The sequence below is a fragment of the Rhinatrema bivittatum genome, chromosome 3 (genome assembly GCF_901001135.1).
Source record: "Rhinatrema bivittatum chromosome 3, aRhiBiv1.1, whole genome shotgun sequence".
Lineage (NCBI taxonomy): Eukaryota > Metazoa > Chordata > Amphibia > Gymnophiona > Rhinatrematidae > Rhinatrema > Rhinatrema bivittatum.
The window spans coordinates 235,032,738-235,321,095 of NC_042617.1; the positions used below are offsets into that span (position 1 = coordinate 235,032,738).

The 288,358-nt window shown below is 44.5% G+C and overlaps 1 long non-coding RNA gene across 1 annotated transcript; it reads left to right on the top strand.

The window, feature by feature from the left end:
* The first annotated feature begins 31,951 nt into the window (after positions 1-31,951).
* On the top strand, positions 31,952-207,343 carry LOC115088731. The gene is made up of 4 exons (XR_003855843.1): positions 31,952-32,147; positions 32,308-32,444; positions 84,387-84,597; positions 206,903-207,343. It is a non-coding gene; the product is annotated as an uncharacterized LOC115088731 (long non-coding RNA).
* Positions 207,344-288,358: the final 81,015 nt, after the last annotated feature.

The following is a 288,358-nucleotide window of genomic DNA, read 5'->3' on the forward strand; positions in this document are numbered from 1 at the left end:
GCACGTATAACATAAAAATTAGCATATACATGCATAATAGCCTCTACTCACATATTCCATATTTTTGTTTTATAAAAGTAAAAAATACACACATATCTTCACTTTCATGTGTACATATATGCGTGTAAAAATGGGGCAGTTTAGGGTGTTCTAGAATAGAGGTCAATATTTACATACATAAGTTGCTATTTTAAAATACACACATGCACATTTGCCATTTTACAGATTTTAACACTGCTAATTATCTGGTGTAAGTGGTATTAAACATGTTTATTGTGTAGTACTGAATGGGTGGGAGGTCTGAGGGAACTGGGGGAAGTTAAGGCTGAAGACCTGGAAGATTTTGATAACCTGGAGAAGGACTGGGCAAACTGGTGGGCTAATTGATAAACTGTTTAATTTAATTTCCGCATGCATGTTTTAAAAATTGGCTGACTTGTGTGTGTAAATTGGGACTTATGTGAGTATTACTTTACTTTTGCATGCAAATTATACGCACATATAATTTTAAAATAGTTAGGAAAAGTATATGTTCAATGCATTGATATACATGGTTTCAATGCATTGCATGATTTCAAGTGTAAGCCTATGTGTGTGGATATGATGTGGGGTAGAGATATGTGTATTTTATAAAAAGCACATATATCATATGCATAGATTATAAAATAATTGCATAGATTTGCTTGCTGCCATATATGTACGTATATACTGCTGCACGCATTTGTTTGAAAGTTATCCTCTAGTGTAAAACTTAAGCAATTGCTCAACCATTTGTTTCAATCTCTTTTGAATATAGAACCCCTGGTGTCTCTGCTATTTTTGCTTTCTGTTCTTGACATTCACTTGTACAGCCTATAGCACATCATCACCTGCAATGCACCATGGGCATCTGAAGATCTTCTTTCTTGGATTGCTTTGCTTTTATCTCCATTGCTTTGCTCTTTTAAGGGGTAATTTTCAAAGGGACCTGTGTGTATAAAACATTGTGGTGAAGACCAGAACTGTGAAGGACTTCAAAGGGACATGGGATAAACACTGTGGATCCATAAAGTCTAGAGGACGTGAATGAAGAGTGGGTGGCTCGCGGGAATGACGGCTACTACCTGGAGATAATACCCTTATTCAATAAACATACACACTGTTAATGCGACTCCAACATTGCTCTAAGACTCCAACATTGCTCTGAGCTTCAATGGCAAGAGGAAATGTGGAAAAAAGGATTTCCATTCACAAAAAGTGGGGAGTAGCTTGCTTGTTACGGCAGTTACTACCCCAAACCAAATAAGCCTGATACTTCACTTTCAATGCATAACCAGCATAGCTCTTTCCTTCAACGGCAGGGGGAGAAAGTCCGATACTTCGTGCATATCCAGCATAGCTCTCTGCTTACTTGAAAGGTTTTAATGATCCAAAGACAACGTCAAACCTTTTCCGTAGGAAAAAAATCAGCAGAACCAGGGGTCACGATTTGAAGCTCCAGGGAGGAAGATTCAGAACCAATGTCAGGAAGTATTTCTTCACAGAGAGGGTGGTGGATGCCTGGAATGCCCTTCCGGAGGAAGTGGTGAAGACCAGAACTGTGAAGGACTTCAAAGGGGCGTGGGATAAACACTGTGGATCCATAAAATCAAGAGGCTGTCAATAAAGAGGGGTGGCTCGCCAGAATGACGGCTACTGCCTGGAGATAATACCCTTATTCAATAAACATACACATGGTTACTGTGACTCCAACATCGCTCTAAGCTACAACAGCAAGAGGAAATGTGGAAAAAAGGATTTGCACTCACAAAGCGGGGAGTAGCTGGCTTGTTACGGCGGTTACTACCCCAAATCAAATAAGCCTGATACTTCACGTTCAACCCATATCCAGCATAGCTCTCTGCTTCAACGGCAGGGGAGAAGAAAAACTGATACTTCACGCATATCCAGCATAGCTCTCTGCTTCAACGGCAGGGGAGAAGAAAACTGATACTTCACGCATATCCAGCATAGCTCACTGCTTCAACGGCAGGGGAGAAGAAAAACTGATACTTCACGCATATCCAGCATAGCTCACTGCTTCAACGGCAGGGGAGAAGAAAAACTGATACTTCACGCATATCCAGCATAGCTCCCTGCTTCAACGGCAGGGGAAAAGAAAAAAGGATTCACACTCACAAAGCGGGGAGTAGCTGGCTTGTTACGGCGGTTACTACCCAAAACCAAATAAGCCTGATACTTCACGTTCAACCCATATCCAGCATAGCTCTCTGCTTCAACGGCAGGGGAGAAGAAAAACTGATACTTCACGCATATCCAGCATAGCTCCCTGCTTCAACGGCAGGGGAGAAGAAAAACTGATACTTCACGCATATCCAGCATAGCTCACTGCTTCAACGGCAGGGGAGAAGAAAAAAGGATTTGCACTCACAAAGCGGGGAGTAGCTGGCTTGTTATGGCGGTTACTACCCCAAACCAAATAAGCCTGATACTTCACTTTCAATGCATTTCCAGCATAGCTCTCTGCTTCAACGGCAGGGGAGAAGAAAAACTGATACTTCACGCATATCCAGCATAGCTCTCTGCTTCAACGGCAGGGGAGAAGAAAAACTGATACTACACGCGTATCCAGCATAGCTCCCTGCTTCAACGGCAGGGGAGAAGAAAAACAACCAATAAGGGTTGAATAACATAGTCTGGGTAAAACAAATAAGCATGGGTGTAGCTTGCTTATTGCAGCGGTTACTTCCCCTACTACCCCTAACTAATCAAGCTTGATATTTCACTTGGATGCACCTCCATCACTGCTCTCTACATTAATGGTGGGGGTGGAAGGGAAATAGAACCAAAGAGCTAAGAGAAACAGATAAGTATGAGAAAAAATGTGTGAAGCTCGCTGGGCAGACTGGATGGGCCGTTTGGTCTTCTTCTGCCGTCATTTCTATGTTTCTATGTTTCAATGGCAGGGGAGAAAGTCCAGTAATTCACTTTCAATGCATATCCAGCATAACTCTCTGCAGGGGGAATGAAGAAAAGTGGATCTATATACAGACAACAACCAACAAGGACTGAATTACATAGTCTGGGTAAACAAATAAGCATGAGTGTAGCTTGCTTATTACGGCAGTTACTACCCCTAACTAATTAAGCTAGATATTTCACTTAGATGCAGCTCCAACACTGCTCTCTACATTAATGGTGGGGGTGGAAGGGAAATAGAACCAAAAGGTTACTAAGAGCCAAGAGTAACAGATAAATATGAGAAAAAAAAGTGTGAAGTTTGCTGGGCAGACTGGATGGGCCGTTTGGTCTTCTGCCGTCATTTCTATGTTTCTATGCAATAGAGGCCTTTTGTAAATGTTGCCCACCTGATATTTGGGTAAACTTGTGTGTGTATGTCATGTTCATGCATAAGTTTACTCAGACTGAACAGAGACATTCCTGGGATTTTACATTTGTATGCTTACCGTATGTGTAAATCTTTTCTTTTAAGATGCTTCTTCAAAAAGGATGTTTCCCAAAACTGCTGATCTCATACCACTCTGTCTACTTTTTGAATTGACCTTACAACACAAGATTGTCTTAATACCTTAGGTTGCATTATTTAACTACAGTAGGGCAAATGAAGGCCAGAGTGGCAGTCAATTATACTTCCATTAAACAAAATCCACCTTTCTGACTTTTAAATATTGACACCTTTATGGATAAAGATTAGATATCTTCATGCATGGAATTCATTTTCTATTCATTCGTGCACTGATTCCGTGCTGTAATCATTGGTCTTCCAAATATTAATGCGCATCCCTAAATAATACAAAATATACAAAGTACTTATCCCAAAAGCTGTATATAGCCCTGTGTTTCTATGACATCCACTTCAAGGAAACTTTAAGCACCTGAATGCATTCCTGGAGCAAGAGACCTTGGAACACACCTGATTGTTTAAAGTTCCCTGAAGCATATATCATTGAAACGTGGGGCCTGTTTCAGGACTTGGCTATATACAGCACTTGGGATAAGTACTTTGGATATTTAGTATTATTTATGAATGTATGTGTAACAAAATAACTTTAAAAAATATTTGGGAGACATATGCTTATAGTGGGGAATCACTGCTAAAATCAATAGATAACCACATCTATGTAAGAAGGTCCCCAATCTCTATCCCTAAATGTCTCAATATTCCAAGGTCAGGAGGGTGGATTTTATTTTGATGGTGGTCTTGGTTCTGCCTATTGTGGTTACTTTTAATAGTAGTGAAATATGCAAACCACTAATGGTTAATTTGGTTATAAAAATAGCAGATGGCAAAATATGATAAAATGAAGAGATTCACCATGGAAGGGGTTGTCCATGCAGTAGCCATGGTCTCTTTTGCATGCCTAACTTTCTACCTGCCTACAGCTGCAGCTATAGCTCTTCACCCTTCACAGACACAAATCCCAGCAGACCTTTCTACCTGATGTTCTTCTGTGGCAGCGCTAATCAGTTCCACAGTAGCTTAAGCTACCATTGTACTGACAATAGCAGAGGCAAAAAGACAACCCAAGGACAATGTGATTGAATTACACAAAGGTCCGGGGTCTGCTTGGTAATCTCATGTCACTGACTTTTCCAGCTTCCAGTAGACTGGTTTGTAGGTTTTAGCCCATTTTAGGCTAATTTCTTTTCTATAAATTCTATTTTTGCCCCTTTTCATCTTCTCATTTATCTACTACTGTGTTGAGTTCAGTAATTGTTTTCTTCTCATTCAAATGTGCCTCATACTCTTCCTTAATGTTGAGTTTTTTATTGCCCTTGTTTAAACATCTTTCTACATTATCTCTCGAATATAGTCATGTATATTTCCTGTACAACTTGCCAATTTCTGTTCTGTTTACACATAGTTGCCAGCTCAGGGTCTAGCATCAATCTGATGGCAATGTTAATAGTCTTATAAATTGTTTATATCCTCCCCTCCTTCTCCTTTTTCCTTCATGCGCACTTTCTGAAATCTCTGTTTTGTTTGCAACAAAGCACTATTCATACTTGACTTCCTTCTGTAAAATAACCTTCCTTTCGCTAGCTGAGACCTGGATTTAGTCTCATGACTGCATTATGCTTTCTGTTCCTAACTCTCTTTTGTCACATAGCCCATCATCTGGGTATGGCGGTAACATCGGAGTACTTCACTCAGGTTCTAGAGATGTTTCTTCTTCTTTGCTTTCTGTTCCATTTCCTTTAAGTTTCCTTTTATTTTTTTGCCTCAACATCCTGACATTGTGTTATCCTCTTGAAGCACTGGCTGACTTCCTGGATATTTGACATTCAGTTGTTCTCTATTTCTAAATTAGCACTTCCAGTTATCTTGCCATGATAAGTTTGTTGTTCATCTTTATTTTTGTAAGTTATTCGTTTTCTTTCCTTACATCTCTCTCTTTCCAGAAACCATTCACAATGTACCATTGCAGCATAGTAAATGCTAGTAGATAAGGATCTCCAGGCCCACACAGATGGTCTAGTTCCCCTTATCCACTGTATCATCACAGACCCCCATTTGATATTTGATCATCTCTCTCCCTTGCTTTTTCTACATCCTCCTGAATCTGTCCCAAGCACATAGTTGTCCAGATTAAATTCTCATTAAAGAATATGCCTGCATGTTTACCTTGAATCTTCAGACTACTTTATCTGGCCATTCTCTGGTTTTATTTTTTGTTTCCTTCTCCACCACTGGCAATTTGTCTATCTCTTAGTCCCATTATAAGTTGCAACATAGTGTATAGAAATCGAATCTCTCTTCTGTGGAAGTTGTTGTTGCTGCTTTGTTTCTCTCCTTCCTTTATTTCCCTGTGTCAGATGGCCATCTGATTCATCTTCCAAAGATTTCTCTGCAGCCAAATATATCTATTACCAATCAATGATCCAAGCTTCTGCCAAAATCATTCACTACCTCCATTATTTATTCCTTACTCTCCTCTTCTGATTTTGCCATATATAGTTTGTTTTCTTAAAACTTTAGATAGTCAAGTATTCATTTCTACTTTGGTCATCCCTGTGACTTCTAATGCTGCTCCAGCAGGGGACACCAGTTTTCACTGTCTTTGCTCAACTATCTGATCAGAGTATTACTGCTGATGTTGTTTCTTTAGCTCCCAGATTACTGCCTCTTTTCTCAGTCTAAGTCCCTCTGCTCTGTTGCTTAATTTGTTTTCACTGTTCTGCTCTCATATATGTCTGCCATATAAATTCTTCTTTGATAAGTGGAACTTTGCCCTGTGTTTTTAAAATGCTGTAGGGTGATGCTTTCTAAAAGCCTTGTCAATCAGGGCCGGTGCAAGGTTATTAGGTGTCCTAGGCAACCTTCTGCCTTGCGCCTGCCCCCAGGCCAGGCCCCGGTCCCAACCTCATTCACTCAGACAGGCCCCCTCTCTTACACACACTTAGGTTCCTTGTCTCATTCATACATGCACCCTTACACATGCCCCCTCCCTCTCCCTCACTAACACCATTGTTCTTTCGTACACACACAATCCCTCCAACTCACACACACACACACACACAAAGGTGCTGAGTCTCTACTCCTCTCGGCTATGAGAGGGATGGGCTCCACTCGCAGCTCCACATGGCTGCTATTTGCCGGCCCCTAAAGGCTGGCGCCCTAGACGACCACCTAGTTCACCTATTGGGACGTGGCAGCCCTGCTCTTAATCCTTCTATTCTTTCCAACTAGAATTGCCCAATTCCTCTTCTTTTCTTATCTCAATATTTTGGAGTGGGCAGCACATTATCAAACTAATGATATTCTTCAATTAAACCAGTAAGTGAGCAGCATTCGACTGAGACAGCCTTCCAGAAGAGATGGTAAAGAAAAGAATGATAATGGAATTCAAAAGGGTGTGGGATAAGCACAGAGGATCCCTAGTGGCTTGAGGATGCAAATGAAGAAATGGGGTAACCTGTGGTAATGTTAGGGGTAACATTTCTACATGGGGATAACCTGTATAGAGCAGCAGTTGCAACCTTTAACAGAAGAAATGGGGAGTAACCTGCACAGGGTAGCAGTTAGTTACTGTTCTAAACAACTTGCTGGGTAGAATGGATGGATCGTTTGGGTCTTTATCTGCTGTCATTTACTTTGCTACCATGTAAATTATCTTCAGAATCTAGCAGTCCTATCCTTGATGTCTCAGGTACATTAAACATTGTTAATTAGTCTTTGCTCCTCCCTTAGGGGGTAATTTTCAGAAGGATTTACATGCATAAAACTGGGTTTTACTCAAGTAAATGCACTTTGGAAAATTGCTACAATATATGCCATCAAATTGTTCATAGGATTTACTCACATACGTATACTTTATTTGAGTAATAGCTTTTGAAAATTGCAATAGTAGTAGTTACATTTATACATGTAAATCCTTTTGAAAATTCACCTTTTAACTTTTCCCATCCAGATATCTAGTTTGGTTCATGTGTGATTAACTTCTTGTTGGGAAAGAGTGTTTTAGTGGACCCTTGGGCCGGCCTGCGGGAGACTGGAGGAAGATGGACTATAGTCTCTTCTAGGGGCAGGCCAGGAGGCAGATACCAGACAGGAGGTGGATGACGAGCTTCACCCTGGAAGCCGGTACTCCCCCAGGAGGAGCCCGTAGGAGCCCAGCCGCTGGGTCTTAGGCGATCGGAGCCTGGATCCAATGCAGGGCAGATACTGGAACTGGACTGGAACTGAAGCGAGACAGGTACTGGAACCGGACTAGAACTGAAGCAAGACAGATTAATGGAACCGGACTGGAGCTGAAGCAAGCAGGTACTGGAACCGGACCAGAGCTGAAGCAAGACAGGTACTGAAAGCGGACTGGAACTGAAGCTAGACTGGTTACTGGAAGCAAGCAGGAACTGAGGCAGACTTGAGAGCCAGAGCGCAGCGAGTCTCAGGCAGGAAAGGAGTTGCTTGGGCAAGCACACTCCGGGGCTCGGAGCAACTGGTAACCGCAAGGAATCCTGTTGCAAGGCAAGGCTCTAGGATCCGCGGCGGCCTTACGTAGGCCGCCACGTCTGACGTCAGGTATAAGGCGGAGTCTTCTGTGGTGGGAAAAGGCCTTCATAAGCGCGGCTCCTGCGCGCACGCGTGCCTAGGAGGAAGGCGTCCGGGATTGGCTTCTCGGCGGCGTCCCTCCTGCGGGAACGCCACGAAACCGGCAAGAGACTCCCCAAGGCGGAATGGGACCATGGAGGTGAGGGCCGGGTCGCGACACTCGCGACCGGGACCACAACACTTCTTATCCCTTTTTTTTCTTCTTCTAAAATAAAGTAATATGGTTGCACTGCAAGACAGAAAGTTCGACAAACAAGCAGTAGGCAATATTTTATTCTAGTAGAATGGTGTCACCTAAAACTTGTTTATTGACCTTTTTTGTTTCTTCTTTCTCTCACTCATTCTGTTTGTTGGTGCTCCTGAAGGATTAAGTTGTGTATATTTTCCAATTTTTTATTAAATCCACAAGTTTAGTATGGAAAAATAATTTCTTTCCATTTTGGGCCACTTCCACAAGATTTGTTGAAAAATATTATTTCAATTTCTAGCTTTTATATACACATACCTATTAGGGATGTGAATCATTTTTCAACGATTAAAATTATCATCCGATAATGTTTATATCGTCTTAAATCGTTATAGAACACGATACAATAGAAATTCTAACGATTTATCGTTAAAAATCGTTAAATCGTGTTAGTGCGCACTAACTCGAGTTAGTGCGCACTAACTCCCCGTTAGTGCGCACTAACTCGATTTAGTGCGCACTAACTGAAAATGATACAAATAAACAATTTCCAGGTCACTGAAGGTCAGTTAGGAATGAATATGTGTTCCTATTGGCTGGCTGCCCTCTTATCTATTGATGTTACCAAGGTTACCACTGAGGTGATGGTTGGGGGGATGGGAAATGGAACTGGAAACTAACGAACACCAACAGAAAATGAAACAAAGTGTTCACACTTCCCAGGTCAGTAAAGGTCACTTAGGAATGAATATGTATGTATGTATTCCTATTGGCTGGCTGTGCTCTTATCTATTGATGTTACCAATATGGTTGGGGGGATGTGAAATGGAAACAGTTGGAAGCTTGACAAAAAAAGTAATGTAATGATCAGCACTCACCTGACTAGAACTTGTTTGTTTATTATTTTTGTTAGCAGGCACCTGAAATGCTAGTGCATGTTGAATTTGCCAATCACTGTGCATTTTAGAAAGGTGGTCCTGGCTGGAACTGTACACAGTTCAAATATATGTAATTGATTGTTGGTAAGTGTATTTTTTAAGTAGCCACACTAGCACCAGTATGTTTTTCCTCCTACTTAACTCACTAGCTCAGCTTTGTAAGAAGGGCTTCTCTGCTTGTGTGTTGTTTTTGTTTGGTGTGAGGAGAGCAGAAACATCAGATCTTTATTCAATCTACTACAGTCATCTCTTACAGTGCCCTATCCCTATTAATACCAGGAGTGTTGTGATCTTCCTGCACACAGTGCCCTAACCCTGATACCAGTCTGAGACAGCTCCCTCCCTGCATTACTAGTGAGAGGCTGGCTTCACAGACAGGGGGGAGCTGCCTGACCCTCACTCCTGACTTCCCCCATGTCCCAGCTAGTGAATGGTGTGTGGGTGAGGGGGGGGGGGGAGGATGGTGAAGTCTGAGACAGCTCCTTCCCTGCATTACTAGTGAGAGGCTGGCTTCACAGACAGGGGGGAGCTGCCTGACCCTCACTCCTGACTTCCCCCATGTCCCAGCTAGTGAATGGTGTGTGGGTGAGGGGGGGGGGGGGGGAGGATGGTGAAGTCTGAGACAAGCTCCCTCCCTGCATTACTAGTGAGAGGCTGGCTTCACAGACAGGGGGGAGCTGCCTGACCCTCACTCCTGACTTCCCCCATGTCCCAGCTAGTGAATGGTGTGTGGGTGAGGGGGGGGGGAGGATGGTGAAGTCTGAGACAGCTCCCTCCCTGCATTACTAGTGAGAGGCTGGCTTCACAGACAGGGGGAGCTGCCTGACCCTCACTCCTGACTTCCCCCATGTCCCAGCTAGTGAATGGTGTGTGGGTGAGGGGGGGGGGGGGAGGATGGTGAAGTCTGAGACAGCTCCCTCCCTGCATTACTAGTGAGAGGCTGGCTTCACAGACAGGGGGGAGCTGCCTGACCCTCACTCCTGACTTCCCCCATGTCCCAGCTAGTGAATGGTGTGTGGGTGAGGGGGGGGGGGGGAGGATGGTGAAGTCTGAGACAGCTCCCTCCCTGCATTACTAATGAGAGGCTGGCTTCACAGACAGGGGGGGAGCTGCCTGACCCTCACTCCTGACTTCCCCCATGTCCCAGCTAGTGAATGGTGTGTGGGTGAGGGGGGGGGGGGAGGATGGTGAAGTCTGAGACAGCTCCCTCCCTGCATTACTAGTGAGAGGCTGGCTTCACAGACAGGGGGGAGCTGCCTGACCCTCACTCCTGACTTCCCCCATGTCCCAGCTAGTGAATGGTGTGAGGGGGGGGGGGGGGAGGATGGTGAAGTCTGAGACAGCTCCCTCCCTGCATTACTAGTGAGAGGCTGGCTTCACAGACAGGGGGGAGCTGCATGACCCTCACTCCTGACTTCCCCCATGTCCCAGCTAGTGAATGGTGTGTGGGTGAGGGGGGGGGGAGGATGGGGAAGTCTGAGACAGCTCCCTCCCTGCATTACTAGTGAGAGGCTGGCTTCACAGACAGGGGGGAGCTGCCTGACCCTCACTCCTGACTTCCCCCATGTCCCAGCTAGTGAATGGTGTGTGGGTGAGGGGGGGGGGGGGAGGATGGTGAAGTCTGAGACAGCTCCCTCCCTGCATTACTAGTGAGAGGCTGGCTTCACAGACAGGGGGGAGCTGCCTGACCCTCACTCCTGACTTCCCCCATGTCCCAGCTAGTGAATGGTGTGTGGGTGAGGGGGGGGGGGGTGGATGGTGAAGTCTGGGACAGCTCCCTCCCTGCATTACTAGTGAGAGGCTGGCTTCACAGACAGGGGGGAGCTGCCTGACCCTCACTCCTGACTTCCCCCATGTCCCAGCTAGTGAATGGTGTGTGGGTGGGGGGGGGGGGGGGGAGGATGGTGAAGTCTGAGACAGCTCCCTCCCTGCATTACTAGTTAGAGGCTGGCTTCACAGACAGGGGGGAGCTGCCTGACCCTCACTCCTGACTTCCCCCATGTCCCAGCTAGTGAATGGTTGTGTGTGAGGGGGGGGGGGGAGGATGGTGAAGTCTGAGACAGCTCCCTCCCTGCATTACTAGTGAGAGGCTGGCTTCACAGACAGGGGGGAGCTGCCTGACCCTCACTCCTGACTTCCCCCATGTCCCAGCTAGTGAATGGTGTGTGGGTGAGGGGGGGGGGGGAGGATGGTGAAGTCTGAGACAGCTCCCTCCCTGCATTACTAGTGAGAGGCTGGCTTCACAGACAGGGGGGAGCTGCCTGACCCTCACTCCTGACTTCCCCATGTCCCAGCTAGTGAATGGTGTGTGGGTGAGGGGGGGGGGGAGGATGGTGAAGTCTGAGACAGCTCCCTCCCTGCATTACTAGTGAGAGGCTGGCTTCACAGACAGGGGGGAGCTGCCTGACCCTCACTCCTGACTTCCCCCATGTCCCAGCTAGTGAATGGTGTGTGGGTGAGGGGGGGGGGGTGGATGGTGAAGTCTGAGACAGCTCCCTCCCTGCATTACTAGTGAGAGGCTGGCTTCACAGACAGGGGGGAGCTGCCTGACCCTCACTCCTGACTTCCCCCATGTCCCAGCTAGTGAATGGTGTGTGGGTGAGGGGGGGGGGGAGGATGGTGAAGTCTGAGACAGCTCCCTCCCTGCATTACTAGTGAGAGGCTGGCTTCACAGACAGGGGGGAGCTGCCTGACCCTCACTCCTGACTTCCCCCATGTCCCAGCTAGTGAATGGTGTGTGGGTGAGGGGGGGGGGGAGGATGGTGAAGTCTGAGGACAGCTCCCTCCCTGCATTACTAGTGAGAGGCTGGCTTCACAGACAGGGGGGAGCTGCCTGACCCTCACTCCTCCGGGGTATTGTGATCTTCCTGCACACAGTGCCCTATCCCTGATACCAGGGGTGTTGTGATCTTCCTGCATGCAGTGCCCTATCCCTATTAATACCAGGAGTGTTGTGATCTTCCTGCATGCAGTGCCCTATCCCTATTAATACCAGGAGTGTTGTGATCTTCCTGCATGCAGTTCCCTATCCCTGATACCGGGATGTGTGCAAGAAGATCACAACACCCCCGGTATCAGGAATAGGGCACTGTGTGCAGGAAGATCACAACACCCCCAGTATCAGGAATAGGGCACTGTGTGCAGGAAGATCACAACACCCCTGGTATTAGGGATAGGGCAACTGTGTGCAGGAAGATCACAACACTCCTGGTATTAATAGGGATAGGGCACTGTGTGCAGGAAGATCACAATACCCCTGGTATCAGGGTTAGGGCACAAGTTCTAGTCACATTGACTGATCACATTACTTGTTTTGTCAAGCTACCAACTGTTTCCATTTCCCATCCCCCATATACTGTCAGTAGGGAAACTTGGGTAACATGAATAAATAAGAGGGCAGCCAATAGGAATACATATTCATTCCTAAACTGACCTTAACTGACCTGAAAAGTGTCAAATTGTATCATTTTCAGTTAGTGCGCACTAACTCCCAGTTAGTGCGCACTAACTCCCGTTAGTGCGCACTAACTCGAGTTAGTGCGCACTAATCGGAAAAAAAACGATTTTTAACGATTTTTTAAACTAAAAAATCGTGCCTAAGACGATTTTCTTGCCCTGCCACACGATTTCTATCGTTAAGACGATATGGAAAACGATTCACATCCCTAATACCTATCCTGAAAATTTGATTGCTGTAAGTTGAATGGGTCAAGAGATAGTGTGCAGACAGTCACACAAACAAAACGAATAGCAAAACATGTATGTAACATGCTAAATATATGCTTACCATTGATTTTGGGAACTACCAACAGACTTTATTAGTAAGTACAGTTTCATTTGACATTAAGTACAGGGATGGTAACTTTCAAATGGGCAAGCAGTTGCACATATACACGTGTGTGTCAGCATGGCAATTTTATAACATGTACATATGTTATATAATAGCCTAGGCACGCGTATATGTGTTCCTAATTTTGCAAGTGTGCACACTGCTGTGAAAAGGTGAGTTTGAGCTGTACAAGTGGTGGAATTTTATAACAGACTTGCATGCACACCATGACCAGTTTCACCAGTTCGTCCACCAGCTCACCCATCTAGAGCTTGGTCCTCCAACCCCCGCTGGTTCTTTAGCCTGCACTCCTCCCAGTTAACCCAGACCCCTTAAACCTCTCAGGGTTGCCTGTACATTGTCTTTTTTGTTTTTGTTACACCTCCTCCATAGCAGAAGTAAACTTACGCGGCACTGAACTTGGGCATGCGCCTTGGCACACAGGTACTTGCGCGCAGATCTCTTGGCCATGCCCTGGAACGCCCAAACTCTGCAAACACTATGTCCCTTTTTTTTCTAATGTGAGATGTCCGTGCATTGGCACATGCACGTGTATCCCCCCGCCTTATAAAATCCAGTGGACACACGCATGTGCATGCGCGCCCACCTCCTGATTTTGGCACATGCATCTCTTAAAATTCACCTCTTCGATTTTTTCTCACATTTGTGTTAAAGTACTTTTGAGGCAGATGTAATAACATTTGGCATTTATAAGAAACTTACATGGAAATAATATTCAATTATTTTTGGGCAGCTGGAATTTATTACAAAATTTTGTTTAATGATGATAATTCTGAGTAAATTGGACATTCATCCAGTCAGAGTTATTATATGTCAGTTAAGTGTTAAATTATTGCACCTTGTCCAGTTACTGATAGGGACAATAGTTTTCAATCCGACGCAAATACGTCAGCCTGCACCCAGGTACGCAGCCATTTTATAACATATGCGCGCATATGCTCGCATGTTGTAAAATAACCTGTCCATGCGCACGTGTGCCAAATGTTAAGTGTGCAGGCACATGTGCGTGCAATACCGCTTCTACCACATAAATTGGGAGATTTTAAAAGGGGCACACGCTGACACCATTTCCAGTTTTACCAGATCATCCCTAGTTCATCCAGTTAAGAGAGAGGTCCTCAAACCTCCCCCCGCCCCGCTTTGATAGCCTTCACTCCCCCAGTTAGCCCCAACCCTTAAAACCCCACACATTTGCCTAGTTTTCTTTCTTTTTTTAACTTACCTGACATCCAGAGTAGAAGCAAAGTTGTGCGACAGGGGGGCCTCAGGGTGTGCCGGGTTGCTTCAATTATGTCAATTATTAGTAGAGATGTGGTTTGTTTATCACGAATTAAGCAATTGCCTAATTCGTCGTGGGTCGGGGGCCCCGAACCCCAAAACTGATTTTCCCCGAACTACGAGGAAAATTAGTTTTTCGGGTTTGTATGGAGGGGGGGGGGGCACATTTTATTTTTTTAAAATAAAAACCACCCCAGGCATTAAAATTCACTGTAATACAACCCCCCCCCCACCACCATCCTGATCCCTCCCCAAGACTTACTAACATCCCTGGTCCAGCGGGGTTTTAGCCAGCTGATAACATCAAAACACTCAATATTAGGCAATCATATCCCCCAGCCCTACCTCTACCTCTAAAACAAAGAAAAACTACTTTAAAACAGTAAAATTCACCAGGACTGTGTACAACAATGGATTATCATACCACTGTTCAGTCCTACTCTTGAAAGTCCAGGCAGGGGTTGTCTTTTTGTTATATGAAAGTATAGACTATTTTGTACTGTTAAGAGAAACTGTTTTGAAAAGTTATCTGGCTGGGGGAGTAGGGGAATAATGGAGGATAAGTATCCTACTCCTGTCTTAGAATGTATAAAACAACACTGAACTTATTGTTAGATCCACTTTTCTGAAAGAGGGAGGAATTGAATCCATTTAACTTAAAGAAGAAAAGAATGAGGGGTGAATTGATACTTAAAGAGGAGCTATAAAGGGGATGACAGAAAGCAGTTCTCTGCCTGTACTTCAGATAGCATGAGCAGTGGAAATGGTAGGTTAAATATTAGGAAGAACTTACTAATTGTATGGCAGTTAAGTACTTGAAAAAGTTACCTAGGAATGTGGTGGAATCTGTGTGTTGGGATGTTTCCAAGACCCACTTAGTCAAACACCTATCTGAGCTGATACAGGTGCAGTGGATCGTTCCTGGACCTAGAGTTGCCAACTGGCTTCAAATTCTTAGGCAGGTTGATCCAGTCCTGACTTAACCACATTGCATGCAGAGACTTGTAGTTCTGATTTCCCTATTAAATTTCCTGAGAAAAGCAACAATACAAGTCCATGCATGCAGTGAAATGAAACCAGGCCCAGATGGCAACCATACTGAAGGTGGAAAAATGGTCTAGATGACCTTGTGAGATCCTATCCAATAGTGTAATTCTATGATGCTGCGATCCTTTATGGGTGCACAGTACTCCTGCAACTCCCTTGTTCTGTTTCATTATGTGATGAAGTGTCTCAAGCAAGTCTGTACAAACAAACAGAGCGGATTTAGTTAAAATAAAAAGTCTACACATATACATAGTAATTACTCTGTACCCTTCACTCAGCAGTTCATTACTCATCCAATAAAAAAGCCGTCTCGTATTGCTGCAGATCTGGGTAGCTGTAGCAAGGTCTAGCTATGTCTGCCAAATTGTACATCAGCCAGTATTTGCTTGTCAGTTCGTTAAGAGTAATTCTGTTTTGCTGGAGCCACAGTTCAGGTTTATGTGTCTCCTTAGGAAGGGGAGAAAAAACAAAAGCTTTCTGCCTGCAACTACTTCTGTTTGTTTTGTATCAATAAAAAAAAACTGGATAATCCAGAGATGTGATTTAAAGCATTTGCCAAAAATAACAAACCAAAAAAAACCCCTTCCAAACTTATAAACAGGGATAATAGGAATCACTCAGAATGACTGGGTGCAATCTACCAAAGTATCTCCAACAACAATAGCAAATGCAGGTCTTATATAATGCATATTTTTATATAATTTACATACTCCATACATGAATGAGGAAAGCTAACATGATTCCACGTAACTGTGTGTGTGTGTGTGTTTGTGTGTGTATTTCTGGTGGTACAATCAATATCTCATAACCTCTGAAGAATCCAAATTTTCAGGGCACAAGGATCATCAGTTAAAGCCAGGGCTTATGGAGACTCAGTATATGCAAATGTATCTCATGCATATTGATTGTGGATATCCTAAAACCTTGATTGGCTCTGGGGTCCCCAGGACAGGTTTGGAAAGGCTTGGTTTAAGTTGTGTCTGGTGGGATTTCCCTCTCACAATTAACATATACTACACTCCACCATTAGTTATATGGTAGCCCTTGCATCCTGAAACTCAGTCTACCTGAAATTCTGGAATGAGTCTCATCATTCTATATCTACCATCTAGAAGAAATATAATTTATTGTATAATGTTGGGAATGCTTGTCAGTTCATCTTAGTGATTTATATTTCTATATAATTTTATTCATTGTGTACCTTTATTCTTTTTTTGCTTCCATAATTTCCTGAAAGATGATAGGGCCTCCTCTCTCCATCTCAGCAGGGCCAGTCAGTATGTTCTTTGTCCCTGAGGCATGTGCTGATACCCTTTGTTTTCTGATCCAGAAATTGTGAACATGATTGTATAATGTGCTAAATAAAATAGATTCTATGTGCTGAAATTAGAATAGTAGAGAAAGTTATGGAAGGTGCCCCCAGCACTGATGTGCAGGCGCTGCGAGTAACTGGGCACCCGCTGTATCCCTGGGGGCATCGCTTCCACTGTGCTGGGCCAGCCATCCTCCGGGCTCGAGGGAGGGCTTCTGCTCTCCTTCCCCTCCATCTCCGGTGTGGCTGACAATGGTGCCGGACGCGTGCTTCAGCGCATCTGCAGTGCCGGCCTCCCAGACTCCGTGGGCGCGCTGCTGCTGATGTCATACCCCCAGGTTGGCCCATCATCAGGAATGGTGACATCATAAGAACACACCCCAATGCTGGGCCACTTGATTGGCTGAGGGAGTGACGCGGTGACGACAGCCACAGGTGAGGATCTGGCAGGAGATTTAAAACCTGCTGGTTCCCTCTCGTCTGACCTCTTCTTCCTTGGCCAGGCGCGACGTGGCACAATTTCCCTCCCAACCCCACCCACTCTATGTTGCTGCCGATTGGCTGTCAAGGATGCATGTCGAGTACAGGGAGTGGGCCTTGATGATTTTTGACCATCTGACACCTCTGCGAGGGGCCCCAGCAGGGCCTGCTATGTGGCAGCCCGAGAGGGTCCTTCCGGCAGTGGCGCTCCGCTGCTGGTCGGGGGGGGGGGGGGGGGCTCACCACGAGAGTGACCCCCTCGCCCCTTTCAGATTCCGGTAGGGGGGGCGGAATCATCGGCACCATCCCTGTGGATAGTTACTGGACTTGGCGCCAAGTTTAGATTCCCCTGCTAAGGTCATGTAATAAATGGCTGTGGCCAATTTGCATCCCAGCGATAACTGAGGCTCTTCTTTGTGCCTGTGTGTAATTGCGGGGTGAACGACTCAACTGGGCAGGGGCAGGATAGAACCCAGGATGTCAGGGCTGCCTGGTTACTTTCCAGCAGCACATCTGGACCTTTATGGTTTATCTATAGGACTGTTTTGGTCTAAAGTTTCTTTTTTAGACTATGTGTTAAAGCTATTTACTGTTCACTGACACACTTCATGCAATTTTGAATAATAGAAAACTTGAGGGTAAAAAGCCCTACAAACTGTGGTTTTCAAGATGCCAAACTTATGAAAAATGCATGAAATTGGTTTTACTCAGGGCAGGAACAGTTTTGGTCTGTGTGGAGGTTAAACAACCATAGTCTTAACTGTTGCAGTACTTCAATAGTTTAAAACTCACATCCACTTCAGAGTTAAAGTCAGGCTCCCACTGGAATCTCCTCATATTTTTGGCAGGTAAGAAGGGGAAAAAGAAGAACAAAGCCTTTATTTATTTATTTATTTATTTATTTATTTATTTATTTGAAGCTTTTTTTTTTTTTTTTATACCGACATTCGAAGGACATCACATCGTTTTACATGTAACAGTTGTGGAATTGTAACTTGAAGGAAAGTCCCACTATAGCAACACAAGCAGACCAATTCAAGGACATGCTTGTAATTGTGATCAGGGTACTATGGGGTTCATGCAATATATTTAAGTGTGTATATTAAAGCCAGCTTGTGCATGTGAAAAAAAAATGATTTAGCTTGGGAATGTACACATTTATGCATCTGTGCATATAAATGAAGGAAAATCATATACAAATGAGAGATTTCTGAGCTCAAGCTAAATGGTGTGGTATGCTCACCCTCCACACTATTTAGTCAGCGCTCGCTAACTAGATGCTGCTTAATAAGTATTAAGATCTGGTGTTAATTTACTAAAGTGCAAATTTTGCTTAGTGAGGGCAATCTAAACTGAATATGCTCTAGAGAGGAATCAGCTAACTGGAAACAGAGATCCCTGACCAACTCATAGTCACTAGAGGATTAATACGTTTGACTACACGTCTCTTTACCAAAAGAAAATACAGCTAACATCTCAAAATTATTATTATTTTTTTTTACCTTTGTTGTCTGAACTTTGTATTTTTCTAATCAGTTGGTCCTGGTCTCTCTTTCCTATTTTTTCTCTTGTTGCTCTTTTCCTAATTTCTTTTCAGTGTCTCTCTTCTACTACTGCCTTCTTCCCTTCCACACAAACATACACACACACACACACACACATGCTTTCTCTCACAGACTCCTTCACACACTCAAGCTCTCACTCTCATATGTTCTCCCCCCACACACACAAGCTCACATTCTCTGCAGACACACACACAAACTCTCATTTTCTTACCCCTCCCTAGGCTCCCATTCTTACCCACACATACACACATTCAAGCATCCATTCTCACCCACACATTCAAGCTCCCATTCTCACTCACACATACACATATTCAAACACCCATTCTCACTCACATACACATATTGAAGCTTCCATTCTCACCCACACACAAACCCAGGCTCCTATTCTCACCCACACACACACACACACACCCAAGCTCCCATTCTTATCCACATACACATACAAGCTCGCGCTCAGCTCCTCCCCAAAGCAGGAAGATCAGTTGACCTCTCCTGCTACTGCAGGCCTCCAGCTATCTTCGGGCTGCATGGCCCACTGATCTTCCTGCTTGGAAGGGGAGGGAGCATAAGTTGTGCGCAGTGCGGTGGGCCGTACGGCAGCAGGAGAAGCCGTGGGCCACCGGCAGATCCTATACAGCCACCGACCCACAGCCTTTCCTCCTGCCGCCGGCCTACCGCTTCCCCATGTGTACTGCTCCGTTACCGTGCAAATGCATGGAATGGCACACCTGGTCACGCCGGGCCTGGGTTCTCCTCTTTGCTGTCGAGGAGATGGGATCCCATGACGACCTTGCAGTTCCGGCGCTTCTCTTCCAGTTCCAGTTGGGTGGGCCTGGGTCCAAATTAGGTGGGCAACTGCCCATCCAGGCCCACCCGTGGCTATGCCACTGATGTATAGATCAAACATATGCATGTTTTTTATCTCCTTAGGAGGTAATTTGAAAAGGAGTTACATGTGTAAATGTAACATACTACCGTAGCAAATTTTAAAAATCATTTACGTGCATAAAGGTGAATTTTAAAAGCCTTGCACATACCAAAATCAGGAGATGTGCAGACAAGTTGGGCTCGCACGTGAACACTGAATTTTAAAAGCTGCCCAGATGCGCACATATGTCCCGCAGCGCGCAGATCTCACTTTGATTCAAAAAGGGGCGAGGTCTGGGCACGCTCTTGGTATGGACAAGAGATGTGCGCATAAATACTTACGTGCCTGGGCAGGTCCACTGCCACATAAGTTTACTTCTGCTATGGAGGAGATGTAACATAAAAAATAAAAACAATTAGGTATTTCTGCTGGGTTTAAAGGGTCTGGAGTAACTGGGGGGGGGGGGGGGGGGGCGGGGGTCAGACTACAAACCAGGGAACTTTGGAGTACCTAGCTCTTAACTGGGTGAACTGGTAGACAAACTGATGAAATTGGCAATGGCATGGATGTGCACCAGTTTTCAAATACCTGATTTACATAGTTACATAGTAATGATGGCAGAAAAAGATCAAATGGTCCATTCAGTCTGCCCAGCAAGTTACCCCCATGTTACTGTTAAAGGTAGTAACTGCTTCTTCATGCAGGTTACACCCAAGCCTTATGTTAAGGGTAGTAAAAATTTCAATAAAAATCAAGCAACTATTAAACCCATAACTAGCAACATTTATACGGGGTGAGAACCTTTCATAATAATTTAGACAAGGCTGCTTGAACATGCTTTGTTTTTGGACTTGGCCATAGAAGAAGTCCTGTGCTTTCCCCCTAATGTCTGCATTTCCATAACATGGACTATAAAATGCGGGGCCTAGCATTAGCTGTTGTCTGAATCCACTTCCTCTTTCTGACCCCACTGTTGAAGCAGAGAGAAATATTGGAGCGGACCGGGAGGGAACTGAGGGAAGCCCAATTGCATCGCAGCGCATAGGTTATAAAATCCCCCCTCCTGTGCACGTAAGTCACAGGCCATCTGCACATGTGCACCAGATTTTAAAATCCGGCATGCATGTGTGCACGGCCATCAGATTTTATAACATGCACGTGCCGGCACGTACATGTTATAAAATTGGCGCGTCCATGCGCGTGCCAGGAACCACACACACATCGACATGCGCGTGCTCCTTTAAAAATTGACCCCTAAACCTGCTATTCTTTCTGAATTGTCGCTCATAATGCCGGTCCCAAAACCAATTCTTGTGGCACTCCATTTAACACCATTCTCTCTTGTGTAGGTTCCATTTAACATTAAACTCTGTCTCCTGTGTTACGAGCGCGCACGGAGCGCGGTCGTCTCAAGCGGGTGGTGAGCCCTTGGGCCACGGCAGGACTCAAGGAGGAGCCCCAAGCCACACCGTGGGAGGTGAGCTGGGCAGGCATGGAGAGCCAGGCGGGTACAAAGCAGGGAGCAAGGAGGGGAGTCTGACCCTCAGCCGGACCTGCACGCCCATGGCAACCAACACTGGGAAGTTGATTGATGAACGGTCCTCCGACTGTTCCCGGCCCTTTCGGACCTGCCGCTAGGTACGGCAATGGGCGGAAGGCCGGACAGAGGCAAGGGCAGACAGAGTCCTTTACACTGAAGACATCGTAGACAAGGCAGGTGCAGACATCGTAGACAAAGGCTAGTGCAGACATCGAAGAAGAGGGCTGGAAGGAAGACATGGCACTGTCCATCAGGGCGCCCTACTCAGCCCACCCGTGGGACTGAGTCGCGGACTACCCCGTCCCAGATGCACCCTACACAGCCCAGGAAGGCTGGTTGCGGACCACGCTGAGAGCGGGAGAGCACCAGGAAAGGTCCAGTCGAGAAGGAACTCCGATGCCGGGACCAATGACATCCAAAGCCCCGTCGGCTGGCAGGAACAGAAGCTCAAGAGCCCGGGGGATGAATCCCTCCTGTTGGCCACACCAGGGCCCAACAGGCCAGAAGGCTCAGGAGCCAGACGAGGACATAGGGCAGAACCACCGGAACTGGAACAGGATCAGGCGGCTACAGGAACAGACATCAAAACAGGACAAGGCACCATCAACACAGGCAAGACCACGGATGACCTGGATCGAGGAGAAGGTTACAGGCAACTGTAGAGCCTGATCCGAAGGCAAGTTGCAAGTGACAAGAAAGTCCTTATATACTGGAGGTTGTAGGCAACTCCCTAGGAGGAGTTTGCCAGGACCGCCCCTCGCTGGCCCTATAAGTAGGGTAGAGAGCTGAGGGCCGGCCCCTAGGAGAAGGGCGTCGCCAACAGGAAGTCCAAACGCAGGTATGCAAGCCACAGGCAGGCCTCAGGACAGCTAGGCCTCCCAGGCCCTGGAGCAAGTCCCGGATGGTGCACAGGAGAGGCCCTGGCTTCGAAGCGGCCTCCGGGAGGAAGGTAAGATACCTCCTGTAGCGCAGCAACAGGAGGGATCGCAACATCCTGTCAGTCAACTAGTTTGTAGTCCACTCTACCACCTTGGCGCCCACTCCCAAGTGTCTCTTATGCAGGACCATATCAAAAGATTTGCTGAAATCCAAGTAAATCACATCGAGTGCTTTTCCTTGATCCAGTTTCTCTAGTTACCCAATCAAAAAAATCAGATTTGTCTGACAGGACCTTCCCCTGGTGATTCCATGTGGCCTTGGATCCAGCAACTTACCGGATTATAGATAGTTCACTATCCTGTCTTTCAGCAGAGACTCCATTAATTTTTCCACCACAGAGGAGTGAGAAAATTATGCAGTAGTATTGGGATTTGCACGCCTAGACATGCCCACTTAAAATTGTATGCATATGTGTGTGTGCCCTGGCTGTTATATAACATCCGTGCATATGTGCACACATGTTATTAAATGGCTGTGTATCTGGGCGAACTGAACTAAGTGAACTAGAAAGTCCCCAGAAGACATCGTTGAAACTGGATTCTTAGACAGTCCTTAGATGGCTTTGGCTGGTTTTCTTCTAATGTATTGGTGACATCACTTAACCTGATTACCATTATAGCAGCTGTTTCAGATAAGTGTCTCAAGTTCCTTTTAAGGAATTTTTACGTACATATCAAAACTTTTCAAAAAATATTTCAGTAGCATCATTTATATTCAATTGCAGAACAATGATCAATGATTATAACCCTCACGCTGGTTAAGACACTAGACATTAATTTTATTAATGTGGTCCCTTTGCATGGTTATGATGGTCTTTGAATAATTCTTTGCCAATTACTATATATCTGCATTATTTTGAGTAGAATTATTTGGTCTCTTTTGTCATACTGTATGTTACTTGTGAGTTTGCCATACTAGAATATAAGTAATAAGCACTTACTTTTCTGCCCTGCCTGCTCTTAAATTTAGGTACCTAGTGAAAAGGTTAGGAACCTAACCCTTTTGAAAATTGTCCTAATTTTAACACACTCTGCTTTCATTGACATTGTTAGTATAGCTAAAAACCACTGTAGACGTTCAGAGGCTTGAGGCTGAAGAGCAGTATGAGCTTCAAAAGCTTTTTTGAACTGACCAATTGTTTTTGTTTGAATGCAGAGTTCATGTCTATGAGCTTTAAGGCAGTAGCAGCTAGCAGATTGTGTGCTGCAACCATTGCTGTGCCTATACTATAGTGTAGTCCTAGGGAGAGAATAGTTAGATGCCTATGCCCTTCTGAGACAGGGCAGTTATTTTCCTCCATGAGTAACCTCCTTGCATGTTCCTTTCCCTCCCCAAAGAGCCTATTCATTTTTTTTTTTGTCAGCCCACTCTGAAATTGGATTTGTGTGACTTTTATTGCTTAGGCCCCTATGTGTCCGAATGTCTCTGAGATGAATAAGCTGTTGAGCTTCTGGGGAACAGGTAGCCTTAAATGGAGATAAAAATCACTGTTGTCCTGAATAAAGACTCAACGTGCCTCAGCTTTAGGCCTTCTCCATTTTGACTTATTCCATCTTCTTCTCCCCCTTCCCCACTTTCAAATCATAAATATGCTATTAGGATTAAAGCCACTTCCCTCTAATCTATGTGCATGTGTGTACAAGTACACATAAAATGGCTTAATAGTGTATATATCTTTACTATATAATTATATTACTTATAAAAGAAATATGACATCTAATTTGTTGTATTTGATGTTTCTTTTATTTAAAACAAATGATATGCTGAAATAACTGAATGTAGAATTATTTTCATTAAGACAATTATTTAAAAACACTTTCAAAATCCCAATATTATCTGCATTATATTTGCTCAGGCACACTTGTCTCAGTGCACAAAATTTCAACTCAGTTTATAAAAAGTTGCACAAAAGAACGTTTGTGCACATAGCCTGTCAAAAATTAGAGGGCGTATTGGTTAAAGCAGATTCATATTTGGCAGGAAACCTAGAAGTTGGTAGGGGTTAAGTAGGCTAAAAAAATGGTGTAATGCTCTGTATTAATGTTATACCCATATTGGGTTGCTTTTTCAAATTCTGTGAGTCTAGCTAGATATGTAGGAGTGTAACTTTAGGAAAGAAAATTGCTGTACCCTCACCATACTAATTAATTTTCTGCTTGTAGAAGCCATGATAGCAGAATTAATATTTTTGTACTGAACCCAGCAATCAACTGTTGCAATTATTACTAATCACTCAGACAAGACATAGTAAACATAGTAAATGAAGACAGATAAAGACCAATAGACCCATGTAGTCTGCTCAGCAGAGATTTTATACTTGACCCGGCTATGCTTGTCACTAATATTTTTCCCTTGTACTTTCCATTTAGAAGTTTTTTGTTTGGGTTTTTTTTTTTTGCATTTTTGGAATCCTCCTCTTGCTATATCCCCACCCTTTTATAGGATGTGTCAGGGGAATATAAATGTTCCCTGCAGCATATAAATAGTATGAAAGACATACAAATATCAATGTTTATACATTTTGCATTAAGGGGTAATTTACAAAGCCATTAATGTAAAAAAATATGGGCTTATGCGCAATAATGTGTTGCGCTGAAGGTGGACCTTTGGCCTGGTGCAAGATTGATATGGCCCTCTGGTGGGACCCAGAAAACGCCTGCCACCAGGATGTGGAGCACACAAGGAGACAGAGGCTAGCTGGAGCTTCACCAATAACAGTCCGGGGTTTCCGCAGGTTGAGCCCTTGGGTACCCGGACCGCCTGGACTTAGGTGGGCCTCCGGAGGTCTCCCGGTCAGGTATCAGAGAGGTGTGCCCACCACGAGTAAGGGTGCACGGCTGATGCAGAGTGGTGAAGCTAGACCTGAACCGGAAGCTCCGGAGACCTCGGAAAGGCAACAGTTCAGAGAAGTCCTCCGAATGAGACAGGCAGCGCCTGCAGATCTAGGCACGTGGAAGCCGTGGTTGTTATCCAAATACGTTGGCCTGAAAGTCACCGGGGGCCAGAACAGAGTGTCCGAGTGAAGCGGAAGGGTCAGAGCCAGAGTATCAGTCCAAGAGAGGTCAGACAAAGCAAGGGTCAATACCAGTCCATGCAAAGTCGAGGCACGCGAGGGTCGGTTCCAGGCGGCGGACAGTAGAATGGTCAGGCAGGCAGAGGTCAGTTCCAGGCGGCAGACAGTAGAATGGTCAGGCAAGCAGAGGTCAGTACCAAGAAGTCAGTCTGGATAGGTATTACCTGGGAAGGACACAGGAACATGGAGACACTGGAACAGGAGACACTTGGAACAGAGGCAAACTAGCACAGGGCTCAGGTGATGTCATCGGGTGCGCCGCGGATGGGTTTCCCACACTTGGCCCTTTAAATATCCAGGAGTTCTGCACGCCCGTGCGCTAGGGGGCGGGGCTGATGCCATGGCAAGGAGCGCTGCATGAAGGAAGGCCCCGATGGGCCTGGAGACGCCCGGGGATGCTGCAGACGAGCAGCGCTGGCGGAAGCTGCAAGTGAGGAGCTGGTAGACGGGCACGCCAGGTAAGCAGGCCCAGCCACGGCACCAACGTGGCCGGGAAGCGCAACATAATGAAGTGTTAGCAAACTGCATGGGGGCTGTATGCATAAAAGTATTTTGCTTAATCTGATTTCTGACATACTTTTATGTGCACACAAAATAGGCATTCTGAAGCTGGAGTTGGGCATGGAGCTGGTATGTACACACTTAAAAGCAAATGTTTAGATGGATTATGCAAGGAATATTTGCATATATGTGCCTAAGTAGCTTGAATGCACATATATGGGGGCAGATTTTAAAACCTACGCGCGCGGCCTACATTTGTGCATGCTACCCGGCGCACACAAATGTACACCCGATTTTATAACATGCATGCGCAGCCACGCACATGTTATAAAATCAGGGGTCGGAGCATGCATGGGGTGCACACTAGTGCAACTTGCGCGCACCAAGCCCTTGGGGAGACCAGCTGGTTTTCCAGCCAAGTGCCGGCTCGTGATCCCCCAGCCCAGCGGTCGTACGGAGGCCTCTGGCCATGCCCCTTCCCCACCCTGCCCACTCCCCGCCCCCGGACTGCCCATTTTTTCAAGCCCCGGGACTTACACGTGTCCTGGGGCTTTATGCACACTGCCAGGCCTTTTGAAAGTAGACCCAGCACGTATAACCCCCCTACGCACGTAAATCCTCCTGGATTTACGCACATAGGGCTTTGAAAATCTGCCCAATGCTGTTCTTTAAACAACCTAAGTATGGGCAGATTTTCAGTTTCATGCACATATTTACCTGCACAAAAAAGGGGCAGTGTTGGGGCATTCCAGGGTGGCGCCAAGAGGAATGCAAGTTCCAGGGCAAGGAAGGGCATGCAAGTTCCTATTTTCTAAAAGATTTACGCGAATACATTAGGCAGCTTATTCATGTAATTATACACCTGCTAATTAACTAAGGCAATTGATATGGGACTCGTCTGTTGTCTCACATTTTGGGTTGTAAGTCTGGGTGAACTGGGGGGAGTTCAGGATGAAGTAGTAGGAGAGTCTTGGTGAACTGGCGGAGGTATCAGCGAACTGGTGATTTCAAGTACACGTGCATATTTTAAATGTTCTGACTTCCACGTGTAAATCAGGGTTTTATGCGTACAAGTTATGTTTTTTTCACATGTAAAATATACACGCATATATTTATAAAATAGAGAAAATACGCCCTTTCAATGCATTGCAAATATTAGATAATTTACATAGACATTTAATATTCAGCCTTTTACCAAGAATAACTTCAAGGCAGATTATAATAATTGAATCAAACCACATGTACTGAAACGTGCGCATATGTTGGGGTGCGGGCATATGCGTATTTTATATTATGCTTAATATGAGACCCAAAACAGATAGCAAGAAATCGAAATCAAAAAAAGAAGGACGTGCTATGTAGGAGAATTCTGAGCATGATCAAGAGTGTACCTTCATACGTAGCTGTATAATTGTAGCTATCGTGTCTGTAAGCCAGTAAATCTAAGGCTTTAAAAATCATTAGGTACCTTGATCATTGTTGTTAATCTTTGTCACACCAATGGTGTTTGCGTTTCTAATCTTTGTCACACCAATGGTGTTTGCGAGGTTTTAAATATTGACATTGACTTGTTTATTTGCACTTACTTTGAATTTTATGTGTCACGATATGCCACTTATCTTATGATGAAGTCAGATGGATGCATTTAAACTCTGGCGAGAATTGTATAGCCGACATCCAGATGTTTCGAAGCAAAAAGCTCCTTCTTCATGGGCTTGTGACTGCCAGGGTGTCCGGCGGCCGAGGCTGCTCTATAACGTGACTGGAATGACTATAAATCTGTGCAAAAAAATATATATCAATTGATAAGAGAATTCCCTTAGTTATTGAAAACCACTTAACAATTGGTTGCATAGAAACATATAGAAACATAGAAACATAGAAATGACGGCAGAAGAAGACCAAATGGCCCATCCAGTCTGCCCAGCAAGCTTCCCTCATTTTTTCTCTCATACTTATCTGTTTCTCTTAGCTCTTGGTTCTAATTCCCTTCCACCCCCACCATTAATGTAGAGAGCGGTGATGGAGCTGCATCCAAGTGAAATATCTAGCTTGATTAGTTAGAGGTAGTAGGGGTAGTAACCGCCGCAATAAGCAAGCTACACCCATGCTTATTTGTTTTTACCCAGATTATGTTATACAGCCCTTACTGGTTGTTTATCTTCTCCCCTGCCGTTGTGGAAATAAATACATACTTGCTACGTGACAAGGCAGCGGGAGGCTGCTCTTCAATGAATAGACTGAAAATGATGCATAATAAGCTGTAATTAGGTGCGCTTGCAAAAAATCCCCGTTATTCCCTGTTAGGGGTATTTGAAGCGGTGGCAATGTTACCACTCGTAGAAGCTGCAAAAGTTTTGTAAAAAATACAGAAGAGCTAATTAGCTTGAAGGAAAGACACCAAGACTATTTATCCATGCTATTATGGAACCGGAGGTACTCACTGTGAATTTGTAGAACGGCACTCGACGGTAAAAAAGCTGTCATACCTTTAGCGGGTGCGAGGGACACTGACAGCGGGCCATTTTTAAAGGGGATTCCTCTGTGTCAAAAATGTTGACGTCTGCATGACGTCAGAAATCTAAATATCGCGAAAAATGGTAAACCTTAAATCAGGGAAAACCATTCTATTTTATCATTTAAGCCAGAGGGTTCTAGGATGTTAAGACGATGTATCCAAGCATTTTCTTTTTGATTCAATAAATTGACTCTGTCTCCTCCTCGCCATGATACTTGTATGTGCTCAATTATTGCCCATTTAAAATCACTGAATGTATGTCCGTGGTCTATGCAGTGTTTAACTGCTGGAGCCTTGAGATCATGATTGTTAATCCTGCATTTATGTTCAATGAGACGTATCCTGATTCTACGTTTGGTCCTCCCAATGTAAACCTTTGGATAGGGACACTGAAGGGCATAGATGACAAAATCAGTGTTGCAGTTAACATCGCATGTGAGCTTAACTTGAAATCCCGTAGTGGGATCACTCCAACTGGTGCCTTGGTGTGCTTGTGCACAAAATGAACATTTCCCACACGGAGTTTGGCCAGAGGTGACAGGTGGTCTTGATTCTGAATGTGATGCTCGAATAACTCGTTGTCTAATGTTCTGGCCTCTTGAGTAGACAAACATGGGGCTCTATGAAATATTGAATGTGGACTAAGAACACTCCAATGTTTGAGAAGGATCTGCCTAACCCAAGGTGTGAGTTGTGAATGTGAGATCGGAGATCATAGGTTTTTGTTTATATTGCAGTAATGATTCTCTATCAGAAAAGTAGCTCTTTTGTGTGCATGAGTGATAACACGTTTTGGATTCTCCTACATAGCACGTCTTTCTTTTTTTATTTTATATTCTGCGCAGGCTAAAAATTCTATAGCAGATCTCTGCATGCCCATATATATATGTATATGGGGCCACACAGAGTTGTTTGAAAGTTATCCTCACACTTTTTATTTTTAAATGTATGCATGCAAATTTTGCGAGTTAGTTTGTGTATGTTCTTAAGGATAATTTGCAAAGCAAACTTATTTACATAAATTTGCTTTGAAATTGGTGTACTTTATGCATGTATCTGCCACAGAAATTACCCGCGATATTACAAAATTGCCCTCCCTGAGTTCAACTTACAACCTGTAACTTATTCAGCATTTCAGAAGAATTCACATTTTTTAAACTTTTTTTCTAACTCTTAATAAACAATTTTTTTTATTTAGAGTATGTTTAGAGTTTGGAGGAGAATCAAGAGAATATGGGTGATTTGTCCTTTCCTCTTTCTCTTACCAATGTTCACATACATCCATCCTTAGTAAAAATGGATCCCCTGCTGTTTGAGAGCTAGACGAGAAGACTCCTCCACTTTCTGCCACTTGTGACTCATCCCCCCTGCAATGCGTGTCTGTCAGTCTTCTCCCCGGTATTTGAGCCCATTACTTTTCTGCTGTGCCTGGAGCTGGCACAGAAAGACCTGTTATCAATAGGGCTTCTCCCCATCTGAGTCCATTACAGTAGCCTTCAAACCAGAACTTAGCACTAGCTTGTCACATTTACCCCTTCTAGGAAATTAAAATGTATAAAAATTTAACTAGTGTTTTGAATAACAGTCCTGGAACCACAGATTAAAGGTTACAGAGCCTGGCTCCCAAGGTCATTGCCTTTTTAGTGACCAGAAATGATCTAAGCCCTGAGTCCACAACCTACCAGAGTCCACAAATTAAGCTTTAGAGAATGATGGACATTTACTTTCTTTTAAAGCAGGAAAACTGATGTATGCCTAGCAGTCATGTTAAGGATAAATATAAAATATTTATTGCATTTAATTATTTGTAATTCATAAGGGGAAAAATATATATACACACACACTCACGCAGTATATAATAGAATCCTGCTTTCAGGATCTGTTTTGGTAATAGGCCAACATCCTGTTTTATTAAAAGCATGCTGCTGGCAGATAAGAGTATTTTCCCTGCTGTGTGGGCTAGAAGCCCAGCTCTTATCGCTGTGGGCAATATTAATCTAGTGTAGTGAAGTAACACCAATCTGAAAAAGAAAAGAACAAGGCCATATTTTTTAGCTGATTAAGCAAAGAAATTTAATTTCAGTGTTATTTTTATTTTGTCACTAACTGAAACTTCTGAGTTAGTTCTGTGAGCCTAGTGACTCCCCTCAGAGAAGCAGGTTTTTGGTTTTTCCTTTAGATCATATGGCTTGGGGCTCAGGAGGAGGAGGGGAAAATGTTTGGTAGAATTTGGAAAGTCTGTTTGTTGTCACAATGCAGCTAGGGAGACTTCCAGCCTTGGAAAAATGTTTCCATTTCGCATACTGTACTAGAAACTCTTTATGTTACAATATACATAGAGCAAGCCAAACAAGCAGGGTCATCCATCAAAATGTGTTAGGGCCCTAACTAGGTATTATTTATTACATTGCAAGCTAAGGCTTGGATTCACCATTCTATCGCAGAATGGTGAATCCAGCGAAAACAGAGGGGGGGGGGGGGCCTGCCAAAGCCAGCAGCCTTCACACTACTGCAGTGTTTTCGCACCCAATGGCGCCACCGTGAAAGGTGGTGCTATTGGCAACAGTAACGTTACTAACCTTATCTCCGCCAGTAAAGAAACCACTGAATCCACCTCCAGCATGCTATCACTCACAATAAGCCTTTGAAAATGATCCCCTAAGTATGCAAATTTATTCAAGTGGGCTGATTTTTGGAGAGAGAGAGAGAAAGAGAGAGAGAGAGAGCCTTTATAAAGCTCTCATATTAGTCAACTATTTATACCACTGTAGGATGGTCATCTAGAACTCGGGGTGAGGTTTTGATGGTGGTCTAGGGTTTGGGGGGCAGTTTTACCTGCACAATCAGAGGTACAAACAGCACAGTACACATCAGTGAAGATTTTATGTGATTTGGAGTGAGGAAATATCAAAGTTAACCAGATAACTTATCCAGATAACTCAGCTCCTCCCTCTTATGTCCCCAGAACACCCCTGACTTATCCATCTACATTTTAGTTGAATAAAAAGTTATCTGGCTAGAATTTAGCTAGATAAGTGCTCAAAAATTCATTTAACTAGATAATTTCTGAGTTATCTGGCTAAATGTTTCTGAATATGGATCTCTAGGTTATAACTTTGAAATATTTTCTCATGATTTCACTAAATTCTTTCTCAGACACAAATGACACCAGGAGAGTTGCACGCTCATAGAACTCAGCCGTTGAATCCTCCAGAAACTGAGTTAGATTTTCTGGAATTTCAGGACGATTGTCCATAGAGACTCTTTCTTTAGTGGAAACAGGTAGAAAATACATCTTGCTAACACAAGGAGTCTTTTCTTCTTCAAATTTAAGAATTTCAAGGAAATATTTTTTTTAAGTTATAGAGGGAATCTCACCCACTTTTAGGAAAATTCAAAAATTGTAAGTTTAAATGCCTTGAGTAATTTTCCAAATTCTCTAGTCTATGCAAGACACTGGTTAAACCATTAATCAGTTTAACATTACAATCCTGAGTTTTCTGCATTGCTATTTCCATAGAGTCCACCTGAGGTTTAATCTCATTTAATTGAACTTCACAAGATTCAAGTTTAATATTGAAATTGTCCAGCTTTGTATTGTGATCCCGCAAAGAACTACCCAGAGCAGCTACTAGGTCCCATATTGCGTCCAAAGTTACTATTGCTGGTTTAGGAGGTTTAGAGGTAATTGAAAATGGGTAGACTCACCCATTTTCCTCTCCAAAGAGTTTTCCTCCAGCAAAATTTCCCCCGATGCAACCGTGGCACATACCTCCTGCTTCCTCTCTAGGGTCGATGTAGCTAGCACTGCTTTCGATTCCACGCCACCTGGAGCCTCCGAAGATCCCGCGAGAAGCGAGAGGGTCAAGGGCATTCCTCCTCTCTGCTCCCCTCCCTCCGGAGTCACTGAATCTGCATCAACATCCCGATTCATAGGAGACAGAGGGAAGTCTGGGGAAATCGCAGCCAATGGAGCTCGAGGATCCGGGGAACTCAAGGTAATTTCCCTCATTGATGTCAATGCTCCTTCATCTACCATCATAGCGGGGGTATTCTTCCCCTGTTCTCTTGCTTTCCCGGTGTATGTTGTGATAAGATGCTGCCTCGATGGAAAGGTCGAGTTGGAGGGGTAGACTCATATCTTTCCTTTCCTCTTAGGTGGCATTTTAAGATATCTCAAAAGAAACTGACATCAGTATTACCACAACCCGGTTCACGCCACCATCTTGCTTCCCCATCTGAATCGGATTGGACCTCTTGCTTGTTTACAAAAGCAGCAATGACCTCTTGGATAGGTCTGTACTGACCAGTCGGTCATTATTTTTCAGAATGTAATCGTCCCATGATCTATTATTATGAGAGCTGATTATTTGTTGAGGTTGTATTGCTATAGGCCATAAACATTTCTTAGGCTACATTGTTGTCTAATGTACCAAGTATGTCATCTCTCATGGAATATGAATGTTAATACTGACACTTGTGAGATTTCATGTTATTCACCAATCCTATGACTATGGTGCCAAGTGCATGGCCTTATTTTATTACTTCACGCATTTCAGATCACTAATGACAGTTAAGAACTGGCTTTTGTGCAACCAATTTTAATTATTTCTTGAATTTTTTGGCTAGCTTGACAGATAAACTGCATGTGTCTTCCAGCATGTTACCAAGAGATGTACAGCCCAATATCTGTTTAAATTAATATTTTTTAAATTTCCTTATCATCATGAGACGTGAATAGTGAATTTTTTAAATTTTATTAATTACATACTATTTTTCTGCTTTTCAAAATGGCATGAAATAGCATAGAAGACCAATTGCATGTTTCTTTATGTGCATATTGTAAAATGTACATAGGAAATTTGTTTAACAGGGTCTGCTCTTGTGCATGCAAAGCTTTCTGTTTACATCCAGAAAGGCTTGCTATATTTCATGTGCTTAAAAATGCAAGATGCAGTGGCTTTGGGTAGCAAATAGAGAAAGCCATTTTCAAAAGCCTTTACCTTTGTAAATGGCTATTTACCCAGGTAAAAGGGATTTTATAGAATTCCCTATCTATCTGTGGCTAAAAGCACATGCGAATGCCACAATGCACATACTTTTATTATTGAAGGGAGGCATTCCCAAGGCTGGGAAAAAGGTGGGAAATGCAACAATGAGCTAGTTCTGTATTTTCAAGTCTAGGTGCTTTATTTTTCAGAGGAAAATTATCCGCAGAGAAAGCAGGTTCAAATCTCTCTGGATGGATTCTTTTTCCCAGGGCATTTTTCAAAGGGCAAGAATGCATGTACTTTCCTCTTGAAACGGAACAAAGCCCACAGGTAAAGGTACCCATGGACTTTGCATCAAAATGCACAACTTTAAAAATGGTACCCCATAATTTTTTGGGGAGGTAGTGAACCAGTTTCCTCCTGCTCATTTGGGCTTCCAACTCAAAACTAAACTGGGATCCGATACCATTAGCCTTTATTTGCAACTACTTGGGGATTTTTCCCTTATTTTATATCCTGTCTAAAAGTACTTGGTCTAGTCATTGCCACAACAGTTTTTGTCAGTGTCCAGGGCTTGTTCTGGTACCTTACAGTCATGGACCATGGGGTAGATTTTAAAAACTTGCGTGCGCAACCATGTGTGAGCGCTACCCGGCGCGCACACATGGACACGCGATTTTATAAAATGCGTGCGCTAGTGCGTGCATGTTATAAAATCAGGGATTGGTGCATGCAAGGGGGTGCACATTTGTGCAACTTGCATGCGCCAACGCCCGCGGCCTTCCGCAGTTCCCTCCCAGTCTGCTCCAATTTAGGAGCGACCTGGGAGGGAATTTCCCTACCGCCTATACTAACCTTCCTACCCTTCCTCTAACCTTCCCGCCCCCTAGCCCTATCCTACACCCCCCCCCCCCAAATCCTTGTCTTACCATTTGCTCCTGCCTTGGGGCAGGAGCAAGTTGCACTCACTGGCACTCTGCTGGCATGTGATCCCCTGGCACAGTGTCAAATGGCCGCTGTGCCGTATGCCTCTAGCCATGCCCCACCCCCCGGGCCCCACCCCCTCCCCGCCCCTTTCCTGAGGCCCCCGAATTTGCACGTGTCCCGGGGATTTACGTGCATGGCCGGGCAAATTTTCAAAGGCCCAGCCACACACATAAATCCCTAGGATTTACGTGCGTAAGGTTTTGAAAATTTACCCCTATGTGTCACCATTGTAAGATGATAATTGCCCTCCATCCCCTGCCCCCATCCAAAGGACTGTGAGTGCTGCCTCAGCATCAACCCAGGCACCAGCCAACCCAAGCATTAGAAGACTGGAGCCAGAGATGAAACCCAGGTCCTTCCACATGGCAGCACATAGCACTACCACTGAGCCACTGGACTGAGCCTAGCAACACATAAAATCAAACCAGAGCCAAACTCCCACCCCATCTTCCCACTGAATTTTCACATTCAAATGCCATTTCTTGTCAGCAGGTTTACTAACTAAAGGCTTTACATATACAGTGCAGGTTCTTGCTGAAAAGTAAAGGAATGCCTTTTGTTAAATTGCTGACATTTCCGTACATCGCTGGATGCAAATAACAGTAAACATTGCCTGAAACCGTTGGCACAGATTTGCCCTTGGCAGTGATATAAGGAACGTAGTATATTGCACCTTTAATTACAGAAAAGATTTGTTTTCAGGTTCCTTGCCATATTTGTAATATCGCAAAACTGAAATTCTGCATTTACCCACTGAACATATAGTAGTGAATAGTGGACATTCCTGCATTGTAACGCTTCAGTTTTGTCCTCAAAAGGTCTTTTAGTCATTAGCATTCCCCTTGCTATCTGTCAAAGCTCCTGTGAGTGCCTGTTAAGTTCATGGTGTCAGCACCTGGTCCATTTGGGAACTGGATTGAGACAACCTAGTCATTTCATCACACAGATCATTGAAAGGTAATTATTCCTATACCAATCCATACAACTCTCCAGAACACGTGATTTGCCCTTATCACAAACAAACAGAATAGTTCTTTGTTTGACTTTTTTGTTAGCAGTTGTATGCTCTCCTGAACCTAGTCTTCAGTGTTTCTTTGAGCAAACAATTGCAAAAGTCACTAATAAAAGATAAATATCTAAAATACATATTGAATTTCAGTAGTTATACATAATTGCTGTGAGGCCAAATTCAGAAAGAGATGAAGTAATTATAATAGAAGATGGATACTCTTTCGTTTACTGCCACAGTATTACCTTCATTTCAAGGCAGCTCTGGCACTCCTTGGTGGGCAAGTACCCATGGCAGACACTCTGCTCAGAATTGGAAAGGGTAAGGAAGAGCCCCTAGTATAGGATGACGAAATCCATTTTGTTGTAAAACATAGATATCTATCATCGAGAGAGAGAGGAGACATTCTAATTATGGAAACTCCTTCCTTCATAAATGAGCAGTGGCAATAAAACTTGCATTTTTTCTGCAACCTTATATATTTTGGGCATAGCACACTGGAATGTATTTTGTATAAAAAGATGTTATAATACCCCCCATTGTCATTTCAAGCTGTTTTCCTCCTGTGTATAGCTGAGAAAATAGCTTTTGTGATATTATTAACCACTATGGGGACGATGCAATACAGTGCGCTCAGCTCTACAACACGCGTCCAATGCGGAGTGAAACTACTAATAATGCTCATCACATGCAAATGCACGTGAATGAGGCTATTAGCTATTCACTCCCTATGCAAAAAAAAAAAAGTATGTGTCTAGGATGCACATTTAGTGATCAGAAATTAACGCCTAGAGCAGGCGTTAATAGCTGAGTGTTCTTTAAACCAGCACAGAAAAAAACTTCTTTTCTGTATTGCCTCCTACTTAATATCGTTGCAATATTAAGTAGGAGGAAAAACTAAAGTAATTTAACCAAAAAAAAGCGCCGGCTGTCAGGTGCAGGAAACAGACAATTGAGAAGCATCCGTTTCCTGAATCCCTGGCTGTGTGGCGTTTAGGAAAACCGATACTGATAAACTTGGTGTCAGTTTCCCTAACCGGCAGTCAGCCGACGCGCTAGGGGCACGCAAGTATCCCTAGCGTCTCCTTGCTAATGCGACCCCCTAATTTAAATATTGCATGGTGCCCTAAAGAAAGCGGACACTGACTGTTCAGCGCCCGCTTTCTGCGCAAAAATATTGTATCGGCCCCTAAGAAAGCAACTGGCTCTGATATCAAATACCTCTGATTCACCAGAGGCGTTCTGATGCACATTCAATTCCAAAGCAATGCTTAACATTCCAGAAATAAGTAAAGAAGTAATACACAACTCTAGTCCATTAGATAGAGGGTTTTCTTTTTATTGATGATGTATGAGAGGAGAGTTCTTGTAACTCTTGGTTGGGAGTATGAATAAACCCTACATTGAGCTGAGAAAGCATTTTGTTTAAAAGATTTTAAATGAACCCATAATGTAGCTATTTTTGGGATGTTTTAGTTGGACTGTAACGGTGAGAGTGTGTTTTTTTTTATATCACTGTACCCTGCACAAGTACAGATTATAGATATTGCTAATGAACATGCTGATGAAATGCTCGGTGATATGGATTTGCTGGCATTGGCAATGAAATATCTTTTTGAGACATGCTCTGACATTTAATATGTTTAATATTTTTATCCCGTCACTTCCTAAACAATAGTCCAGGTCAGTTTACAATTTAACACTCATAGAAAACAACAATATAATGACAGTTAATTATTACATTTGTGGACCCTTAGGCTGAGGCAGAATTGGCACACCCTGCAGGGAGGAGATCTGCAGGGTCCCATCATCAGCAGGCAGACCCGGATGAAGCATAGACCCAGCTGGAGCTTTGCCTATACCAGTCCTTGTTCCCCTCAGGTTGAGCCTTTGGGTGCCAGGTCCAGCAGGTCTTAGGTGGGGTCTCTGCTGATGGTCGAAGAGAAGGTCCTTGGATAGGAGGGTCATAGGCAGGCAAATGTCAAATGTGTCCGAGAGCAGGCAGTGGTCAAATGTAATCTGAGGTCAGGCCGAGGTCAATCCAGATACCTTTCCAAAGAGAAGAAGGGACAGATAGGAAGGATGGGTTGGACAAGGAGGAGCACATAAGGCCATGCAGGACCTGAAGATGAGATGCTGAAGACAAGGCTGGGCTGAAGATGAGATCAGGTAGCAACACACTACACAGGAGCAGTGGGACCTGTTGCTGAGGCATTGAATCCAGGCACTAGTGAGCCCTTTATAGGGCTTATGCCATGATATCATCTGGTGTCATGGGGCATTTCCCGCCACTGGCCCTTTAAGAGGGATAAGGTTTGGCACATGTGCATGTGTGCCTAGGAAGTGGGGTATCAGCAGGAGCCAGTAGCGTAAGCCATGTGGAAGTTTGGTGGCATCTTGCCACATTGGTGAGCGGCAGTCTGCCGCTCAGAGCATGTCAGGAGTCCCTAGCTGAGGAAGTGAGTGTGGCAGTCTGTGGCTTGTGGACTGCCAAATATAATAGTACCCCCCCTTAAGCCCCCTCCCTGAGGCTTAAGGTTTCTGGCGGTAACAATGGTGAAAGTGTCTGAGGAGGTTGCAGTCCAGGATGTTGGAGGCTGGCTCCCAGGAGTTTTCATCCAGGCCGTAGTTCTTCCACGAGAGAAGGTATTCAATTCTTTTGCCCCTGCAGCAGGAGTCCAACACCTCATTGACTTCGTTTATGATATCTCCATCGAAGGCCACATCCTGTGGTTCAGATTAGTGCCCTAGAGGGCCATGGGAGTACCACTGGCTTGAGTAGCAATACATGAAAAACACTGTGAATCTTCAATGTCAGTGGTAGTTTTAATTGGTATGCCAGAGCATGGGGAAAGGTCCGACATAATATGGAGCCAAGCACATGGAAGGGAGCCGCAGGTGCAAATGCCAGTGCTCAGCCATACATTTTCTCCAATTTTGAACTGGGAAGCTGGCCTTCTATGGGCATCTGCAGTCTTCATGGCTCTGTCAGCGACTCTCTTGATCAGGTGATAGGTTCGTTCCCATAGTTCATGTAATTCCTGGGCAGAGATTTGAGCCGCTGTGATGGCACTGTCACTGGCAGTGGCAGGGGAGGAAATGGTTGTTTCCCATAAACCAGCTGAAAAGGGGAAGTTCTGATGGATACATTGACTTGGGTATTATGAGAGAACTTGGCCCACAGTAGCAGCGTAGCCCAGTTGTTCTGGCACTTGAGAACGTATGAGTGGTAGAAGGTCTTGAGGGTGTGATTGGTGCATTTTTCTTGTCCATTAACTTGCGGGTGATTGACTGTGGTGTAATCAAGTGTAATGCCAAATTTCCTGCAGAGAAAGCACCAATTTTGCGCAGTAAATTGGACCCTCTATCAGACAATATGTGCTTAGGAAAGTCATACAGGTGAAAGACATAGAGAACGAAGAAACACACCAGTTCTGGTACAGTCAGGAGCCCTGGTAGGGGAACAAAGTGTGACATCTTAGAGAATCAGTCTACCACCACCCAAATCAAGGTGGCACTGTTTGAGACTGGGTCCCCAATAAAGTCCATGGACAAGTATGTTTAGGGTTCCTTAGGGGCTGTCAACAGCTGTAACAGCCCCCAGGGTCAGCCTTGCAGTGCTTTTTGCTGTGCATAGGTGGGGCATGAGTCCAGGTAGGCCTTGATGTCTTGCTTCATTTTGGGCCACCAGTAGTGTTGCTGAAACAATTCAAGAGTTTGTTCCCATCCAGGGTGGCTTGTAACATGTGAGTCATGGGCCAATTTTAACACTTTCTCATGGAGTCTGGACAGTATGACTGCCTTCCCTGGAGGGACAGTTACATTAGTGGCCAATAGTATCCTGGCAAGGTTGATGATGTCTCTGGGAGATTCTGGAACATACTCCATCGGGAAGGAGCAAGAGAGGGCATCTGCTCATTGATTTTTGAGTACCAGGCAGTATGGCAATTTGAAGTCGAAGCGAGTGAAGAACAAAGACCAATGGGCCTGTCTTACATTCAGTGGCTGAGCTTGATGTAGATGCTCGAGGTTCTTATAGTCTGTATGTATTGTAACTCAGTGTTGAGCTCCTTTGAGTAGGAGGCACCATTCATAGAGAGCTAATTTGATAGCCAGAAGATTTCAGTCTCTGATACTATAATTATGCACCGCTGGAGAAAACTTGTTAAAAAAAGAAGGAAAATGACCGGAGGGCTCCCTCTGGGGTGTGTTGACTAAGGACAGCCCAGTGAAGAGGCATAGACTTCTAGAACAAAGGGTCATGTTGGATCCAGCCAAGGCAAATTTATTTATTTATTTATTTATTTAAAAACTTTTCTATACCGTCATTAAGTTAGGTACCATCATAATGGTTTACAATAAGGCACAAATATTAATATTGGAAACAGAAAATAAATTCTAGTGCTAAACTAGTGCCAAGACTTAACGGTAACATAGCTCATAAAAATATACATAATTGGCAGTGTTATATCATGTCCATTCTTTATTGTAACAGATTTTAAAATCTAGAGCTTATACAGACTTAAAAACAAAAACATCTATGAAGGCGTTCTGTAATGCTTCTAGAGCTTCAGGTGGCCAATCTTTGGTACTGACACCCTTGCAGGTAAGGGCAGTGAGTGGAGCGAGTGGAGTAATTTTGGATAAATTGACAATAGTAATTAGCAAATCCTAAGAATCTTTGTAGAGCTCAGAGCTCCTCAGAACAGGACCTGTCCCTGATAGCATTCATCTTGGCAGGATCTATGTGAAATCCATCATGAGAATCTATGTATCGCAAAAAAGGAAGTTCCTCTTGTTCAAAAAGACATTTTTTCAACTTGGTATAGGAGGTAGCTCTTCGCAGATGTTGGAGAACTAGGCAGATATTTGGGTGGTGGGAACTCAGTGTTTGAGAAAAGATTAAGATGTCATCTAAATATATGACCACACAGGAATCTTTGTAGAGCTCATGCAAGATCTCACTGACCATTTTCTAGAAAACTGTGGGGGCATTGCAAAGCCCAAAGGGCATGACTAAATATTCATAATGTCCATTATGCATGTTAAATGCAGTTTTACACCCATCACCAGTCTTGATACATATGAGATTATACACTCCCCTGAGATCCAGCTTCGTGAATATCTTAGTGCCTTGCAGGAGAACACCAATTCCCTATTTAGCACTGCCCCCACGCTATGATGGGGATCCCAAGATTTGTCAGGGCTTCCTGACCAGTGCCTCGTGTGCTTGAAGTTACAAGCTGCCATTCTCTTTTGATTGTTGGCTTCTGAACTCTGCTGGAACCAGGAGACTCAAGCGGTAATTTTTTGGCAAGGCCTCTCAGAACATATTAAAGATGAACTGGCTGGCACCTAGATGACCTAATATTCTTGTGTATTAAGACTGATGTGCAGTTCCAAGAAAGGGCCTGAGAGAAAGACTCTGTTTGCAAAAACATTTGTCTGGCACCACGTTTTCAGAGGCCAGCATTACTTCCAGCTAGCATGTCTGCTTCTAACCCTGCCTTAGAGGAACCCATGCATTTTAGCCAATTCAAGATTTCAGAGGAAAGGAGACACTGGTGTAAGCTCCTAAATTGTTGTTTATATTGCGCTTATTGTATCACCAAGAGCCCTGAGAAGCAGGGAAAACTTCCAAGCCTAGGGCTGAACAGGAACTCCCTCCACACAGATCTGTTGAAATTAGGCTCCAAATAGGTACCCTCCGATGCCTTTCTTAATTCCAGAGTGGCAGGAAATTTTATTGACCAGAGGTTGGTCCAACAGTACGGCATCCCCATAACCCATTTGGAACCTTCAGTCACCATCTCTTCCATCTATGGAGAGCACCTGCCGGGAAGTCTTTTCACCATCACAGTACCCCTTTCCCTCACAACCTGGGTAATACACAAGAATAAGTTCATTCTATGTGCTATCATGGTCCATAACCCCCATCATCTTGGGGTTATCTTGGCTCTGTCAGCATAACCCCAGTTTTGATTGGCAATTTGCAGAGATCACCGCCTGTAGAACCTATTGCTTCCAATAAAGCCTGCAAACCGTGTTGCCACTGCTGACTCTTGCTCTCTGCCCTCCCATTACCACCAGATTTTCCAAGGCCCTATGCCACCTTTCTTGATATATTCAATAAAAAAACAAGCAGTGAGCCTTCCCTCTCACAATTGTCCTATAGATCTCATCCCAGGTAAGTCTCCACCCCAAGAAAGAGTATATTCTCTTTCTATTCCAGAGACCTAGAGAGGCAGTCACAGGGCTTTCCTTTGTGGAGAAAAAGGATAGGTCTCTTAAACCTAATTATCATGGCTTGAATGCCATCACTGTCAAAAATAGATAACTCAGTTATGTGTGGTAGAGGGTATTTGACAGACTTCAGAGAGCAACTGTTTTCACAAGCTAGATCTCCGGGGGGCTTACAACCTCATAAGAATATGAGAGGGGGACGAATGGAAGACCGCCTTCAGTACTCGATGATGATGATATAATCTCAGCTCCAGTCTAAAAGGAAGCTCAGTACTACCACCTAGTGCCTCAGCAACAGGTCTCCTGAGATTTAATTTTGAGGGGTACAAAATAGTTAAATGTCTTCCAGGATCCTCAACTGGTAGCACTGCAAACCAGATAGTCAATACAATTAAAGAAGAAAGGTCTCAAAAATCAATGAGGTCAGTATCCAGTGGCTAGTTAAGTTAGCCAGACATAGTTATCCAGATAACTTTAAAGGGGGATATTCAGCAGTGTGGCCATACTGCTGAATATTCCTGGCTATCTTAAGGTTAGCTGGTTATGTCAAAGCATCTAACTTTAGAAGGCCCTATGGGACGACCAGAGTTAGCTGCATTGGTTAAGCAGCTAACTTCGAATATTGGAGTTAGCTAAATAACTTAGGGGCAGATTTTCAAAGGGTTAAGTGTGTAACTCCGAAAACCTGCTCCTGCATCCGCCGAGCCTGTTTTGCATAGGTTCGGTGACACGCGCAAGCCCCAGGACGCGCGTATGTCCCGGGGCTTTGAAAAAGGGGCGGGAAGGGGGCAGGGCCATGGGTGTGGCACCAGTCCGGGGGCGGTCCAGGAGCGGGGCCAAGGCCTCCGGCACAGCGGCCGTACCGGGGGATGGCGCCGGCAGCCAGCTGGCGCAACTAATGAAATAAAGGTAGGGGGGGATTAGGTAGGGCTGGGGGGTGGGTTAGATAGGGGAAGGGAGGGGAAGGTGGGGGGAGCGGAAGGAAAGTTCCCTCTGAGGCCGCTCCGATTTCAGAGCGGCCTCAGAGGGAACGGGAAAAGACATCAGGGCTCCCCTAGGGCTCAGCGCACGCAAAGTGCACAAGTGATTTGTATTCAGACAACAACCAACAAGGGCAGAACTTCACAATCTGGGTAAACAAGCGCGGGGGTAGCTTGCTTATTACGGTGGTTACTACCTTAAACCAATTAAGCCTGATACATCACTTTGAATGCATATACAGTGTTGCTCTCTGCTTCAACGGCAGGGGGAAATGTGGAAAACAGGATTTACATTCAGACAACATCCAACAAGGCATTGATCTGTGCAGTCTGGGTAAACAAGCATAGGGTTAACTTGCTTGATGTGGTGGTTACTATCCTTAACCATTAAGCCTTATGCTCACCTTTGATACAATGCCAACTTTACTCTCTGCATCAATGACAAGGGATGGCAGGAAATTTGAATCAAACAGTTACTAACAAGGGCCCTGAACTTGTGGTTGATGATACAGATAAGTATGGGAAAACAAGTGTGGAAGCTTGCTGGGGAGACTGGATGGGCCAATTGGTCTTTTTCTGCCGTCATATCTATGTTTCTATGTTTCTATGTTAGTGTGCACCCCCTTGCACGCGCCGACCCCGGATTTTATAACATGTGCGCGGCTACACGCGCATGTTATAAAATCGGGTGTACATTTGTTTGCGCCTGGTAGCACGCACAAATGTACCCCTCGCGCGCAGGTTATAAAATCTGTCCCTTATTTGGCTAACTCTGGCCTGCCCTGGAGCACCACCAACTTATACGCCTAAATTCTAGGTTCACATTTCTATGTGTGCCTAGAATTTAGGTGCATATGGCGCTGAATATCCCCAGCTAGCCATTTAGATAGATAACTTTTCAGTTATCCATCTAAATGGCTTTTGAATATCAACCTCAATTCTATCATCCATCTGGGACCAATGACTTTGCTAGAAATAGAATCCAAACAATACAGAAAGATTTCCAGAATCTGGGGAAGCAGATTGGGCACATGGCGAAGACTATTGACTTTTCAGATGTGTTACCAGTTCACAGAAAGGGGAAAGAAAGGCTAAGCCATACAGACAACTTCCATACATGGCTCAAAAATGGTGTAAAGAAAATGGTTTTGGATACATTGGAGGCTGGGGTCATGTATGGAGCAGTCAGAGGTTATATGGTAAGAATGGCCTACATTTGTGCAGAAAAGAGGATGCTAAGTGAGAAATTCAGATCATATATTATTAAGTATATAAACTAGAGGGTGGGGGTGGCAGGAGGTGGCCAATGAAATTGGCATGTCACCCCCAAGCAAAACAGGAAGTGGGAGATGAAAATGCAAAATCAATCAGCTAAAAAAACAGAAAAGGTGACTAAGAAGAGATTCAAACTAAGGGAGAAAAGCTGAAAAGCTATGATCACAAATGCTTATAGTATGGGTAATAAAATCCCAGAGCTGCAGGCATTAATGATGGAGGCGGACTTGGATACTGTTGCTATTACAGAAACATGGTTCATGATTGGGATAAGCTATCCCAGGCTAGTTAAGGAAAGACAGAGCGCACAGAAAAGGGGGAGGAGTAACTCTATCTCAAAAACAATATCCAAGCAACTGAAATCCAAGGGACATGCGGTAGAGAAGAAACATTATAGCTGTCCTAAAAAAAGAAGATGGTGCTTCCATTTACACTGGCGTGGTCTATAGTCCTCTGACACAAACCGAAGAACTGGACAGAGATCTGATTGAAGACATCCAAAAGGTGGGAAAGAAGGGTAAATTGTTGCTCATTGGCAATTTTAATTTGTCGGATGTGGATTGGAGTATCCCTTCTGCAAAACCTACAAAGTAGAGATAGTGGATACTCTTCAAGGGGCTCTGCTCAAATAAATGGTAACAGAACCCACAAGGGAGGTTGTGATATGTGACCTAGTGCTCTCTAATGAGGATAATGTCTCTAATGTCCAGATAGGTGCTCACCTGAGTACCAGGGATCATCAGACAGTATGGTTTGATATAGCAAATAGGATACAGAGAAGTCACATGAAAATCCAAGTTTTGAATTTCAAAAAAATGGACTTTGTCAAAATGGGGACATACCTGGAGGAAGTACTAGAAGACCGTAGAAAATGATGAGATGGAACAACAGTGGACCAAATTAAAAGAGCTATTACAAAGGCAAGAAATATATATTTTAAAAAAGTAAACAAAGCAAGAAGAAAAAGAAACCAATCTGGTTCTCAAAGAAGGTGGCTGAAAAAATAAAGGCAAAAAGAACAGCGTTCAAGAAGTATAAAGGATCCCAAAATGAGGAACTCAGGGAAGAATATCTGGTGAATCTGAGGGAGATGAAGAAAGAAATCAGGAAAGCAAAAGGTCAAGCAGAAAAAAGTAAAGCAAGGTGACAAAGCCATTTTTCAGTTATATCAAAGAAAGGAGGAAGATCAGAGGTGGTATAGTGAAATTGAAAGGTTTCCAGGAGCAATGTGTGATGAAAGATGAAGAAATAACAGAAATGTTAAATAAATACTTCAGTTTGGTGTTCCCTAAAGAAGGCCCTGGAGATGGACCGCTGCAGGTTGACAAGACCATGGATGGAAGTGGGGTAGATGCAACCCCATTTACAGAAGAGAATGTATGGGAAGAGCTAGTAAAACAGAGTGTACAAAACCATGGGTCTGGACAAAGTACATCCCAGGATTCTATGGGAGCTCAGAGATGTGCTAGCAGATCCACTGAAAGACCTGTTCAATAGATCCCTGGAAATGGGAGTGTGGTCCCGCTTCACAAGGGTGATAGCAGAAAGGAGGCTAGAAACTACAGATTGGTTAACCTCACCTTGGTGGTGGGAAAATTAATGGAGATAGTGAACTATCTACAATCCAGTGGGTTCCTGGAACCAAGACAGCATGGATTCACCAGGGGGAAGTCCTGTCAGACAAATCTGATTGATTTTTTTGATTGGGTGACTACAGAATTAGATCGATGAAGAGCGCTTAAAGTGATCTACTTGGATTTCAGCAAAGCTTTTGATATAGTCCTGCACAGGAAGCTTGTGAAGAAAATGAGAAGCTTGAGAGTGAGTGCCAAAGTGGTGGAGTGGATTAGAAACTGATTGACTGATAGAAGACTGTGCAATCATAAATGGAGCCTACTCTGAAGAGAGATCGGTGGTAAGTGGAGTGCCACAGAGATCTGTGTTAGGACTGGTTCTGTTCAATATCTTTTTGAGCAACATTCCGGAAGGGATAGAAGGTAAAGTTTGTCTCTTTGCAGATAGTACTAAGATCTGCAACAGACTGGATATGCCTGAAGGAAGAGAGAGAAGGAAAAGTGATTTAACAAAGCTTGAAGAGTGGTCAAAGATTTGGCAGCTGGAATTCAATGCCAAGAAGAACAGAGCCATGCATCTGGGATGTGGTAATCCAAAAGAACTGTATGTGATAGGGGGTGAAAGACTGATGTGCATGAACCAAGAGAGGGATCTTGGAGTAATAGTGTCTTGTGATCTGAAGATAGTGAAGGAATGTGACAAGGTGATAGCTAAAAGCAGAAGAATACTGGGCTGCATAGAGAGAAGAATAACCAGTAAGAAAAAGGAGGCAATATTGCCCCTGTACAGGTCCTTGGTGAATCCCCACCTGGAGTACTATGTTCAGTTCTGGAGCCCGTATCTCAAAAAGGATAGAGACAGGATGGAGGCAGTTCAGAGAACGGCAACCAAAATAGTGTGGTGTCTATATCAGAAGACTTATGAGGAGAGGCTGAAGGATCTGAATATGTATACCCTGGAAGAGAGGTGCAGAGGAGATATGATACAGACCTTAAGATACTGAAAATGTTTTAATAATGCACGAACTTCAAAACTTTTCTGTTGGAATGAAAACAATGGAAGTAAGGGTCATGAAATAAAACTCCAGGGGGGACGACTCAGAACCATTGTTAGGAAATATTTCTTCACAGAGAGGGTGGTGGATGCCTGGAATGCCCTTCCAGGGGAGGTGTTGAAGACAAAAGCAGTGAAAAAATTCAAAGAAGCATGGGATAAACACTATGCAACTCTAAAGGCTAGAAGATGGAAATGAGAAAAGTGTGCAGGGGGATAACTTGCTGGTGCGACAGTTACAATCCTTAGCAGAAGTCATGGAGAATACTAACCTTAACCAACAAGTGTTGATGCTTTTAATGCAAGTGCAACATTGCTCCCCACTTTGATGGCAGAGGGGAAAAGAGAAACTGGATTTAGATGACAACCAAAAGGGCTCCGACTTCTATGGTCTGGGGACCTAAGGGAAAAAGCACAGGACCGCTTCTATGGCCAAGTCCATAAGCAAAGCATGTCAAGCAGCACTGTCTGAATTTTCAAGAAAACACATCACCCAGTAAAAAAAATGTTGCTAGCTGTAATTTTTATGAGTTATCATAAACTTGGGAATAACTTCACAGAGAAGCAGTTGCTATCCTTAAGAGAAACATAGGAGTAGCCTGCACAGAGTGGCAGTTACTACCTTAAGAGGTTTGCTGAGCAGACCAGATGAACCATTTGGTTTTTTTCTGCACTCATTTCTATGTTTCTTTATGCGTTTCATGAACAGGCTGTTGGACAGAGTACTGCACGCATCAGCAACAAATCATAATGCTCAAGTCTGTATACAGCATAGCTCTTTGGTTGTATGAGGCAAGTTCTCTCTATCTGTGCCATTTTTATAAAAGCCATTACATCAAGATCTTGCCTACTACACAGATATTAAGAATCTTGTGAGTCTTTTCAAAAGACCCTAATTTCACTTTCCCCATTTCTGCAGCTGAGAAGTGTGATATTCTTGAAAAACTGCAACCACATTCCAGTCGAGAAAGTTGTGCTTTCAGTAGTTATTTGTAGAGGTTTTCGGTTAGGTTTGTTCTTTACGTTTATGAAATAGCAAACTGCTGACTCATGTTTCCACCAGCCTGAATGATAGCTTCCCCTCCTCCCGAATGCTTATGAGATAAAATGCCATGAGCTTTCCTTGCCATGTAACATTCTGTATGTATTGCTCATGCACTGTGCATTTTAGTTTGGTTTAGATTCTCCATGGTGGCATCCACTGGTACCATTTCTTACAGATTCAGTGCAGGCTGTAATGATTCATCTCATTCATCCTACCCAGCCATTGAGAGAGCCTAAAGTCTTTGTCAGTTGAGAAAATTTGTCTCTATGTGCTGAGCTGACACTTAAGTAGGAGAGTACTCAATACGCTACTTTGTGCGGTTAATATGTTTGTGGCTATGTGAACAAAAGTGTTTCTGAAAGTGAGTAACCAGTTTCTGTTAAAGGAGAAAGTTTTTTTTGTTTGTTTGTTTTTACATATTTTAAGATGTAGAAATATCACGCATGCACTCCTGTGCTGTTTTGAATAGAGATGTGAATCGTGTCCTCGATCGTCTTAACGATCGATTTCGGCTGGGAGGGGGAGGGAATCGTATTGTTGCCATTTGGGTGTGTAAACTATCGTGAAAAATCGTTAAAATCGTGAGCCGGCACACTAAACCCCCCTAAAAACCACCCCGACCATTTAAATTAAATCCCCCACCCTCCCGAACCCCCCCCCCAAATGCTTTAAATTACCTGGGGATCCGGCGGTGGTCCAGAACGGCGGCGGTCCAGAACGGTCCCCTCAATAGAATCGTGTTGTCTTCAGCCGGCGCCATTTTTCAAAATGGTCGCCGCAAAATGGCGGCGGCCATAGACAAAATGATTCGACGGAGGAGGTCGTTCCGGACCCCCGCTGGACTTTTGGCAAGTCTTGTGGGGGTCAGGAGGCCCCCCCAAGCTGGCCAAAAGTTTCCTGGGAGTCCAGCGGGGTTCCGGGAGCGATTTCTTGCCGCGAATCGTTTTCGTACGGAAAATGGCGCCGGCAGGAGATCGAGTGCAGGAGGTCGTTCAGCGGCGGTCCGGAACTCCCGCTGAATGACCTCCTGCAGTCGATCTCCTGCCGGCGCCATTTTCCGTACGAAAACGATTCGCGGCAAGAAATCGCTCCCGGAACCCCGCTGGACTCCCAGGAAACTTTTGGCCAGCTTGGGGGGGCCTCCTGACCCCCACAAGACTTGCCAAAAGTCCAGCGGGGGTCCAGAACGACCTCCTCCGTCGAATCGTTTTTGTCTATGGCCGCCGCCATTTTGCGGCGGCTATTTTGAAAAATGGCGCCGGCTGAAGACAACACGATTCTATTGAGGGGGCCGTTCCAGACCGCCGCAGTTCTGGACCACCGCCGGATCCCCAGGTAATTTAAAGCATTGGGGGGGGGGGGTTCGGGAGGGTGGGGGATTTAATTTAAAGGGTCGGGGTGGGTTTTAGGGGGTTTTAGTGTGCCGGTTTTCCTGCCCTCCCCCTTCCCCCGATTTACGATTTTTTAACGATAAATCGGGGGAATTGGTATTGTATCGTGGCCCTAACGATTTTTTGATGATTTAAAATATCGTCCGATATATTTTAAATCGTCAAAAAATCGTTAGGGCCACGATTTAATTAATCGTCAAAAAATGATTCACATCCCTAGTTTTGAATAATATAAAACTGCAACAGCCACACCATGCTAAGACTGCTATACATTTCGTTCTAATGTTCCATGTCAAAACCTATGATCATTAAAACCTATATACTAATAGTGAGCTCAAGGTTATGTGCCCATGCCATTGTAAAACAGTTGCATTTATCATACAGATAGGATGGAGTTGTCGAATTAAAGCATGAAACACTGAGATTTTGTCTAAAAATAGTTGTTTTGACAAAAAATAGTAGTTTGCCAAAATGTCAATGCAACTTCTAGGCCTGTGTGTCCCAAGCTTTCCAGTGACACCAGCAATTACTGATGCTTCAGGTCTGAAGAGAAGGGATAGTGTTATGCTATTCCTGCAGTCAGAGCAACACAGTGAATGAGCTAATCAACTGCACTGGAGGTCTGGGAGCAGGTGTGCAAGAAAAATGTAATTCTTACCACTACTTTGTTGACTCCACCCCTAACCCCACCCCCTCACAAAAATATTTCCATGACCTTTATCACCAACATCTCATGTTGATAACTAGATACTTGCAATACTAATTACATCAATTGATATTTATTTAAATATCTATTTCAGGTAGTCAGTTTAATAAAGTAATGTTCAAATTTATGACAGCAACATACCAAAAGTTGCTTCCACAAGGTTACATAGCAGTACCACTACTACTACATCATAACACTTCTATCATGCTACTCAACGTACACAGTGCTGTACAAAACCATATAAGAGAAGGTCTCTTCTTAGTAGAGCTTACAATCTAATCAAGACAAGCATACAGGGCAAAAGAGACTTTGGGAATTTTATTTATTAAGACAATGGTTAAAAATGAATGAGGCTGCAAGCGGGACTGTCAGAGGTTAAGATTTAAAAGCAGTCTCAAAATGGTTGGATTTTAGATGGGATTTAAATAAGGCAAGAGAGGGAGCATGACACATATGGTGCAACCCAGTAGAAAGCATGGAGTCGGGAATTGACAGTAGAGGAGAAGAGCATAGATAGGAGTGACTTTCCTGATGAACGGAGTGCCCATGAGGAGGGATGTAGAGAGAGAGAGAAGAGAGGACAGGTAGTAAGGAACTGCAGAGTAAAGGCTTTTATAGGTGAGTAATAGGAGCTTGAGCTGTATGTGGGAACAGACAGGAAGCCTATGTAGTGACTTGAGAAGGGGTTTATTTAGGCGTGGAACTTTGGCAAAAGATAAGTCACGCAGCTGAATTTTGGATAGATTGTAGTGGAGAGAGATGGCTCACTGGGAGGCCTGTGAGGAGCAGGTTGCACACTCTATACAGGAGGTGTTGAAAGAGTGGAAAAGGATTCTAGTTATTTGTTCAGAAAGGAAGGTAGTCCTAATGTTGCCATTTTGCTTGCTCTTCTTGTGCCATGCACTCAGTATTGTTCAAATATGTTCATGGAAAGCTCCAAGACCAGATACCAGGGCAACAGCCTTGCTAATTTTGGTAACTATTTACACGGCTGATGAAAGACTATTAGGAACCCTAGGTAAACCTTTTGCCTTGCACCCTCCACTAATTAATTTTCAGGCCCATAGGCCCTCCCCTGATATTTTGATAATTAAACTCAACAATCATGGTCAGCCACTACTATGCCTCCCAGAAAGAATATAATCTGACATCATACTTTTAATTATTAAACTTTATATATACACACACACATATACAAAAAAACATCTGTGATTTTTGGTAGAAGACTGGAAAAAATCAAGAAATGTAGAGTGAAGTGACTTGCCCAAAATCACACAGCGCAACAGCTGGATTGGAACTCTGGCTTCCCTGGTTCGTAGCCTGTTTCTCTAACTACTAGCTTACTTCTCTGCTCCTTGTACTAGTATATACATTTGTATAGTATTAAGAATCCTCAACCTATCCTTCCAACTACAGCAACACATCTCCAATAGACCAATCAGAAGTGCATACCAGAACATGCTTCACACCCAGCCAACAAAAACCTCATTGAGGAAATGAGCTTTGTCCACTGCAGGTCCCCATCTTTGGAACCTGCTCCCACCGGACCTCCGCCAAGAACCATGCCTTCCGACATTCAAAAAGAAGCTAAAGACTTGGCTATTCACTCAAGCTTTCCCTGAGAGCTAAAATCTGATGAAGCGACAGACGATATACCTACCTCTGTACATATGTTCCTGATTTATGGTTCCCAGTTACATTTAATAGAGTTTATGAAAGTTCTCTTTAATAGTTTTCCTGTATACTTGTGTTAATGTATTCTGCCTTGAGGCGACTGTTTTAATGTATTTCTGCCCTGGAGGCGACTGTTCAGTTCCTTGTAAACCGGTGCGATATGTATTCTTTACAGGAACATCGGTATATAAAAATTAAAAATAAATAAATAAATAAATATAGTATGACTTGAGGGGTTTTACATGGGTTGCTATGGGTTGTTTTTAATTCTGAGTGATGATCTCCTTTACAGAAGAACATAAGAAATGTCATGCTGGCTCAGACCAAGGCCCATCAAGCTCAGCATCTTGTCTTCAATAGTGGCTAGTCTGGGTTGCATGTACTCAGCAGATCCAATGATCCTATTTCCTATTTCTTGCTTCCTGAAATAGCAATAGCTTTCTTTAATGTACCTGGCTAATAATATTTTATGGACTTCTCCTCCAGTAACTATCCTGCTACATATCACAACCTATTACACACACCATATCACAACCCATTACACATATACGCACACAGCACTATCCATCTACACCTCACACCACCCAACTGTATACATACACATGCCTCCTAACCCACCCCGACTGCACATGGACTAAGTCATCACTGTAAACTCTACACTCACACATTCAGTGAATCATTCTTGCATACACTGTTGTTTAGTTGTTCTTACACACACTCACACACATGGCATTCTTTATAAAACATTCTGGGCTGAATAACTTTTGAAGCCTGACTGTGGAACCTGACAGCTCCAGCACTGCCTCATCACTGCATTATCACTCAACGGATGACTTACAAGAACAGTTAGCTATTTTAGGGCATGGACATTGTACATTGACTGCTCTATGAATAAGAACAGCAATATTCACTGAGCATGCCAATCCCTAGCGTGAAGGCATCCATCCTATAAGACAATATTCAAGACCATCCCTGTGCAGACATCACATCCTTTGGTTGCACTTTCTTATATTGCTCATGAACAAAGAATAGGATTTGTAAATTAAATTACATTCTTGTTATACTTCTACCAATTCCTTTCCATTTGTTCTTTCACCTACTGTCTTTTTCATTTCCTCCCTGTCTGACTGATCTCCTTTTCATCTATTTTTTTTTTATAATTTCTCTCTTTTCTATGTCTCCATCTACTTATAGATAGATTTCACCCCTCTTTCCCCACTCTCATCTCCAGTTCTCCATGTACCAATTCTTCACCTCCCCCAACTCCCTCCTCCATTTCCCCCTCTCAGCCCTCTCTCTCTCCCTTACTGGTGTTAGGATAAGGCTGTATAATAGGCAAAATCCTATCTTCATGATGCCTCCCCCACCAGCAGAAATTCTTAGTATGCCTCATCACTAATCTTGTCTAGTTCCTCCTCACTACCCTTGCCATGCCCAAGACGCAGCCCTATGTAAACCTGTCATAACATAGTAGTCTTGTCTTCTCATGGTGTTACTTCTAGCTCCATGTCCTGACCTTGTTTTGTGGCCTAGAGGCCTTCTGCCTTGCGGTCTTTGGGTCTTTTAGTCTCATGCCTTGAGGTCCTTGGGCCTATCCCGACTTGTTCCTTGTCTTCTCTCTTGTATCCTGCCTTGGGCCTATTCTGTGTTTTCCAAGCCTTGTTGCCTTCAGACTTTTGTGTCCTTTGTTTCCCTTGTCTAAGTCCTGCTCTAATCTGTCTTGTTGGTCTTGTCCTATCTGTTCCAGTCTCCAACCTTGCCTGTTTCAGAGTCCTTTCTTGCCTTGTCTACTCTTGTCGGGTCTAGTTCCATGTCCTGCTTAGCATCCATCCTTGCCTTGTCCTGCCAGCCAAATCTGCCTTGTCCAGTGTTGTGCTCGTCGGTCGCAGATGGCTGCGACCTCTCATGCTCACCTCTTTTTTCGCTGCACCATCAATTCTCGGAAGAATGGCGGCTTCCGCCAGTCACCGCCAACCTTCCTAGTGTTCCCGGGATGGCGTGGGTGCTGCCAACCTCCATATTGCTTTTGGAGTCACTTAGGCGCGCGCGCATGGGCCACCTATGTACACATCATGAAGGGAACCTTGGGGGCGTCCCCTCCGCATGATGTCAGCTCGCTACCTGTACTTAAACAGACTGGCCCAATGCTCCTATGAGTTAGCAAGGAGTTCTTCTCGTTGCTGAATCCACTTCTCCTTGGACTTCCGGTTCCTGTTCCTGTCTCGGTGTGAGAATGCTCTGAGTACCCGCTCCTCGGGGACTCTTCAGCATTCCCAGGCTATCCGCTCCTCGGAAGGCCTTCCTGCCTTGATTTCTGGGAACCATTCCTCGTGAGTACCTCTACGGTCCATCTCTGCCAAGCCATGCTGGAATTCCCCACGGTGTACCCTGTGCCTCGGGCCACTACCGTGTCCTCACCAGCAGGATTCGCTACACTTTATCCTGCGCTACAGGATATTGTTTCTTCATCCTCAAGTATCTTCTGAGCTCCAGGACCTCAGACTACCTCAACACCATCATCACCGTACAGTCATCTTCGGCGTACCCCACGCTGCAGGCCATTACCGGATCTGAACATCTGAGGTATTTGCTACACTACTGAGAGAGACTGTCTGGCGTACTGGATCATCACTTCTGAGGTATCACCCTGGGAATACCCTCAGCTCAAGAACTGTACTTTGACTGCATTACCCGCCCCACGGGTTCTGCTCAAGAACTGCACCTTTAACTGCATTCCCCGCTCCACGGGTTATGCTCTCTCTCTCTCTCTCTCTTCCTAATAAAGTCTATCTTACAGCTGTGTCCTAGCTACTGAGTCCATGCCTACCAGTGGTGAGGCCCACAGTGCTCCTCCCTGTGGGCAGAGACATCTCTCACCTCGGCCCAGGGTTCACATCCATACCAAAATATAACAGATTACTAACTCCATGGACCCGGCTCAGGTCTCAGTAATCCAGGCCATCCCTGGCCTGGCCCAGCGACTCTCCGAGCATCAGGGGACATTAGAGACTTTAGCCAATGCTTTGAACCAGTTGAGTTCTCGGCTGGACTCTGCCTCAACGCCTGACAAACTATCTACCACTTCACAGGCATTACCTATACGGCACTCCATACCCTTGCCTGCACCTACACGTTTTACAGGTGATCCCCTATTATGTAGGAGCTTTCTGAATCAGTGCTGTATGCACTTTTCACTGCAACCTACCTACTTTCCAGACATAGTGTCCAAAACTATGTAAATACTGTCTCTTTTAGACGGGAAAGCCCTGGCCTGGGCATCACCTCTTTGGGAGCACAATGATCCAATCCTCAAAGATTTGATTGGCTTCCTTGCTCTCTTTCATTCTGTATTTGACGATCCCGCTCGCAAGACTGTCGCTGGATCTGCTCTCCTGCATCTCCAAAAAGGTAACAAACCTTTGACTGACTATGTTATTGAGTTTAAAACCCTGTCGTCAGAGCTACATTGGGACCTGGGTTGCCTATGGGCCATTTTCCTGGAAGGTCTTAACTTTCGCATCAAAGTTGAATTAGCAGCACATGAGCTTCCCGATCACCTGGACTCTCTCATTGACCTAGTCAGATGTATTGATCCACGTCTACGTGAATGGTCACAGGAGCTTAAAGGTCCCAAGAAGATACCATCGGGGGTTCCTCACTCTTGTTCACCGCCAGTTACCCAGACCACACCAGCACCCTGTATGGAGGAGGAGAAGGAACCCATGCAACTGGGCTACATTCACCTATTAGCTAAAGAAAGGTGTCACCGGAGAAGACTAGGCCTCTGCATGTACTGTGGCCAACCTGGTCACGCTATACTTACCTATCCTATCTGTCCAGGAAACTCGCAGACCTAGGATCCGCTGAAGGACTCCTCCTAGGTTAACATCTCCATCTCCTCCACTGACCCTTCCAGTCTCTATTAACTCAGATGCTCTTGAGTTCCACACATTAGCTTTAGTGGATTCTGGTGCCAGTGGGAACTTTATACTCAGACAACTCGTGGAGCACCTATGAATTCCCACAATTCAGACACCCACACCACTGCTCTTGTCTTCTATCCACAGCAAGCAATTACCTGGTGAGGTCTTGTTTTCCACTCAACCTATCCGTCTCTGTACGGGATCCCTCCACATGGAGGCCATCTCATATCTAGTCCTAGAAAAAGCTATACATCCGGTGGTACTCGGATTACCATGGCTTCAATTACATACACCTCAATTTGTCTGGAGCACCCTGCAACTATCCCAATGGGGAGAGTTGTGCCATGGGAGATGTCTCGAGTTGGTGACTTCTATGCTGTGCATGGCCACTACCACCTCTCTACCAGGCCTACCTCCGCAGCATTCCGCGTATCAAGATGTATTCTCCAAGAAGGCGGCAGACACTCTACTACCTCACCGATCCTTTGACTGCGCCATCAATCTACTACCCGATACCGAGCCTCCCAGAGGAAGGATGTACCCACTTTATCTCTCAGAAACCAAGGCTATGTCTTCCTATATCCAAGAGAACTTGGCGAAGGGCTTCATTCAACCTTATAAGTCTCCTGCTGGGGCCGGGTTCTTTTTTGTGGCTCCCTTTGCATGTATAGACTACCGTATCCTGAACAAGATCAATATGAAGGACCGCTACCCATTGCCATTGATCTCTGAACTTTTTGATAGGCTCCAAGGAGCCAAAATATTCACAAAATTGGACCTCAGAGGGGCATACAGTTTGGTCCGAATACACCAGGGCAATGAATGAAAGACAGCATTTAATACCAGCAATGGCCATTTTGAATATTTAGTTATGCCCTTTGGTCTTTGCAATGCCCCGGCCATGTTTCAAAACATGATGAATGAAATCTTCAGGGGCATGCTTTACACTTGCGTAGTAGTATATCTTAACAACATACTGGTCTTTTCCCAGAATCTCCAGGATCACCAATTGGACGTCACTAAGGTTCTCCCGAGATTGAGAGACCATCATTTATATGCCAAATTGGAGAAATGCTCTTTTCATCAAGAATCCATTCCTTTTTAGGCTAAGTAGTGTCCAGTCAGGGGTTTGAGATGGACCCACAAAAAACCAAGAGCATTAGAAACTGGCTCCAACCTACTGGGCTTAAAGCTCTGAGAAGATTCCTCGGATTCACCAACTACTACATGTCATTCATTCATCACTATTCCACCTTGACCAAGCCTCTTACAGCCATGACGCGAAAAGGAGCTAATCCATCTCAGTGGTCACCAGAAGCCATGAGCGCCTTCCAACAACTCAAGAAGGCGTTCCTTCAAGAGCCTCTTCTATGCCACCCAGACCCCCAATGACTTTTCATCGTCGAGGTCAATGCCTCTGACGTTGAGGTTGGAGCAGTCCTTAGCCAACATGCTGATAGCCATACATTATATCCCTGTTCCTTCTTCTCTCAGCGTTTCTCCCCAACCGAACGAAGCAACGGGATAGGAGACAAGGAACTACTAGCGATTAAATTGTCGTTTGAGAAATGGCACTCTTGGCTCGAAGGTGCTCAACATCAAATCACTGTGTACACCGACCACAAAAACCTCAAATACTTGTGTCAGGCACAACGCCTGAATCACAGACAGTCCCGTTAGTCATTATTTTTAAACCGCTTCAACTTCCTCCTGAAGTACCACCCTGCGGACAAGAATACTCGCGCATATGCTCTATCCCATTTTTTTTCTACGGAAGATGTCCCTGACCCTCTGCACCATATCATTGACCCTACTAGGGTCCTTCGCTCTGCTACGCACACAGTTCCAGTCGGGAAGACGGTGGTCCCACAAACACTCTGGAAGAAGATACTCCGTTGGGCCCACAACTTTCTGCTCGCAGGTCATCCTGGACAATCCCACTCTACAAAAGGTATTACTGGTGGCCCTCCATAAAAAACGATGTTCAGGCCTACGTGTCCTACTTGCACGAGACAGAAACCACCACCTGGTCATCCCTGGGGACTTCTGCAGCCACTACCCGCTCCAAGTGAACCATGGACTCATATAGCCACGGACTTCATCGTTGATCTACCAAAGTCCGACGGCAATAACACCATCTGGGTCACAGTTGACCGTTTTTCTAAAATGGCCCATTTTGTGGCGCTACCCAGACTACCTTCAGCTCCAGAACTGGCAAAGTTATATATCCGGCATATCTTCTGCTTCTATGGCCTGCCACGACATATCCTCTCTGACAGAGGGGTCCAATTCGCCGCGAAGTTTTGGAAGGCTCTATGCAAGAAATTTGACATCTCTCTGGATTTCACCATCCACAGGCAAACGGACAAACTGAAAGAATGAATCGCACGCTAAAGCAGTTTCTCTGAGCCTATGTTAACTCCAGGCAAAGAGATTGGTCTGAGTTGCTTCCGTGGGCCGAATTAAATTTGAATTCTCATCCTTCAGCTTCCACAGGGTCATCACCCTTTCAACTCGTCTATGGACGTCAACCTCTACCTCCTCTACTGGTATCATTGTCAGTATCGTCACCCGCAGCCCAGGCGTCGGCACAGGAATTGCATCAACTCTGGCAGCACACCAAGGACCTTCTGCAAAAAGCTGGACAACAGGCCAAGAAGATCTATGATGCCCACCACCGAGCAGCCCCACAGTTCCAATCTGGAGACAAGGTATGGCTCAGTACCCGCTTCATTCACCTCAAACTGCCTTCTGCTCAATTTGCACCCAGATACATCGGGCCTTTTTCAGTCCTCCGCCGCCTGGGTCCCATCACCTACAGCCTACAATTACCTTCTTCACTGCACATCCACAACGCCTTCCAAATCTCCCTTCTAAAACCACTTATCCTATCGGAATTCTCGAAGAAGACACCTGAACCTCAACCTCTTACTGCTGAAGAAGATATCACCTATCAGGTCGAGGATATACTGGATGTAAGAAAACACGGAAGGTGATGGGAATACCTCATATCCTGGGATGGATTTGGTCCTGAGGAGAATAGTTGGGGGCTTGCAAGCAACATCCTCGACAAGGAGTTGATCCAGCAATTCCAAGTTTCCCATCCTAGGAAACCAAAACCCCCGGGGAGAGGCCCTAAAAGGGGGGGGGGGGTACTGTTGTGCCCGTCAGTCGCAGATGGCTGCAACCTCTCGTACTCACCTCTTTCTTTACTGCACCATCAATTCTCAAAAGAATGACAGCCTCTGCCAGTCACCACCGACCTCCCTGGCATTCCTGGGACAGTGTGGGGGCTGCCGACTGCCATCTTGCTTATGGAGTCACTTAGGTCCTGTGCAAGCTTTTCTGCTGCCCTGTGCAAACAATTATTGTGCTGCTTCCTTGCCCCCTCCTCCCCCCTCCCCCCCCCCCCCCCCCCCCACTTGTTCATTCTTTGTCTGTCCCAGGCCAACCAAAAAAAATCCCAGCACACTTCAGTGATTCAAACTTTGAAAACTGATACCATCCGCCCCCCCTGGGTATTAGATGCCCTAGGCGAACCTTATAGCCTTGCACAATACCCCCCCCCCCCCCTCGGCCCCTTCCACACACACAGTTGAGATGCGTTTATAATAACATTTTACATGAAAAATCTCAAAGTACCATATTCTGAGGTAAAAATATCATTTGCATTATATTTGCATGCACTGCTGTGATGCTAACCAGGAATCCTGTAAAAACATACTTGGAACCCATATCTATTTATTTATTTGTTTTTATATACCGACATTCATTCATATGGTATTAGGCCTATTGTAACCTGTGTTGTGTGTGAACTTGACCCTCCAAAAGCCCTAAAACACTAATACACTTCCTATTAGAAGTGTAGCATAGAACATAATAGACCCTCACCAAATACAGAATAGAGCAACCATAAAATAGAAATATAAACGTGACAAAACCTGAACTGGAAACCAAAAGAAGCCAAACTCTCTATGCAGAGGAACAATAAAAACCAGAACCATCATCATTCCTCAAACATCAAAGTCAAGAGATATAATAAATACATAATCATAATAGTAAAGACATGCTAATAATAATATTCCAAAAACAAATAAAAGATTGAATAATTAAAAATTGATATACAAATTTTTTAAATGTCCCAAACACAAATAAAATATTTCAAAACAGCAGACACATTAAATAACACCTGAAAAGTAAAACTAAAAATGATTTTAAAAATTCACGCTCTCCATACCTGGGAACTTTTGATTTCCAGTCACCCAGAGATTGTCGTGAAGTAGTGGGTGTGGGGTGCACAAACTTTCCTATATTTACACACATCCCCACACCCACCCAGGAAGCTCCCATTTTTTCTCACACACACACAACCTAGACAAGCTCCCATTCACACCCACATACCCCTGGCAAGCTCCCATTCACATCTGCCCAAATGCCAGGCAGGCTCCCATTCTCACATACACACTCTTTGCCCATCCCAGGAAGACTCCCATGCATGAATATGCACACATATACACCCATCCCAGGTAGGCTCCCATTCACACACATACATATACCCATCCCAGGCAGGCTCTCATTCACACACATACATATACCCATCCCAGGCAGGCTCCCAATCACACACACACATACACCCATCCCAGGCAGCCTCCCATTCACATACACACGCATGCATCCCAAGCAGCCTCCTATTCACACACACATATGCATCCCAGGCAGCCTCCCATCCACACACACGCACCCATCTCAGGCAGCCTCTCATTCATACACACACACCCATCTCAGGCAGCCTCCCATTCACATGTACCTTGTCATCCAAGGCATCCTCCCATTCATACACACACACACACACACCCATCCCAGTCAGCTTCCCATTCACTCTCACACACACAACCCAAACAAGCTCTCATATCCTTAGGCAAGCTCCCATTCATACACGCATCCATTTCAGGCAGCCTCCCATTCACTCACACACACATGTAGGTCAAACAAGCAGGTGCGTGAACTAGTCTTCCTCCGTTGCTGCTGCCGCCAACCTGAATCTTCTTCATTGGGGAGAGCAGCCTTTCTGCATCTCCTCTTACATGCTGGCCCCATGGTAATTCAACACTCATTGTGCTAGTACTTCTTGTATTCTCATCTCATGATTCACCAAGATGAGAATACAGGAAGTGCTAGCACCGTGAGTATTCAATTATCGCAGGGCCAGCACTTCAGGAGGAGCTGCAGGATGGACTTCTTCTGCTGCCAGTGGAATGGAGCTTCTGGGGGCTGCACGGGCTTTCTGATTCTTCCGCAGTTGGTGGGATGAGGTCCACCAGTGGCCACACAGGCCTCCTGCTTCTTCCACTGCTGGTTGGATTGGGTCCACCGGTGGAAGCATGGGCCTCTCATTGCTCCCGATGCCGCCTCCTGCCCCCCGGGTGTACCACCCTGTGCAATTGCACGGTTGCACACTTGATCATGCCAGGCCTATTCAGCAGCCAAGGCTCTACCTCAGCCTCTGGAGAACTCCAGTCCAGATAATCCACTCCAGGAAGAACCTGTAGCCAAAGTATTATCCTTGTGAGAGCCTGTCTTGCCTACCCTTCTGCCAACCTTGAGGTACTCCAGTCCAGCTGTGCTGCTCCAGGAGGAGCTCAATCCGGCCATGCCACTAAGGGAAGAGCCCCAATCTACCATGCCAGTGGTTCCACTCACCCTATGTCAATGGTCTAGTTAATGGATTCTGAGCCAGAGGTCTATTGCTTCACTCAACTTATGCTAGTAGTCCCACTTCCCACACACCGGGTGCCAGTGGTCCAGTTTTCCAATTATTCTGAGCCAGTGGTCTAACATTCCAGTCACCCTGTGCCAGAGGTTCTAATTTTCAGACATGCTGAATCAGCAGTGTTCCTACCCAAGCACCCAGACTGCCCAGCAGAGGGTGCTTTTTCAGAGCCTGCCTGCCTTGCTGAGGGTTCTGTTTCATAGCCTGCCTGCCCTGCTGAGGGTACACTCTTTCACAGCCTGACTGCCCAAATGGGTGTGCTCTTCCACACCCTGACCATCCAGAAAAGGGTACTCTTCCACAGCCTGAGTGCCCAGAAGGGGATGTTCTTCCTCAGCCTGCTTGTTCAGCAAGGGGGTGCTCTTCCACATCCTTCCTGCCCAGAAAGGGGTGCTCTTCCACAGCCTGGCCTGATGCTAAGTGCCCAGAAGAGGGTGACTCTCCTGATGCCAGTCTGGATATCCAGCCTTCCAGCCAAGCTTTGCCTTGTCACAACAGCTCAGGCATGCCTTGTTTACTTATCCATAGCCTTTAGAAAAATTGGTACTTAGGAGGAAGGGGGTCTTAAAAGGGAGAAACTGTTAGGATTTTGCCTGTTATTTAGCCTTATCCTACCTTTATGATGCCTCACCATAAGCAGAGTCCCTCAATATGCCTCACTGTCCTTGTCATGCCCAAGTCCCAGCCCTATGTAAAACTGTCTTGTTATAGTAGCCTTGTCTTCTCATGGTGTCACTTCTGGCTTAATGACCTGACCCTTGGCTTCTTGTCTTGTGGCCTAAAGGCCTTCTGTCTTACCCTGCCTTATGGCCTTCTGGCCTTTCAGTCTTTTGCCTTAGCGTGAGGCCCTTAGGTCTATCCTGCCTTGTTCCCTGTCTTGAGGCTTTTAGCTTATTCTATTTTATATCCTGCCTTGGAGCCTTTTCTGTCTGTTCCAAGTCTTGCTGCCTTCGGGCTTCTTTGTTCTTAGTTTCCCTTGTCTGCCTTGCTAAGTTCTGCCTTAGTCTGTCTGTCCTATCTGTTCTAGTCTCCAGTTCTACCTGTTCCAGTCCTGTCCTTATATTGTCCCACCCTTCTCTTGTCTAGTTTCAGGTCCTGCTTAGTATCCAGCCTTGCCTTGTCCTGCCCTGCCTTGTCCAGTCTGTAAAGCCTGCCCAGCCTTGTCTGCCTTTGTTCAGCCTGCCTTGTCCAAGTCTTGCCTATGTGGATTCACCACTCTGATGTGTTGCTGCTGCAGAGATCTACTGGCCCTCAGAACCCAATGGCTCGACCTGTGGGGGAGGGGGCTGGCTAGGCAGAAGACCAGCCCTTGTCATGCTCCAAGTCTTGCCTCCCCAAGTGGGTTTTCTGGACTACGGAGTCTGTAACAACTGGATTGCTCCTCCCACCAAATTCTGCTAACTGATTCCCTTCTTCTCCAACAACTACCTCATCTGTGGCTATTTCACTATTCCCTACCATTCCCAGAATGACTCTATCTCCCCCAATAATCACCCCCTCCCAAGCATTTCATTTCACTCACTCCATCTTATGTTCTCACAGCCTCTCAAGTCAGATTCCCTCACTGTGTTGTGCACAGGCTCAAAGACCCCTCAGATTTTACACAGTTCTGTACCTAGGTGAGGATTCCAGTGTGAGCACTTGCAGCCACATGTGTCTGCTTATGAGAACTGATCACTCATTCATCTACCCTACACCCTTTTCCTTTCTGCTATTTTCCTATATAAATAGCAATAATACTCGGAGGGGGTAATGATATGGACCGTCCTACCCTTTATGTCTGGGCTTAGTCTGTTCTCTACAGGATGGAAAAGAAAATCTTTCAAGGTCTTCAAGGTTTCTCTGAGGTCTTCTATATTAGTCCAGTAAATAGAAGCCCACAGTGGCTATTGTTAAAAATTAAATCTTATCATTGAAAACTTGATTGCAGGTGTAAAATCTCGTAAGGTATATTTTGAAATAGTGCACATCAATACACAAAATAACATTCTGAAAGAAGTTAGTCACCAGCAAATCTGCACTCTTCACAAGGTACTTTTAACAAGGGACCCTCCCTGGTACCTACAATCTAGATGTAGGTTCTTTCACAGTTGGAAAGTCTAGAACTCCTCCTAATACACTTCAGGGCCAATTTTCAAAGGCTTTAGGCTCCTATCTTTTGGAGTTAGGCATCTAAATTGGCCTTTTGAAAATTTACTAGAGCTAGGTCCCTAAATTTAGGCTCCTAAAATGGTTACAAAGCCAGAGTTAGGGCAGGGAAACAAAGTACCTGAATCACTAAGGGTTTTCCCCATGGACACAAAATGGGAGAAAAGCCTTAATGAATCTGGCCCGAAGTTAGCTTAGCACTGACTTTCAGAACTTCGTATCTGATTTATGAGCCTAAATCTAGGCAAACAAATAGCAGGCCTGACTTTAGGACTCTAAGTTCAGCTGAAAATAGGTACCTCACATACGGGCCGATACAGTACAGTGTGCTCCGACGGAGCGCCCTGTTAACCCGCCATTGGATGCGCGTTTTCGACACGCTAGTGTTATCCCTTATTCAGTAAGGGGCCGAAAACACGTGTCCAATCCCCCGAACCTAATAGCGCCCGCAACATGCAAATGCATATTGATGGCCCTATCAGGTATTCCCGCTCGATTCAGAAAACAAAATGTGCAGCCAAGCCGCACATTTTGGTTCCAGAAATTAGCGCCTTCCCAAAGGTAGGCGCTAATTTGTTCGGGCACCGGGAAAGTGCACAGAAAAGCAGTAAAAACTGCTTTTCTGTGCACCCTCCGACTTAATATCATGGCAATATTAAGTCGGAGGTCCCGAAGGGTAAAAAAAGTAAAAAGAAAAAAAGAAAAAAAAAATTTGAAGTCGGCCCGCGGCTGTCGGGTTGAAAACTGGACGCTCAATTTTGCCAGCGTCCGGTTTACAAGCCTGTGGTTGTCAGCAGGCTAGAGAACCGATGCCGGCAAAATTGAGCGTCAGCTGTCAAACCCGCTGACAGCCGCTGCTCCGGTCCAAAAGGAGGTGCTAGGGATGCGCTAGTGACCCTAGCGCCTCCTTTTGCCTGTTTTTACCGCCGGGCCTCATTTAAATAGAGAATCGCTCGCACAGGAGAGTGGCCTGTGTGCGCGCCGGGAGAGCGGACATTAACCCGCTCTCCTGCGTTTTTACTGTATCGGCCCGATAGGCACCTAACTTACAGACTCATTCATCAAATTGCGTTATGGCATTATTGCGGGTGTTAGGGCCCTAACACTCGCAATAATGCCATAACGCATGCGATAAATACTGCATTGCGAAATGTGTATGCAAATTTTAAAAATGTAGGCAAGAGTTTGGGCAAAATTTATGAAAATTAGGGTTTTTTTTAATGTTGTGTGCCTGGCATTATGCCTGTGATAGCTGTGTTTTGGGCAGGGAGGGAGGGGGAGAGGAAGGGAGGGAAAGAAAGAGAGAGAGAGAGGGATAACAAGCCTCTAGGGAGGCACACATATTAGTCAACCTTTTGTAAGAGGGGCCATTCTGAACTCGGGTGACGTTTTGGTGGTGGCCTAGATTTTTTTGGGGGGGCGGGGGCAGTTTTACATGCACAGTCAGAGGTACGAACAGCACAGTAGACATCAGTGAATATTTTATGTGATTTGGAGTGATGAAAGTTAAACAAAGATGAGATTTGTACAATGTACTCTCGAACTAGCTTGATGCACTCTCTACCTAGCTGCTATCTAGATCAAGAGTACAATGTACAAATCTCATCTTTGTTTACCTTTCATCACTCGAAATCACATAAAATATTCACTGATGTCTACTGTGCTGTTCGTACCTCTGACTGTGCATGTAAAACTGCCTTCCAAAATCTAAGCCACCACCAAAACCTCACCCCTAGTTACTAGTTGCCCTTTTTACAGTAGTATAAATAGTTTACTTATATGAGGCCCTTATTTAGAGTTTCGTTCTCTCTCTCTCTCTCTCTCCACATTGTGATATCTGGAAAATCACCCTATCCAGGCCCCCCCCCCCTTTTTTTTTTTTTTTAATCACAGGCACTATTCTTACAAAATTTATACAAAATGATGAATCTAGGCCTTAGTGGCCTAAATTTAGGTACTCAGTTTTTTTAATATTGGTATTTTCCGGAACTCCTATACTGATGCTTTCCATTAAGCTGCAGTGCTATGGGACTTTCCAGTTTCTCCAAGACTCGGAAGAAATCTTTCTCAGACAGATAAGAAATATGAGCTTAACTTAGCGACCTCTTCTTTGGATTTTTGGAATAAATCCCAGACATCTACTCTTGGATCCCAAAACATATCTCCCTGAACCTTAGGAACTGGGAATCCCTTCCTTTGGTCCCAGGACAGGAGATAGGAAAGGCAGTCCTCCCCTTTGGAAAGAGACCCCAGAAGAAATCAACTGAACTGAAGTATCTTGGATTGTTAGCTCTTGGCTGTGGTGGAACTGGCGCTGCCCAGCTAGCGAACTAGCTGGGCCCTCACTGACAGTAGGCAGACTCGTTCAGTCTGGGACAGAAGCTAGGCTTCACATATACCAGCCTCTTACCCTGCAGGTTGAGCCCTTGGGCTCAAATGTCGGCAGGACTTAGGCAAGGGTACCAAGGAGGGCAGTCAGGTGGATTTGGAACCAGGCCAAGGTCAGGACAGGCTAAGGACAGAGAGGTCAGTAACCAAGCAGAGATCAGGGTTTGAAAAGCAAGGATGGGAGGCAGGAGACCAGGCGAGGAGCAAAGCAGAAGACAAGGCAAGGTGAGGAGTAAGGCTGGATACAAGGTGAGACAAGGAGTAGCCTGGAGACAAGGTGAGACGAGAATCAGGGCTGGAGCAGGGCACGCAGAGACAGGAATAAATGCTGTCTCTGCCAGGAGACAGGCAGGCAGGCAGGAACTAGAGCAACACACACTGCAGGCTAGGCAAGGCAGGAGGATCTGTTGCTGAGGCACCGGCTGGAAGCGCGGCAAGGATTTAAATACCCCAACGCACTGATGTCATCTCCAGGTACTGCTCCACATGTTTCCTGCTGCAGGGCCTACTGAGGGTGGTGCACGGCACATGCGCATGCCTAGCACATGCTCCTCATGCCACCGTTGCAGCATGAAGAACACCAGTGTCCTGGCCTGGGGTGAGTGTAGCTGGTCGTGGGCCGTCCCGCAGCTGGCCAAATGTTACAGTTAGTCAACGCCAAAGGAACCCGAAGCCAAAAAGGCTCTTTGATTTTGTCAAAACACCACAATAGTAAAAGACACCTCCCGTTGCGGAGTGTCAGAAATGCTTATCCACTTGTACTCTTTCTTACCTCATCTACTGTGTCTTTGGAGACACTAAAATCACCAGTAAGGAACTTCTTTGGTGATCTCCTTACACATACACTTCCATAACACAAAAGTACTGCCGTAACAAAGCAATACTTACATTCCCCCATTCCCAGTAAACAGCACGAGCATGAGCACTCACATTCTCCTAGCCTCAAGCATATTGTTACGTTCGTGGACCCTTGGGCTGGTTGGAACAGAAGGTGGAATGCTGTGGCGGTGCACAGCGAAGTCCCAACCAGGAGGCGGTTCGGAAGCTCGAAGCTGGCAGACGCTCTGGTCGAAGAAGAAGTCCTTTGCGACCAAGGACAAAACCTTACTGGACGGATGGACGCAGTTGGACCGAAGAAGAAGAAGACTCTTTGCCCTGGAGACCGGTACTCCTCTGGGAGGAGCCCTTAGGAGCCCAGCCGCTGGGACTTAGGAGATTCACCCTGGAAGCCGAAGTCCCCCCAGGAGGAGCCTGTAGGGACACGGCCGCTGGGACTTAGGTGATTTCCTGAGGATGTAGGTGATCCGGATGCAGGCGCCTCCTGCAGGTCATGGGTCTGGACGGCTGGCGCCTCCAGCAGGTCGTAGAAAATCCAGAAGTCAGTCCAGGAGTCGGAGTCCAAGAGAGGTCTGTAGCCAGTCCAGGGGTCGGTATCCGGAGAGCGGTCCGCAGCCAGTCCAAGGTCGGAGCCAGAGAGCGATCCGAAGCCAGTCCAGGGGTCAGAGCCAGAAGAACGATCCGAAGCCAGTCCAGGGGTCAGAGCCAGAAGAATGATCCGAAGCCAGTCCAGGGGTCAAACCAGAAGAATCCACAGCGGAAGGAAGGCAGAAGCAGGACGAAGACAACCAAGACCACAGCAGCACAAACCAACCTCGGGAACCTTATTGCAAGGCACTGGATAGAAGTAGATGCAGGGTACATATACCCTGAGGGCGTCTGACGTCATCCACAGGTGCAGTAAGGATTTTCCCGCGCTGGCCCCTTTAAGGGGAGCTCCTACCCGCGCACACGCGTCAGGGGGCGGGGCCAGCCGCGTCGAGCCGTCGACATCTCTCCCGAGGAGGTAGAGACGCGCTGGAGGACCTGGAGGGCTGAAACCTTCCCGAAATGGCCCGGGCCGCCCCCGAGGTAGGAGAAAGGACCGGGGCACGGCCCGGGACCGCAACAGTACCCCCCTTCCTACGCCCCCTCCCTGGAGACCTGGGTTTACTGGGGTGATCCAGATGGAACTGGCGGAGGAGACTTTTGTCCAGGATATTGGAAGATGGTTCCCAAGAATTCTCTTCAGGCCCGTACCCCTCCCAGGAGAGGAGATACTCCCATCGGCGATGATGAAATCGAACGTCCAAAACCTCCTGTACAGTATAAATGCCGTCCACCTCAGCTTCAGTGGTGGTAGGTACTGGAGATTTGTCATGGAAGGAAGAGAGCACCAGCGGTTTAAGCAGGGAAACGTGGAATACGTTATGGATCCGCAAAGTGGAAGGAGGTCGTAGACGGTAGGATATCGTCCCTACCCTCTCCAAGACCGTAAAGGGCCCCACATACTTAGGAGCCAGTCGCATAGACGGGATCCGCAGGCGAATGTTCTTGGTGCTTAACCAAACCTTGCTGCCAGGCAAGAAGATCGGAGCTGGCCGCCGTCGGCGGTCAGCATATTTCTTTGTTTTAGCCGAAGCAAGTCGGAGCTTCTCCTGTGTGGACGTCCACAGGGAGTGGAGCTGCTGGGCAGTAAGGTGAACCGCTGGAGATGAGACTGAGAGAGGCAGAGGCAAAGGAGGTCTGGGGGTTTTCCCATAAACGAGCTGAAACGGAGACTGGTCGGTTGCTGAATATTTATGACGATTGTAGGAGAATTCGGCCCACGGTAAAAGGGAAACCCAGTCATCCTGTAGATCCCCAACAAAAGCTCGAAGAAAGGCCTTCAGTGTTCGGTTAGTCCTTTCAACCTGGCCATTAGCCTGTGGGTGGAAGGCTGTAGTAAAGTCCAAGCGCACTCCAAATTTCTTGCACAGGGATCTCCAGTACTTGGCGGTAAACTGCGGCCCACGGTCGGAGGAGATGCACGAAGGCAAACCATGTAGACGAAATACATGCTGAATAAAGAGGTTGGCCAGTTCTGGCGCTCAGGGTACCTTGGCAAGAGGGACGAAGTGGGCCATCTTGGAAAAACGGTCAACCGTGACCCAAATCACGGTCTTCCCTTCGGAAACAGGCAAATCTACAATAAAGTCGGTGGATAGGTGGGTCCAGGGCTCCGTAGGAGTAGGTAATGGCTGCAGAAGCCCCCAGGGACGTCCTTGGAAAGGCTTATGTTGAGCACAGGTGGGACACGACTGGACATATTGTCGTACGTCCTCCTTAACTCGGGGCCACCAGTAGAATTCGGTCAGAAGGTCCAGAGTCCGAGTGATCCCTGGATGTCCAGCGGTCAGTGAATCGTGGGCCCAGGCTAGGACCTTCTTTCAAGACCGGGTAGGAACCACTGTCTTACCCGCAGGGACCACGTCAGTGGCTGCTAACAGGACCTTGGCTGGATCCAGGATGTATTGAGGCGGGTTGGGTGCATCTTCGGGTTCGAATGTCCGAGAGAGCGCGTCCGCTCGTATGTTCTTTGTTGCTGGTCGATATCGAAGGATAAAATTGAAGCGACTAAAAAAGAGTGCCCATCGAGCCTGCCGCGGATTGAGGCGCTGAGCCCGACACAAGTACTCAAGATTCATGTGATCGGTGTAAACGATAACCGAATGTAGTGCTCCCTCCAACCACTGATGCCACTCGTCGAAGGCTAGCTTGATTGCCAGTAGCTCTTTATCCCCAATCCCGTAGTTCCTCTCAGTGGGGGAAAATTTTCGAGAGTAGAAAGAACAGGGTAGAAGCTTGCCGTGGACGGATAGCTGGCTTAAAACTGCCCCCATAGCTGTATCCGTAGCATCCACCTCAACGATGAATTGACGCTGGGGGTCAGGATGGTGCAAACAGGTGTCCTGGAGGAACGCTTCTTTCAAGTCATGAAAGGCCTGTATGGCCGTAGTTGGCCAATTTTTGGCATCGGCCCCCTTCTTAGTGAGCGCAATTAGAGGAGCCACCTTCTGAGAGTAATGTGGAATAAATTGCCGGTAAAAGTTGGCGAACCCCAGGAATCTTTGGAGAGCTTTCAACCCTTGAGGTTGAGGCCAATTCTTGATTGCAGCAACCTTCTCGGGGTCCATCAAGAAACCGGTGGATGACACAATATACCCTAAAAAGGGTAGTGATTCTTGTTCAAACACACACTTCTCTAGCTTAGCGTACAACTTGTTCTCTCGAAGCTTAAGCAGTACTTGTCGGACGTGTTGGCGGTGTGTCTCTAGGTCCTTGGAGTAAATAAGGACGTCATCCAGGTAGACAATGACTGAGGAGTGTAACATGTCTCGAAGAACTTCATTCATAAGGTTTTGGAAGACCGCCGGGGCGTTGCACAGACCAAACGGCATAACCAGATATTCATAATGGCCGTCCCTCGTATTAAAGGCGGTCTTCCATTCGTCCCCAGGGCGGATCCTTACCAGATTGTAGGCTCCCCGCAAGTCCAATTTAGTAAAAAACTTGGCCCCCTGTAACCTGTCCAGGAGTTCCGGAATCAGAGGCAGAGGGTAACGATCTCGCCGAGTGATGCTGTTCAGTCCGCGGTAATCAATGTAGGGGCGGACTGAGCCATCCTTTTTGGCTACAAAGAAGAAACCTGCCCCTGCCGGGGATTTAGATGGCCGAATGAATCCTCGCTCCAGATTCTCCCGGATATAAGTAGACATGGCTTGAGTCTCTGGCAGGGATAAGGGGTAAACCTGGCCTCGCGGCGGGGTGGCACCAGGCAAGAGGTTGATTGCGCAGTCAAAAGGACGATGCTCTGGGAGAATTTCAGCTCTCTCTTTGGAAAAAACATCATGAAACTCCCGGTACTGAAGAGGTAATGCCAGAGGGGTAGTCATTAGAGCCACCGGGGCATAGGGTAAATCCGTCAAGCAGGTATCAAAGCAGGCATGACCCCAGGATGCCAACTGGAGCGAATCCCACGCAATGACTGGAGAATGCTTCTGGAGCCAGGGCAACCCCAGGATGATAGGATGCATTGACCTCTCTAAGATGAGGAAGGAGATCTCCTCCTGGTGCAGGACGCCAGTACGTAAGACGAGGGATGAGGTACGTGTGGCAATGGTACCTGGAAGAATTCTCCCCTGAATAGAGGAAATCCGGAGTGGAGGTTCCTGGGGTTGTACCCCAATCTGGAGTTGCTGTACAAGCTCCTGGAGGATGAAATTCTCCCCGGCCCCTGAGTCGATTAAGGCTTGGGTCTCGAACTCTCCGTCCGGAAGTAGCAGAGTTACTGGAACAAAGCATGGGGAGTCGGCAGCAGCATGACCTAGGGTTAGCTCCCCCACCATCCCTAGGTCCGAGCGTTTCCCGGGCGCTGGCTGCAATGGGCAAGGAAGTGACCCTTACCACCATAGTACAGGCAGAGACCTAGTGATCAACGTCTTTTTCTTTCCTCCTGGGAGAGAGGACCTCGCCCCATCTGCATGGGTTCGACATCTTGGGTCTTTGAAGAGGCTGGAGGTGAGATCCCACGGTGTAAGCGGCGGTCCACTCGACCTGCTAATTCAATTAGTCCATTCAGATCGTCGGGAAGATCTCGGCCTGCCAACTCATCCTGTAATCTTGAAGAGAGACTCTCCAGGAAGATACTATGTAAGCTGTCACCTCCCCAGTTTAATTCGGCAGCGAGGGTTTGGAAGTCCATAGCATGATCTGCTAAGGGCCGGTTGCCCTGCAGTAGTTGTAGCAGTTCAGAAGCAGCGGTGGGTTTACGGGCAGCCTCATCAAAAACCTGCCTGAATGCTGAAATAAAGTTCACTAGACTGTTCAAACGAGGGTCCTGGCATTCTAAAAGGTTGGATGCCCAGGCCAAAGGTCTCCCATCCAGAAGGGAAATAATGAAACTGGTCTTGATTCGGTCAGTTGGGAACTGAAGCGGGAGAAGGTCGAACCGGATATAACATTGATTCAAGAAACCTCGGCAAAGCTTCGTATCTCCGGAGAATCGTGACGGCACTGGCATCTGGATAGGGGCAGGAGCAGCAGCCCCAGCTGTGGGTGCATTGGAACTAGCAGCAGAGGTTCCAGTCACGCGGTCGGCTAAGGCTTGTACCGTGGCCGTCAGAGTGTCTAAGCATGCTTGTTGTTGCTGCAGCCTCTGGGCTATGCCGGGAATGGCTTTCAGACCTGCAAGGTCCGCCGGGTCCATGGCCTTGCAAACTGTTACGTTCGTGGACCCTTGGGCTGGTTGGAACAGAAGGTGGAATGCTGTGGCGGTGCACAGCGAAGTCCCAACCAGGAGGCGGTTCGGAAGCTCGAAGCTGGCTGACGCTCTGGTCGAAGAAGAAGTCCTTTGCGACCAAGGACAAAACCTTACTGGACGGATGGACGCAGTTGGACCGAAGAAGAAGAAGACTCTTTGCCCTGGAGACCGGTACTCCTCTGGGAGGAGCCCTTAGGAGCCCAGCCGCTGGGACTTAGGAGATTCACCCTGGAAGCCGAAGTCCCCCCAGGAGGAGCCTGTAGGGACATGGCCGCTGGGACTTAGGTGATTTCCTGAGGATGTAGGTGATCCGGATGCAGGCGCCTCCTGCAGGTCGTGGGTCCGGACGGCTGGCGCCTCCAGCAGGTCGTAGGAAATCCAGAAGTCAGTCCAGGAGTCGGAGTCCAAGAGAGGTCCGTAGCCAGTCCAGGGGTCGGTATCCGGAGAGCGGTCCGCAGCCAGTCCAAGGTCGGAGCCAGAGAGCGATCCGAAGCCAGTCCAGGGGTCAGAGCCAGAAGAACGATCCGAAGCCAGTCCAGGGGTCAGAGCCAGAAGAATGATCCAAAGCCAGTCCAGGGGTCAAACCAGAAGAATCCACAGCGGAGGGAAGGCAGAAGAAGGACGAAGACAACCAAGACCACAGCAGCACAAACCAACCTCGGGAACCTTATTGCAAGGCACTGGATAGAAGTAGATGCAGGGTACATATACCCTGAGGGCGTCTGACGTCATCCACAGGTGCAGTAAGGATTTTCCCACGCTGGCCCCTTTAAGGGGAGCTCCTCCCCGCGCGCGCGCGTCAGGGGGCGGGGCCAGCCGCGTCGAGCCGTCGGCGTCTCTCCCGAGGAGGGAGAGACACGCTGGAGGACCTGGAGGGCTGAAACCTTCCCGAAACGGCCCGGGCCGCCCCCGAGGTAGGAGAAGGGACCGGGGCATGGCCCGGGACCGCAACACATATGCTGTACCACCTAACATTGCCCCTCCAACAGTCCCAGTCCTCTACTCCCTCACAGCCCCAGACCTGCCACTTTCTCTCCCCAGCATAAATGAACTGCTTTGCATGTTTTTGCAGCACAGAAGCTCATTATTTATGAATTTCAGTAAATGTCTGCATGTAGCAGACTATATACAAAAGCTTACTACGAAGACTGGCTGAAAATTCTGGGCATTTTTTGCAAGAGGGACTATGTGTGGAAAAAGGAGCAAAAAGAACAAAATGTTGTCATTTTGCTTTCCACATTTTGGGGCATTTTTACATGTTTTTCTGTGCTTAGCTATTCTTGCAAAAATGTTGCAAATTAATACATGAGTTTCAGAGAGGAGTAAGCACTAGGGGAAGTAGTCTTCTTCCAGTTTTTATCCAATAAACATTTTTCTTTTTGAATCAGCAGTGCATTATTGATATTTTTCATTTAAAACTTGAAGTCAGAAGCTCTAATAGCTACATGGTTCACCTGGTGAGCCCAGCATTTTACATTGAATAATAGGACTGCTTTTATTATCTTCATTTGCAGGAGGAATTTCTTGCTGAAGTGTAAGGTGCAACTTAAATCTCTTTATCATGAAGAAAATGTGGGAACGCTTGAATATGTGATTACCTTTATTCATTGGTGCTAAACATTTCCATACTGTGGTTTACAACCAAACAACTGCAGTAAGTACAGAACAACTCTCAAGCTCAACCAGTACTACTGCATTCCCTCCGCAAGCAAAGATCTATCTCCCTGACCTCTAATCAGAATTTACACCCCAGGTTCATTACTATCCTATTTCTACCACCACTTCAACGGCCCACCACTAAAGTAAGCCCAGCAAAACTATACTACTCTCAAAACCATACATGGCTATATCAACCATCCCCATCATTCACAATGTCAAAAGACTCGCAGCAAAAAAACAAGCTACACCACACTCTTTACAAAAAAGATTCATTCCTATCATCATCTCACCCTTAAACCAACTACTAGGCCTCTCACTCTTCACCTTATCACTGTTGAACGCACAGTCTTTGACTAAGAAAACTCACCTCCTGCATGACTACCTTCTAGAAACAAACACCGACCTATTTGCAATCACTGAAACATGGTTAAAACCAGAAGACATCGCTACAATCAATCAACTACCTATTCACTCGTACAACATATTCTCTATTCCTAGACTCAAAAAACGAGGTGGTGGTCTCCTCCTTGCAGCAAGAAAAACACTAGGAATGGAGCTAAAAACTACAACATCATCACACTCCCTGGAATTCGCAGTATTCAAATCCACCCACCTACAAATAGGTCTTATATACGCTACCCCAGGATACCTTGAAACCGATCCATCACCTTTGATAGAAAATATAACAAAGCACATCAATACCGACACACCAGCGATTCTCCTGGGGGACTTTAATCTCCACGTGGATGTATCTCCTCACTCTCCTAGCTGTGAAACATTCCTAAATGCACTAAACTTCTTGGGTTTCAAACAAATAATTAAAGAAACTACCCACAAAGCAGGTCATACGCTGGACCTCATTTTCATAAACCAGGAACTTTCTCCCTCCTCCCACCCTACATGCCTCACAGTTCCCTGGTCAGACCATAAACTGATCAACACCGTACTAAAAATAAACACACCTACCCCCCCAAAAAAGCAAAATAACACTATCCAATTCAAGAAAATATGTAGCCAGGAGACAATCAACAACAGCCTATCTGCAGAACTTAACAATCTGGACCTCACAAACGCAGACTCAGCCATACAGTCCTGGAACAACATTACCAAAAAAGTGGCCGACTCTACATGCCCAACTATCACCAAAACTGCTCAAGCAAACAAAGACAACAGAAAACCCTGGTACACCCCAAAACTAAAATCCATAAAACAAGAACTCAGAAAAAAAGAACTACTTTGTTTTATTTATTTATTTATTTATTTATTTTTTGGTTTTTATATACCGGAAGTTCCTGTATACAATACATATCACTCCGGTTCACATTTAACAAAGATAACTAACGCCGGGTAGGCGGTTTACATGGAACATATCAAATATAATATAATGAACAGATGAACTATAATACAGTATAATATATTAAAAAACAACTAAGATCAACTTAGAAAACAACTTGGAACTGACTCAATGTGAGCATTACATTATTGTAGTATGACAAGGCTGGAAGTTTTGGCGTAAAAACCCAACATCTACTAACCTCTCGACATTCAAGTCCACAATGCACCTATACAGAACATCCATCCTCCAAGCAAAAAGAGACTTTTACTCACAAAAAATACACCACTTCATCTTTGACCCCAGAGCACTTTTTTCACTAGTCTCCTCCCTCACTAAACCTCCATTGTCAGCCATTCCAGATGATAAAGCGGCAAACAAAGCAGAAGAACTGGCAACCTACTTCAAGAATAAGATCCCAAACCTACTAACACAGTCCAAGAACAACAACAATTATACGCCAGTTACACCACAGATCACCTGCCCATCACAAAAGACATGCCTTGGAGAATTTGAACTGACCTCATCCTTAGAGATAGAAAATATCCTAAAAAAAAATCAAACCTTCCTCATATCCTCAGGATACCATCCCCACCAATCTCCTCATCTCATGCGCTAAAACCATCTCCAAACCCATTGCACAAATCATCAATTGCTCCCTATCTCAAGGGCTAGTTCCTAACCCCCTCAAAATGGCAATCATAAAACCACTCCTAAAAAAACCTAATCTTTCACCAGATATCCCGGCCAACTTTCGCCCAATAGCTAATCTACCATTCATCGCTAAAATCTTAGAACGAGTAGCAAATAAACAACTAACAGAATACCTAAACAATAACAACATTCTTTCTCCAGCCCAGTTTGGTTTCCGCCAATCCCGAAGCACAGAAACCCTCCTTATCTCTTTAACGGATTCCATCTTACTGAATCTCGAGAAGAGACATCCTTGTCTACTCATCCTCCTAGACCTATCAGCAGTGTTTGATACGGTCAATCATAACACATTAATAGATCGTCTATCAGACATTGGAGTTAGAGATATGGCTCTCAATTGGTTCAAATCGTTCCTTAAGAACAGACAATATAAGGTCAAGGTCAGCAGGGAGGAATCTCAACCAGTCACCTGCAACTTGGGAGTCCCACAAGGATCTTCACTCTCACCAACTTTATTCAATATTTACCTCCTTCCACTTTGCCAACTCCTTCTCAACTTAAATCTCATCCACTACTTATACGCAGACGATGTCCAGATACTGATCCCAATTACTGAATCTCTCCAAAAAACTCTGGACTTCTGGAATACATGCCAACAAGCCATCAACAACTTACTCACAAGCCTAAATCTTATCCTTTTATTTTTATTAAAATTAAATGCATGATTTGCATTTAATGCAAGAATGTTGGTATATAAAAGTTAAAAATAAATAAATAAATAAATCCTTAATCAAAACAAAACAGAATACCTACTCATTTCTCAAGATGGAACCTACACACTTCCCAATACCATCCTCACCACTCAACTAACATTGTCCCCACAAGTCAGAAATCTTGGAGTTATACTTGATAATCGAATGGATTACAGAGCTCTCATCAATAATATCGTAAAGGATGGATTCTTCAAACTACAAGTCTTAAAAAGACTTAGACCACTCCTCCATTTTCAAGATTTCCGATTGGTTCTACAAGCAATCATTCTCACGAAAATAGATTACTGCAACTCTCTTCTACTGGGCCTCCCCGCAAACGCCATAAAACCATTACAGATGTTGCAAAACGCTTCGGCAAGGATCCTAACCAAAACCAACAAAAGAGACCACATCTCTCCCATTTTAAAAAGCCTTCACTGGCTGCCCGTCAAATTCAGAATACTCTTCAAAGTGCTCTCATCAATACACAAAGCACTACATAACTTGGCCCCACTCGAGCTCAAAATCCCTCTCCAACTCCACACCTCTACCAGACCATTGAGACAAGCCTACAGAAACAACCTCCAGGTTCCACCGATGAAATCAGCGTTAAGTAAAAGAGCATTCTCCAAAGCTGGTCCCAAACTCTGGAACACCCTCCCGTCAGAACTCAAATCAGTGCAATGCCCCATCATTTTCAAAAAAAGACTTAAGACTTGGCTCTTCAACCAAGCTTTTCCATAACATCAACCTGCCGAATTATCCCTGCCAAGGACCCCTTTATTGTATTTCTTAAACTACCCACAAGAGAACTATTCAGGTCAGCTCTAGAACTTCTTTGAACTCCCCAAAGAAACAACCTTCAAGAACTACTCAGATCAGCTCCAGAACCTCTTTGAACTATTTGAACTTCTCTGAACTATTCAGATCAGCTCTTGAACTTCTTTGAACTATTCGGATCAGCTCTAGAACTTCTTTGAATCCCCCAAAGAATTTTTCAAACCAACTTCAACTCCTTGGCAGTCCAAAACTCAATACCCAGCCCTACGCCTATGATTTACTACCTCTGCCTACATTAGGCTCCGCTTCATGTACTATTATGTTATTAACCCCATATATTTATTTCCAAGTTATTTCTACCTGTTCTTTGTAAGACATTTACTTGTCACTGTTATTGTTCAGAATGTAAACCGAATTGATCAGTAATTCTGTTATTGGAAAGTCGGTATAGAAAAGTTCTAAATAAATAAATAAATCTATACAAATATGCACATGGAGAAAGTACAGTTAATGCGCATACTACTTTTACTTTTTTCCCTGAAGGCATTTCAAGACAAGTGTCTAAATAAATAAAATAAGTAAGTGTATTGTTGTGCAATCCTTGTTCAAGGAGTCAGAACAAACTGGCAGTTTTGTTGTACACTTTTTGCTTTGCCTGCCCTGTAAGTCAGTGTGCTGCAGCCTACACCTTTACTGAGGCCGTGTGATGTTTACACTCATGCAGGTGATCCCAGCACTTACCAAATGAATATGCATCCCTCTCCGGCATGGAACCACAGTCGCAATTGTTTATGTGCCACCTCACAAGATCGCCGTAGAAAATAATCAAACGTACAGTGAGAGAAAAAGCAAGTTGCAGGGCTGCCAAGGAGGCAAAAATAGCATTTGAGGACTTGAGTCTGAGAGTATCATGTTTCAGTGATCTGTGTTAGGGGTGGCCAACTCTGGTCCTTGAGAGCCACAAATAGGCCTGGTTTTCATAATATCCAAAATGAATCTGCTGAGAGAGATTTGTATGCACTGCTCCATTGTATGCAAATCTATCTCATGCATATTCATTGTGGATATCCTGAAAACCTGGCCCGTTTGTGGCTCTCGCGGACCAGTGTTGGCCACCCCTGCTCTGTGCAATATTCGCTGGGCTGCAGTGGCTGCACCAACTGTTTTAATGCTTTTCTAACTCAAGCTATTAAACTCTTTTTGCAATAATATAAAACTATCAGTTCGTTTATTTCAAGTACAAATTTAATCAGATGCTTGAATGCCTGTGTAGATAGAGATCAGGGGCAAACTTTAGCAAAGTAGCACTCCTTCAAGAGCACCCATTACTGTTCCTTGTCTCCAGGCTAGACTGAACGAGCCTGGGTAGATTAAAAGCAGAGATTTTGTGCTCATTTTATTCCTGGAGGACTTGATCCTTTCCAGGTCCTAATACTTTTTATTGAACCACCATAAGAATAGCCCAAAGACATTATACGTAGTTGTAAAATATTCATATACTGTGTTGCTTAGTTGTAATGTATTATTCACACTGTAGCAGGTAACCACTTTACAAGAAGTGAGGCCGACAAATTTTTTAAAAATCTCAAAAGACAGTAATTCTATTTGCAAACAATGAGATACATAGGTTGCAAACAGTACATTGATGTATTCCCACTTCTTAATGTCCTTTTATTCTGCTTCACTTCTATTTATCTTTACCACTGGCATCACACAATTTTCAATTCTAACACTGAATTCTGTTATAAATTTCCCCTGCTGTCTAGTTTGGATGTTGATTGACTGCAATTTATTAGATCAAATGCATTTCTTGCAACATTTTCCTCTGGGCTTAGGTCTATTCCCATACCTATCTTTTGCCACTTTTGGACTAATCTATACTCGTTGAGTGTATATTGTGCCAAATTAATTATCAACCATTCAGGTACTAGGTTGCTCCTGGCAGCAGGGCAGGTGAGCTGGGCATTCTGAGTTTGCTAGAGATTAAGATAATCAGAAACCAGTTTGTTCAGAAGAGTACTGTATTGTTATTGAACTTATGACTGGCTGAAATGTAAGGCTGTCAAAGAGATCTATTGCAGATTACCTTTCTTTAAACACTGACTTGTGGTAAGGGATTACTTATTTTTAAAAAGTAATCTGAGGCTGGCCCTGAGGTTCTGCTACACAGCTCTGAGTCATGATATAAGTGATTCATGTGCAGACTGGTATGCACTGCAGGCATGTTATAGACACGATGTGTTTGAGTCTCAATAGAGAACATTTTTTATATAAGATTTTTAGTACAGATTTCAGTTTTTCATTTTAAGTTCTATTTTATTTGGTTTGTTTGTAGTTTTTGGGTTTTTTTTATTTTTGTTAATTTACATTTGTTGTAACATTGTATTATTCATTTTTTCATTGTTCAGTATTTTAAAATATTTTATTGAAAATTGATATAGTAAAATAAACATTACCATTATTATTGCTGGGCACTGAAGAGACTTCCTCTTCAGCTCTCACATTTTTAGGGGCACTAGCATCACTGGGAAATTATCCTGGGGGAGGTGACAAGAAAAATAAGGGGTAGATTTTATAAATGTACGCCCGCGCAAACAAAAGTACGCCGGATTTTATAAGATACGCGCGTAGCAGCACATATCTTATAAAATCCGTGGCCGGCGTGTGCAATGGGGTGCACATTTGTGCACCTTACACGTGCCGAGCCCTGCGTGTGCTGCCCGTTCCCTCCGAGGCCGCTTCAAAATCTGAGCGGCCTCGGAGGGAACTTTCCTTCGGCCTCCCCCCACCTTCCCTTCCCTTCCCTTCCCCTACCTAACCCACCCCCCAGCCCTATCTACACCCCCCTACCTTTATCGTGAAAGTTACACCTGCTCCAGGCAGGCGTAACTCGTGCGCGCCAATCGGCCGCCGCCGCGGAACACCCCGAACGTCACGCCACCCCCCGACACGCTCCCCTAGCAAAGCCCTGGGACTTACGCGCGTCCCGGGGCTTGCGCACACCACCGAGCCTATGCAAAATAGGCTCGGCGCACTCAGGGAGGTTTTGAAAGGGTTACGTGCATAACTTATGCGCGGAACCCTTTTAAAATCTACTCCTAAATGTTGTGGGGAGGGGACAAATATTCTCCTGAAAAAGCATGACTTTTTGACTAGAAAGTAGATCATCCACAGGGCCGGCGGGAGCTTTAGGCAGGCTAGGTAGCTTCTAAGGCGCAGGAAGTGGGTGGGGCACCGTAGTCAGACTTGAGGGCAAGATTTTTGAAAGCAGTGAATGAAGGTGGAGTGCCCTGGAGCTGGGAAAGGTCGCGGTGTGTGAACGGGGCTTTGGAGGTTCATGGTATGCGATCTGTGGGGTTCGGGCGGAGAGGGAGATCATGTGATGTTGTTCTATCATCGCCGCTTAGGATGGCTGCAGACCCTTGCACCAGCACAGGATTTACTTTTCAATTTATCAAAAACCTGTAACATCATTACTGATTCCCTGCATGTAAAGAAGTCTATAAAACTAATCATTTCTCAAAAGCCGATAGTCTGGTTTTGCATGTGCTTGCTTTCATGACACACCTGTTTTCTGACTGGTTGAAATAAAACCTTTGCCAGGTATGCTGACTAGGGATGACCATGGCCAAAAATTTAATTTTTGGTTTAGTGTTGCACTTAATTTTGTTTTTTTGTTTTTTGTTTTATGGTCTTATAAATTTCACATTTGTTTTCGGCAAAGTACTACAAATCATGTGCATTGTTTGCAATATTTTGTTGAAAATTAATGAAAGCTAAAATTTTCAGGTTTTGGGAGTCAAAATCTGTTCGTTTGATACAAAACAAAAAAATGGGCTTATTCGTCCCATTTTTCCATTTTCATTTCAAATGAATGCACACCCCTAATGCTGACTAGTGGTAGTAATTCCTGTACCAAACTTACACTATTTAGTACTGTGAAATTAGACATTTATAAGCTTCCCCTTGAAATTTCTTCTGGATCAATGTAAGTTCTGAAAAGGCCTTGATATTGCCCAGTTTGGATTATTATAACTCTCTATATGTCACATTACCTGCCGTTGCCATAAGAGCTTTGCAAACTTTACAAAATGTAGCAGCACGTTTAATAATCAGACTTGGCAGAAGTGATCATATCACCCTTTTCCTTTTGGAGCTATATTGGTGAATTCAATACAAGATTGCGCTAGTTGTGGATAATTTGCTGGGTAATAACACTACTATGGGAAATTCCATGCTGCATCTCTATCAGCAGGATCAAGCCTTGAGATCTTTGAAGAGGTTTATTGGATGTTCTTTCTATCCACTGTGTTAGACTTGCTGGGGTTCGGGAGAGGACCTTTTCAGTGGCAAGTCCTACATTATGGAATTCTTTGCCCATATCTTTGCAGCTGTCTCCTTGAACTAAGGACTTTAAGAAACTGCTGAAAACATATTTGTTTGGCTTAGCTTTCAGCACCTGATTATGTATTCATCAGGATTTCAATCAAGTTCAAAGTGGTTATGTTAGTTAGCCTTTTTGCTTCTTCTGTACTGAGCTGTTTTTGTGTACTAGATCTATTTTTGTGTGGTTATTGTTTTATTTATTTTATTTATTTAAGGCTTTTATATACTGATGTTCCTGTACTAGTACATATCACGTCGGTTTACATAGAACCAAAGTTGGAAATTACAACAAACAAGAGGGTACAGATAACAGGGCTAACTTCGTATGAACTTATAGATAAAGCAGCGAACGACTTAAAATAAAATTAAATTATTATAAATATAAGTATAAATATACTTATAGATAAAGCAGTGAATGACTTATGAACTTATAGATAAAGCAGCGAACGACTTAAAATAAAATGTAATTATTATAAATATAAGTATAAATATACAAAATATAAATAAACATAAACGTTTTAATTGATTGTGAATGTTTTATTTGTAAATAATTAAATGTACTGTTAGGATTAGTGTGTGTGTGTGTGTGTGTGGGCCCTGGGCCAAGGTGAGAGATGGTACCGCCCACGGGGAGGAGCCCCGTGAGCCTCACTGTCGGGAGGCGAGGTCCCAGCTGACATCACACATAGTTCAAGTCCAGAGTCTTTATTAAAGAGAAAGAGCAGCACTACTCGTGGAGCGGGGGGTGCCAGAGAAAGACTCTCAGTCACTGAGGTACCACTGGTCAGTGGAATGGGGAGTGCCCAAGGAGGGTACCTCAGAATAGATGGTAATGGTCCACTGAGCGGGGTGCAGGGATGAAGTCCTTTGTAGAGATAATGATGGTCCGCAGAGCGGGGTACATCAATGAAGTCCTCTGTAGAGATGGTAATGGTCCGTGAAGCGGGGTACACCGAAGATGTCCTCAGTAGATATGGTAATGGTCCGCAGAGTGGGGAACACCAGAGAGGATCCTCAGTAGAGATGGTAATGGTCCGCAGAGCAAGGTACACCGGAGAGGTCCTCAGAAGGTATAGTAAGGGTCCGCAGAGTGGGGTACACCGGAGACATCTTCAGTAGAGAAGGTAATAGTCCGCAGAGCGGGGTACACCGGAGAGGATCCTCGGTAGAGATGGTAATGGTCCGCAGAGCGGGGTACACTGGAGAGGTCCTCAGTAGAAAAGCTATTGGTCTGCAGAGCGGAGTACTCATGGCTGGAGTAGTGATGGTTCCAGGGAAGCCCCGGGGAACAGGACAAGCAGATGTCCAAGGCATTAGGCCCTCTGAGGAACAGATAGCCAGAGACAAAGGAGAGGCCCCCGAGGAGCAGGTACCCTGGAGGTCTCACGCCACAAAAGTAGAAGCTGGAACAAAGAGTCCTTCAGTGTGCAAAGTGGAATTAGCAAGAGGGAACTCATTGCCAAGTCGTAGGTAGGCAGGGCCAGCCGGCTTAAATGTGCAGGAGGATTGATGTCATCCGGAGGGGACGCCCCCGAGATTCCCACCATGACGTGCTTAAGACTGGCCCATGCGTGCGGCCTAAGTGATTCCGAAAGCAAGATGGCGGTGGGCCATGTCTGTGCCGCCCTGGGAGGCCTGGGAGCAGCAGGCCGACGACGGCTGGCTGAGGCCGCAAGTCTTCCCAATTGAGTCAGGGATGTGAAGAAAGAGGTGAGCAACAGCGGTCGCAGCCATCTGCGCCCGGGGTGTAACATGCACCAGGAAATTGTTACTTTAGGAAGTGAATTTTACCAGCTATACCCATGTAAATGTATGATTAGATTGGATAATTTCATTATGTCTATTTTGCCCCTTAAACACTTAGGAGTTTTCTTGATGCCAAGTTTCCTGCATAACTTGGGGTGTGTTCAGCTGATGGAAGTGGATAGTTGATATTCAACCATTGTGATTCAACCCAATGATTCAACCATATGATTTGCATCTCCTAATCTTTCTGCAATATTTCATTGATATGTGTTTGTATTATATTGTTTTTTTGTCTTCTTTTCCTATTTTCATTGGAACTTCCCTTATATTTATTGGGTACTTTATAGATGGATCACATTCAGGGTGTTTTATTTCCTTATTTTTTTATTTGATTGAATTATTGTGCTACATTTATTTTCTAACTTTAATTCTTTCAAATATGTGCTTTAACTTGTTAAAATTCCATAAATAAAACATTAAAAAACTATAGACCCCAATATAATAAGGTGTGCTAGGCTGTGCATACACGTCAGTGCACAGTATTGCAGACAATTTTATGTGTAGAACTGAACTCCAGATGTAGTAAAGAGGTTTTTTGCACAAAAAATGTGCGCACAGCCCTGAGTAAAAACGTGCACACAGATTAGCACTCTTCTGTGCAAATACCATGTTAATCAAGAAATTAACTATTACTCCTTAATGCAGAGAGCTGTGGAGGCTTTACTCCTGCTTTCTTAATGTTGGAAATTTAACTTCTAGTCAAAGTTTTTGGGGCTAGTATTAGTCTATGGGACAGAACCTGGAGTTCATGGTTTTGGAGTCCTGTACTCTGCATTTATATGCATAATTGTGCACACAACTTTTTTGAGCCAATTTATGCTCTCAACTTTTAGGTGTACAACCTTTATGCACAGAAATCATGTTTTCAGCACACGGTGTGCATAAAGCATGGTTCATGCTCCAAAATCATGTTCTGTGCACATTAACCACAACTTAGGGAAACAAAACATTGCACACAATAAAACATGTTTTGTTCTCCTAAGACCATGGTTTGTGAGTCTAAATCATGTTTTACATAAACCATGGTTAATGTGCATCTAACATGATTTATGCATACTATTCATATTTTTATGCACATTTTTAGGTCTATGTGCTTTGTTAAATGCCCGATGCATTTGTATACTATTAGCTCACTGCATCGGGAGTTAATTTTTTTAGTGCACGAGAAAAGAATATATGTGCTGAAATTCATCACACATTTTTATTCATGCCTTTCTACATCGGGGCAACATAGGTTGATTGAATATATGAAGACACTGGCATAGTAGCATTAATCGCTGTCTTTTTATTAGATATTTTGACCTGTAGATCACCAATAATATGTATGTGTGTGGGAATATGCTTTTTTTCCCCCTGTATTTGTGGTATGTTAATTTGTGGTTACTGTTGTAGATCATTTATGGACTTGTTTTTTGGAGGGTGGAATTGTGTATGTTTTCTTTAGAATTGTAAACCATTTAGATTTTTCTTTATAAGCAGAATATCAAATAAAATAAACAAATATATCTAAAGCAAAAATGTAAACGGAAACCTGTTTGCTTTAGCAACTCCTTATCTACTATTTACATACTTTTTTTTCCCTTCTTTTTAGCTAAAGACAACTGGGAACTAGAAAAGAAAAGAACAATAAAACTTGAAAAGAAAAAAATGAGCAAGAAAATCTTAAAAATAAGGAGCTAAAGAAATGATATAATAGAGCTGTAGAGATGGCTATAGACAAAAAAACAAAAACAAAACAAAACAGAGAAAATGAAGAACTCCCCCTCAACCTTACAGAATTCCATTTTGAATGAAAGTAAAAGGTGAGATTCCTAAAAATTCATTATAAGTAAACTGAAAATAAAGTGACTGGTGTTTCAAGCCAAAAAATCCCTGCAAGTTAGGTTGCTGCTATAGTTTTCCAATGGCCCCTTTTTTGCCCAAGGATTTAATTTCCTAGAAGGGAAAAAAAATGTCATAGAAAATCTTATCCAAACTTGTGCATATTGACAGTAACTTTCAAACTGGTGTGCATGTTCCTTAGCTCGCACCCAGGGACACAGCTGTTTTATAACTTAAACATATATATACACTTATGTTATAAAATAGCCTGGCTGCATGTAGATGTGCCCCTAATTTTGTGCTCAAATGATGCTTCTACTGCATAAATCGGGGGATTTTAAAAGTGGTGCGCGCCAACGCCATTTCCAGTTTTACCAGTTCATCCTCAGTTTTCCCAGTTAAGAGATGGGTCTTCCAAACCCCCCTGGCTTAATAGCCTTCACTCCCCCTAGTTATCCCCAACCCTTAAAACCCTGCAGATCTGCCTATTTATCTTTATTTTATAACTTACATGGCATCCAATAGCATGGCAGGGGGCCTCGGCGCGCGCAGATCACATAAGTATGTACGCGCACATCTCAACTTCAAGCTCTGAAAGACCCATGCCTCATCCAGACTACGCCTATACCCTGACCCTTTTTGAAAACTTCCGAGCTGTGCGCACTGAGACATTTACGCATGTATCTGGGCGGCTTTTAAAATCTCCTGGGAGCCTAAGAACATAAGAACATAAGAAAATGCCATACTGGGTCAGACCAAGGGTCCATCAAGCCTAGCATCCTGTTTCCAACAGTGGCCAATCCAGGCCATAGGAACCTGGCAAGTACCCAAAAACTAAGTCTATGCCATGTTACCATTGCTAATGTCAATGGCTATTCTCTAAGTGAACTTAATAGCAGGTAATGGACTTCTCCTCCAAGAACTTATCCAATCCTTTTTTAAACACAGCTATACTAACTGCACTGACCACATCCTCTGGTAACAAATTCCAGAGTTTAATTGTGCGTTGAGTAAAAAAGAACTTTCTCCGATTAGTTTTAAATGTGCCCCATGCTAACTTCATGGAGTGCCCTCTAGTCTTTCTACTATCCGAAAGAGTAAATAACCGATTCACATCTACCCGTTCTAGACCTCTCATGATTTTAAACACCTCTATCATATCCCCCCTCAGTCGTCTCTTCTCCAACTGAAAAGTCCTATCCTCTTTAGCCTTTCCTCGTAGGGAAGTTGTTCCATTCCCCTTATCATTTTGGTAGCCCTTCTCTGTACCTTCTCCATCGCAATTATATCTTTTTTGAGATGCGGTGACCAGAATTGTACACAGTATTCAAGGTGCGGTCTCACCATGGAGCGATACAGAGGCATTATGACATTTTCCGTTTTATTCACCATTCCCTTTCTAATAATTCCCAACATTCTGTTTGCTTTTTTGACTGCCGTAGCACACTGAACCGACGATTTCAATGTGTTATCCACTATGACACCTAGATCTCTTTCTTGGGTTGTAGCACCTAATATGGAACCCAACATTGTGTAATTATAGCATGGGTTATTTTTCCCTATATGCATCACCTTGCACTTATCCACATTAAATTTCATCTGGCATTTGGATGCCCAATTTTCCAGTCTTACAAAGTCTTCCTGCAATTTATCACAATCTGCTTGTGATTTAACTACTCTGAACAATTTTGTGTCATCTGCAAATTTGATTATCTCACTCGTCGTATTTCTTTCCAGATCATTTATAAATATATTGAAAAGTAAGGGTCCCAATACAGATCCCTGAGGCACTCCACTGTCCACTCCCTTCCACTGAGAAAATTGTCCATTTAATCCTACTCTCTGTTTCCTGTCTTTTAGCCAGTTTGCAATCCATGAAAGGACATCGCCACCTATCCCATGACTTTTTACTTTTCCTAGAAGCCTCTCATGAGGAACTTTGTCAAATGCCTTCTGAAAATCCAAGTATACTATATCTACCAGTTCACCTTTATCCACATGTTTATTAACTCCTTCAAAAAAGTGAAACAGATTTGTGAGGCAAGACTTGCCCTGGGTAAAGCCATGCTGACTTTGTTCCATTAAACCATGTCTTTCTATATGTTCTATGATTGTGATGTTTAGAACACTTTCCACTATTTTTCCTGGCACTGAAGTCAGGCTAACCGGTCTGTAGTTTCCCGGATCACCCCTGGAGCCCTTTTTAAATATTGGGATTACATTTGCTATCCTCCAGTCATCAGGTACAATGGATGATTTTAATGATAAGTTACAAATTTTTACTAATAGGTCTGAAATTTCATTTTTTAGTTCCTTCAGAACTCTGGGGTGTATACCATCTGGTCCGGGTGATTTACTACTCTTCAGTTTGTCAATCAGGCCTACCACATCTTCTAGGTTCACCGTGATTTGATTCAGTCCATCTGAATCTTTACCCATGAAAACCTTCTCCATTACGGGTACCTCCCCAACATCCTCTTCAGTAAACACCGAAGCAAAGAAATCATTTAATCTTTCCACGATGGCCTGACATATTCATGCATTTTAAAAGCACATGTCGGGCTTTTAAAATTCACCTTAAAGCACTAGGGGGGATTTTCCCTTAAGGGCTAATTTTAAGACTCAAGCAAAAGTCCTCTAGAACTTTGTATAATTTGCTGTGGAATGTATTATATCTATTTATTTATTTATTTGTTGATTTTTATATACCGTCATTTGGTAAAGCCATCATAATGGTTTACAAAATTTAAATTGTAACTCTCTTAACAATTGTGGAAAAAGTATAACAATGTGCATATTAAACAGAGGTTAAACATTTCAAGTCCAGAAAGTATCATTATGTGGGAGGAAGAGGGATTATTTGTTCTGGTTGGAGAGACGTTATTTTGAGGTTTTTGGATGAAATACATTTTAAATAAAATACATTTATTTTATTTATTTAGTATCACACTGTTTGCACTGTTGGTTCAAAGAATTGCAAATGTTTCTCACTTTTGTTGGTTTTATAGCACACCATGATTTTTATGACAAATCTCCATTACTACAGGTTTGGCCTTTGACTTCTTCATTTGGCTTTTCCCCATGACTTGTCTGTATTCCTGCAAGCAGGCTTCTCAAAAATGGTTCTAACAGATGACTTCAAATTCTAAAATGCTAATATGTTCCTTCAGTCATTAGAAAATCTTCTAATGACTTTCAAAGCTGTAAAAACTTTGTCTTACAGTTCTGACAAAGTATACTGATGTATTTGTTAGGCAAAATAATATGTTATCTCCACTGTTATTAAGATGATAGGATTCATCAGTAGTATTCATTTATCTATCATTGGTATTATATAATTACATTTTACATTACTAATCAAATGTGTCATATTTATCTCTACTTGTTATCAATAAATCTGGTATAGAAAAATAGACTGCAAGTTAATCAATAATGAATAATGCATTCGACTTCTGCCAGGCCAGAGACTGAATTACATGCACACATAAACTAATGAATGATATGTTAACTAAAATTCCAGCAGAGTTTTGAGACGGCATTAAACTCAAACCACTGCTGGTCTGGATACCATGCCTAAAGGTTTCTAAAACCCATTCAGTTCTTAAAGGGCAATACTTCAATTTCCTATGGATTGAACCCAAGTTCAATCCACATGCTTGCCACAAACCTCAGATGTTTAATGGTATGGGGGTAAACAAATGTTAGCAGTGTGATGTTTTCTGTAGTATGTATAAAGCAGGAATACGTGATGTGTAAATGTATTTCACATATTTCACATACTCCAGTTTTGCTTGAGTGATGATGGAGTACCGTTTATTCTAGGACTGGTGGTGGTAGTAGTGGTGATGGTGGTGAGAAGTGGTGGTGAGGAGTGATGGTGGTGAGGAATTGTGGTGAGGAGCTGTAGAGGATGTAGCATGAGAGGCGTGGGAGAGAAGAGAGGTATGAGGAGAGGAGGAGGGAAGAGGTGGGCAGGAGTGATAGGAGGAGGAGGAGTAGGAATAGGGACAGGAGTAGAGATAGGGAGGAGGGAAGGGATAAGAGGAGGTGGGAGGGGGAAGGGGATAGGCAGACGAGGGTGGTGGGAGCAGGACGGCAGGCTAGGGATAGACAGAGGGCAGAGGGGAGGGAAGTTTGCAGGACAGGTACAGGATGGGGGTGGGAGGAAGGGAGAGGAGCAGAGAGTGGGAGTGAGAGTGAGGATAGTGACACCTCTCCAGAAGTGGCAACCCAATCATCTGGCAGCCAGGAAGCAGGTTGGCCTCATCTAAGGGCCATAAAGCTCATTGTGGAGGACAACAAGATGCTACTTGCCAGGGTCCTAGAGAACTACAATCTGCTTTTCAGGAACTGAGCTGCCAAAAGACAGATATGATGCACCATTGCCCAGGCCATATCCAGCGCGGAGGAATCAGGAGGACTGGAGAGCAGATGGCCCACCGCTACCATGATATAAAGGCACAGCTGAAGAGCAAGGTGGCAAGCAGGAACAAGTAGCAGCGACAGACGGGAAGAGGAGCCCCTTGTCCCATCATGGATCAGTGCCTGATTGAACTGCTGGGGCCAGACATATTTGAGGAGATGAAAGAGGCCCTGCAACTGCATACCATGCGAGCTGGAGCCGGTTAGTTGACCTCACCTGTAAATGTTAAGTCTGTTATAGATGTAAATCTTTTTGGCATAAGATGCTCACATTGAGAGACTGATGAACTGATATAAAGTACACATCTTATGCCAAACATTACATGAGTACTTCCTAGCATTTATACTTATGTCTTCTTCTTTGTTTCCACAGCTCTTGCCCAGGAAACTGCTGGTCCCAGCCATCAAGCCCCCACGATTAGCAGCACAGCCCCAGGGACCAGCAGTGCAGCAGCAGCAGCTCGTGCGGCAACCCTCCAATTGGATGTACAGACAAAATGGAGAGAGGAAGAGGAGGAGAAGCAGCTCCAGCAGCCACCAGAAGAGCACCAGCTGCTTGCACCCCTAGGCTCACCCCTGCAACTGGATATGAATCTTACTCTCTCCAGCCTCAAGCCATGGGACCAAGCTGGCCAGTCCCCACCTCACTACAGCATGCCCATTCCCCAGCCAGATACGACAAACACCCAGCCTGATTAGGCCACCAGCCCAGGCATGCCTGTGTTGGTCCCGCAGACATTGCCTCAGCCTCCACCAGCAGCACCATCAGCAGAGGAACAGCAGAATCGCAAAACCATTGACCACACAAAGAGGAGGCATGGCCTCCAACTGCACCACATACGGGCAGAGCTGGTGCATCTGAGGAGGGCTCACATCAGTATCACCAATGTCTTGTAGGTGCACTCAGCTGCCGTAACGCAGAGCCTTACCACCATTGCTACCTCTGTCAACAACCTCACATCTGCTTTTACCCTATTCATTGAAAGATTGCCTGAGCCTCCACCAGTGCCATCCCCATCCTCCCAGGAGTCAACGCTACGCAGCAGTCCCCAGCTATCATGATGTCCCAGGGGTAGGCCCTCCCAAAGTATGTCACCCTCAACCAGCCAAAAGCCCAGGTGAGGAAAATGGCCATGAGTCCCCACCCCTTCCCTCAAGTAGTTAACATTTTAACATTTAAAACTGTAACAATTTTCACTCAGCGATGACTTGTCCAAACAAGCCAGGCCGGTAATCACTACAGAGTTCCTGTGCCAGCTAGATGGAAGAAGTCTGCTCGGCCCATCCTCACTACAGAGTTCCTGTGCCGGATAGATGGAAGAAGTCTGCTTGGCCCACCCTCACTACAGAGTTCCTGTGCCGGATAGATGGAAGAAAACTGCTGGGCCCATCCTCACTACAGAGATCCTGTGCCGATTTGCTGATGGGGATGGTCTACTTTCATTATGTGTTCTCCTGCTACTTGTTTCTTATGCCCTCCTCTATGCTCTGCCCATACTCATGCCTCCTTGATGCGGTCTGTAGTCACAATCCTGCTGCCGGTTTCTCCTCTCTTCTCATCCTGCTGCTGCCTCCATGCTGGACGTTTGGCAAGTCTTGTGGGGGTCAGGAGGGTCCCCCAAGACTTGCCAAAAGTCCCTGGTGATCCAGTGGAGGTCCGGAAGCGATCTCCTGCACTCGGGCCGTCGTCTGCCAGTAATCAAAATGGCGCCGATAGCCTTTGCCCTTACTATGTCACAGGGGCTACCGGTGCCATTGGTCAGCCCCTGTCACATGGTAGGAACACCAGATGGTGCCGATGGCCATGTGACAGGGGCTGACCAATGGCACCGGTAGCCCCTGTGACATAGTAGGTCAAAGACTATCGGCGCCATTTTGAAACCAGCAGCCGAGGGTGTGAGTGCAGGGGATGGCTCCCGGACCCTCCGCTGGACCACCAGGGAGTTTTGGTAAGTCTTGGGGGGGTCAGGAGGATGGGGGGTTGTAGTTAATTTAATTTTAGCGGGGAAACGAATAGGAATTGACGTATAGAACGTACCGGGGGGCCCCCTTGCCGAATGCAACGTATCTGCCCCCTGACGAATACGAATCCCAAATGCAATGTATGGTGTCCCTCTGCACATCCCTAGTAAGTCATGTAAATGTAATACCCTCATTTATACACAGAGGCAGATATTTTTTAAAGAATGCACGTACACCATTTTGAAAATACTTGCACATATACCTCAAATCACCAGTTCACCGATATCTCAGTGATACGCCCTTAATTCCCAGCATGCCTGGCATAGTGTCCTGCATTGTACAGTATCCTACTTCCTGGCTTGAACTTCCTGTCACCAGGGCTACCTCTTGTAAGCCCTGTTACCAAGACTTTCTGGGGTGCTGACTGATGAAACACATCCTGTCTTAATATAAAAAGAAAGTCTTTGCTATCAGCCAGCGTCTCAGCAACAGGTCTCTTTCTGTGTTCTTGTCTACAGTGTGTGTGTTGCCTTGACATGTTCCTGCCTTATCTCCAGTTCCTGCCTTGCTTCAAATTCCTGCTCTTATCTCCTGTTCCTGTCTTGTCTCCAGTTCCTGCCTTTGTCTCTAGCTCCTGCCTTTGCCTCCAGTTCCTGCCTCACCCCAGCCTTACTCCTGCCTTGCCTTCCTGCCCTTTCTGTTCCCACTTCCTGTCAGCCTCTTCAGTCTTCTTGGTGCTGAGGGAACGGATTTTGACCTCACCTGATTGCCGCCACCCTGATGTTCACTTGGTTCTCTTCTCCTGCTTGTTCGTCGTTTGCTTCAACCTTGGTCCTGATCTTGACTTCTCTGCTGGCTGCCTGCCCTAACCTGGACTCTGCTCTCATCTCATCTGCTGGCTGCCTGCCCTAACCTGGACTCTGCTCTCATCTCGCCTTGTCTCAGCTGCTGCCAGCTGGTACCTGGGCTGTGCTTGTACCACCCAGGTAGCAACAACCCAGCAACAGCCCAAGGGTTCACTCCTCCATCTCATGACACTCGTCTAATTCACCCTGTCCAGCTCCAATTCACCTAGATCCTCTAGCAATTCACCCTGCACCCCCACTAGTTCACTCCCACCTCCCATCCAAAAATTGCAGCCAGCAGACGTCTGAATTTACTTGTGCCAGTCAATGAGCAATTGTAAAAGTGTACAAATAAATTCTGTAATGCATTTATGTATATCTCTTACAAAATAGCATCTTCCTTGTGTACATTTAAACCATGCCCAATAAAGTCCCTAGCCTTTCCCTGTTTTCTGCTAGTAAAACGTATGCAGGAAATGGAAAATACATGTGTACTCTTGATATTTATAAAATAGCATATCCGCGTGTACATACTATTTATGTGTGTATAGTATGAGGTCAATATTCAAAAGCCATTTAGATGGATAACTGAAAAGTTATCCATCTAGATGGAAAAACTAGAATATTTAGAAACTAGAATTTTGCCAGATAAGTCAGGGGCATTGTGGGGGTGGACAGGAGGCATTTCTGGGAGGAGCGGAGTTAGCTGGATAAATTAGCTAACTCTGATATTCAGAGTTAGCCAGATAATTTATCCAGCTAACTGTGGTCATTAGAGATGTGAATCGGAACCGGAATCGGTTTGGTTCCGGTTCCGATTCAAATCTTACAATTTTTATAGTCTGGCACGATTGTTTTTTTGTTTATCGGCTACGCCCGAGCCGATAAACAAAAAACCCACCCTGACCCTTTAAAAATGACCCCTTTGCTTCCCGAACCCCCCCAAAACCGTTTTAAAATTACCTGGGGGTCCAGTGGGGGCGCGGGGAGCGATCTCCCGCTCTCAGGCCATCGGCTGTGCTAATAAAAATGGCGCCGATGGCCCTTTGCTCTTACCATGTGACAGGGTATCCATGCCATTGGCCGGCCCCTGTCACATGGTAGGAGCACTGGCCGGTGCCCAATGGCCAGCACCATTTTTAAAGATGGTGCCGGCCAGTGCTCCTACCATGTGACAGCAGCCGGCCAATGGCATGGATACCCTGTCACATGGTAAGGGCAAAGGGCCATCGGCGCCATTTTTATTAGTGGCAGCCAAAATGGCACCGATGGCCCGAGAGCAGGAGATCGGTGCCGGGGCTTCCACTGGACCACCAGGTACTCGTAAAACGTTTTGGAGGGGTTCGGGAGGGTGGGGGAAGGTAAGGGTTTAGTTTTAAAGGGTCGTGGTGGGTTTAGGGGTTGTTTTTGGTGTGCCGGTTTTCCCGCCCTCCCCCCAAATAACTCCCGTTAGTGAACACTAACCCATTAACGATTTTTCACGATAAATCGGGGGAATTTCTATTGTATCATGCACTCTAACGATTTTTGACGATTTAAAAAATATCGGACGATTTTTTTAAATCGTCAAAAAACGATTCACATCCCTAGTGGTCATGCTGCTGACCTGTCCTAAAGTTAGCCGGATTACATTAAGATAGCTGAGTATATTCAGCAGTATGACCGCACCACTGAATATAACCTGCTGTTAGCTGGATAGGTTTATCTGGCTAATTAGCTGATTCACTCATCTGCTGAATATTGCTGCCTAACTTTACATGCAAAACTCCTTTGAATATTTGTGCAATTGAGTTTTAAAGGGGTATAGAGTGTTTCTGTTTTTAATAAGAGGAAATTAATTACTTCATAAGCGCAGAACACAATAGTCATAGATTCTGATGGAGTTTATATGATAGTTGAAGTCAAAGAATGCAATTAATTACAATGCAGATACAATAATCTATAAAAAATAAATTTAAGTCTTAGTATTGTCCCAAAAATGTGTTCTACATTAAAACTGAAACAAAATGAAAAATTCTTTAATGTGAATATGTATTGAAATTTCACATTTTCACCAGCTATAGGACAATAAGGGCATGCATGACTGCCTAAAATAATGAAAAATTTGTAAAATTGCACAATGCTATGAATAACTAAGAAATTGATTGGAGTGGGGGTGGGGTGTTACCTAGTCATAAGGCTCTGTGCGGAGGAGGAGCAAAGTCTTGGGACTCATGAGCAGAGAAGGAGCAGGGTCTCTGGACTGCAGATAATCCTGGGTCACTAGCCTTCCAGAACTCGGTAAGTGAATTTTTGTTTCTGATTGTATTTATATATTAGTGGCTATTATGGAAGTAGTGTATAATTATAAGATTGTGAGCCTTGTTTTTAGGAGGGGGAATTTATTAACTAAACCTAAAAGCATGCCTGCTTGTGTGGGGCACAGATTAAAAAAAAAGGCCTGTACTTTTAACAATTGTTTAGTTTCCTCCCACCTTACCCCTCTACCCACTCACCTCTGAGTTTACTTTCTTATATACTCATCCCTGGAGTCATAGATAATTAGCTTAAATTAGTAGTAATTCCTATCAGCTCAGATTCTTGTAACTTAAAATGTCAATTGCTTGTAATATTGATTTTCATATTCTACCTATTAATCCTTATGGGCTTACACATACTTTTAGTGTTTATTTCAAATACCTATAAAAAATCATCTTTGGTAGAGAAAAACACATTTTTTGTTTACCTTATCTATATACCGTATTTTTCGCTCCATAAGACGCACCTGACCATAAGACGTACCTAGGATTCAGAGGGGGAAAATTAAAAAAAAAAATTTGTGCTAAACCGGCTCTGTCCCCGGGCGTCTGTGCGTCTTATGGAGCAAATTAGGGGAGTGCATAACATTTTTTTTCTCCCCATTTTGTTTTCAGGTCTGGGGAGGGCCATTTCGGTCCATTCCCCAGATCAGAAAACTTTTGTCTTTCTAATTCTGTGGGAACCCCCCCCCTAAAAAAAAAAAAACCCAAAAAAACATCCCAACCCTTTAAATTAATTAACAACCCCCCACCCTCCTGACCCCTCCCCAAGATCTTCCAAATTAATTTACTACAACCCCCCACCCTCCTGACCCCCCCCCCCCCCCCAAGACCTGCCATAAGTCCCTGGTGGTCCAGCGGGGGTCTAGGAGCGGTCCGGGAGCGATCTCCTGGACTTGGGCCATCGGTTGCCAGCACTCAAAATGGCGCCGACGGCCCTTTGCCCTTACTATGTCACTGGGGTCGACCAATGGCAGCGGAAGCCCCTGTGACATAGTAAGGGCAATGGGCCGTCGGCTGCCAGTAATCAAAATGGCACCGACGGCCCTTTGCCCTTACTATGTCACAGGGGCTACCGCTGGCATTGGTCGACCCCAGTGACATAGTAAGGGCAAAGGGCCGTCGGCGCCATTTTGATTGCTGGCAACCGACGGCCCAAGTCCAGGAGATCGCTCCCGAACCGCTCCTGGACCCCCGCTGGACCACCAGGGACTTATGGCAGGTCTTGGGGGGGTTAGGAGGGTGGGGGGGGGGGTTATAGTAAATTAATTTGGAAGGTCTGGGGGGGGGTCAGGAGGGGGCGGGGGTTTTGTTAGATTTTTAGTTTTTTTTTTTATATTCGCTCCATAAGACGCACAGACATTTTCCCCCCACTTTTGGGGGGAAAAAAGTGCGTCTTATGGAGCGAAAAATACGGTAATTTTAAGAAATTAGTGATAATTTTACAGAATGTCCTTCATTAAATGCAACTATTGTGGGGCTTATGTCCCAAGGCCTATCATTTGGAGAATCAAAGCCTTTCCCTTTTGCCTTCAGCTGTCTGCTATTAAAATGGAGCTGATTCATCTAAGAGAGGAAATGTCCAGGTTTCAAGTATCCTCCCCTTCCTGGAACCATCCAGTATTTCTCATCCATCTCTAACAGAGCTTACAGAAACCCAGGAAAAAAATGGTTTACAGAGGACTCACGTAAGACAAGACTTGTGACAGACACCCACCTTCTTCAAGTTTACAGCATCTTGTGCATCAACCACCATGTCAGACATCCATGAGTTAAAAACCCAGGAACAACTGGATAACAGTGGGCTCTGGAAAAATAAGGCCTGTGATGAAGAGATACACACTCTCCCCACTGTTACCCTTACAAAATACTTGTTATGCATTGGAGAATGAAGAAACCTCAGCAATAGAATTTGAAATGTTTGTTAAAAGTGAAATCTCCCAATTCACCCAGAAGCCCTTCAACAGAATCAAATGTCAAAAAAGAAAGCTGCTTCTGCTAGGAGACTCAGTCATCAGAGGAACCAGTTTGGGAGCATATTTTGATGGTGACACAATAGTTAAATGCCTTCCAGGATCCTCAGCTAGTAGTAATACAAATCAGATAGGCCAAGCATTTGAAGAAGGAACACTGATATCAATCATCCATCTGGAAATCAATGACCTCAATAGAAATGGCTTCCATGAAGTACAAAACATTTCCAAAATCTAGGGAAGATGATAAGATACACTGCAAAGTCTATTGCCTTTTCAGAAATACTCTCTGTTCATGGAAAAGGAAATGAGAAGCTATACCATTTAGATAATTTCAATTCCTGGTGCAAAACCTGGTGTACAGAAAGTGGTTTTGGAGGCTGGAGTCATGTATGGAGCAGTAAAAGGCTTTATGGAAAGGATGGCCTACATTTGTCTGTAGCAGGAAGGAAGATGCTAAGTAAGAAATTCAGAACATATATTATCAGGCATTTAAACTAAAGAATGGGGGTGGCTGGAAATGGCCATTGAAATTGATGTCACCCCCAAGCAGCAATATAGAAAGTGGAAGGAGAAAATAAAATCAACCACCTCATCAAACCAAGGCCTGGATTTAACAAAATGCACTAAATATTGCATGCGATAGGAAAAGGGGTGTGTTTTATGGTAATAGGCTGTTTATTGCAAAGTGTGTTATCTTAGCACTTCACATAGATATTACTGCAATAACCTTTTCACACTAAGTACCCAAATTGTTGTAATTCCTACCTACAACCACAAGAGAGAGAGAGAGAGAGAGAGAGAGAGACTAGCTATAAAGTTCTCATACTAGTAGGTATTTATACCTCTATATGAGGCCCACCTAGTTACTTGAGGCGAGGTTTAGGTAGGAGTGTAGAGCTTAGGGGCCACTTCGACATTCAAAGTGAGACATACGAATAGAACAGTGCTCTCTTGTGACGATTTGATGACCTTCGGAGTGAGGAAACTCAACCAAAGATGCGATTTGTGCAATGTTCTCTCAACCTAGCTTGATGGACTCTCTACCAGGTTAACATCAAGCTAGGTTGAGAGAAAATTGCACAAATCGCATCTTTGGTTGAGTTTCTCACTCCGAAGGTCATCAAATCTTCACAAGAGAGCACTGTTCTGTTCGTATGTCTCACTTTGAATGTCAGTGGCCTCTAACCCCTACCTAAACCTCACCTCGAGTAACTAGGTGGGTCTCATATACAGGTATAAATACCTACCTAGTATGAGGGCCTTATAGCTAGGCTCTCTCTCTCTAGTATGAGGGCCCCTGATAGCTAGGCTGGCTCTCCAGCAGCTTAAAATGGAATTTGCAAAAACATCACAAAGTGCGATAAAGCCATATCGGATGGCTTAACACAAACACAAACACTCAAAAAACTCAAACCGCTGCTATTCCACCACGACTTCAGATCTGTACTTCAAGCTATTCTTTTCTCCAAGATAGACTATTGGAATTCCATTTTGCAAGGTCTACCGATCTCCACTATAAAACCCCTCCAGTTGCTCCAAAATGCAGCGACGAGAATTTTAACAAATACTAATCGGAGAGCACATATCTCCCCCATCCTAAAAGATCTCCACTGGCTCCCTGTAAACTTCAGGATCCTTCACAAATCACTGACAATTATCCACAAAAATATTCACCATCAGACTCCTGTTGATCTTTCACATCCTCTCAAACTGCACTCAACGACCAGACCCTTAAGAGATGCCTACAAAGGATCCTTACATGTTCCCCCAATCAAATTGGTACAACACGCAAACATCAGAGACAGGACATTCTCTACCGCAGGACCCTCCATCTGGAACACTATACCCCCGGACCTCAGGCAGGAAACCTGTCTACTAACTTTTAAAAAGAAACTAAAGACATGGCTATTCTGCCAAGCCTTCCCAGCCAATAGCACAACAGCCTGATTTAGAATTATCATATCACTTATGTAAATAATCAAACGCTAATCATGCTCAAAAGTCATCACGAGATTCTGCCTCTACCTCCCTCCCATACGCCATTGTATATAGTAATTTATTGTATATAGTAATTTATCTTTGTTCTCCCCCTCTTTTTTTTCCTTCTCCCAGTTAAGGCAACCTTGTTAAAATGTAACTTTTATGCTCCTTCAAATTGTCTTGTATGGTTGGTTATAGTTCTGCTTCGTTTGATGTAAACCGAGTTGATTTGATCTGTATCAAGAAAGTCGGTATATAAAAGCCTTAAATAAATAAATAAAATAAATAAATAAATGAAAAAGGTGTGGTTAAAGCCAGCCCACTTGGCCACAAATCCTGCCCCAAACTCCTCCCCTTTTCCTAATTTGCATCGCACCATGTGTTATGGCGTTTTCACATGCGTTAAAGGCGTTTTTCGCATGCGAAAATGCCATATAGCATTTTGATAAATGACCCCTCAAGAAAGGTAACTAGGAAGTGCAACAAAACAAGAGAGAAATATTGGAAAACGATGACTACAAATGCACGCAATTTGAGCAATAAAATCCCAGACCTGCTGGCCCTAATTGTGGAGATGGACTTGGACATTGTTGCAGTCATGGAAACATGGTTCATGGATTTTCATGATTGGGATACGGCCATATCGGGCTATAACTTGTTAAGGAAGGACCGAAAAGGGGGAGGAGTAGCTCTGTATGCCAAAAACAATATACAAGCAACTGAACTGCATGAAATATGGGGTAGAGAAGAAGCTGTCCTAAAAAAAAGAGGGTGGTGCATCCATTTATACTGGAGTGGTTTACAGGCCTCCGACTCAGTTGGAAGAACTGGACAGAGATCTGGTCAAGGACATCCAGAAAGTGGGAAAGAAGGGAGAAGTGTTGATTGTTGGAGATTTTAATCTGGAGAATCCCTTCTGAGCAATCTGCAAAAATCTGCAAAAAAAAAATCAGCCTCAAGCAGTCTGCAAAATTGCAGACTGCTTGAGGCTGCCCCAGAGAGGATTCTTCTTCTGTTCCTGTGCAGATAAGACGGTCTAAATTGGAATTACTATATAGTAGAGAATCTGTGCATAAAAGATCTCTGTATTTCTAATATACCTCTACTAGAGCTTTGAATCTTAGCCTCTGAACTCTGTGAAATAGAAAGTCTCTCAATTTCCCTTCTTTCAAGCGCTGTGACTCTTAATTTTCTGTGGTGCTCTTCTTGGAGGAAAAAAAGACTCTTAATTTTCTGTGGTGCTCTTCTGGGGGAAAAAAAGAAAAAAACCAAAAAAACCTGCTGGTTTTCTTTCACTATTCCTTCTAATTAATTGCTCTGTGCTCCACTAATATCTGGGCTCTCTGTGCAGTAGAACTGCTGTGTTTTATACCTTTATCTAGGTCTGTTATTATATAATAATTGTAATTGTTCCTTGCAAACTGTTATTTTTAAGATCCAGTATACCTGCATTTCTATTATTGTATAGCTGTTCTTTAATAATCTGGTTAATATTGGCACAGAAGTGCTGTGGGATCATTTAATAGCTAAAGGACTAATAAAATTCCAGAAAGTATCCTACTCTACCCAGCTTGTCCCAGGTTCAACTGTTTGATTCCCTCCCACCCTACCCCTCTGCCCACCCACCCCTGGGATTAGATTTCTAATATAGACTGACTAAATTAGCATTAGCAACAAGATAAATTAGAATGTTAACAGCTAAGGAAATACCAATCCAAAACTTTACCAATATGAGAACTATCCAATGCAACTGTTGTAGAGCCTTTATTCTGAGGGAAAGCATCTGGAGACTTGGAGCTTGCCCAATCTGTGCACAGCTCTCTTCTTTGAAATCGGAGCTGACTGAGGTTAAAGCTCAATTAGCTTCCATTACAAGAATTACACCCACATTGCATTACTCAGAAAATAATTCCCCAACACCAAAGAATAACCAGGAGTCAAGAAAAAGAAATACAGTAGACTCAGGTAGGATAACACATGTGTCCCACAGTCACCCATTCTTGACAGATGGGAAGCCAACAAGTATACCCCCCCACTCAATCAGGTCATCAAGTAAATCATTAAAAACCAGGATCACAGTGGGCTCTGGTAGAATTAGACCTGTAACAAGGAGACGCACACAGTATCAAATGCAACAAGAACATAAAGCCCTCCCTATATTAACTGAAGAAATTCTAGAGAAAAACATTGACGTGTTACCAGAAAAGAGAAAAAACCAATGCATGCAGAATTTCAAGATCCATAACCAAAAGAAAAAGCTAATTGAGATGCATAACTCTGTCATCAATGGCACAACTGCAAAAGGAAAGAGTAAAGTGAATAACAAATCTCAACTAAAGTCTCATAAGGAGTACAGGAAAAGCAATAACCGTAAAGAGAGTACCTGGAAAGCTATGACTACAAATGCTCATAGTTTGGGAAATAAAATCCCAGATCTGCAGGCCCTAATGACAGAGGCAGAACTGGACATCGTTGCTATCACAGAGACATGGTTCACAGAATCTCATGATTGGGATACGGCAATACCAGGCTATAACTTGTTAAGGAAGGACAGAGTGGATAGAAAAGGGGGAGGTGTGGCTCTTTATGTCAGAAATAATATCCAAGCATCTGAGCTGCAAGGAAGTTGGGGCAAGGAAGAAGCACTATGGGTCGACCTAAAAACAGATGATGGAGCATCCATTTATATTGGAGTGGTTTACAGGCCTCCAAACCAAAAGGAAGAGCTGGACAGAGATCTGGTTGAAGACATCCATAAGATAGGTAAGAAGGGGGAAGTGGTGATCATTGGTGACTTTAATATGCCAGATGTAGACTGGAAAATCCCATCTGCAGAATCTAAAAACAGTAGAGCAATAGTGGATGCCATGCAAGTATCTTTGTTCAAACAAATGGTATTGGAACCCACAAGAGAAGGAACTATTCTCGACTTAGTGCTCAATAATGGAGATATCGTCTCTGACGTCAAGGTGGGCGCCCACCTCAGCACCAGTGATCATCAAACGGTATGGTTTAATATCACTAAAAGAATATGGAAAAGAAGCAGTTCAAAAACACAGACTTTGAGGAAATGGGGAAGTACCTAGAGGAAGAACTAAATGGATGGGAAAATGAGAGAGATGTGGATCAGCAGTGGACCAATCTAAAAGGAGCAATCGCCAAGGCAACTGCTCTATATGTTAGAAATGTAAAGAAAAGCAAAAGAAAAATGAAACCTATCTGGTTCTCATAGGAGGTGGCTGACAAAATTAAAGCTAAAAGAACTGCATACAAGAAATATAAAAGATCCCAAAGGGAGGAGCACAAAGAAGAATATCTAATTCAACTGAGGGAGACGAAGAAATTAATCAAGTTGGCAAAAAGTCAAGCGGAAGAGAGGATTGCCAAGGAGATAAAATATGGTGACAAAACATTTTTCAGATACATCAGCGAAAAGAGAAAAGTCCAAAGTGGTATAGTGAAATTGAAAGGTGGAAATGATCAATGTGTGGAGAGAGACGAAGAAATGGCAGAAATATTAAACGAATACTTCAGCTCTGTGTTCACTAAAGAAGACCCTGGAGAAGGACCATCTCTACACAACAAGAAATTGGAGGGAAGTGGAAAAGAGGAAAATCCATTTACAGTAGATAATGTATGGGAAGAGCTAAAGAATCTGAAAGTGGACAAAGCCATGGGGCCTGATGGGATTCATCCAAGGATACTGAGGGAGCTCAGAGATGTGCTGGCTGGACCGCTGTGCGACCTGTTCAATAGATCCCTAGAAACGGGAGTGGTGCCAAGTGATTGGAGAAGAGCGGTGGTGGTCCCGCTTCACAAGAGTGGGAACAGAGAGGAGGCTGGTAACTACAGACCGGTTAGCCTCACTTCGGTGGTGGGAAAAGTAATGGAGTCACTGTTGAAAGAGAGAATAGTGAACTATCTACAGTCGGGAGAATTGATGGACCAGAGGCAGCATGGATTCACCAGAGGAAGATCCTGTCAGACAAATCTGATTGACTTTTCTGACTGGGTAACCAAGGAATTGGATCAAGGAAGAGCGCTCGATGTCATCTACTTGGATTTCAGCAAAGCTTTTGATACGGTTCCGCACAGGAGACTGGTGAATAAAACGAGAAGCTTAGGAGTGAGTGCTGAGGTGGTGACCTGGATTGAAAAGTGGTTGACGGACAGAAAACAATGCGTGATGGTAAATGGAACTTTCTCTGAAGAGAGAGAGGTTTTAAGTGGTGTACCGCAAGGATCGGTGTTGGGACCGGTCCTATTCAATATCTTTGTGAGCGACATTGCGGACGGGATAGAAGGTAAGGTTTGTCTTTTTGCGGACGACACTAAGATCTGCAACAGAGTGGACACGCCGGAAGGAGTGGAGAGAATGAGACGGGATTTAAGGAAACTGGAAGAGTGGTCGAAGATATGGCAGCTGAGATTTAATGCCAAGAAGTGCAAAGTCATGCATATGGGGAGTGGAAATCCAAATGAACTATATTCGATGGGGGGGGGGAAGGCTGATGTGCACGGAGCAGGAGAGGGACCTTGGGGTGATAGTGTCTAATGATATGAAGTCTGCGAAACAATGCAACAAGGCAATAGCAAAAGCCAGAAGAATGCTGGGATGCATAGAGAGAGGAATATCGAGTAAGAAAAGGGAAGTGATTATCCCCTTGTACAGATCCTTGGTGAGGCCACACCTGGAGTACTGTGTTCAGTTCTGGAGACCGTATCTACAAAGAGACAAGGACAAGATGGAAGCGGTTCAGAGAAGGGCGACCAGGAAGGTGGAGGGTCTTCATAGGATGACATACGAGGAGAGATTGAAGAATCTAAATATGTACTCCCTGGAGGAAAGGAGGAGCAGGGGTGATATGATTCAGACTTTCAGATACTTGAAAAACAAAGACATCAACAAACCTTTTCCGTCAGAAAAAAATCAGCAGAACCAGAGGTCACGAGCTGAGGCTCCAGGGAGGAAGACTAAGAACCAATGTCAGGAAGTATTTCTTCACGGAAAGGGTGGTGGATGCCTGGAATGCCCTTCCGGAGGAAGTGGTGAAGTCTAAACCTGTGAACGACTTCAAAGGGGCGTGGGATAAACACTGTGGATCCATCAAGTCTAGAGGTCGTGAATAAAGTGGAGACATTCAAACACTGCACGGAGCGGCAGTAGCCACAGCGGCATTCAAACACTGCATGGAGAGGCAGTAGCCACAGAGGCATTCAAACACTGCACGGAGCGGCAGTAGCCACAGAGGCATTCACGGAGCGGGATGCCAGTGGCCAGTAGTTGGTGTTCCACCTTCATGGAGCGGAAGGATGGAGGGCTGCTATTTCCAAAAAAAAATAAATAAATAAATAAAAAATAAAAACAAGGGTGGGTAAGAGTATGGGGCAAGGGGGTGGCCTGCATGTTGCAGCGGTTGCTACCCCCAATTGAGCTGGATGTCACTTGGATGCAGATTCAAAGCTGTTCTCTAAATTGGGTGGAGGGGAATTAGGGCTGGAGGGTAATGGAAGCCAATAGTAACAGGTGGGAGAGAGAAAAAGGGAAAAAAAAATGGATAAAGTGCGTAGCTTGCTGGTCAGACTTGATGGGCCATTTGGTCTTCTTCTGCCGTCATTTCTATGTTTCTATGTTTCTATCTACCAGAAGTATAGAGATAGTGGATGCCCTGCAAGGGTCTCTGTTCAAACAGATAGTAATGGAACCCACAAGGGAAGATGTGATACTCGACTTGTGCTCACTAATGGGAATAAAGTCTCTAAGGTCCGGGTGGGAGCCCACCTCAGCACTAGTCATCATCAAATGATATAGTTTGATATAGCAAATAGGATGCAGAGAAGTCACACAAAGACCCGGGTTTTGAATTTCAATTTGAATTTGTCGAAATGGGGAAACACCTGGAGGTAGAACTAGAAGACTGGGAGAAAATGGGAGAGGTGGAACAATAGTAGGGCAAACTAAAAGTAGCAATTACAAAAGCAACAGATCTTTATGTTAGAAAAATAAACAAAAGTAAGAGAAATAAGAAACCGATCTGGTTCACAAAGGGGGTGGCTGATAAAATAAAAGCAAATAGAACAGCTTTCAAGAAATATAAAGGTTCCCTAAAGGAGGAACACAGGGGAGAATATCTGTTGAAATTGAGGGAGACAAAGAAGGAAATCAAGAAAGCTAAAAGTCAGGCAGAAGAAACGATTGCCAAAGAGGTAAAGAGAGGTGACAAAACATTTTTCAGATTTATCAGAGAAAGGTTCGAAGTGATATAGTGAAACTAAAAGGTGACAATAATCAATGTGTGGAGAGAGATGAAGAAAAGGCTGAAATATTAAACAAATACTTCAGTTCAGTGTTCATTAAAGAAGATCCTGGAGAAGGACCTTTGCTAGTTGACAAGACCATTGGTGGAAATGGGGTAGATGAAACCCTGTTTACAGAAAAGAATTTATGGGAAGAGCTAGGAAAACTGAAAGTGGACAAGGCCATGAGACCAGTTGAGGTTCATCCCAGGATACTGAAGGAGCTCAGATATGTGCTGGTGGGTCTGCTGCATGACCTGTTCTATAGATCCCTGGAAACAGGAGTGGTGCTGAGTGATTGGAGAAGAGCGGTGGTGGTCCTGCTCCACAAGAGTGGTAGCAGAGAGGAGGCCAGAAACTACACCATTAACTACACCATTAATTTACCCACCTCAGTGGTGGGTAAATTAATGGAGACTCTGCTGAAGGAAAGGAGAGTGAATTATCTACATTCAGGAGGATTGCTGGACCAGAGACAACATGGATTTACTAGGGGAATGTCTTGTCAGACAAATCAGATTGATTGTTTTGATTAGGTAATTAAAGAATTTGATCAAGGAAGAGCGCTCGATGTGATCTACTTGGATTTCTACTTGATACGGTCCCGCAGAGGAGACTTGTGAATAAAATGAGAAGCTTGGGAGTGGTGGCCTGGATTACAAACTGGTTGACGGACAGAAGACAGCATGTGATGGTAAATGTAACCTACTCTAATGAGAGAGCGGTGTTAAGCGGAGTGCCACAAGGATCGGTGTTGGGACCGATTCTGTTCAATATCTTTGTGAGTGACATTGTAGAAGGGATAGAAGGTAAAGTTTGTCTATTTGCAGATGATACTAAGACCTGCAACAGAGTGAACATGCCAGAGGGAATACAGAGAATGAGATGTGATTTAACATTGAACAGTGGTTGAAGATATGGCAGATGGGATTCAATGCCAAGAAGTATAGAGTCATGTATCTAGGGTGCAGTAATCCAAAAGAATTATATGTGTTGGAGGATGAAGGGCTGTTGTGCACAGAACAAGAAAGGGACCTTGGGGTGATAGTGAATAGCAACCTGAAGACGGCAAATCAATGTGACAAGGCAGCAGCTAAAGCCAGAAGAATGCTGGGCTGCAAAGAGAGAGGAATAACTAGTAAAAAAAAAAAAGGAGGTGATAATCCCCTTATACAGGTCCTTGATGAGGCCTGACCTGGAGACCTGTGTTCAGTTCTGGAGACCGTATCTCAGAGACAGGATGGAGGCTGTCCAGACAAGGGTGACCAAAATGGTGGGTGGTCTCCCTCTTATGAGGAGAGGTTGAAGGACCTAAATATGTATACCCTGGAGGAGATATGCTGCAGACCGTTAGATACCTGAGAGGTATTAATGATGCACAATCAGCAACAAACCTTTTCCGTAGGAAAGAAATCAATAGAACTAGGGTCATGAAATGAAACTCCAGGAAGGAAGACTCAGAATCAACTTCAGGAAATATTTCTTCACGGAGAAGGTGGTGGATGCCTGGAATGCCCTTCCAGAGGAGGTGGTGAGGGCAAAAACAGTAAAAAATTTCAAAGGGGCATATGATAAACACTGTGGATCCCTAAAGGCTAGAGGATAGAAATGAAGAAATAAGTGCATGGGGGTAACTTGCTAGTGTGGCGGTTACTACCCTTAACCAACAAGCCTTCATACTGTTGATGCAACTCCATCATTGCTCTCTGCTTCAATGGCAAAGGGAAAAGAGGAAAAGGGAAATTAGATTCAGACAGCAAGCAACAAGGATATTGAATTTGGTGGTCTGGGAAAACAAATAAACATAAGGGTAACTTGCTGATGCAGCAGTTACTACCTTTAACCAATAAGCCTGAAACTCTTGAGGCAAATCTAACATTGCTCTCTGCTTCTATGGCAGAAGGTAACGGAGAATTGGATTCAAACAGCAAACAATAAGGGCCCTGAATTTGACGGTCTGGGAAACTAGGTATGGGGGTGACTTGTATGGCGCAGCAGAATTTTCCATGAGCTTTCTGGGCAGACTGGATGGACCGTTGGTCCCTTTCTGCCATCATTACTATGTTTCTATAAAGTAATATACTGTAATTTTAATGAGGTATTTTAAGATTATCTTAGTCAATAATTATGATCCTTCAGATACAGGACTGTAAATAAAGAAATTGAGCTCAAACTGCATATCCAAATTAGGGTAGGACTAAATGATCAGTTTTCCAAATGGAGAAAGGTTGTTTGTGGTATGCCTCAGGGGTCTGTATTGGGACCTGTGCTATTTAGCATATTCAAAAATGATCTGGAGAAAGGAATGAGTGAGCTGACCAAATTTTCAGATGACAAAAAAAATTGTTTTGAATTGTTAAAGCAGCAATAGATTGTGAAGAACGGCAGAAGAATCTTGTGAGACTAAGATTCTGAACTTCTAAACAGCAGATGCAATTTAATATGGACAAGTGCAAAGTAGTACAATTAGGGAAAATAATCTGAAGTATAGGTACACGAATCTGGGTTCTATGTTAGACGTTATCATCCAGGAAAAGGACCTCAGAGTCCTTGTGGACAATACCTTGAAATCTTCAGCACAGTATGTGGTGGTGGTCAAAAAGACAAATAGAATGATAGGAATTATTTGGAAAGGAATAGAGAATAAAAACTGAGAATATCATAATACCCTTGTATAGATTAATGTGCGACTGCACCTTGAGTACTGTGTGCAGTTCTGGTTGCCCTCATCCCAAAAAAGATATAGCAGACATAGAAAAGGTACAGAGAAGAGCAATGAAAATGATAAAGAGGATGAAAAAACTAGAGATGTGAATCGTGTCCTCGATCGTCTTAACGATCAATTTCGGCTGGGAGGGGGAGGGAATCGTATTGTTGCCGTTTGGGTGTGTAAAGTATCGTGAAAATCGTTAAAATCGTGAGCCGGCACACTAAAACCCCCTAAAACCCACCCCCGACCCTTTAAATTAAATCCCCCACCCTCCCGAACCCCCCCCCCAAATGCCTTAAATTACCTGGGGGTCCAGCGGCACACTAAAACACGGCAACTAAAACCCCCTAAAACCCACCCGACCCTTTAAATTAAATCCCCCCCCTCCCAAACCCCCCCCCAAATGCCTTAAATTACCTGGGGGTCCGTAGCGGCGGTCCATAGCTTAAATTACCTCCGTAGTGGCGGTCCGTAGCTAAATCGGGGGAAGGGGGAGAGCAGGAAAACCGGCACACTAAATCGTGTAGTCTTCAGCCGGCGCCATTTTGCAAAATGGCCGCCGCAAAATGGCGGCGGCCATAGACCAAAACGATTCTACGCAGGAGGTCGTTCCGGACCCCCACTGGACTTTTGGCAAGTCTTGTGGGGGTCAGGAGGCCCCCCCAAGCTGGCCAAAAGTTCCTGGGGGTCCAGCGGGGGTCAAGGAGCGATTTCCTGCCGCGAATCGTTTTCCGTACGGAAAATGGCGCCGGCAGGAGATCGACTGCAGGAGGTCGTTCAGCGAGGGTTCCTGACCCCCGCTGAACGACCTCCTGCAGTCGATCTCCTGCCGGCGCCATTTTCCGTACGGAAAACGATTCGCGGCAGGAAATCGCTCCTTGACCCCCGCTGGACCCCCAGGAACTTTTGGCCAGCTTGGGGGGGCCTCCTGACCCCAAGACTTGCCAAAAGTCCAGCGGGGGTCCGGAACGACCTCCTGCGTCGAATCGTTTTGGTCTATGGCCGCCGCCATTTTGTAGCGGCCATTTTGCAAAATGGCGCCGGCTGAAGACTACACGATTTAGTGTGCCGGTTTTCCTGCTCTCCCCCTTCCCCCGATTTAGCTACGGACCGCCGCTACGGAGGTAATTTAAGCTATGGACCGCCGCTACGGACCCCCAGGTAATTTAAGGCATTTGGGGGGGGATTTAATTTAAAGGGTCGGGGTGGGTTTTAGGGGGTTTTAGTGTGCCGTGTTTTAGTGTGCCACTGGACCCCCAGGTAAGTTAAGGCATTTGGGGGGGGGGGGTCGGGAGGGTGGGGGATTTAATTTAAAGGGTCGGGGGTGGGTTTTAGGGTGTTTTAGTGTGCCGGTTTTCCTGCCCTCCCCCTTCCCCCGATTTATGATTTTTTGACGATAAATCGGGGGAATTGGTATTGTATCGTGGCCCTAACGATTTTTGACGATTTAAAATATATCGGACGATATTTTAAATCGTCAAAAAACGATTCACATCCCTAGAAAAAACTCCCTATGGAAGAAGGCTATACAGATTAGGGTTCTTTAGCTTGGAAAAGATATGACTGACAGGGGGATATGATTGAAATTTATAAAATCATGAGTGAGATGGAACAAGTAAATAGGGAATAGTTATTTACCCTTTCAAACACTAGGACTAGAGGACACTCCATGAATCTAGCAAATGGCAGATTTAAAACAAATCGTAGGAAGTTTGTTTTCACCCAGTGCACAATCAAGCTATGGACTTTGTTGCCAGAGGACGTGGTCAAGGCAATTGACATACAGGCCGATGCAATACTGTGCACTGCGGCTAGCGCATGGCTTAACACGTGAATGAACATGCGTTTTGGACCGGCGTCCATAACTCCCTATGCAATACGGGGATTAGCGCGTCCAAAACACACGTCCAAACCACTGCGTAGCTAATAGCACGCAACACATGTTAGATGAGGCTATTAGCTAATACTCGCGTTTCAAAAAATTTCTCCCACGCAAAATGCACCCATTGCAACACAGCAAATTTTACGCCAGCCCAAGGTATACCGCTCTGTGGTTCTGCTTTCTGTGGTTCCTCCTATTAATTTCATTGCAATACTAAGTAGGAGGAACCACAGAAAGCAGATTCAGGTTAAAAAAAAAAAAAAAGACTTGGGGGGAAAAAAAAAATAATTCTGGGGGCCCAATATACACATGAAAAATAACCAGTACAGGACATGTATCTTGTGCGTGTATATTGTGCCAGCAGCAGGAGAAAATGGATGCTCGTATTGAGCGTCTGTTTTCCCAGCCCACACTGACAGTTACCTCTCCTGTGCACCTGATGACGAGGAGGCGCTAGGAACACACAATTTTCCCTAGCACCTCCTGTTTAGCATGACCCCTCATTTAAATATTGCATCGCGTGCCCAGAAGAGGTGGCTGGGCATGCTTAGGAAAGTAGGCGCTCAATATTGAGCAACCATTTTCTACGCACAAATATTGCATCGGCCTGCCAGTGGAATTCAAAAGAGACTTAGTCAAGTTTCTGAAGAAAAAGTCCATATATTAGCCAGGTAGATTTGGGAAAGCCAACACTTTTCCCTGGGAATGAGCTTTAAGAAATAGATCAACAATTGGGGATCTGCCGGGTACTTGTGACCCAAAATGCTGGGCTTGATGGAATTTGATCTGACCCAACATGGCTCCTCTTATGCTCTTTTTATGTTAAAATTTAGACAACAGTATACACTTACTACTAGGAGTCAATGAAAAATATTTAGTTGTATTTCAGTGTAATTTGACTTAATTTTGCCCCACTAAGGCTTTGAAATTGAAATACTGTGGTCTCTTGTTTCCTGGAAAGCTTCCTAGAGATTTTTAGTTTTACCTTGCCCTTTTTTTTTTTAAACAAAATAAGTAGATTGGGCATGTGAAGAGGCAGTTAACCAGTGAAACTGCTTCTTTTATTCCAGTATCTAGTAACTATCAATCAGGCCAATTCAGAACAGATCGAAGGAGAACGGGTGCTCCTTGTTGAGCACCTGCGCTCCCAACGCGCGCCCAGCCACCTCTCCTGGGTGCGCGATCCTATATTTAAATGAGGGGTCGCACTAAAAGGAGGCGCTAGGGACGATTACACGCCCCTAGCGCCTTCTTGGCCTAGGAGAGGTGGCTCTGTCAGCGGGTTCAGGAAACCGACGCTCAATTTTACCAGCGGTGGTTTTCCAAACCCTCTGACAACAATTGGTTAGGAACATGGATGCTGGTAAAATTAGCATCCATTCTCCTAACCGGACCGACCAACACATGTTTGGTTTTTTTTATATTTTTGGTTCCTCTGATTTAATATCACTAGGATATTAAGTTGGAGAGTAAACAGAAAAGCAGTATTTTCTGCTTTTCTGTAAATTTTTTTAGGCTGCAGATTGGCCGCACATTTTACTTACAGAATGCCGGGTGACTAACTTATAGCCTCATCAACATGCATTTGCATGTGATGAGTGCTATTAGTTTTCAGGGGTTTTGGCCGTGCGTTTTCGAGGCCTAAACCCCTTACAGTATAAGGGATAATAGACACCCCCTCGGAAACACGCGGCCAAACCTGTGTTAAACAGGCCGAATGCACTTTACAGAATTGGCCCGATTGTGATTGGCAGCTGAGTTAACATCAGCCTGGTTTGTGCATTTTTGGTGACCACATGGAAACAGTCATACTGTATTTGATTAACATTGCAGAATTAAGGGACAGCAAATAAGTTGTAGGTGATGCCTTTTAAATAGACTAATTTAAGACATCTCTAGCTTTCAGGATAATCTTGAAATATCTCATTAGCAAGTATATTAAACTTTCTGACTTTTTTATGGCATTGTGCAAGTTCACAGATGTAAGTTAGTACAAATAAAAAGGTATCACCTACAACTTGTTTGCTGATCCTTAATTCTGCATATCCAAGTGAATTCACATGGCAACCAAAATTAATTGCTCAGAATGGAAATTAATACTACAGTAAGATAATGTAAGTAACAAGAGGTAGGACAAGGCCATGCGGGAAAGTACAGTTCTTATCTCAAGTTAGAAGAGATACTTTTTTTTGTCCAGGGAAGCAGAACTCACTGTACATCTCCAGGCACACAGCACAGCATGTTCCTCCTCATGACTGGGTGGATTGCTGCCTCCAGCAATTGTTTCCTAGATATCATTGTACTTATTAGATGGCTGCTTTATTATTGACATTAATAATCAGCTAGAGAAGCCCTTCCATCCACAGTAAATAATTGGCCTTTGAAAGGATAGATAGAGGAGGTGTTTTCAGCTATTTGTGCAGATGAACTGGTTTAATGACTGGAAAAAAAAAATTAAATCTATAATACAAACACAGAGATTACCCAGCTGAAGTCAGCAGCCAATTTTAAAGATGGCGCTGGCCGTCCATTGCTCCTACCATGTGACAGGGGCCGGCCAATGGCACAGATACCCTGTCACACGCTAAGGGCAAAGGGCCATCGGCGCCATTTTGTTTACTGGCAGCCGACGGCCCGGGAGCGGGAGAACGCTCCCGGGACCCACACTGGACCACCAGGTACTTAAAAACTTTGGGGGGGGGGGGTCCGGAGGGAGGGGGATACTAAAGAACTAATTTTAAAGGGTTGGGCTGTGTTTTTGTGTTACTTTTAAGTGCCCTTTCTTCCTGCCCCCCCCCCCAATAACGATAAGAGAACCCACAAAATTAATCGTGGGGTTTCCTATCACTATCGGGGACCCCCCGATATCTGACGAGATTGAAAATATCGTCCGATATTTTCAATCGCCAGATAAACGATTCACATCCCTACTGCACAATCTAATCCAGAAGTGTGGATGGATTCCTGATTTAATAAAGACTAATACACAGATACAGGAGAAAAGATCTGTAATTCAGAGAGAAACTACAGAGACTGTAGTGTGTGATTTACCACTGTATTAGTAAAGCATTTTTTGGACACTGCCTATGCCTATACGGTGCACATGTGATTTGTTTGGCATACAACACAGTGCACAGCAGAAAAAGAAAACTCTAGCACAGATTGCTAGTCACCCCTTACTGGGACCGAAGAGGACTCATTTCCACCCCTAGTCTGAAGTACCTCTACTTTGGGATAGGAAGAGAAGTAAAAGCTAGCCAGGGTCCCTGCCCCAAAGAACTTATAAATAACTTTATGTCGCCTTCCATACTCAGTACAAGCCTTCTTTAAGGAGGGGTTACATTTAGATCCTGCATGAGACTAAATGTACAATTGAATCTTTATGGGTAGAAATCCCTTGTATGATGGGGAAGAGAACAGTGATAGGAGTATACTACCATCCACCTGGCCAAAATGGTGAGACTGACAGTGAAATGCTAAGAGAAATTAGGGAAGCTAACCAAACTGGTAGTGCGGTAATAATGGGAGATTTCAATTACCCCAATATTGACTGGGTAAGTGAAACATCAGGGCATGCTAAAGTTCCTGGATGAAATAAAAGAGTTTTATGGAGCAATTGGTTCAGGAACTGACGAGAGTAGGAACAATTTTAAATCTAATTCTCAGTGGAGCACAGTATTTGGTGAGAGAGGTAACGGTGGTAGGGGCTGCTTGGCAAAAGTGATCATAAATTGATCAAATTGGAATTAATGACTGGAAGGGAGACAGTATGTAAATCCATGGCTCTAGTGCAAATTTTCAAAAGGGAAACTTTGACAAAATGAGAAAAATAGTTAGAAAAAAACTGAAAGGTGCAGCTACAAAGGTAAAAAGTGTGCAACAAGCATGGACATTGTTAAAAAATACCATCCTAGAAGAACAGACCAGATGCATGTCATGCCTTAAGAAAGGTGGAAGGAAGGCAAAACGATTACCGGCATGGTTTAAAAGGTGAGGAGAAAGAGCTATTTTAGCCAAAAGATCTTCATTCATAAATTGGAAGAAGGATCCATCAGAAGAAAATAGGATAAAGCATAAGCACTGGCAAGTTAAATGTAAGACACTGATAAGACAGGCTAAGAGAACATTTGAAAAGAAATTGGCCACAGAGGCAAAAACTCACAAAAACTTTTAAAAATATATATGAAGCAGAAAGCATGCAAGAGAGACAGTTAGACCGTTGGATGATCAAGGAGTTAAAGGGGCACTTAGAGAAGATAAGGCCATTGTAGAAAGATTAAATAATTTATTTGCTTCAGTGTTTACTGAAGAGGATATATGGAGAGATACCCATTCCGGAGAAGGTTTTCATGGATGATGATTCAGATCAACTAAACCAAATCAGGGTGAACCTGTAAGATGTGGTAGGCCTGATTGACAAACTGAAGAGTAGTAAATCACCTGGCTCGGATGGTATACACCCCAGGGTTCTGAAAGAACTAAAAAATGAAATTTCAGATCTATTAGTAAAACTTTGCAACCTATCATTAAAATCATCCAATGTACATAAAGATTGGAAGATGGCCAATGTAATCCCTATATTTAAAAAGTTATCCAGGGGTGATCCGGGAAACAGACCAGTGAGCCAGACTTCAGTGCCGGAAAAATCACAAAACATTTATATAGACATGGTTTGATGGGACACAGCCAGCATGGATTTACCCAAGGGAAGTCTTGCCTCACAAATCTCCTACATTTTTTTCAAGGGGTGAATAAACATGTGGACAAGGTGAACTGGTAGATGTGGTATATTTGGATTTTCAGAAGGCGTTTGATAAAGTCCCACATGAGAAGCTTCTAAGAAAACTAAAAAGTCATGGGTTAGGAGGTGATGTCCTTTTGTGGATTGCAAGTTGGTTAAAAGACAGGAAACAGAGTGTAGAATTAAATGGTCAATTTTCACAGTGGAAAAAGGTAAACAGTGGAGTGCCTCAGGGATCTGTACTTGGACAGGTGCTTTTTAATATATTATAAATGATCTGGAAAGGGGTACAATGAGTGAGGTGATTGCAGAGTAGTTAAATCTCAAGCGGATTGTGATGAATTGCAAGACTGGAAGATTAAGCTTCCAGATGGCAGATTATTTTTTTTTCAATTCTTTATTTATTGCTTTCTCATTGTTAAATAACAATAAACATTTATACAAGAAATAAATCATAGTGACAGCCTAATATAATTCTTCATAGGAAATACCTTAATCTAAATACACATTCTGTCACTAATGATATTAACAAAGAAAACATAAGCGAAGTCCTTACAATATTGAACGGTACAAATAAGGATAAACAAAATCTTCTAGGTATTTTTACATTTAATAGGACCCCTTATTTATTTAATACCGATCTATTTGCCTTCGAGGAGATCTTTTAAACCCATTGGATCCACAAAGGAATATATTTTACCCTCTATTTTTACAACGCACTTGCATGGGTACTTTAAACTAAAGTATCCACCTTTCTCTACTATCTCCTTCCTATATTGTAGAAAATTCTTCCTACGGATCTGTGTAGGTCGAGTTAGATCGGGGAAGATCCAAACTCTTTGACCATAATAATTCCCCATTCTATTCCGAAAAAATGATCTCATAGTATTTTCTTTATCAGTGGAAAAGGCAAATTGTACCAAGAGTGTTCCCCTTAATTTAATTTCTAATTCTTCCTGTGTCTTTTCCAGCAAATCAGATATATCAATTGTGTCATCCACATTATCTTTCCCTTTAGAATCTTCTAATTTATTATCTACACCAAACTTGGTCTTTTTATCTCCCAGATAAAAAGCTTTTACTATCACTGGTAATAATTTCTCTGGGATTTTTAACACTTGCATTAAATAGTTCCTAAATAACTCCAATGGGTCCATTTTGTTAATAATTGGAAAATTATTAACCCTCAGGTTCAATGACCTTACTGTGTTTTCTAAATTCTCTATTCTTTTACCCACTTCTTCTTCAATTTTTATCTGATGATTTTGTATTTTTTCAACGTGGAGGACACGATTGTCAATTTTATTCATAATTTCTCTTTGCTTTCCTATTTCAACAGTATTTTGTACTAACGAATTAGAAGTTTTAAGTACAGCCTCTGTTAAATTGTTTATTGAAAGATCCAATTTAACCATATAGTCCCACAATGTGCCCAAAGTAACATTTGCGGGTTTCTTTGGTAAAACTTCTCTTTTAATAATTACAGAAAAATCTTCCTGTTCTCCTTTTCCCAACTCTATACTCTTCGGTGTACTGGTCTCTTTTGGCAAAGCAGTGGATTTCCCCCCAGATCTTGAGATTTCCCCTCTACATATTTGATCCTCTCGGATGAATCCTCAGTCCTTTCCATTCTTTCAGGATTTCCTTGTATATTCAAATGGGTATCGACCTCCTCGTATAGACCTCCTGGTGTTACCGGGGACAATACCCCTTTACCAGGTGGTGATGGTGTATCCGGTGCACCCGGGCTTAAAGATATTTCAATGGCCTGAGGAGAAACACTCCGTTCTAATGTTCCTCCTTCAGCGGCCAGCTCATTCGGGTTATTTTTGGGGTCCAACCATTCTAACACAGTTTTTTGTCCACTTTCCTGTGTAGCCACCTCCCCCGAAGGCCGTAACCTAGCCTTCCTCTTGGTGTGCGGCATAGGTAAATAACCGATAAAACTTATCTAGGGACTTAATCTGTGTCGGATGGTTCAATGTAAAACCAATAAGTAAGGGCTCCGCTAATGGAGGCAACAGAGAGAAAACACTGATAGTTCCTACCTGGACTCCTATAGAATATCAGCTGGCAAGTTAATTTTCTGTCCTTATATTTGGCGAAAACCCGGCGAAATCCCGTCGAAGCCCGTCAAAGCCCTGCTTTGACATGCGCCCCTTGAGCGCGCGCGGCTTAAGCAGCGCACCGGCGTCGACTGCGCGCCGCAGTTAATAAGCTTTTAAAGTCACTTCCTGGTTCCGCCTCTCCACATTAGCCAATAGGAAATCAGCGTGTTAAGGTGTCATACCGTTGGGGCCAATCCGATCACCCCCGGGTTCCGCTGGTCGTATTCAGAGGAAAAAAGCCAGAAAAAACGAAGGCAGAGCGCAAACTCCAGGTAGGACAAGCAGTTTTTCTCTATCTACCTCCTGGCAGATTAATTTTAATGTGGACAAGTGCAAAGTGATGCATATAGGGAATAGGGATGTGAATCATGTGCCCAATCGTTTTAACGATCGGGTTCGGCTTGGGGGGGGGGGGGAGGAATCTGATCGTTAGAGATGTGAATTGGGATCGGTTCCGATTCCAATTCACATCACTAATTTCTTTTAGTGAGGCCCGCGCTGATAAAAAAAAACCCACCCGACCCTTTAAAATTACCCCCTTAGCCTCCCCTACTCTCCCAACCCCCCCCCCAAACTTTTTACACATACCTGGTGGTCCAGGGGGGCCACGGGGAGCGATCTCCCGTTCCCAGGCCATTAGCTGCGCTAAAAAAAAATGGCGCCGATGGCCCTTTGCCCTTACCATCTGACAGGGTATCCGTGCCATTGGCCGGCCCCTGTCACATGGTAGGAGCACTGGATGGCCGGCGCCTACCATGTGCTCCTACCATGTGACAGGGACCGGCCAATGGCACGGATACCCTGTCACATGGTAAGGGCAAAGGGCCATCGGTGCCATCTTTATGAGTGGCAGCCGATGGCCCGAGAGCGGGAGATCACTCCCCGCGCCCCCCCCCCCGGACCACCAGGTAATTTTAAAAGGTTTGGGGGGGGTCGGGAGGGTGGGGGAGGCTAAGGGGGTCGGTTTAAAGGGTCGGGTGGGTTTTTTTTTTATCGGGCCATCGGCGCCATTTATATTAATGGCAGCCAAAATGGCGCCGATGGCCCGAGAGCGGGAGATCGCGCCGGGACCCCCCCACTGGACCACCAGGTAATTTAACATTTTGGGGGGGTTTGGGAGGGTGGGGGAGGGTAAGGGATTGGTTTTAAAGGGTCGGGGTGGGTTTAGGAGTTGTTTTGGTGTGCCGGTTTCCCCGCCCTCCCCCCAAATAATTCCCGTGCCCGATTTAACGATTTTTGACGTTAAATCGGGGGAATTTGTATTGTATCGCACACTCTAACGATTTTTGACGATTTAAAAAATATCGATGATTTTTTTAAATCGTCAAAAAACAATTCACAATCCTAATAGGGAAAAATAACCCTTGCTGTAATTACACAATGTTAGGTTCCATATTAGGAGTTACCACCCAGGAAAGAGATCTAGGCGTCATAGTGGATAATACATTGAAATCATCGGCCCAGTCTGCTGTGGCAATTAAAAAGCAAACAGAATGTTAGGAATTATTAAGAAGGGAATGGAAAATAAAACGGAGGATAACATAATGCCTCTGTATTGTTCCATGATGAGTCCGCACCTTGAATACTTTGTACAGTTCTGGTCACCAGATATAGCTGCACTGGAGAAAATGCAGAGAAGGGCAACCAAAATGATAAGGGGCATGGAGCGGCTGCCTTATGTGGAAAGGCTAAAGAAGTTAGGGCTGTTCAGTTTGGAGAAGAGACAATTGAGGGGGGGATATGATAGAAGTCTATAAAATCATGAAAGGACTTGAACAAGTTAATGTAAATCGGTTATTTACTCTCTCAGATAATAGAAGGACTAGAGGGGCACTCCATGAAGTTAGCAAGTAGCTCATTTAAAACAAATCGAAGAAAATTCTTTTTCACGCAGTACATGGTTAAGCTCTGGAATTCATTGCCAGAGGATGTGGTTACAGCAGTTAGTGTAACTGGGTTTAAAAAAAAGTTTGGATAAGTTCCTAGAGGATACATCCATAAACTGCTATGACAGTAATTAATAAGCAATAGTAGCTTGTGATCTATCTAATGTTTGGTTACGTGTAACTTGGATTGGTCACTGTTGGAAACAGGATACTGGGCTTGATGGACCCTTGGTCTGAACCAATATGGCATATCTTAAGTTCTTATGAATGTACATGGACCCATCTGTGCAAGTTTTAAAATATGTGTATTTGTTTATATACCGACATTTGATCTGTGATCACATTGGTTTACATTCAGGTACTGTAGGTATTTCCCTATCCCTAGAGGGCTTATAATCTAAGTTTTGTACCTGAGGCAATGGAGGGTAAAGTGACTTGCCCAAGGTCACAAGGAGCGACAGCAGGACTTGAACCATGGTCTCCTTATTCATAGCCCACTGCTCTAACCACTAGGCTATAGTATGTGCAAATTTTCACATGTACTCAGGAACTTTAATAGGCGTGTACCTTTTTCACGCATGCACACACTTTTGGTTTTACTGCGGTGGACTCATTTCAAAATGGCACCCCAGGAAGATAACCTAACTTCACCACCAGGGATGTACAGAAGAAATGAGGATATGCTGCTCCCCGTATGGGGAGTGCAGATGAACAACCATTTCTTGAGACAGACCTAGCAGGATCTGCAGAGAGAATTCAACCACAGAGACTCCTACCCTCTGGACTTAAGTACTTTGAGGAAACTGGGGGGGGGGGGGAGAGGACAACCAGAGTGTATGTACAAAACCACATGAACTCAATGCAAGTTCTTGCACACTGTATGCAGTTTTCTTGCACAGAAGCTTACATTTTATATGTCAAGGTTCATCTTCACACATGGACAAACTGGAGCTGTGCATAGCCCCAGCTATTTATTTATTTATTTGTTTGTTTGTTTATTTATTTATTTGGAGCTTTTTTTATACCAGCATTCATGATACAATCACATCATGCTGGTTTACAGGAAACAGGGGGAGTGATAACTTTGAACAATAAACAGGTGTCGGGAGGCAAAGAAGTAATATGCTAACTTATATAGAAAAGTCTTTAAAAGTCCTGTAAATGTTTTAATAGTCACACATACGTAGCTCAGTCGAAAATGAGTTCCACAACACTGGACCAGCAACAGAGAAGGCAAATTCTTGAGTAATATGTAGCTGTGCTAATTCGGTGATGGAATGTCAAGGAAACCTCTCTGTGAGAACCGCAAATTTCTGGATGGTTGATAAAACTTCAAAATGGCATTAGACCATGAACAGGACTGGTCTTTTATCAATTAAATATAGTCATGTCAATTTTGTATTTAATTCTATCATTAATAGAGAGCCAGTGTAGGTCAGTCAAAGCTGGGATGATATGATCATATTGTTTCAATCTTGAAATTAAACAAGCACAGGAATTTATGAGAAGTTGTAATGGTTGGAGTATTGAAAATAGAAGGCCCAAATAAAGACCATTGCAATAATCAATAATTGGAAAGATAGAAGCCTGTAACAGTATGAAATTCAGTGATATCTAGGAACTTTTTTAGGTCAGCTAAAACAAAAGCCTTGTCTAATAACCATTTTAATGTGTGGATGGAAAGATAGAGTGCTATCTAACAAAACTCCAAATGTTTTAACTTGGTTCTTGATATGAAAGCACGAATTGTCCAAAGAAATTGTATTTTCAGAAAAAGAAGAATATGGACTGTGTAGAGAGAGGAATTCAGTTTTAGACGTTAAGAGAACATTTTTTGTGATAAAGTCAGATTTTAATAGTGGAAAAGCAGATATTTAGATGTTCGATAGTTCCTTGCCAGGTGGAATGTAAACGTAGTACAAACTGAATGTCATCTGCATAAATTTTATAACAGTCAGATAAATTTGAAAGAAAGGTGTTTGGGCGATGGGCAACACTGTAATTCAAAGTCAAAGCAGGTGAAGAATAGGGACCAGTGAGTCTGCCTTGCATTCAATTGCTGGGCATGTTGAAGGTGTTCGAGATTTTTGTGATCCAAATATATTGTAGTATGGTATTGGGATATTTTGAGTAGATGGTGCCACTTTTCAAGAGCTAACTTGATGGCCAAGAGTTCTCTATCACTAATGCTATACTTGCAGTCCATGGGAGAAAGTTTCTTTAAAAAGAAAGAACAGGAGTGAAGTACCCCTTCTAGCAAGCGTTGGCTTAGAACTCTCCCTTCCCCTAGTGTAGAATTGTTTACTTCTAGGATGAAGGGATGCATGGGATCCAGATGACAGAGACAGGTTCCTTTCAAAACAAGGTTCTTCAGTTCTTGGAAGGCTTCTATGGCTTCAGGGGGCCAGTCCTTAGTATTGGCATCTTTTCAGATAAGAGCCTTGAGGAGGGCTGCCATGGAAGAGTAGTTTGGAATAAACTGGCAGTAATAGATGGGGAACCCCAGAAATCTCTGCAGTGCTCAAAGCCACACCAGGTGAGGTCAGTCCTAGATGGTCTCACTTTATCAGGGTCCATATGGAATCTGAAACATGAAACAATGTACCCCAGGAAGGGAAGTTTCTCCTTTACAAAAAGGCATTTTTCCAGCTTGGAGAATAAGCTGGAAAAATGCCAGGCATTGCCAGTCTATGTAGACATTGTGACAATGGGTGTGGATATCTTGGAAAAAGATGAATATGTTGTCTGGGTACATGATCACACAGCAATAAAATAACAAAAAATCTCATTGGCCATCTTTTGGAAGACTGCAGATGCAGTACAAAGCCCAAAGAGCATAATGAAATACTCATAATGCCAGTCGCAAGTGTTAAAAGCTGTTTTCCACTCATCGCCACCCTTAATTTAAATGTGGTTATATGCTCTTCTGAGATCTAGTTTTGTGAAGATCTTGGTGACTTGGAGACGGTCAAAAAGTTCTGATATTAATGGCAAGGGGTAACAGCCCTTTTTAGTGATGGGTTTAGTCCACGGTAATAGATCATGGACTGAGTGGTCCACTGGGAGGAAGAAGGTTGAATAAAACCCTGCTTCAGGTTTTCCCAGATTTAGTTTAATATGGCTCAGGTCTTGGGGAGTGACAAGGGGTAAACCCTTCTCCATGGAGGCTTGGTATCCAGGAGCAATTTGATTCTGCAGTCGTATGAGTGGTGAGGTGATAGAGTTCCGGCTCTTCACTTTGAGAAAACATCTTTGAAGTCAGCATACTGAGGAGGAAGGCTGAGAAGTGTCATAATCATGGTCAGGTGGTGAGGAGATTCCACCTGTTCCACACAAGTGTCCCTACACTCTTGGCCCTAATGGGTGAGCTGTAGGGTAGGGATGTGCAGAGCAAAATTTTATGTTCATATTTTTTATGTCCGAAAGGGGGTCCCACTTGCGGCCAATATGGACATAAAAAAAATCCAATGAGTTGGGTATATGTACATATGTGCAAAAAAAAAAATTTAAACCCCCTCACCCTCCTTAATCCCCCCCCCAGACTTACCCACAACTCCCTGGTGATCGAGCGAGGAGTGAGGACGTCATTTCTGCAATCCTTGGCGAGAAGCATGTGACGTCGGTGGCACGTCGAGTGACGCGGCGTCACGTGATTCCCGGCTCGTTCGCGCCGGACGGCTCGTTCGGCCCAAAAAGAACTTTTGGCCAGCTTGGGGGGGCCTCCTGACTTGCCGGGAATCACGTGACGTCGGCGTCACGTGATTCCCGGCTCGTTCGCGCCGGACGGCTCGTTCGGCCCAAAAAGAACTTTTGGCCAGCTTGGGGGGGTCAGGAGGCCCCCCCAAGCTGGCCAAAAGTTCTTTTTGGGCCGAACGAGCCGTCCGGCGTGAACGAGCCGGGAATCACGTGACGCCGGCGTCACTCGACGTGCCGCTGACGTCACATGCTTCTCGCCAAGGATTGCAGAAATGGCGTCCTCACTCCTCGCTCCATCACCAGGGAGTTGTGGTAAGTGGGGGGGGGGGGATTAAGGAGGGTGAGGGGGTTTATATTTTTATTTTGGCTCAACAATCGTGATTTCCCACATATCCAACATATCTATGTTGGATATGTGGGAAATCCGATCGTTTATGTCGAATCAATTTTTTAAGTAAAAAAAAAATATGAGTTGCGTTTTACTAATGCGGTCAATCCGAATGCACACCCCTACTGTAGGGTAACCTAATCAAATTGGGGATGTCACTGGAGCCAGGATAATCCCAGGACAGTGGAATGGATAGCCTCAAGAAATTGCTGCTCTTCTTGTACTTTGGAGGCCAGGCCAGGAATGGCCTAGAGGGCATGCGGCTCTGCCGAGTCCATGGCCTTTGCAACCTGTTGTGCCGGAGGTGGACCCTTGGGCTGAGGTGGGGTTGACGCAACCTGTAGGTAGGGACCTACAGGTCCCCACCTTCAGCAGGCGAAGTGGGCTGATGGACGGAGGCCAGCTGGCGCTTCACCAATAACAGCCCTCATTCCCAGCGGGTTGAGCCTTTGGGTGCTGGGGCCAACTGGACTTAGGTGGGCCTCATATGTCATCGTCGATGGAGAGATCGAGGTCAGCCCAGAGACAACAGTAGAGAAATGATACAGTCTAGTACTGGACGAGGTAATGTCCCAGAGACCAAAGGAACAAAGTCAGACAGAGGGCACCCGAGCAAGAATGGGCCAAAGCCTGAATAGGCCAAGTCCAGGACTTAGGCTGAAGAGGCGTCATAGAGCAAGCTTGAGTCAGGGCTGGCGGCAATCTGGAAGTAGTGGCAAGCAAGGCTGAGGTCTGATCATGGAGATAGTCAAACATAGTCAAGCAAAGCAGAGGTCTGGGCTTGGAGAGAGGCAACGGAGTAGTCAGGCGATGCAGAGGTCTGGGTCTGCAGAGAGGCAACGGAGTAGTCAGGCGATGCAGAGGTCTGGGTCTGGAGAGAGGCAACGGAGTAGTCAGGCGATGCAGAGGTCTGGGCTTGGAGAGAGTCAACGACATGGTCAGGTAAAGCAGAGGTCCGGGTTTGGAGAGAGTCAACGACATGGTCAAGCAAAGTACAGTCAAAGTCCATGTAGGCAATCCGAAGAAGGGTTAAAGAGCAGGAACACAGGAATGAAGGAATCAGGACCCACATCAATGAGGAACAGGAACACAGGAACGAGACGAATCTCTCAGGAGGTAACGAGTACTCGACCAGCGAGGAGATCTATCGCAAAGGCAAAGCTAGGGAGCAGAGCCTGGGCTTAAATACCAGTGCTCCACTGATGTCATCATCCGGGGTTGTGGCTTGGTTCCCACTGCGGGCCCTACTTAAGATTCAGTGATGTGCGGCACTGAGTAGCAGCATCTCTTCGCAGGTCATGCGGAGAGGCCCGACGTGGAGCAGTAGCAGTGGTAGCTGGACTGGAGACACCAGGGTCTGTAGCTAAGCCGGAGGCACCAGGGTGGCCTGAGGACGGAGCTGGTGGCCTACCGCTGCCAGAGACAAGGGAACAGGTGCTGGAGTTACTGAAGAGAGGTGAGGGGCCATGCCGTGGGTCTGCCATGGACAGCATGCATAACAGCAACGAGGTCTATTGAATATTCCTTTTCTGTGTCATTTAGGCTTGTCTTGCAGAAACTCGTGAAAGAGCATTTTCAATTACAGGACAAATCTTGTGGTCTGCCGTACTACTTATACAAAGATTTTGGAAATTATTTAAGACTTGCTTGTTTCAGCAAGCTTTGTGTAGTCAACACGGATTTCATTCTTTCTGTGTTGAAACCGGGTTATAGCAGAATAGTTTAGACAGCAATACTGATAGGCCATGAATGTGTTTATTTTAGGTAGATTGTAATTGTAATTTTTAAATTTTTGTAATTCATTTTTTGTATGTATGCTTATTTTTTATGTATGTTTTTATATTGGTATACTGCTTTGAGCTGAGGATTTAAATGTGGCATATGCATTTTTTAAATAAAATAAATAAATAGCAATGCATTTTTATACATGAAACACCTTTGAAAATTTAAGAGCATATTTTAAAAGCCCTACACGTGCAAATTCTGACATTTACATGTATGGCCGGGCCTTGCGCACGCTGGTCGAATTTTTGAAGAGGCCTGGTCACGCGCGTAAATGCCGGTACACGAGTAAGTGCCGGGCCCCTTTGAAGAGGGCGGGGAGGAACGGGGCAGGGGAGCTCGGGAGCTGAAGTAACTTGCAAAACAAAGAAAAATACAAAAAAAAGGTAGGGTTTAGGGGGTGGGGAGGAGAAGGGAAGAGGGAGGGAGTATGGGTAGGGGGGGTAGGGAACTGGGGAAGGCCGGAATGCATTGCCGAGCAGAAATTGCAGAAATCCTTCCCTTGCATGCGCGGATAATAAACTCAGGCGTGCATATGCATGCGGCCAACGGATTTTCTACCATGCGCATGCTGGCGTGTGCATGTTAGAAAATCGGCGCATCCAGTGGAAAATCTACCTCTTACTGCATAAGTATGCTTAGAAAATACTCAGTAAAGTCTGCATGTACAATATACATCATAGAAAAAGCATTACCTGGTTTCAGTTTAAGGCTTAATTCTGACTCAGAGAGTGTTCCATGGATACAGCAGCTACTAAATCAAGCTGTAAAGAAATGTGTTTAGGTATTCATTTGCCAGCAAAAAAGTGTTTTTCTGCAACTTCTAGTTAGCACAATTGAAAGTGATAGATCACAGAATACTATGTTGTGTAAAAGTGCATAAAATTGGCAATTTAAGAGCATCACTATTGTATTTTTTGCAGGATGTGATACCTTTAATTGAACAAGCATAAAAATGAGGGCGATGTTGTGATTCTGCAGCTTTCTAGATCACACCGGTCCATTCTCCATCAAAAGAAGGAGCTTGTGTGGTCTGGGAAGCTCATAAACTGCACATCTCTGTATCATTTTCATGCTTATTCAATAAAAGTTAACACAACCTTCAAAGAATCTGCTTTTCTCTGGGTTGACTACAGCTACCAGAGCTCTCCACTATACGTACAATCACTTTTTGCAGAAACAATGAGCTCATATGTAGGAAATTGCTGCTGTTTTACAGGCCATGTGCAGTTTAATGTATCTTTTACATAACACTGAAACAGATACTACCTGCTAAATTGTGAAAATAGCAGTATCTTTTTGTTTATGGGGGCTGTTCTTTCAAATCTGTCAAGTCTAGGCAGTCGGGCTTGTTGCCTTATCAGTTACATCATCTAGCCTTGACAGGCCTGAGTATCAGATTGCCTCCTTTTAGCAGCAGTACAGTACAGTGTCCTTTGTGAGCTTCTACTGACTTAATTTCCTCTTTCTGTTCAAATCATACAGTTATGTGATCCAGTTCTTCTAGTAAAATGGTCAAAATGGACTTTTGGAAGTTGCCAAAATCTCATGAAAGGAGCAATTTCCAGGCATTTTCACTTCATTTTTGCATTCACATTTTGATTGATTATACATACAAGTCAATTGCTTTCCTAGGACAGGAAGAAATATTTCTCCTTGCAAACATAATTATCCATAGTTTTTGCATTTTGGGTATTGGGTGAAAAAGGGAATGTGCTCAAAGTTCATTTCCCATATATAAGTTGTTTGAAGAATTTGGTATCATTATTCATCCAGATTATGCATTGTCAAATGTGCACATTGTGCTGGGTCATCCTAGAGAAGCATGGGCCAGAGTGTTACATTAGAATATGAGATGGAGGGTACGGTGCTTTAACCTGTGCATTCACTCAATATCTGCTATCTTTGCCAGTGACGGATTTAGGATTTTGACACTACTATGCATTGTTGGTTCTAATGCATGCCCCCCCCCCCCCCAGTTATCTCCTCTCCCACTTCCCTCCATCCCTCCCCCCACCTATCAAGATTGGACAACAGGGATCAGAAGGTCTAAGTCCTCTAGTTTCTTGTGGCAGCCCAGGGGTAGGATTTTGTGGCATTAATTTAAAAATTCTGAAGGAAATTGGAAAACAATTCCATCTTTTATATTACATTATAAAAATTGTCATTTTATGCTATAATTTACTTTATTGTTATTGGGTGAAGAAAAGTGTTCTCAGGTATCAGTACAGGGAGAAGACCTCAAGGAGGGGGCTCAGGAATGGGGTAGGGAGGAGTATGAGAAGGAAATAACTAGGGATGGGGAGAACTGAGAAGATTAGGAATCGGAGATGAAGAAGAGGAGGCAGAGGGAGGGAGGTTCTTGGATCAAGGAAGGGGAGGAGGGAGTTGGAAGGGTTGGGGAGTGGGTTCCAGGATCTGAGAGGATAGAAGGAAAGGAGGTTTGAAGGTTTCGGAGATAGAATCCAAGATCAAGCGCAGGAAGATTTGAATTGCAGCGGTGGGGAAAGAGTAGGGAGGTGTCCACTCCCTACCATGCTTGTATCCTGCTCCTACTTGCCTCCCCTCTCTAACATCCCACCTAATATGGCATACACATACATTTGACACCAATACCTTCTCTCTCACACACACAAACAGGGCTTCCTACACTTGTTCCTCTCTCGCTCACATACACAGACATACACCCCCAACTGCCAGCTGATACCCCTCTTATCCCACCCTCCAATAATCTCTACTCAGCCCCACTTAATCTCCCCAGAATGATCCCCTTTTGTTCTGCCTGCTACAGGCTGTCCTGTTCCCTGAATGCTACCTGGAAGAGAGGGCCTGGATCAGGAAACCGAGGGCTGTTCTCTTCTGAGTGAGATTCAGCACAACTGAAAGGCAACAAATCTTTTGCCAGCCTGCTGCCCCCCCCCCCCCCTGATTTCTGCTGCCCTAGGCACAGGCCTAGTGTGCCTGTTGACAAATCCAGGCCTGATCTTTGCCCCAAGATTTCTTGCATCTTGAGCCAAGATCCCACTCTTGTTAAGTTTGTAAAAACCTTTCAAGATCCAGGATTTGATTGTTTACAAGTACTATGCTGGCATACTGGGTCATGCCAGAGGTCTATCGAAACCAGAATCTTGTCTCTGACAATGGCATAGGAGGATTTGGGGGGTACTGGAGGGCAGTAACTCCTGAAATGAAAGAGTTCAGTCCAAGACCCAATGGTGACAGCTGGCATCAGCAAAAGCAGTAAAGGGCAGAGGCTGAACACAGCCAACAGTGCGGTCTCCTCTGTGAGGTACTGGGATGGCCCCACCCCCTCCTAACTGGGAGTAGAGCACATGCCAGTGGAAGAATCACTGGTGCCACTGCAGTTGGTGGGATTTCCCAGGCTGTGCCACAGCAGAATCAGCAGTGCCACCGGAAGCTAGAGGATCAGAACTAGTGAGCTTTCCCAGTGCCTCACCAGCAGAAGTGAAAGAGCTATAAGCAGAGATGGGGTCTGTGGAGGAAGGGAAGGTTCTATGGAGAGGGAGAACAGGAGTGAGAGTGGATGAGGAAATAGGAGGTAGGTGAGAAGGGCGGGTAGAGGTGAGGATAGCAGAATGGCATGGGAAAAGTGGAAGGGAGTTCAAGTGCACCACTCACACAAACATTTTCTCCCCCTGCATGCCTGACATACACAACCCTGCACACCTCGCACCTCTGCCACACATAACCTCTTCCGCATGTACACACAGCAAGCCCCGCTCTTAACTTCCCCACCCCCTACCCCTACCCCTGGAGCAAGTACAAGAGACATATATATATATATATATATATATATATACACCCCCCACACTCCCGAATCACATGCATGGTTGCTGGGGGGAGATAAAATGTACTCCCCCTGCTAACCCATATCAATCTGAGCCAGGGAGGGCAAAGGAAGAGAGAAAGTTCACAGTCTTCCTGCTGTCCCCCGAACCAATCTGAAGCCCCTACCCCTTTTCCCCCAAAATGAAGCCGATCTGGGTCTTTTAGAAGTGCCCAACATATTCTATCATGGAAATCCCTTTCCTGTTGAAATCCCTATGTGCCTAACAGATTTTAATGAACCTAAGTTCCAGAAAGTACCCCAAACCCTTTTAAGTGGCCAGCAGTATATTCAACTGTGCACAGTCATCAGCCAGAAAAATGCTTATGTTTCCTGTTCCACTTCCCCAAAGGAGAATATAGATTGTTAGGAATTCTTTTATCCTTTGAATATTTTAGAGCACAGTGCATAATTTCAGTTTGATGCCAAGCATATGCCATAATTCTATGAAAAGTAAATAACTGCCTTAATGATTGGCTATCTGAGGGTTCCTCCTCCTCTGCAGGGGATGCCTGAATGTCAGCCGGGAGTGGCTTTCATATAGTCAGTTTGTTTTGTTACCGTTTTTCACTGACTTAATGAAATCAGCAAGAATTCAGAGCTGTTTGTAGGATATTATTAAGAAAGGAACAATTCATATCCAAGGTATGAATATCCAGGTACACTTTTATATTGGCGATAATAAAGACTTTGTTGCAAGCTTTGTACATAGCATATTATAATAGTCACTTCTTGTCCTGTCATTGAGTACTGTATGGTCATTAAGGGCTGCAAATAAAAACAAATTTGATTTTCAGGGTAACCAAGCTATACAAATTAGCTTTGTTCTTAGAACATGTGTATGCAGGTGCCTATAATAAATATTTATTGTAGATAAACCAGGAAAGACACATCTGTGGCTATTCAGGACCAGTGCTGAGAACACGTAGCCTACGCCCATAGAAATGGTTGGATGTGAAACAGTGGCTCAGCCTTGTACATCATTTAATCACAGAATCCACCAGCAAATGCAATGACAACCAAATCCAAATATAAGGTGCTGTCATCAGGGAAGCCTCAATAAATTAGACAATGAGGTTGCAAAAAAATTGATCTGTTGAGATCACAAGGCTCCTCCTTCCAGTCCTACAGCAGCTCCCCAGCACCCCCCTAGTTTCAACTTCTATGGTACTGTTCACAGCTCTTTTGTGTATAAATGATTTGCAGGTTTTAGTGTTTTGTTCTGCTTCATTGATATTTGAGTTGTCTAGCTGAAGCATCACAGTGCTGTGTTATCTTGTATCTACCTGTATATCTTATCAGACCCACTTCTGAGTTCAGATCCAGAGTTTGGAAAGCACCACTGTAAAATAAAATGTTCCTTCTTCCCTTTTTATATATGCACACAAAATGGGTAGCACTAAATAAAATGGCCTGGAAAGTGAGAACATCCTCTTTTCAACTAGTAGTACTAAGAACTACATTTTTTTCTAGATAAATTCAGTTGGCCGTTTAAACAAGTTCCCTTGTTTTTGTTCTCATCTCTATTTCATTCCTAAGAAGAGATTAGTGTTGAAAGGTTTTGAAAGCTCTTCCTCTTGCTTAACTACTCCCACCATTATGAATCTCCATAAATCAGAGGCGCTGCTGCTGTGCTGATTCTTATCAAAAGCTCATTAAGCCTTTGCACACCGACACATGTTCATGGTGTATCCTGCTTTCCACGTAAGGCATGGGTTCATAGTAACATAGTAAATGATGGCAGGTAAAGGCCACAATGGAGCATCCAGTCTGCCCAGCAGCAGTAGTAGTAATTGTCGCTCCATGCAGGTTAGCCCAATGCAGAAAATATACAAGTTATCCAGGTTCTTCCCTCTTGCCACCAAGGATCCTTTGTGTTTAACCTATGTCCTTTAAAATTCCATTATTGTTTTGGCCTTCACCACCTCTTCAAAGAGGACATTCCAGTTATCTACTTCTATCTCTGTGAAAAAAATATTTCCTGAAGTTGTTCCTGAGTCTACCCCCTGAATTTTAATATCATGACCTCTAAGATGTGAAGGAGTACACAAAATGAGAAGTCATATAAGAAAGCTTGAGGAATGGTAGAATGCTGGACAGTTAGGATTCAATGCCAAAAGGTGCAGTCTCATAAATTTGGGGTGAGAGACTGATGTGCACGGACCGGGAGAGAGACCTTGGGGTGATAGTGTCTAGTAATCAAATGTAAACTCTTTCTGGGTTCACTAGAAAGGGGTTATTCAGTAACATGTAGAATTTTCCAGCAATGGGAGGTTCAAGGGGTGTAAGTATGTAGGGTAAGTAATAGGAGGGTTCTTTCCTCACAGAGGATGGGCAAAATCTGAGAGCATATAGGGTGCACCCACAAGCACTGGGAGTGGTCTGTTAAGGATAATTTGGGACCTTAGTTCAGGAGTTTCTGAGGAATCCGCTGGAGAAAAGTTGAATACATTGATGTTAGTGTTTTCTGGGAGCCTGGTGGGGCATCAGAGAGTACTGTTCCTGTCTTGGTGTTCCAGCAGTTGTGTGTGGAAGAGGAAGAACTCTTTTGTAGCAAATCGGAATAACTGTCCTGGGTCATCCTGCTGTTGTGAGTACTGTGAGAAATTTGCCTGCAACAGGGTGATTTTTTAATTTCTGGGAGAACTAAGCTATTAGGAATGTGCATTTATTTGAAATGAATGTGAAAACCCAACAAATGAGCCTATTTTTGTTTCATTTGTGGCCCCTCAAAACAAATGGAGGAGTCCCATGAATATGAACACAATTTTTGTCTCATTCATTTATGTTTCCCATTCAAGTCCATGGCTATGTACCGCTGAGCAAAAAAAACAACTGATAACTATAGCAACCAACTCTTTCCCATGTGACATCACAGCCATGTCAGAGACAGGACAGGACAAATTGACCAGAGAAAGAACGAATCATGGTGCAGCATCTTTTTAACTAGTTTATAGCTGCTATCTAGATCAAGTGATCAAGTGATGATCAAGTACTCCCACTGTAAAGTTTGAGCATGTACAAGAAGCTCTGAATTTGCTCTCTAGCAGATGAGAGGAAGGACCTGTTGTAGAATAAAAAGCTATAGAAAATTGGATTTGGCATTGGTAAAGGACTATTTCTGATCTTTTCTGCTGCTGTGGTCTCACTCATCAACATGAGAGGATCAGGATAGGAGTGTGGAGACTATAGCAGTGCTAGTGATTTTTTTGTTTCTTCTATCTGAGATAGGATAGTAGTGAGGTTAACAGCATACTGACAGACTGAAGAGAAGAAAGGTCTTACCAGGTTGCTGTCTTTCTGTTTAACTAACAGTTGTTTTGTGTGTGGAAGAAGTCAGTCAGCGCTGAGTGTACACAGCACATACATACATTGTATAGGGGTCTGTGTGTGTGTATGACAGACAATTCTCCACACAGGAAAGTGGTACTATGAGTGGGTGTATAGTATCAATATATACATTACTTTGTAATATCCAAACCTCCAGTAGGCCATACACCTCAAATTCTATTATGTCTTTGAGAGGAAAAGAGAGAGGATGGAATGGCAGCCTTGGCAGAGGTACAGGATTTGCTTCAGAACCAGCCCAGACTAGGAGCAGTGATAAAAAAAAAAATGGCAGTCTTCCCCCAAAATTGAAAAGAGTCATTTTTATCCACAGAATGGCAGGATAGAAAAGTAGATCAAGGCAGAAGCAATTGAAATTTGTAAAGCATGTGCCATGGCCACCTGTTCCTTCCCCTCTTGTTTTGGTGCAGAGGGATAAGGTGAGAGAGCAATCCAAGGCTGGCATTAGCAGGGCAGGGACAGCAGAAGTGCCAGCAGCATGCTCCTCTATGGTTACTGCTTCTGAGGCAGTGAAGGCACTATTTTCACCAACTGATTCTGAGTAAGAATTTTGTCTAAGATTCTCTGAATCAAACTTGAGGAGCTAATGATATTGGGAGCCAACCCCAGGAAGACCAGGCAGTGCAGATAGGGAGAATGAGTGATGCCCCTGGAATTTTTCTTCAGGATCCACCGTGAAACCTCAACTCCAGTGCCAGCCTCAGTCTCTAAGGATGTAGAGATCACAAAAGACAACCATGATCTGGAAGCACTTTAAAATGAGAAAGGATGCATATTTTATTCAGTGTATTTACTGCAGTAAGGACATCAGTCAAGGGAAGCAAGTGGGGCATCTGACAAATGCTGGTATGCAGCATCACCTGCAGAAGTAGCACCTGCTAGTACTGGAGGAAAATGGCAGTACTGGCCTGGGGACACCTTCTTCCACTCAAAGTAAAAGCCAGAGGTTAGGGGTTGACAAAGAGGAATATTTTTCCCCAAGCTGATCCCAGACCCCTTCCAGCAGCCATGTGGCAGGCCAGTATCCCCTTCCCATGCATCTGCAACAGCAACTACCATAGAGGAAATGGAGTGGTGTTCCATATCACACTGTCCCAGGACAAGAGGCAGGCAGCATCCAAAGTAGCAATGAGGAGTATGAGGGAAATGACCAACCACTGCAGGTAGGGGAGATTGTGGGCATTAAGTGTCTGCTGCATGTGTTAGCCCCCAATTACAAACTCCCCTCCAGGACTAGATTTAGTAGGCCGGTTATCCCCACCCAGTACAACCAGTGCTGTAATCACATGCAGGTGTAGCTGACTAAGGCACAAGGGAGCGCATACGTTTTACTAGCAATATCTGGACCAGTGTGAACGCTATACACCTCTCCCTGATGGCACACTGGTGGAAACAGACCGAGGCAGGGGCAGGCAGAAGCTCTAGCAGGGACTGAGCATTAGTGTGCAGGTGGGCTGTGCTGCACATCTAGATAATGGATAATCTCCATACCTCATGCAATATTCTATCATTTGTTGGAGAATATGCTGGGCAGTTGGCAGCAAGACTGAAGAGGCAGGAGGCTTCTGGCAAGTTTCTTTGTGCCAGACATTGGGAAAAATATGCTAAGGGCAATAGAAGATAGAAGCTTTCAGGGTTTCTATTGCTGTACACACTTGTTGCACCTGGCAGTGGGCCCCAAGGTCCATGGAAATCTGTTCCTGAAGGATCTAATATAGAGGTGCAGGAAAACAGCAAGGCATTTCCATCAATGCATGAAGGGAAGGCTTCTCCTTTAGAAGCAGGAAGAATTGAGGATTTCCTCATAAGTGTCTTATTCAAGATGTTGGCACCTGCTGGAACTCCATTTATAAGATGCTGCAGAAGTTAGTGGAGCAACAGACACCCATTTATGATCTGTCTCTGGAAACAGACATAGGTGGATCATCCACCTGAAGCATCATGATTGGGTAGTGATGAGGCAGCTTATAGAAATTGTGACGTTCAAGGATGCCATGGAGGATCTGAGTTCCAGAAGTGCCACCCTGGACAGGGTTATCCCTATAGTAAATATTCTGAAGGAAAAGACAGAGGGTTTCTGTGAGTAAGAGGACATGGAAGGAGAAGTGTTGCAGTTTGTGGACTCCTTGTAGCAGCAGGTGCAAGTGAGATTGAAACCTCTGACAGAAAGCAATACATACATGCTCACCACATTTTGTGATCCTCAGATGAAAGAGAATCTCACCCTCCAGTCTCAGCATCTCACATCCATGAAGGAGGTATTGATGGCTAGGCTGTGTGAACAGGAGTGCCAGATGCAGAGGCACAGTGGGGATGTAGCACATCCCAGAGAGTAGCACAAGCATGAGCAGCTACCACTTCCTCCCATACCTCAATACGCCCAAGCCACATTGCCCACAAAGAACCATCTCTTCTGACATAGGTGAAAGCTAAAGCAGAGAGACCCTCTGCCCACTCTAGCAAAGAGTCCCCAGGGGAAATTTTCTGTAAAACGCTATCTCACAGAGCCCATCAAGTACATTGGCACCAATACACTGGCATATAGAGCACACAAGTCAGCAGTCTGGCCTGATCTAGCCAAGGTGGCTCGACACTATTTTTTCCGGTCCAGTGAATGTGTCTTCTCAATGGCAGGGTACTTTGTGAGCCCTCATTGTTTAAGTCTGGCGCCAGACTTGATAAAAAAGTTGGTGTTTTTAAAAATCAATCTTCTTTTGCTGAGCTGTCCAGAATTTCGATGCGAGTGGCAAGACAATTGAAATGATCATGGAGGCTCTGCTGCCACTCTGCCAACCTGCCATTCTCCAGATGTATCATCTTAGGGGTTATGCTGCCACTCTGCTTATCTGCAGTGTCTCATATATACCACCTTAAGGGTTTTGCTGCTGTTTTCCCTACCTGCTATGATGCAGATATATATAGCACTTTAGGGGTCTTACTTCCACTTTGCTTAACATGCAATTGATATACCACCTTGGGGGTTTTGCTGCTACTATTCCTATCTGCCATGCCCCAAATATACCACTTTGGGGTCATGCTGTTGCTCTACCTACCTGCCAGCCCCAGATATACCTCTTTAGGGGTTATGCTGCTACTATGCACACTTGCCATGCCTATGATATACCATGGCAAGTGTGCATGGCAAGTGTGCCTATGCACACTTGCCATGCCTATGATATACCATCATAGGAGGTTTGGAGCCTCTATGTTGTTTGCTATTTGAATCTCAGCCTAGTTTTCTCACCCACTTCTTTCTTTGTTATACCTGAGGTATTTTGCCCCTAGAAACAAAATATGAAAAAAGGAGAAATATTAAAAATTCTCTTCCCTACCCACTTCTTTTGTGATTTTTATTCTACCCCCTCTACAATCCCAGCCTACTTCTTCCACCCTATTTCTTTCTTTGTTATACTGGGGTGTTATGTTCCCAGAAAAAAAATTTGAAAAAAGAAGAAATAAATGCAAACTTTTCCTCCCACCCAACATCTTTTCTGGGTTTCTATCCTACTATCTAGGTCTGTCTAAGCTTTGTCCTGTTTGCAGTGGGCTGCACTCTATGCCTTGGGGCTTTATACATCTTTGTGCTGTTTGCGATGGATCACACTCTATGCCTTAAGGTTTTTGATGAGTTTGTTCTGTTTGTGATTATCCACACTGTATACCTTGGGGGTTTTAATCTTTGTTCTGTTTGCATTTCCCTGCACTATGTCTTGGGAGTCAGCTCTCATATATTAGTTCTATAATTACCACAGTTATCCCAATTCAGATAGAACCATAATTGATTTAATGAAGCATTTGCAATTTCATTGCACCAGTCATGTGTACTTAACATGTACATGACTGAATGGCGTGATCCTTACTTTTTGAAAGAAGCATATTCTACTGATAGGATCAGCTAGGGAGCCATGCCTTCAACAGATAGGCACCTCCCACTCCAGATCTTTTCCAGCTTCTTTTCAAATTATCTTCCCTTATGATGCTTACTCTAGCCATCAGTTGATTTGCATGCTTGCTGGATTACTTCTTGAGCTTTTAATACCATCCTTCCTCTTACTCACTCCTTAAGGTACATCTTATGAATTTTTACAGCAACTGTTGTTGCATTTCTCTACTCCTCCCATTTAAATTTTTAATCACCTGCGCCACAGCTGCCACCACCGCTTCAAGCCAGTTTTGGTATCTTAGGGTGCTTCCTTTGCTGCTCCAGTTGTCTTCTTGGTGTTTTCCAAATCCCCTTAACTTATGGTACTTACCAACTCTTGGTCTTTCCCCAGACATCCAATGCTTTATACAGGCCTTACTCACCCAATTATCTTTAATGGTTTCATGCCTTCTTGGATATTTCTTCAAACTTGATTCTTATGGATCTTGATTATTGGTCTCATCTGTTATTTAGCCTTCAATGGATTATACCATAGCAAAATGCAAGGGCTGCAGAAGTCTAGCACCCAGAACCAGGATTGTGCTGGAGACAGTATTTACAAAAACTGATTCAGAAGCAGAATCATTCCCTGGATTCCTTGAATCAGGATATTAAACAGTTAGTGGCTAAAGAGCATTTGTTGCCTCTAGTCAGTAGAATCTTAGCCTCTAGTGAAGACAAACTCCAAGCCCAAACAGCCAGCTGCTTCACCTAATTATGCCATACAGAAATTATATCAGGCCTCCTCCAGGGATTTCCTCTGGCTTCTGCCTGCCTAGGGCTTTGTTCCAATTTGGATTGTGCCCTTTGCCCCTCATTTGGAGCCTTGGGGTATTCTTGCTACTTTGGGTGGCTGCTTTATACCTCACATGATACTTTGGAGTCTTCATACCAGTCTTTTAGTTATATTTGACTCTCTATCACTGCCTTAGTGGTTTTATGTCTTTTTTGGTGCTTTGTTCCCCTGGTGCCTTGAACTATTCATGCCACACTTGGTGCCTCTGCCCCTCTCATACAGCATTGGAGGTTCATGCCACTGTTGTTGGTGCACTTTGTCCCTACTTTTTCAGCCTAGGGGTGATCTGGCCACTCTTGCTCCTGTTTTGCTTCTCAGACAGTGCCTTGGTAAATTCCTGCTACTGCTGGTACCATTTTTCCCCATTGCAGGTCCTTGGGCTCTTCATGCCACTTTTGGTGCCACATTGACATAGACGATTCATTGAACATAAGAACATAAGAAATTGCCATGCTGGGTCAGACCAAGGGTCCATCAAGCCCAGCATCCTGTTTCCAACAGAGGCCAAACCAGGCCACAAGAACCTGGCAATTATCCAAACACTAAGAAGATCCCATGCTACTGATTCAATTAATAGCAGTGGCTATTCCCTAAGTAAACTTGATTAATAGCCGTTAATGGACTTCTCCTCCAAGAACTTAGCCAAACCTTTTTTGATCCCAGCTATACTAACTGCACTAACCACATCCTCTGGCAACAAATTCCAGAGCTTGATTGTGCGTTGAGTGAAAAAGAATTTTCTCCAATTAGTCTTAAATGTGCTACTTGCTAACTTCATGGAATGCCCCCTAGTCTTTCTATTTTTCGAAAGTGGAAATAACCGAGTCACATCTACTCGTTCAAGACCTCTCATGATCTTAAAGACCTCTATCATATCCCCCCCTCAGCCGTCTCTTCTCCAAGCTGAACAGCCCTAACCTCTTCAGCCTTTCCTCATAGGGGAGCTGTTCCATCCCCTTTATCATTTTGGTTGCCCTTCTCTGTATCTTCTCCATCACAACTATATCATTTTTGAGATGCGGCGACCAGAATTGTACATAGTATTCAAGGTGTGGTCTCACCATGGAGCGATATAGAGGCATTATGACATTTTCCGTTTTATTAACGATTCCCTTCCTAATAATTCCTAACATTCTGTTTGCTTTTTTGACTGCTGCAGCACACTGAGCCAACGATTTTAAAGTATTATCCACTATGATGCCTAGATATTTTTCCTGGGTGGTAGCTCTTAATATAGAACCTAACATTGTGTAACTACAGCAAGGGTTATTTTTCCCTATATTCAACACCTTGCACTTGTCCACATTACATTTCATCTGCCATTTGGATGCCCAATCTTCCAGTCTTGCAAGGTCCTCCTGTAATGTATCACAGTCTGCTTATGATTTAACTACTCTGAATAATTTTGTATCATCCGCAAATTTGATAACCTCACTCGTTGTATTCCTTTCCAGATCATTTATATATATATTGAAAAGCACCGGTCCAAGTACAGATCCCTGAGGCACTCCACAGTTTACTCTTTTCCACTGAGAAAATTGACCATTTACTCCTACTCTCTGTTTCCTGTCTTTTTAACTAGTTTGTAATCCATGAAAGGACATCGCCTCCTATCCCATGACTTTTTAGTTTTTGTAGAAGCCTCACATGAGGGACTTTGTCAAATGCCTTCTGAAAATCCAAATATAATACATCTACTGGTTCACCTTTATCCACATGTTTATTAAGCCCTTCAAAAAAATGAAGCAGATTTGTTAGGCAAGACTTCCCTTGGGTAAATCCATGTTGACTGTGTTCCATTAAACCATGTCTTTCTATATGCTCTACATTTGATCTTGAGAATAGTTTCCACTATTTTTCCCGGCTCACTGGTTAGGCTCACTGGTCTAGTTACCTGGATCGCCCCTGGAGCCTTTTTTAAATATTGGGGTTACATTGGCCACCCTCCAGTCTTCAGGTACAATGGATGATTTTAATGATGATTAATGGATGTACAATGGATGATTTTAATTTGCCTCTTCCACACCTTTGTTTGATTTAAGTTAGTTGGCACTACAGTTGTTTACCCTGTTCGATGTAAACCGATCCAATATGGTTTTTGTCCATAAAGGTCGGTATAGAAAAGTGTTAAATAAAATAAATAAATAATGATAGGTTACAAATTTTAACTAATAGATCAGAAATTTCATTTTTGAGTTCCTTCAGTACCCTTTTGTTAATGTTTACCCCCCAGTTTTATTAGAAATGAGTAGAAAAAATCTGGTAGCCCAAAATAAGCTGCATTGCTTCCCCCATTGACTATCATGGCAAACAAATGAACAAATAAACATTTTTTTTTTCATTTGTTCCAAATAAAATGAATGTCTGCGACCTACAAAATAAATGAGCAAACTGAAACAAATTGACTTTGCACATTCTTACTGTACATGACTACTGTATTTTTCTGGACTTTGGATTTCTGTATTGCTTGAAACTTTGCCAATTTTTCGTTCAGTAAACTTTCTTCTGTTTGGTGTATACTTTTGGTATGGACTTTTATTTTTTTGTAAGCCAAGAAGAAAAGTGGTAGGTTTCCCTCCTGATGCAGCCATGGCGAAACACAGTCTGTGTCGGGGGACTAAGTTTACTGCTTTTCTATTTAAAACATTTGAGAGACTTTTGCATATAATAAATTATTTACTGTATCTTTTGCTTTTGAAGACTTCGTGAAGTAATTATAGGCATTCCTCCTTTTCCCATTTTTTTAAATTTTTTCGGTGCTTTTTGAACTGTCTTGATTGGCCTTGAAGGAGCATTCCTGCCCCCATTCCACGAGACCTGATTGTTGTTGTTTTTCTTTCCTCTACCCTAGGGATTGGGCCAATGCTTGCAGGAGTGGGAAGTGTGGCCCCTTCTCTGAGGAGGTTTACATGAATGTAATGTAGTAGTGTTACAAGGCAGTGACTAGGCCAGGTCAGAGGGATGCTAGACTGCAAAGAGAGAGGCATAACCAGCAGGAAAAAGGATATGATAAGGCTCCTTTATAGATCACTGATGGGGGTCTTGTGCTCACTTCTGGAAGCTGTATCTCAAAACAAGTAAAGATAGAAAAGAAAGCATTCCACAGAAAAACAAAGAAAATGATGTAGGGTCTGCATCAAAAGACTTATGAGACTTGAAAACTTAAATACTGTATGTGTATCCTAAATGAGAGAAGCGACGGAGAGGATATGATACAGACTTTTAAACTCCTTAAAAGGGATTAAAAGTGAACAAGAAAAAAATGTTTCCAGTGGAAAGGAAGCTGTAGAGCTAATGATATGAAGCTGTAGAGCTCATGATATGAAGCTCCAGAAAATATTTTTTCATTGAAAGGGTGGTCGATGCCTGGAATACCCTCCTAGAGGAGGCAGTGAAAACAAAAACAGTGACGGAATTGAGAAGGGCTTGGAATAAACCCAGAGGATCTCTAGGGGCAAGAGAAGGAAACGAAGAACCAGGATAACCTGTGGTAACTTTTCTGTCTGGGGGTAATCTGCACAGAGCGAGAATGGTAGTTATAACCCAAAACAGAAAGCGAGGCATTAACTTATAAAGAGAAGATGGTATGGAGGTAACTTGCAAAGAGCAGCAGTTACAACCCAAAAAAACATGCTGGGCAGACTGAATGGTCCATTTTGGTCTTTATCTGCTATCATCTACTGTGCTACTATGTTCATATTTCACTTCAGTTTCCATTACAGAAATGTCATAATGCCCCTGTATCGCCCCATGGTGAGATCACACCTTGAGTTCTGTGTACAGTTCTGGTCATTGCATCTCTAAAAAGATATAGTTGCACTGGAGAAGGTACAGAGAAGGGCAACTAAAATGATAACGGGGATGGAACAGCTCCCCTATGAGGAAAGGCTGAAGAGGTTAGGGCTGTTCAGCTTGGAGAAGAGACGGCTGAGAGGAGATATGATAAAGGTGTTTAAAATCATGAGATTTCTTGAACGAGTAGATATAAATTGGTTATTTGCACTTTTGGATAATATAAGAACTAGGGGGCACTCTATGAAGTTAGCAAGTAGCACATTTAAGACTAATCGGAGGAAATTCTTTTTCACTCAACGCACAATTAAGCTCTGGAATCTGTTGCCAGAGGATGTGGTTAGTGCAGTTAGTGTAGCTGGGTTCAAAAAAGGTTTGGATAAGTTCTTGGAGGAGAAGTCCATTAAATGATATTAATCAAGTTGACTTAGGGAATGGCCTATGCTACTACTGGCATCAGTAGCATGGGATCTTCTTAGTGTTTGGGTACTTGCCAGGTTCTTGTAGCCTGGTTTTGGCCTCTGTTGGAAACAGGATGCTGGGCTTGATGGACCCTTGATCTGACCCAGTATGGCAATTTCTTATGTTCTTATGAACTTCACATAGCTAGACAACCGATTGGTCTCCAACAGTGAAGACATACCTATTGCACCTCTAGGCAAACATTTCTATACCTATTCCATTGGATGGCGTATGGAGGTGAACACTTACTAGCTAGTAGGGATGTGAATCGTTTTTGAACGATTAAAATTATCGTCAGATAATTTTAAAATCGTCCAAAATCGTTAGAGTGCACGATACAATACAAATGCCCACGATTTATCATCAGGGGCATTTGTATTGTATCGTTAAATAGGGCACACCAAAAAAGCCCCTAAACCCACCCTGACCCTTTAAATCGACCTGACCCGACCCATCGCTATTTTTTTTTTACGGAGGCCCGCGCCGCAAAAAAAACAAAAAAACCATCTGACCCTTTAAATTGACCCCCCCCCCCCCTCCCGACCCGACCCATCGCTAATTATTTTTTTACGGAGGCACATTGAGTGTAGACCTCTACATACATTGTTACAAATGGCAACATTACATGTACAGTACTAGCATCTTATCCTTTTGCACAAACATTACAGCAAAGAACATAGAAAGTGGAAGTAGCACCCCAATAATTACAGTACAACTTTAATGTTAGAGCTGATAGCAGCATAACTATGTGATGTTAATCAAAAGGCCCCAGACAGTCCATGTTGAAAGAGTGCACTAAAGGGAACAGGCTAAGGGCCAAGGCAGCAAAAGTTAAGTAGCAGGCACCAGGATCAGGACTGTAGAGCGCAGCATGGAGGTCAAGGAACAGGCCTGGAGAGAACAGCATGTAGGCAGGAGCCGCAGGAGAAGACACAACAGCATGGAAGCAGAAGCCCTAGGAGTAGACACAGTAGCATGGAGGCAGGAGCAGGATGAGATGACTCAGCAGCATGGAGGCAAAAGCAGAATGAGTTGAGATGACACAGCAGCATGGAAGAAGTAGCAGGATGAAATGAGATGAGACACCAGTATGGAGGCGGCAGCAGCAGGATGAGAAGAGATGAGACACCAGCATGGAGGCAGCAGTAGGATGAGATTTGTTGAGATGAGATGAGACACCAGTTTGGATGCAGTAGCAGGATGAGATGAGATGAGACACCAGCATCAGGATCAGGAGATGAGATGTGATGAGAAGAGTCAGCTGCTGGACTGTGACTGGAGACGGCATCAAGGAGGCTGGAATACGGACAGAGCATTGAGGAGGGCATTAGAAGTAGACAGCAGGACAACACTGGCAGACAGTAGACCATCCCTATCATCTAGCCAGCACAGGAACTCTTTCATCAGGATGGGCCCAACAGGCTTCTTCCATCTAGCCGGCACAGGAACTCTATCCAGAGACCTGGTCAGGCTTGTTCGACAAGTCTTTTTCTTAGGCATTACAGGGAAGCAGCTCCGAACCTTCATGGCCCTTTGTCACACTGTGGCTTTCCATTTAGGAGGTGGCATGTTTTGGGGGGACTACCCAGGTCATCTCTTGGACCAGGGACTACTATGTGGCGTGGAGTCTTGGGATGCTGGGGAAGGCACAGGTGGAGGCTCCAGCATTCATTGTAGAATCTGGGTCAGGATGCTCATGAGGTAATTTATCGAGGTAGTCACTGTTGTGAGTGCTTGTGTGTGGGCTGCTGTCTGGTCACATAGGGCTTGGGTCTTCCCGTTCATAGTCCTTTTCAGGTATACTAGGTCTGTCCGTATGTGGGGAGGTGGACACCATGGCTCCTTTCCTACCAGTCCATCTGCTCGAGCACTGAAGCCTCTGTTGGTGTTGGTGCTGGTGCCGGAGCTGATGCTGGTGCTGTGCTCATCATAGCCAGAGAGGTGGTTTGAGCCTCCAGAAGTGGCATGAGGGGGCTGGTGGGCTTCTCCGTCTCAGTGGCTGCTGCCTCATGTTAGCCATATGGTGTGCTAGAGCGAGGTTGCACTAGCTCATCTGTGACCCACTGCAGGATGGGTTACTCCATGAATGCTAAATGTTTAAGCTCACATTCAGTTGACTTGCTGAGTCAAGGTCTTCCAGGATCTGGCTGTACTGAGGAGGTTGCTGCCGCTGCTGGTCCTCGTCCTCCTCCTCCTCCTCCTCGCTGAACTGTGTCTGAGTGTTTGTAAGCACGGGGGCACAGAAAAGTGCTGCTGCACGGCTGGTCCCTGGGGCTTGACGGCTGGGACCGGCAAAGTCCTGGGTGAGAGCTGTGGAAACAAAGAAGACATAAGTACCAAAGCCAACAGGTACACACTTGGAACATTTGGGATGAGATGCACACTTTGCATTCAATGTGAGCATTCAATGTGAGCATCTTATGCCAAATGATGTGCACAACTGTAGCAGGCTTGCCCTTTACAGGTGAGGTGAACTTACCTGCTCCGGCTCACGTGGTGTCCAGCTGCTCAGCCATGCCCTCAAACACATCCAGTCCCAGCCGTGGACAAGGTGAGCATGAGCACAATTGGACAAGGGGCTCCTCCGCCAGTCTTCTGTATGTACTTGTAGCGGTTAGCCATCTTTGTCTTCAACTGGGCCTTTAAGTCTGGTTCCTGTGGGCCACCTGCTCCCCACTGCATTTCATGCAGTTTGTTTAACTGTGTTTAAAAAAGGATTGAATAAGTTCTTGAAGGAGAAGTCCATTGCCTGCTATTAATTAAGTTGACTTAGAAAATAGCCACTGCTATTACTAGCAACAGTAACCTGGAATAGATGTAGTTTTTGGGTACTTGCCAGGTTCTTATGGCCTGGATTGGCCACTGTTGGAAACAGGATGCTGGGCTTGATGGACCCTTGGTCTGACCCGGTATGGCATGTTCTTATGTTCTTATGTTCTTAAGGAAGTGTCCTTTTTGCAAGAGCAGAAAAACAGCACTGCTTTTATTAACAAGGTAAAACATAGCTGTAAGAAACTCACACAGAAACAGGAAGCAGGTAAATACACAACGGTACGGTGCTAGCTAACTCAGTAAAGTTCAGTATAGTGACAGGTAATGCATTTCCAGCACTGTAACCTATTTATTCCTGAGTGATGGCAGATTTCCTGGATGGTATAGAGTTGGGAAGGCTCTTTATAATTTAGTGAGCTTGAAAGCTTATTGGTGAAAATTAGAGGGCCAGCCAATATGGGTCATCTCATTTATGAAGCTACGGCTTTCATACTGTACCAAAGGTAAGGGAGGGGGCTTAGACAGGGCCGGGTGGGTGGGTTAGGTAGGGGAAGGGAGGGAATGGGGGTAGGCTGCGCGGCTCGGCGCGCACCGGCTATACAAAATCAATAGCCTTGCGCGCGCCGATCCAGGTTTTTAGCAGATACGCGCGGCTCCGCGCGTATCTACTAAAATCCAGCGTACTTTTGCTTGCGCCTGATGCGCCAGCAAAAGTACGCCTATTAGCGTTTTTTGAAAATCTACCCCACAGTGTTGTAAATAAAATTCTAAAACATATGTGGTATCATACACTGTGCTGAAATATCAACATGTTTAATCAAATCTTTTTTGCTTGAACAGCATATATATATGTGATATATATGGACATCTTCCAATTATGCTTTTTATGAGTTTTCAATGCAAAGAAAATAAAAACTAAACAAAAATATATAATGAATGTATCTGTGTGAATGGTATCAAAACCTACAATATTCATAAAAACATAAGGACCTGTTATACTGGGTCAGATCTAATGTCCATCAAGCCCAGTATCTTGCTACCAACAGTGGCCAAACCAAGTCATAAGTACCTGGCAGGATCCCAAAAGGTTAATAGATTCCATGCTGCTTATCTGAGGGATAAGCAGTGGATTTCCACAAGTTCACCTTTATAATGGTTTATGGAATTTTCTTCCAGAAATGTATCCAAACCTTTTTTAAACCTAGCTAAATTAATAGCTTTCACAACGTCCTCTGGCAATGAGTTCCAGAGTTTAATTATGTGTTGAGTAAAAAAATATTTTCTCCTATTTGTCTTAAATCTATTACTTAGTAAATTCATTGTGTGTCCCCCTAGTCTTTGTACTTTTAGAAAAAGTAAACAACCAATTTGCATTTACCCGTTCCATTCCACTGATTATTTTATAAATCTTTATAATATTTTCTCTCAACGTCCAATGGTGACTGGTCTCACAAGCTATAGCACGAGGAAGTTCTTAAAGATGCCCCAGAAGATATGATATACAGATGCAGTATCAAAGAAAAACTGTACACTTAAAACAATCCAAAGTTCTTAGCATTCATGCTATCAGATATTAAATGATTACATTACACATACAGAGGTGCTAAATGGTATACATGTCAAAAAACCAAAAACGCCTGACACTGAGTGTTTCAGCAGAACTATCTGCCTGCTTCAGGGGCCATCAAGATGCTTGCTGAGCTTCACAGCAGTCCATAATCTCTTCATGTATTTAACAAAATGGCAGCGACTAGGTGAAGAGGATATGGACTGCTGTGAAACCAAGCAAGCTTGATGGCGCTGAAGCAGGCAGATAGTTCTGTTGAAACACTGAGGGCTGGATTTTAAAAGCCCTGCGTGCGTAAATCAGCCGGATTTACGCGTGCAGGGCACTCGCACGCCAGCGCGCCTATTTTGCATAGGCCGCCGGCGCGCACACAGCCCCGGGACACACGTAAGTCCAGGGGCTTCGTAAAAGGGGCGGGGGAGGGGGCGTGTCCGGGGCATGTCCGGGGTCAGGGGGCGGTGTGGGGCGGGCCCGGGGGCGTGGTGCCTGCCCGGGGGCATGGTCAAGGCCTCCAGACCAGCCCCGGGACGGGTGATGGCTCGCCAGCAGGCGTAAATCTGCCAACAAAGGTAGGGGAGGGTTTAGATAGGGCCGGGGGGGTGGGTTAGGTAGGGGAAGGGAGGGGAAGGTGCGGAGGGGTGGAAAGAAAGTTCCCTCCGAGGCCGCTCCGATTTCGGAACGGCTTCGGAGGGAACAGGCAGCGCGCGCCGGGCTCAGCGCGCGCAAGTTGCACAAATGTGCACCCCCCTTGCGCGCGCTGACCCCGGATTTTATAAGATACGCGCGGCTACTTTTGTTCGTGCCTGGTGCGCGAACAAAAGTATGCGCTTACGTAAATTTATAAAATCTACCCCTGAGATTGTTGGGCTTTTTGGTTTTTGCCATCATATATCTTTTATCACCACTGTATGTGTGATATCATATCTTTACTATCTGGAAGCGTGGATGCTTGGGACTTTGGATTGTTTAAAGTGTGCATTTTTCCATTGAACTCTACATCTGTGTATCGTATCTTCCAGAGCATCTGTAAGCAAGAAAAAAAGATTTCATTTACAACATTGTATGTTGCTCCTCATCTATTTATTATTTATTATCTTTATGATTTAAATAGATGCTAGCAGCATTGACACATAAATTTTGTATGCTGCTGAGATTTGCAGATTGCTAGTTGGTTACAAATTTTTTAAATAAATGAATAAATAAGGGCATATTCTTAACCTGAGTTTTATTTCTGATCCTGGAAGATGTGGAGTGTATGTAGATGATATCTCCCCTTTCCATGGACTTATCTTTGTATTTCTAATGTTCACCTTCATAATGATATTCAACTCATGGAATCACAAAACAGACTTAAAAGCTTTGCTCAATCTCCTTCGTAACATCAGATAATTTTTCGAGTAAGTTGCAGAATTTGGAAGATTGTTTAAATACATTTTTAAATGAGATGGTATATCTCTGGATTCAGTAATTACCGAAGCATTTGATTGGTTTGCCCCATATATACTGAAATGTGTCTCATGCAGAATTCTCCCTGGTTTACAAGGCACTTAGGGAAATACAACACTCCCTGAGACAGCTGGCATGGCAATAGCATATAACTAAACTGAATATTGAAAACATTCTTAGTAATGTAGTAAATGACAGCAGAAAAAGACCCAAGTGGTCTGTCCAGGATGTTGGGGTTTTTTTTTTATTTCTTTCAGGGTAGTAACTGCTGATCCATGTAAGTTATTCCCATGCCTTCTGTTAAGGGTAGGAGTTGCCATTCTGTGCAGGTTTCCCCTCTTTTCTTCATTTCCAGCCTTTAGTTATTAGAGATCCTCTCTATTTATTCCATGCCATTACAATTCTTGTCTTCACTACCTCTTCGAGAAGGGCATTCCATGAATCCACCACCCTTTCCATGAAGAAATATTTAGAGGCAATATTCCATAATAAAGCAATTAGAACCAGGAAGCAGATCTTTCTAAATGATCAGAATGAGAATTTTTAATAAATCTAGTCAATTGTTGTTGTGGAGCGCTAGGAGAGCGATCCTACTTCCTGGGAGATGTGTGTCTTTGGGCCACGGCTCAACCCCAGAGGGACTCTGAAGAGGTGCCGCAGGAGGCGTGGCATGCCCGAGCATGGGCTGGATGGGAGCAAGGCTGGGGAGATGACTGGAGACAGGCCCTCCTCCGGACCTGCACGCTTCGGAAAACCCAACAACGCTATGTTGGTCTTGTGAACAGTCTTCTGACCATTCCCAGCCCTTTCGGACCTGCCGCAGGGTACGGCACGAAGTGGCAGGCCGGATGGAGGCCAGGGCAGCGAAGACTGGAACATAGAGGTACTGACGAGACTTCAGGAACGACGTAGACTCAGGCATAGACGTGGACTCAGGAATGAGGTGCTGGATGCATAGACGTGGACTCAGGCACAGACGTGGACTCAGGACTAGGTACTGTTTGCACAGAGGTGGACTCAGGAACGAGGGCTGAAGGAAGACATGGGCACTGTCCCTCAGGGCGCCCTACTCAGGCCACCCGCGGGACTGAGTCGCGGACCACCCTGTCCCATGCGCGCCCTACACAGCCCAGGAAGGCTGGTCGCGGACCACGCTGAGAGCGGGAGAGCACAGGGAAGAAGCAGGTTGCTGCACTCCTGGCAGTCGAGGCAAGTTGCTGCACTCCTGGCAGCCGAAAGCTGGTGCTGCACTCCTGGCAGCCAAAGACAAGTTTGCTGCACACTGGCAGCCTAAGGCAGGTTAAAGCATCAGGGTCAGGAACAAACACTAAGGATACTGGAACAAGAGACAGACCTCAGGGCTGGAGCATGGACATCTGGATCAGCAGGTAACATCAGGACTGGAACACGGATACTGGATCAGGAGACACACCTCAGGGCTGGAACATGGACATCTGGAACAGCAGGTAACATCAGGACTGGAACACGGATACTGGATCAAGAGACAGACCTTGGGACTGGAACAGCAGGCGGACATCAGGACTGGAACAGAAGGCGGACATCTGGACAAGACGAGGAGTTCCAACAAGTAACAGGAAACACAGGGCCTTGCAGAAGTGCTGGAACACAGATGACTCCTGGAGCGAAGGATCTCAGGAGTGACCAACTCCTTGTGAAGGCAAAGTTAGACTGGACGCTGAGCCCTTTTATAGGGCAGATGAGGACAACACCCAGGGAGGGGTCAGCAGGGGGTCCCACCCGGCTGGCCCTAGAAGAGGAGGAGAGAGGCGCGCGCCCGCGCCCTAGGAAGCCGGAGAGAAGAGCTGAAAGCTGGTGGCGTCCTCCGCCACGTGGAGGGCCCAAGGAAGCCAGCGGAGCAGCCATGGACCGAAGCTGGGTGAAGGCAGGTCGCAGGAGCGGCTTCCAGCTGTGAAGACAGAAGCAGGAAGGCAGGAAGAGACGAAGGGCTGGCTGCAGGAACAGCTCCATGCCGTGAAGACAGCCCCAGGAAGAGAGGTAAGGCTGCAGGCAGAGAGCTGAGTGGAAGACTGCAGGCACCGGCAGGGACGGCCTCCCTGCCGGTTGAAGACTCCGGGAAGCCGCATGGGAGAGCTCCCGGTGGCCCGACCCTGCCGCGCAGGGCTGGAGGCAGCCGGGGAGGAGCCCGGCAACGGCAGCAGCGTCAGCGGCCCAGATGGCCGCAAGAGGTAAGAGCCTGCCCGCGCTCCTCACGGGCAGGATCGCAACAATTGTCTGGTATATTTAAATCACTTTTGAATTTGAATAAACAGAGTCCTAGTTTAATTGGAACTATTGAACGCTGCAAGGTTTTTGCTAATTTTTTTATTGTTAAAATTATTTCCATTCAACAGTCCCGGGACTTATCAAATAATTTATATTTGTAGTCTCTAGAGACTCTATAATTTGTCCTGGAAGACAAAAGTGTATTGATAATTATGATGTACTAGATCCATAGTATCTGATACTTCTCATCAAAGGTACTCGAAAGGAAATCAAAGATTTTATGACTGTTGTAAATATTTCTACTGCCTTCATGATCCTTGTCCAAATTGGCTTCTTAGGATTTCTAGAACAAGCTTAAGTAATATTATTATTAAACTGAAAAACAGCTCTTTATAAGATAGGTTTATTCCATCTGAGCTAAAAACAGTGACCATTTGTCCTTCATTGAGAAAAGCCAATTGAAGTGGCCACTTAAGTAATATAAGGCGGAATGTAAATTTTTAAAATTAAATTAAATATAGACTCTGAGGACTACAGTATTTATAAGCCTGCAACAAATGTCCTTTAAATGGGCAAACTGATTGAGAAAGCTGTTGTTACTCAATTGCTGGACTTATTACATGAGGGAGAGCTTTTGATCCATTCCAAGTGGACTTTAGAAGAAGATATGGTTAAGATACAACTGACAGCTGTTTGAATTCCATATAGAATTAGATAATGATAATTTGCTAGCTTTACTTGATCTTTCTTCAGCTTTTGATAAACTTTACCATTCAGTTTTATTTGAAAAGTGATTGATTGGTTCATCTCTTTTTTGGACGATATTTGAGAATAACTAATTTGTGGTTATAGATTACTGTTTATCAAAATCTTGTCCTTTCCCTTATGGAGTCCTTCAAGGCTCAATAATTTTGCTTTTTTGTTTAACCTGTACTTGCTTCCTTTGGGTAAATTTTTCCAAGTTTTTGAGATATACTCCCTGATGCATGCAGAGAATCTTCAGTTGTACCTCCCTTTAGGAGCCAATTGAGAATCAGCATTAAATAAGTTAGGTGACTGCATATTGGTGATGAATTGCTGGCTATCAGTAAACATGTTATGGTTGAATACTAGGGATGTGAATCATTTTTCAACGATTAAAATTATCGTCCGATAATTTTAATATCGTCTTAAATCGTTATAGAACACAATACAATAGAAATTCTAACAATTTATCGTTAAAAATCGTTAAATCATGTTAGTGCGCACTAACTCCCGTTAGTGCGCACTAACAGAAAATGATACAAATTGACACTTTCCAGGTCAGTAAATGTCAGTTAGGAATGAATATGTATTCCTATTGGCTGGCTGCCCTCTTATCTATTGATGTTACCAAGGTTCCCACTGAGGTGATGGTTGGGGGGATGGGAAATGGAAATGGAAACTCAGGAACACTAACAGAAAATGATACAAATTATTGACACTTTCCAGGTCAGTAAAGGTCAGTTAGGAATGAATATGTATTCCTATTGGCTGGCTGCCCTCTTATCTATTGATGTTACCAAGGTTCCAACTGAGGTGAAGGTTGAGGGGATGGGAAATGGAAACTGTTGGTAGTTGACAAAAAAAGTAATGTGATCAGTCAATATGACTAGAACTTGTGCCCTATTCCTGATACCAGGGGTGTTGTGATCTTCCTGCACTCAGTGCCCTATCCCTGATACCAGGGGTGTTGTGATCTTCCTGCACACAGTGCCCTAACCCTGACACCAGGGGTGTTGTGATCTTCCTGCACACAGTGCCCTATCCCTATTAATACCAGGAGTGTTGTGATCTTCCTGCACACAGTGCCCTAACCCTGATACCAGGGGTGTAGTGATCTTCCTGCACACAGTGCCCTAACCCTGACACCAGGGGTGTTGTGATCTTCCTGCACACAGTTCCCTATCCCTATTAATACCAGGAGTGTTGTGTATTAATAGGGATAGGGCACTGTGTGCAGGAAGATCACAACACTCCTGGTATTAATAGGGATAGGGCACTGTGTGCAGGAAGATCACAACACCCCTGGTATCAGGGTTAGGGCACTGTTTGCAGGAAGATCACAACACTCCTGGTATTAATAGGGATAGGGCACTGTGTACAGGAAGATCACAACACCTCTGGTGTCAGGGTTAGGGCACTGTGTGCAGGAAGATCACAACACCCCTGGTATCAGGGTTAGGGCACAAGTTCTAGTCTCATTGACTGATCACATTACTTTTTTTGTCAAGCTACCAACTGTTTCCATTTCCCATCCCCCATATATTGTCAGTGGGAACATTGGTAACATGAATAAATAAGAGGGCAGCCAATAGGAATACATATTCATTCCTAAACTGACCTTAACTGACCTGAAAAGTGTCAAATTGTATCATTTTCTGTTAGTGCGCACTAACTCCCGGTTAGTGCGCACTAACGGGAGTTAGTGCGCACTAATTGGAAAAAAAACGATTTTTTAACTAAAAAATCGTGCCAAACATGATTTTCTTCTCCTGCCAGACGATTTCAATCATTAAGACGATAGGGCACACGATTCACATCCCTATTGAATACCTCTAAATCTGAAGTCTTCTAGATTAGCAGAGGTAACCTGCAGAAATTAGATCAATTCCTGATTAAGGAACATATGATTCTTTCAGTTAAGGCTCAAGTTAGGGATTTTAGAGGGTTATAATTGATGATACATTGTCTATGATTTCACAAATTAATTCTATTTGTAGAATGTTTTATATACCTTTGTGTGGTTAAGCAAGCTAAGCCCTTTTTAAATAGAAATCAGTCTATTGTGGTTTAGTATATTTTAACACTTTTGGATTATTATAATAGTTTATTAATCGGGATTCCAAATAAGCATATTCATTGTTTACAATTAGTGCAAAATATAGCAGCATGTGTTCTCACAGGTGCGAAGTATAGAAAGCATATGTTACCTATCTTCAAACAGTTACACTAACTTCCAGTCAGTTACCAAATTATTTTTAAAATCCTTTGATCCATCCATGGGGGAAGAAGTGGGTTATCACCATGATTGCCTTTTCCCATATTGTCCCAATTGAATGTTGCACTGTTCTCAAAGTGCTTTTTAGCGATTCCTCAATTAAAAGAAGCTCATCTAAGTATACTTGTGTGCTTTTTGTCATATTGGCCCATGATTATGAAACAATTTACCACAGGATATTTGAGAAATTCAAGATTATTTGATGTTTTATTATTTCTTTATTTTAAAATACTTCTATACTGCCTACCACAGTGGCTTCCAAATATAAAATCACATACTAAAATATGAGACACAAGGATACTGAGGGAGCTCAGAGATGTGCTGGCGGGACCGCTGTGCGACCTGTTCAATAGATCCCTAGAAACGGGAGTGGTGCCGAGTGATTGGAGAAGAGCGGTGGTGGTCCCGCTTCACAAGAGTGGGAACAGAGAGGAGGCTGGTAACTACAGACCGGTTAGCCTCACTTCAGTGGTGGGAAAAGTAATGGAGTCACTGTTGAAAGAGAGAATAGTGAACTATCTACAGTCCGGAGAATTGATGGACCAGAGGCAGCATGGATTCACCAGAGGAAGATCCTGTCAGACAAATCTGATTGACTTTTTTGACTGGGTAACCAAGGAATTGGATCGAGGAAGAGCGCTCGATGTCATCTACTTGGATTTCAGCAAAGCTTTTGATACGGTTCCGCACAGGAGACTGGTGAATAAAACGAGAAGCTTAGGAGTGAGTGCTGAGGTGGTGACCTGGATTGAAAAGTGGTTGACGGACAGAAAACAATGCGTGATGGTAAATGGAACTTTCTCTGAAGAGAGAGAGGTTTTAAGTGGTGTACCGCAAGGATCGGTGTTGGGACCGGTCCTGTTCAATATCTTTCTGAGCGACATTGCAGACGGGATAGAAGGTAAGGTTTGTCTTTTTGCGGATGACACTAAGATCTGCAACAGAGTGGACACGCCGGAAGGAGTGGAGAGAATGAGACGGGATTTAAGGAAACTGGAAGAGTGGTCGAAGATATGGCAGCTGAGATTCAATGCCAAGAAGTGCAAAGTCATGCATATGGGGACTGGAAATCCGAATGAACTGTATTCGATGGGGGGGGAAGGCTGATGTGCACGGAGCAGGAGAGGGACCTTGGGGTGATAGTGTCTAATGATATGAAGTCTGCGAAACAATGCGACAAGGCGATAGCAAAAGCCAGAAGAATGCTGGGATGCATAGAGAGAGGAATATCGAGTAAGAAAAGGGAAGTGATTATCCCCTTGTACAGATCCTTGGTGCGGCCACACCTGGAGTACTGTGTTCAGTTCTGGAGACCATATCTACAAAGAGACAAGGACAAGATGGAAGCGGTACAGAGAAGGGCGACCAGGAAGGTGGAGGATCTTCATAGGATGACATACGAGGAGAGATTGAAGAATCTAAATATGTACTCCCTGGAGGAAAGGAGGAGCAGGGGTGATATGATTCAGACTTTCAGATACTTGAAAAACTTTAATGATCCAAAGACAACGACAAACCTTTTCTGTCAGAAAAAAATCAGCAGAACCAGAGGTCACGAGCTGAGGCTCCAGGGAGGAAGACTAAGAACCAATGTCAGGAAGTATTTCTTCAGGGAAAGGGTAGTGGATGCCTGGAATGCCCTTCCGTAGGAGGTGGTGAAGTCTAAAACTCTGAACGACTTCAAAGGGGCGTGGGATAAACACTGTGGATCCATCAAGTCTAGAGGGCGTGAATAAAATGGAGGCATTCAAACACTGCACGGAGCGGCAGTAGCCACAGCAGCATTCAAACACTGCATGGAGCGGCAGTAGCCACAGAGGCATTCAAACACTGCACGGAGCGGCAGTAGCCACAGAGGCATTCACAGAGCGGGATGCCAGTGGCCAGTAGTTGGTGTTCCACCTTCACGGAGCGGAAGGATGGAGGGCTGCTATTTCCAAAAAAAAAATAAAAATAAAAACAGGGGTGGGTAAGAGTATGGGGCAAGGGGGTGGCCTGCTTGTTACAGCAGTTGCTACCCCCAATTGAGCTGGATGTCACTTGGATGCAGATTCAAAGCTGCTCTCTAAATTGGGTGGAGGGGAATTAGGGCTGGAGGGTACTGGAAGCCAATAGTAACAGGTGGGAGAGAGAAAAAGGGGAAAAAAAATGGATAAAGTGCGTAGCTTGCTGGGCAGACTTGATGGGCCATGTGGTCTTCTTCTGCCGTCATTTCTATGTTTCTATGTAATAGACTGTATTTCTACCCTGGATCCTAGTCTAACATGGAATCAATCTTCCGTAAGAAAGTAAAACATCTTTTATTTAGCTTAGCATTTGAGTATAATTTCTTCTGTACTGTTCCATGGGTAGTTTTTATTCCAGAAGAGTAGATATATGTGAATTTAAATACTTTACATACTCTACATGCTATGATGGCTTTTTCTTCTGGATAATTTTTGGGTATTGGAATTTTATATAGATTACTAACCTATTTTATTTTTATACTAATTATTTTTATTCTTATTTATATGAATCTAATGCGTTATTAGTTTATATGCTGTATTATAGTTATGTTTTATGTTTTTATACTGATTATGTCTAATTTTATATCCCACTTAGGCTGTTTTCTTATAAATTGAATGGGCTATAAGTTTCGCAAATAAAATTATGGCAGCTAATTCCTCTTTGTGACCTTTAATTGTAGCTAATTCTGCTTTTAAATGAGTCAACTCTTTTTTCATCGTAGAGAACTGCAAATAGATGGGACAAGCTCTAAGCCTCCAGGGCAGGAGAATGTAGAAAAACAGAGAGGTGTGATCATGGGGGAAAAGAAAGGTTACATTTTTTATTGCAAAATATCATTAAAATGTATAAAATAAAACAAATTTGACCAAATGAAGCAGGAAACCTATGGAAAAAAAAAAGAAATCTAGAGAGGAAACAAAGCCATGAAATTGGTAAGTTGATATTTTGAAGATTTGCACTAGTATTGCGGCACTGAAATACTGTAATTTACTTTCTCCTGTTCAAAAGGAAATTTGCTTCCAACTCCCTGCCCTCCCGACCAGCTGACTTTCACCATTTCTTTTGACTTGAGCACCGCCCTTCCCCTTCTGTAGAGTTGCTATGAAAACGCATATCTAGGTGAAGCAAGCTGGAAATCTTTAGCCTGCCAGAACTGTTGCAGATCTGCAGCAAGAGCGAACAGCTGGACAAAGGTTTCTAACCCTCTTACTGGGATACGCCCAGGCATGTTCAGCAGGTGCTGAAATTTATAGCTGCCTTTCATGAAAAAGATAAACACTCGCAACAATCTGGACATCAACCGGCTGAAAACTAGCCCTACTGCTTTTATTGGGGCTTAACTGTAACTTGACTAAATCTTGAATGCACTGTGTTACAGAAGCAGAAGAAACACAGTGTGCTATGTTCTGTCATCCACTCCAGCCCCCACTCACCATTCTATTAAACATTTCAGCTAGCTACAAAGACACAAACAATGGCATTGCATGGGGATTGTAGAGGAAATGCGTAGGATAATGCCTCTTTCACCTGACATGGTACAAACTTATCCGAGACAACCACAGTTTTAAATTCCAATTCATTCACTGGATGAAACAAACAGTTTTTATATTAAAGTACTTTCAGGCAAAAGTTCTTTGGCAATTTGTAAAGAAGTTTTTTTTTTTTAATTTCAATATTTCCTTTTATATGGATTTTTTCTCCAGAAGTTGCAGGAAATCCTTGGGGAAAATGATATATTATTTCAAAATTGTACCACCCAAGGGCCTCATTTTCCAATATCACATTGGTAACGCATTAAGGAGCGTTTCCCATGCAAATGAGGCTTTTTCATGCAGCGGGGAAACTTCGCGTGCTGTGATGTTTTTGCGATAAAATGACCAAAGAATCATTGCACTGCATGAACAGCTGTTTCATGAAAGGTTTATTGCAGAGAGAGAGAGAGACTTGCTATAATGTCTACTCCCTAGACAGGTATTTGTATCCCTATGGGAGGCCCACCTAGTAACTCGAGGTGGGGATTAGGTATGTGCGTAGGGGGTTGGGGCCACTTTCACATTCAACATGAGACGTACAAACAGAACAGTGGTCTCTTGTGAAGATTTGATGGCCTTCGGAGTAAGGAAACTCACTCCAAGATGAGATTTGGGCAATGTTCTCTCAAACTCGCTTGTTGTTGCCCAGGTAGAGTGTCCATCAAGCTAGTTTGTAAACAGACGCGGTTTACATTTGCATGAAATTATAGTTCAGGATCGAGCGGTAGGTGAGCTGCACTGTGCGTGCGGCAACCGCGGGTGCGCCGGGCACTAACGCAGCTCTTCCTACCGCTCGGTACTGGATAGACCTGAGAGTCAGGAGGCAGAAGGCCCCTTGCAGGCCCAGGGATCAGGTGAACTACAGGAACAGAGAAGGTAAGTATGGTGTATGTGTTTCAGAATACACACTCACACACACACACACACACACATGGACTGGAAGGGAAGGGGTAAGAGCGGAATACCTCTAAGATGATCATCTTCTTTAAAGAGAAAAATGCTGTGTGTCATATTAACAGCTATCCCATGGTGCCTACTCTCCATCAACCTCTATTGAATTTTCTACTGGTCATATCTTTTTATAGAATCAGATTTTTTTAAAATAAAAAACGGCAGTTTTGTATTGCACGGGAACCCATCCATTTTCTTGCTTTTTTATATCTAAAACAGCTTCTTATGTAATGCAGTATCACAACTAACACATTCAAACCAATCTGCTTTACTGCCTCTGGCTTGTTGTCAAAGACCCCCATTGCACATGCTGCTATAGTTCACTACTTATACCTGTGTGTCATTGCTCCTAACTTAACAAATGGATATAATTTGCTTATAAAGTTTTTCAGGTAGGAGGAGGGGAGAGAGAGATGGTAGGTATATGTATTGTGTATAGACAGATATTTAACTAGTTTACATTATGATACATGCTGAATTGTTTAGCTAAGATGGGATATATATTTAATGAACTTTTCACTAAGCTTGCCTACAAGTTGTATCCTTCAAGCAGTAAACAAATAACAACAGTTTACATTATAAGAAAAAATAGTTCAGTTACATTTTGCTAAATTTGTTTGTCAAGGTTACTTGGATGTTAAATTATAATTTAAGGGGCAATGTAAGAAAACGTGCAGATTAAAACTTTCTGGAGGAGTTTGATTTAATTTATAATACCAGCAATCTTTCAATGAGATAACAGATTAACCCAGAGATGGTTTCATTTACAGTACTACCCACTGTCTCCTTTCAAAAAAGCTGAACAGGCAGGAAGTCAGCACTCGCAAGTAGGGAGTCAGCAATGCACAGTTTTGTTAAAAGTTGAGGAGGCTCATGATATGCTATGGGAGAACACAGGAGACTGGACATGGCTCTTTTGCTATACAATAGTGGGACCAGAGTAATACAGTGGGGCAGTATATTCACATCTTTACTAGTGTCTGCAAAACTGGCTTGGAAATTGCATTGGGACATGCTGTGTGGATGCAAGAGTCAGAAACCAACTGCAGGGTAAAAAAGTGGAGATGGAAGTTTGAGAAAATTTGAGCAAGACATGTAAAGGACAGTGAACAAGAGGAAATTATGGACTTTTTTTTTTTAAGGGGTGGGAGCCAGATAGTGATGTCTGCCGGGCACTGATGAACAAAAAGGTTCAAACTAAACCAATTAACAACTACTTAGGAAGAATAAAGCTGGAGCCAAGAGGCCCACATTCTAGCAAAGTCGATTGTGGGTACGCTAATGGTTGGTGGTGACACAGGATGAGAGAAGGAATCGATTGGGAACCAGTTTTCATGCAATAAGAAATTACAGTCTGCTTTTGCATTTAAAGCTAAGCAGCAGTTGATATTTTACAGCCTTTGGAAGAGATCAATACATTTTGAATTTTGATTAGTTACTTTGAGGACAAAATTAAATTCTGCTTTTACCTAAGAGGGGGGCAATACAATTAAATGGGGCCGATGGTTAATTATTATTCAGGAAAATAACAGGGACACATTCAGAGTGTAGAGTTAAGAAGTAAAAGATCTGGAAAATCTGGAGTTAGGGTAGATATGTAGAGTTCCCTCTCCTGTTTGGGGAACTTTATTATGTGGAGCCTTTCTTCTGTGGCTAAGGAAGTCTCACAAGATTGTTGAAAGAATGAATAGTGGACAAGAGGTTACTTGCTACAATTTATTTAATCTTATCTACTGGTACTAATGTATAATTATAGGTGCAAGGAGAGAGGTGGGAGCATCAGGTGCATAGGCATTCATATATATATGAGGCACTATTCCTACTTAGTTACCTTGATCAACCAATAAGGGATAATCAGTCATTTTCAGGACTGGCGTTGCAAGTTGCCTACATTGCGGGCATGGGGAATGAAGCTATTTCAAAGTCTGGCTCAAGTTAACACAGTGTAGCTGAGCTCAAGCCAAGTGCCCCACCCCAAATTTGGCGCTGTAACACAAATAAACTACATATAAACAAAGGTAGTTTAAATCCCTTCCCCACATTCAGGCATTCTGCTTTAACTCTTTCAAGAAATGGGTTTGACATGTGTTAGAATCATTGCATCTTACAGCAAAAGGTCATGTGTTTACACATGTACAGTTGTTTTATTGCAGGTGACTGACATCTGAGGCATGAGGATCGCAAGGCGAAGGGGTCCTGGATTTTCTTGGTGTAACTCTCAATAAAGCAGAAAGTGTATGAAAGGACTACTGGAAGGTCTAGGAGAAAACTCAATTAGATGGTTAAACATAGGGTTTTCATAACCACTCAAAGGGGGGGGGGGCGGGAGGCTGGAGGATCAATCTATTCTGATTATGGTTTTAGGCATTGTGCTATATTGCCACTACCAGAAAAGTTGGGAGAAATGTCAGTAAATTGGAATCAAAGCAGTTTAAAATAAAAAATATAAGTACAATACAATGAGATAAACATAAGCAGGTAAAGCTTTCTAAAAGTGCAAGTCTAAAAATAATTTCAGTAACAGCAACAAAATAAATTAATAACAAAAGATGAGTGGAACCATATTCAATGCAGCAGGTCAATTAAGTAAGGTTGGTTTTAAAAACAAAGTCTTAATTGTTTTTTGAAAGATGCATAAAAGATCAAGGGGGAAAAGTGTTGCTATACATGGCATGAGATGCAAATTAATGCATCATTAGGGCAACCACTAGGGCATTCAGGTTAAAGCAAATTTTATTTTATTTACTGACATTCATCTCAATTGAGATATCACACTGATTTACATTCAGGTACTGTAGGTATTTCTCTATTCCCAGAGGACTTACAATCTAAGTTTTTGTACCTGAGGCAATTTAGGGTAAAGTGACTTGCCCAAGGTCACAAGGAGCAACAGCAGGACTTGAACCTTGGTCTCCTGGTTCATAGTCCACTGCTCTAACCACTAGGCTATTCCTCCTCCCTCATCCCTCCCAAATAATGGAGGAAGCATTCAAGGTCCATAAGGATAAGCATCTGGTGGAAAAGGATGGTGATCTTGCTTGAGATAGCATGAAATAGCTATGAGGCTGAACTATTTGAAGTAGTATTTTTAATCAGGTACTTTTAGTGAGGTGGTACCCAATATTCCCTAAAATTTTCTTACTGTGCAATTTTTTATAAGCCAAACAAATTTGTGCACCAAGAGCCAGTATCATGCAAATAATATTGGGATTTTTTGTATGCGCTATCTTGTGCTGTGTGTGCAGGGTTCGCGATCTATGAGTGCACACACATGGGTACAGCTTAGAGGAAACAGTGGTTGTGCTATAAATTTGTTTTAAAACCCATGGTCCAGTGCTAGCAAGAGATGTCCATTTGGGAGAAGACAAGGTAGAGGTGTGGCTGTATCAAATCAAAAACAGATAGAAAAAAATGAGAATGCAAGTAATATTATGACAGACATGGGACAAAATATTATGCCCAGCTCAGCATTGAATCTTGGCATTGAATCCCAGCTGCCAAATCTTTGACCACTTTTCAGATTTTCTTAAATCACTTTTCATTCTCTCTACTCCTTCAGGCATGTCCACGCTGTTGCAGATCTTAGTATCATCTGCAAATAGATAAACTTTACCTTCTTTCACTTCCTCCAGGTCACTCCCAAAGATATTGAACGGAATTGATCCCAAAACTGATTCTTGTGGCACTCCACTTAACACCGTTCTTTCTTCAGAGTAGGTTCCATTAATTTTCCCACCACCGAAGTGAGGCTAACCAGCTTGTAGTTTCCAGCCTCCTCTCTGTTCCCACTCTTGTGAAGCGGGACCACCATTGCTCTTCCCCAATCTGGTGGCACCACTCCTGTTTCCAGGGATCTATTGAACAGGTCCTTCAGCAGAGCCATCGGTACATCTCTGAGCTCCCTCAGTATCCTGGGATGTACCTCATCTGGCCCCATGGCCTTGTCCTCTTTCAATTTTCCTAGCTCTTCCCATATATTCTCTTCTGTAAATGGAGTTTCATCTACTCCACCCTCATCCACAGTCTTGTTAAGTAGTGACAATCCTTCTCCAGGGTCTTCTTTAGTGAGCACCGAACTGAAGTATTTGTTTAATATTTCAGCCACTTCTTCATATCTCTCCACACATTGATCTTTGTCACCTTTCAATTTCACTATACCACTTCGGACCTTTCTCTGATATATCTGAATAAAGTTTTGTCACCTCACTTTACCTCTTTGGCAATCCTTTCTTCTGCCTGACTTTTTGCTTTCTTGATTTCTTTCTTCATCTCCTTCAGTTTCACTAGATATTCTTCCCTGTGTTCCTCTTTTTGGGATCCTTTATATTTCTTGAACACTGTTCTTTTTGCTTTTATTTTATTAGCCACCTCCTTTGAGAATCAAATCTGTTTCTGGGTGTGGCACTTTATGTCCTGGAGGGTATAGAGTCCAACAGGATAAAGATCATACAAGAGACTAAATGCTCAGTAGAATCTGTTGTGACACGCCTCCTTCTATGACATCACCCTCTTCTGTGACATCAGATGCTGGGGGGATTTAAACCCGGCGTCTCCTAGGTTTCCTTGCCTTGCAACACAGTTACCAAGAAAGTTGCTTGCCTGCCAGTCTGCCTGCTTGCCTGCCTGCCTGCCTGCCTACCAGTCTACCTGCTTGCCTGCCAATCTGCCTGCCTGCCTACCAGTCTACCTGCCTGCCTGCCAGTCTACCTGCTTGCCTGCCAGCCTTCCTGCCTGCCTGCCAGTCTACTTGCCTGCCTGCCAGTCTACCTGTCTGCCTGCTTACCTGAACTGCCTCCTGACCGTCTTCCATCAACGGTCGGCCCAAGGATCCACCTCTGGATTTACAACAAGAATCTATATGGGTAGAAATACCATGTGTGTTGGGTAAGAGTATAGTGATAGGAGTATACTACCGTCCACCTGGACAAAATGGTCAGACAGATAATGAAATGCTAAGAAAAATCAGGGAAGCTAACCAATTTGGCAGTGCAATAATAATGGGAGATTTCAATTACCCCAATATTGACTGGGTATATGTAACATCAGGACTTTCTAGAGACATAAAGTTCCTGGATGTAATAAATGACTGCTTCATGGAACAATTGGTTCAGGAACCAACAAGAGAGGGAGCTATTTTAGATTGAATTCTTAGTGGAACGCAGGATGTGGTGAGAGAGGTAACGGTGGTGGGGCCACTTGGCAACAATTATCATAACATGATCAAATTTAAACTAATAACTGGAAGGGGGACAATAAGTAAATCTGCAGCTCTAACACTAAACTTTCAAAAGGGAAACTTTGATAAAATGAGGAAAATAGTTAGAAAAAACTGAAAGGTGCAACTGCAAAGGTTAAAAGTGTTCAACAGGCATTGACATTGTTGAAAAATACAATCCTAGAGGTGCAGTCCATATGTATTCCACACATTAAGAAAGGTGGAAGGAAGGCAAAATGATTACTGTCATGGTTAAAAGGTGAGGTGAAAGAGGATATTTTAGCCAAAAAAAACATCCTTCAAAAATTGGAAGAAGGATCCATCTGAAGAAAATAGGATAAAACAAAAGCATTGTCAAGTTAAGTGTAAAACATTGATAAGACAGGCGAAGAGCCATAGAGGCAAAAAATCATAATAAAAACTTTTTAAAATATATCCAAAGCAAGAACCCTGTGAGGGAGTTGGTTGGACTATTAGATGACCAAGGGGGTAAAGGGGCTCTTAGGGAAGATAAGGCCATTGCAGAAAGACTAAATGAATTCTTTGCTTCCATGTTTACTAATGAGGATGTTGGGGAGATACCAGTTCCGGAGATGGTTTTCAGGGGTGATGAGTCAGACGAACTGAACGAAATCACTGTGAACCTGGAAGATGTAGTAGGCCAGATTGACAAACTAAAGAGTAGCAAATCACCTAGACTGGATGGTATGCATCCTAGGGTACTGAAGGAACTCAAAAATGAAATTTCTGATCTATTAGTTAAAATTTGTAACCTATCATTAAAATCATCCATTGTACCTGAAGACTGGAGGGTGGTCAATGTAACCCCAATATTTAAAAAAGGCTGCAGGGGTGATCCGGGTAACTATAGACCAGTGAGCCTGACTTCAGTGCTGGGAAAAATAGTGGAAACTATTCTCAAGATCAAAGTTGTAGAGCATATAGAAAGACATGGTTTAATGGAACACAGTCAACATGGATTTACCCAAGGGAAGTCTTGCCTAACAAATCTGCTTCATTTTTTTGAAGGGCTTAATAAACATGTGGATAAAGGTGAACCAGTAGATGTATTTGGATTTTCAGAAGGCGTTTGACAAAGTCCCTCAAGAGAGGCTTCTAAGAAAAATAAAAAGTCATGGGATAGGAGGTGATGTCCTTTCGTGGATTACAAACTGGTTAAAAGACAGGAAACAGAGTAGGATTAAATGGTCAATTTTCTCAGTGGAAAAGGGTAAACAGTGGAGTGCCTCAGGGATCTGTACCTGGACAGGTGCTTTTCAATATATATATAAATGATCTGGAAAGGAATACAACGAGTGAGGTTATCAAATTTGCGGATGATACAAAATTATTCAGAGTAGTTAAATCACAAGTGGACTGTGATACATTACAGGAGACTTTGCAAGACTGGAAGATTGGGCATCCAAATGGCAGATGAAATTTAATGTGGACAAGTGCAAGGTGTTGCATATAGGGAAAAATAACCCTTGCTGTAGTTACACAATGTTAGGTTCCATATTAGGAGCTACCACCCATGAAAAAGATCTAGGCATCATAGTGGATAATACTTTAAAATCATCGGCTCAGTATGCTGCAGCAGTCAAAAAAGCAAACAAAATGTTAGGAATTATTAAAAAGGGAATGGTTAATAAAATGGAAAATGTTATATTGCCTCTGTATCGCTCCATGGTGAGATCGCACCTTGAATATTGTGTACAATTCTGGTCACCGCATCTCAAAAAAGATATAGTTGCGATGGAGAAGGTACAGAGAAGGGCAACCAAAATGATAAAGGGGATGGAACAGCTCCCCTATGAGGAAAGGCTGAAGAGGTTAGGGCTGTTTCGCTTGGAGAAGAGACGGCTGAGGGGGGATATGATAGAGGTCTGTAAGATCATGAGAGGTCTTGAACGAGTAGATGTGCATCGGTTATTTATACTTTCGAATAATAGAAGGACTAGGGGGCACTCCATAAAGTTAGCAAGTAGCACATTTAAGACTAATTGGAGAAAATTCTTTTTCTCTCAACGCACAATAAAGCTCTGGAATTTGTTGCCAGAAGATGTGGATAGAGCAGTTACTGTAGCTAGGTTCAAAAAAGGTTTGGATAAGTTCTTGGAGGAGAAGTCCATTAACGGCTATTAATCAAGTTCTCTTAGGGAATAGCCACTGCTATTAATTGCATCAGTAGCATGGGATCTTCTTAGTGTTTGGGTAATTGCCAGGTTCTTATGGCCTGGTTAGACCTCTGTTGGAAACAGGATGCTGGGCTTGATGGACCCTTGGTCTGACCCAGCATGGCAATTTCTTATGTTCTTATGTTCTTATTTCTCTTACTTTTGTTTACTTTTCTAACATATAGATTTGTTGCCTTTGTGATTGTTCCTTTTAGTTTGGCCCAATGTTGTTCCTCCCCTCTCATTTTCTCCCAGTCTTCTAGTTCTACCTCCAGGTACAATCCATTTCGACAAAGTCTGTAATTTTGAAATTTAAAACTCGGGTCTTCATGTGACTTCTCTGTATCCTATTTTCGATATCAAACCATACCGTTTGATGATCATTGGTGCTGAGTTGGGCACCCACTCAGACATTAGAGACATTATCCCCGTTAGTGAGTACAATCAACACTTCTCCCTTCTTTCCTATGTTTTGGATGTCTTCGACCAGATTTCTGTCTAGTTATCCCATTTGAGTCAAAGGCCTGTAAACCACTCCAAAAAAAATGGATACACATCATCTTTTTTTTTGGATGGCCCATAATACCTCTTCTCTACCCCACATTCCTTGCAGTTCAGTTATTTGGATATTGTTTTTTGAAATAAAGAGCTACTCCTTCCCCTTTTCTGCTCTCTCTGTCCTTCCTTAACAAGTTATAGCCTGGTATGGCTGTATCCTAATCATGAGAATCTGAGCCATTACTCTGTAACAGCAACAATATCCAAGTCTGTCTCCACCATTAGGGTCTGCAGTTCTGGAATTTTATTGCTTAACTATGAGCATTTGTAGTCATAGCTTTCCAATTTTTCTCCCTCGATTTGTTGCACTTCCTAGACATCTTTTCTGCTTTTTTGAGCTGATTGGTTTTGTTATTTTCTCTTCCCACTTCCTGTATTGCTTGGGGGTGACATAAATTTCATTGGCCATCTTCTGCCAACCCCATTCGTTAATTTAAATGTCTGATAATATATGATCTGAATTTCTCACTTAGTATCCACCTTCCTGCTACAGACAAATGTAGGCCATCCTTACCATATAGCTTTTTACTGCTCCATACATGTCCCCAGCCTCCAATGTATCCAAAACCACTTTCTGTACACCAGGTTTTGAGCCAGGAATTGAAATTATCTATATGGCATAGCTTCTTATTTCCCTTTCCATGAACAGGTAATTCTTCGGAAAAGGCAATAAACTTTGCAGTTTGTGTCTTATCATCTTTCCTAGTTTTTGGAAATCTTTTTGTACTTTAAGGATACCATTTCAAATGTGGTCATTGATCCCCAGATGGATGATAACACTGATATCAAAGTTCCTACTTTCTTCTTCAATGACTTGGACTACTTGGTTTGCATTTCTACTAGCTGAGGATCCTGGAAGGCATTTAACTGTTGTATCACCATGAAAATGTGCTCCCAGACTGGTTCCTCTGATGATTGAGTCTCCCAACAGAAGCAGCTTTCTGTTATGACATTCGATTCTGTTGAAGGGCTTCTGGTTGTATTGGGTGACTTCAGTTTTAGAAATCTCTTCAGGAGAAATTTTTTCCAAATTTTAACGAGAAACTATTAAAAATCTAGTTATCTCTGACCATTGTTCAGTTTTAGGTGTTTTGAGATAAATCCCCAGGAAAGTAAGTCTACTACGTGGTGAATGCCACCCTTCTTGTACAGACATAATTAATTTTCAATTTTCCTAATAGAGAAATGGAAAATATTCTCTGACTGCGATAAGGAACATAGAGATAACCCACTTTTGTTCTGGGAAACTGTGAAGGTGGTTTTGCGGGGAGAAATTATAAGATATGTGGCCCATAAAAGAAAGACATTAAATAAGATTAATTTGGCTTTAGAGGAAAGAATGAGGGCACTTAAGCTTTCTCCCACTGCTCAAGAGCAATGTAAATAAATCCAAAGAACTTTGAATGATCTCTTATACACTAGGGCTCAACATCCCATCACTGTTTTTAAACATAAACTTTACTTATACGGCAATAAAGGTGTGAAGATGCTGACAGTCAGAGGACAGAGGTCTACTAGGTTTTTTCCTCCTACACATGACAGTCATGGTAACTTATGGACCCAATCTAAAGAGGTTAATAGGGTATTTCGGGAACTCTATACTTCTTTGTATCAAAGTTCAGATGAAAGTATGGAAAAGTGTGTAGAGTTTTTGCAAAATGTATATTTGCCAACAATATTAGAACAAGTAGTACAGAAGTTGAATTTTCCAATCACAGAAACTGAGGATGCTGGGCTTGATGGACCCTTAGTCTGACCCAGTATTGCAATTTCTTATGTTCTTATGTTCAGGTAACAATAGCAGAATTGGCCAATTTTAAAACTCCGGGTCCAGATGGTCTAGATGCTGGGTTTTTTAAATATCTGAAGGAGCATCTTGGAGGGGCCTTATGTGAACTTTTCAATATATTACCTACATATCCTCATCTTCCCTCTGCATTAGGAGAAGCAGTTATTATACTGAGCCCAAGAGTGGGAAAGCCCCTTCCTATCCTGCTAGTTATAGGCCAATATCACTTCTTAATTTAGATATCAAGCTGGTATGGAAAGATTCTAGCCACTTGCTTACGATTTATAGCCCCCCTCTTTGATTTCAAGGGGGTTTTGTGTGGGGCAGGAGGTCTACCATGAACAATGATATCAGACTTTGTTATCAGACTCGTTGTTAATTGGATGTGATGCTGGAAAGGCATTCGATCGGGTTTCTTGGAAATTTTTTAAGTTGGTTTTACCAAAGTATGGATTTCAAGGGCAATTTTTAGCAGCAATTAATATTTTATACAGTAATTCCATTGTAAGAATATTGACTAATGGATATCTCTCTGAGGTTATCCCATTGTTATGGGGAATGAGACAAGGATGTTCATTATCACCATTACTTTTCATCTTATCATTAGAAACTGAATTCAGCTGAGGGAGTTAAGAGTATACCCCTGGGGAAGGGGAAGGTAAAGACCTTATTGTTTGCAGATGATCTTTTATTACTGCTATCTGATGCACGTTCATCTCTCCTGACAGCTTTATACATCATGGCTCAATATGGACAAGTATCCAGTTTCAAGCTTAATCTGGATAAGACTGAAGCTCTGGACATTTTAGGAGAGTTGTGGGGATCCTGGAGGGATTTTCCTCTTCAGTGGCAGTTGGTACTCTTAAATATTTGGGCATACAGATTCATAAAGATCCTAAGCAGTGACATTTCACTAATGTACCATCACTAATTCAAAAATGTCAACTTTTTTTTAGAGAGTTGGATGCAGTTCCCGTTATCCTTGCTAGGGAGATTAGCTCTTATCAAAATGGTAATACTGCCTAAAGATGCTGATGCAGATGCTGCCTTTGTATTGGTTGAGATTTGTCATTAGGAGGCTTGAATCTGCATGCCCTCAGTTTCTTTGGTACAGAAAGCGGGCAAGGATGTCCTTGTTGCAGTTGAAGTTGCCTAAAGAAGAGGGAGGTTTACAATTCCTAAATTTTAGATATAGAATCTATAGTCTGGCTAGCAATCTGAGGATATTGGGAGCCTTGTCAGTGGGTAACAGAGACTATGAGGACTTTTCTATTGAACATAAGGGTTTTTATCCAATAGATATTAAGTTCTTAATTCATGCTAGACTGGGAGGTCTTCCGGATACTATTCTAGGACAGGTTATGATGCGTTTTATGCACAAAACATGGAGATTGTTTAGAAGTAAACTTGGATTGTCTCCTACTGTATCTTACTGGCTGCCTGTATGTGGCAATCCTATTTTGGATAATTCTTTCTTTCGACAGGAGGAGGGGAGACATAGTCTTGTTCTGGGTGATTTTATTGACAAAGTTTTACAGAATATTTACACTTTTGCTGAAAGTCAACAACATTTTGGATTTGGCCTGGCACAAAGAATCAGCGAGCAGCAAAAATTCCATCGACAACTTGAGCACTTGTTTAGAAGCTACTGTGTCTGCCACCACGACGTCTATCAAGCTCAATACCTCCACCTCTATTCAGGTCCCCCAGCCTCTTGTGCCGTTGCCGGGACCTCCATGCTTTTCATGGAACCCTCTTATGTGCAGGGGTTTCTTGAATCAATGCAATATGCACTTCTGTCTGCAACCAGCATACTTCCCATACGTGATCACTAAGACTACCTACATCCTTTCCCTTTTGGATGGTAAGGCCTTTTCCTGGGCATCACCTCTCTGGGAGCATCCTTTGAGATCTCCCGGGGTTCTTGGCCCTATTCCGTTCCATCTTTGAAGATCCAGGCTGAAGAGCTGTCTCCGGGTCATCACTTCTCCATCTCCAACAAGGCTCTCGCTCATTAACGCACTATGTTATTGAGTTCAGAACCCTTTCTTCAGAACTCCACTGGGACTCAGACTGTTTACGTTTCATTGTCCTCAAATGTTTGATCCCTCAGAATAAAGATGAGTTGGCAGCTCGCAAATTGCCCGCATCATTGGACTCCTTGATAGAACTTACTGGACATATTGACTGCCGTCTGCAAGAACGCTCTCAAGAGTCCAGATCATCTCGGAAGCCTACCTTTGGCTTGTCCCGTACTCGACGTTCATCTTCACCCAGAATGAACACAGTTCAGAACAAAGTGGAGGATGAACCAATGCAGATGGGCCGGAGCAGACTTTCTCCCAAGGAATGCTGCCGCTGCCAGCAATCCGGTCTCTGCCTGAACTGCGGCCAACCTGGACATGCCATAGCCTCATGTCCAGTCTGTCAGGGAAACTCCCAGATCTAGGTTCTGCTGGAAGACTACTCCTAGGCCTGACTTCTCCGTCTCCTCTATTGACTGTCCCTGTTTCCATTAAAATGGATAACCAGGAATTCCACACTCTGGCGTTGGTGGACTCCGGGGCTGGTGGGAACTTTATATTAAAACAACTAACGGAACACCTGCAGATCCCCACCATCCACTCCCCTGTGCCATTACTACTCTCATCCATCCATAGAGAACCTCTTCCTGGTGAGGTTACCCACACCACGGCCCCTATTCAGCTTCGCACCGGGACCCTGCACGTAGAAACCATTTCTTTCCACATATTGCTCCATTAGACCTCCTGTCTCAAAACCCAATTGTGCTCTCCCTGTGTCTGTGGGCACGCCGGACTTCTACTCTCCCAGGAGACCCTGCGAGGCCCACCTATGTCCAAGCAGCCCAGGTCCCTACAGGCTCCTCCTGGGGCGATCTCGGTCTTCCAGTGGTGAAGCTCTCCCCGAGCCTCAGTCTCCTTCAGTGCTCCGCCCCCTGGGGGCAGTTGCCTTCTGTTCCTATCAGGAGGTGCCCCTCCACTGCCCCAGGACAAGGGTCCACCCCCCGAGCACAACAGGTTGCAAAGGCCATGGACTCGGCGGAGTCTCCTGCCTTACAGGCCATTCCAGGCCTGACTTCTAAAGTCCAAGAACAACAACAATGTCTTGAAGCTCTGTCTGCTTCCCTGGAACGTCTACATACCCAACTGGATACCTATCGTGGGATCATTAAGAAACTCCAGGCAACGCTGGATCAAGTGATAGCAGATGTGAATCACATGGCCACTCGACAGGACTTCCTAAACAGGTTAACTGTTCCATTACCGTCTTCGGTGACTCCTGCGCTGACTCTTGACCCTGGACGGATACCCATTTCTTTACCCACACCGCCTCGTTACTCAGGTGACCCTAAACAATGTCGTGGGATTCTGAACCAGTGCCAAATGCACTTCACTCTACAGTCTACTCTTTTTCCCAACGACCTGGTCAAGACCACATTCATCTTGTCTCTCCTGGAGGGTAAGGCCCTGGCTTGGGCCTCCCCACTTTGGGAACGTTCCGATCCTCTTCTGGCCAGCCTCCCACAATTCATGTCCACCTTCAAACAAGTCTTTGATGAGCCTGGCAGACTTCCCATGATGGGCTACGACTTGTTACAATTAAAACAAGGGAATTGCTCCTTGTCTGATTATGCCATTGAGTTTCACAAATTGGCCATGGAACTCAACTGGCAAGGGAATAGCCTACACGCCATCTTCTTGGAAGGATTGGCACCCAGATTGAAAGACAAACTCACCGTTCGGGAGATTCCTGCATCTCTTAAGGAATTAATGGATCTCGCGGGAAAATTGGACCGACGAATTCAGGTGCGGGCCTGAATTCGTCCGACTCAGCCTGAAGCACTGTTCAAGGACATCTTTTTCTACTGTTGAAAACCAGTTCCTGATTTCAAAGAACACTGGAGAACCAATGCAAATCAGTCACGCCCATCTATCGGAAGTAGAGAAATTCCACCGTCGCCAGCTGGGCCTGTGCCTCTATTGCAGAGACCAGGGCCACCAGTATCTTCGCTGCCCTGCAAAAAGAGAACCTTCTTCGCGCCAGGGCATCACAGGGTCAATACCCTTCGGCCTCACTACAACCTCACCATTACTTCTGTTATCGATCTCAGTGGAGAGCTCTTCCACCAGCTTTAATACTCAGGCTTTAGTGGATTCTGGAGCTGGGGCCAACTTTATTCAACTTTATTCAACAGAGTCTCGTAGAGCAGTACTAGATCCCCACTAAAGGGTTAAAGTCACCACTGGCTCTCTCCTCGGTTTATGGTGACTCTCTGCCCAGGGCCGTGACCCGGGCTACTCTACCGCTTACATTAAGAGTGGGCCAGGATCACGCAGAACTCATCTCTTTCTATGTCCTGCCTACAGCAGTTAATCTAGTTATTCTGGGCTTCCCATGGCTACAGAAACATCAACCCCAGTTTGACTGGGTTACAGTCGAACTCATCCAGTGGAGACCTCAATGTCCTGAGTCCTGCCTAGATCCGAATGAAGCCTCTGGCTCTCTAACAGTAGCTACCGCCCTTACCAATTCTTGTTCTTACCAGAAGACTCAGAAGACCCTGGAGACGACCAAACATGAAAGCCGTATCAGTAAACATAACCAAGCCGGAGAGGGGTCTCTACCTCTTATCTTTCAAGAATGACAAGGTCCAAGACCCTCATATCCCTCTATAACAATAGAAAGAGAAGCATTGCCTATCTCCAGATGAAACCAGAATTCCAAATCATTTGAGAAACTCTTTTCTCCCATATTCTGGGGGATCTCAAGCGACGGGCCCCCACGATCTCAAGGAGAATTGGCATCCTATGCCATGAACCCCTCTAATGGGGGGCCTTGAGGTGGGGGTACTGTTACGAAGGCCGGCCACAGCTCTTCTCACCTCTCCTTTGCGGCGCAGAGGACTCCCTCTCGCGGCATGGCACGGCAGGAATGCCGTTGCCATCAACCTCTGGCCCTCGCGTGGCTTCCCCGCCGCCGAGCCCTGTTCCAGCCGAGGATTCCCCTAGCGCACACGCGCACGCCCTTCCCCGAGACTTAAAGGGGCTGCGATGCGCTAGGGCTGCCGGGCCTCTTCTGATGACTTCACTACCTTGGGATTATATAAGGCAAGCTCTGGCAACTGGCTTCCTCCTTAGGTTGTCTGGGCTCCTGTTACTGTCTCAAGTCTCTTGAATCTCTTCGTTCGTCTGTTATTGACCTCGGCCTGCCTGTGACCTCATCTGACTTCCGGAACCCGACCTCTGCCTGATTGACCACGCTTATCCTTCAGTCCTATTTCAGCATCCTGCTGTCTCAGCACCTGTCTATTACTGCGCAACCCAGGTTGTATCTTTGGACTGTCTCTTGGTACTGACCCCGGCTTGTCTCTTGACCCACCTCTGTGCCACTGCCTGCCTGTGACCTCGTCCTGTTCCTCGACTCGCCTGCCTGCCGCCTGCCGTCTGACTTTGGCCTGCCTGGGACCTCATCTGACCTCCGGTGCCTGACCCCTGCTTTGCCTGACTACTCTCGGACTGACCTTTGGACATTGACCTTTTGCCTGCCTGACCTCGTCTCCAGATTCTGGCATTGTTCCGTGTCTTGTCATCACAGCACTGTTCTGGTCCCCTTGCTCCATCGGACCTCCAGTCTCAAAACCCGATTGCGCTCTCCCTGTGTCTGTGGGTACACCGGACTTCTAGCCTCACAGGAGACCCTGCGAGGCCCACCTAAGTCCAAGTGGACTGGGTCCCTACGGGCTCCTCCCGGGAGGATCTCGGGCTTCCAGTGATGAAGCTCTCCCCAAGCCTCAGTCTCCTTCAGTGCTTCGCCCCCTGGGAGCAGTTGCCTTCTGTTCCTATCAAGAGGTGCCCCTCCACTGCCCCAGGACAATAGTCCACCCCTGAGCACAACAATTCCCAACATTCTGTTTGCTTTTGTGATTGCTGCAGCACACTGAACCAATGATTTCAATGTGTTATCCACTATGACGCCCAGATCTCTTTCTTGGGTGGTAGCTCCTAATATGGAACCCAACATTGTGTAACTATAGCATGCGTTATTTTACCCTATATGCATCACCTTGCACTTATCCACATTAAATTTCATCTGTCATTTGGATGCCCAATTTTCCAGTCTCACAAGGTCTTCCTGCAATTTATCACAATCTGCTTGTGATTTACCTACTCTGAACAATTTTGTGTCATCTGCATATTTGATTACCTCACTCGTCGTATTTCTTTCCAGATCATTTATAAATATATTGAAAAGTACGGGTCCCAATACAGATCCCTGAGGCACTCCCCTGCCCACTCCCTTCCACTGAGAAAATTGTCCATTTAATCCTACTGTATTTCCTGTCTTTTAGCCAGTTTGTAATCCATGAAAGGACATTGCCACCTATCCCATGACTCTTTACTTTTCCTAGAAGCCTCTCATGAGGAACTTTGTCAAACGCCTTCTGATTATTCTGTATTTCCATTATTGCATTACATACAGAGAATGGCTTCTTGTGGTTTTCAGTTCAGTTCTTGTCTGCACGTTTCTATATATATGTTATGCTCTCTTTATTTTCTATTTGGTGAAGGTCTACCTGCATTATGCATTTATGTCTGAGGTGAGGTTTTGTGCTAGTTTGTAGTTTCTGTATAGGGATCTATAGTAGCCTGGTGTATTAGTGTTTTAGGACTTGGTGTAATATGTTTAAACAGTTTTTATTAAAGTTTATCAAAATACAAACGTACAGTTGTCTGGGTGCGGTTTGTTCTGCTGCCGCCTCCAGCAATACTGAAATCATCCACAACAGTAACAGAACAGAGACATCGAGCCCCTCCCTCCCAACCCTACCCCCCAACCTCCGTTGATCCCTGATCCCCATTCGTCCCTAAATGTAGTATCCAGTCCATCACACAACTCTCTTGCTTCCTACATTATGAAAAGTTGCACTGTCCGGGATTTTACAAAGGTCCAGATTCGCTGCATCTTCATGCATTTAGAATTCGGCTCCGAGCTTGATGAGGAAGTGATTGGATATATGGTTCCCAAACTTCTAAGAATCTCTTCCGCATCCGAGGTGATCCTTTGGAGGAAAAGGACTCCATGTGCATCATTTTATATAAGAAGTTTCTCCACACCCAAAAGGAGGGGGGATCCACCTCTCGCCACTGCAATAAGACCACTCTTTTCCCCACCGCACTAGCCTTTTGGAGGAAAAGGCGTGTACCCAGATCTCGAATCCGCATCCCTGGTATATATCCAAACAACAGCCACAGAGGAGTAATTGGAATGGAAATCCCCAATATCCCGGCCATATATTTAGCAATAAGAGTCCAGAACCGCAAGACCGCTGGACAAGACCAAAAACCATGAGTCAAAGTTCTAGTGTTGCCTGGGCATCTGAGACAACATTCTGAAACCGCTATACGCTGTTGAAATGCCCATTGTGGCGATATATATGCCCTTCCCAGAAATTTATACAGCAACTCACGATAAAAGCTATTACTCAAGATCTGGGACACCCCCCGATAACAAGCACGCAACACATTAGCTGTCATCTGAAATTCCCCATCTACAGTCCAACGAGCCGTCATAGTCTCAAAGAAGTCTGGGCAGCTAGCCTTGTTTAAACATTTATAATAATAAGAGAGGGAGGGAGCTTTAGTCTGGGACAATTGCAACGTCTTCTCCAGTGTCTGAAATACTCTATGCTGCAAGAAGGCAGGTGGCAGTGATTTCAAGTAATGAACAATTTGTATATAGGGAAAGATATCCTTACGATCCACCCCATAGAGCTCCCTGAATTCAAGCCAGGTAAGTCTACGTCCCTCAGTGTGATACAAGTGCCCCAAATAGGTAATGCCCAGCTGCTGCCACCTCTGGAAAGCCCGAGACTGAGTGCCCGGGGTGAAATCCGGGTTCCCAGTCACTGATAATAGATAGGCGCATACCCGGGGAAGTTGCAATTTTTTTGTAAGAGCCACCCAGGCTTTCCTGATCGGAGATATAAGTACTGATTGCGTACACATATAGGGTAAACAGCTTCGTTCCGCCTGCATAGCACAGGTGAGAGCAATTGGGGACATACTCGCCCTGTCCGCCTCCAAGTACGTATAGGCAGCATCCCCCAACATCCAGTCACAAATAAGACGTAAATTGCATGCTAAGTTATAAAGCTGCATATCCGGCACTCCCAAACCCCCGGTCCCCCACTGTCTCTGCAGCCAAGCTAGTGGCAATTTAGCCTTTCCCCCCTTCCAAAAAAATCGCCGCAAAGCGCTATCCAATGACTTCCTATCTGAGTACACAAGGTGGACTGGCAGATTCTGCATACTGTATAACCACTTAGGTAACACCACCATTTTATACAGGTGTACCCTGCCACTGAGAGACAGAGGGAGAGGCCCCCACCGCCTCAACAGTTCCTGCGTCTGCTGGAGAAGCGGAGGTATATTCACCGAGTATACTCGAGCAGGGTTCGCTGTTATATTGATTCCCAAATAACGGATTTCGCGGGCGGTCCATTGCAAGGGGAAGGGACCAGGCCAGTTCTCCTGCAGCGAAGCGGGACATGCCAGCACCAGAGATTTCCCCCAATTAAGCCGAAGCCCCGAAAAATCCCCAAAAGCGCCCACAACATCCAACAGAATGGGGAGTGACACCTGTGGCCTGGTAAGATACACCAGGAGGTCATCTGCAAACGCCACACATTTAAATATCGTATTTTGGAGTCGGACCCCTCTAATACCGGGCGTCCGTTGTATAGTCAAAAGAAGTGGCTCCAATTGTAAGACAAATAACAAGGGGGACAGAGGACAACCCTGTCTCGTACCCCGCAAAATAGGGAAAGGAGCTGACCGTCCCCCATTAACCAATAAGGACGCCTGAGGGTCTGTATAAAGCAGCTGTATAGCCCGGAGAAAAAACCCTTCAAACCCCATACGGCGTAGTACAAAGAAAAGGTATGGCCACTCCACCCTATCAAACGCCTTTTCCGCGTCAAAGCTAATCGTGAGGGAAGGAGTTTGCGTGCAATTACCAATTTCCAGGACCGTAAGTATCCGTCTAATGTTAGACAGTACATATCTCTTCCACACAAACCCCATCTGATGGTCTCCCACCAAGCCAGGGAGTACCCCCGCCAAGCGATCAGCCAATATTTTTGCTAACAATTTCTGATCATAGTTAATCAAGGAAATGGGCCGATACGAATCCACCCGTTGGGGGTCTTTCCCCGGCTTAACAATCATCGAGATATGGGCAGTGTTCATCTGTGGGGGATAACCTCCTTTCATAATTAAATCCAGAAAAAAGGCCTTCATCGGTTCACAGACTTTATCCATCACACATCGATAGAATTCTGCCGTAAAGCCATCAGGCCCCGGGGCTTTCAGACGTTTGGAATGCAGAATCCCCCCTCGAATTTCCAAATCTGTAATTGGGGCATTAAGCGCCTGCCGCTGCTCGAGGGTGAGCTTTGGCAGCGATAGAGCACTACAAAACTGAGTACATTTCTCCTCATTCCAGTCCCCAGCACTATATAACCGGGCATAATAATCCCGAAAAAGTCGTAGTATAGTCTGGGTTTGGGTTTCAACCTGGCCCTATGCAGTTTTTATTCCTGCCACATATCTCGCCCCCCTTGATGCACGAATCAAATGGGACATCAGTTTGCCAGCCTTATTACCATATCTATACAATTGGAACTGATAATACAATATGCTTCGTTTTGCACGAGAGTGTAAAACACTATTGAGAGTACACTGGATAGAGTGATATTGGTCACGCAACGGGCCTGTATTATGGCGAAGAAGCTGTCTCTTCACTTGCCTTAATTGGTCATTAAGTTGCACAACTTGTGCATTGATGGTTTTCATCCTGTGCGCTATGTAAGAGATTATATCCCCGCGTAACACAGCCTTGGCCGTGTACCAAAACAAGGAGGGATCATCCTTATGGGCCTGGTTTAGGGTGGCATAGTCCGACCATTTTTCTAGGAGGTAAAGCTGGAATTTTTGGTCGTCGACCAAAAACTACGGAAATCTCCATGACCTATTCCCCGTCTGTATAGATGCTATTTGCATGTCCACCCATATCGGGGCGTGGTCTGATATAATAATATTTTCTATGCCCGCCTCACTCACCATATGAAAAGTTTGGCCACTAAGTAATAGATAATCTATGCGGGCGTATGTCGCATGCGCCCGAGACAGGTGAGTAAACTCTTTGACACCCGGATTAAGTGACCTCCACACATCCACCAACTGTAAAGAGGATTCCAACAGCTCAAGACCCTTACCCATCCCCTTCTCTCGCCTACTGGTTTGCGAGGCATCCACCAGAGGATCTCTTATAGTGTTAAAGTCGCCTCCCACAATAATTATGTCTGTCAGATACGGCAGTAGGTGCCGATGAATCATCTGGAAATACTGGGCATTATATGTGTTCGGTGCATAAAGATTACAGAAAACCACCCGTCTATTGTAAACTTCGGCTACCACAATAACAAAACGTCCCTCCGGGTCTTTTATTTCCCGTCTAATCTGCAGCGGTAGATTTTTATGAAACAAAATCGCTACTCCAGCGGACCGGGACGTCGCCGAGGCATACACCACCTGTCCCACCCAGTGCTGACAAAGTTTCAGATGTTCACTATCAGTGAGGTGAGTTTCCTGTAAAAAACCAACTTGGGCTCCCTTCTTATTAAGATGGGATAAGATTTTGGTACGCTTAATAGGAGAATGTATCCCGCTGACATTCCAAGATATTATACGGGTAAGATTACTAGAGATGCATGTTAAGTGCAACCATACATAGCAGAGAGTTTATCTTTGAGCAAGCCTGAACTCTCCCAGCCGGAGCCCAGACTTGAGGTATAGCCTCATCAGAAACAGCTTTATAACAAGTACATAGTAGATCAGGACTGGAGTGGACACCATCAAATTCCATGCAATGGAGATCCCCTCCCCCCCCCCCTCCACCCCGCCCAACCATTCTTCCTCCCTTCCCCCCCCCCCCCACTGACTTTTTCCCCCATACACACAGCACCCATTCTATTCTTATGTGACCCTGGTGCTGTGTTATTTGAAGATCACGTAGCCTCCTCCCGTCACGGGTGGGCTCCTACCCTGCCTTCCCCCCGCCTCGCCCCCACCCCTGCCACCCATGTACTCGCTGAATGCATCTTTGGCAACAAAACTTGAACAAATAAAGCCGTCGCTATCCGAACAGCAACCGTATATATTGGCTACAGAGGTACATTGCTAATAGGAACCCAGCAACATACTGTTGAAAGAAATGATAAGAGATAAAGTCGATCCGTCATTTATATCGCAATATCCCAGTGGAGTGAAAAAAAAAACTGAAGGTGTAAGAACAAACAGAAAGCACTTCAGAGGGCTCCCCGAGTCTCATAAGCATGGACCTGTGCACTTAATCAGAGAAAAAATATAAAATAAGAAATATAGAAAAAAAAACGGACTTTAAAACGCTATAGAACACAGGTACCCTGTAGAAAAAAGTTCTCGCTATCGTCCACGTGGACTGGAAATGCCCGGGAGGACATCGGGGACATCGCACAAAAGGAAGAAGTGAAAAAGAAGAAAAACGGAAAAGGACCCCAAACCCGGCTGCCACATCACCATTACTAACCGGGTAGAGTGTGTTGGTGTGTTACATAAGGTCCGGGGTGGGCAAACCGTTGGTAGCCAGCCGGGCAATCCACGTGCGCACTCCCCCCCATGTCAAATGCAGGCATAGCCCGGTCGGGTCCAGGTACAATCCCCTTGATGCGAAGCAGCCACGCGGTGAGAAACAGTAAGGAATTAATAGAAAAAATTGGCATTCGTGGACCTCTAACATTTTATTTAAAATTTTTATTTATTTTATTTAAAAAGTTTTTTATATACCGCACATGGGGTCACTTACGTGTCCGTCTTGATGGTTTACAAGTTTACATACATAATAAAACAAATTTAAGTATATAACATAAACATAATTCACATACATAAAGAAAATAAAATAAAATAAAATAATTCTTTCATAGCAAGTGTCAAACGGATATGGATAATTCAGGATATTTATTTAGGTGATAGTACTGTAATTGTATGCGTCATTGAATAGAAAAGTTTTAACCAGCTTTTTGAATTCGTTTCGGTTAGGTGTCATCCGAATATTGTCTGGTATTGAGTTCCACAAAGATGGGCCAAAGACTGAAAAAGCTCTTTTCCTTGTTAGGGCTAGGCTGGTGGATCTGACTGACGGTATTTCTAGTAAACATTTATCGGTAGATCGAAGTTGTCTTGTTGGTTTATATATGTGTAGCATAGAGCAAAGCCATACAGAATTGGGGTTATAAAGTAAGTTGTGAATAGTGGTTAAGATCTTGTATTTTATACAGTAAGTAATGGGAAGCCAATGTAATTGTTGTAGTATTGGAGAAATATGTTCTCTTTTTGAAAGGTTGAATATCAGTCTAGCAGTAGCATTGATATTCAATCACTCCCAACGTCCTCCCACCCATACTCCATCCATTCTATCAATCTGTCCCGGCTCCTCCGTCTCACTTTTTCACCTGACCTCCCGGTTTATAGGCCTCCACAAAGGCCTTCGCTTGCTCCGGCGTCTCCAACCATCGAACCCCTTCGTCAGTTGCCACTCTTAGCCGCGCCGGGTATAGAAGAATCGCCCAAAGACCCATGTTAATTAATTGAGAGCAGTGTGGGGCCATGGCACGCCTGCGCTGAGAGACCCCGGATGAAAAGTCCTGGAATAGTAAAATCTTTTGGCCATCTAATACGAGACTGCGACCGCCGTGAAGAGCCCGAAGGATATCGATTTTGTGGGCATAATTCAGCAGCTTTGCTATCACGGGTCTCGGGCGTGCGCTCTCCATCGGCCGCTGGCCTAGTCGGTGCGCCCGTTCCACTCGCAATGGGCCATTATGAGAAGACAGATTTAGTTGCTTCGTGAGTCATTTTTCTAAGTATGCTGGTAAGTCGGCATCCTTAAGCGTCTCCGGCAGGCCTATCAGATGAATATTTGAACGTCTTGACCTATTTTCTAGGTCCTCCAGCCTTTGGGCCTGCTGGGTTACGGAAGCCTGAAGTGCAGCTATGTCTTTCCTCGCCGCCATGAGGTCGTCCTGCGTCTCTGACACTCTCGTTTCCAGGTCCCCAAACCGCGTTTCGTACCCGTTTAGCGACTGTTGTAGCTCAGCTAACTGCTCAGCTATCGCTTTAAGTTCCGGGCCAATCGCTGCCGTTACAGCCGTCTTGATCTGCTCAAGATCGGATCCTACCACCGGCGGGCCTTGCTGCGGGCGGTCCGGGGAAGATGGCGGCTCGGTCCCTCTAGTCTTCCCTCGCTCCTTGTCTTTTCGGATCATCCGAGTGACCATTCTGCAACAAGTAGGAGATGCTGTAGATATTAGCCGCGGTCAGGGAGAGTATTTATGGTTTGCCAAACGTATTTGCAGGCCAGGGATGTGCTTGGATTGGGGATCGGACCCGGAGCTAGGGCACCCACATCCGCCTTCCCCGCTGGCTCACGTGATCTCCTCTTGGTGTAATATTTGCAATGTTGCCTTTTCATGAGTAAAGTTGTTACTGTTTAAGTGCTTGCAGTTAGTTCTTTTTATTAATTTATTTGTATTTATTCCTCATTTTCTCAGTTTTATTTTTTTTCTCATTACATTTATTTATATTTTATGTAGCAAGAATTAAGGGTCAGTCCTTGTAGAAAATAAGGATCACATCCTTACAGACCTGAAGGTCACACCTTTGGGACCAAGGGCACACTTGTGTTTACTTATAGATTATAATAGTAAAAGTATTATGTTTTCAATAAAAAAAATTAAGAGTCTTCCAGCTCTTGGTGTTCTATTGTGCACAGGCTGAGGGCGCACTTTTTCAATTGGCCATAGGCGCCAAATTGCCTGGCTATGGCTCTGAAAAAATGTGTGAAAGTATAAGAAAGAGAATATATTAGGGCCAAAAAAAAAAGGAACGGGGTTGTTGAATTAAGACCAAAAGAGGAAGCAAAAGCTAAAGAAAAGCCAAACTGATATTCTGAAAAACCTGACTAGTACAGCTGCTATACCTCGTGCTGATGAATTCCCCCAAGTGAAGTCATGCCTAAACAGTCAGATTCAAGAACAAGAGCTAATGCTTCTGAAAACAATAGCTTTTCCTTCTCAATGATCACTGGTTTCTCACAAGGAAGTTATCTTCTTTCTCTGGGTTTTATCTGATGAGAAGAGAGATAAAAATTATTTTTTTGGTGAAAGATTGAGAAAATGTGTATGCGTGTGTGTGTGTGTCCCTCTGTATATATGTGTGTGTAATAGACTGTGTGCATCTGTGTGTATGCGGGTCTGAGTCTGTTTTGGAAAATACAGGTGCTGAAAGTAAACAGAGGCAGGCTCCTATGAGTTGTCTAGACAGGGAGAGACTGAACTCTCCAGGTCTGTTTTGTGCACGTCCCTTACTTCCTTGAATGCTCTTTATTTACCAGCTTAACATTTGAATCCATTATTCATACCTGAGTTTAAAAAAAAAAAAAAAAAAAAGAGAATATCAGGAAACTGGAATGAATGCCTCTTTCCTGGGCATGTACTCAGGTGCATGAAGTCATCAATATTCTAATGCAAACATCGCTTCTAGTCATTTGTTATCTCTCCTGCAATGGAATAGCCTACTTATAAAACAGTAGCTAAACACAACTAGAAAACTATTGATTGTGTGGAATCACTTGGTGCATCATATTCAAAGATTAAATGAAAATGTAACTCCCTGAAGATTTTCCTTGCTGTGCTTCAGGAGTGCATTCCTCAACTCTACAGCAGTTTACAGGAAATGAAAATGATTGGATGATGTGAAGACTGGTGAACAGCCATGTGTAGAGTGGTAGGAAAAATTATTTAAAGTTGATTTCTGTCACCAAGTCTTGCTGCGTTCCTTCACATGGGTTGCCCCAGAAACAAGTGGCCTAGCATCTGGAGAGTCAAATCCAAACCAGTGATGGTAAAAAATCCCCCTGTGCCATCCACCTTCCCTTTGGGTTGAGCATTCCAATCTTGATGGCCGGTGAGGCATGAGAAACAAGGGAATTCCCAAATACAAACAAGAAGCAAGAGGCCTAGAATGAAGCAAAGGGCTGGAACAAAACAGGAATCCAAGAAGGATAAAAGGCAGAAACACCGATTGCAGAATCTGCAAAGTCTTCAGAATGCAGGAATGGAACCAGAGGATGAGGACCAGAAGGAAGGACCAAGCTCTGGCAACTGACTGATGAAATTGCCTCAGTATAAATATATTTATACAGGAAACAAGGCTACCATGGGGATACAAGGAGCACTGGGTTGGGAGGACTAGATTGATATTACAGAATAGCACAAAGTGCCAGCTGCAGTCCAGAGAAGAATCCAACAATGGATCCTTACAACATCTAGAAGACTAAATCTCTGCAAGGCAACTACTATTACTGTAGTATGAAAAGAAGGAAAAAAAATTATACTGGCCTCATTTTGCACAGGATAAAAAGGTGCCCTCTTTTAGCTTCAACCCTAGGGCTAATGATGATGATAGTGATAGTGCAGACTATTGAGGTAAAGACTATTGAGGTAAAGACAACCTGTTCATGTACCCACTGCAGAAGAAGACAGACCGTGGAAGCTAATGAAAAAAATTAAGAGGACTACTCCATTTAGGTGGATCCCTGAGGATATAAAAGAGATAATGTACTGTATGTTTATGCCAAAAGCTCTGTATGTAGGATATGGATAAAGAGCCCACCAAAAAATTGGAAGAAATAGCAAAAATATCAAAGGAAAAGCTGCAAAAAGGTAACGGATAGAAATTTAAGATTTTTAATTGAACAAATTATAAACAGAAGTAACTAAGTGATGCCATTTTAAAACAGCTGAGAGATGATGCAGAAAGAGAAATAGCAAAAGAAAAAGGAGATCTGGAGAATAGCTCCAGAAGAGCTGTGCCAAAACAGGCAAGGAGCACCAGAAGAAAGGTATTAAAAAAGAAGCCAGAGCAATTGGAAGAAGTAACAGGTGAGATTCCAGTGAAAGGTAAGGGTGCAGCACAGGAAGATGAGAGCAATGCAAGACAGTCCAGGAAGCAGAGTGAAGAGGAAAGGGGGGAAAGGACAAGAAGATTGAGAAGATGGCAGTTAACCTCCTGGCTTATGTAGAGATGGATATAAAAGCTTGCATCTAGAAGGAGGAAAGACTACCTAATGATAAATCTGGCACCTAAAGATAAAAAGTATGATCCATAAGATCAACAAAGCCATAACCTGCATAAAGGGACCATCTATTGATATAAAACAATAAACTGGATGCAATATTGAACAGCAAAAATCACCACACAGAATCTTACCAAGAAAGTCACAAGGCCAGAAGAAAATAAGAAAGATAACTCCTCCTTGAAAATAAAATATAGAGAGAAAAGAAATAAAATCACTGGGTGCAGAGGTATAACTGATGGATGAATATATCAAAGGATTGAGGATGCCAAAAATAATGAGAAAAATCGAAAAGATCAAGCTGAAACTTGATGCATAAGAAAACAGGAATAAGGTGTTGCGGCCCCGATTGCCTCCCTTGCGAGCAGGTCCGTGCCCGCTTACCTCCGCTCCAGTCCGCGGCCGAAATTGGCGGGCTTCAGGTCTGCTAGGCCGCATGACTGCGGCGTCTCCATGAGGGAGACGCCGCCGAGGCCTGACGCTGGCTCCGCCCCCACGCAGCTATTCGTGCGCTCAGAGCATTTAAAGGTCCAGCACCCAGAAGTGCTGGACCGCCCCTGGATGATGTCAGATGCCGGCACAGTACTTAAGCCGGTGTCTGACTCCTGAACGATGCCTTGCAACGAGGTCCCTCTTAGGAGTGTCTAGTTGCTGACCGTTCCTGCTGTTCCTGCTGTTCCTGTTGATCCTGGAGCCTGCTGTCCGGTCCTGCTGTTCCTGCCTTCCATCCCTGCGGTTCCTGCCTTGACCCTCGGATCCTCCCCGTGTTCCTGCCCCGGCTCCAGCTCCGGCTGATCCTCTCTCTTAGTGACTTCCTGGTTCTTGACTCTGGTTTGCTTCTGATGTGCCTTGCCTGCCGCCTGCCTCGACCCTCGGACTCTCTTCTCGTCTCATCACGGTTGTCTCCTAAGTCCCAGTGGTCCAGATCCCTACGGGCTCCTCCTGGGGGGATCTAGGACTTCCAGGGTGAAACCTTCGCTTCTTCCTCTCATCTGCCGTGATCTCCTAAGTCCCAGCAGTCCAGATCCCTATGGGATCCTCCTGGGGGGATCTAGGACTTCCAGGGTGAAGTCGTCTTCGGTGCTTCAACTTGGTTCCGCCTCCCGGCCTGTCCACGATGGAACCCCCAGTTCCATCAGGCCGGCCCAAGGGTCCACCTCAACTCACTACCGCAACATAAGGGACACCAAAATAATACATTTAGATGCCAATATTCAGCGCTAGGTAGCCAAATAAGTAGTGACTTATCTGGTTACATGGTGATGGCTGAATATCCGGCTGCAATCAGTTGCCACTTAGCTGGACAAGTTCTTATCTGGCTAAGTAGTTAGCCAGATAAGTAGTGGGCGGGATGTGGGCAGCTCAAGGAGGAGCTAATTATTCGGTTAAGATAGCTGGTTAAGTTAGACCTGCTCAATAGCAGATCTAAACTTAGCTGGATAAGACATCTTACAGGGGTATTCAACAGTAAAGCTGTGCTGCTGAATAGCCCTTGTAAGTTCGCTGGAGAGGAGAGAGAGAGAGAAGGTAAATGATGCTGCCAGGAGAGGGGGGCGGGGAACATGATTATATCAGGGTGTGAGGAGGAAGGAGGGAAGTGATAGTGGTGATGACTAGTGAGAGGACGGGAGAGAAGGAAAGTTAGTGATGCTAGGTGGGTGGATAGGAGAAAGAGGGAAGGTGATGATGCCAGGGGAAAGTTGGGGAGAGGAATGCTAATGGTGTGCCATGAACCCCAATGAAGTCACTGATAGTGAAAAAGCCTCTTACGGATAGTAAACTCAGCATCTGATAATGTTGCCAATTGTTTGAGTAAATTTATGAATACATCGCTGGTAAAGAAGACAATGCCTATGGTATTGGCTCAGATCATATAAAATGTTTAAACATTTTCCATACATCAATAAAATATTTCAAAACAGCAAACACATCAAATAACACCAAATATTTAAAGTTAATAAGGTCCATACCTGGGAACTTTTGATTTCCAGGTGTCCTGAGATTTTCATGTATTAAACAGGAGAAGTGGGGAGGGTTTGTTACTTGCAAACTTTATCTTCTCGCTCTCTCTCTCATATACACACACACACACAAACATACTCTCTAACACATATACACTCTCTAAATCTCAAACACACATGCCCATTTCCATGCTCTCACACACATGCTCACTCACACCTTCACACATGCTCATTCACACACCTCCTTACACCTCACACATGAACATAAGAACATAAGAAATTGCCATGCTGGGTCAGACCAAGGGTCCATCAAGCCCAGCATCCTGTTTCCAACAGAGGCCAAAACCAGGCCACAAGAACCTGGCAATTACCCAAACACTAAGAAGATCCCATGCTACTGATGCAATTAATAGCAGTGGCTATTCCCTAAGTAAAATTGATTAATAGCCATTAATGGACTTCTCCTCCAAGAACTTATCCAAACCTTTTTTGAACCCAGCTACACTAACTGCATTAACCACATCTTCTGGCAACAAATTCCAGAGCTTTATTGTGCATTGAGTGAAAAAGAATTTTCTCCGATTGATCTTAAATGTGCTACTTGCTAACTTCATGGAATGCCCCCTAGTCCTTCTATTATTCGAAAGTGAAAATAACCGAGTCACATCTACTCGTTCAAGACCTCTCATGATCTTAAAGACCTCTATCATATCCCCCCTCAGCCATCTCTTCTCCAAGCTGAACAGCCCTAATCTCTTCAGCCTTTCCTCATAGGGAAGCTGTTCCATCCCCTTTATCATTTTGGTTGCCCTTCTCTGGACCTTCTCCATCGCAACTATATCTTTTTTGAGATGCGGTGACCAGAATTGTACACAGTATTCAAGGTGTGGTCTCACCATGGAGCGATATAGAGGCATTATGACATTTTCGGATCTATTAACCATTCCCTTCCTAATAATTCCTAACATTCTATTTGCTTTTTTGACTGCTGCAGCACACTGAGCTGACGATTTTAAAGTATTATCCACTATGATGCCTAGATCTTTTTCCTGGGTGGTAGCTCCTAATATGGAACCTAACATCGTGTAACTACAGCAACGGTTATATTTCCCTATATGCAACACCTTGCACTTGTCCACATTAAATTTCATCTGCCATTTGGATGCCCAATCTTCAAGTCTTGCAAGGTCCTCCTGCAATGTATCACAGTCTGCTTGTGATTTAACTACTCTGAATAATTCTGTATCATCTGCAAATTTGATAACCTCACTCGTCGTATTCCTTTCCAGATCATTTATATATATATTGAAAAGCACCGGTCCAAGTACAGATCCCTGAGGCACTCCACTGTTTACCCTTTTCCACTGAGAAAATTGACCATTTAATCATACTCTCTGTTTCCTGTCTTTTAACCAGCTTCTAATCCACAAAAGGACATCGCCTCCTATCCCATGACTTTTTAGTTTCGTAGAAGCCTCTCATGAGGGACTTTGTCAAACGCCTTCTGAAAATCCAAATATACTACATCTACCGGTTCACCTTTATCCACATGTTTATTAACCCCTTCAAAAAAATGAAGCAGATTTGTTAGGCAAGACTTCCCTTGGGTAAATCCATGTTGACTATGTTCCATTAAATCATGTCTTTTTATATGCTTTACTCACACCCCCACAAAAATCATGTCTTTCTATATGCTTTACTCACACCCTCACAAAAAGTCTTGCTCACTTACACTGTCATACACCCATACCCACTCACAAACACACACACACACTCACTCTTAAACACATTCTAACTTACACTTTCTGTCTTTCACACATGCTGTCTCTCACTTATACAATCTCTCACTCACACTTGCTCAATCACTTTCACACACTCCCTCTCTCACTCTTCTCCCTGGCTTCTCTGGAAGCACAAACTGCAGCAGCACCAGCCAATCCCTTTAGCATCTAGAGCTGATAGAACCTCTCCTCTTTCTTTGGGCTGCAGAGGTAGGGGCCAGTGCTATATATCCTGATGACACTGCCCTGCCTCGTTGCCTTTCTCCTCCTTTTGGACATAGAGACCAGTGATGACCTGCCTCCTTCTCTTTTGCTCATCTCGACCAAGGTTACTCTGCCTCTTGCTCCTTCTGGCCATGCTTGCTGATACTGTAGCCTGCTCATGCTTCTTCCGACGATGGTGATGTCATCTCCTTTCTGCTCACTTTGGCCCATATGACACCACTTCCTCTTCCAGGTTTCTTCAGGTAGGAACGTGATGCCTTCACTACACTACCCCCAGAACCTTGGCATTCTCGATGGCTTGACTGCCTAGTGCTTCCAGTAACTCTATGAATGAGGCAAGGTAATAGGCCAGGTATCTGTTAAATAATATTGCTGGCATGCTCCAGGTCACGAGCTTCATTTGGGCCAATAGGTCTTACTGGTGATCCCTTCGAGGAGAAAGCTGTGACGAGGCTAAAAACTTGAGCCTTCTGTACCAACATTATGGAAAAATCTTCCCATAAATATTAGAGTGGAGTTAAATTACTTTCAGTTTTGAAAGAAGGTGAAGACTTGGTTGTTTTAAAGGATGTGATCGACTAGAGTTAGTACAGTTGCTGGACAAGGCCAGACAAACTTATCTGGCTAACTTTGGAGGTATATTCAATAGTGCAGCCGGCTAACTTTAGGACAGCTCTTTTGCATGACCAGTCTAAGCCCGATAAGTTATCCAGCTAAAATTTATCTGAATAATAAGATATCCAGCTAAAATTTAGCTGGATAAGTCTCACATATTCATTTACAGGTCGATACTGTAACGTGCGGTTGAAGATTTCCCGTCTGTAATGTGCTGGGAGTGCACAATTCGGACGCGTAAGGCGATTCAGCGATACAGTCTCTAGTTTCACGCGTCCTTAGCGCTTCTTAAAACAGACGCATAACCCTTTCCGCACGCAGCATGTATATGATATGTAAATGAACGAATTAGCTGTATAATGAAGGAATTAGCTATTCCCCTCCGATACTGTGACGCGCGCTCAGATTATCTCCTTTGTAACCCGCTATTTTGCCGCTTCCTTAACCTGTTAGTTTACCGCTACCCTCTACTTGGTGTTAGTGTGGTGTTCGAAAATTAAAACGGGAATAAAGTGTAAAAAATGGTGTAAAAAAAGTGTAAAAACATTGCTTACCTGCCCTGGCCCCGTCCGGTCTCTGGTGCAGCCCCAGTCCTGTCCCCTCCTCCCGAAGCAAAAAAAAAAAAAACCGAAAAAGTAGCAAGGCTCGGGCCTGCTACGGTAGTCCCTTCTCCCTTCTCCTCTCCTCCCGATTGCGGCACTCAAGGCGGCCGGGTGGGCGTGCATTCATCCAGGCAGAGGGCGCCGGCGGCGAAAGCGGCCTCCGGCTCCCTCTGCCTGGATGAATGCACGGCCCCCGCCGGCAGTGAATGAATGCCCTGCGATTTCGGCGCTCAAGGCATGAGCGCCGAAATCGCACGGGCATTCATTCACTGCCGGCGGGGGCCGTGCATTCATCCAGCGGCCCCCGCCGGCAGCGAATGAATGCCCGTGCGATTTCGGCGCTCAAGGCAGTCACCTAACTTTGAGCCTGACCGGTGGTCCCTCTCGGGATCTTCCCCTGGGGGGCGAGGTCATCTGCCACCGGTCCAAGGATCCACCCACTACTCTCCTAAATAAATAACAGAAAAAACAGATTGCTAACTCCTAGCATCAGATCCTGAACAGATTGCTAACTCCCAGCATCAGATCCTGAACACACGCTGCCCGGATATTTAAAGCCTGCAATGTTTGCTAGCCTTTGAATTAGCAAGGGGGAATCTTACGGATGGGATTCACTCTCTGTACCCAGCTACTCTGCCTCCAATCTTCCATTGGACTCTTAACGCTAACGGGGTACCCACTCCTTGGGGGCCTCACTTGCTTTTCAGGTCGCTATCAGGCAACCGGTACTCGCTTCTCGAGGGCCCATATTCCCTGACTCGCTGCCTGCTCCTACTTTCTCTTCTGCCTGGAAGGATTCGCTATCTTCAACACCAGTGAGTACTACCATCTTCACCTCAGAGCTGTTCCCTGAAACCAGGTACTCGCTCCTCGAGGGCCTGCCTCTGTTCCAGCCCTAGTGCCATCTCCTACGTGGAACTGCTGTGTGAGTACATCACCTTCAAGCCTCTCAGCTCTCAGGGATCAGGTAATCGCTCCTTGAGGGCCTGCTCTCCCTATCCTGGGGTTCTCTATACTGGGGCTTTGTGCATATTCCACTGAACTGATTATTCTCCGTTCTTTCCACTACAGCACTGCTACTGGAGGAGACTCTGTTCCAGCGCCTGAGGGACACTAGCCCAGCCGGGCTATTTCTACTGCTCACTACTGCCACCTCTGGTGGCTTCATCACATTGTCTAATAAAAGATCAATCTCTGTGTTTGTGTTCCTAAGCTGAGCCTGACTTGTGGTCCCCTCATGGGACTTCCCCTCGTGGGCGTGGTCAGCTGCCACAGTGTCCAAGGGTCCATGCAAACCTCACTAATTATAACACACAGCAGAAAGAGAGAACTGAGCAGGCGCAGAGTCAGTTGGGTCCTCAGGCAGGCAAACAGGAGAGAGAGGAAGCCTCCCAACCATTGGGCCTGCCAAGGAAGAGGCCACTACTGCTGCTGCTTGCATGTTTGGGGAAGGGGAATGGGAAGGGAGTGTAAAAGAGAGTATAACTCTGTATGTGTGTGCGAATGTGTGAGAGCATATATGTGTGTGTGAGAGAGAGAAAAAGTGTGTGTGTGTGTGTGTGTGTGTGTGTGTGAGAGAGAGAGAGAGTATGTGTAAGAGAGCGTTTGTGTATGTGGGACGTTCAAGGCTAATGGAAACACTAGGCAAACTAGGCAGCTGCCTAAATTGCCACAGGTTTTGGGTAGCCATCTACTGCTTCCATTGGTCCTGCTCAGTCATGACCTTTAGGCAGCAGATCAACACTCCTATTGCTTGTGGCAAGATTGTGGCAATTGGACCTTCTTCTTCCCACCCCTGCAGCCAGAAGCAGCATATCTGAGAACTTTCAAGTTATAGTCGCCCTGAGATTTTAGATTAGCAGGGGAGGGGGCGCTCTGAGGGGGCAGGTTGGGTAGTATGTGCCAAGCTTTTTCCTGTTTCATACACACACACACACACACACACACTAACATACTTGCATGTTCACTCGCACACACGTACAAGCTCATTTTCAGTCTCATGCTTGCTCACATTTCTCTCATTCTTCCTCCCCTCCCTGCACACATGCCCACTGTTGTGTTCGTGCCTATTCTCGCTCTCGCTCCACCCTCTCTACCTTTGTGGTGACTCCCTTCGGCTCAGACAGACAGATGCAGCCGCGGCTTCTCTCCGCCTCTTGGTCCCGGAATCCCCAGGCTGGCTTGACGCTACGGATCCGCCATGTTTCTGATTATGTAAGGGCGCGCGCTCCAGACTTTGTACCAGCAAGGGTGCGAACCTCAGGGGCGTCCCCCATAGTGACATCATCCGTTTTCAATTTAAAAGGTCTTTGCTAACTTCAAGCGAGTTAGCAAGGAACTCCATCGGGACTTGCTTCGGCAGTCCACGCTACTTGCCACAACGATCCGAGTCAGCAAGGGGAAATCGTTCTCCACTGCTCGGCCTTTTCAAACTTACCAGGAGTATTCGCTCCTCGGGGGCTCCGCTCTCTTTATTCTTGATTTCAGATTGTTGGACAGGATCCTGTACTCGCTCCTCGAGGGCCTACGTTCCTGAAGACTCAGAAGACTCCTATTGCCTGGAGGTGATCGCAGATGTGAACACAGTGAGTCCTTTAACAGATAGGAACCGGTACTAGCTCCACGAGGGCCCTTGTTCCTAATCGCTAAGGCTCTCTTCAGTCTAAGACGTTATCGCAGGTACGGAGATCGTGAGTTACAATTGCAGATAGGAACCGGTACTCGCTCCACGAGGGCCTATGTTCCTAAAACCTTTCTCATACTCTCTTCTTCCTCAGAAGATTTCGCATACCTATATCTTATGGATTACTATTACAGCTTAACAGATAGGAACCGGTACTCGCTCCACGAGAGCCTATGTTCCTAAATCTCTTCTAGCCTCTCTTCTATTCCAGAAGCAATCCCATACACAGTTTGTGAGTTCTATTTCAGACTGCCTACAGGAACCAGTATTCACCTGCAGCTCCTGTTCCTGAATACTGAAGACTCTCTTGTTGCATAAAGAAGACATTTCGGATATCTACAATTATGAGTGTATCATCTACCACTGGTTATTCCCAGCATACCCTGTCTACTCACTACCTACAGTCTCTCCTTACAGCTCAGCAGCTCAGAGATCGTAGTTCCAGTATCAGAGGGACATCAACCCTGCCGGGCATATCAACTCACTACTGCCACCTCTGGTGGTTCTACTTCCAGTCTAATAAAGAACTATCTGTGTTTGTCTCAATACTCCAGCCTAGCTGGTGGTCCCTCTCAAGATCTCCACTTGAGGACGCTGTCATCTGCCATCAGCCCAGGGATTCACTATTCTACCAAGTGTTACTCCTTACACTAATAGAGCGGTATTATCATCTACCACTCTGTGGGAGCCAACCAACATCAGACCATTACTCCTCTCTCTGCGGAAGCTGATCCATATCAGATAGCTATCTCCCCATGGGGGATGATACAGGTTGCTGGCTCATCTGTTTACAGGAACTAAGCACTAGCAGATTGCTACTCCTTAGCAAGATCCGTAATAGAGTGCTACTCCACCCCCTGGCGGGGTGATCGCTACAGATTGCTAACTCCTCCTTCAACGGGAATATCCAGCAGCCAGATTCATAACAGATTGCTAGCTCCTCCCCTCTGGAGGAGCAGATCTATAACAGATTGCTAACTCCTCCCCTCTGGGGGAGCAGGTCTATAACAGATTGCTAACTCCTCCCCTCTGGGGAAGCAGGTCATAACAGATTGCTAGCTCCTCCCCTCTGGGGGAGCAGGTCTTTAACACCCACTTATATGCACTCCCTCCTTCCCTCCCTACACATACACATACCTACTTATATATACACACAACACACATTTGCCCCTCTCACATACACTCTCTACCCAACACACTCACTTGCTATCTCTTCTCACTCCAAACCTACCAGTGACACACCCTCCTTCTTAGGGCCCACACAGCCAATGGGACTCCTTCTTCCAGTTTTTCCATCTTCACCTTCTGGTCCTACTTTGGGCCAAAAGGACTCCTTCCTGCGCCAATCAGTAGTCTCCTCCTCCTCTTTCCTGCCAGTAGGGGCCAATTTGAAGTTTTTTCCCTTCTTCCTGTCTATGGGTAGAAGAAAGGAAGAAAGCATCACATTGGTCCATGGGAGCAAGAGAAAGATGAGGCCTCCCATTGGCCCACAGGGGAGCAGAAAGTGAGGAGGCCTACCATTGGCCCATGGGAGCAGGAGAAAGTGAGGCCTCCCATTGGCCCATGGGGGCAGCAGAAAGGGAGAAAGCTTCCCATTGGCCTGCGGAGGGCAGAGGAAAGTGAGGATATCTCCAATTGGCCCACAGGGGCAAACAGAAAGTGAGGAGGCCTCCAATTGGCCCATGCAGGCCAATTGGATGTCTTACAGTCTCTGCAGCCACAGTAGCAGCAGCAGGGTACCCAGAGATTTTTAGGTGCTGGACTGGAGACCATGTGATTCTATTAGAATTTTTAGGTGTTCGACTGGAGTTTCTGGATCAAATCCAGAGAGTTCCCAGGTATGGGAAGTGGAAGTCATGACACCCTGCGCCCCCCCCCCCCCCAGGTCCCCCCCGCCTGGCCTTCCACCCTCTCTCTCAGCCCGCCTGATCCCCTCCCCTCCTCCCCCTGGCCACCTCCCCTTTATCCTCGACACCCAGCCACCACCCTACCCCCCCTTTTTTTCCCCTTTTTCCCCTGCCCTCCACACCCCCTACATACCCTTGAAGAAACCCTTCCCAGCAATTACCTCCTGTTTCAATTGTTCCATATTCCTATTTAATCAAATGTTTCCTGTACATTAGTCATCTGTACATAGTATTCCTTCTTTTCCGCTTTATTCCCTCCCTTTACCTCTGTTAAACTATACCTCTCCCCCCTTCCCCCTTATCCCCCTTTCCACCCACCTCCTACACCTTCCCTTTTCTCCCCCCCCCCTACCCCCCTCAAATCTCTATTCCTTGGTTCCATTTATTGTTTATTTGTTGTATTTGGTTTTGGTTTGTTTTTGCTCTGCGGTTAGTTTTTTCATACTGTTTTATTGTCATATTGTTATACTGTATCTCCCACCTGAGTTCATTGTAAACCGGCATGATGTGCTTCACGAATGTCAGTAGATAAAAGTTAATAAATAAATAAATAAATGTATGAGCTGCGGGTGTGGGAAGAAGGAGGCCAAATTTTCACAGCCCTAAGGAACAGGAGGGGTCATTGGCCATGTGGGTATGGAAGTATTAGCAGTGTCAGCCGAACCATGCAGTGGCAGTGAAAGTAAGTTGCAGCTTTACTTGGGCCCATGGTGACAGCAGACGAGAGGAACATTGTTGGTTGGACCCATGGAGGCAGTAGAAGAGAGAAGCAGCATCGGCTGGGTCAGCATGGCAAGAAGAGAACTGAGCAGATGCAGAGTCAGCTATGTCCATAGGCCACAAACAGGAGAGAGAGGAGGCCTCTTGTCCATCGGTTCTGCCCAAGGATGAGGCTGCTACTGCTGTTTCTTCCATATTTGGGGAGAGAGAAGAGAGTGAGAGAGACCATGAGTGTGTGTGTGTGTGTGTTTATGAGAGAGAGCATGTGTATGAGAGTGAGAGCATGTAAGAGCGCTGATGTAATTTACTTGGATTTTAGTAAAGCTTTTGATATGGTCCCACATAGAAGACTCATCAACAAAATGAGAACCTTGGGAGTCAGCCCCAAAGTGTGGCGTGGATTAGAAACTGGTTGACGAAGACAACGGGTGATGGTAAATGGAACCTACTCTGAAGAGAGAATGGTGTTATGTAGAATCCCACAGGGATCGGTGTTGGGACCAATTCTGTTCAACATCTTCGTGAGCAACATTGCAGAAGGGATAGAAGGCGAAGTTTGTCTATTTGCGGATGGTACTGAAATCTACAACAGAGTGGATATGCCGGAAGGAGTACAGAGAATGAGACGGGATTTAAGGAAGCTGGAAGAGTGGTTGAAGATATGGAAGCTGGGATTCAATGCCAAGAAATGCAGAGTCATGCATCTGTGGTATGGTAATCAAAAGAACTATATGCATTGGGGGGGGGTGAAGGGCTGATGTGTACGGAGCAGGAGAGAGACCTTGAGGGTGATAGTGTCTAACGACCTGAAGTCGATGAAGCAATGTGACACGGTGATAACCAAAGCCAGAAGAATGCTGGGCTGCATAGAGAGAGGAATATCTAGTAAGAAAAGGGAAGTGATAATCCCCTTGTACAGGTCCTTGGTGAGGCCTCACCTGGAGTACTGTGTTCAGTTCTGGAGACCGTATTTCAAGGGAGACAGAGACAGGATGGAGGCGGTTCAGAGAAGGGCGACCAAATGGTGAATGGAGAGGTTGAGGAACCTGAATATGTATACCCTGGAGGAGAGGAGGAGCAGGGGTGATACGATACAGACCTTCAGATACTTGAAAGGTTTAAATGATCCATAGTCGTCAACAAACCTTTTCCATTGGAAACAATTTAGTAGAACTAGGGGTCACGATTTGAAACTCTAGGGAGGAAGACTTAGAACCAATGTCAGGAAATATTTCTTCACTGAGAGGGTAGTGGATGCCTGGAATGCCCTTCCGGAGGAAGTGGTGAAGACTAAAACTATGAAGGATTTCAAAGGGGCATGGAATAAACACTGTGAATCCCTAAAAGGCTAGAGGATTGGAATAATTAAAAAAGCTAAACTGGCACGGAGCGTCAGTTACTACCCTTAAGGGAAACATGGGGGTAACCTGCATGGAGCGGCAGTTACTACCCTTAAGAGAAACATGGGGTAACCTGCACGGAGCGGCAGTTACTACCCTTAAGAGAAACATGGGGGTAACCTGCACGGAGCGGCAGTTGCAGCCTTGGGAGTCTTGCGGGGCAGATGGATGGACCATTTTGGTCTTTTTCTGCCATCATTACTATGTTACTATAATATGTGAGCGAGAGAGGAAAATGTTTGTGTCTGGGGCCCCCTCCCCCACTAATCCATGACAATATCTATGCCTGTGTTCTGCATGTGTGACCAAGGTCAGGTATTCTGCTAGCTTGTAGTTTCTAGGGATGTGAATCGTTTTTTGACGATTTAAAATATTGTCCGATATATTTTAAATCGTCAAAAATCGTTAGAGGCGATATACAATAGGAATTCCCCCGATTTATCATCAAAAATCGTAAATCGGGGGAAGGGGGAGGGCGGGAAAACCAGCACACTAAAACAACCCTAAAACCCACCCTGACCCTTTAAAATAAATCCCCCACCCTCCCGAAGCCCCCCAAAATGTCTTAAATTACCTGGGGTCCAGTGGGGGGGGGTCTCGGTGTGATCTTCCACTCTCGAGCCACGGGTGCGTTAATAGAAATGGCGCCAGCGCTACCTTTGCCCTGTCATATGACAGGGCAAAGGTAGCGCGGCGCCATTTTAGTTCCTGTCCCCCGACGTCACGAGCGCAGGAGATCGCTCCCGGACCCCCGCTGGACCCCCAGGGACTTTTGGCCAGCTTGGGGGGGCCTCCTGACCCCCACAAGACTTGCCAAAAGTCCAGCGGGGGTCCGGAAGCGACCTCCTGCACTCGAATCGTATTGCTGTATTGCAAAATGGCGCTGGCCGTATGGCCATTTTGCAATACAGCGCCGGCGCCATTTCTATTAACGCACCCGTGGCCCGAGAGTGGAAGATCACACCGGGACCCCCCCACTGGACCCCAGGTAATTTAAGACATTTTGGGGGGGTTCGGGAGGGTGGGGGATTTATTTTAAAGGGTCGGGTGGGTTTTAGGGTTGTTTTAGTGTGCCGGTTTTCCCGCCCTCCCCCGATTTATGATTTACACGATTAAAAAAAAAAAAACAAAACCGCGACGATCTGATTCCCTCCCCCCCCCCCCAGCCAAAATCGATCGTTAAGACGATCGATCACACGATTCACATCTCTGGTAGTTTCTGTGTAAGGATCTGAATCAGTCTGGTTTGTTCTGTTTCCTAATAAGCGATATATTGGTGTTTTAAGGCCTTTCCTTTTCATAGGTAGGGTTGTTACTGTTTGTGTGCTTGCAGGTAGTGTTGTTTTGGTATGGGAGTTTACTATGTTATTATTATAATTCAGCATATCTAATTATCTATGGCTTTTTGAAGACCAAACCCACACCAAATATAATTTACAACAGACCTAATACCATATGGATTCCAAGTGTCTCTTTTGCAGGGTTTTCTGATTGGTGCCATAATAGTGAATTAAATATAATATACATGTCCTTTTTCATGTCAAATCTGTTATTTAATTGTATGTGAAGAGGTCTGTGAGGAGGAGGTGCAAAGCTATAAGACTCACCTAGAGCTCCTAATAGTCCTGCTATTCATGCTATATAGTCATGCTTTTACATATATAACTATATTGCTCACATGAGGCTCTGCTAGAATTACCACATCATACAGATCAACCTGGAGAGTACGATCCAGTCCTGGGTTTTGTTCCATTGCATGCATGGATATATAGTAATACATTTCTTAAAGATTTTGGAGCTACAGCATTTGGATGCAATTGGATAAAACCAGGACTGCATCTTGGGTGAGATGGCAACCTTAAGATTTGCACAGCAGTGCTCTGATATGCTGTTGTTCAAAAGGAAGAAAATGAGTAAACAGGGAGGAGTTTTTAGAAAACTTAAACACTCAAAAATAATATAAAAATCTGAATGCAGAGATGGCAGGTGACCCATTTCAAGGAGGTAGAGTTTAAATATTAATGTCTCTCTGTTGAGAGACATTAATATTTATTTGATAGAGATGATTAAATTACTAGGAATGAACCTAGATAATGCACATTCTATGTCTAAACATAAGAACATTAAGGCTTGTTATACTGGGTCAGACCAAGGATCCATCAAGCTCAATATCCTGTTTCCAACAGTGGCCAAGCCAGGTCACATGTACCTGGCAGGATCCCAAGGGGTAGATAGATTCCAAGCTGCTTATCCCAAGAATAAGCAGGGGATTTCTGAAACTCTCTCTTAATAATTGTTAATTAACTTTTCCTCCAGGAACTTGTCCAAGCCTTTTTTAAATGCAGCTATACTAATAGCTTTCACCACATCCTCTGGCAATGAATTCCTGAGCTTAATTATGTGTTGAACAAAATAATATTTTCTTGTATTAGTTTTAAATGTTAGCCAGTAACTTCATTGTGTGTCCCCTGGTCTTTGTAGTTTTCAAAAGAGTAAACAACTGATTAACGTTTACTCATTCCATTCCACTCATTATTGTATAGACCTCTATCTTATCTCCCCTCAGCAGTCTCTTTTCTCCAAGCTGAAGAGTCCTATCATCTTTAGCCTTTCTCCAAGCCTTTCTCCAAGCCTTTCTCCAAGCTGAAGAGTCCTATCATCTTTAGCCTTTCTTCATAAGAAACATAAGTTTCTAGTTTAATTCTGTCTTCTTTTATCTTCAAATGATTCAAAGACGTATTCCATATTGCAAGTCTGTTTTTATAATGTTATTTCCTGCCGTGATGCCATTACATGTAGATTATTATAATTCTCAGTATCTAGGTATTTCAGAAGTTTTACTTAAACAGATTCAACTGTTGCAAAATACAATGGCTAGAGTAAGTTTTGATGCCTCTAAATATGATCATGTTTCCTCCTTACTTCAGGAACTTCATTGGATGTCAATACAATATAGAATTATTTTTAATTTCCTCTGCCTCACTTACAGGCCGATACAGTAAAGCACGGCCGCGGTTACCCTGCTTCTAACCCGCTTTGTACCCACAATTTGGCCACGTAAGTCCAACCCGCGATTCACTATCCCTTTTAACCCATCCTTACCGCTTCTTGAAATCAACAGGTAACCCTTTCCGCCTGCGGCATGTATATGATATGTAAACGATCGGATTAGCTATTCCCTCCGATCCAGTAACGTGCGCCCCGATTATTGCCTTTTTAACCTGTAGTTTTGCCGCATGTTTAACCTGCTAATTTACCACCTACCTTTACCCCTGCGTTAGTGTGGAGCGTCAGGCAAGCCCCAGCAGAGAGAGACGAAATTTCACGGGCAAACTTTCCTGTGAGGCTTCAGCGAATCGGGCGGATCGGGCGCTCCCCATGCGAGGCTTCCAGCAGCCCCCGCCGGCGAAGGTGCATGAGCGCATGCAAATGATTGCTTCACTGCCTGACCCCCTCACCCCCTGGGACAAGACCTTTAGAGGAGCCAGGATCGGGCAAACTTTCCCCCAGCCCCCATTCACCTGCCCTGGCCGCGTCCATGGGTGCCGGTCTCCCATGCGGGCGGGCGCGCTGGCAGCTCCGGAGCAGCCCCAGTCCCCTCTCCCCTCCTCCCGAGCAGCTTCGGCAGCAGCCAGGGGCGGATCGGGTACTCCCCATGTGAGGCGCGGCTTCCAGCAGCCCTCGCCGGTGAAGGTGCATGAGCGCACGCCGTGACCTGAGCACCCGGCTGGACGTCCAAGGTCATGGCGTGCGCTCATGCACATACAGGCGGGCGTTCATGCACCTTCGCCGGCAAGGGCTGCTGGAAGCCACACCTCACATGGGGAGCGCCCGATCCGCCCTGGGCTGCTGCCGAAGCCGCTCAGGAGGAGGGGAGAGAGGACTGGGGCTGCTCTGGAGCTGCCAGCGTGCCTGCCCGCACGGGAGACCGGCACCCATGGACGCGGCCAGGGCAGGTGAGCGGGGGCTGGGGAAAGTTTGCCTGATCCTGGCTCCTCTAAAGGTCTTATCCTGGGGGGTGAGGGGGTCAGGCAGTGAAGCAATCATTTGCACAGGACAACAAAACAAACTGCACCAGCCCTTCTCCTGTATCCACTTCCTGGTACCTGTCATTTCAAATGTCATTTGAAATGACAGGTACCAGCGCACCCAGGATACTGTATAGGCGCTGTATAGCGCTCTATACAGTAAAATGGATTGCGCTTCATGGATGCTTCATGGACGTGCTTTGGACGCGGCTTGCATTTGCATGCCATTTAAATACTGTATCGAGCGGTATGTGATACGGACTGTGCGTGCGTGCGTGCGTGCGTGCGTGCGTGCGTGCCCAGCACTACCGCACTCTTTCTTCTGTGTCCTTACTGTATCGGCCTGATATATAGGGATCTATAAAGAGAAACCAGATTATCTGTGTAACACTCCTTAACTCCAGATACACCAAGCTTAGCTTCTTGCAGTGTGTGGCTTCCTGGAGGCTGGTTGAAACCACCAGCACTGCCTGTGAGCGCTGACTGATGATGTCATCTCAGCTCCAGTATAAATGGAAACTTTTACTACCACCCAGTGCCTCAGCAACAGGTTTCCTGTCGTGCTCCTGTTTGCAGTTCCAATTGCTTCTTGTTCCTGTGTGGATCCTGTCCTGCCATTATGCAGTACTCCTGCTCTGTTCCTGCCTTGTTGTGTGCCAGACTTCCTGTCTAGTCCTGCCTTCCTGTTTTGCCTGTGTCTGTCTGATCTTCATCAACTTGACTTTAAACTTCAGTTGCTGACCTCAGACTGGACACTGACCTTGCTTTGCCTGCCACCCACCATGACCTCTGCTTGGACTATGACTGCTCTTGTTGCCTGCCTCATAGTGCTCCCTCCTCACATCGCCCAAGGTTCCACACCATACCACATTACAATCTAGTAAATCTTCTAGTTCCCTGTAGGCCCACATGAGCACTGAGATCTTCCCAGTTGGAATTTCTGAGACTTCATTTACTTTGGGAAATCAGACTCACAGGCACTAGGCAAGCTACCTTCCAATACTAGGCACCTTTAATTTGGAATATTGTCCAACTGGATTTACATACTGAACAGAATTTTTTGAAATGTAGGAAGTTTCTGAAATCCTGGTAATTTAGTCAAGTTCTTAGTTAATTTATTTTTTTTTTGTTATCTTCCAGTAATAGACTCTTTATGTAAACTGGAATTATTATGCTGAAGTTATGCTGATTTGATTCCTAAGATTTTTTTTTATTTTGTGAGGACTGTATTTTTTTGTTGTTATTTAATTTGTTTTTATTGCTCCTTTTTTTGATATAATGTTAAAATCGGCATATAAAAATAAATTGCCATTTAAGCCAGTTCAGTTGCACTGTAGCACCTGAAACTCTGCTTTCAAATGGTAATAGCAGGGACTAGACTACACATCCCACAATGCATTAGATGAATATGCAAACTCTGGAGTGGCCAAAAGTCTTCTTCCTTGAACTGGACCAGTTGGAAGTTCTGTGAATGATGACTAAAGATTATTTGTTTTAATTATCAATTGAATTGTATAATTTTGTCTCTGCTTGTGCTGCTCCTTCAGAGGTGATAAAATAAAGTGTCCTCTTATCAGTATGACGCTGGTATTTACCTGGCAGTGTTGTGTTTATTGATAACGTGTACTCTATGTGTCTGCCCTTTTGTTTGGGTTTATTTTTTTCAGGTCAGCCACCTGCAGTCCTCCATTATTGTTATTTTTCACCCTTCAGCAGTTACTGATTAACAATAAAACACGACAGGGTGTGTTTGAAGTGCAATTATGCACACAGAAGTGTGTTGCTTGGCACACTGCCCCAGGCTCAGTGCCATTGGATGGTGTGCCTGGCGTGTGTAACCAAAACCAGAGTTAAGTGCTGAAACACTTTGTGCTAGAGATGGGCCAAAAACATCGCAATCCAAAACCTCGCCTCTAATCCGGGTTGGAGGAGGGAGTTCCCTGCAGGCGGGGTGTATTTGCTCATAACTTGCTAAAATTGGAAGAAAATATGTCAAAGTCCTCTATTAAGGCTGACAGCTGACTCCTTTTTTCAGAATAAGCATTCAGTCCTGGTTTTAGCCTATGGAACACAGTCTTGTGGTTCTGATTTCCTTGAGAAAAGCAGGATTATAAATCCCATGTATGCAGTGGGCTAAAACAAAAATTGGATCAACCTGTCCTGAAAATAATGCAGCCATTTAGAAGCCCTACTCCCCCACAGAGAGCCAAGGTTTTACCCCACATCTGAAAAGATTTCATTACGGCTATTTGATTTTCATTATTTGAGTGGAAATCAGCTCCTTTGTGTTCTCACTGGTGTTGCCACCAATGTTGACAGGCAGATCCAGGCCTGGTTTTAACCCACGGCATCCTTTGAGGTGAATTTTCAAAGCGCTACACAAGTAAAAATTAGCATATACGAATGTAAGTAGCCTCTTCTTATGATCTCTCTATGTTATAAAAGTAAAATTATGCTCGTATTTTCACTTTTGCGCACATATATGCGTGTGTAAAAATGGAGCAATTTAGGGGTGTTCTGGGGTGGAGCTAATAGTTATGCACATAATTTGCTATTTTAAAAGACACACGTACATTTTCCAACTTATTTGCATATTTTTACACCTGCTCATTATCTGGCGTAATATTAAATGTGATTATTGTGTAATATTGACTGGGTTGGAGGTCTGGGTGAATGGGGGGGCAGTTCAGGCTGAAGAACTAGGAGGGTTTCAGTGATCTGGAGAAGGACTGAGTGAAGTGGTGGGCTAATTGGTAAACTGGTTAATTTTATTTATTTGCTCAAGTTTTAAAATTGGCCAGCTTATGTGCATAAATCGGGACGTACATGAGTAAATCCTACTTTACTTTTGTACATAAAATATATGCATATATATTTTTTAAATAGGTAAAAATACACTTTCAATGCATTGATAGATATGGTTTCATTACATTATATGTGTTCACATATAAGCCTATTTAGGTGCAAATATTGTGGAGTAGAGAACCGCATATTTTATAAAACACATGCATATAATACACGCGGGTTATAAAATACTATGGCCATATCCAGAAGTATTTCTTTTGGCTTTCTCCTCATCTCCCTCCACTCATTGCTCCATTCTCCTCTTGCCTTCTTTCTTTCTCTGATATACCTGAAAAATGTTTTGTACTTTGCTTTACTTCACCAGCAATCTTTTTTCCACTCATGCTTTTGCCATCCTAAATTTTTTTCCTTGTCTCTTTCAACTGTGCCAGATGTTCTTTCCTGTGTTCTTCTTTTTCAGATCCTTTGATGTTTTTGAATGCTCTAATTTTTGCCCGTACTTTTTTCAGCTGTCTCTGTGTAGAACCATATCAGTGTCCATTTCTTCTTATGTTTATTTAACTTTCTTACAAAAAGGTTTTTTTTGCCATTATTATAGCTCCTTTAGTTTAACTCACAGCTCTTCCACATCCTTCAACTTTTTCCAGCCTGCAAGCTCTTTGCCAAGGTACTTCCCCAAGTCCGTAGTTTTGAAAGCTAGGGCTGAACTTCATATGACTTCTCTCCGTCTTGGTCTTTATATCAAACCATACCATCTGATGATCACTGGTGTTCAGGTGAGCACCTAGCTGGACATTAAAGACACTGTCAGTACCAGATCCTGTGTCTCTCCTCCATTGGTGGATTCCATTATCATTTGTTTGTGCACAGCCCCTTGAAGGGAGTCTTCAGTGTCTCTACTTACCATTTCTAAGACAGGATACTCCAAGCCACATCCAGCAGGTTACAGTCACTAACCACCCATATATGGGAACAATATTACCCAATTTAACAAAAAATGTTCTAATTTTATTCTTACATTCACCTCTCTTGATAACAGCATCTATCCGAAACATACTCATAATATCATAATATAGCTCTTAACATATAAAATGTATACAATTATCAAAAAATAAAGATATAAACCTGCTCGTGCTGATATCAATATACAAAGATGTCAGTGTATTTATCTTTGAAGACACTAATTCAAAAAGACAAAGAATCTCTGTGGCTTCATCAATAATTAATCCATCCAAATGATGTGGTCTATATCATCTTCAGCAGTTCATTGCTTAATGATTTAAAAATTCTTATATGCACAGTATTTTGTAATCCTCTTTAGATACAATAATTGTAGATCAAAAAAACCTTGTATAAATAATAATTTGTAATCCACAGTGGAGATAATGGCTGCAAAAAGATCTTATATAATGCATTTATGAACCCAATGGAACCACTGTATCCATCCTGGGAAACTTTTCATACAGCTGTTCTTTTCTAAACCTTCAGCGGTGGGTTTTTGCCTCATTTGCTTTTCTCCAAATGGCAATTTTGCTTCTGTCTCACCCACCCACACCAGTGGCTAATATCTTGGACAAAAACCATTAACGCTAACCTCACACTGACATGGCGCCTCTCCAGCTGTCAATCTACGTCAGACACTCCAGACATCTCACTCTACTTTCACTAACCAACACCACCACCCCCATTTTCAAACTCTCTCTTTCATATTGCCTAGATATTGTTGCAGTCCTGGCCGCGAGCACTGCGGCCAGGCCCTTACCTCTTGATTCCCGGACCTGCTCCTGCCTCCGGAGTCCTGGCTTGCGGCCTGGTTGGCGGTGTCCCCGCTGGGGCAGCGCTGCCATGAAGCTGCCGGTGGACGCCCTGCTCCTAGGCGCACGCGCGCCACTTGGGCACCTTTGTAGCCCGTTTTCCGTCAGTGCTGACTCCGCCCAATACCTGACGTCAGACGCCACGGCCTTGATAAGCCGGCCGCGGCCTTCCAGCCTTTGCCTTCCATTCTGGTTTCCTGTTGCGCTGCGCCCAGGAGTGACCCACTTGGCTTCATCACTCCGTACCTGCTACAGTACCTGCTTGGTTCCTGCCTGCTTGCTACAGTACCTGCTCGGTTCCTGCCTGGTTCCAGTACCCGAGTCTTGCTACAGTTCCTGCCTGGTTCCAGAACCCATACCCAGTTACAGTATCACTACTGTTCTAGTCTGGTTCCAGTTACCCGTCCTGATCCACAACCTGCCTAAGTCCCAGCGGCCGGGCCCCTACGGGCTCCTCCCGGGGGAGCACCAGTTTCCAGGGTGAAGAGCATCTATGTCCCACCTGAACATCTGCCTCCCGGCCTGCTGTTCATCAAAATTGTCCATCCTTTCCTAGTCTCCAGCAGATCGGCCCAAGGGTCCACTAAATTGAGACTCCCACAACAGATATCTTACTTTTATTTTTTTCATTTTTGCTCACTGATCAAATTGACTAGAAATAACTTAATAGTGTTTTATACCCCCCTCAAAAAATACATAAAAACAAAAGGCAGAGAATCTCTGTCTAGAAATATATTTTTTTAATGGTGCCAACATTTCAGCTTTGGTGCTTTAGAGAGGGGATTTTTGTCAGTAAAGGAGGGTGAGCAATAGACAATGGGTTTGCAAAATCTTTTTTCAGTTTAAATAAGCATTAGATATGGCAAAACATTTTATCTGCCTTATGCGTAATTATAGGTACCTTAGGGACATTCTTATGATTCTAAGAGTGCCCTAAGTACCTGTAAAATAGCTTATGAAGCAAATTTGAGTGAACAAATATTGGCAACATTCACACTAGAAATCTTAAAAATAAGAATAGTTTTATAATCTGCTTTAGGTCAGGAGATGTGCTGGAGCAGTGAATCTATGACTTGGGGAAGCAGGGAAGTACAGCTCCTCACAAAACTCTCATAGACTGCTGAGGTGCTATTTTTAGAATTGAAAGTATCTCTCGCCTACCATCATGCCCTGGCCATTGTTTATTGTTGGCCTATGCAGAAAGCAATCCTCATTGAATGCAGAGGTCAGAGGAACAGATGTGGCAGAGAATCCTGTTTTCCAAAGCTTCTGTGTCTAGGACTGTTATCTGTGTCCAAGTAGTTTTATAAACCAAGAGAGGGGAAACTGATAAGAGTCAGAAGCCTGGATAGAATCAGGACAAAGAAAAATTAAGACCTCATTTAAAGCAGCAGTACTAGCTAGATTTCTTCATGTTCATGGTTCTGTAGAGACCTCTTTTGGTCTTATTAATAGTTCTCCTTTCTTTAAAAAAATATATATATGTGAGTGCATGCAAGGTGTTAGTAAATACCTTGTCTATTAAATTCTTAAATGATTACAGCCCCACCACAGTGACCATATCAATCTTGGTAGGATATTGGAGTGGTTTGCCATTGCTTTCTGCAGCCCATAGCATTTGGCCTTCCTTGGTAGTTTCTCATCCAGGTACTAACCACAGTTGACCCAGCTTAGCTTCCAAAATCTGGGACAGTTAGATTTCCCAGTGCAGTGTTACATGTATAGCCATATCTATTTCTCTTTATATGCAGATCTCCCTTTCTCCTGTATTACCATCACAGGGGGGTAACCTGCACGAAGCGGCAGTTACTACCCTCAAGAGAAACATGGGGGTAACCTGCACAGAGCGGCAGTTACTACCTTGGGAAGCGTGCAGGGGCAGACTAGACGGACCATTTTGGTCTTTTTCTGCCATCATTACTTTGTTACTATGTTACATCCCCATCACCATTTTTCTCTTATAAATAATTTCTTCTGCCTTGAATGTGCTCAATAGTTATTCATGCTGCACTCATCTGTACTAGCATGTTACCTGCATGGTTTTCGGATAAGGATCAGTACTGCAACACTTCATTCTTGAGGATGGGAGGGGCTAAGCTTTCAAAAGTTTAAACACTGCTAATCGCTTCAGAATGAAATAATAAAAGTCATAGCAAAAATATAGGTTCTTCATGATTTGTCTAGTGCCCCCTACCATTGTTCCCTCATTTCATAGACCTTTAGCCCATATGGCACCAGGAACCTTCACCAGCCTTGAGAGCTAGAGGTATGAGAGGATCCATAAGTAGCATTCTTTGGCTGGCAAAGGGGAACATGGTAGCAGTGGCCGCCATCTCCCCTTCCCTTCTTAGGATGGAAAGCATCTCCACTACAGCAAACCAAATCCTATCTGGCCCCATCAAACAAGAGACTCAAACCAGAGTTTCCCACAGCACAGCAGCCTGGCCTGGTGCAAATCTGTTTAACTTCCAAGTACCTATCTAAAAACAAAATCTCTCTTATCTTCATATTTATAAAATAGCTTCTTTCCGGTCACCTTTAAACTTGATAGTACTCCCACATTATTGCATACTGTGGGTGCTCACAGTCTGGACCAACTTGTTTATGGTTTAAGCATCAGTGTGAAAAGCAGTAGTGCTTTAGTGATTGTGATGGGGTGAATGACTGCTCTGGATCTTTACTGCTTTCTGTAAAGCATTAGTGCATGGGAAATGTTTTTAAAAAACAAACATTCTTTGCAGAAATTGCTTTTTTAAAATTCTGGTTTGTGCACGATGCAGCTAATAGGACAATTTCATCCTCCTCCATGTTTGAGAATTTAGCAGATTTTTACATGACTGTAGGTTTATCTCGAGAAACAAAGATGACTGTCAGAAGTGACTCTTTCTTTTTCCATCTTCACAATGCAGCGCTATCCCTGCTCCTTATCCCTTCTAGATATTATAGAGAGAGGAGGGGGAAGGATTTAAGTACAAATGGTGCTTACAGCAGTTAGTGTAGCTGGGTTTAAAAAAGGTTTGGATAAGTTCCTAGAAGTTAAATCCAAAAAATCCTTTTAATTATTGAGTAATAGTAGCTTGAGATCTATTTAATGTTTGGGTACTTGCTGGGTACTTGTGACTTGGATTGGCCACTGTTGGAAATAGGATGCTAGACTTGATGGACCCTTGGTCTGACCCAGTATGGCAATTCTTATGATGTCTTACGTTTTTATCAGAAGAATGAAAGTATAATGCAAGAAATCATGTCTAACACCCTGCTGAGGGACATAAAATGAAAGTGGGTCTGATGTCTAATACAGGATCTCCCTCCCGCTCAACAATTGATAACGGCCTCTATCAAATTCACACTTTGGAATAAAGGAGGTTCTCACTTTTACAATTCTGGGGATACCAGCAGTCACAGTAAAAGAAGGGGCAGCTCAAGACAATCTGCTGCCTGAGAGGAGGGATGAGATGACGCTTCCCCTCCCCCCGCCCCAAACGCATGATGCAGGTCAAATCACCAAGATGGCCCTGGGAAGGGAGGGGCAATGGTCCCCTTGCAGTTTGTCTCCTTTAGCATAGGGACTAACTCACAAATCCTTTTGCATCTTCTTCTCTGATCACAGGAATAGCGTTCTCTGCACCTAAAATCCATGATTCCTCCCAGGTGGTTCAGTAGCACTGCCCAGAAGTGTATTCCTCTTCTCGTGGATCAATGACCCTGCTGGACATTAGACACTAGCTGCAAGGAAGGAAAGAGAAACTCCCCCACCCTGACTTCACTCCAGTTTCTTACCAAACTCCTGTCAAAAGCCCCGGTGTAACAACTTTAATTGTACCCGTAAAAAGTCCCCCCAGAGGTTATCACACGTAACACCATTTATAGAGCTGTACCATCTTCTCAATAAATCTCTTGCCACAATAATTAATCATTCAACCCCAAACATTGATTCCAAGTGCATTCCTGACAAGACATTTTCAAAGGCCCATCTAGTGACCAACCCCTATTTTAGGAGCCCCGTCACACATGCTGTTTGAGATCAGAACGAGGAAATTTAAATGTACATAAATCTGAATGTTAGAAGACAATAGTGCTCCAAGTTAGGAAAATGTAGTTCATCCAACTTTAAAGCAGCACTATTTCTCCAGTCAGGATGCAAAGGTGCAATAGGTCTCACTGCTGAGTCAAGAATTACTCTGGCACTGTGCCTTCAAAATCCCTCTGAGAGCCTTAGAACTGATTCAGTTTAGTCTCCTCAAATCCACTTAATCTGCCTGAGTTTTAGTGACCCTGACCAGGAGTGAATTAGAACCAAAGATTAAACAGTCAAAAAGAAGAAAAAGAAATTAGGATGACAAAAGAAAGTTAATTTTTTCACTGAGCCATCCAACCTCAATTTCAGCTCTGCGACTGTAAGTAATTTAAATAGCATTTATATTTAGCCAGCACAGACACATTAGTGAGCTTTGTCGGTGGCGTACTGTTCCAGACCACTACTTTCAAAATAAACTGTTAGCAGCTATCTACCATCTCAGGTCTGCGGTAAGTGAAAAAAGTCTAACTGGGAGTGGGTGTGCAAGAAATCCAATGTAAAACAAACAATCCATTTTTCTTTATTCTCTGTTACTGAGAAAACATGCTCATGTACACCCTATAAAACACATTGCAAATTTGTTTCCAATTCCTGCGCAGAGAAGTAGTACTTAGAAGAAAAGCTAAATTTGCCAAGATTAAAAAAAAAAAAAATCAGGAATAAAGACAGGTAAAATGTGAGAAAAATGACCTCTAAGACAGATATAAAGCAAAAAAATGTGGTTAGAGAAGAAAAATCTAGCTAAACGTGAGCTGATTATTGATTTCTAAATAAACTGCAGTTCCTCATCTCTCTACCCTCATTCTTTTCTTTCCCAAATAAGGGGATTGGGAGCGGGGATTATTGCAGATTTGGCAGGCAGGAAAGGGAACCGCCAGCTTTGGGGAAGGGAAGTTTCTTAGAAGGGGCAATATGACTGTGGGCAGCTAGCTGTGTTTTTTTAGTTCCTAGGGACAATTATACTGACCTCACTGTTCCACTGCTGTTTTGATTACAGTTATATCTACGTACAAACGAGCTCCGCAGACCTTCCCTTTGGAAGACACTGTCCAGGACCCCATGGATTTGTTGACAGCAGGGGAAGTACAACAGGCCCTATCCATGCGAGTGGCTGCAACGGCTGTGGATGGTACCAGGACAGGAATCAGTGTCCTCAGCGGTGTTGGGTCTTCAACTCCCTCGGCAGCGGAAGACACCACAAGAAATGGAGCTGCAAATGCAATATCAGGCCTGGGTCTGAGGGCTTAACCAGGCCAAGGATCCCTGTATGAAAAGATCCCTGTCTGCCTTTGGATCACGGCAGCAGGGAGAAGGGCATAATTCCCCCAAGAATACCAGTGGCTTGTCGATTCAGGAGGTGTATCAGTGGTAAAAGAAGTCGCTTCCCAGGTATGTGCGTCTCCTGAGAATATTAATTTAGACACGTTTTGTCAAGCTATCTTTGACCTATAGAACAATCTTCTCTCAGGGGTAGATTTTCAAAAACCGCGAATAGGCGTACTTTTGTTGGCGCTCCAGGCGCCAACAAAAGTACGCTGGATTTCAGTAGATACGCGCGTAGCCGGGCGTATCCGCTGAAATCCGGGATCGGCGCGCGCAAGGCTATCGATTTCGTATAGCCGGCGCGCGCCGAGCCGCGCAGCCTACCCCCGTTCCCTCCGAGGCCGCTCCGAAGTCGGAGCGGCCTCGGAGGGAACTTTCTTTTGCCCTCCCCTCACCTTCCCCTCCCCTACCTAACCCACCCGCCCGGCCCTGTCTAAACCCCCCCCCTTACCTTTGTTGGGGGATTTACGCCTCCCAGAGGGAGAAGTAAATCCCCGCGCGCCAGCGGGCCGCTAGCGTGCCAGGACGCGATCTGGGGTGGGTCCGGAGGGCGCGGCCACGCCCCCGGGCCCGCCCCGGAACGCTCCCGACACGCCCCGAAAACGCCGCGCGGTTCGGGCCTGCCCCCGACACGCCCCCCGACACGCCCCCCTCCGAAAACCCCGGGACTTACGCGAGTCCCGGGGCTCTGCGTGCGCCGGTAGGCCTATGTAAAATAGGCTTACCGGCGCGCAGGACCCTGCTCGCCTAAATCCGCCCGGATTTGGGTGGATTTAGGCGAGCAGGGCTCTTAAAATCCGCCCCCTACTGTCTTTGATAGGCTTGCTTAAATAACCAGGTTTTTAGGTTTTTTTGAAAGAATTTGTTGTCGCTTTGTAACCTTAATTCTAAAGGCATGGTGTTCCATAGTATGGGTCCTGCCAGCGATAGAGCTCTTTCTCTTACTTGTGTAAGTCTTGCTGTTTTTATTGATGGAATTGTAAGAAGTGCTTTGTTAGCTGATCTTAGATTTCTGTTTGGTACGTGAACGCGGAGGGCTGTGTTGAGCCACTCTGCTTTTTCATTGTGTATTAATTTATGTATGGTGCAAAGTGTTTTGTATTGAACTCTTTGTTCAATTGGGAGCCAGTGTAACTCGGCTAGAGTTTCTGTGATGTGGTCTTTTTTACTTTTTCCTGTCAAAATTCTTGCAGCAGTGTTTTGTAGAATTTGTAATGGTCTAAGTGATGTGTATGGTAGACCTAGTAGTAAGGTATTGCAGTAATCGGTGCTTGCAAAAATCAATGCTTGTAGCATTGAACAAAAGTTTATAGTTGTTAGCAGTGGTTTGAGTCTTCTGAGAACCATGAGTTTGGAGTATCCCTCTCTCACTTTTAATGATATATGTTGTTTTAGGCTTAGTTCAGAATCAATTATAACTCCTAGGTTCCATACTTTCTCTGCTAGTTCTATTTTTTGGTTGTTTTTGATTGTGAATGTCTTTTGGATGATCGCATTCTTTTTGCATTCTAAGTGTAGGAATTCTGTTTTTTCACTATTGATTACTAGCTCCATTTGGTTTAGTAGTTGTTTTATGATATCGAGGTACATATTGGCTAAGTTTAGTGTTTTTTCAATAGTTTCATTAGTGTATTTATAGTGTGTTATGCCTAGACCGGCTAGTAGGTGGCACAATGGTAGTAGGTATATGTTGAAGAGGGTAGTAGATAGAGCTGACCCCTGTGGAACCCCTGTTTGCAAGTGTATTTTCTCTGACATTGCATCTTTGATTTGAACTTGGAAATATCTGTTGCTTAGATATGATCTAAACCATTTGAGAGTTATGTTACTTAAACCTATTTCATTTAGTCTATTTAAAAGGATTTCATGATTTACAGTATCACCTTACTTGCCTTTCTCTGTACCTTTCTAGTTCCATGTCATCTCTTTAAAGACAGGGTGACCAGAATTACACACAGTAATCAAGGTGCAATCACACTGTGGATTGCTATAGAGGCATTACATTATTCTCCATTCTTGTCCAACTAATTCCTGACATTCTATTTGCTCTTTGACTGCTATCACATACTCAGTTAAGGATTTCAATGTATAGTCCACAATCACTCCAAGATCCTTTTCCTGGGTGGTGACTCCTAAAATGGAACCCAGCATTGTGTACCTATACTGAGGTTAAGAACATAAGAAGTGCTATGCTGAGTCAGACTAAGGTCCAAGTCCAATAAATCTGTCTCCCACAGTAGTCAGTCTGGTACACAAGTACCCATCAGATCCCCAGTAACTGATCTTTTCTTGCATCTCACTCCCAGGGATACGTACTGGCTTTCCCAAGTCTACCTGGCTAATAAAATTTTATGGACTGTGATGGAGTGTACTGACAACTCTCTCCTTCTACCTTAAGGAGCCAGGTTCAAAGTTTAACCCAGTCCTCCATAAGGCAGAACGCCGCAACAGATTCTGGGTGAAGGGAGGTTCCCTTCACCCTACTATAAGAACCCAGACCTAGAAAGGCTTGGGGAGGCCCCATGGAGCTGGTGGGACCTCACGATACACCCAGACAGTGGATGTTTATCTGTTAGTTTTGCCTGATACAAGGTGAGCTATTATCTCGATTCTTGTATCTTTGACGCACTATAAGTAAATACCTGCACCATAACAAAGTTGGTCTAGTCTTATTCTAGTCTTGAACTGTTCCTGCGGCTGCAGCAGGCCCAAACATGTGGTGTCAGTTCAGGGATTTTTTTTTTTTTGCTTAAGCGAGAAGCACAAGTAAAAACCCACAGCCTCCAAGAAAAAAAAACTGCTTGCAGAATTTTTTCTGACTTCAGTTTCTACTACAGCAGGCCACGGGGGCTATCCTCGCCTGGGCAGTCAGGGGTCAAGTAGTAAGTTAGGGCTGGACAGGCCAGCAGGAATTATTAGGAAGGGAATGGTTAATAAAACGGAAAATGTCATAATGCCTCTATATCGCTCCATGGTGAGACCACACCTTGAATACTGTGTACAATTCTGGTCGCCGCATCTCAAAAAAGATATAGTTGCGATGGAAAAGGTACAGAGAAGGGCAACCAAAATGATAAAGGGGATGGAACAGCTCCCCTATGAGGAAAGGCTGAAGAGATTAGGGCTGTTCAGCTTGGAGAAGAGACGGCTGAGGGGGGATATGATAGAGGTCTTTAAGATCATGAGAGGTCTTGAACGAGTAGATGTGACTCGGTTATTTACACTTTCAAATAATAGAAGGACTAGGGGGCATTCCATGAAGTTAGCAAGTAGCACATTTAAGACTAATCGGAGAAAATTCTTTTTCACTCAACGCACAATAAAGCTCTGGAATTTATTGCCAGAGGATGTGGTTAGTGCAGTTAGTGTAGCTGGGTTCAAAAAAGGTTTGGATAAGTTCTTGGAGGAGAAGTCGATTAACGGCTATTAATCAAGTTTACTTAGGGGTAGATTTTCAAAAAGGGCGCCCTCGCGTACTTTTGTAGGCGCATCAGGCGCAAACAAAAGTACGCTGGATTTTAGTAGATACGGGCGTAGCTGCGCGTATCCGCTAAAATCCTGGATCGGCGCGCGCGGCTACCGATTTCGTGTAGCCGGTGCGCGCCGAGCCGCGCAGCCTACCTCTGTTCCCTCCGAGGCCGCTCCGAAATCGGAGCGGCCTCGGAGGGAATTCGCTAACGCCCTCCCTTCACCTTCCCCTCACCTTCCCCTCCCTTCCTCTACCTAACCCACCCCCCGGCCCTGTCTAAACACCCCCCTACCTTTGTTGGGGAATTTACGCCTCCCAGAGGGAGAAGGAAATCCCTGCGTGCCAGCGGGCCGCTGGCGCACCTAGACGCAACCCGGGGGCGGTTCCGGAGGGCGCGGCCATGCCCCCGGACCGCCCGGGCCGAAACCACGCCCCCGGGCCCACCCCCAAAACGCCGCATCCCGCCCCGAAAATGGCGCGCCGCTCGGCCCCGCCCCCGACACGCCCCCCTCGGAAAACCCCGGGACTTACGTGAGTCCCGGGGCTCTGCGCACGCCGGTAGGCCTATGGAACATAGGCGCACCAGCGCGCAAGGCCCTGCTCCCGTAAATCCGGGCGGATTTACGCGAGCAGGGCTCTTAAAATCCGCCCCTTAGAGAATAGCCACTATTAATTGCATCAGTAACATGGGATCTTCTTAGTGTTTGGATAATTGCCATGTTCTTGTGGCCTGGTTTGGCCTCTGTTGGATACAGGATGCTGGGCTTGATGGACCCTTGGTCTGACCCAGCATGGCAATTTCTTATGTTCTTATGTTCTTATGTGCTTTTTGTTTTCTTTGCCTTATGTGAGTTATCAGTTTGGGAGCTGACCCCCAAAGGGCGATAAAAATAGAAAAGGTAATACAAGTCTTGGCCACAGGACAACAACAGCTGCAAAATGCTGTACAAACACAAATAGATAAACAATTAATACAACAAGGTGCAGTCTTAACTCAGCTAGCTGAGGCCCTGCAAGTGGCTATGTCCAGAATACCTCAGCATATCCTGTTTAACATGGAGGAGAGAACCTGGAGTTTTTTCTAAAGATCTTTAAATGGACCACCGTTTTTCTTTTGTTTTCTTGTCATATGGTGCATTTCCCAGGTAAGACGTGCAGAATGGAGCAATCCACCTACAGGTATACGTGTTATTCTGTACGGAAAGCACTGAAAAAATATACATTTTTGCAGTAGGCAGCAAGATCCAAGACAATTATCTGGTTTATTTTCCATTCACATGTCTTGTTCCTCTAGTCATATCAAACCACAAAATGTCGCAACTATGAGAAAGCATCACATGAAGCAGAGAAACAAGATTTATAAGAATTATGGGTTTATTTCTTGGTTTTCACAAACGTGACTTAATAACTAACTAAGCATTTGCAGCTTCACCTCATATTTTTTGGACTGACTCTTTGCCATTCTATGAAGCAGATATTCTATAGAAAGGAAGCCTTTGCTGACATCTGAAGGAAAATGTAAAAAATAAAGAACATAAAGTGAATTCCTCAAAAAAGGATGGAAATCTCCTGGCTGTGATGGTAGATGTTTAGGCATGCATAAGATGTAGTACAGGGCTTACCAGACCTGTCCTGGGGACCTCATGAAAATCCAAGCCAGTTGGATTTTCATGATATCCACAATGAATATGCATGAACTAAATTTGCATATACTGAGTCTCTATGGTATGCAGTTTCGGGCGGATTTTAAAAGCCCTGCTCGCGTAAATCCGCCCGGATTTACGCGAGCAGGGCCTTGCGCGCCGGCGCGCCTATTTTCCATAGGCCGCCGGCGCACGCAGAGCCCCGGGACGCGCGTAGGTCCCAGGGTTTTTGGAAGGGGCGTGTCGGGGGGCGGGACCCGATGACGCGGCGTTTCGGGGGCGGGCCGTGGCGTTTCAGGGGCGGGACCAGGGGCGTGGCGCCGGCCCGGGGGCGTGGTCCAGGCCTTCGGACCAGCCCCCGGGTCGGAGCACGGCGTGCCGGCAATCCGCTGGCGCGCGTAGATTTACGTCTGCTTCTTGCAGGCGTAAATCTACGGACAAAGGTAAGGGGGGGATTTAGATAGGGCCGGGGGGGGTGGGTTAGGTAGAGGAAGGGAGGGGAAGGTGAGGGGAGGGCGAAAGAGAGTTCCCTCCGAGGCCGCTCCGATTTTGGAGCGGCCTCGGAGGGAACGGAGGCAGGCTGCGCAGCTCGGCGCGCGCCGGCTGCCCAAAATCGGCAGCCTTGCGCGCACCGATCCAGGATTTTAGAGGATATGCGCGGCTATGCGCGTATCTTATAAAATCCAGCGTACTTTTGTTTGCGCCTGCTGCGCAAACAAAAGTACGCGATCGCGCTGTTTTTAAAAATCTACCCCTTTTATCTCATGCATATTCATTATGGATATCATGAAAACCTGACTGGCTGTGGGGACCCCAGGACAGGTTTGGGAAACCCTGATATAGTGGATTTATTCAGGCTTTGTATAGTACACAAATGGGAACTTGCTGGCACAGGAAATGATATGGTAACAAGAGCAGGCTGCTTCAGTTACACCAGCCTGGTATTCTATAGGGTTGTCTCCTCTATTAGAAAGGGAATACAAGAGAAAAGTGGGATAACTATGCACCTTCATTCTCCAGTCAGCAAGCACAATACTGTGGGTAACAACAAGCAAAAGATGGGAGAGCGAGCTCTCCACTGCTAATGCCTGGTATGACTGACACAACAAGAAGAGCAGCGGCAGCAGCCCTCCTGGGGTTGTAATAGAAACAGCAACTGAAGAATCCTAGGTGATCACTCGAACATCTGGCTGCTGCTAGTTGAAAGCAGATGTAGGGTGAAGCACCTGTTTTCGTGCTGCCTGGACTGAACATAAGCCAGATTGATGGCTGACCCATCTGTGCACCAGGTCATATGCCAGATACTGATTCTTTCACAGAGCTGGAGACACTATATCTTGCCCTCATCCTCTCCTTGCCCAGTTATTCTATGCGGTGCTAATTTATTTATTTATTTGTTTGTTTGTTTTTATATACCGGTGTTCGATTTACATATCATATCGGTTTACAAATAAATTGAAAGGTGCTGGAAGGGATGGGTTAACAAAGTGAATTCTACAGCAGGTTAACATCTTCTAGTCTTGCTCCAATACTGCTCTAATTTGTAACAGCACTACAAAGATTAGATTTTGCCTAGTTTCTTGGTTTTCATAAAATAAATGTAGATAGCATTTAGTTCTGGGAAGTCATCTTCCATGTGGCATTTCATGGCACATTAAATTGTTTCCAGCTGCCATTTTAAGTCATCTTTACAAATATACAGAAGACTGGGATAAAGGGTTTACGGCTCAAAAATCTTTTTTTTTTTTAATGTTATTGCTGATAACAGATTTTCCATGCATTGTGGCCACTGAGGTCAGTGACTCTGACCCCTTCCCCCTGTTTCTGAGATATTCTTCTGTGACTTCCTCATTGAGGGTCCATTGTTTGCCCAGATAAGAAGGGCAGAGTCTGGCAGACTGGAAATCCCCTGGGTGAGTACTGCCTGCAATGTTGGCTCACACCCTGGCCTCACTCAGGAAGATTGCCTCCCACAGCCAGATAAAAGAAAATAAGTTAATTTTCTTCATGACGAAGCAATTCATATTGGTTCACTAGGACTTTAAATCAGTGACATTCAGGCCAATGCAATATTGGCGCGGGTTAAACAAGCGTTCATGATTGAGCACTTGCTCCCTGTGGGGTAGATTTTAAAAGAAGCGCGATCAGCCTACTTTTGCTTGCGCATCAGACTCAAGCAAAAGTACGCTGGATTTTAGTAGATACGCGCGGAGCCGCGCATATCCACTAAAATCCTGGATCGGCGCGCGCAAGGCTATCGATTTTGTATAGCCTGCGCGCGCCGAGCCGCGCTGCCTCCCCCCGTTCCCTCCGAGGCCGCTCCGAAATCGGAGCGGCCTCGGAGGGAACTTTCCTTTGCCCTCCCCTCACCTTACCCTCCCTTCCCCTACCTAACCCACCCCCCCGGCCCTGTCTACACCCCCCCCTTACCTTTGTCGGGGGATTTACGCCTCCCGGAGGGAGACGTAAATCCCCGCGCGCCAGCGGGCCTCCTGCGCGCCGGGCCGCAACCTGGGGGCGGGTACGGAGGGTGCGGCCACGCCCCCGGACCGCCCCGGGCCGTAGCCACGCCCCCATACCCGCCCCCAAAACGCTGCCGACACGCCCCCGAAACGCCGCGACGACCGGGCCCGCCCCCCGACACGCCCCCGACACGCCCCCCTCCGAAAACCCCGGGACGTACGCGAGTCCCGGGGTCTGCGCGCGCCGGTAGGCCTATGTAAAATAGGCTTACCGGCGCGCAGGGCCCTGCTCGCGTAAATCCGCCCGGTTTTGGGCGGATTTACGCGAGCAGGGCTCTGAAAATCCGCCCCTTAACGTGCGCCGATCCACCTCTCCAGGGTGCCCAATGCAAAATGCAAATGACTGCCGTGGTAAAAAGGAGGCACTAGGGGAAAATGCATGCTCCTCGGTAGCGGGCGCCCGGGAGATGTGGCTGTCAGCTGGTTAGGAAAACGGATGCTCATCAATTGAGCATCCGTTTTCCTAATCTGAGCATCAGCACACTATTTTTTTTTTGGAACATTTCTAATTTTTTTAGTTCCTCTGACTTAATATCGCCATAATATTAAGTCGGAGGAAATACAGAAAAGCAGTATTTTCTACTTTTCTGTACATTTTTTGGGCTCCTCTAAAATTAACGCCTGCTTGGAGCAGGCGTTAATTTTGGCAAGTAAAAATGTGTGCATCAGGGGGAATAGATAATAGCCTCATCAACATGCATTTTCATGTGATGAGCACTATTACCTATGCACGCGATTGGACGTGCATTTTGGATGCGCTAACCCCCATTTTGCATCGGGGGTTATGGATGCACGTTCAAAATGCACATCCAATCGAGGGTTGAGTCATGAACTGAAGCTAGTGCATGGTATTGCATCGGCCTAACTGTTAGAAGGAAACTCATTGAAACTGATGGAGTTTACAAAATGTGAAGATGTGGGTCAAATTTAAGACCTTTAGTTGTGTTACTAAGATTCATCCAATACACAAGAAAAATAGCATGCCACATCTACTAAAGATTGTATCTGCTGATCAATGCGAGATGCAATCTACAGTCTTTTGCCCAAAATGGACTTTAAACTATAGTTATAAAGTACATTGAGTATTTTAATCATTTACAGTCTCCACTCATTTACAATTAACCTCATTTCTAAAAATTATTATTTAAGTTTATTTAGAAATATCTTACAACAACTTTTCTTAAAATGGTCTGAAAGATTCAAACACACTTCTCTTCAAATAACGGCTAAAATAATCTTGAAACGGTATGCCATTCCCACTGCTTTCATATCCTCTTTCTTTCTATTTCATGTAAAAAAATATGGTGTGCTAAATAAAAAAATAAGACAGTCAAGTGACTCTGTGGAAAAAACTGGTGTTAAAAATAATCACAATTTTGTGGGAGTCACTGAAAATTGTATTATCCATTGATAAATGCACTCTTCCCAAAAACCTATGGGACAGATTTTCAAAGGGGTACGTGCGTAAGATACGCGTGTAAGATACGCGCGTACCCCCCGAAAACCTGCCCGAAGTTCCCCCTGCGCATGCCGAGCCTATGTTGAGTAGGTTGGCGGTGCGTGCAAGCCCCGGGACACGTGTAAGTCCCGGGGCTTTCCTGGGGGGGGGGGGGGGGTGTGGGGGGGGTGTGTCGCAGCGGCGCATCATTTGGGGGCGGGCCTGGGAATCGCGCACTGGTAATTTTACAAAGTAGTCCACCAGTTTGCCCAGTCTATCTTGAGTTCTACCTTCTAGTTCTTCAGCCAGCTCTCCCCCCAGTTGACCCAGACCCTCACCTTGTCGCGTTAGCTCTAAAGAGTGATTTCTACAGACTTACACCTCATCAGGAGCAGCAGTAAATATATGTGGCTAACAAGCTGCTGTGCGCTGTGGCCTCCGGTTTTAAAATACAGATTTATGCATGTAACTGTTTACCCCCGCCCGGAAGGTCAAGTCCCCTCCCTTATCCCCCTCCTTTTTTTTTTTTTTGCATGTGCATGCACATATACGTGTGTAATTAACAGCTTTTAAAATCCGCATCGCTTACAAGTGGCCTACATACTCACGTGTATGGGCCTTTCAGCGCGAGCAACGCTTTTAAAATTCCGCCCATAAAGTGCACTTGCACCTGAATGTCCTATGGACAATTCCATGCCATATATTGTAGCAATTGTCAAAAGCCCAGTTACATGGGTAAAGTGCACTTACACATGTAAACCCAGTTTTATAGCATGTAAAGCCTTTTTAAAATTATCCCCATTAGTGTTTAAAGATGTTAGTACCACAGCAGGTCTGGTTTACAAGATATGCACTATATGCATATATATCTCAAACATATTCATTGGGAATGTCCTAATAACCAGACCTGTTTGTGTCACTCCAGGACCGGAATTGCCTATCCTTGTTTTAGTACTTTGGTTCCTTAGTTTAGTATGAGGAGATTAGAATCCCCTCACGGTTGTTGTTCATTCAGCTTTCAGTTTTACTATTCTAGGAAAAATAAGTATAATGACTTAATGAGTGGCCATTAGTTGATGGCTGCTTTCCACAATAGCCCTGCCTGAGTTGGCAAAACTAAATGTGGTATGATCAGATAAAGAAGGAGGTCACACCTAATTGGCACTCTGCTTGTTATCTGCTTGAGCGACTCTTCTCATAACAGAAACTCGCAGAACTGTGTAGGCAAGAAAAAGACATACAAGGGGAGAGGCCTCTCTGCCTGATGGATGGACTCAGCTGCCGTTCTTTGAGGCACCTCTTAAATCAGTGCTAAAACTTGTTGGCTGGTACCTGAGGTTTCCTGTGGCATGCTCTTTGTTTATAAAGTCACATTTTTTTTTACACAGCTGGAATTGTCCTCAGTAATCCTCAGCATTCACTGTTACAGCCCTATGCACACTAAAATTTTATTCCAGGGTACTTAGCACATAGCTATGACAGGGCATCTTAACTCTGGTCCTCAAGGATAACTCTGGTCCTCAAGGATAACTAAGATATGCAGATTAACTGGGTAACTAGCCTCAATGGATATAGCTGAACAATATACCTGAATAATATTCACTGTGGCAAAGCTGATAAGTAGACCTGCTTCTGGCCTTCAACAGAGTTGACAACTGGCTCTATGTCATAAGGGCCACGGTAATCCAGTTCTGGATTTACCCCATGTCATGTATGGACTTGTAGCCCTTTATTAACATGGAAACTAGAACTAAAAATCCATTCATACAATGGAGTAAACCCAGGACTGGATCAGTCTGTCTGTAAAAACATTAAGACTAGTAATCCCTATGTATATAACACAGCTATATGGGTGCCCAGTTTCTGGTGGGAGACTGTAATTCAGTCCTGGCTTTTGAGCTTGCATCCAAGTGCACAAAATCCTCATCACCTGCTTAACAGGCCGATACAGTACAGTTTGGATGTGCGTTTTCGATGCGCTAGCTTTACCCCTTATTCAGTAAGGGGTAATAGCGCGTCGAAAACGCGTGTCCACCCCCCCCCCCCCCCCGAAACTAATAGCTCCCGCAACATGCAAAATGCATGTTGATGGCCCTATTAGTTACTCCCGCGTGATACAGAAAGTAAAATGTGCAGCCAAGCCGCATATTTTACTTTCAGAAATTAGCGCCTACCCAAAGGTAGGCGTTAATTTCTCTCGGCACCGGGAAAGTGCACAGAAAAGCAGTAAAAACTGCTTTTCTGTACACCCTCCGACTTAATATCATGGCAATATTAAGTCGGAGGTCCCAAAAGTAAAAAATTTAAAAAAATTTAAAAAAATTAAAATCGGCCCGCGGCTCGTGGGTTGAAAACTGGATGCTCAATTTTGCCAGCGTCCAGTTTCTGAACCCATGGCTGTCAGTGGGTTTGAGAACCGACGCCGGCAAAATTGAGCATCGGCTGTCAAACTCACTGACAGCTGCTGCTCCTGTCCAAAAAGAGACACTAGGGATGTGCTAGTGTCCCTAGTGCCTCTTTTTACTGCGGGCCCTAATTTGAATAGTTTTTTTTTCTGAATCGCGTGCACAGGAGAGTGGCCTGTGCGCTCGCCTGCTCTCCCGCGATTTTTACTGTATCAGTCTGTAAGTGACCTAGAACTGTCTGACCCAGCAGTAGCTTGTTTTCAATCCTTCTTCCATGACTGCACTCAGACCATTCCCTTGGACAAGCTTCTTCCCATTCTCACCCCCTTGCATGTGGTGTTCCAGCCATAAGGATCATTCTCTCCTTGACATTGTTTAACATCTACATGGTCTCATTTGGTAAGCTACTCAGAAAATCCAAAATTTCCTACCACACATATGCAGATGACATCCAGTTACTTTGCCCCTTAGACCAAAATCTAGCAATCACCAACCTTAAAAGCTACTTTAAATTGATCTCAGACTGGCTACGCTACAACAGATGGCCCTGCCTTTGCAACAGTGGTCTATTTCTGTGTCATCTCCTGACAAGACTACTGCAATGCCCTCTACATTTGGCCATCTAAGAAGCTAAAACATCAGCTACAGCTCATACAAAGCTCGGCAGCATGAACTATGTTAATTGCAAGACAATTTTACCTAATCACCCCACTCCTGAGAACATTACATTGGCTTCAACACACTAACTCACCACATTCAAAATCCTTGTCTTGGCATTCAAGGCCCTTAGGGATTTGATACCACCCTACCTCAGTAACCGGCTCACCCCATGCACTCCCTCCTATCCTCTGCACTCCCCACCTAAGGCCTGCCTAACAGTTCCAGCTCCTAAAAAGAGACTCTCAGATACTAGGAAGAGAACTTTTTCATATTATTCCCCACCTTTTGGACCTCTCAGCCATTAGAGGTCAGGCATGCCCGACCTTCTCAACTTTAGGAAGCTACTGAAAACCTGGCTATTTGTATCGCCTGTGGCCTGCAGCTGAAACCATAAACTTTCCTAAATCAAACTCTTGCACTCCAAGGATGTACAATACTACACCTCTATCTGTACAGACTGCCACTCTCTCCCATCAAGTTGTCACACCCTCAGTTGCACCTGACTATAACATATGAATATATCTTATACGTGCAGAATTCTAAATAACAAATTATCAATACAGTCTACACAGATTCTAAACCTATTGTAACCTTAACTATGCTTTATTATATTTATGTTCAAACTATATGACTATAGGAGTCATTTATCAATCGGAGGGGTGAAATATCGCTGAGGAGGATAGTTGGCCCCTCCCTAATAAAATATTGCAACCATTTCCCCGCTATATTTCATTTGTCCACCTCTCTTGGCGCGCCATGTCATGGTCCTTGACCAGCCCACAGGAAGGCTGTGTAGGGCACTTCGTGGTACAAGGCCTTCTTCTCGTCTGCAGCACAAGCTTCCGGGAGACTTCTGTTTTTAATGCCTTGCTTCTGAGTATCCTGAGTCCTGAATCTTGTCCCGGTCTATGGAGTTCCCTTGTGTCTGCTTCCGTCCATGCCTAAGACTCTGCCAGAACTTGCTCCGCTCCAGCTGGTCCGCGACCAGACACAGGTGGCTGTGTAGGGTGCACCCCAGTGCAGGCCCCTACTGAATCTTCATGTTCCAATCTCAAGTTCCACGTCTTCGCCTGGAGTCTGCTTCACGTTCAGCATGGTCCACGACCAGCCATGGGTGGCTGTGTAGGGTGCGCTGCGATGCAATTCTCACCCAGTACTTTTGCCTGACTCTTGAATCCTTGCCTGAAACTTCCGAGCACCCTGAATCCTTGTCTGAGTCTTCTGAATTTCCTGAATCCTTATCTGAGTCCTCCGAGTCTTCTGAGTATCCTGAGTCCTTGTCCGAGTATCCAAGTCTTCGTCTGAGTCTCCTGAGTATCCAAGTCTTCGTCTGAGTATCCAAGTCTTTGTCTGAATCCTCTGAGTATCCTGAGTCTTCGTCTGAGTCTTCATGTTCCTGCCCTCAGCCTCCGTTTGGCCTCACGCACTCGTCGTTCCCAAGCAGTGAATCTGGAAGGGCTATTGAGTGGCCGGAGGGCTACTCTCGAGACCAACATTGCATTGCTGGATCTCATTGGTGTGTGAAGGTCCAGTGGAGGGCTGAGCCTGCCTTGTTCCTGTTCTGGATAATCCTCGCCTTGTCTTCAGTCCAGCCTTGCTCCTGCTTTACCCGTGCTCTTCCTGGCTCACCTTTCGCAGTGTGTCTTGGGGCTCCTCCCTGAGCCATGCCGCAACCCAAGGGCTCACATCCTACCTTAAATGGGACTGCACCTCTGAGCTCCTAACAAGGCCTGCGGGTGCTCTCCGCAACATGATACAGGAGAATTAGGGCATTCTAACAAAGAGATTACAATAAAAGCAAAAGTAGTCCATGTGCCTATAAGTAAAAAAAAATCACCTGAGCTAAAGGATTCCAAATTATCCCTATCAATTGAAAAGCAGGTTGTAATTACAAACAAAAAACACACTTCGAAATGTCTGTATGCCAATACCAGAAATCTAAGAAATAAGATGGGAGAGTTAGAGTGTATAGCAGTAAATGATGAGATAGATATAATTATCATCTCAAAGATCTGGTGGAAGGAGGATAGCTAATGGGACAATGCCTTATCAGGTACAAATTATATTGAAATGACAGTGAGAACCAACTTGGTGGGGGGTGGGGGGGTGCTTTACGTCTGGGAGGGCATAGAGTCCAACAGGATAGAGATCATACAAGAGACAAAATGCACAATAGAATATTTATGAGTAGAAATCCCGTGTGTATTGGGTAAGAGTATAGTGATAGGAGTATACTACCATCCACCTGGCCAAAATGATGAGACAGATAATGAAATGCTAAGAGAAATCAGGGAAGCTAAATAATTTGGCAGTGCAGTAATAATGGGAGATTTCATAATAGAAATACACAGAGCATGAGAATTATACTTGTAAATAAAGTATGATCCATGTATAAAAGGTCAAGACTCATCAAATAATATTTATTATGAAATGATGCAACGGAACCTTAATGGCACTTGTTAGAATGTACTACCCGACACATTTACCAACTTTAATTTATGTGCCTGTATGTAAACCGTTGTGATGATATATAACTTAACGACGGTATAGAAAAGATTTTAAATAAATAAATATCAGGACATGCTATAGACATAAAATTCCTGGATGGAATAAACAACTGCTTCCTGGAGCAATTGGTTCAGGAACTCACGAGAGACAGAGAGCTATTTTAGATTTAATTCTTAATGGAACACAGGATTGATGAGAGAGGTAATGGCGGTGGGGCCACTTGGCAATAGTGATCATAAGAAGATCAAATCTGAACTAATGACAATATGTAAATTTACAGCTCTGACACTAAACTTTCAAAAGGGAAACTTTGATAAAATGAGGAAAATAGAATAAAACTGAAAGGTGCTACTGCAACTGTTAAGCATGTACAACAGGCATGAACATTGTATAAAAATACCATCTTAGAAGTGCAGTCCAGATGAATTCCATGCATTAAGAAAGGTGGAAGGAAGGCCAAATGATTACCAACGTGATTAAAATGTGAGGTGAAAGAGGCTATTTTAGCCAAAAAAAAACTTCCTTCAAAAATTGGAAGAAGGATCCATCTAAAGAAAATAGGAAAAAACATAAGCATTGTCAAGTTAAAAGTAAAACATTGATAAGACAGGATAAAAAAGAATTTGAAATGAATCTGGCTATAGAGGCAAAAACTCATAATAAAAACTTTAAAAAATATATTTGAAGCAGAAAACCTGTGAGTCAGTTGGAGCATTAGATGATTGAGGGGTTAAAGGGGCTCTTATAGAAGATGAAGGCCATTGTGGAAAGACTAAATTAATTTTTTGCTTTCATGTTTACTAATGAGGATGTTGGAGAGATACTGGGTCTGGAGATGGTTTTCAAGGGTGATAATTCGGATGAACTGGACCAAATCACGGTGAACCTGGAAGATGTAATAGGTCAGACTGACAAACTAAAGAGTAGCAATTCATTTTGACTGAATGGTATATATGCTAGGGTTCTGAAAAAACTCAAAAACGAAATTTCAGATCTATTAATTCAAATTTGTAACCTATCATTAAAATCATCTATTGTACCTGAAGACTGGAGAGTGGTTAATGTAACCCCTATATTTAAAAAGAGCTCCAGGGTGATCTGGGAAACTATAGACTAGTGAGCCTGACTTCAGTGCCAGGAAAAATAGTGGAAACTATTCTAAAGATCAAAATCACAGAGCATATAGAAAGACATGGTTTAATGGAACACAGTCAGCATGGAGTTACCCAAGGGAAGTCTTGCCTCACAAATCTACTACATTTTTTTGAAGGGGTTACTAAACATGTGGATAAAGATGAACTGGTAAATGTAGTGTATTTTGATTTTCAGAAGGCATTTGACAAAGTACCTCAAGAGAGGATTCTAAGAAACTAAAAAGTCTTGGCATAGGAGATGATGTCCTTTTGTGGATTGCAAACTGATTAAAAGACAGGAAACAGAGAGTAGGATTAAATGGTCAGTTTTCTCAGTGGAAAAAGGTAAACAGAAGAGTGCTTCAGAGATCTGTACTTGGACTGCTGCTTTTCAATATATTTATAAATGATCTGGAAAGGGATATGATGAATAGGGTGATCAAATTTACAATGACACAAAATTATTCAGAGTGGTTAAATCACATGAGGATTGTGATAAATTGCAGGAGGATCTTGTGTGACTGGAAGACTGAGTGTCCAAATGGTAGATGAAATTTAATGTGGACAAGTGCAAGGTGATGCCCACAGGGAAAAATAACCCTTGCTGTAGGTTACACAATGTTAGGTTCCATATTAGGAGTTATCACCCAGGAAAGATCTAGGTGTCATAGTGGATAATACAGTGAAATCATTGGCTCTGTGTCCTGTGGCAGTAAAAAAAGCAAACAGAATGTTAGGAATATTATGAAGGAATGGTGAATAAAATGGAGAAAGTCATAATGCCTCTACATCACTCCATTGTGAAACCGCATCTTGAATACTGTGTGTAACTCTGGTCGCCACATCTAAAAAAAGATATAATTGCACCGGAGAAAAGACAGAGAAGGGCGGCCAAAATGATAAAAGAGCATGGAGCGGCTCCCCTATGAGGAAAGGCTAAAGAGGTTAGGGCTGTTCAGCTTGGAGAAAAGATGGCTGAGGGAGGATATGATAGAGGTCTATAAAATCATGAGAGGACTAGAATGTAGAGATGTGAATCGTGTGCCCGATCGTCTTAACGATCGGGTTCGGCTGGAGGGAGAAAAAAATCTGATCGCTGGAGATGTGAATCAGAATCGGTTCCGATTCACATCGTTAATTTTTTTTAGTGAGGCCCGACCCTTTAAAATTGACCCCTTACCTTCCCCCACCCCCCCGAACCCCCCCAAAACTTTTTTACAAGTACCTGGTGGTCCAGTGGGGGCGCGGGGACCAATCTCCCTCTCTCGGGCCGTCGGCACCATTTTGACTGCCACTCAAAAATGGCGCCGATGGACCAATTAAAAAAAAACCCACCCGACCCTTTAAAGATGACCCCTTAGCTTCTCCCACCCTCCCGATCCCCCCAAAACATTTTTAAATTACCTGGTGGTCTAGTGGTGGTCCCGGGAGCGATCTCCCGTTCTCGGGCCGTCGGCTGCCACTCATAAAGATGGCACCTATGGCCCTTTGCCCTTACCATGTGACAGGGTATCCGTGCCATTGGCCGGCCCCTGTCACATGGTAGGAGCACTGGATAGCCGGCGCCATCTTTAAAGATGGCGCCGGCCATCGGCATCCAAAATGGCTCTGATGGCCCGAGAGCAGGAGATCGGTCCCTGCGCCCCCACTGGACCACCAGGTACTCGTAAAAAGTTTTGGGGGGGTTCGGGGGGTGGGGGAAGGTAAGGGATTAGTTTTATAGGGTCAGGGTGGGTTTAGGGGTTGTTTTGGTGTGCCAGTTTTCCCCACCCTCCCCCCAAATAACTCCTGTTAGTGGACACTAACGGGAGTACGATTTTTCATGATAAATCGTGAAAATTTCTATTGTATCGCGCACTGTACCGATTTTTGACAATTTAAAAAATATCGGACGATTTTTTTAAATCGTCAAAAATAGATTCACATCCCAACTAGAATGGGTAAATGTGAATTGGTTATTTACTCTTTCAGATAACAGAAGGACTAGGGGCACTTCATTAAGTTATCAAGTAGCACATTTAAAACAAATAAGTGAAAATCCTTTTTCAGTCAATGCACAATTAAGGTTTGGAATTAATTGCTGGAGTATGTAGTTAGGGCCGTTAGTGTAGCTGGATTTAAAAAAGGTTTGGCTAAGTTCCTGGAGAAGTCCATAAACTGCTATTAATCAAGTTGTCTTAGGGCTGGATATTCAGAATTTCGCGAGTGTGTAGATTTGTGCACGCAACCCGGCGCGCACAAATCTACGCCTGATTTTATAACATGCGCGCGCAGATGCGCATGTTATAAAATCCGGGGTCGGCACGCGCAAGGGGGTGCACACTTGTGCACCTTGCGCGCGCCGAGCCCTAGGGGAGCCCCTATGGCTTTCCCTGTTCCCTCCGAGGCCGCTCTGAAATCGGCCTTGGAGGGAACTTTCCTTCTGCTCCCCCCCACCTTCCCCTCCCTTCCCATATCTAACCCGCCCCTCAGCCCTACCTAAATCCCCCCTACCTTTGTTGTCCTATTTACGCCTGCCTCTGGCAAGTGTAACTTGCGCGTGCCAGCTGGCTGCCGGCGTGCGATTCCCCCGGTATAGCTGCCATGCCGGAGGCCTCGGTCCTGCCCCTACCCCGCCCCCTTCCCGCTCCTTTTTCAAAGCCCCAGGGCATACGCGTGTCCCGGGGCTTGTGCGCATCGCCAAGCCTATGCAAAATAGGCTCGGCACACGCAGGAGGGGTTTTAAAGGGTTACACGTGTAACACTTTGAAAATCCGCCCCTTGGGAATAGCCCTGTTATTACCAGCATTAGTAGCAAGGGATCTATTTAATGTTTGGATACTTGCCAGGTATTTGTAACCTGGATTGGCCACAGTTGGAAACAGAATGCTGGGCTTGATGGACCCTCAGTCTAACCCAGTATGGCAAATTCTTATTTTCTTATGGGGGGACAGAATTAACTTAGTGAATATGAATGTCCTCCTTAAGTTGTTATTCCTGTTTCAGTGTGTGCCTGCTAGAGTGTTTGATGATTTGCATAGTCTTAATTCTAAATTTATCTGGCGATATAATCAGGCCAGAATAAACTTAAATCAACTATGCTTAAAAATGCAGCGGGGGTCAAGGGGGACTTAGCTTTGCCTAATGTAAGGATATATTACTGGGTGGCTAGACTGGTTTGCTTGTAAGCATGATTTGGCTTTATAAAGGTCCCCTGGCTCGCAATGGAAAAGGAAAAGATAGATGCTGATAATTTGGCTGCCTTTAAGAGCTATACTAACAATTTTCTCTCTTGTATAGTTTTTAGCTGTTATTACTATTTATTGTATTCAATGTATTTTCCTTCTCAAAATTATTGTAAACCGATGTGAAGGCTAGTCTGATATAATGGTATATAAAATTAATAAAACCATAAACCATAAACCATCTGACTCTTCTATTCACCACAAAGTAGGCTGAGATAGCCCAATTCTTACACATACCCTTTGGATTTAGGCACAGATTAATAGATTTTTGGGGCTGGTATCTCCCATTTTGCCCATATTTTAGAATTCCTATATTTCAGGATATTCTTTGCCTCATACCTTCAAGTAGTGAACAGATAAGGGTTTAATATTTAAGAACATAAGAACATGCCATGCTGGGTCAGACGAAGGGTCCATCAAGCCCAGATCCTGTTTCCAACAGTGGCCAATCCAGGCCATAAGAACCTGGCAAGTACCCAAAAACTAAGTCTATTCCATGTTACCGTTGCTAGTAATAGCAGTGGCTGATTTCTAAGTCAACTTAATTAATAGCAGGTAATGGACTTCTCCTTCAAGAACTTATCCAATCCTTTTTTAAACACAGCTATACTAACTGAACTATCCACATCCTCTGGCAACAAATTCCAGAGTTTAATTGTGCGTTGAGTGAAAAAGAACTTTCTTCTATTAGTTTTAAATGTGCCACATGCTAACTTCATGGAGTGCTCCCTAGTCTTTTATCTGGAAGAGTAAATAACCGATTCACATTAACCCGTTCTAGACCTCTCATGATTTTAACCACCTCTGTCATATCCCCCCTCAGCCGTCTCTTCTCCAAGCTGAAAAGTCCTAACCTCTTTAGTCTTTCCTCATAGGGGAGCTGTTCCATTCCCCTTATCATTTTGGTCACCCTTCTCTGTACCTTCTCCATCGCAATTATATCTTTTTGAGATGCAGCGACCAGATCTGTACACAGTATTCAAGGTGCGGTCTCACCATAGAGCGATACAGAGGCATTATGACCTTTTCTGTTTTATTCACATTCCCTTTCTAATAATTCCCAAAATTCTGTTTGCTTTTTTGACTGCTGCAGCAGGGTTCCTTATCTTACAAATGCTACAAATGATTTTGGTTTAGACAATGATTCTCATGCTAATTATCTACAACTTCGGCAGGCCTTAGTTAGCCTGATAGACTTGACTAAACCTCTTCGTGCTTTACATAGAAACAATGCAGCAGCCCATCTAGTCTGCCTAATCATCAAATTTAGCTAGCCCTTACAATTTCCATCACTCCCTCAGAGATCCCTTGTATTTATTCCATGTTTTCTTGAATTCAGATATGTTTTTTCTCTCCACTACCTCCACTACCCTCTCTGAAAAGAAATATTTCCTAAGATTACTCCTGAGTCTAACCCTTTCACCTTTATCCCTGACCCTCATTTTAGAGCTTCCTTTCCATTGAAAGAGGCTAGCATGAAAACCTTTGAGATATTTAAATGTCTATCATATTTCCCCTATCTCACTTTTCCTCTAGGGTAATCATGTTTAGATCTTTAAGTCTATCCCCATATGCTTTAGAATAAAGAACACTAACCATTTTAGCAGCCACTCTCTGGACCAACTCCAACTAGTTTATATCCTTTTGAAGGTCTCCAAAACTGTATTCACTTTTCCACATGAAGTGTCACAAGGGACCTATATACGGGCAATATCACCTACCTTTTTTCTGCTGACCATTCCTCTCCCTATGCAGCCAAGTATCTTTATGGCTTTTGCTGTCACTTTACCCACCTGTTTGGCCACCTTAAGATTATCCGATACAATTACCCCCAGATCTCACATTTATTTTTGTGCATAGAAGAATTTTACCCTCAATACTCTGACTTCCTTGGGATTTTGCATCCTAAATGCAATGCTCTACATTTTTTTATATTAAATTTTAGTTGCCAGTATCTAGACCAGGGGTGGGCAATTCCGGTCCTTGAGGGCAGCAAAGCAGTCGGATTATCAGGATATCCCTAATAAATATGCATGAGAGAGATTTGCATGCACTCTGCTTCAGTTGTATGCAGATCTATTTCATGCATTTTCATTAGGGATATCCTGAAAACCTGACTGGTTTGAGGTCTTGAGGACTGGATTTGCCCACCCCTGCTCTAGACCATTTCTCGTGCTTTGCTAGATCCCTCCTGGTGTTTACCACGCCTTCCTGGCTGTCTACCTTGTTGGACAATTACCTGAGTAACTTGGATTCCTCAGCTAAGTGTATTATGGCTATATACTGGGGGGTTCTTAAATGTAAATATGGAGATGTGATGTCTCAGCAGTAATTTAGAATGCTAATCTTGGAACCTCCCTTGATGTGAAGGTCTGGAAAAATATTTGGTCTGCAGAACATTATATATCTCTATGTTGTAGAGGGGTTGAGCTCATGCTCAGATGTCTCCACAGAATGTACTGTACTTCCATATTTTATTCAAAGATATCCCCTGTGTTAAATAATCTCTGCTAGAGGAGGTGTGGTGAAATTGGCACTTATACATATGGTAGCTTTGCCAGGGTTCTGATCTCAAGTAATGCAAGAGCTCACGAATTCTATTAAAGCACAGACTGTTAGTTAATCAACTTCTTTTAGCAGCTTGATTCACCATTGCCACTTTTTGGAAATGTAACCCTGGCATAAACTATTGGCGTGTTCAAATGCCCAATATAGAACATTTTGAGAAATTACACTATGATTAAAAGGGACAATGCTTCAAGTATGATTGAATATGCGGACAATGTCTCAAATTCTATTGCTCTGCCTAACTTCTATTTTGTTGGATCTCCTGCATAGGAGATATTTCTTATGTTGTCTCTTAAGTATTTGCTTGGTGTGATTTTCTTGCTTATTTACTTTGTTTTTTCTTTCTTTGTCATCATGCCTTATATTGTTTTGCTGACTTTGTATGCCGAAAATAAATGAAGAGTTACAAAAAAAATATGCCTTCAGACATTCTTTGAGGTATGAGTTTCACCTGACATCAAAATTTTCCAAAGATTCATTTAATTTCTTTCTATTTGTTTCTGAATTAGAATCCAGTATATAATACATCAAGGGCTTTATTTTTAAAACTGAGCAAGGGAACAGATCAAGCCTTTGGCTGAGCTATGCACTTATCTCAGTCATTTACACCCTTGAAAATGGTGCATTTATCAGAAGGTATGCAGTACACAATCAGTTAAATAGTCCTGCAATTTTCTCTTTTTTTTTTTTCTTGAATCCAGAGTATTAGCTGTCTAATGCCCTGAAGTCAGATTCTAAAATATGCCAGAAACTTCTGGCGACATGCAGCTGAAAAAGTAAGGTAATATTCGAGTAGCTTTGTTTAAAGCATTCAGTTTTCTTAATGTATTTCTGAGACAAATGTTCAGAGTCAATATAGTGAAGAGAATTACCAGCAGATTAGCTGCAAACTAAGTGTAATTCTACTCCTTATCTGGGAACCTTTGTTGTCTTTGCTGTGCTATTTATGTGCTCCTCCAAGAACCCAGCTGAGAGTAGTTCTAAGAAATCACTAACTTCTTAATGATTTTGTTTATACAACCTCCACTTTTCTAGAAGTCTGGACAGCGTTATATCTTGATATTGTGTCCAAACTTCACAGATTAGTCAACTCATGACTTGGGACTCTTGCAGACACAGGAGCTTTGTATTTTTATGTGCGTTTTGCCTCTCTCCATCCATGGCACAAACACACTGTGCTATAAATTTGTTCTTACAATTATGGTCATAAAACCCATCCTGTTGGTACAAATGTCAAAATCACTAATTGTACTAACGTAATGGCAGCGGTGCAAAGGTGAAATAGAATGTTTATATGTACATTGTATAGCAACATCTTTGTTTATCAAATGTATACACATGGAATCCTCCTGAGATCAAACTTGACTGTCCCGCCACAATAGAAATGCTCAGAGGAGGGGAATTTATAAATCCAGAACTACCTCAACATGTCACGCATGTCTTGCAATTAGCTGGCAGCTCTGGACATATACATGGGATATTCACTCTCTCTCCTGCTCTCAAACAGCTCCAAAAGGAGAGTGGTGTATGGCTAGTGTTCTCAGCTCAGGTCTACCTTTCAGTGTGAACAAGCTAGTTCAATGAGCCTTGTTCTTAAACCGAATGTATGCAAATACATCTAATGATTATTAATTGTGGAAATCCTGGAAAACAGACCTCTTTGTGGACATAGAGAACTGGAATTTAGAACCCCTGGTCTAGGGTGTCCGGAGGGCAAGACCCCTGGTCTCCTGTGATTCCATGGCAGGAGCCATAAAATGTGTCACTTGCTTAGGAATCATCCAGTCCTAGACAAATTGCCTTGGGAGAGCAGGGGCTGGGTCCTATCTGGAAGAGCTGCTGGCAGTAGGATGGCAGTATCAGGCACCGTTTCACTTATGTTCTCCCCCCTTCAGAAAACGAGCATCATTGGTGGCAGTGAGATGGCTCATTGTTTCCTTTCTGGTACCCTCCCTGCTCAGATCCCCTCACTCACTCTCCTGTTGGGGAAAGAAGAGGAAGACGGCAGTCTTGCAGTGCCTTGGCCGCATCCTCCTCCTCTACTGCCAGGGCCTGAGTTGTGTTTTAAACTATGGGATTCAAAGCATGACTCATGCCCTGGCAGTGGAGGAGCAGGAAGCGGACTGAGGCACTGCAAGGCTGCCTTTCCTGTTTCTGATGGAGAGGGAATGAATGAGAGACACTCTTCACGTTGGGGAGGAAATGAACGAAGGTGAGTGAGGGGATCGCATGGAGGGAAGGAGAGAATGAGGGTGAGTGAGGGGATTGTGGGGGGGAGACAGAGTGAATGAGAGTGAGTGGGACAGAGAGTGAATGAGGGTGAGGGGATCGTGGGGAGAAAGGGAATGAAAGAGAATGAGTGAGGGAATTGTGGGAGAGTGAGAGTGAACAAGGGATAATGAGATAATGAGAGGATGGTGGGAGGGAAGTAAACCAGGGATGTGATGGGATTAGGTTGCGGGGGGAGTGAATGAGGGACAGTGAGGGGATGGAGAAGGGAAGGGAATGAGGGAAAACGAAGGGATGGTGAGGAAGGGCAGTGAACCAAGGAGACTGGGGGGATCGGGGAAAGTGAATGAGGGAGAGTAAAGGAATGAGAATGGATGGAAAAGTGAAAGGGGATCGTGGTAGAAAGGGAGGGATGACGGAATGTAGGGGGATGGGAACAGAAATATCAGAAAACAACTTAAAAAAAAGTTTTAAAAAGTATATATACATGTATATATATTATTTAAATTGTAAATATATGAACAATTACACAAATTTGCCTCATAATTGCTGCAGAGTTTTGAAAAATCTGCCATAGAATTAGCTAATTCTTGCCACAGAATCTTGAAAAATCTGCCACTGGAAACCAGGGGCTCTGACCATAGAGCTTCATGTCAGAAGGGACAGATTGCTCAATGCTTGCATGGAGATGTAGTACTGTTTTTCTTAGAGAAATCAACTCCATTTATGCAATGGAGTTAAATGGAAGATAGACACGGCCTGGAGGCCGATATAATAAGGTGTGCTTGGCAGAGTGCACAGTTTACCTGCTGTTGCGCACCCTTTTTTTGTGCGAAAACTTTGCTGTCAGTGCTGCAAGGAGTTTTGTGCACACTAATGTGCGTCTGTTAACGCTCTTGCATGGAAATTCCATGCTAATGAGGGCATTAGCTTGTACCCCCAATGTAGAGAATGGTGATGGCTTACCTCATGTTTTCTTAGTGCTGGAAACTTAACTCCTAGCCTGAGGTGGAGTAAAGTTTCCAGGGCTAAAGTTAGTCTATGGGTGGAAGCTGGAGTTCTCATGCCGGGACCTGTAGTCGGTATTTTATGCGCAGAAAACATGTTTTATACACAAAAAGCTCCCCATGTTTTCCACACATATCATTTGATATGACATAAAAATGCTTTCTGCATTTTTATGTGCATAAACCATGTTTTCTGTGCATAAATCATATTTTGATGTATGCTAAGCCTTTTCTCTGTACACGTTTTCTGGTTTGTGTGCAATTTTTAACTCCTGGTGCATTAGCATGCCATTAGCTCACAGCATCAGCAGCTAAAACAACATAGCTTTTGAGTTGGCACTCAGTATTAATGCTCAGCTTTTCCCATTGGCCTCCTCATCAGGAATCTACTTTGCTGAAGATCCCCTGCAGTTCTTTAATCCAATCTTTCTTAGTGAAAATGAATCCTGTCAGGCTCACTTCTTCCCAGCTGATAATTGAGTAAAACAAACCTGACAAAAACATTATATGACAGTAAACTGGGCAAAGGTGACACACTGGGAGGGAAGCTATTTATGCAACATCATGGTCCTGTTTTCATGGACTGACTCATTCTTCGGGATGGGCGTTTAATGCCAAAGTACAATAGCCTTATAGCAGATAGCATTGTAGAAGACAGCGCAGTGGAGAGGAAGAAAGCTGGCCCATTCCATCATGTATCATGTATTCCCCATACTGACGGCCTAGAGCTCCAGTTTTATCAGCAGGAAAGGAAAAGAGCAAACTGTTTTTTAACACAACTAGCTAGTAGAAAAGAAAAATGTTTTTACTTTGTTAGCATACTGTTTGAGCTATGATCAGGGCTGTACATTCCTTTTAAAATTGTTTAATATTGATACTATTAATATAAATGTTACAGAAATGTTATTGTCGTACAACGCCCTGAACACTAGTAGATGGAGCAATATATGAATATAATAATGTAATATATCAGAAAATATATAAAATAATTAGGGCTTCTGATTTTAGGTGTTGATATAAATGTAGATGTTTATTATTATTTTCCAGCTAATTTGGGATTTTGCACACGGGAACTATTGTTGTGTGTACCTTTTCCGGTTGAATCAAATACATACATTTGTGCAGCGAGGAGTCATTAGCATGGAAAAGGCACAAAAACAAAATGGAGGCTCCGAGGTAGGCAAAGGAAAGCCTGAGGGAATACTGAGGAAGTGGTGTTTTTCCAGTGTTTAATAAACACCTATTTTATTTTTTTGCATGGGGGTGTTCTATTGGGGTTTATCGGTTAAAAATTAAAACCAGATCCCAAAATAAATAAACAAAAAACCGTCTGTCTGGGATCATCACACGCGTAATGCTGTAGGATTATTCCATGGAGCTAATATGCCATCTAGTACTCCTGTTAGACTACACAGCACCGTTGAGATACAAACAATTCCTGCTTCTTAGAGATTACAATCATCTGCTGCCTGAACTGTCCCCACACGCACAAAAGACAGCATTACTATGACTGAAAACACGCAGAATTAAAGGGCTACTTTATCATTATACATTTTTTTTCCTCTCTCTGACTTAGATGGAGCCCTGTTGAAAACTTCCAGTAGTAATGGGTCAAGCTGTAGGGTGACCCCCTCCCCCCAATTAACAGCACAATCACCTCTGTGCTGCTGAATTTGGTAGGGTTTTTCTTTTCAAAGCTGGAAGAAAAATACAAAAAAAATTGTGTTTATGTGAGAGGAATACAATAAATGAAATACAGAGGTCATAAGACAAAAGCACATCAGGCTGTGCAATCACGCTTTTCTTTTTGTTCACAGAAGGACAAAGACGGCACGTGGAGGCGCATGTGGTCATGCTAAACAAAATGCTGGTACTGTAACAAGGCAAATGGTGAGGTAATCACTAGGAGAAGTCAAGTTTCAGTCAGCAACATAAATAGCCTTGATTGTATTACCTGCCTGGGCTGGGAGGCTGGCCCTACTGGCTTTTCCCTTGAGCTATTTTCTATTCTGGCTATCTTTGGTTAAAGAGGAACTGGTGGGGGGAGGAATATCCTTATTTTATAGCAGAGAAGGCACGAGAAACTAAGGATTTTTAGTTGTCTTGCAAAATTATTTGGAGTGCACTCTGGAGAAGGATTGCCACCTCACCCAGGCCAACCTGAACAGGCAGATCCGGTCATGGATTTGCTTCACTGCCTGCATGGAGTTGTAGTTCTGCTATGCCCATGAGGGCTACATTTCCATGCAGGCAATGGGCATACCTGGGAACTTTTGATTTCCACTCACCTTGAAATTGCTGCAGATTAGAGGGGGATGAGGAGTAGGCCCCTGCAAATTGTGCACACATTTTCTCTCAAACACACACACTAACAAACTAACCTCTTCACACTTATACTCTCATACACGTCTCACACACATGCTTATAATCCTCATTCTCCCACACATGCCCACATACACTCCTTCTCCTCCTCTCATATCTCTACTTATGCCTACTCACACTCTCAGTTCTCTCCTTTTCCCATATACACACACATATTTTCTCATGCACACACATGCTCACTCATTCTCATCGACAGCTGCCTCCTCCTGCAGGCCTAGGCTCCTTGTTCTTCAGCTTTACTTACTGGAAGAACAGTTCAATGTGAGCCCCAGCTCATGATCTACAATCACTAACAGGCCGATATTGGACGCGCGTTTTCCCTTACCCCTTATTCAGTGAGGGGAGGAAAACGCGCGTCCAACCCGTGGCACCTAATAGCGCCCTCAACATGCAAATGCATGTTGATGGCCCTATTAGGTATGCGCGCGGGATACAGAAAGTAAAATGTGCAGCCAAGCCGCACATTTTACTTTCAGAAATTAGCGCCGACCCAAAGGTCGGCGCTAATTTCTTCCAGCGCCGGGAAAGTGCACAGAAAAGCAGTAAAAACTGCTTTTCTGTGCACCCTCCGACTTAATTTCATAGTGATATTAAATCGGAGGTCCCGAAAAGTAAAAAAAGTAAAAAAAAAAAAAAATTTGAATTCGGCCCGTGGCTGTCGGGCCGAAAACCGGACGCTTAATTTTGCCGGTGTACGGTTTCCTAGCCCGTGGCTGTCAGCGAGCTCGAGAACCGACGTCGGCAAAATTGAGCGTCGGCTGTTAAACCCGCTGACAGCCACCGCCCCTGTCAAAAAGGAGGCGCTAGGGACGCGCTAGTGTCCCTAGCACCTTCTTTTCCCCGTTTTTACCGCGTCACCTAATTTAAATACAGAATCGTGCGCACCGGCGAAGGGCCGGTGCGCGCGCCGGGAGAGCGGGCGTTCGTCCGCTCTCCCGCGGACTTTACTGAATCGGCCTGTAAGGGCATTGAGTTTAAGTGGCAAAAGCCTGAACTTGAGGTTCTGATCAATAGATATATAGAACCTTATGCTCACTCATCCCCTAAATCTAAAATCGTAGGTAGTGCTGAGTTGCAATAGATTTCCCAATAGGAAGTAACTGAAATCTCCAAGACAAAATAAAAATGAAACATTTTTGAAAAACAAGCAAAAACAAAAACAAAACCCTTCCATTCTAGAAAAATCCACAATGCAAATTAGGAACAGCAGAATGCTTCCCAGAAAGGGCTGAGGCAGCAGCAGGGCTCCACTTCCTGCCTTTCCAGCACAGAGCCCCTTTCCCCTTCCTGGTCACAGCACTGAGCTCTAAGATACACACTCCACACACACATCCAGACAATACTCCCCCACACACACACATACACACACTCATGCACACAAACCCACACCCAGACAGGAGTAAAACTGGAAGGGCAAATAAGCCTAAAACTGAATCGATCTCATAAATACATGGCAGTACTGGGGTCATTACTGGATTACATAGAAAGAGGCAGCTCCTTATTTCTGATGTCCTTAATATAATAAGTGGATTTGAGGGATGGATATACTGATCTGGAAGGGAGAGGAGTATTGTTACTGTTATATTTTTTTTAACACTATTTCTACACTTTGTTTAACATCATTCATAGCATGGGTTTCATAGACATTTGACTCATCTCCTAGCCTAGAAGCTATTGGTCATATCTAAGATAGGAAGAGATAAGGTCAAGACATAACTTTTAAAGGTTGGTATTTTTCTCAACTTCAATAATGACTTCACTGAAGTTTCCATCATTGAGTTTGTATTGTTAAAAGTATGTAACTGTTAAAATAAAAAGATGCAATAGTCACTAAACGTGTTTCTTTACAAACAGAATAAAGATGGCATATAAGAACATAAGGTCCATCTAGTCTGCTCAGGTTCATTCCTGGTGCAGGGCCATAGACCTCAGATGATCTCTGCCTTTCCCTTCACTTCTACACTAATAGGGATCCTCTGTACCTATCTCATGCTTCCTTGAATTCTAGTACTGTATTTTTTTCCACTACCTCCCCTGGGAGATTATTCCATGCATCCACTACTCTATCCATGAAGAAATCTTTCCTGATATTACTATTGTCTATCCCCTTGGAGCCCTACACAAGAATCTCTTGTTCTACCACATTCTGTCCTCTGAAAAAAGTTTGATTCTTGTGCATTATTTATTTGCTTAAGATATACCAATATCTTTATCATATTCTCCCATTTCATCTCTCATCTAGGATATATATTTTTAGGTCTTTAAGTCTCACTGCATAAGGTTTTTGGTGCAAGAATACACCATTTTGATACTACTTCTCTGGACAGTCTCTGCTCTATTTTTTGTCAAACTTATTAACTGTCTTTCTAAGACTAATTCTGATCAAAGCAGGGGGTACAGCAAAACATACAAAAATTGTGTCTATATCTTTTAAGAAGTATGACTTCCAGAGCTTGAATACAATATTTCAAGTGAAGTCTCATCAACAACCTGTAAAGAGGCATTAATATTATCACTAGGGATGTGCAGGGATAAAAAAATTCATTTTCATTTTTTGTTCATTTTGAGGAGAGGGTTTTTTCACATAAATTTCATTTCATGGAATGTTTAAATCGTTTCATTCATGTGGAAAAAAAAAACCAGAACGAAGAAAAAATAAAAAATGGGGCTCCTGGCCATACCTCCATCCCTCCCATTCATCCAGAAAAATGCCAGGGCCCCATTTACCCACTCTGAGGATCTACCCACGAGGCCTAGCTCCAGGCCGAAGCCTCAGTCTTGCATAAGCCAAAGATTCTGTAGGTTGCAGTGACCTCGGTCCTTGCCTACACAAGGCTGAGGCTTCGGTCTGGGCCTAAGCCTCACCGGCAGATCCCCACCAGACGGGGTAGGTGCCCAGGGTAAACTGGCCCCAGCATTTTTCCAGGTGGATGGTGGGGCCAGGAGCCCCGCCCCATTTTTGGTTTTTTCTTCATTTTTGGTTTTTTTTCACACAAATGAAATGGCTCCAGGACAGATCCCTGAAACATTCCACTAATCATTTCTTTCTTCAGAGTGAAGTTTATTTACCATCATCCTCTGTTGTCCATCTCTCAAACAATCCAGTCCATTACCTTGGAGCTATCTAGAGTCTGCTCAGTTTATGAGTCTTTTATGTGGGACAACATAAAAAACTTTGCTGAAATTCAAGTATACCACATCCAACATATGCCCCTGATCTAATTCTCTGGTGATCCAATGAAAGAAATGTATCTGATTTGTTTGACACAATCTCCCTTTAGTAAAACCATGCTGCTTCAGATCCTGTAACTACTGGATTCCAGATACGTCACCTTTCCTTTAGTTGTGCCTCTGTTTGTTTTCCCACCATAAGGTCAGACTCCTGCAGAAACACTCTCTTTTCCAAAGCTTAATTTAACAGATACATTAGTAGATCTGCCAAAACATTTCTTTCTCTCTGTCTCCCTAGGGATTGTGGGAGTCCTGGGGTGTGTTTGGTGTGGAGAGTTGTGCTTAGTTTCTGTAAAAACTGGAGTTTTCAATTTTGATTTCTGTTTTTTTCTATTTGTGGTTTATTTTGTGGTTGTTTGGATACTGGGGTAGTTAGAAAAGCTGACTTCACTCAGCAAACCTAGCCAGGATGGTCAATTCAGGGGAAAATATCCACGCAGTGAAAATAATGAGGTTTTAACTTACAGACATGGGGTAAGAATCCTGCCTCCAGAAAGTGCTTCTGTGTAGCACTATAAGCTGGCAGTAGACAAGGTTATTGGTTACAAGAACAAAAGGTATGCTTATCAAATGAACAAGGCTGTTGTTTTTGTAAATGGGCATACCTTAGCAAATCAGGTCATTTCAGAGGCTGTTGTTATAGATAAACTTTTGTTTCTGTTATGCCTTTGTCAGCTCCTTTTGAATGTTCCACCATTTTTGAACAATGAGCAGTTAGCAAGAAACTTGGCCAGGTATGGGGAGCTAACAGGTCCTATTAAAATGATTCCTTTGGGCTTTGAAAGCAGAGGAATGAAACATGTTATGTCTTTTAGAAGCAGAAGCAGAGCCATAGCCAGGCAATGTGGCACCTATGGCCAAGTGAAAATCTGTGGCCTCACCCATTACAAGACACCACGAGTTGGGAGACTCTGTTAAATGAATGTACAGCAATGCCTTACAACCACCCCCCCCCCCCCCCATCCAATCACACCCCACACACAATTAAAAATGCATTTATAATAACAGATTTTAAATGAAAAAGGACAATAAAAGCACAGTCTTCTGAGGTTAAAATATCACTTATGATATAATATTATATTTATATGTACTGCTGTGGTACCAACCAGAAAACCCTGCAAAAAAAAGCAAAAGACACTTGGAACTTATATGGTATTAGGCTTACAGTAATGCATCTTGGGCATGGGCATGACCCTCAGAGAGCCACAAGAAAACAGAATTACAATGCAATAAACTTTCTATATCAAAACAACACTGCCAGCACTCAAACAGCAACAACTCTACCTAAGAAAGTTAACACCAGGCCTAAAACACCAATACACCCCCTATTAGGAAAACAGAACAAGTCAAGCTGCTATAGATCCCTACATTCAAACTACTCACTATTGGAATACCTCACTTCAGTGACACATGAAAAACACAGATAGACCCTCAAATACAGAATAAAGAAAACATAAAGTATAAATAGCAATGTACAGACAAAAAATTAACTGGAAACTGTAACAAGCCAAATTCTATATGCACTGCAACAACTGAAGAATAGAAGCATTATCATTCCTCATAAAACAATATGATTAGTAAAAATAATAAAAGAATAAAAAGAATAATTCAAAAGTCATGAATAGAATAACATTCAATAGTTAAAAACTCATATAACATTTTTCAAAACACCAATAAAATATTTCAAATACATCAAATAATACCCAATAATTATTTATTTATTTTATTTACTTCTTTTTACTATACCGATATTCAAGATAAAAGTCTTATCGTAACGGTTTACATCAAAACAAGGGAAAACCAGAGAAACATGAGAAAAGTTACATATAACAAGGGCGATGAATTCAGGACAACTCAGAAAGGTAAACTTTAGGGATGTGAATTGTTTTTGAACGATTAAAATTATCGTCAGATAATTTTAAAATCGTTCAAACTCGTTAGAGTGCACGATACAATACAAATGCCCACGATTTATCGTCAGGGGCATTTGTATTGTATCGTTAAATAGGGGGTGGGAAAACCGGCACACCAAAAAAACCCTAACACCCACCCCGAACCTTTAAAACAAACCCCCACCCTCCCGAACCCCCCCCCCCCCAAATGTTTTAAATGACCTGGGGTCCCGGCGCGATGATCCCGGCGCGATGTCCCGCTCTCTGCCCACGGCTGCTGTGATGAGAAATGGCGCCGGTGGCCCTTTGCCCTTATCATGTGACAGGGCAAAGGTAGCGCCGGCGCCATTTTGATTCCTAGCTCCCGACGTCACGCGTCCAGGAGATCGCTCCCGGACCCCCGCTGGACCCCCAGGGACTTTTGGCCAGCTTGGGGGGCCTCCTGACCCCCACAAGACTTGCCAAAAGTCCAGCGGGGATCCAGGAATGACCTCCTAAACTCGAATCGTTTTGCCGTACAGCAAAATGGCGCCGACCGTACGGCATGGTTGGCGCCATTTTGCTGTACGGCAAAACGATTCGAGTTTAGGAGGTCATTCCCGGACCCCCGCTGGACTTTTGGCAAGTCTTGTGGGGGTCAGGAGGCCCCCCCAAGCTGGCCAAAAGTCCCTGGGGGTCCAGCGGGGGTCCGGGAGCGATCTCCTACGCTCCTGATGTCGGGGGACAAAAAAACAAAATGGCGCCAGCGCTACCTTTGCCCTGCTGTCATATGACAGGGCAAAGGTAGCGCCGGCGCCATTTCTACAACGCACCGGAGGTCCGAGAGTAAAAGATCACACCGGGACCCTCCCTCTGGACCCCAGGTAATTTAAGGCATTTTGGGGGGGTTCGGGAGGGTGGGGGATTTATTTTAAAGGGTCAGGGTGGGTTTTAGGGATGTTTTAGTGTGCGGGTTTTCCCGCCCTCCCCCGATTTACGATTTACACGATATTTTAAAAAACAAAACCGCGACGATAAGATTCCCTCCCCCCCCCAGCCGAAATCGATCGTTAAGACGATCGATCACACGATTCACATCTCTAGTAAACTTAGCTTTAACAAAGGACTAGAATCAGAATGAAGATAACTTAGTATGGAGATAATTTAGCGTTAACACTGAATTAAATCAAATAACTTAGCGTGAATGCGGAATACGGAATTGAAATCAAATCTTAAGGGATGAAAGGGCTTTAAGGTGGGGAAAAGGGAGGAGGAAGGGTCTGGACAGGAGGTCAGGAGGATCAAGGATCAGAGGGCTAAGGAGCAGGCAGGGTGGTGAATATTATCACAAGATTATATCAGGAGTACAGCAGGAATAAAGGAAGATTCTGAAAGGTTCTGAATGATGGTGACTAGGTTCAGAATTGATGACTGCATTAAGAGACAGTATTTGAGGCTTGGCAGATTAAGGGTAGGCTTGTTCGAAAAGCCAGGTCTTCAGTTTCTTTCTAAAGGTAAATGGACATTGTTCCTGGCGAAGCTCTGGTGGTAGTGAATTCCATTGAGAGGGTCCGGCTGTGGAGAATGCACATTTCCATATGGAGAGGTGAAGCGTGGATTTGGTGGTGGGGGGGGGGGGGGGGCATGATGGGACCCTTTATAGGCAGTTCTGTTCGGTCTCATGGAGGAGTGAAGGTTGAGCGGAATTTTTAGCTGGAGTGTGGAATGATAGTGGATGGTTTTGTGTATAATGGTCAAGGACTTATACAAGATTCTGAAGTTGATGGGGAGCCAATGTAAATTTTTGAGGATGGGCGTGATATGGTCTCTTTGCCTAGCATTGGTTAGGATCCTTGCGGCTGCGTTCTGGAGCATTTGCAAAGGTTTGGTAGTGGAAGCAGGAAGGCCAAGGAGTAATGAGTTACAGTAGTTGATTTTTGAGAAAAGAATGGCTTGGAGGACTGTGCGGTAGTCGTGAAAGTGAAGGAGGGGTCTGAGCTGTTTTAGAACATGTAGCTTATAGAAGCATTCTTTTGTGGTGTTGTTTATGAATTTTTTGAAATTCATTCGGGTGTCTAATATGGCACCGAGATCTCTCACTTGGGTCACTGATGGGATATTGAGGTTGCTGGAGAGGGGGTTACAGTCATTGGGAGAGATGATGAGGAGTTCCGTTTTGGAGGTGTTGAGGACTAGGTTGAGGCTAGAGAGGAGAAGGTTGATGGAGTGAAGGCAGCTGTTCCAGAAATTAAGGGTTTTGGAGATGGGATCTGTTATGGGGATCAAGATCTGCACATCGTTGGCGTAAATGAAATGTGTTAAGTTTAGACTTGCGAGGAGCTGGCAGAGGGGTAGCAGATATATGTTAAACAGAGTTGGAGAGAGAGAGACGATCCCTGAGGCACTCCATGCAATGGGTAGATGGGGTGAGATTCCTTATTGCTTATTCTAACCTTGTAGTTTCTGTTGCTGAGGAAGGACTTGAACCAACTGAGGGCGGTACCAGAGATGCCGATGTCTGCAAGTCGGTTGATGAGGATGGGATGATTCACAGTGTCAAAAGCTGACGAGATGTCGAGCAAAGCCAGTAGGTAGGATTGGCCTTTGTCTAGGCCCATTAAGATGTTGTCTGTGAGTGAGATCAGAAGGGATTCCGTGTTTAGGAATTTATGGAATCCGAACTGGGAAGGGTAGAGAATCTTGTGAGTGTCTAGGTATTCAGATAGTTGGTTGTTGACCAGTTTTTCCATTAGCTTAGTGATGAAAGGTAGGTTGGTGATGGGGCGAAAGTTAGCGGGGTTAGCTGGATCCAGGTTGGGTTTCTTTAGTAGAGGTTTGAGTGTGGCGAGTTTCAGGAGGTCGGGAACAGATCCTTGGGAAAGGGAGCAGTTTATAATATCCGCCAGAGGTTTGGAGATGGTGTTGGGGATAGTAAGTAGGAGTTTAGTAGGTATGTGGTCGGAGGGGTGAGAGGAAGGCTTCATGTTCTTTAGGATGGATTCGATTTCTAGGGATGAAGTGAGTTCGAAGGAGTCGAGAGTTGGTTTATGGATAAAGGGGGAGTTGTAAAGGGGAGGGGGCTGGTTATTTGAGGGGATCAGAGGGGCTAGTAAGTTGGTGATTTTCCTCTCGAAGAACGTTGCTAGTTCGATGGATTTATTTTGGGCTTCGTCATCAGGGATGGTTGGGGGAGTGGGTTTTGTAAGTACTGAGACATATGAAAACAAGGCCTTTGCATCGTAGAGAAAGTTGTGGATTTTATTGGCATAGAAATCTCTCTTAGTGCGTAGTATGGTGTTCCTGTAGTAGTGCACAGAGGTTTTGTAAGCTGACTGTGAAGCGGGGATAAGGTCCTTGTGCCATCATTGTTCTTTGTGTTGTAGCTCTTGTTTAAGGTTCTTTAGTTCTAGTGAGAACCAAGGTTTTTTGTTTTGTCGGGCAGGGTTAATTTCCTACGATGTCATGGGACATATTTTATTAGCTACGGAGTTTGTGATGTTGAGCCATGAGGTCATGGCAGAGTCTACGTTAGAGAGGTCAAGGTTTTGTAGGTCTGTAGAGAGGTGGGAGCTGAGGTGGGAGCTGAGGTCGTCCATGGAGCAGGGTTATCTGAAGTGGATGGTCGTTTTGGGGAAGGTGGGGGGGGTCAGTCTTTTCTTTAATGAGAGTACAGTGGAGATCATCGAATGGTCAGACCATGGGATCGGGGTACAAGAGGGAGGGGCAATAGGCGAGATGGATTCATTTATGAAGATGAGGTCCAAGGTGTGGCCCACCTTGTGGGTGGGTTTGTTGATGATTTGCTTGAAACCCATAGCCATGAGGGACGATAGAAGGGCTTCGCAGTTAGGGGTCAGTGGGGTCGAGTCTGCATGGATGTTGAAATACCCCAAAATAATAGCAGGGGAGTCCGTGTTGATGTGTTTTGCTATGATTTCAATGAGAGGAGATGGGTCTGATTCTAGGAGCCCGGGGGGGGGGGGGGGGGGGGGGGCGTAGATTAGGCAGATTTGTAATTGGTTAGATTTGAAAAGGCCGATTTCTCTTTTGGAGGCTGATTTCAGTGTTTGAGGAATTAATCTGAGCTCTTTTTTTGCCGCTAACAGTAATCCGCCCCCTCTTTTTTTAAGCCTGGGTATTGAGAATATATCATAGAGCTGTAGTGGCAATTGGTTGGTCAGAGCTATATCTGTATTTTTCAACCAAGTTTCGGTGATAGCACAGATATCAAGTTGAGAATCCAAAAGGTAGTCGTTGAGAATGCGTGTTTTTTTGGTGAGGGATTGTGTGTTGAGTAACGTTAGCGTGATTAAAGAGAGACCAAGGAACTGAGTGAGGGGAGAGGTCATGATAGGAATCAGTGATCTCTTAAGATGCGGATGAGTAGGGGTTGCTAATTTTCCTCTGTTATGGTAGAGGTGGGTAATAATAGGTATGGGGTATGTTTGCATCTTAGTAGGTTTAGTTGTTGGAGTGTCAGGGGTAGGATGCTGATGGCTGTTGCTAGGGAAGTAGATCCCCTGTATGAGTGGTGAAGAGAGGGGAAGGCTGTCACACTCAGTGGCTGCACGATGGGGCACACTAAGGGGCAGGCCCTTTTGTTGTGCTCCTTAGGTGCGCGACGCAGGCGCGCGGCACCAAAGGCGTGCTCCTGCTCTTTAAATAATGCTCGGGTCCCACGTCGCCGCCTAGAGAGCATTGGTGGGTGGGATCGGAGGTCACGAGGAGAGAGAGAGAAGAGAGGCGGCCCTACTGGGGCTTTCCTCCAAGTAAGGAGGAGGCAGAGGAGCTGGCACTGCTAACTCCCTCGGAGGACGGTGGGGTGCCGGGGGATCGGGCTTGCCGGAGTACGGAGAGGCCTGTGCAGTGAGGGCCCTCCATGGAGGGCCGTCCGGTTGAGAGCAGGGCCTACCGTGGAGGTAGCGCCTGGCGGCTCGTCTCTTGAGTAAGTTTTAAATCGCAGGTCTGAGAGAGGTAGGCCGCGGCGGGGGCCTACCTGGAAGGTGGCAACGTCGGAAGTCCTCTGCGCCACGGTGAGGCAAGACAGTCCGGCGATCCGATTCAAAAGGGGCTTTTGGCGCGCTCCTGCTCTTTAAATAATGCTCGGGTCCCATGTTATAAAATCAGGCATACATGTGCGTGCGCCGGGTAGTGAGCGCACATGTAGGCTGTGCGCGTATGTTTTAAAATCCGGCCCTATAGGTATATACATTTCTACATGACTATGTACATCGCTAATAGGATGTCAAACAGCACACATCTACTTGTGGTTAATAGTTTCAGGCCATACAACTATATGCATTTTTATAAAGTAGCAAGAATATTTAACACATTATCTGTATCATCAAGAAATATGGGGAGAGTTAAAAGAAACTAAGCGGAAAAAATACAAAATAAAGGAAAACTAGGATCCAATTATATCATTTGAATATGAGGCTGCATCTGGTTACATTCTGGTTACATTCTGATTCTCCTAGCCTGATACTGTGGTCACTGGGGGATGAGAATCCATAAAGTCTTAAGGATGTGAATGAAATAGAGAGAAGAGGCATGGGGGTGGCTTGCGGGAATGAAGGCTACTACCCTTATTCAATAAACATGCACAAGGCTAATGCAACTCCAACATTGCTCTATGCTTCAAATGTAAGAGGAAATGTGGGAAAAAAGATCTGCATTCACAAATAAGCGTGGGAGTAGCTTGCTGTTGCTGCGGTTACTACCCCAAACCAAATTAGCCTGATGCTTCACTTTCATTGCATATCCAAGCAGCTCTCTGCTTCAATGCCAGGGGGGAAACAAAGAAAAGAGGATTTATATTCAAACAACCAACAAGAACTAAATCGCACAGGCTGGAAAAACAAGCGTGGGAGTAGCTTGCTTATTGTGGCGGTTACTACCCTGAACCAATCAAGCCTGATACTTCACTTTGAATACATGTACAATGCAGCTCACTGTTTCCACAGCAGGAGGGAATGAAGAAAAGAGGATTTATATTCAGACAACAACCAACAAGGACTAAATTACTCAGGCTGGGTAAACAAATAGGCGTGGGAGTAGCTTGCTTATTGCAGCGGTTACTACCCCTAACCATTTAGGCTTGATACTTCACATTGATGCAGCTCTAGCACTGCTCTCTACATCAATGGCGGGGGTGGAGGGAAATTGAAACAAAAAAGTTACCAGTGAAGGCCCTGACCTCGGCGGTCGGAGTAACTGAGAAGTATGCAAAAAATAAGTACGAAAGCTTGCTGGGCAGACTGGATGGGCCATTTGTCCTTCTGCCATCATTTCTATATATGGCCCCTATAGCTTCCACTTCTGTTTTCAATGCAAGAAATTTCTTTCTCCTCTCTTGTGTTGTTCTGGCTAAGTCTGAATAAATCCAGATTTTCTCTCCATGGAAAACTTCCAGACGGTGTCGAAGAAATAAATGCAAAACTGCGTCACATTCTGAAGGAAATACAAAAGACATGTATAAAGTTGACCTTAATGGTATCGCAGTTTCCAGTGTTGTCTCTAGAATTTCAGTCAAATTTAAAGATTCTACCACTGGCTTGTTTTCAATAGGAGTAACAGAGGAGATTCTTGAAGGGAGGTAGTAAGCTTTAGACAGCACAGATAATGCTTGTTGAGGCATTTTGAGAATCTGAGTTAAATACTCCTTAAACATATCTTTTGGTGAAATCGTTTTCATCTGAGGAAAGGTTTAGATATTTTAAGGAGTTTTCAATTGTTTCCAACCTTTTCTCATTCATTATCTCTTACAAATTTTTGTTGCAGTTCTTCTATCTTTGCAGTCTGGACTTCTAAGTTTTCCAAATTGTTCTTATTTGTGGAGCTTAAACTTTCAAACGTTGACAAATGCAGTTGTGACTCCAGGGTGATTTGAATCAGATTCACAATCGCTTTTTCAAGTGATTTAATTGCTATCCAGAGAGAGCTCAGAGTAATCTCAGATGAATTTGGGAGTAGAGTAAACCTCTCAGTGTTCTGGATTCTCACACTCCCCCCACAGCCGGAATTCCTCCTCCCGACCCATCCAAAGTCTCAGCAGCTGTTCCACCAGAGTCCCCTGGTAGCATAGCAGTCGGAGGCCCCGCCTGGACAAAGTCTTTATTCCTGTCCAATATTTCTCCAGTAATGGTAACAGACGTACCTTCGCCTCTGGTTTCCACAGGAATCAAGCGCTGAGGTGGGGAAGGAGTAGTAGGAGCGCCAGGGCTCAATGATATCACCTCGGCCAGCAGAGCTGAATCCCACTCTGAGTTGGCTTCTGCAGTGGCCCACTCCTCCGGCATCATCCCAGATGTGGAAGAAAAGAAGGAAGGAATCCGTAGCTGTGATGTCGATGGCAAGGAAGATGATGCTGATATCTCCCTTACCTTAGCTTTCCGCTTGGTATGCAGCATATTCCACTATAGGAAATATAACAAAATTGCAATTCGGAACGGGGAGCTCCTTCTGAAAGTCTGCCTCAGGTGGTGGCCATCTTAACTCTTCTTAACCATTTTTCTAAGATGGACCATTTCATGGCTCTCCCTGGTCTCCCTTCTGCACCAGAGCTGGCAAAATTGTTTACCACCCACACCTTCTGGCTACATGGATTACTTCGGCACATTGTTTCGGATCGAGGCGCCCAGTTCACAGCGAAGTATTGATGCTCTCTTTCACGGAAGTTCAGTATCAAGTTAGACTTCATTACAGTTTACCACCCCCAAGCTAAGGACAGGCAGAACGCACGAACCACACCTTTCAGATACCTGAAAGGTTTTAATGATTCATGGTCAACATCAAACCTTTTACAATGGAAAAAAATCAATAGAACTAGGGGTCATGATTTGAAGCTCCAGGGAGGAAGACTCAGAACCAAAGTCAGGAAGTATTTCTTCACAGAGAGGGTGGTGGATGCCTGGAATGCTCTTCCGGAGGAAGTGGTGAAGATTAAAACTGTGAAAGATTTCAAAGCAGCATGGGATAAACACTGTGGATCCATAATGGCTAGAGTATGGGAATGAAGAGTAGAGCCATGGGGGTGGCTTGCTGGAATGTTTACTACCTGGTGATTACTACCCTTACTCAAAAAAATCCCTTGCATGGTTATTGCAATCCCAACATTGCTCTCTGCTTCAACAGAAAAGGGAAATGTGGAAAAGAGGATTTGCATTCAGATAACATCCAAAAAGGACTGAACTACACAATCTGGTTAATAAATAAATAAACATGGGGGTAGTTTGCTTATTACAGCGGTTATTACCCTAAACCAATTAAGCCTGATACATCACTCGAATGCATACACAGCGTAGCTCTCTGCTTCTATGGCAGGGGGTAATATGGAAAAGAGGATTAGCATTCAGACAACAACCAACAAGGAATAAACTTCATCTGGGTAAACAAATAAGTGGGGGTAGATTGCTTATTATGGCGGTTACTACCCTAAACCAATTAAACCTGATACATCATTTTGAATACATATACAGTGCTGCTCTCTGCTTCTACGGCAGGGGGAAAAAAGTAGAAAACAGGATTTACATTCAGGCAACAACCAACAAGGACTGAACTTAACAATCTGGGTAAACAATCATGGGGGTAGCTGCTTATTACGGCGGTTATACCCTAAACCAATTAAGCCCAATACATCACTTTGAAAGCATATACAGCATTGGTATCTGCTTCAACGGTAGGGGGAAGTGACGAAAACAGGATTTGCATTCAGACATCATCCAACAAGGCATCGATCTGTGTAGTCTGGGTGAACAAGCATCGGGATAGCTTGCTTGATGCGGCAGTTACAACCCTTAAACATAAGCCTTATGCTCACCTTTGATGCAACTCCAACATTACTCTCTGCATCAATGACAGGAGATGGCAGGAAATTTGAATCAAACAGTTACCAACTAGAGCCCTGAAGTTGGTAGTTGGTGAAACAGATAAGCATGGGAAAATAAAAGTCGAAGCTTGCTGGGCAGACTGGATGGGCCGATTGGTCTTTTTTTGCCGTTATTTCTATGTTTCTATCAAGTTTTTTCTGAGGTCCTTTATCAACGAGTGTCAGGACAACTGGGCCACCCATTTACTGTGGGCTGAATTCTCCAACAACTTTCACACCAGCACCACCACCGGAGCCTCTCCATTCCTGATTGTCTATGGATGGCAACTGGTCCCCAGCAGCTCAAGTGACTGCTCACAAACTCCAAGAGCTATGAATCCGGACCAAAGCTATGATACAGAAGGCTGCCCTCAAAGCCAAAGAGACAACAGTTGTGCACTGATGCATAGCCCCACAATTCAAGCCCGGAGACAAGGTCTGGCTAAGCACCCACCATATTCAACTTAGGATACCCTCCATGAGGCTCGCACATTGCTACATAGGACCCTTCTCTGTTATCTGGCAGATAGGGCCAGTCACATATCAATTATGTCTTCCTACAGCCCTAAGGATCCATAATGTATTCCATTCTTCTCCCTCCCTTAATGCTGTCTTCGCCTACCCAAAGGGTTCCAGAAGCCCTAGAGATCGCCTCAGAGGAAGACCAATTATATCAAGTGAGAGAGGTTCTGGATGTTCGCCGGTGCAACAAGAAGTGGGAGTACTTGATATCCTGGGAAGGATATGGCCCAGAAGAAAATACCTGGGAACCCACCTCCAACATACTAGACAAAACTCTTCCTAAGAAACCTAAACCCTCGAGGGGGGGGTTTAGAGGTTTTGCTTCCCAGCCATGGAACTCCGCAGCCGGCTACGCTCACCTTCCGACGCTGCATCCGCTCTCTGCAGCCCGGAGCCACCATTGCCGACCCACAGCACCTGCAGCCAGCTTCCCGCAGCCACCGCCACCGATGCCCTTCTGCTTCACAGCTCGGAGCCGCTGCCAACACCACCGGCTTCCTATACCTGCCGGCAACCCCTTAGGCACACGCGCGCCTCTCTCCTTCTCTTAAAGGGGCTGCGACGGAAAAACCAACGCAGCCCTCCCTGATGACGCCAGTACTCCTGAGCTATTTAAGACTAGGCTTTGCCTTTGGTCCTGGCATCTGCAACTGATCGAACTCTGTGTAAATAGCTGGTTGCCTGACTCCACGTTCCTGACTCCTTGTTCCTGTCCCCGTGCTTCTGACCCTTTGTCTCGTCTTTCTCTGGATTGACTCCTGGCTCTAACCTCAGACCTCCTCTGGACCTTGCCTGATTGCTGCCTGTCTTGACCTTGGTATGTTTCCTGGACTTACTTGATTGCCGCCTGCCTCGATCTTTGGACCGTCTTCTGGTATCCGTTGCTAGCTGCCTTCCCTTACCCTTGGAACATCTTGACTCTTCTTTCGCCTACTGTCCGTCATGGGAACCTTTGTCACCAAAGACCTGCGCCTAAGTCCAGCCGGCCCCGGCACCCAAGGCTCAACCTGCAGGGAACATGGGCTGGTAGTGGTAAAGATCCTGTTGGGTCTCTGCTCTGACCAATACAACCCGCCGCTGAAGATCTGCAGGGGTCACTGCATCTCAAAAAAGATATAATTGCGATGAAGAAGGTACAGAGAAGGGCGACCAAAATGATAAGGGGAATGGAACAGCTCCCCTCTGAGGAAAGACTAAAGAGGTTAGGACTTTTCAGCTTGGAGAATAGATGGCTGAAGGGGGATTATGATAGAGGTGTTTAAAATCATGAGAGGTCTAGAATGGATAGATGTGAATTGGTTATTTAGTCTTTCAGATAATAGAAAGACTAGGGGGAACTCCATGAAGTTAGCATGTGGCACATTTAAAATTAATCAGAGAAAGTTCTTCTTCACTCAACGCACAATTAAACTCTGGAATTTGTTGCCAGAGGACTTGGTTAGTTCAGTTAGTATAGCTGTGTTTAAAAAAGGATTGGATACGTTCTTGGAGGAGAAGTCCATTACCTGCTATTAATTAAGTTGACTTAAAAAATAGCCACTGCTATTACTAGCAATGGTAACATGAAATAGACTTAGTTTTTGGGTACTTGCCAGGTTCTTATGGCCTGGATTGGCCACTGTTGGAAACAGGATGCTGGGCTTGATGGACCCTTGATCTGACCCAGTATGGCATGTTCTTATGTTCTGATGTTCTTAGGTAGCGTTAACCTCATCTTGGTCTAAGGGTCAACTCCTTCAACATTAATCAAGTAGTCTTAAGAAATGTTACCTTTGGCGGTCCACGAGATGCCCTTATGCCCAGGGTTGAGGCATCAACTACTAAGATGAATAGTCATGTAGGATCCACTGCATTTACCTCCCCAACCAGGTCTCCTCTTCCTGCTACAGATGCACCGCCCGTGCTCCAAGTGGTGACTCATCATGCTCCAAAGAGATAAAATGCCGCCGGCTTCATCTGTTGCACCTCTCTTTAACCTCATGCATGTCAGAGCTTACCTTATTTAAAGGACCAGTGGAGGGAAAAGCCCCATGGTGCTGGATGATGATGTCACATGCTAAGCCCTATAAAGGGCTCACTCGCTCCAGCCCTCATCACCTCAGCAACAGGTCCACCTACTCCATAGTACAGCATGTTGCATCCAGCATCCTCATCTTCAGTTTCTTCATTCCAGCATCTTTGCCTTAAGTTCTTCAGCCCAGCCTTGTCTTCAGTTCTTCAGTCCAGACTGTCTTCAGTCGTGTCCAGTGTTACGTGTGCCATCCACAGCAGACCCGCAACACAGCCCTCTCACCTCTCTTCAGTGACTCCAGCACCTAGTCCCTTGTCTCTGGTGGAAGTGGGCTGCTGGCTCCGCCCTCAGGCTGCCCCTGGTGCCTCCGGCTCAGCTACAGACTCTGGTGTCTCCACTCCAGCTACCACTTCCACTGCTCCACATCGGGCCTCTCCGCGTGGCCCAAGGAGAGACACTGCTACTCGGTGCTGTGCCCCTCCCTAGGCGCATCACTGAACCTTAAGTAGGGCCCACGGTGGGAACCGAACTTGGTCCCGGATGATGACGTCAGCAGAGCATTAGTATTTAAGCCCAGGCTCCACTCCCTAGCTTTGCCTTTGCAACAGGTCTCCTCACTGGTTGAGTACTCGTTGCCTCCTGAGATTCATCTCGTTCCTGTTCCTCGTTGACCCCTGTTCCTGATTTCCTTGTTCCTGCGTTCCTGCTCTTCAACCCTTCCTCAGATTGCCTACACGGACTTTGACTCTGTTTTGCCTGACTACTCTGTTGCCTCTCTCCAGACCCATACCTCTGCATTGCCAGACTACTCCATTGCCTTTTTCCAGACCTCTGCATTGCTTGACTACTCCGTTGCCTGACTACTCCATTGCCTCTCTCCAGACCTCTGCATTGCCTGACTACTCCGTTGCCTCTTTCCAGACCCAGACTTCTGCATTGCCTGACTACTCTGTTGCCTCTCTCCAGACCTCTGCATTGCCTGACTACTCTGTTGCCTCTCTCCAGACCCAGACTTCTGCATTGCCTGACTACTCCATTGCCTCTGTCCAAGCCGGGACCTCTGCTTTGCCTGACTACGTTTGACTATCTCCATGATCAGACTTCAGCCTTGCTTGCCTCTACTTCCAGATTGCTTGCTCTATGATGCCTCTTCAGCCTACGTCCTGGACGGCCTATTCAGGTTTTGGCCTGCTCTTGCTCGGGCACCCCCTGTCTGACTTTGTTCCTTTGGCACCTGGGTCTCCAGGACATTACCTCATCCAGTACTAGACTGTATCATCTCTCCACTGCTGTCTCTGGGCTGACCTCATTCACTCCATCGACGACGACATACGGAGGCCAACCTAAGTCCAGCCTGCAATGGCATCCAAAGGCTCAACCCGCTGGGAATCAGGACTGTTGGCCTCCATCCATCAGCCCACGTTGCCTGCCGATGGTGGGGACCCATAGGTCCCTACCTAAGGGTTGCGTCAACCCCACCTCGGCCCAAGGGTCCACCTCCAGCACAATATCCAGTTTGTCTTCTTTCTTTATCTGCTTGTCCCCAGTCTTGTTTCTGTTGTGCTTCTCCTGGCCTTCCTGTTCTGATGATTTGTGCCTTGTCTTCTCCTTCGTATAGATACCTTGTACTGACCTTGGCCTGTTCTCTGACAGCTTGACCTCTGCCCACCTCTGATAACTGCCTGTTCCAGATATGCCTGACAGCTGCCTGTCTCTGACCATCGCCCAGACCTTGGACCCATCTAACCTCTGCCTGCCTATGACCCTAGCAATCCAAGGGCAACCACTTCTGCTATCAGCAGAAACCTCACCTAAGACCTGCTGGCCCCTGCACCCAAAGGCTCAACCTGAAGGGAATGAGATCTGATTTAGACAAAGCTCCTGCTGGATCTCTGCTTTGCCCAGGAATGCCCGCCAACAGTGGGAACTTGCAGGGTTCCTCCCTGTAGGTTGCACTGATCCTGCCTTGGCCCAAGGGTCCACAGACACAACAAGAAAATCCCACTACTTATCATTGTGCAATAGCAGCATGGGATCTATTTACTCTTTGGCATCTTGTCAGGTACTTGCAATCTGGATTGGTCACTGTTAGAAACAGGATACTGGGCTTGTTGATCCTCATTCTGACTCAGCATGGCAAGTTCTTATGTTCTTAATTTATTCTATTTTTATTCATGTGACTGCCTTTGCAGTGGCATACCTAAAGTATTTGGCACCCAGGGTGGATACTAGGGATGTGAATCGTTTTTTGACGATTTAAAACAATCATCAGATATATTTTAAATCGTCAAAAATCGTTAGAGCCGCGATACAATAACAATTCCCCCGATTTATCGTCAAAAAATCGTAAATCGGGGGAGGGGGGAGGGCGGGAAAACTGGCACACCAAAACAACCCTAAAACCCACCCCGACCCTTTAAAACAAATCCCCCACCCTCCCAAACCCCCCCAAAATGTTTAAAATTACCTGGGGTCCAGTGGGGGGTCCCGGTGCGATCTCCCGCGATCTCCTGCTCTCGGGCCACGGCTGCGTTAATAGAAATGGCGCCGTGGCCCTTTGCCCTTACCATATGACAGGGCAAAGGTAGCGCCGGCGCCATTTTGGTTCCTGTCACCCGACATCACGAGTGCAGGAGATCGCTCCCGGATCCCCGCTGGACCCCCAGGGACTTTTGGCCAGCTTGGGGGGGCCTCCTGACCCCCACAAGACTTGCCAAAAGTCCAGCGGGGGTCCGGGAGCATCCTCCTGCACTCGCGCCGTATTGCCAATATTCAAAATGGCGCCGGCGCTACCTTTGCCCTCACTATGTCATACGACCCGTATGACATAGTGAGGGCAAAAGTAGCGCCGGTGCCATTTTGGTTTCTGTCACCCGACGTCACGAGTGCAGGAGATCGCTCCCGAACCCCTGCTGGACCCCCAGGGACTTTTGGCCAGCTATGTCAAAGTTAGGGCAAAAGTAGCGCCGGCGCCATTTTGAATTTTGGCAATCCCTCCCCCAGATTCACTTCTGTCTCCCCCTGAGTCACTTCTCTACCCCTCCCCCCCCCCCCCCTCCCAGTGATCTCCGGTTCCCCTCTCCTTCACACAGGCTCCCTCTCTCTTTTGCACACACTTTCACACACCCCTTCACAGAGGCTCCCTCTCTCACACACAAACATGCACCCTCCCTCACCCTCCCTCACTCTCATACACACACACACACACACACACATACATAGACTCTCCCAGACAGACACACATACAAAGACATGCTCACACACACACACACATTTTCTCTCTTACTTCCTACCCCGCTCTTCATCAGAAGTATAGCAGCAGCTTCCTCCTTCAGCCCCCACGACAGATGGGGTCTCTTCATTTTTCTTGAGGCCACACGGAGGCTGGTGTGGCTCTGCTTTCTGCACTTTTGATGGGGGGGGGGGGGGGCGGGGCAGCACTGTTGCTGCAACCCGGGACACAATCTGATCTTCTGCTTCAGGCTGACTGCATGACCTTTCCTTTTTCCCACCCGCACCAACATACCACTTCCTATTCCAGGCCACGCGGGTGGAAATAAGATAAGCCTATGCAGTTGCTGGCTCCAGACCCGTAGCACTCTAGGCAGCTGCCCAGTGCTTACACTGCTCATGGCTCGGAGGCCTTCCTCTTCTTCTGCCACGAGCGTAATGGGCTAAGCTCATGACCACCGACTTCCCGGGTGTCACCCCCCTCCTGGCTGTTACCCGAGGCAGATCACACCCTTGCACCCCCCTTAGTACACCACTGTCTTTGAACCAGTTAGACATTCTGTTACAAATCTAAGTTTTCATAAATGAATATGCATCTCTCTCTCTCACTGAGTGAGTATATATATATATGTAGATATATTAGAGTTGCCACGCCATCAAGGTCTATCCAAACAGGTTGATCAAGTTCTGGTTTTGCCTCATTGCATGTATGAAAATGTAGTTCTAGTTTTAAATAAGGAAATAAGAACTAGAACTCTGTGCAAGGAATAGGAGAAACTCAGGACTGAGCAGCCTATTCCAGTTGATCTTCTGGTTGGCTAAAAGAAAGCTGATGGAAAAAAAAGACAGTTTGGGCCAGACAAAGCCAGGGACTGTTTCTGAGCTCTGCCAGATCACATCAGAACATAGATACCATTATCTTGTCTAAGTTGGATCAGACCTGCAGATAACTGGATTTCCAGCTAAAGTCTGATATAGTCTATCAGGTTAGGTGATGCACAACCCCCAAGTTCTCTGAATCATACACTCATTTGTAGAGGAGAGAGCAGAATAGAAAGCTCTACTATAAAACATGGAAAGAAAAGGGAAGAGAGAATTACTGGTAGAAAGAGGACATAGAGAAGTTCAGTATTAGACATGACGTCCCCTACAGCCCTTGGCCATTGTGGCATCTTGAGTTGCTCAGGGCTTGCCATCTGGAGAGGGACATTTCAAGCAGGAAAAATGGGTAAAGCAAAAGGAAGCAACATTTTTCTACTCCATTAACCCATTATGTCCCCAAATCTTTAAAAAGCTATCTTCTATTTAGTAAATAGGACACTGGGACATAATGGGTTAAACGGATTTCTACTGCAGAGACATGTGAAGACTTTGAAGGGTTTACAAATTAGATCAGGACACAGAGTTAAACTAGTGCTGCATGGAGAGGAGAAGGCGTTTGGCTGAGAACAACGCATTCCGGGGGTAAGGGCACTTCCTGGCCCCGACGGCTGCTGCCTAACCACGCCCTCCTTACCTTGCGACGTTGACCGGAGGCTTCTTTAAAATTCAAGAACTGCTTGCTAACTTTGAGAGGAGAAGGAGTTTGGCTGAGAACAACGCATTCCGGGGGTAAGGGCACTTCCTGGCCCCGACGGCTGCTGCCTAACCACGCCCTCCTTACCTTGCGACGTTGACCGGAGGCTTCTTTAAAATTCAAGAACTGCTTGCTAACTTTGAGAGGAGAAGGAGTTTGGCTGAGAACAACGATTCCGGGGCTAAGGGTACTTCCTGGCCCCGACGGCTCCTTACCTTGTGAGGTTGACCGGAGGCTTCTTTAAAATTCAAGAACTGCTTGCTAACTTTGAGAGGAGAAGGAGTTTGGCTGAGAACAACGCATTCCGGGGGTAAGGGCACTTCCTGGCCCCGACGGCTGCTGCCTAACCACGCCCTCCTTACCTTGTGACGTTGACCGGAGGCTTCTTTAAAATTCAAGAACTGCTTGCTAACTTTGAGAGGAGAAGGAGTTTGGCTGAGAACAACGCATTCCGGGGGTAAGGGCAATTCCTGGCCCTGACGGTTGCTGCCTAACCACGCCCTCCTTACCTTGTGACGTTGACCGGAGGCTTCTTTAAAATTCAAGAACTGCTTGCTAACTTTGAGAGGAGAAGGAGTTTGGCTGAGAACAATGCATTCCGGGGGTAAGGGCACTTCCTGGCCCCGACGGCTGCTGCCTAACCACGCCCTCCTTACCTTGTGACGTTGACCGGAGGCTTCTTTAAAATTCAAGAACTGCTTGCTAACTTTGAGAGGAGAAGGAGTTTGGCTGAGAACAACGCATTCCGGGGGTAAGGGCACTTCCTGGCCCCGACGGTTGCTGCCTTACCACGCCCTCCTTACCTTGTGACGTTGACCGGAGGCTTCTTTAAAATTCAAGAACTGCTTGCTAACTTTGAGAGGAGAAGGAGTTTGGCTGAGAACAACGCATTCCGGGGGTAAGGGCACTTCCTGGCCCCGACGGCTGCTGCCTAACCACGCCCTCCTTACCTTGTGACGTTGACCGGAGGCTTCTTTAAAATTCAAGAACTGCTTGCTAACTTTGAGAGGAGAAGGAGTTTGGCTGAGAACAATGCATTCCGGGGGTAAGGGCACTTCCTGGCCCCGACGGCTGCTGCCTAACCACGCCCTCCTTATCTTGTGACGTTGACCGGAGGCTTCTTTAAAATTCAAGAACTGCTTGCTAACTTTGAGAGGAGAAGAAGTTTGGCTGAGAACAACGCATTCCGGGGGTAAGGGCACTTCTTGGCCCCAACGGCTGCTGCCTAACCACGCCCTCCTTACCTTGTGACGTTGACCGGAGGCTTCTTTAAAACTTCGCTTTACTGCGGCGTATCGCGTCCGCTGGCGCGTCGCCTAAGCCGCGCGCCCCCGCGCGCGACTTAGTTTCAACTTTGTTGCAGACTTTGGTGTTGACTTGACTTCCTTCTCTTCTTCACTAAGGGTCCTTCGAAAATTAAAAGGAGGATTCGTGGAGGTAAGCCCACATCCATTATTACCTAAATTATTATGCCCAATACAAAGCGGAAAGGTCGCCTGAGGATGGAGTCCTCTACAACCGCCTCAGGCACCCCTGCTCAGTTGAAGATTGAAGGCTTTTTCTCCCCGGTAACAGCCTCCACACCTGGAGGGGGGTCCGCAGAGGTGAAAGGCGAGGAACATAGCCTTTCCCCAATGGACAATCAGACATCGTTGAGCCCAGGTGCTCCTGTGACACCTCTACCTCCAAACCCAGGAGAGAACCAGGACTCTTTTCAGAAGAATCAGTCAAGTGATCTGAAGATTCTGAATGTAGAGGGAGGATCTGGTGAAACAACTGGAGAGTCTTTACATGGACATAAAGACTTGTTAAAAGATTTAGAGAGGAAGGGTGAAGCGACTAGTGAAATGCTTTTGATTTCACAGGCTAGTCGACCAGGGTTGGTAAATTTGGATCTCTCATTGCCTAAATTGGATAAGCCTGATATTATAACCCTTGACTCAATATGGCAAGCAATAGTGATCCTAGAAAAATCTGTTTCTGTGTTAGCCGGGTCACTGAACAACTCACAAAATGTGGTACAAATGTTAGAACCTAGGGTAAAAATACAAGAAGAACAAACTAAAGATATAGAGAATAAAATATTAGTAATCCAAGAGGTACAATCTACATTTATACAATCTGAATATATGTTGAAGAGGAGGTTAGAAAATGTAGAAAACAAATTAAGATATTTAAACTTGAGAATCCTTAACTTCCCAAGTGTGAAGTTAATTTCACCAAAGGAACAGTTTAGAAAATATCTTAAGGATATTCTATTGGTGCCTCAAGGTAAAATACTAGACATATCAAAAATTTATTTTATTCCCTCAAAAAAAAGTGGAGGTGAGATAAGCTTAGGAGATCGTAATGTTAATTTAGAAACAGACCTTACCGCATATTTAGAAGCTCCATCTGAGGAGCAATTAGAACAGAGAGGAACATTACTTGTATCTTTTACCCATCCAGCAGATAGAGATTTAGTCCTTAGGACTTTTTTGAAAAATCGTGAAAAATTGTACTACGGACAAAAACTCTGGATGTACCCAGACTTAGTGAAAGATACCCAGGCTCGCAGGAAGATATTTGTGGGACTTGCTAAGGAAGCTAGAGATATAGGGGCTCAGGTTAATATCAGGTACCCCTGTAAATGCTTAATGAGACATAAAGGAAATAGGTATATTTTTTATGATCCTCAGGACATGAAAAACTACTTGGAGAAAAATAAATTAGGGGTCTAAATAACCAACCAAGTCAGGAGAATTGTAAGTAATTGAGGCTGTTGTTTTCCTCCTTATAAGTCTACTCTCTTACTTTGAATTAAGTGTTCTTAATTTTAGCGAAATAGACCCTTTTTTTTTCTTTATACGTATATGAAGCAGTATTACAAGGTTTATTGTATTTTTTGTTTTCTTCTTGGAAATTGAATTTGAATGTGTAAATTCAAATTATATAAACCACTTGCTTCGTTTGTAAGATTGAAAAAATTGATAAATAAAGAATTAAAAAAAAAATAAACTAGTACTGCATTGATTGGGTTTGGAGTGAACTTGTCAGGTGACACGAGGAAATTATTTTTCCAGCTAACTCCATACAGTGCAAACAGTTAGGCCCAACATTACTGGGGCCCCCATCCCCAAGTAATGTGCCGCCACAGATGATTTAATGTGAAATCTTCCAGAAGTATTAGCAGACTATCATTATATCAGAGGCCTCTTAAACCATGTTGCACTAGTCAATGATATGAGCTTTTTTAAAGTCTGTTTTGTATACAGGAAAAGCAGGAGGTTAGATACTGAGATGCAGGTTCTTGTGGCCTGGTTTGGCCTCTGTTGGAAACAGGATGCTGGGCTTGATGGACTCTTGGTCTGACCCAGGATGGCAATTTCTTATGTTCTTATCTATTTTTTTAATTAAACAAAAATAGCATTTGTAGTTAAAAAAAAAAAAGTCTACTGTTGACTGTCTTCCCTGTTCACATTGGAAGGGGGGGGGGGTGGGAAGGGAGATGAGGACCCCCCATGAGTGCGGAAGGACCAGCTGAGAATTGTGCTTAAAAAATAAACAATACATTGGGTCAGTCCAATGGCTCAATGACAGTGTTATACACTGCCATGCAGTAAATCCCTGGTTTAATCCCAGAGTCAAGTCTTACACATTTTTTGGACGGCTAAACTATCACTGCCTGTTTATATTCTGTGCTAGTTTTAAGGTTAGTATTTGTTTGTCATAAAAACATAAGAATTGCCATACTGGGTCAGATGGAGGGTCCATTAAGTCCAGCATCCTGTTTCCATCCAGGTTGCAAGTACCTGGCAGGATCCCAAATAGTAAATAGATCCCATGCTACTAACACACAGTGATAAGTAGTGGCTATTACTTAGTCTACTTGATTATTAACAATTTATGGACTTCTCCTCCAGCAACTTGTCCAAACCTTTTTTAAACCAAGCTATGCTAACAGCCTTTACCACAACCTCCAGCAATGAACTGCAGAACGTAATTGTGTGTTGAATGAAAAATAATTTTCTACAATTTGTTTTAAATTTGATACCTAATAATTTCAGGGAGGTCCATGGTCTTTGTATTTTTTGAAAGAATAAATAACCGATTAGCATTTATATGTTCTATTCCACTCATGATGTTATAGACCTCTATCATATCCCACCTCAGCAGTCTCTTCTCCAAGGGGTAAAGCTAGCACGTCGAAAATGTGCGTCCAAATGCAGGTTAACAGTGCGCTCCACTGGAGCGCACTGTACTGTATCGGCCTGATTGTTTCTTTGGGTTTACACCATTATCCATTGGCAGACTATAGGTTTCTAGAAGCCTTATTCTTAGGCCCTTCTCTAGGAAACCTAAATGTTCTTTTTTTGCACAAGCTTTGAAGGTTTGCAGTCCTAGCCCACTTCCAGCGGTCATTGCCCAAAAGTGGGGAAACTGTCCAGATTTGGACATATCTGACACAGAGGTTAAGGAGTATCTGAAAAATATACCTAAACTTTTGGAAAACTCAAATTTGCGAGAATTGCAATTTAAATTCATTTGGCAATATTATTATTCAAAGAAGACAGCTTTCCAATTGAGGATTTGCCAATCTCCCCTGTGTTTGAAATGTGAAATGGAAGTTGGGGATTACTTCCACTGCTTTTGGTCATGTCCTAAAGTGCACAATTTTTGGATAAAAATACAAGCTACATGCTCCAGTTGTTATGCACATGATGTTCCAAATGACCCAAACTTATGGTTCTTTGGGAAGATGTCTAATACACAGCTGAGACTCAATAAAACACAATAGAAATTTCTGAACATAGTTGCTGTCCAAGCTAAACAGACGATTTTAACAGTCTGGCTCTCAGCAGAGGCGCCGGTGTATCAGCACTGGTTAAATAAGATGACTAAAATGGCCATTTTTGACCACATAACAGCTCAGAAGGGAACGAAAGGCAAAAGGAAACAGATTAAGGATCTATAGGACCCATTTCTTTCTAAGTATTCAGGGACATTCCAAAGAAGACTGAATGCCCTAGGTTATGATGATATGCCCACCTCAGAACCCAAAAAGTAGTAATATAAGAGATAAGCGTTTTCTCGTTCCTCATAAGATGGCGCACTTAAGACAAAGGGATTGGGCATATAAACAATATGACGCGATACCAAGTTAGAATCTAAGAACAGTACATGCACTAGGAAAAGGGCTAGTTAGGGGTGGGAAGGGGGCAGGAGAGGGGAGGATGGGTGGAAGGGATTGATTGTTGATGTTGTTTATAGTTATCATCAAAATTAATAATGGGATACGTACCTCTCACTGGATTTGTACCAGAAGACATATTAACCAAATGGTTTTACTTTCACAGTAGCTGAGATACAAGTGGAAGTATTCTTTTATTCCATGACATACTTTGACCGATTACGATATGCTGTGTTATGTACTGTCTTGTTTCGTTCAGCTATGATAAGCTATGTTACGACTCCATGGCTTGTATGTGTCATTACTATGCTTTGGTAACTCAATGGTTGTAATTCTAATGTACATGTTTCTTCAGTATGTACGCTATATCTTTCATTATCCCAATAAAGAAATATTAAAAAAAAAATATTTATTCTCCAAGCCAAATGTGTCTTTTAAAGTTTGAAAGGTTATTAACCCCCTGTCAAGACACCATTAACAATTAGCCAATATTTTTAAGACCAGTTGCCTCCCATTTTCAGAAAATATGATCCAATCCTGGCAGAAAGTTGCCATTCCCCTGAAATAGCAAAAAAATCAATACTCTAGAGGAGAGCCCACATTAAGCCCTCACCCATTTCCATATTTGGAGAACAGATGAAAACAGTGGATCAAGCCTTAACCCATGGGGCAATACCCCTCTCCTCCATGTAAAAGATAGTGAAACCTTTAGGGGTGTCCTAACACCCTATCTAACAAAGTATCCTTGACGGTGTTCTGCTCCCCAAGCCAGTCCCGGTCCACCCAGAGAAGGCAAGCCACATTATAAACTCACAAGTTCGGCAGTTTGAGGCCACCATCCCAAAGTCCAAGCTGTAAACTCACCAGTTTCATGCGTGGATACTTCCTATTCCAAATAAATAGAGAAATTAGATTATTCCACAACATGACATCCTTTTTCAGGAGCCAAATTGGCAGCATTTGCAATACATACAGCCACTTTGGTAAAATGATCATTTTAACCAATTGAATTCTGCCAGACCAGAACAATGGGAGAAGCCGCCATCTATCTAACAAACACCTTGTATTGTCCATCAAGGATTAATAGCACTCCGGTGCTAAAAAGTCTACACTGGTTACCTGTAGAAAAAAGAATCGAATATAATACTCTAACCATTATACACAGTACATTACACAACAGTGAAGGCACATGCCTAAATAACATTATCCAGAAACACATCTCTCAACGCAATACGAGAGTATCAAACAAATCACAACTAAACATACCATCAGTCTCAAATGCCAAACTTACCACTGTAAGAAACAGAGCCTTTTCAATAGCAGGGCCCCACCTCTGGAACTCATTACCTGAACACCTAAAACTACAGAACAACACTAAAATATTTTAAAAAGATCTCAAGACCTGGCTCTTCAGGCAAGCCTTCAAAGACGGGATCGGCTAATCACCCACTCCACAAAGGACACCGCATACTATTCCTGATAGTTAAACACTACTACGCATAGTTAATCTCTTTACAACTGACATCTCTTTACAACTGACGATAACCCAATCTGTTGCTATATAAGCTGTTAGCTATAACCATTCTGTATTCATTGTTATAACCTCTCCATATCTGTTATTATACCAGTTATGTTGTTACCAGTTGTTTTCTCAATTGTAATTCGTTGTTTGACCTGTAAACTGTAGTGAAGGCATCTAGCTAAACTTCGGTATATAAAAGTGTATAAATAAAAATAAAATAAATATTTATCTGATAAATTCTAGAGAGATCCCTAGGGATCCCCAGCCCCATATACGTAATCTCGTCTGCTGCCCATCCCAATGGAAATTCCCCTTGCCAAGTATGATGTAAGTCACCGGACAAGTCTAACACTAAGGATTTATCCATATTGATTTTCAGACCCAAAACTCCAGTGAAATTGTGCAACAAAAATATCAGCCATGATAATGAATTTAGGAGGTCCTTCAATGCCATTAATAATCATCAACAAACAACGCCAGTTTCACCTCCTGCTCGCCACATATAATACCTTTAATGGAGGGATCCTGTAACAAACGATGGGCTAAAGTTTCCATGCATAAAATAGACAAAAAGAGGGAGAGGAGACACCCTTGCCTAGTATCCCGTTCCAGAGAAAAATAGTCTGACAACACAGCATTGGCCATAAATGCAGCCATCGGAGATTTATACAAAATGTGCAGCATATAGCCCCCCCCCCCCCCTCTACAAACTCCATTGCCTGATCTAGAATTGTACACCACACATCTCTGTAAACAAAACTCTCCAAATTTTTCATGCATAATATCCACTAAAGAGAGGTTGGCCCCTTGCCCCCTCTTCTGTATATAGTATTTATTATATTTTATTTCATTTTATTTATATATTTATTGCTCCGTTCACCCCTTCTTTATTTTCCTACTCCAAGTTAAGGCTTCCTTGTTATAATGTAACTGTATGCTCCGTATCTCTTGTTGATTGGTTAATTGTATACTCTGCTTAGTTCATTGTAAACCGAATTGATTTGATTTGTATCAAGAAAGTCGGTATATAAAAGCCTTAATAAATAAAATAAATAAATAAATATCTAAAAACTCATCAGGGAAACCATATTTGGCCAATACTGTAAAAAGAAATGATTAAGATAAGTGGTCAAAAACCTTTTCAATATCAAAGCTGATCAAGATAGGCTTAGTGACAAATGACGAGTGAGATAATCAAATTTGCAGATGCCTGCTACTAACTATACTGGCCAGCATACGCCTATGTTCATTGCAGCCGTGCGCTCCTGCACAAAACCCACCTATTCACTGGAAATGAGCCGCAGAAGTATATCTGACAACCGGTTGGCCAATATCTTTGCATATATCTTAACCTCTGTGTTGAGTAAAGAAATTGGTTAGTAGGCAGCTGACTTTGTGAGGTCCTGCCCCTTTTTGGGAAGTACAACTATAACAGCTTCTTGCATAGAGCAAGGAAGTTCCCTTGTCTGCAACCATTGTATAGGTCTCAAAATGGCTAGTGAAGTTGACATTGAAGAATTTAAAAAAATTTAGAAGTGAAGCCATCTGGCCCAGCAGCCTTGTGGCATTTAAGGTCTTTAATGACCCTAAGAATCTCTTCCCCCTCTATGGGCTGGGACAACTTCATCATGTGTTCCTCACCAACTTGGGGAAGAACAATATTAGCACAAAAAGCATCCCATGAAGCCGAATCCTGATCCCCTTTGGCATATAAAGTAGCATAAAACCTCCTTAGAATCTCACAAATATCCTTATTAGGCTGATGATGAATTCCCTGCTCATCCTGTAAATGGGGAATAAAGTGAGATTCTTCTGAGGTCTTAATAAGCCAAGCCATACTCTTCCCTATTTTGTTCCCAAAACGAAAAAATTTGTTTTTGATAAAAAAAGAATGCTTCATCCTTTGATGGATCAAAGCAGCCACTTGATTTTGCACAACTATAAAGGCAGTCTTGTTAGCTTCATTCAGTTCCCTAGCTAATTTCTTACGTGCCCCCTCCAGTTGCTTGCTCAGTTGTACCAAAACCTCATTCAATTGATGTTTCTTATGAATTGTATATGAAATAATTTCTCCCCTCATAGCTACTTTAGCGGTCTCCCAATATAACTGAGGGGTGACCAGGTGTTGAGTATTATTACAAATGAAATCCTCCCATTTGCCCCATAGATATCATTTAAATTTTTATTTATTTAAAAACTTTTATATACTGTCATTCTGAAAATCATGATGGCTTACAAATTTAGCATGTATCAAATGAATAAAAATTAAAAGGAACTATAAAATACAATCTTATTCTAAAAGTATAAATAATTATAAAACAGTACATAAGAATATAGTTAATATAAACATAATAAGAAAAACAAATAAGTGCCTTCATATTATCCTTCCAAATATGTTTTTTTGTTTTTTGCCTTTGGTAGCCATTTCATTCATTGTACTTCCGGTATCCAATATCCCTTTCAAATGCTTCTCGCCCCACTTGTACTCCCCACAACGCCTATACCATCCTTTTTAAAACTCGCTATCTAAACTTAAGTTACGTAATATGTATTAGTACCAGTCACAGTTATTGTTAAACGATTTTTGTTAAATGACCTCTGTTTATGTTTCTCAATCTCAGTTAATGTTAAAATGTAAAATAGTATGACCCTTGTCATACTGTTCCAGTTGTTGTAATGTGAACCGATGTGATGTACTCCAATGAATGTCGGTATATAAAAGCAAATAAATAAATAAATAAATATAACCTTAAAAAGTCTTCTTGAACAACCAAGTTTTTAATTGTTTTCTAAACACCAGGAAATCTATTTCAGTTCTCAGCGCTGTAGGAATTGAGCTTCAGAGCTTCGGTCCTGCAATCGATTTGGCTCTATCTCTGACCTCACTGAGGTGAACTGTATGTATTGACGGTATTGGGACCCTTACTTTTCAATATATTTATAAATGATCTGGAAAGAAATACGAGTGAGATAATCAAATTTGCAGATGACACAAAATTGTTCAGTGTAGTTAAATCACAAGCAGATTGTGATAAATTGCAGGAAGACCTTGTGAGACTGGAAAATTGGGCATCCAAATGGCAGATGAAATTTAATGTGGATAAGTGTAAGGTGATGCATATAGGGAAAAATAACCCATGCTATAATTACACAATGTTGGGTTCCATATTAGGTGCTACAACCCAAGAAAGAGATCTAGGCGTCATAGTGGATAACACATTGAAATCGTTGGTTCAGTGTGCTGCGGCAGTCAAAAAAGCAAACAGAATGTAGGGAATTATTAGAAAGGGAATGGTGAATAAAACGGAAAATATCATAATGCCTCTGTATCGCTCCATGGTGAGACCGCACCTTGAATACTGTGTACAATTTTGGTCGCCGCATCTCAAAAAAAGATATAATTGCGATGGAGAAGGTACAGAGAAGGGTTACCAAAATGATAAGGGGAAAGGAACACTCCCCTATGAGGAAAGACTAAAGAGGTTAGGACTTTTCAGCTTGGAGAAGAGACGGCTGAGGGGGGATATGATAGAGATGTTTAAAATCATGAGAGGTCTAGAACGGTTAGATGTGAATCGGTTATTTACTCTTTCGGATAATAGAAACACTAGGGGGCACTCCATGAAGTTAGCATGGGGCACATTTAAAACTAATCGGAGAACGTTCTTTTTTACTCAACGCACAATTAAACTCTGGAATTTGTTGCCAGAGGATGTGGTTAGTGCAGTTAGTATAGCTGTGTTTAAAAAGGTATTGGATAAGTTCTTGGAGGAGAAGTCCATTACCTGCTATTAAGTTCACTTAGAGAATAGCCAGTGCCATTAGTAGGGATGTGAATCGTTTTCCATATCGTCTTAACGATAGAAATCGTGTGGCAGGGCAAGAAAATCGTCTTAGGCACGATTTTTTAGTTAAAAAATCGTTAAAAATCGTTTTTTCCGATTAGTGCGCACTAACTCGAGTTAGTGCGCACTAACTGGGAGTTAGTGCGCACTAACTGAAAATGATACAATTTGACACTTTTCAGGTCAGTTAAGGTCAGTTTAGGAATGAATATGTATTCCTATTGGCTGCCCTCTTATTTATTCATGTTACCAAGTTTCCTACTGACAGTATATGGGGGATGGGAAATGGAAACAGTTGGTAGCTTGACAAAACAAGTAATGTGATCAGTCAATGTGACTAGAACTTGTGCCCTAACCCTGATACCAGGGGTATTGTGATCTTCCTGCACACAGTGCCCTATCCCTATTAATACCAGGAGTGTTGTGATCTTCCTGCACACAGTGCCCTATCCCTAATACCAGGGGTGTTGTGATCTTCCTGCACACAGTGCCCTATTCCTGATACTGGGGGTGTTGTGATCTTCCTGCACACAGTGCCCTATTCCTGATACCGGGGGTGTTGTGATCTTCTTGCACACATCCCGATATCAGGGATAGGGCACTGCATGCAGGAAGATCACAACACTCCTGGTATTAATAGGGATAGGGCACTGCATGCAGGAAGATCACAACACTCCTGGTATTAATAGGGATAGGGCACTGCATGCAGGAAGATCACAACACCCCTGGTATCAGGGATAGGGCACTGTGTGCAGGAAGATCACAATACCCCGGAGGAGTGAGGGTCAGGCAGCTCCCCCCTGTCTGTGAAGCCAGCCTCTCACTAGTAATGCAGGGAGGGAGCTGTCTCAGACTTCACCATCCTCCCCCCCCCCCCCTTACCCACACACCATTCACTAGCTGGGACATGGGGGAAGTCAGGAGTGAGGGTCAGGCAGCTCCCCCCTGTCTGCGAAGCCAGCCTCTCACTAGTAATGCAGGGAGGGAGCTGTCTCAGACTTCACCATCCTCCCCCCCCCCTCACCCACACACCATTCACTAGCTGGGACATGGGGGAAGTCAGGAGTGAGGGTCAGGCAGCTCCCCCCTGTCTGTGAAGCCAGCCTCTCACTAGTAATGCAGGGAGGGAGCTGTCTCAGACTTCCCCATTCCCCCCCCCCCCCCTCACCCACACACCATTCACTAGCTGGGACATGGGGGAAGTCAGGAGTGAGGGTCAGGCAGCTCCCCCCTGTCTGTGAAGCCAGCCTCTCACTAGTAATGCAGGGAGGGAGCTGTCTCAGACTTCACCATCCTCCCCCCCCCCCCCCCCCACACACCATTCACTAGCTGGGACATGGGGGAAGTCAGGAGTGAGGGTCAGGCAGCTCCCCCCTGTCTGTGAAGCCAGCCTCTCACTAGTAATGCAGGGAGGGAGCTGTCTCAGACTTCACCAACCTCCCCCCCCCCCTCACCCACACACCATTCACTAGCTGGGACATGGGGGAAGTCAGGAGTGAGGGTCAGGCAGCTCCCCCCTGTCTGTGAAGCCAGCCTCTCACTAGTAATGCAGGGAGGGAGCTGTCTCAGACTGGTATCAGGGTTAGGGCACTGTGTGCAGGAAGATCACAACACTCCTGGTATTAATAGGGATAGGGCACTGTAAGAGATGACTGTAGTAGATTGAATAAAGATCTGATGTTTCTGCTCTCCTCACACCAAACAAAAACAACACACAAGCAGAGAAGCCCTTCTTACAAAGCTGAGCTAGTGAGTTAAGTAGGAGGAAAAGTAAACATACTGGTGCCAGTGTGGCTACTTAAAAAATACACTTACCAACAATCAATTACATATATTTGAACTGTGTACAGTTCCAGCCAGGACCACCTTTCTAAAATGCACAGTGATTGGCAAATTCAACATGCACTAGCATTTCAGGTGCCTGCTAACAAAAATAATAAACAAACAAGTTCTAGTCACGTGAGTGCTGATCATTACATTACTTTTTTTGTCAAGCTTCCAACTGTTTCCATTTCACATCCCCCCAACCATATTGGTAACATCAATAGATAAGAGCACAGCCAGCCAATAGGAATACATACATACATATTCATTCCTAAGTGACCTTTACTGACCTGGGAAGTGTGAACACTGTTTCATTTTCTGTTGGTGTTCGTTAGTTTCCAGTTCCATTTCCCATCCCCCCAACCATCACCTCAGTGGTAACCTTGGTAATATCAATAGATAAGAGGGCAGCTAGCCAATAGGAACACATATTCATTCCTAACTGACCTTCAGTGACCTGGAAAGTGTTTATTTGTATCATTTTCAGTTAGTGCGCACTAAATCGAGTTAGTGCGCACTAACGGGGAGTTAGTGCGCACTAACTCGAGTTAGTGCGCACTAACACGATTTAACGATTTTTAACGATAAATCGTTAGAATTTCTATTGTATCGTGTTCTATAACGATTTAAGACGATATAAACATTATCGGACGATAATTTTAATCGTTGAAAAACGATTCACATCCCTAGCCATTAGCAATGGTAACATGGAATAGACTTAGTTTTTGGGTACTTACCAGGTTCTTATGGCCTGGATTGGCCACTGTTGGAAACAGGATGCTGGGCTTGATGGACCCTTGGTCTGACCCAGTATGGCATTTTCTTATGTTCTTATGTTCTTAAGCTGAACAGCCCTAACTTTTTAGCTTTTCCTCATAAGGGAGATGTTCTATCCCCTTTATCATTTTGGTCACCCTTCTCTGAACCTTTTCCAGTGCAACTCTTATCTTTCTTGAGATGCAGCAACCAGAATTGTGGTCACATCATGGAGTGATACAAAGGTATTATGACATTCTCAGTTTTATTCTCTAATTCTTTCCTAATAATTTCTAACATTTTGTTTGCTTTTTTGACTGCTGCTTCTGCACACTGAGCCGAGGATTTTAAAATATGGTCCACTATGACACCCAGATCCCTTTCCTGTGAAGCAACTCCTAATATGGAACCTAATATTGTGTAACTACAGTGTGGGTTACTTTTCCCTAGGTGCATCATTTTGTACTTGTCCACATTAAATTTCATCTGCCATTTGAATGCCCAGTCTTCCAGTCTTGCAAGGTCCCGCTTGTGATTTAACAACTCGGAATAATATCATCTGCAAATGTGATCACCCCACTAGTTGTTCGCCTATCCAAATCATTTATAAATACAAAAAGCACCAGCCCCAGTACAGATTCTTATTTTAGTGTACATTTTTCTGGAGTAAGATAACACTGGTATTTAACAGGGATTTTAAACCCTAAAAAATATGCACTAAAACAGGAGTAAAATCCAGTGTTAAGATAATGCGGGTACATGCAAATCCTATGTAAAAAAAAGGCATTAGCTATTCCCCAGCAATGCAGGGAGGTGCATTAAAGGGCAGACAGCTTACAGCATGTTTTCTTAACATTGGAAATGTAACTCCTGGGTCACAGCAGGAGTAAAACTTAACTCATGTTTCTGGTGTCCATGTTATACTATAGCTGTGCCCAGTGTGGTAGTGTCTGGCTGCTTCTAACAGACTGGACACAGCAATAGAATAATTTTGTCCACTAGAAATGAGAATTTTCTCTACCTTGGATCTGGGAATTTAATTTCTGGTGTAATTTCCATATCTTTGTCACTTTTATTTGCTTTTAAAATTTATAGAAACATAGAAACATAGAAATGACGGCAGAAGAAGACCGAATGGCCCATCCAGTCTGCCCAGCAAGCTTCACACATTTTTTCTCTCATACTTATCTGTTTCTCTTAGCTCTTTGTTCTATTCCCCTTCCACCCCCACCATTAATGTAGAGAGCAGTGATGGAGCTGCATCCAAGTGAAATATCTAGCTTGATTAGTTAGGGGTAGTAGGGGTAGTAACCGCCGCGATAAGCAAGCTACACCCATGCTTATTTGTTTTACCTAGACTATGTTGTACAGCCCTTGTTGGTTGTTTTTTCTTCTCCCCTGCCGTTGAAGCAGGGAGCTATGCTGGATATGTGTGAAGTATCAGTTTTTTTCTCCCCTGCCGTTGAAGCAGAGAGCCATGCTGGATATGCATTGAAAGTGAAGTATCAGGCACATTTGGTTTGGGGTAGTAACCGCCGTAACAAGCCAGCTACTCCTCGCTTTGTGATTGCGAATCCTTTTTTTCTTCACCCCTGTCGTTGAAGCTATGCAGGATATGCGTGAAGCATCAGTTTTTTTTTTTTTTGGTTTGTTTTTTTTTCCCCCTGCTGTTGAAGCAGAGAGCTATGCTGGAAATGCGTGATGTATCAGTCTTTCTTCCATGCCGTTGAAGCAGAGAGCCATGCTGGATATGCATGGAAAGTGAAGTATCAGGCACATTTGGTTTGGGGTAGTAACCGCCGTAACAAGCCAGCTACTCCCCGCTTTGTGAGTGCGAACCCTTTTTCTTCTCCCTTACCGTTGAAGCAGAGAGCTCTGCTGGATGTGTGAAGTATCAGTTATTCTTCTCCCCTGTCGTTGAAGCAGAGAGCTATGCTGTATATGCATTGAAAGTGAAGTATCAGGCATATTTGGTTTGGGGTAGTAACCGCCGTAACAAGCCAGCTACTCCCCTCTTTGTGAGTGCAAATCCTTTTTTCCATTTCCTCTTGCTGTTGAAGCTTAGAGCGATGTTAGAGTCACAGTAAGCATGTGTATGTTTATTGAATAAGGGTATTGTGTCCAGGCAGTAGCCACCATTCTGGCGAGTCACCATTCTGGCAGTAGCCACCATTCTGGCAAGTCACCCACTCTTCATTGGCGGCCTCTTGACTTTATGGATCCATCTGTTATGGACTTTATGGATTTACATCTGTTATGGACCAGACAACCCAAGCAACGCTGGGCACTTTTTGCTAGTAGAATTATAAAGAAGCCATGAATTTTGTTCTTGCCCTAGCCTACCCCATAAAAAATTAGGAAAGTTTAGTACATTAATCAACTGACTACAGAAAACAACAGAAGGATTGCGACTTTAAAAAAATGCAGTACTTGTCAAAGGAATAGATCTAAACGGTAAGAAGGAATATTTTTACAATGAAATTTCTTGTAGTATTCATTACCGCTTAGGCTGGATCTCAGTATATTACTAATGTTGTCCATAGGTCTATATCTTCCTCATTATGTTAGTTCTGAGTATGCTAAGGGTTTCAGTGATCTCGCGTGAGTCTTATATCACAGAAGATCAAAAGCATACTGATGTAAGGCCCTACACCTTACCAAAACCCAAGTCACCACACAGAGTGGTTCAGTCCTTTGCACTTCCTCTAAGAGTGCAGAAGGTGCTATTGTCAAAAGAGGATATGAAAAGACTAGATCTTTCCCAGAAATATTAAGAGAGGAGTTTCTCCCCATATTGAGGTTAGATATGACCTTTCCTAAGAAAGGATTCAGGGGAGAGAAAGAGAAAGAAAGAGGTTCTTTCTCAAGATAGAAGTGAGAGCAGCTAGAGAAGTTCTTCATCGGGAAAGTGGAATAACAGAAGCTACAAAGAGTCCATCTCTAGAATACAGAGGAGAGAAAAGTTACCTTTAAGTGAGTGCATTGAAGCCCAGAGATTACTAGGACGTGGGATTTCTGGATGACTTCCAGCTTGAACAAAATCTATCAATGGTCATGCTTCAATGGGATAGGAGTGAGAAGCCAAAAGTAAAAATAATAAAAGGGGCAGATATTCAAAAACAGCTAAGGTCCTAAATTTAAATTTAGGCCTTTAAATTAGGTACCTAAGTTAGGCACCCATTTTCAGCCAAATTTAGGTCACTAAAGTTTCAACTAAAAATTCACATAAATTTAGAACTTAAAAGTTAAGTCCTAAATTTAGGCCTTCTATTCATTTCACTAGATGTAAGATTCTAAATTAAGTGCCTAGGTCTGAAAATCAGTGCTAAGTTCCTAACTTTGTTTCCCTTCCTTAATTCCACTCCTATAGCCATCTACGTGTTGTGCGTCCCAGCCGCGTTGGCGCCGCGGTCAGGCCTGCTCACCTCACGTTGCCCTCCACCAGTTCCAGCCTTGCCACAGCCACCAGCTCCCGACGTCCCCGACGCTCTCCCCAGGTGTCCTTGGCCTCTTCCACGTCACAGGCTTTTCAGCGGAGCTCCCGCGTCTTCCATCTCCTCCCGTAGGGGCTCCGCGTCTTCCATCTCCTCGGTCCCACCCCTAGGCACGCGCGTGGCCGACATCTGTACTTTTACAGGGCCAAGCGTGGGAAACCAGGCGTGGACGCATCCCGATGACATCACACGGCCACATTATATAAGGCGAGGCCCTGTCCTCAGAACCTCGCCTTGGCAATTGGATCGACACATCAGTGTTTCTAGTTTGCCTGTTCCTTGCTCCTGTGCCTGATCCTTGTTCCAGTGTCTCCTTGTTCCAGTGTCTCCGTGGTCCTCCGTGTCTTCAGCGTCTGTCTTGTTCCTGCTACATGTTCCCTGGTAGTACCCTTCAGACTGATTCTTGGTACTGACCTCTGCTTGCCTGACTAGACCGACCGCTGCCTGGACCTGACCTTTGCCTGCCTACTGACCATGTTGACTGCTGCCTGGAACTGACCTCTGCCTGCCTGACCACATTGACCACTGCCTGGAACTGACCCTCACTTGCCTTGAACTATGCTCGGACTAACCTTGGATTTGACCCTTGCTTTGGCTGACCACTTCTGGATGGATACCCTGGCTTTGACCCTTGTGCTTCACTCAGACACTCTCTTCTTGCCTCCTGTGACCTCCAGACTGACCTACTTGGACTCTGACCGCGGTCTCCATCTGACCAGACCCACAGTCGCTGCCTGTTCCACCCGGAGAGCCTTCCTGAATTGTTAACTCCCTGAGGTCTCCGGAGTTTCCAGTTCAGGTCTGGTCCATCCTCTCTGCATCAGCCGCGTACACTTACTTGTGGTGGACACACCTCTCTGCTACCTCTCCGGGAGACCCTCTGAGGCCCACCTAAGTCCAGGCAGTCCGGGTACCCAAGAGCTCAACCTGCAGAAACCCTGGACTCTTATTGGCGAAGCTCCAGCTAGCCTCTGTCTCCTCGAGTGCTCCACCTCCTGGTGGTAGGCACTCTCTGGGTCCGACAAGAGGGCCATACCAATCCTGCACCAGGCCAAGGGTCCACCTCCAGTGCAACACTACTTTTTAGGACCCTAAATTTTGGAGCCTAATGAAACTAAGCTTATATGTAAGAGCTCAGCTTTAATAAATTTTCAAATGGGCTAATTTAGGATCCTAACTTCAAAAGTTAGGAGCTTATACTCTTTGAAAATTGTTCCCAATTGTTTATTTATATTCTGACACTTCAAAGCAGATTACATTCAGGTACTGTAGGTATTTCCCTGTCCCTAGAGGGTTTACAATCCAAGCTTGTACCAGAGGCAATGGAGAGTGAAGTGACTTGTCAAGATCATAAGGAGTATCATCAGAATATGAACTTTGGCTTGCAGCCTGCTGCTCTAACCATTAGGTTACTCCTTCACTCCATAATACTATAAACATGACAAGGAAATGACCCACCACTTGATCTAACAAACTGGTTTGAAGTAAAGGGAGATTGTGCTATGCAGGAAAGAGGCAGGCTTTTCCTTATTGTCTTGAATCTGAGATATCACAAGAAACAGAGATTGATTACAATAATTATCCTGCTATCCCAGAGGTGTGGAGGAAAGGAGGAACTATGCTGATAATTGCCAACCAACTTCTACTGAATGGACTGATTATTCTTTGCTAATGCTTGCAACTAACTACTTCTAAGTAAAAGGATATTCTTTGGGAACATGGAGGCATGTATGGAGTTTTATTTGAAAGAAACCAGGACTGGAAGTATACTGTTTCCCCAGCAAAGTGACCAGAGTGCAAATATGACTTTAAAAAAAATCTCTTTGAGTGACACACACCTCTTTCTGTTAGATGTTAGGCTCTGTCCAAATAACTAGTTTAAAGCATACATAGAAACATGACAGCCAAAAATGACCATATGGCCTATTTTTTCCAGCCACACAACTGCCTAGCTCTACAGTCCCTATCACTCCCTCAGAGATCCTCTATATACTTTCTTGAATTCACATACTGTCCTTATCACTAGCACCTCCACTGGGAGGTTGTCCCATGTATTCACCATGCTTTCTGTAAAGAAATACTTCCTTCAATTTCTCCTCAATCTACCCCTTTTCATCCTCATCCCATGACTCCCTCGTTCCAGTGTTTCCTTTTCATTAAAGAGACCACCTCTTGTGCATTGATATCTCTGATGTATTTAAATATCTCCATCATATCTCCTCTATCTTGCCTTTCTTCTAGCATATACATGTTTAGATCTTTAAGTCTGTCTCCATATGCTTTATGACAAAGACCACTGACCAATTTTGTAGCCACCTTCTGGACAGACTCTGTCCTGTTTATATCTTTTTGAAGGTATGGTCTCCAGAATTGAACGCAATATTCCAATTGAGGTCTCACCAGGAACTTATAAAGGAGCAATATCACCTTATTTTTCTACTGATCATTCCTCTCCCTTTGCACACAAGCATCTATCTTTTGATGTCAACTTATTCATTTGTTTGCCCATCTTTAGATCATAAAAAATGATCAGCCCCAGATCATGCTCTTGTTTCATGCATAGAGGAATTTCATCCTCTAGACAATTCTGCTTCCTTGGGGATTTTGCAGCCCAAATGTATGACCCTGCATTTTTTAGCTGCTAGACTCTAGACTCCCTCTTCCTATTTTCCACTAGGGATGTGCAGAGGGACACCATATGTTGCATTCGGGATTCGTATTCGTTGGGGGGCAGATACGTTGCATTCGGCGAGGGGGGCCCCCGATACGTTCATGCGTTCATTCTTATTCGTTTCCTGGCTAACATTGAATTAACTACAACCCCCCACCCTCCTGACCCCCCCAAGACTTACCAGAACTCCCTGGTGGTCCAGCGGGGGGTCCGGGAGCCATCTCCTGCACTCACGCCCTCGGCTGCCGGTATTCAAAATGGCGCCAATAGCCTTTGACCTTACTATGTCACAGGTGCTACCGGTGCCATTGGTCGGCCCCTGTCACGTGGTAGGAGCAATGGATGGCTGGTGCCATCTTGTGCTCCTACCGTGTGACAGGGGCTGACCAATGGCACCGGTAGCCCCTGTGACATAGTAAGGGCAAAGGCTATCAGCGCCATTTTGATTACTGGCAGCCGACAGCCCGAGTGCAGGAGATCGCTCCCTGACCCCCGCTGGACCACCAGGGACTTTTGGCAAGTCTTGGGGGACCTTCCTGACCACCACAAGACTTGCCAAAAGTCCCTGGTGGTTCAGCGGGGGTCCGGGAGTGACCTCCTGCACTCGGGCCGTCGGCTAGAGATGAGCTTCATTTTTTACTACCGGGTCGTTTTTTGAGTCGGACGCTTTGGGGTAAAGTTCTTTTTTCCTCGGTTAGTTTTTTGGAAAAATGACCAAAAACTAAACGGGGAAAAACGAAACTGGCCCAAAAAACGATGCGGGAAAACGAAGCTAAAAAAACCCCACCCCAAGCATTAAAATTCACTTTAATACATTAAATACAACCCCCCCTACCATCCCGATCCCTCCCCATGACTTACTAACATCCCTGGTGGTCCAGCGGGGTCCCGCGAGGGATTTCTCTCTCTGTGCCGTTTGACTTTCAGGCCTGCCTCGATCAAAATGGCGCCGATAGCCTTTCCCCATACTATGTCACAGGGGCTACCGGTGTCATTGGTCAGCCCCTGTCACATGGCCATCGGCGCCATCTTGTGCTCCTACCATGTGACAGGGGCTGACCAATGGCACCAGAAGCCCCTGTGACAAAGTAGGGGCAAAGGCTATCGGCACCATTTTGATTACTGGCAGACGAGGGCCCGAGGGCAGGAGATCACTCCGGGACCCCCGCTGCACCCCCAGGGACCTTTGGCCAGCTTGGGGGGGGGCCTCCTGACCCCCCCCCAAGACTTGCCAAAAGTCCCTGGGGGTCCAGCGGGGGTCTGGGACCGATCTCGCAATCAGCTGCCAGTAATCAAAATGGCACCAATAGCCTTGGCCCATACTATGTCACAGAGGCTACCGGTGCCATTGGTCAGCCCCTGTTACATGGTAGGAGCACAAGGTGGTGCCGATGGCCATGTGACAGGGGCTGACCAATGGCACCGGTAGCCCCTGTGACATAGTAGGTCAGAGGCTATCGGTGCCATTTTGAGCGAGGCAGACCAGATGGGACGGAGGGACAAATCGCTCACGGGACCCTGCTGGACCACCAGGGATGCTAGTAAGTCTTGGGGAGGGATCAGGATGGTGGGGGGGAGGGTTGTATTATATTAAATTTTAATGCTTGGGGTGGTTTTTTATTTAAAAAAAATAAAATGTGCCCAAAAAACAAATTTTTCTCGTAGTTCAGGGAAAATCTGTTTCGGGGGCGGGGCCCTCGAGCCACGATGTATGCACATCTCTACCGTCAGCTGCCAGTATTCAAAATGGCGCCGATATCCTTTGCCCTCACTATGTCACAGGGGCTACCGGTTCCATTGGTCTGCCCCTGCGACATAGTGAGGGCAAAGGCAAAGGCTATAGGCGCCATTTTGAATACTGGCAGCCAACGGCCCGAGTGCAGGAGGTCGCTCCCGGACCCCCGCTGGACCACCAGGGACTTTTGGCAAGTCTTGGTGGACCCTCCTGTGCACAAAATGGCGCCGGCCATCCATTGCTCCTACCATGTGATGGGGCCGACTAATAGCACCAGTAGCCCCTGTGACATAGTAAGGTCAAAGGCTATCGGCACCATTTTGAATACCGGCAGCCAAGGGCGTGAGTGCAGGAGATGGCTCCCGGATCCCCCGCTGGACCACCAGGGAGTTTTGGTAAGTCTTGGGGGGGTCAGGAGGGTGGGGGGTTTGTTTAAATTCGCTCCTTTAGATGGCTGAATAATTCGGCGAAGATTCGTTGTATTCGTGGGGAATCACGATACGTTTCGCTTCCCCATGAATACAACGAATATAGCCCTATACATTGCGGATTACCAATATGTTGGAAACGAATGCACACCCTATTTTCCACACCTTCCTTGATATCTACCCTGTGTCATGGAGAAGGGTATTAGCTGGTTTGGGGATTCTCCCAGCAGAAGTAGGACCAAATAGGGTCTTCTGTCTGACCAACCACCTCAACCCTTGGTTTGAGCCTGCAGGTTCTGGTGGCCGCTAGAGCTTTCCTGGATGGCTGGCAGCATTCAGACAAAGTCAATATCCAAGCAGGAGATCAAGGTAGGCAGAAAACAGAGAAAGTCAGTGTCCAAGCAGGAGATCAAGGCAGGCAGCAAACAAGCAAGGTCAAGGCCAGAGACAGTCCAAGTCAGCAAAAAGATCAGCACAAGAAAGGCAGCACAGGAGACCAGGAGAGAGCTGGGAACTAGCACTTGAGATAAGGGCTGGAACAGGAGGCAAGGCCTGGAACTGGAGAGAGGGACTGGCCTTGGAGGCAGGCAGGAGTAGAAGACAGGCAGGGGCTGGAGACAAGGACTGGAACAGGAGGCAAGGCCTGGGACTGGAGACAGGGACTGGAACTGGAGCAAGGCAGACATGGAATGCAAGGGCTGAAACTGAAGGCCCACAGGGAGGATCAGGCAGGACAAAACAAAGACTGGGCAGGATGAGATGAGGACTGGACAATATAAGGACTGAACAGGACAGGACCATGAGAACAGGGCAAAGAATATACAAACCAGGCTTACAGGAAACTAATGCAAACCAAGATACATATAAGACAAGACAAGGAAGAACAGATAAGAAGGTCTAAACAGACCACAAGGCAAGGCAGAGCAAGACTAGAAGGCCTGAAGGCCACAAGAAAGGGCAAGAAAGCTAAGGAGGCCAAAGGTCAAGGCAAGGAGGCCACAGGACAAGGCAAAAAGGACAAAGAGGCCATGGGACAAGGCAAGAAGGCCACAGGGCCCATGCAGTAGCAAGGAAAGGTGGGCCAATGCAAGAAACCAAGGTGACTCATGAAGTGACACCATGTTGTGGGAAAAGGAGGGCTAAATAGGGCTGGTCTTGCTGCATCATGGAGCCATCAAGTAGGTTGCTACAGCAGGAGAGAGTGTGGCTCAGTGAGGACCTCTGCTGGCAGGGGGGCTGCCTAGCAACCAGAATTGTTACACCCTGTTGCAGATTTTTGTATCATCTGCAACCCTTCCTATAGTCCTTCTGCATAATCTTGAGACAGGTTTAAATGGATTAATGCTGCGAACTACAGAACTTTAACTTGGTTTAATGTGGCATGGAAATAAAGGTTAACAAATTAAAACAAAAAAATATATAAAGTGATACCTTTTTATTGGACTAACAATTTTTATTTAACTAGCTTGCAGGAGCCAATACTCCAGATCAGAATATAATGAGTAAAAAATGATGTTACAAGAAAATACAAGTGAATCATAAAAGTTACTCCGATGATGATGTATGTCTGTGTGTGATGGGGGGACAATGATGGCTGATCATAAAGTAACAGGCAGTATATTTTTATAGTTCACAATGAGTTAAGAAACCTAAGTGTTTGTTGAGTTCTTTCTTGTCGGTTGCAGGGACAGTAACTTTCATACCAGCACGTGGGCGTACATTTTCATGCATTTATAGCATACATGCATATATGCGTGCATGTTATAAAATAGCCTGGCTAAGCGCACATTTGCACTGAATTTTAAGTGGGCGTGCATGTGTACGCAAATCCTATTTCTACCGCGTAAATGGGGGAATTTTAAAAGAGACACACGCTGACACCATTGCCAATTTTCACAGTTTGTTCTCAGTTTGCCCAGTTAAGGAATGGGTCTTCCAAACCCCCTTGGTTTAATAGCCTTCCTTCCCTAGATTTTATTGTTTTATCACTTACATGTCATCCATAGTAGAAGGGAAGTTACGCGGCAGGGGACTTCAGTGCATGCCAGTTCGAGTAAATATTTATGGGCAAATATCAGGTTAAAATCCCACAATGCCCATGCCCCGCTCAGACCACGCTCAGAACCCACTCCTTTTTCTAATATTCCAAGATGTGCATGCAGTGGCATTTATGCACATATCCGGCCAGTTTTAATATCCACTCGGCGCATGCCAGCCCGACATATTCTCGCATCCCCTGATTGATGCATGCGTTGGGCTTTTAAAATTCACCTTAAAGTGTCTGATAATTTTGACTTCAAAAGTCCTGAACTGTTTTAAATTTCCTTTCATAAGGTCATTGATGCAGTGCTCTGGTTCTGAAATGTGTCCCCCCAATGTGGTTTTCCTATGGTGGATGATTTTGTGTCTGTGTAAATTGACTCTTGCCTTTAATGTTTGGCCTGTCCCACCAGTGTAGAATGTATTGAATAATATATATATACTACATTAGATGAAGAGCATTAGTGGGATCCCCTTATGTTGAATGTCTTGCCTGTTGTGCTCCTCCCGCGGCTGGAGCCACGGGAGGCGCTTACGTTCATGGCCCGGAGGCCATGGAGCACCGACCAGCCTTCTTCCCGCGGCCCGGCTGCCATCTTGCCAGTGCAGCAGGAGCCATGCCGGGACTCCCCTATGTGGCAGAAGGCTGCCGACATTCCTTGCTCCCTCCGGGGGGAAGGGTCCTCGTCCCCAGTCCTTCCTGCGGCAGGGAAGCCGCTCCTCGACCTGCCTTCGCGGCTTGGATGCCACCGGTCCCTCGTCGGGCCTGGTTGAGGCCTGCTCCGGCTCCTCCTCTCTGCTCTGCATCACTGCTGTCCAGGGTCCTGGACTTCCTGTTCCTGCTCCTCCTAGGGGGCCCGCAGCTCTCTTCCCTTCTTAAAGGGATAGTGCAGGTGGGGTCCTACTGGCCCATCTGCGGATTCCTCCCTGGGTGTTGTCCTTCCAGCCCTACAAAAGGGCCCTTCAGCCATTCAGCCCTCGCCTTGGCAAGGAGCAAGTTCCTTGCAGGAGCTAGTCCTTGGAGTCAGTCCATCCTGGCTTTCTCATGCTTCTCCTCGTGGACTTTGCTGCATTCCGTTCCTGCCTGGCTTCCGTCCTTGTCTTCTGGTCCTGATGTCTCCATTGTTCCACTCCTGATGTCTCCATTGTTACACTCCTGATATTCACGTTCCTGATGTCTTCATCCAGTCATCCCAAGTCCTGAGTACCCGTGCCTCCAGAGGATCCTTGCTTTTACCTGATCCGAGTTTCCGGTTCCAAGTTCCATGGTTTTAGAGACTGTTTCCTGTTCCTGACTCCGGAGGATCCTAGGGGTAAATTGTCCTGACCTGTCCCTTCGTCCCGAGCTTGCCTGCTCCTCCTGTGGTCCGCGACAGTAAGGTAGCGCACAGTAAGGACAGTGTGGTCCGTGACCAGCCTACAGGTGTGTAGGGTGCCTGAGGGATCTTACTCGCCCTGTCTCGTCCCCTCATGTTCCAAGCTCCACGTCTTGTCTTCAGAGTTCCAAGCTCCATGTCTTGTCTTCAGAGCTCCAAGCTCCATGTCTTGTCTCCATACTTCCTAGCCCCAGTCCCAGACTGGGCTTAGTCCTACCGCAAGGGCACACTTCCCTTGTCCCCTGCTGGAGAGTGCCTGCTAGCTCTTTCCATCACCGCAGCGCAACGATTCACCAAGGCCTCTGAGTGTCCCATGCTCAAGGCCGCCCGCAGCACAACATTTCCCAAGACTGCTGGGGTCCTGTGATGTGTGTGGTAATTGCAGGGCTACGTGCCTTCTGATATGTAACCATATGTCCATATGAAATACACATTGCAGTCAATTTGCAAAAGAGGCCAGACCGCCTAACTTAACTGTCCACATTTTGACCAGTTACATTCCACACATTTTCAACCAGACCTAGACCCTAGCTTTTGAGCTGAAAATGAGCTTAAATCTCGCCAGACAAAATGTGGCCAGCTAGATTTAGGGAACTCAAACTTGGCTGCCTAAACTTAGCTAGATAGTGATGAAAATCAGTGTGCTTGCTTGCTAAGTCTTTCCCACCCACCTGATGTCAGCACAAGCTTCAGGGCCTGATAGTCTTACCTGATTTCAGAGAAAATGCTTCCCCCCCTAATTTCCCCAACCCTACCACGACCATCCAGAAAAGTCCCCCAAAGTCAAGCTGGCAGGAGGACACAGGATTATCTGCTACCTATTCAGTATCCAGCATTTCCCTGATGCTAGGATTTGACAGAGCAACACTGGACACTGAGTGGGTAGAAGATAAAGCTGTGTCCTTCTACTAGTTCAGTAATGAGAGCCTTTGAAAGAGTTGTGGGGCATGACAGAAGAGTCAGGATGGGGGTGGGGGACAATTTTTTCTGAAATTAGGTGGGTGGGTGGCTGTTGATCCCTGAAATTTGTGCTGACATCAAGCAGGTGAGAGGAAGATCAGGATGGCTGTCAGATGAAATCAGGCAGGGAGGGAGGATTTGCTGGTTCTAGGAACAAGGACAGATAGCTAGATTGAAGCCAGCTACCCCTGAGTCTAGGTTTGGCCAGACAATTTAGGAAAAACAGTACTAGCCACCTAAGCTGCTGCTCCTGACCTAACCCTGACCTAACACTTTATGTGGCCTATGCCCACTTTTTGTATGGTTACATTTAACCACTCAGCTGAGCTCCAATTTCAAAAGGGACAATATAGTTCTAACACAGTGCTTTATCCTTCTAAATGTGAACATAACCCTCTAAATGGATTGCTATATTCTCTATAGTTTGAGATGTTTTCTTTTGAGTTGCACTAGCTCAGGCTATCAGAGAATGCAGACTCATATGGGAATTTAGGAACAATTTCCAAAAAAAGCCAGACCACCTAATTTAGCCACCCAGATTTTGTCTGGCTACGTTAAGCATATTTTCAGCCAAACCTAGATGCCTAGGTTTTTGTCTGAAAATGAGCTTAAACTTAGGTGGCTATCAGAAAATCAGCACTAGCCAATGAAATCTTTTCATCTTTTCTTTTCTTTAGACTTCTATCTATTAAATATTTATGTAAGTTAAAGAGCAACAGAGGCATAGCTACAAGAGGGCATCAGGGGCCTCTCACTTTTGGCTCCAACCCCTAACACCTAGTAAAAGGGTCACATTTCATCTGAATCAGCTCCGTAAAGATGCAGCAGTAAGAGTCCTTGGAGGCACCGGAATCACTGCCAGTCAATGATGCCCTGCATCTTTAAGTAGGCTAACTTGGATAGGAAACATCACTAGCTTCCCTATGAGAAAAGGCTGAAGAGGTTAGGGCTGTTCAGCTTGGAGAAGAGACGGCTGAGGGGGGATATGATAGAGGTCTTTAAGATCATGAGAGGTCTTGAACGAGTAGATGTAACTCTGTTATTTACACTTACGAATAATAGAAGGACTAGGGGGCATTCCATGAAGTTAGCAAGTACCACATTTAAGACTAATCGGAGAAAATTCTTTTTCACTCAACGCACAATAAAGCTCTGGAATTTGTTGCCAGAGGATGTGGTTAGTGCAGTTAGTGTAGCTGGGTTCAAAAAAGGTTTGGATAAGTTCTTGGAGGAGAAGTCCATTAATGGCTATTAATCAATTTTACTTAGGGAATAGCCACTGCTATTAATTGCATCAGTAGCATGGGATCTTCTTAGTGTTTGGGTAATTGCCAGGTTCTTGTGGCCTGGTTTAGCCTCTGTTGGAGACAGGATGCTGGGCTTGATGGACCCTTGGTCTGACCCAGCATGGCAATTTCTTATGTTCTTATGTTCTTGGGCTAGACTTGTAAAAGTATGAGGCCATCAAAGTTTTTCTTGTGGTAGGTACTTATTCCCCCCTCCTCTCACCTCCTTCAAAGTTTAGGAATGCCTGGGCTGGGTGGAAATCTATTTATATAATAATTGCTTTTCTCCAGCCTGAGAGATTAACACTTGCATAACCTAGCTGCTTTAACCACAAAGGGAGAATGAGAAACAGCAGAGACAGGCCAGAGAGACAGTAAAGAGACAGGAAGATAGAGTGTTGCCAGAAGTTAAGAGTTTTGAGCCACTGCCATGAAGACTCACATAAGATGGGGTAAGGGATGGGGCAGGGGTAGGGGCAGGCCACAGTCCCCACCCATATTAACCTTGCCCCTCCCCCCCCCAAAAGAAAAATCAGTTCTGGCTATGCCCCTGCATACAAAATCTAACTCAACAGGACAACATTCAATAGAAAAGTAATTATCTAAAAAGAAAAATGCTAAGAAAATGAGAGAAATGTTCCTAATACAGAAGTTTTCTTAGCAAAGTGCCCCCAAAACAGAGAGGAGCAGATATAATAAATTAAAGAAAGCTAGAAAAAAAGAGAAAAATACAAGGAATAATAGGTAGAAAACATGATCTTACATACTGTCATCAAAGATCAATTCCAATAATATTTAAGGAAACTAGCTCTAAAAGAAAACAAGACCTTAATCCAACTTTTCTGATGAAGTGGAACACTACTAAATTTCTGAGAACAATAGGTGATTTTTCCCCAAGAAATCTGATAGTTGATTAGATTCCCAAAAATGATTATTCTCTTTGTAGTGAACACAGCACTTGGCAAGTATCTCAGACTGAAAGTAGCCCCCAGTTTAGCCATTTTAGAACATAAAACTAAAAAGAACTTCCTCTTGGCCAATGTCATGTGGGAAACGTCCAGAAACAGTCTGACAAGCCAACCCATAAAATTCCTAGACATATTACAAAAGAAGATACACATCACAGTATTTTATCTGATTCCATAAAAAAAGTACCGTATAAAGTCCCCTTAATTGAAGCAGTCTCAAAAACAGATGCTTTCAATCAGGCCCATCTCTGGGCTAACCAGCACCCCATCATTGGACCCATGGGTAGAGGAGGATGCCTTCTCTAAAGTTTCAGCCAGCTGGCCGTGGGGGACGGTCCCCTTCCAATAATGAAGCCATACACTACCACCTGCATTACGGCTTTCGCTGCTTGCACCTGCGGTGTGGTGCACTGGAACCCTGTCCTCAGACAAGCAGTCGCTTGTATCACCTCCTCATTCCGAGGGCAGGCCTGGCACCACTGTGTGTGCAAACCATGCAATTGCACAGGGCAGCACACCCAGTGAGGTGGTGTCAGGTGCAGGGAGAAGTCTGTATTGCCGCCGGTGGATTTGATCCCACCCGCAGTGGCGGCAGAAAAAGCAAGAAGCAGTTTGGTACCGAGAGGAGTGGCAGGGGGCATGTCACTTTGATGCTGTGTGCTGGCTGCGCACAGCAAAAAGATCGGCAGGACTGTGGTATAGGTCATCCCACTACGGCCTGAAGAAAAATTCATGGCCAGGTGCCCCTCCTCCTTCCTGCCTGTGTGGCCCCGAGAAGAAAAAACATTTCTGGAGCCTCATGGGCAAGAAGGAGGAGGAGCATTGGCCGAATGCAGAGGAGCAGTAGCGATTGTAGTAGGACTGCCGCAGATCCCACCTCGTGGCGGCCCGAGAAGATCAGGGCCACCACGGAGCCCATCCCGCAATGACCTGTGAAGAGGAAGCCAAGCGGTGAGAGAGAGGCTGAGGTCCTGTAGAATGTCTGTGTGTATGAGAGTGAGTTGAGAAATTGTGTGTGAGAAAGAGAGTGTGTGTAGGAGTGAGAGCCTGTATAATTGGAAAGACAGCATGTGAGAGCCTCTGTGTATGTGTGTGTGTCTGTGAGACAGCATGTGAGAATGAGAGCCTGTGGATTTGTGTTAGACAGCATGTGAGAGAGAGCCTGTTTGTGTGTGAGAGAGCATGTGTGTGTGAGAGAGAGACAGCATGTGAAAGAGAGACAGTGTGTATTTATGTATGAGAGAGAGCATTTGAGAGTGAGAGCTGTGTAAGACACCATGTGAGTGTGAGAGCCTGAGTGTATGTTTGAGGGAAGAAAAAAAGAAGACAAGTGGATAGAGAATTGGACGAGTGGATAGAGAATCCTGTTAAGGAATTGGCAAAAGACCAATAAAGGGAAGGTGGGGAAAAAAAAGCCTGAGACTAACCAATTAGAAAACTAAGATCAGACAGCAAAGATTAAAAAAAAATAATTTTTGAATTTTTAGTGATTGGCATATGTTATGTTTGGGAATGTGCAAGAGTAGCACTTTCTCTATGCCAATCTCATGATGTATGAGATCAGCATGGAGGAATTGGAAGCCCTGTAAATTTTTTATACCGCAGGGCCTGCACAGAGGAGGCAGCAGCATGGGCTTCAGTGCCAGTAGCAGCGATCAGCGCCACCTCAATAGCCATGCGGCAGCAGAGGAACGAGAAAGGCTCCAAGGTTGCTGGCAAAAGAAAGAGAGGGGGATCTGCCTTCAATGTGTGCATGTGTATGAATGGGAGTTGTGTGTGTGTATAAGAAAGAGAGGAGAAAAATTTGTGTATCCCTCTTCCACTAATCCATGACAATCTCAGGATGACCTAAAATGAAAGTTCCTGGGTATGGAGAGCTTGAATTAAAAAAAAAAAATCCTTTCCAGTTTTATTTTTCAGGTATTATTTGCTGTGTCTGCTGTTTTGAAATATTTTATTGGTGTTTGGGACATTTAAAAAAACTTGTATATGAATTTTTAATTATTTGATCTTTTATGCATCAGTTTTTTAAAAAAATATTAGTAGTATGTTTTCAGTATTCTGATTGCGTATTTATTTTATTTCTTGATTTTTTTTTTTTGGGGGGGGGGAATAGCATAGTAATTGTTTGCACAGGGCAGCAAAAAAGCTAACACTGGCCTTGTCCAAGGGCCCTGATTCCAATTCTTGGATCAAAAACAAAATTTCTTGGGATGAAGTTACTTCAGATGATACGTAGAAAGCTTTGGTAATCAGAGGCAAATTTTCCCTTGAGAGCTGCAAATGCTCTACTAAGTAATTCTAAAATTATTCGAAACCACAAACAGAATTTAATTGTGGAAAATTAACAACCCTAATATCCTTCTGAAAGTTTTCAAACCATCTACCAGAAATCAAATTTTCCTTAGCCATGCTGGATTTGAAAATATCCATTTCTCCTATTTCAGTCTACAGAGCAATAATACAAGAAGAGAACCAGACAAGGAATTAATTTGTTTGTTGAGAAATCAGATTAGTTTCCAGCATTTTCACCTTGGCCTTGTAAGATTTATACCCTGAGGGGCAGATTTTCAGAGCCCTGCTCGCCGGTGAGCCTATTTTACATAGGCCTACCGGCGCGCGCAGAGCCCCGGGACTCGCGTAAGTCCCGGGGTTCTCCGAGGGGGGCGTGTCGGGAGGGCGGGCCCGGTCGTCGCGGCATTTAGGGGGCGTGCCGGCAGCGTTTTGGGGGCGGGTACGGGGGCGTGGCTACGGCCCGGGGCGGTCCGGGGGCGTGGGCCGCGCCCCCCGTACCCGCCCCAGGTCGCGTCCCGGCACGCAACAGGCCCGCTGGCGCACGGGGATTTACTTCTCCCTCCGGGAGGCGTAAATCCCCGGAGAAGGTAAGGGGGGGGTGTGTAGACAGGCCGGGCGGGTGGGTTAGGTAGAGGAAGGGAGGGGAAGGTGAGGGGAGGGCAAAAGGAAGTTCCCTCCGAGGCCGCTCCGATTTCGGAGCGGCCTCGGAGGGAACGGGGGTAGGCTGCGCGGCTTGGCGCGCAGGCTATACAAAATCGATAGCCTTGCGCGCGCCGATCCAGGTTTTTAGCAGATACACGCGGCTCCGCGCGTATCTACTAAAATCTAGCGTACTTTTGTTTGCGCCTGGAGCGCAAACAAAAGTAGGCCTATTCGCAGAGTATGAAAATCCGCCCCTTAGCGAATAGCCACTGCCATTAGCAATGGTAACATAGAATAGACTTAGTTTTTGGGTACTTGCCAGGTTCTTATGGCTTGGATTGGCCACTGTTGGAAACAGGATGCTGGGCTTGATGGTCCCTTGGTCTAACCTAGTATGGTATGTTCTTATGTTCTTCTTATGTTCTTAAACAAATGAAATTAAAATTTTTGTTTGAATTTGTGGGCACCCTCCATTTGTTTCAGTGGTCCACAAATGAAACAAAATTATTTCATTCATTACATTTTACACATTTGATTCAAATGAATACACATTTCTAGTGCCAACAACAGTGATATGAACAGTCCAAAACACCAAATGAAAGTAAAATAGTACAAAAGAGGCAAGAACATCCCAAGACTCCAAAAGAAGGCAAAGGACACAAAGGAGTCATGATGACTCCAAGGCACCATGAGAGAGGAAAAGCAACACATACAGTGACCTTAAGCCAAAGAAAGCTCTGGAGAAGGTTCATAGTGCTCCTGACATACAAATTGATCCTCAGATCTGGATATAGGGCAGAAAATTAATGGAAACATCTAGAAGCCAGAAAATGGTGAACTTACTATTCCTGGTCAGAGCAAAATCAGAGGAAATCTCTGGAGGAGGTCTGTAATGGTGCTGATATAGTTTCTCTACAGCATCAATTTGGGAAGGAGGTAGAAGAGGTTCAGGTTTGGAAACTGACTTCCTGTTACGAGTGCCGCCCGCGGCAGACCTGCAGCACGGCCCTCTCACCTTCTCATGCGGACTCCAGCTCCTGGTTCCTCGTTGCTGGCAGCGGTGGGCCGCCAGCTCCGACCTTGGGTCGCCTCCGGTGCCTCCGGCTCTGCCATGGTCCCCAGTGTTACCAGCCAAGATGTCCCTGCTCGTCGGGCCTCTCTGCATGGCCCGTGGAGAGTCGCCGCCATTTGCGCAGCACCCCTTCCTAGGTGCATGCGCGCGCATCATTAGTTCTTTTAAAGGGCCCGTGGCGGGAACCTGGCCGCAGCACCGGATGCTGATGTCAGACTTTTCAGCGTATAAAAGCTCAGGCCTCGCTCCATAGCGTTGCCTTTGCAACAGGTCTCCTCATATTCCAAGTACTCGTTGCTGATAGAGAATCCTCTGTCTTCCTCATTCCTGTCTCATCTATGTATTGGACTGACTCTTTGGATTTCGACTCTGCTTTGTTTGACTACTCTTCAGCCTATCTCCAGCCCCAGACCTCCACTATGCCTGACTACTCTCCAGCCTATCTCCAACCCCAGACCTCCACTACACCTGACTACTCTTCAGCTTATCTCCAAACCCGGACCTCAGCTATGCTTGACTACGCCTGCCTTCTCCGTGTCCTGACCATTGC